Source organism: Mastacembelus armatus, chromosome 8, assembly GCF_900324485.2.
Source record: "Mastacembelus armatus chromosome 8, fMasArm1.2, whole genome shotgun sequence".
Lineage (NCBI taxonomy): Eukaryota > Metazoa > Chordata > Actinopteri > Synbranchiformes > Mastacembelidae > Mastacembelus > Mastacembelus armatus.
Window position 1 is genome coordinate 10,841,511 of NC_046640.1, and position 278,115 is coordinate 11,119,625.

The following is a 278,115-nucleotide window of genomic DNA, read 5'->3' on the forward strand; positions in this document are numbered from 1 at the left end:
TACTTTGCCTTTTTGTCTGAAATAGGTGACTTGACTATTTCTTTAATTTGGCAGCATCATTAGTGTTGGATCATCCGCTGCTGTGGTGTTTTTGCGCTGCACTTCACTTCAGACAGTGTGGGCGATAATGTGATGGTTTTGTGGATTTAGTGTAGGTGATTCTGTCCAGCAATGACGACTATAACAACCCATTTCTTCTTTTGAGACTTTTAACCACACTGTAAATATAAAAAAATATTAAACATTCATAATAGAATTCATGAAAATATTGACTTGTTTTTCTATAAAAATGAAGAAATGTGCTACTTTTGAGGCTACAAAACTTTTATTTGTTACTAAAACTTTTTCTAATAATAAGGGAAACCAATGACATTAGATATCAGCAGCTTATCTAAACTAAATAGGAAGCATTATATTTTTTACAGCATTGTGTTTAGACATAGTAAAGCGAATGGAAACTAGGAGATCCTGTTTTGTTTGCATGAACTGCTTTCTGACATTCTGTTGATGTAACAACACAAATTTCCCCTCCTCAGTGCAGTCTGCTGTCCCATTTCTCTGATTTTCCCCAGACGTTTTTTAATAACCACATTAGAAAAACATCAGTAACAATAACGGTTTGGATTGCAGTTATGATTTGAATAACCTGAGCAGGAACACTGTTACCATGGTAACTTTAATGCAAGCCTAGGATTACTTTGATTTTTACCTGCATTTAGAAATTTATTCGATGTGTTTACTGGGAAAACCAGAGTTAAGGTAAAATAAAACATAAAGTAGGTAAATAAAATGAATAAACGGCTGAGCGCCCATCTTATTCAACCAAATATATTGACTCTCTGGTCTGTCATTTCACGGAGCCTGCAGCATGCCGTGTAGTTGCATGAAAACATATTTTTTTTATGTTTCATACACACACACACACAGCCATTCGTTGCAAACACACATACACACACACAAACACTGGATCAGTCCTGACCTGAGGGCAGAGTCAGCCATATGTGTCATTTAAGATCAAATTCTGACAGAGCACAAACATATATTGGAGAATAGTGTTTTCAGTCGAGGTGTAGTCAGAGATGTGCTGACATGCCTGTGACACAAAGCCAATTTCTCATATCACATTTTTGGAGGTAAACATTTCATATTATAGAATCTATCAAAAAGTCATGTATTCAGTTCATTGTTCATTGCTTCGCTTTGTGTGGTTTGGCATTGACAGTGCAGTTTATGCATTTTGACAGTCAAGGTGAGTGCGGAGAACTAGGAAGAAAATTGGGAGTGAATTCAGACCTGACTTATGTGTTTATTCTCCAGTGGAGGGGCTGGAGGACATTAGCATGCAGTAAGAGCAGAGACCTGAGAGCCACTTGAAAATTTGTAAGAGCACTAAGGCGGCTCAGTGCAGTTTGATAAAGGGGCACAAACAGACAGAGGGAGTGGCAGGAGTATGATGAGGGCAACAAAAGATCATCAGACCGGGACTTTTGCATCTTTTCAGGAACAAAGGTATTGCTTTTGATCCACAGAGGGTTTCTCTTTTTAATAGAATATGACAAGTCAAGGCAAAGACAAAATGATCTGGACTAAAACACTTACTGTGTTTAATTCAGTGTGAAATTGTTGTCATATGGACACACATACAATCATCAGTCCATGCCTAAGTCCGTGTCTAAGCCATGTGCACACAAGTAAGTTGACTGTGCAACTTCATTGCTCATAATTAGCAGCAGAATGTGCGAACACTTTGCTTCAATTTGTGACTCCAAGGCAGAAATGAGCTATTTTGCTGCAGCGTGTGCACCACTGTGTGCACACTCACGTGTCTGTTGATGTGTCTTGATGTGTTTCTGATTCAATTATTTGCAAAGGACTCCACTTATGACCTAAAATCATTACATCGGCTCAGCCTATAAACAGGAAGTAATGGACACTGAAATAACAACTCTGCTTTCTGCTCTCCTCCATTAGTCTGGAGCGTTCAAGCGAAACTTCAGTTCGCCAATACTGGTCAACGACCAATTGGCTGTCGTCAAGGAAGTTCAACCAAGTCAAGGTCAGCATACGTTTAATGGTTTGAGTGTGTGTATGCGTGTGTTGTGCCTTGTATTACTCACATTATGGGGACTTGGCCTTCCTTTGTGGGGACCAGATGCTGATGCACATGATGTAAATCACGGTAAGAGCTAAGGTTAGTGTTAGACAAGCAGTAGTTATAGTTAAGGTTAGATTAAGGCTCCAGGATGATTGTAAATCAATGTAAAATACAAAAAACAGCACATGTATGTTCGTGTACACCTAGACATATGTGTGTGTGTGTGTGTGTGTGAGTGAGACAGAGAGAGAGAGAGAGAGAGAGAAATGTGCATTGGTTTGTTTGTGTCCATGCGCTGTTGTCTTGTCATGTTGCTTTTGCCTAGCCTTTTGTTTTATTTTTAGATTTCCGTGTGCTTGTGCATGAACTGTAATAAAAACAGAACTGTCTCCATTTCACCTTCCAACCAAAGAGCATGAAGTGGAAAAACATAAAGAGGAAGAACAAATTCAGCTCCTCTTGGAGCCTGATGGATACTCTGCACCCTGAAAGTATGTGAATAAATATTTAGAAGTTCTAATGTTTATGTTTTTATATCTGTTTATGATTTGTAGACTATTTCCATGGACCAATGGAGGGTATTCATTTATTGTCTGACACTACAAATTGCATGCTTCATAAACACTGAAATGCTGCCTATTTTCTCATAGCTGGCTCTTTGTATCTTAACATCCAATTACATTTGGCAAATTAGACAAAATAAGTACAAATTTCAAAGGCTAATTAACATTAGTGTTATACATTCATGGTAATAAGAGACATCATAATCTTTCCCTGTCACATTATGTTCTCTCTCATGGAGCCCTGCTGAATCCTAAAACACATTGGTGATCGCTGTTTGCCTAAATGTAGCTAAATTTGTTCTTTCTCTAAATGGAAGCTTGTTTTTCTTTGCCATACCTTTGTGTAGGTGATACAGTCCTTCATGTCACATACTGTACGCCTTGCCAAATTAGGGTTAGCACCTCATGCTGTCACTTTCTTGTACTTTCCACGAATCAGGGTACAATTAACCTACAGCTCCGTCATCACCCGGAGCTCAGCACCATGACGGCTGGGACTCTGCCAGGGCCAGCTGAGACTGCAACCTGCCAAACTCACAATCACACATTGCAAAGTGTCCTTAGAACTATGCTAACAAAAGGCTTGGGAAAATACAGAGCTCCTGTTTACTCACATTCACACTAGATGGCATTTTCTGTGACGGATTTACTTACGGAGACTGTATTTTCCCATCATCCAGGGAAAGCAGTTTATTGTCGCATATTTAACTTGTTTATGAGATTGTGAGTCTAATAGCAGCAGGTGTGAAGTACATAACAGTGAATGCTCTAAGCTGCAATCTTGCAATGACAATTAAAATCTGATTATCTTCCAAGTGAAATGGTGTACACAAGGATTTGTTCTCTATTTAGACAAGAGCTGCAGCTGTGTTAGGTTAAAGATGGAAAAGGGGGCACCCATCTGAATACTGTTGTCAGGGCTCAGATGTCAGACTGGCTAAGACTGTGGTTGTTATTGTGTGTTGGAAGTAGCTCAAGTTACAAGAGATAGTGGTTTATTTGGTTTTTATAAGGTTTGCATGAAGACAGATCTGAAGTCATAGCACATGTGGGAGAATTCATTTCAGCACTGAAAAGAAAGTGGAAGGTCATATACTGGGTAAAAAAAAAAAACAATTTCTATAGTGGAGGCGCATACACAGACACATCTTTTTTACTGTTTTCTCTGTAATTGCTGTAATTAATTGCTCTTTGCAGAAATGCAGCACCTTCTTTATTGAAACGGCTGCAATCAATTTAAAGTGCAAATGGGTTTTATCTCCTCTATATACTTCTTAGAGTAGTCTCACTGAAAACACTGCTGAATTTCTGTATTCTATTCTGGTATAATTTCTCATCTCTCAGGCGAGCAAGGAAGCACTGGCTTCAATATGAAACTGCAAATCATTACGACTTCATTCTGCACATACACACACACACACACACACTCAGCATATCTGGCCCTGCAGAAAAATCATTCTGCCCTCCATTCGACTTACGTTGAGCTAGATGGGGGAAAGAAATCTAATTCCTAGTTTTGGAAACACTCTGATAGCACCAAGTACTGCTATCTATGCAAAATGTAGCAATGAAGGCTTTCTGAGGATTTCCATATTTTAAAATCTCATCTCTTATTCCTTTTTTATTCAACTTCAGCTCCAGATGTATTACAGCTCTTAAAACTAAAGCACATCTCTTGCCAACAAGTTTGTGTATAAATATATCAAAGCGTGTAGATTTATTGGAATATCTTGATGTCTCCTTAACTTCTGGCTGCTGTCCTGTCTAAGATCTAAAGTGGGTCACTTTGGTCCAGGACTTAATGTTAAATGTTATATTTAGACCCTCTAGTTCTACTAGATTGGCACATTGCACAATAATCATGCTGTACACTATAATCTAAATGTGTAGTCATAACTGTGTATGGAGCTGTGTTGCTGCGTGAGTAATTTCTGTGTGTGTGTATATATAAATAAAGTGAACTTAAGTGTGTGTATGTGTGTGTGCATTAGTCTTATGAGTGTGTATGTGTGGTTTCAGAGGCTGCACGGACACGTGTAGACCCAGTGTACGCTGCCTTGCGCTACGGGACGTCCTTGGCACAGATGAGTCGGTCCAGTTTTGGCAGTTTGTCAGAGTCGCCAACACGCAGCCTGGTATGACATCATCAACCTGTGGTTGCGGTAGAGGACAGAGGACTTACACAGAGTTTTAATAACGGTGGTCCGTTGATCAACTTACTGGTGAAGTGGTACCACAGATACCGCAGTACTGAATATCAATACGAAAAAAAAAAACTCTTTGCCTTTAGCTTAACTTTGATTATTGACTTATATAAGAATGTTTCACTGATCTCTTTGTGATTGAACGTTTCCAGTCTGTGTTATCTCTGACCCCACCCGGCATCACCAGTTGATGTGTTTGGGTGTGGTTTTATTGCACCTTGAACCACACCCATCAGTGATGTCACAGTGTTCTGGTGTACACCTGTACATCACTGCAGCAAGGTGAACAATTAAACCACTGCAGCACAGCAAAAAGTCACTCTTTATTATAATTTTCTCTCTTTTGAGGTCATGCTGCACCCCTGCTTAAATCCTGCTTAAAAGTGTTACAAATTACAAATGTGCGCCGAGGTGTTGCCTGTTAGGAGCAACTTTATGTCGGATGATACATTTATTATTGATGTTCTGGTTCAAACAGCATGAAAATCTCCCCAAACCCCGCAAAACTTCTTTCATACATGAAATAACTGTATTTAGGTCATGTATGCGGGCCCTTTTACAACACAGACAATTATGGATCAATGCGGTGTGCATTCTGAATGATTTTGAGGAAAAGGAGTTTTGCCCCCATGAAAATGCATCCTCTTTGACGTCCTGGTGCTAATGCTTTATTTTTTACTCTCTATTTCGTTCTTTGATAAGGGGGAGGGAGGTGAGGAGAAACAGCAGAGACAGTGCAGCATGGAGGAAGAGATAACTCAGGAGATAGGGGGTAAACACTGCTGTGTGTGTTCGTCTCCATGTATGTTGCTCTGCTTATGTACTGTATCCATGCCTATGCATGCTTATGCATGTTATGTTTACCTGTGCCTTTCTGTGTGTGAAAGAGATTCATGTGACTGATTGTGAAAAAATTACCTTTCTGATTACACGTGTATTGGATGCACGCCAGGCAGTTTCTAAGGAAATTTCTTTTTCCAGATACCCCTGTCCCTGACACGGAGATAGAGAAGGAGGAAGATGAGAGTCCAGCTCAGACAACTGCAGAGGAGAACAGTGTGAAGGTACCGCTCTATTTAACCACAGACTGCCACGCCTTGTTGTTTTCATCCTCGATTGTGTATTTCTGTCTCACTACCTCCCCTCCCTGCATCTCCCTGTGTCCAGGTGCCCAAGCGTATTGAAGTCCACTCCATCCACACCTATGTAGCACTCTACAAGTTTCTGCCTCAGGAACAGAATGACCTGGAACTACAGTGAGTAAAAGCCAAACCGACTGCCTACGTTCAAACATTTTCATAACCACGCGCGCAATTGCAGGAGTGCTTGTGTGATATATTGTTTTTCCCATTATGTGCATTTGCTTTATCTGTGTTTTTGTCCCTGCCTATGTTTTGCCCCAGCTGTTGTTCCTGCAGGATGAAACTGTCCCTACCATCTGCAGAGGACGGTGCCTGGGCACCCTTAAGGACGACTAATTATAAACTCAGCCCATCACTGTCCCCACATAGAACCGGGGACTGAGCTGAACTCCCAGCAGGGGAGAGGATAAAGACACTGAACAAGTGAGAGATGAAAGGGCGGACAGACTTGAGGGGAGACGACATAGAGCTGAAGATTATCATAGGCAGGGAGAGCGGGAGGATGGAGGGAAAAGGGCGGCGATAGCAAAGTGCAAACACAGAAGTAAAAGCTTTTTATGATGAAGGATGAAAAGGAGAAGAAAGAAATGACAGCAGTAAAACGAGAGCAGTGTGTGTGTGTGTGTGTGTGTGTGTGTGTATGGATTGTTGGGGTACAGCTTTCACAAAGGTAGATCTATGGGATTGTTAACAGCCATCTGCTCTATGGTTCACTGTGTGTGTGAATGCAGAATGCATGTGGACTAATGAAACCTTAATCTGTCTCTGTGTGTCAGTGTTTGGCCAATATGGATTGCAGCAGACAAAAAAATATACAATAATTTGGTCGTAAGTCAAGAACAGGGAGTATGTACTAATAACCAAAACCAAAAGGCTCAACACAGCTAACAAAAGAGTGAGAGATGAGTCTTCACAGTCATGAGATGAGGTTAAATATGTGAAAACATCGAGCTGGTGTGATTGTGCAGTGGCCCTTTGTCACAGCAGACATTTTGCCCTGTCATGGCAACAAAACACAGGCATGTGACTGTCAACGTTAAAAAATGAAATCCATTCAGCATTTGATTTGACCGCGACATCATCAACTTGAAGTTTGCTTCAAGTCACAACATGTATTATTCAACACATACATTCAAATTACATGCCTAAAAGGATCTAAAAAGCCACCACTTGGGTTGTGTAACTACAAAAACCAGAAGATTTAATATTGAAGTTGAAAGCTGAGGCCCTGGGAGAATCTCAGGGTGCAGAGTAATTGTGTCAGTACAGGATCACCAAGATAAATGAGTCTCATCCTAGTTGGCACAATCAGTTTATATAACTTTGTGCAAACTTGTTTGTGTGTATGTAGGTGTGTGTGTGTATGTGTGTGAACAATGATCATATAGGGCACTAGTGATAACAGACACCCTGGAGATGCAACATACAGAAGTGCAATTGGGACGTCAGTTGCTTCCTGTGTATCTAGGACAGTGGGTACACTGTGTATGTGTGTGTGTGTGTGTGTGTGTGTGTGTGTGGAGCAAAGTCTCATCGTAAACCGGTAACATCGTTAGCATTCAGGCCAGGTCGGCTGCAGATCGGGCTCTGTATTCAGCACTGCAGTAGGCGCTACACGGTCGTATATCATGTAGCTCTCATAACTTTGGTGTGAGCTGCTTTGTCACCTCTGCAAAGGGACACAAAGACTCATCCTCAATTTAACTTCCCCAGCTTCGAAACCATGTCCAGCTTTGATACTATTAACTTTTGGCTTGCACTGCACTATATTTTTGTTTCTTTGCTTTGCCTGTCGCTTTCATCTCACCGTGATGTATCCCATTCTCTTTACACCGTCCTCTTTTCCTCTCCCCCTCAATTACCTCCACCTTCTCTCCTGTCTTATCTCCTCTAGTCCTGGTGATCGGGTGCAGGTCACTGATGACTCTAATGAGGAATGGTGGAAGGTGGGTAATAAATCATTTGCAAACATCTGTGCGTGTCAGAGTGTGTGTGTGTGTGTGTGTGTGTGTGTGTGTGTGTGTGTGCATAATGCGCCTACAGAAATGTATGTGTGTGTGCATTTGTTACATGCATGTTTTAATTGAATCTTTAAATCAAGGCTTTAATGCACAACACCTGCTCAGTTTTGCCGTAAACATGCAGGCAGCTGCAGACAGAAATAGAACATAATTTCCTCTGAAAATTACCAAAAGAGTTTAACATAATGAACTTGACTAAGTGTTGCTACCTCTAAGAAGTCTTTATTGAGTCTGTAATGAGCTTCACTCAGCCCCAGCGAAAATAAACGTGCATCTGTGTCTTTTTCACAGTAAAGGGAAAATGCACTTAACTAGAGGGCTGAGTCTATGTATCTTCTATCAGTGGACCCGCATTTGCTAACTTATGTAGTTTAAAGTGAAAAAAAAAAAAAAATTAAACACTGCTGTAGGGAACCTTTGTGTATAATTTGTGAATCATCTGTTCATTATTAATGTGCAGTATAGTTTGTGTATCGCTTCAGTAAACACATCAACACCGGAGGCAGAAGGTGATAAACAATTAAATATCACTGCATAATGAGATTTACTTAAACCTCATCTGTTTTTGCCTGTAAAAAAGAGAGAGCATAATCTGCTGCTACTGGTTTTAAATACATAGAAAACATACGTTTCTTGTTTACTTTAAAAATAATTACCTTCATTTGTGTAATTTGAGTGTTCTGCCGTTATAAGTGATTTCTACAGCCAAAAGAACGTGATGTTTCTCTCCTTGCTACTCATTTCTCTGTTGCAATGAAAATGTCTAATTGATTTTACTAATCCCTCCAACCATGAAATGTGTCCAGACTTCTCAAAATGTTCAACTGGAGAATAATCATCAGAAACAAAGATGACGACATGGACCCAACCTGTCAGTCTGGCTGCACCTTAATCTTTTGGGTATAACATAAATTCCAACTGTACTGTGCTCCTGTGGCTTCCAGGGAAAGAGTGGAGACAAAGTTGGCTTCTTCCCCGCCAACTTTGTGCAGAGGGTCCGGCCAGGAGAGAGAGTGTGGCGGGTCATCCAGGGCGTTCCAGGCAACCGAGAGAGAGGACACATGGCCGTGAGGGAATCCCAGGTACACAAATACTGTCATAAAGCCATGACTGAGTGGGTTGTTTCTTCTAATTTCATTCTTGTCTTCTTTAGTTTATAATATTAAGGGCTACAGTGACATTTTGAGAGCCATTAGCCCTAACACAATATATTAGCCATAACATAACAATATATGATCTTATTTATCTAGCTGTCAATTTGTGATACGCATTTTATCCCATGGCTCCTGCTGGTTATGCTCCAAAATCAATCTAAGTGTGATAAAATGTGTGGAAAATAGAATACCTGAATTATACCTGTGTCCAAATTCTTCAAATTTAGAAAAACAGTTTGGACAAGGAAAAATGTATCGCTGTCAGACAGAAAGACCAAATGTATTTCTGTCTGCTCTCCACAGATCTGTGTGGGGAAACGAGAAGATGGAGAGCTGTTCCTGAAGCTGAGCAGCGGGAAAAAGAGAGGGCTGGTCCCAGCTGACTCCATAGAGGAGATCTGAGCTTCTGTGCGCACATACCCATCCTTCCACTGCTACAATTTCTTCTACGTTTGTTTCTCCCAGGGACACACCCATCCTGTCACTGTCAACCCTCCCCTCCATCTTCTCCTGGCAAACCGACATAAGCTGGACAGAAAACACACGACACAAGATTTGGAACCACTATGAACAGATGGTTTCCCAGTTGAATTGGATTTCTGTTAGATTTTAATAAAGTGTACAGTTACGAAGTAGTCCTGCTCTTAGGGAGGAAGCTTAGGTCTAGTGTTGCTGTGGTTTAATCTTTTCAAAAACAGAGGTCAAAGTTTAATTAGACAAAGGCGGCACAAGTCAAAAAGGCTTTGCCTGATGCCAGTTCAGATCATGTTTCTTCTCATCAAACAGATGGCTGCTGTCGTGGGAGGAAGCTGAGCCTTATTGTGGGAACACGATGCTTTTATCAGTGTATTTTTGTTATTTCTACCCACTCCTTATGTCTCATCTCTGTCTGCTCATGTCAGGGTTTCTTTCTCGGGGACTGGTATCAGCTTCATGTACTGAAGAATGAAACTGAAAGAGTGTGAGGCACTCACCAAGGACAACCGCTGCCAGCCGGAGATAGCTGCTGCCACACAGGCAGGCAGTAGAATTAGATGAAAGGAGTACAAGACAATTTGAAAATCCTCAGCAGTGTCAGCCTGAGTTAGAACTTCACTTGCCAACTTTGAGATTGCGGAGAGATTTTCAAAGGGAAATTGATCCGAGGATCTTTTCACTCAAAAACTTTTTTTGATTTAAATTTACAATGAAATTGCGGTACAACATTTTGCAAAGGTTTTGCATAAAGGTCATTCTCTTTTCAACTTTCAGAGACACTAGATCTGAAATTTCCAGGAATTCCTTGAAAATGTATCCTCCTTTTTTTAAATGACATAGATTTTGGTGTAATGTGTCTTGTTGATAAGTCAGAAAGTTCAGTGATTGTCTAGGGTCTACATTTTGTTGTCTTAATGTTTTAAGCAAACACAGTAGAAATCAAAGGCGGGGAGCTGAAACTAAGAGAGATGGGACAGAGGTCCTCCCTTTTTTGGCTGGTTGTTGTGAGCACCGAGCAAGAAAAAAAGTGTCAACATCTTCACACTGAAGCATTTACAGATGGCAAGAGCTGTTCACCTGGTTTTCACATGCAAGGGCTGGTTTCTGCAGGGAGCCACCGAGGAGCCGGCGGAGGTGTGCAGGCAGTGCACAGCATCATAACACGTTCTCTAAAGCTCACACAGGAGGAAGTAAACCGCCGTCAGTCTGCCAGAAAAAACAGCAACACAGTGGGAATATTTCTGACCATGACCAGGAGTCTGCATTTAGGTGACAGCTTTGGGGAGGACATAGAAAAAACATGGGGAACAGGAGGTGAGAGCAGGGAGACGGATGACATCGGTGTTGAACCGTTATCAGTCAGCATGAGCGTGCAGGTAATGTTGCACCCATGGGCGCACGAGTCATCATTGTTCAAATGTCAGTGTGCCATCTCCATCTTCTGCTCCACGTTTTACCTCACTGGTTCTCTTGTTATTGATGCGACTGGTCAGTTCTGACATAAAATGAGGGCATGTTTTTTTTTTTGTGTGAGTGTGTGTGTGTGTGTGTAGGTAGGTTTCGACATCTATTGATTGATTCACTTAGTGCTTGTTTAATAAGTTTAATGCATTTCTTCAAAAGAACACCTTGTTCCAGAGAGGGCATGCACACACTCTGCTTGTGGAAGATCATAAACATTAAGAAAATGTAGAGTTGAAGGACAGAACACAAAAGTAGACTGTACTGCATGTTAAGAAATAGTGCAAATCTTTCCCAAATACTCATACAGTATGTCTTCTTCCAATGCACAGAGAACTAGCTAATATGATCCTTATTTAGTCTACATTTCAATACCATATAAGCCTTTAGAGACTGAGAAATAAGCTTCTATTCTTGTAATAACATGAATCCCACTGTATTTTGTGTCATCTCAGTAACTTGTCCTTTTCGTTGTGGTATCGCCTTAATGATGACTGTCATATTCAGCAGTACCTGCAACCTAACTTCATGCCACAGTGGAGTTCTTCATTCTGATCAGTCTGAATCTGATGTTTTTGTTGTTGTTTTTCTGATGTTTCTGAGGTCTGAGATGGAAAGAAACTGGAGAATGATGCAGCAGCATAAACAATACAGCCATAAAGAAAATTATGTCAGAGCAGAACTGGATTTAGGAGTTTACCTATGTAAACACTTTGTCATTTTGCATTGCATCTACTTTTATGTAGCATTACTGTACATGTTCACACTTTGGAAATTTCAAAATGTAAAGTATGTGATTAGATGTTTCCAGAGTCCAATATCATTGGTTAGACACATACCTCAATAAAAGACCTTTACAAAATATTCTCTGCCCTGTATCTCCAATCATATTCACAGCCTATTTAGTCTAAATATAGCAGGGAGCTCATGAATAAGGGCGCTTTAAAGTTTCAGTGGCATCCATGCATAATGCACTAACCTCCATCCACAAACATGCTGTGCACAGAGGAATGCCAAAACGATGTTCAGCTGGGGGGAAAGTGATTCAGACCTTTTTATTTGATTACAGAAACCAGAAAGAAAAATAATATTTTTAGCAAACAAAAGTCAAATGAAGGAAACCAACACACTGGTGTTACTGATTTAGTTTAGATTTCGTTTTGTCTCATACAGCAGTGAAATGTGTGTGTGTGTGTGTGTGTGTGTGTGTGTGTGTGTGTCAGCAGGAGTTAACTAGAGCAACAGCCGATGATGTGTAGGACAACTCGAACTGTTTTCATACACAGCAGCAATGTTTAGCTGATCAGTCAATTAGATCATTTTGTTGCTGGTTTCTATCTCTTAGCATTTTCAAGCACAGATGCACAAACGGTGTGTATGTGAGTTTGTGTTTTGAGTGTGAGTGTGAGCTAATGGCTGCTGATTGTGTTGAGCTTTTTTTTTTTTTTTTTGAAGTTCAGGAGAGCCAGTTTGCATTCTGTCATGGAGCTGTGCTTAGTGTTTTTATATTACAGAGGATAAACAGCTGCAATATTTTCATTTCTGCCTGCATTTTTTTTTTCCATCTAAGGCCATCTCCACAAATTTCTGTTAACACACTGCTGCCCATCTGCTGTGACTCAGAGCACGGCGAGTCCTCTCATAATGATCAGACTTTGCCAGTGTGGGAGTGGGGTTGTTCAACAGCCTCATCTTTCTCTCTCTCCTCTAATCCTCTCAATTCATTTCTTTCTGACTAGATCTGCCCCTTCGATCACTCCCTCCCTCCTTTCTTACTGTTACTTTACTGACTTTGACACAGGCGCTCACACTTTCCTCTGTCCTCTGCTGTTTCTCTTAATCTTCTCACTCGGTCTCTGTCAGTCCCTCCCTGTCAGTTTCTGTCACTACTAATGTCTCTTCGCTACAGTGAAGCAGACAAAGGAAGGGCTGCCTATTCCCTTTCCTCTTTTCTATAGCTACTGTTTGACATTACTGATGATACAAGTGATTTTATCTACATATACATCAGAGCTGGATTAGGATGAAAAATATGGATGTGGCATATTCACTAAAATTGAAATTGTCTCTTAACAATCCCTAATTTCTGCTGATGGTTCAGGTGGCCATAATGTCAACTTCTTAAGGATGTAACGCAACAGGAGGGGGACAATTAAAGCCAGGAGGAGATGTTGTTATCGCTTAAATTTGGCCCAGCGTCATATCTGGCCGACCCCGCACAGACGCTACAGGGGTTTTCTTGTGCTCCCGTATAATAAATGTCCACTATCATTATTCAGAATGTCCCCTGCTGTTATTATTACGTCTCATGACCTTTCCAGGTGCCTCCAAGCAAGTGTCAGGACTAACAGCCCCTGCACCTTCTGTTGCGGTCCAGGTGAACAGAGAGCCATAGTATCAACAGAGACAGGCAGAGAGAGAGAGAAACATAGAGAGAGCATTGGCTGCTGTACTGAAAACAGTGTTAATGCCGTTTTCCCCATAAATAAATGTTTTGGGCATGGACCAATGACCGTATGAGGAGCAAGAAAAAACTAAACTCAGTTCTGCTTGACAGCTGTGAGCAAGTAGCTCAATGCAGCTTCATTACCTTCATGCTGTGAGCAGGTGATAATACCCTAAAACTAACCCCTCATTGTTTCAAATGGTAGAAATGTAAACTACAAAAACTAAATTACAATAGCCGTTTCCTTCTGTAATCCAAAGCAAACACATTTCATTCAACCCTGCAAAGGCCCCACCTCCAATACATATACCCCCCTCCCAATCCCCATATGCACACAGGCTCTCGCCTACTTGTTGTTTCTTTTTATAAGTATGCAATTTTCACACTTTCTGTTTCGAGAAGGAAGAAGCAAACAATTATCGTACCAAAGAAAATAATCTCAAAAGCAGCTGTCAGGGGAATCCGACTGCAAAAATAGAGCTAAATGTATAGTCATTCTAAGAATAGCAGCTAATTACAGGTTGCTAGAACACACACATACACAGGCCTGTCAGTAATATTGGCTGACAGAGGCATAAGAAATTATTTCTTCAGCTGTGAGTACAACATACTATTACCCTTTCTACTTCACCCACACAGGAATAAATGCAGTACATGGATGTGTCTTCCACATCATGCAATAACACATGCAAAAATGACTATGCAGCTTTGGCAGGAAAGGAGCAAAAAAGACAATAATCCATTTAAAATGCTGTCTCACATGCACATAGTTGTATACAACGCACACACCCGTTACCCTCCATGCAGTGTACATAACAGAAGAATAAATGGTAAATGCCAACACCGGATAGTCTTCCTGTAATAAAAGTAATGTTAAAGTCACATACGATGACAAAGTGGAGGCTGAGGCTCAATGTACACACAAGAATAAATTTATACCAATTTTTTTTCACTCACCGCCTTAAAACAAAGCATGACACCCATTTCTTTCCAGCTACATGGGCATGTAAATCAAGGACTGAGGAGTTTTGTGAGTTATGCGGCTGAGAGCCAGTGGAGGGATAAACTAGGTTTTGGGGAAGATTAGACCACTGGTCAACCTCACTTTTAAGAGACAAAAAGAATAAACATCATCAGTCGTGTCCAGTAGATTGTTTGCTCTGGTGCTCACAATGCTTACAGTTCAGCATACATCAGCTCATGAAGAGCAATTTACTGGTAACTAGCTCAAAAATGAAAAATTAGCAGCTTTAAAGCCGAAGATTTACAACATATTTCAGGTGTGTTATTTTTTGCATTGAGACATTTCTGGTATGACAGTTGCACATGAAAAAAAAAATTGCAGGATTTTATTTTTTGTTTCCTGACTTTTGAAGATTTTGCACAGAGCGAGATTGAAGATTAACATACTAATACAAGTTAAGTTGTGTTTATGTCTGTTCAGTTCACGTGTGAAAGCACTAATAAAAGCGTTTGTATCAGTGAGTTAGAATCTGAGAGACTACAGTTGGACATAAATAAATATATTGTTATTTGCCTGTGTGACACTTTAGCAGCTTATATTTCTAATATGTTGCAATGGAAACCACATTTATTCATTTGCACATGTACAGTATGTACGCTGATGTTAGAATGGAGAAATAATCAAACTGCAATACATGCAATGCATGATTTTGGTAGTTGTATGTAACTGTTATCCTCAAAAACATGATTTCTGGTTCTGGCAACAAGACTCTGGTCAGCTTTAAGGTGGCTGACTGTGATTGTTTCTCCACAGCAGAGCAAAGGCTTCGGTTGTCAGCAATAAATCCTGCGAGTTGCGAGGCCGGATGGACAGACAGACAGGTGGCCGGGGAGGTCAGTAACTCCATGACCAGACAGGAGGAAGAGGTTATTACTGATAAGCTGGTGGGACCTGACTGACAGGAGACGAGGGGGACAGGCAGCTTTAACTTTACCATTTCTCTGTGGAAAATAATATTAGGAGACGTTGGTCTGACTGTGATTCAGCACTCAGTCAGTAATGATGACTGATGCTTCAAACAGGCTACTGACTCATCAGTCTTCTTCAGTGTCTCATGCCATTAGCTGGGCTCAGCTCGCCCGGTGTGCTCTGCCCCTGATCAGTGCTGATTAGAGGTAGACTAACACTGACACCCTTGACATTGACAGTGATTGCCCTACATTTGTTTAACACATTCACCCTCTAATTAAAGACAACTGTGACCCTGCATCCCCCCATGCGCGCGCACACACACACACACACACACACACATTGAATGATACACCCTATTAATGAAACATGAGCTTCCACCACCCCACTGAGCCCTCTCTCACTTTCTTGTTGCTCTTTTCACTTTCTCTCCATGAGTTTGCAGCCAGAGGCATTGCCAGTGGTGAAGTGCTCGTCTATGAGCTGGATCTGCTGCAGCACACACACCCAAACACACTCACTCACACACATACACGAAGAGAGGAGCTGTTAGGGTGAACAGCTCACGTCATCCTTCTCTCTACACAGCTGACCTTTGCTTTAGTCAACAGATAGCTGGAAATGAAACTGTGGACAAATGGTGAAGAAGAGGCACTCTGTTTCTGAAAGCATGATGCTCGGTGTGATGAATTCTTTATGTATTTCCCGCATATGCGCACAATTAAAATGCCTGGGTGTAATTTACATCTATCATAAATGTATAGTCCAAATCCATAAGTAGATGAAGTAACCAGGAATGTGAGCAACATCATTTAAGCCAACTGATCTTCATACTTTCTGTTTACACAAAGACTGAAGGCAAAGTTTGTTCATTTTGGGATTGGACCAAAACTTGGCAGTTTATTCTTGACATTGGTGTTGATTAATCAGATATTTATTTAATTTGAAATGTCACCATTTATGTGTAATTTTTCCATTTGAGCTCCCAAGTTCTTCAAAAGAAGCAGGGATACACAACAATAGTCATGTTGACTCAAAAATTTTTAAAAATCCATTTGCTCCATAAGAACTTTGTGAAATAAAACTGAACTCATCAGGCACAAAATTACTGCCTGAGTAGTAGACTGCAGTATATGCAGTCACTACTGCAGTATATACAGTCACTATTCTCTGTTTTGTGTTATATTCATTTTTAGGGCCTATTCTTTCTGTAAGGATTATTATGTTGTTATTTCTTGTCTCCTGCTGGAAATTTACTGCACACATCTGTTACCACAGTGAACAGACAGACAAAGTCTAAGTCATGGGTGTGGACCAGGGACAGGGTCCTGTGGTTGGCATGTTGTGAAATTTGGCACACTCATTCATTAGTTCTGTATATTTGATGGACATCCCATGTTGCAACATGGCGACATGTGAGGGCTTGCGGCACCAGAGGTGCTCAGGCCCATCATTGTATTTGCACTTTGACTCCTGTTGATGTACTTTGGCTGCATGGCTCAGTTTGCCTAGAGGGATCAATACAGTTTCTTTCGTGCAAATCTGCATATGAAACAGGCTTCTACCAGACTATTGGTCCATGTCACTGTCAGCTTTTCCACCTGCCATTCTGTTAAACTCACACAAACTAATCATTAAGGATTGCCTTGCTGTTAATTTAACACTGACCTAACCACTATGCTGTGTGCAAATTAAACAGCAGGTCTAAATCAATCAGATTATATTTGCTTGTCTCACACAGATGAAAGGCACAAAAACACACAGACACACAACTTCAGCTAATTAAAAAAATAACAAAACTGGAAAAGAATTATGGTGTGGTTCAATATCAATTTAATTAGGTTGTCAACTTTGACAGCTTTGATAAATAATTATAATGACCAGAATTTTCTGGCCAGTCATTAAAAAATGTTGTAAAACAAAGTAGCTGTCACATTTCCGTTTTTTTTTTTTTTTTGTCACTTGCAGCATTTTTAATTATTCCTGGAGCTTGACTGGAAAGTGACTGGAGCACAAAATACTTTGACTGATGAAGCAACAAACATGAATGAATGTGAGAAAGCAATGACAGCATCGCATGCTTGCAATGTGGGTGTCAACAAAAGGAAGTATAATCAACCCTACATTGTCATCCGTGATAATCAGGTCTCATCTCAGGCAATACAGCTCAGCAGCTAAAATCACATCTAATCTGATCAAAATGACTCTGATAGTCTGCCAGGCCAAATCATGTCAGTGTTTCATTTTGAGAGACTCATTCTGCCTTCATGACATGCAAATCATTCTCACAGTGAAGGAGCAATATGGGCTTTCTTAACCTGCTCCATCAATCCATTGTCAGCCTGTGGACGTGTGGGCTCATTGTAATTCAATTTCATTTTTTTCTGGTTCTGCAGTTCTATCTACAGCACACCATATAATCTGCACCGATCCAAGACATGAAGTGATTTACGACACAAGAAAGATGAACCAGCCTTACAGCATCCAGGAACCAATGGTAGATTTGCAAGAGAATATTTTGCCATGAAAATGACCCCGGCAGAAGGCAAAGACAGACCACGAGGACAAACAGCAGAGAAGGAGAGAGCTTTGATGTATGATGTGATGTGATTTAATGATGGAGAAAAGATGATAAACAGCCCAGTGGTGATGTCTGGTCAGTGTGGGCGCTTTACAACAAGAGGATAAGAGGCAAACAGGAACTCTCTGTCATGCCAATACACCAAATGTACTAGACGAAATAGTCAATTAAGCAGTGGCCCAACCGAGAAAAAACCATGTCCTCTAAATTCACAGTCTCAAAACAAACACTGTCATCGACGCCTTTTTGGATGACTTTCAGCGTCCTGCTTATTGTGGCACCTGCTACAATGTCTTATGAAATGGGAACTCATGTTTGGAAGGACAAGTCTGTGAACCAAATGAATTTCCATCCATCCATCCATTATTTATATCTGCTTACTCCTTAACCGGGGTCACGGAGATCTGCTAGAGCCTATCCCAGCTCTCTTTCGGGTGGAAGGCAGGGTAGAAGGCAGGGGTACACCTGTCCATACCAGTCCATGACAGGGCCACATAGAGACAAACAACCTCACACACTCACACTCACTCCTATGGGCAATTTAGAGTCACCAATCAACCTGACATACATGTTTTTGGACTGTGGGAGGAAACATGTAAACTCCACACAGAAAGGTCCCTGATGGGTTTCAAACCAGGAACCTTCTTGCTGTGAGGCAACAGTGCTAACCATTCATCCACCATGCTGCCCCCAAGTGAATTTGTGTAGTGAAATTTTTAAAACACTCTTTGTGTTGGTCTGAATCATATGTGTATAGTGGATTTACAGCATCATCACTTTGGCAGGCAGGACACAAAGTGAGAGGTGAAACTGGTCCTCTAATGAAACAATAGAAGTGTAGCTAGAGTAATAGCTAAGTGAGGTAAGAGGCAGTGAAAGTGCTTTATGTTTGCCCAAGGGTCTGCGATGAGGACTCACAGTCCAGTCCACTCACAAATGAAAATATAGTCTTACATCTGACCTAGTTGTGTCAGTTAGGAGAACTTACCGGTTGGTAATATGTGTTTGTTTTTGGCACAACAGTTGTTTTAAGCTCCTAAGATTGCATAAACAGCCACAGAGCCGCAGCGCAGTACATTCTAATGCAGGCAGAGGAGCTGAGTATGTTTACACCTTTTCAGACAGCTCTTTCTCTTATGCTTATATGGTTAATCCTGTCAGTTTAACAGCTATCTAGCTGTGTCACAGCTATGAATTCCTCTCTTCAAACAGGGCCATGGGAAAAGGGAGAAAAGGGAGGGGGAGAAGAGGTTTTGGGTCATCTATTCTTGAAGAAGCAAGCTAAATCAGGACATGACGGCTGTATGGTTACCCTACTTCAATTTATCTCCTGGTATTGGGATTTTCTAAAGCAACCTTTTTCTTGTTCCGTGTCTGCCTTTCTCTTTTTCCTACATGATCTGTGAAATATTAATTTAGAAATTTGTGTCCTGTGTGGAATAAAGAACAAAGTCTTTTTGACACCAGTGCTGCAAACTGCTTCACATATTATTCGAGGGGTAAATAGAGCTCAATTCATTTTAGCATTTATTGTAGTACTCCTGCATGTATCATGTTATTTTATCTGCTAGAATTTAATGGCCTCTTATTGCTTATTTATCAAGGTACAATGCCTACGAAGTTTGAATATGATTATCTTATCTTGTGCTAATGTTTCAGTCAAATGAATTTAAGGGAAAGTTGTTTTAATGGCCTATTGCTGGACCGCTACAAGGCACTAAATACTTTCATGTTTTCCTGGCAGATCTGTAAAAGTACTCCAATGCTACTGTTTGTCGTGTGAGTGGGAAAAACAAGCACTTGTCGAGTGCTTGCTATTGTAGGTCGAGGCAATTTTATTCCGAAGTGGCTGTCACTGGGATAACAATGATTCATAACAGGATCAAGGTGACTCAAACGTTTCATTGGTGCCTTTTTGCCCTCGAGTGGGCAAAATATTTTCATGGAAATGTATACCACCTTCAATTAAAGCTACAAAGGGAAAATTAATACAAATGGTATTTCACATGGTTTTCTTTTCAGCCTGAATCATTGATTTATCTTATTTGTCGCAATTAATCATTTGCTTTTTACTGTTATGTAAAGCTGTTAACAGGTTGAGTTGATTTTTAACATTCGATTCCTGTAGATAAACGACCAACATGAGCATCACTGTCAATTGTTGCAGGGCTGGTGGAGATTTGACCATATTGACCCAGTGAAATGTATAATTACTATCAGTCATCATTAGTACAGTTCACATGAACCAACTAAACATCTCACATTTGATATGAAATGTAAAATCTTTAATTTGTTAATTGAACTTTTGTTGGATCATTTTTTAAGACAAGAAAAAAAATGTTCCCAATCCATTTTTTCATAGGTTGTTTCTATCCATGTGATTCACAGAGCACATACTAATTAAAAAAAAAAAATCCAATTCACCATAAAACTTTGCCTTAGAGCTAATCAGACAATCACAAATGTGGAGTATTTGTCACAGTCTCCCTGGCTGTGATGATATTATTGTGACTTTCCTTTGTGCTGCTCTGTGATGCACATGTTTCAACATCACGCTCAGCACGTTACACCAAAGGTCATGTTCACTATGTGGATAATTGGCATGGCCTTTCCACACAGCCAGAGGATGAGTACTTTCCACACCTGCAAACACAGTCCCATTTGTTCTACAAACCCCCACTGATGAGACGAGGGAACAGCACAAAGATTTAAGAAAATCTTGTTTATTGTACTGCATCGCCATAGAAACAAGACTATCTATTCAAATTCCTCCTCAGGAGAGAAGTCTGTTGACTGTAGCGTTACTACACAGGATCACGATCTGGAGATGTCCTCATGTTTTTACCTGCGTTTTGTAAATGACATTTTAGAAAGGAATGAGATGTACTGTGACACTGTCACTCTGGCCTTCATTTCTGTTGTGTGATGCTGTGTCCCCCAGCTTGACTGAGCGTGCAGATCAGTCGATGTATGGGACCAGCAGCTAGTGAAGGAAGGAAGGTAGCCTGAGGCTGCAAAGCTGAGAGAATGACCTTCGGCACAGCGAAGAAAAACACAGCAGTGAAGACACCATCCGTACTCAAACTGACAGGCTGTTACAGTGCTTAGCCGAAGCTTTGAAATGGACTCTGCTTTGCTCCACTGGACCAAGAAAAAGAGGGACTGTTTAACACAGAAAAGAACTTTTCAACAGACCACCTGAAACAAAAAGACGTTTTTTAAATTCTGAAACCCTTTAATTACATTTTGTGTTTCTGGGTTGTAAACCTGGACTATATCAATATATTGAATTAGCACAATGTGTTCCATTAATATATGTTTTAATCGCTAATCTAAATTGAGCATCTGTCCATACTGTTATTAGGTGTTACTCTGCAATTATTTGATTAACTGATTAGTCTAGTTCAACAGAAAATGAAAGGAAAACAATAATAGGTTAATCATTTAAAGCTTCTTGTAAGCAAAACAAAAATCTTCTCTGTTTCTGGTGTTTCCAGTGTATTGTGTTGAAAGACAATTTGAGGGCATGTTTGTAGGCTTATTTTCCAACTGTTGACTGTTGTTTATATAATCTACACAGAATCCATCAGAATATACAGTCATTGTGCACTTTATTTAATAACTTACAATCTAATGGCATGGCAACGTCAGACTGAATCAGCCAGCATCAGCATCCAAAAATGTTTGGTTCTGAAAAAGGAAATTGCTGGTGGCCACAGTTGGACTTTATTCAGGAGTGGAACTTTGTTTCCATCAGAGCAAACAAAGGGGGAAAGATAATGAGCTGCACATGAAGGAGGAAGGCACAGGTATTTCAATGATGACAGATGTAGCATCAGGTCTGCCGGCATGAGAAGTCATGAAAAAATGACAGACATAAACCTGAGAAGCATCACCCTTGTCGCCATACTGCCTGGGGCAGTTAGTTCAAATAGTAAACTCCAAAGATTGTGCTGCTTTTAGATGTTTTAATCAAAGAAATGCCAAGACCAAGCACCACATCACCTTACAATATGTTTTGAATTTAATTTATTACAGTAAATATGTTAATACTTATGTTACAAAGTGAAGCTGAAAAAAATGCTTTGCACAAAGGTTATTGTGTTGATGTCATTCCACAAGGAAATAGATTGGATTTAAACATTTCAAAAGGAAAACTATTTGTTCAGACAATTTGACTGATAACTTGATTTAATAAAATGTCACAAACGGCTGAAAGAAATGAGAAAAAAGTCACGTGATCAAATCAAAAATCTAATCAAAAAGAGAGATTTCACAAAGCATAACCTTCAGGGGTGTGTGAAAAATGTGTTTATTATAGGTATTAACCTCGCCAACCCCACCACACCTACGTCTTTCTAAAAACACTGACTAGCGCCATGGAATTTTAACTTCACCCACAATTTAATTTTCAACTACTAGAAACTCACTTGGGTCAGAGGTCATAAGTGACTGCATTAGACAGCGGTGTTTCTGATAGCACTTCTCTTGTATAAATGGCTACGCCAAAAAATATAATAGAATCCAAAATGTAACCCACAGCCCTAGTTTGACCACACTATAGTTACCCAGAAATCCCAACTTCAGCATTTATCACCTACCAACACAGAAAACCAACCATTAGACTGTAACCCATTATTAGGCTGTGGTGATTAACCAGGGGAAGCATGTTAATTGATAAATGGTTGCAGCTTAAACTATAAACTTAGCGGTCACATCTGGTGAAATTACACACAAAGTACTACTCCTCAGTATGAATATACACAGCCAAAGTCTAGACTGCAACAGCTTAACCTTCATCCTACTCAACTAAACAGTTCTGACATGAAATTTTCTGCTACTTTGTTCAAAGTCTCATCCACCCCCAAAGTGACATTCTGTGACTCAGCTCTTAGTCATGTGCCATCCTTTGTTCATATTTAATGAACTCCAACATGTTCAGCAAATGTCAACCAATATGTGCAGCTAAAGCAAGAAGAGATTCTGGGCTGGAGAACAGCTGCTTGAGTATCCAGAAGCCCTTTCCAGTGGAATTAAGTCCAGTCTTAGTCCAAGGGATGATACTACTCCAGCAGCTGCTACTGAAACAACAGCCCTCATCTGAACACTCAAACTGAAATGTTATTTTAAAAAAATAAAAAATAAAAAAAAATCTCTTGAACAAAAACAAATTTTATTGGGTCAGTAAGTGCCATGTTACAAAACACTTCCAGCAACACCTGTTATCTTCAGAGAAATATTCAATCTGAAATTCTAATATCACAAATGATTACATTGAAATTAATGTATGTCAGTTACACTTATTTAAAAAAAAAAAAAAAAAAAAAAGACCCAACTTTAAATTCTGAAGATTAATCAACGCATTTCTCCCCATTTAACGTTGTAGTGGTGCAATCTCTGGCTCCTCTGAGGCATGAGGTGGTTCAATATTGAACAGGTTTCTCAGGTTGACTTCTGTGGACACAAAGTGAGAGCTCCTGCCTTCACTGAAGAAGCCTGAGAGGTTTGTGTCAACTTTGGGACGTCTGGAGATCCGCATGCGTAGGGCGAAGAGACGATGCAAGTTGTCCTCCACAAGGGGCAGACTGCTCTTATTCAAACGCTTTTGCCAGGACTTGCTGGGTCGCTGACGTGTCTGTTGGGGTAAGAAATGGGTGAGAAGCAGAACAATTTAGTTGACTTCATGTACATCTGGTTTGCTGATGTGAGACTTACTGTTTGAGTGGTGAAGTTTGGACTATGCCAATTCAAGTGTCTGGTCAAACTCTCCTGTGGAAAAGAGCAAAGCCATAATCCAAATGTCTTAAGGGGATGCAGTTTAACTCATCTGTTAAACTGATGAAAATTACTCTGCAATTCTTTCACGTTCATCATGAAATGGCAAACCCATTTAGCACAAGTGTCCTCAATTACTATTTATTGGAACTAACTGCATGGTGCAAATTATAAGTTTGTTACATACCCGCATAGCAAAGGCACGTGGGCAGTTGGGGAAGGAGCACTTGTATTTGAGGAGCTGGAGATGCACCTTGCGGATGTGGTGCTGCAGGTTAAAGGTTGTGGAGAAGTAGGCCTGGCAGTTCTCCTTAGGACAAACTAGCACAGGCTTATGGGAAGCGTGGCTTCGTTTGTGCCTTCTTAGCGCATCTGCTTTCTTGAACACCTTCTTACACACTTGGCATGTGTATGTGGCTAAACATTTTAAAAAGGCAGATTGATTAGCTATATTGTCCAAGGAGATGGAGTGCCAAAAAGGACACCATCGTTTCCTGGACAGTTCCCTCACTTAGTAATATGATCAGTGTACCTTACCTGAGTGGTTTGCCATGTGCTTCTGAAGTTTCTTCCAGGTGTATTGAAACACCTGGCAGGTGGCATGATGGCAGCGGTAACCTGTAGGGACCAAGTGAGATAAGTGAGGCTCAGGAGATAAACCATCCCAAGTTAGATCACTTCTGTTTGAACCATAAATCAATTCAAGTCCTATTTACTGATCAACTTTAATACCGAAAATGGTTACAGGCAGCTGCAGTACTAAACTCAAGTTATCTTACAGGTTTGGACCCCTTCTGAGAAAAACCAACCTGCATGCTTCTTCTCATGGGCTTTGCGGGCAACATGGGAGTCAAATGTGGCAGTGCATCCATTCTTACTGCACCTAAGTACACCACAGGGAACAAAGGTAGAAATAAATTTAACTGGTTCCTGGGGCCACAGAAACAGCTTGTAATCATCTGCTAGAGGCCTGTACTCAAGGCACTGAAGATTCAATTAAAACAGCAAGTGCATAATCATAAATAGACCCATCTCAACAGATCCCAGGCATTTCATTAAGTCACAGGGCAAAGCAACAGAATTTTACATTCAAGTCATAGGATTTAGTCCATTATAAATACGTACTTGAACTTAACAGGCACTTCATGAAGCTTCAAGTGCATTTTCAGCAATCTGCGTTTTTTGAAGGTCAGAGAGCAGTCCGGCTGGTTACACTGCGGGAGGATAAAATGGTATTAAAGCGGCTACTGACAAAGCTGGTTGATAGATAATAATCAAATTATAAAAGCAAACTGGCTGCTGGTTAAAACGCGTTGTTTTGACGCCATCTTGTGGCTAAACTTAAGGTATTTAAGCAAACCTTGAAGTACTCATTTTTCTGGCCGTGGGCGAAGCGCACATGTCTTTTCAGCTGGCTCGACTCAAAGAAACTCTTCGAGCAGTCCACAAACTCGCACCTGGAGAAAGGGAAGTTAAACACTAGGTAGTTGCTTAGGGGAGCAAAAAGCACAGATGTGGGCTGGGACCTACTTGAATTGCTTCACCCCTTCGTGAATCAGCATGTGGCGCGTGAGGTGGGATTTCCTGGAGTAACTTCGACCGCATCCATTAACTGCGCACTGACACGGACGCTGTGGACATGTTTTGGAAAAAAAAACAAAAAAAAAGTCATATTTCTGATATATCAATTCACATGAAACAGTGAACACAACACAGAAAACACACAGCCAATTATTGGATCCCATTACTGCAGTTTGACTTACCGCCCCAGAGTGCGCCGTCTCATGCTCTGCCAGTTTCCACTGCCTGCTGAAAGTCGCTTTGCAGTCAGCGTGGGCGCAGCTGAACACCTGCCGTGGCGGACCTCCGACACTTTCCTCATCCTGTATACTATTCATTTTTGCAGAAAGAGAAACACTAGTTAACCGAACATATGTAACGAGGAGTGTGCTACATTAATCAGATCGTCTTTTTTAAAGGCGCTTAATTGGCAAATTGGCAGCGTCGGGTCAGCAGGTCACTTCAAGCTGAAATCAATGAGCCTAATTGGACCGCGAGGCTCAGCCGTATGCAAATAAACGTGAATCCTGGGTAAATACCTAAAGCCAGACAATCGTTATCTGTCAGTCTTAGAAAATGACTTGGACCTTTAATGAAACGACGCCCTGTAATAAGACAGGAAGATAAAATAGCATGATAAAAACAATAAAGCACAGAATAATAGAGGAGGCTGTTCAAAGTAAATCATCCCCTAGGTGAGTTTGAACAATAAAAACTTTATAAAGAACTGGACTGTCCACACATGGCAGGTCATTATATATTTGAATTAATTAATTATATAGTCTATGTCAAAAACAGCTTCATAGAAAGACACAGTCTATTGACTTAATACAATCAGGGTAGTACAGACTGTACAGTGCAGTAGCTGTTTCCAAAAGTGATCCAAAAATAGGACACTTGCCTACACTGCCTACTTGTCTTTATTTTGGTTCATCTGATACAATTGCCAATAACACAATTCAGCTGTAACTGTGATATAGCCGTTTGCACAGTAGAGGGTAGTGTATCTCCATCTCACAAGGCATTTAGGTCTGCACACTACAGGTTTCTTCATTTGTTTTACAGAAGGCTACACTGAAGGGATTAAGGCTAAATATAGTGTGTGACACAGTGTCTCTGTTGAATTTCAAATATGGGAACTCGATAATTTCTTCAGGACACTGTCATCTTGGAAGAGTTTTTGCTGCTGTACAGCTGGACATAGAGTAGTTCTTATACAATGATTATCTTTGACCATTGCAAACATTCAAGACTGCCTGAAATAGCCTGGTCCCCACAGGATCCAATTAACTTTTAGCTCTAAACGAAGCAGAACCAGCTTTCTCCCCAACAGCTGTGAGAACAAGGCCACAGTCATAGTTAAAAAGCTTTACCACTGTTGAATATTTAATTGCCTGTGTCAGCACTTTGTGATCAGTAGCCATTTAGTGTTCATCAGAAGAAAACCAGTGAAAGTGGCAGTGGAGAAGTTGATGGTGATGATATTTTAATCCACATTAGCATGAAGGGCAATCCATACTGAACACATGTCTGTTTTGAGTTTAAGAGAACTGAAATACCCTCACAGCCATGCTGTTTTTGGGAGGAGGGTCAGTGGGAACATGTATTTGCCTCTCGATTCGTGCTTTTCCTCTTGCCACCCCCCTCTCACTCTCGGTCAGTCTCAGAGGTTGGTGGATAAAATATTCAGACAGGGCTGTTGGTGCACAATGTGCTTCCATTAGCAGCATGGGCCGCAGACGATTTGGCTGCATCAAAGAAAACAAGCCTGCAGCTCACAGGGTCTGAGACAGCAACACAAAGAGCAGTGCACCTCTGCAGCTTCACTGTGCCATTGATCTGTATTTATGGTTACCAGTAAGGAGCTAATCAATTGTGGCCTGAGACTGTGTGTGTGTGTGTGTGTGTGTGTGTGTGTACTGTTATTGAATTCATATATCATACAGTACTTGTCACCTTTATCTATATTACTGAATGCGTTGACAGTGTAAATCTATTGTAAATCCTATATTTGCTATCTCTATATTTTGAAGTCTCTGTACACAACATTGTGTTCCTGCTTTTTTTTTTTGTTGTTGTTGTTCTACACTAGGTTCATTGAAAGTGCTACATATGAGGAGCTACATGTTACTGCCAAGAGTGAAAGCCAATTCAATCATCACATCCCTTATCAGTTGTCACTGTAAATATAGTTTTAGAGCAGTAGGATCATTATTGTTTTATTTGAATGTGTGTTCTATATTTCACAGCAGAGAGAGACAGTATCTGAAGGTGTAACATCTAAAAGTGCAGTGGTATTTTCAAGATATCAGTGACAAAAATATCCTAAACTGAGTTGGTTGCCACAGAAACTGAGTTTATGAAGAATGGGTTGTATCTGTCAGTGATTTTGCGCTTCTCCTCGGTCGGGACACACCTTCATCCTCTGCAGACTCCATGTCACAGTATACCTTGGTGCTCCGCCATGCATTCCCGTACATGAGGTAATGCCTAACCCCCTCTGTGGCTCTTCTTCGGCCATCAGCAGCCGGGTTGTCGCATCCTCTCCATTCGCAGAGCTGCATGGCAACTGCAGGAGGAGGCTCCTCGGGATAAGGGAGGGTACCACGAGCCCACGTGTCCTCCTCGCCGCATTTCTCTTCGCCTTCACATCCCTTCGTTTCCGCATACTGCAGATTCGCATATAGACACACTCACACGTAGGACCTCATCCATACGCACCCGCGCAACCCTGCGGAGCTATGTGTCCGCGGTGCGCACTCTCCCGTACCTCAGTATTTCCTCACTGATCAATCTTTAGGCCCGTGTCGATCATCTCCGTCACAGGCTGCGCTTCATTTTTCATTATTCTGATATGCAAAGCCAGATTGTCCGTAGCAGCGTTGGCCGCAGCTGAGAAGCAGAGACATGAGAGGACGCGCATGTTTAGATGTTTAACAGATTCACTTTGGATCTTCGTCGTCATTTTCTGCTGTGCGTTTTTAGGTCTATTCCCTCCCCTCCGTCGGTCGGGCTCGTCACATTTTGCAGCTCTCTCGATGTTGTAAACCGGAGGAATATGTGAAGATCATGCTGGCGGTGTGGTGCTTCACGGTCTTTGCTGCAGTGGGCGAGAGGTTTACAGTCTCAGGTAAGAGAAGAGACAGAAGAGAGAGAGAGGGGGGGGGGGTTTGGATTAAGAGAGGGAGCACCCCTTTTCGTTTCCTTTACATCCCAATTTTTTCCCTTGCACCAGCACTTTTCCAACCCCGGTATAGGCTGTGATTTTACTGTAGGGAGTTCTCGGTGCCAACCAACCTGCTGGCCTGAAAACACTCTCCGATGCGGTAGATTTGCTGCATCAACACATTTCCACCGCAGCACTTTCGCCTGTTCCCTATGTAACGTACCCACGGAATCATTTACAGCAGTGTTTTATCCAATAAACGTCTAAAATCATTAAGATGCAGCTTCTCAGTCAAAACAGATATTGTCTGTTTTTTTTTTTCAGCCTGATTGCTGAGATTTGAAGCCATAGCCTGGCCCATAGGCCCTGTGGAGCTATATGTCTGACATCAGTCTGCCATAGAGTTTCTAAGCATATGATAAATTAATACATTAGTTTTGTTGTTGAGCTACCTAATTATATCCACTTAATTTTTAATTCACTAAAGCAGTGAGTTAAAACATTAACTGTCCAATGTCTTAAATTAGGCCATGAGATCAAGCCTAAAAAAAAAACCCCTTCTCTGGATGCTCACAGTGTGGCTTGTTTAAAATGTATCACCTGTAGAGGCCAAATCAGTTTCCACCATTTTTTTTTTCCATAATAAAACTCTGCCGGGTCATTTTTAGGCAGGCTCAGGTGTGCCCCTACCTTGCCACGCCCACAAGCCTACGTTAAGAGTGTCCCTGTTGTACTACACACAGGTGTTGACAGCAGCTCGGTCCAAGATGGAGACATGTGGGACTGGTTTACCCCAGTGGGGCGGCAGGACAGCCAGGATACTGCAACTGAGGTCACCTATCCGAAGCGGCTGGTGCAGCAGATCGAGTCGGAGGACGAAATGGCACATGGCTACTTGGGTACCAGGGTGAAGAACATCACTGGGGAAGCTTCTGTAAGTTGAGACACAGAATAATTCACCTTTTTCCCTCTGTTCTTAATGGTCTTCATGTTGGGAAGGCTCATTTCTGTAATTAGGTGTAGGTCATTTTTTATAATAATCTGTGCGTCTTGAGCGTGGAGCTCGGCATGCATCCGTATTAACGCAGACTCACTGTCGTTCATGGCACTGTAGAAAGTGTCTGTGGAGATGTATGCATGTGACAGCACCAAGTCTGTTGCAACACTCAGCTCTCTGCTGCTCATGCGGCTCCTGCTACACCGACATATATAGTGCAGGGTGGTGTCCTGCAGCAGTCTCCTCTCTTTGTGATGTTGACCCAAATAACATCAGATGCATGAAAGAAAATAGAAAAGTTATTTTAGAGCCATTTGTTTTTGGAACCTCTAGCAACATGTTCTGAAATCAAAACCATCTAATCTGCTTTGTATGCTGAGCAAGCATTGCTGTAAATGCAGAGAGCCACTTAAGTGTGTGTGTGTGTGTGTGTGTGTGTGTGTGTGTGTGTGTGTGTGTGTATGTATAGTGGTTCTTATCTTCGCACAGTCATCACATCCCATCATTCAGCTGCTGTGCTGAGACCCCAACTTCTTTATTATTCAGTGGTGTGCTGAAGTATGTCCCCATTAATTATGAAACAGGCTTATGTGAGAAGTACTGTATGGGCCAAGAGGCTCGAGCACCCCCATCCCTGCTTGGTCTCCTGTCTGCTGATAAGCTGTAGTTCAAAGCTGTAGTTATGAGAGTACATTAGGCGCACTAGAGTCACGTGTCTGAAGGCTTATAGAGAATATGAATGTCGGTGTTAAAGTAGATGAGGTTTCAGCAGCTCCTGTTTGAGGTGTTTGTCTACACTCTACCATTTTTTGTTCTGTAAAATATTTAAGACTCTTAGAATGAAGATAAATTTAGAAGCAGCTAGAACTTTTTTTCTTTCTTTTCTGTTGCATCATGGTGTTTTGAAAATAGGTGAGGTGGCATTTTTACCTTACTGATGTGGTTATTTCACTTTACCTGTTGTGTCCCATTTTGGGGTCCCTTTTACTATAAAACTAATTTGCACAATATAAGATCAGTTTTAATAGTTTAGAATAAAAAGTTGATTCAGTGGGTGAATACACTGTCTAATATTGGTGGTGTTTGTTAATCATTGGTCTTCTTTTCTAAATCTTCAGTTCTAAATCCACAAAGAAAAGCATCTATTTTGAGACCAATTTAATATTATTGAAATATATTAGTGAGGAATTTTTTTTTATTAGATAATCAACAATTTAATTAATTTTAATTAATAAATTCTAATTTCAAGTTAAAATTTCTGTAGAGGATTGGATCTATTCAGAGAGAAAAGAATGATGTGGTTCGATTAAAGAAGTGAGACCCAGGTACAGAGACAGCACTGATGGACACCATGCTTGATCTTCTTCAAGACAGCAGTAAAGGATCTGTTGTCCGTACTCACTGGAGGTAATAATTCCTTGATAGTATTGCGTTTTATTGTAAAAGCCCAGTGATTCACTGCAGCCTGGTTCTTCCAGACTGAGATCAAAGTCATGCTGGCACATTCAGAGCTGCTGAAGAGACACACTGTTTAGTCTGCAGTAGATTTCTCTCTCCAGGCCCTGCTGTCTCTTCACCTCCCCAGCTCTGGCAGCTGTCCATTAGGGACATTGGCACACAACAGCTGAATATAGATGATACCAGCAAAGTTTTCTCCTCCTCCTCCTCCCTTCCTTCTGTCAAGCCCCTCTCTGCTACCTATATCACAGAAAACAGCTTAGTTTTTAAGCGGCCATAGCCCTCTAGCAGTAATATCTACCTAAAAGCTGGCAGGCCAATGTCAATCAATAAGGACTTTATCAATCATAATGTTTCAGTTGCTGAGATGCTTTTTAGAGTGCACACACTATCGATTCTGTTGAATTATTCATGGAACTTTTTCAAAATCACGCTCTGGCTTTTACAGAGCGACACACTTACCCGCAGTTGTTTTGTTACACTTTAATTTATCAACAAATTAGTTTCTCTTTTGTGTGTTTCAGCCCGTCCACTTGGCGCAGAGCTGTTTTCAAGTGGAAGCCTTTGGTCACGTCTTCACTATGGAGCTGGAGCTAAACCAGTTGGTATCACGGTCCAAACTCATCAGATCTGCTTTGGTTTTTTTTTTTTTAAAACACTTGTATCAGTGGATGCTCTTAATTTACTGCAGCTGTTCTCATTAGCATTTCCCTACACTTAAGCAAATGCACTTAGCGCCTCTATTATGTTACATGACAAGATGGGGAATATCAATGTGGCACATACACAGATGCACACTGCTGGATGTTTATGAGGTTCTACTGATTTTGTTAACACCACATGTTAATGAGTTTGTGAAATACATTCGAATGGAGAGCGAGTGTTGGAAAATATCCTTGTTGAAACCCATTTTGATTACAAGGTAAAAATAAAACACTGTTAGAGACATTCATGGGATGTCTCTCTCTCTTTTTAGTCACCTCCTGTCTTCAGAATATGTGGAACGGCACTTTAACCAAGATGGCACACCCTCACAGTCTGTGGTAAGATTGTTTGCGTGGGATGGGGATGCGTACTGACAGGTTTCTGAGAGAAATTGCCTTTTAAAACATAGAAAGCACCATTTTAGTGAGATGATTGTGGTGGTGCAGCATTCTGGGGAAACTGAGATTTATGTTTTACTCTGGTTCTCTTGTCACTGGATCTTAGAATTGATTTAAAATTTTGTTAGTTAGATGTAGCCTAGTGCCTCACATGGCCTAGAGATCACTGTACAACATAATTCCCGTGTCTTATATAAATATTTTAAGGTCATCTAATGCAGATGTGCTTGACTAAAGTCATGTTTTTGTTCTAAGGTGTGATCATGATGTTTTATTCAAAGGTTTACAGTTCGATCAGATTTTCCTGTTTCATCTATTTATGGAAAGTCTGTTGTGTGCTCTCTTGCTTCAAACATAAGATACCATGTTTGGATAGTGGATGTTGCAGTGCGGGGCATATTATACACGAGGTTGCCTGTCAGTGGCATGTATGCATGCATCTTTACTGTAGCCTTTTATCAGACAGCCAAGAAAAAAAAGCCCAAATGAAATAATCATAAAGAGATATCAGGGAAATAAATAAAACATTGACAAACTAGAGGAATGTTACTGTTTTCTGCTAGCCAGGATATATATATCATATATATATATATATATGTTTATATATATTTTTTGTGTGTGCAAACGTGTTATTCAGTGTACCCCCAGGACCCACCCACCCAGACAGCTCTCCATGTCCCCATCCACTATCGTTACAAACTCTCCCTCAGTCTCTCTGACCAATCACAAGCCTGTTTCTATAGCAACCAGTTAGCTCAGCAGTGTCATTAAGTTCTTGGCAGCAAAGAGAATGAAAGAAGGTTGAGAGGGAGGGAAGATCAGGACCAAGGAGGTGGGAATATGAGGAATAAAATTGTCATTTAATATCAAAAACAAGATGATCTTGATGAAATTTGGAAGAGTATAGACAAACAGGGTTGTTCCCTTAGTGGTGGGGGGGGGGGGGGGGGGGGGAGGCTTGCAGAGACAGGGAATGGAGACCTGTAGTCAGGGCAGATTGTCGCTCAGCTGGATGAAGGGCTCATGTGATGCTTCTGATGCTGATGCTGGACGCTGCTGGAGTGATGCATTCAGGGAAGCACGTCACCAGACTGATCTTCGTCATCCAAATGCTTTTATTTCTATTCAGAGCGTTAAGGCCTTATTTGCCTGAGAATCGTGGTGATCCTGAGACACCCTGCTGAACTCCATTTGATCTGAGTGAACCAGTGTTTCTCACTTTCCTCACCTTTCCTGGTGGTTCATCTTCACCACTGTGACCTTGTGAAGCTGTGTGCTCATTTTTGGAGAAGTGCTAGCAGGAGATGAAAGCTGGTGCTCTGTTGTGATAGTCAAGGTTGTTAAAGACAAAAAAGAGCAAAGCAGAATTCTTTTTTTAAAATTTTTTTATTTTATCTTGCGTCTTTCAGTCGCAGCCTACCTATTTTATGGTTGCTCCATGTTATACTCTGATCTGTGTGGGAAACATGCATGTTAATTCATTGAGGAGGTTCTTGTGAAGGGTCTGAGTCTTTTTAAATATTAAACATACTGTGTGTATGACATGCAGGGGCTTACAGAGGACTAATTCATTTTAAAATTGGGTTGAGGTTTGAAAGCATTTTATCTCATAGAAACTCTCTGGTCTGCTGTCCACTCTGTGTGTGGAGAAGCTGAGCTCGGCCCTCGGTCAAACGCCGACATGCACCGTAAACACCAAAACCACACTTTCCGATCCAGTCGTCCTCACTATAAGTACTAAATGCTTACAAACTGAGAACCAGTTTACAGACGGCATCCCTAGGAACCAGAACAGCCCTGGCTCTACCACAACCTCTATTGTCAGTAGAGCAGAGAAGAGCATAAGACACAAGTAGGTCACAAACTGTGCCATGAATACCATAGTGGGGTAAGAGTGAGAGGGGAGTCGCATATGCAGGTAGTGAGAGGTTTTTCCTCAGAGCTGACACATATCCAGTGAAGTATGAAAGTGTGCCTGTCAGACCTGAAGTATGTCAGTGGTTCTTTTTATGAAACATTGTGCATTGTGTCCACAGGGAGGGGAACACTGCTACTACCAGGGGAGGTTAAGAGATTTACCAGAGTCCTGGGCAGCTGTCTCCACCTGCCATGGCCTGTGGTGAGCCAGTAAACCTTTTTTTTTTTACTGCTTTTTGTAACATCTAAAACTAGTTACACTGCATGTCGACTATAGGTCTGGTCATTTTATTTTATGTCCCATTCTGCTCTGCATCTTAATGTTTTGTTTCTCAGTGGCATGTTTTCTGATGGCTTCTTCTCTTACGGTATTGAGCCCATTCGCAATGGAAGCAATCAGGTAAATAGTCAGTGGATCATCGTGGTAATGATGGTTATTGAATTATTCTTGACCAGGATGACAGAGAGTTCAGTGGTGTCTGAGTTTGTGGTTTTTAGGCCCTAATGTATCTGTCATCTGGATGTATGCTCCTATAGGATGATGGTGCTCACTTAATCTGCAGGATGCCTGATATCAGACTTCCTCCCCACTGCCCAGGTACGTTTCACTCACATATCAAAATACTTTTTGGTTAACTTAATAGTACATGGGTATAGTTGGTGTTGTAGATCAACAAGCCTCTAACACAAAGAGTTTCCCTTTCACCAATATTAAAAAGATAGGAATTAAGGTGAGCAAATACAGTTCAGAAAAAATAATTTAATGTGGTATAATATTTAGTGAGCTCAGATGGGGAGATAATTGTACTGTTTTTTTTAATTTTTATTTTTTTGGCAAATAGTAGTAATTTGTTGCACTGTAACCTGCTTGAAGTAAAAAGTAATACTCCTTTAACTGCGTGCAACTCGTCTTCTCTGTGTGTCCAGACTGCACAGAGGACAGTGAGTGGGATAGCAGAGGAGGTGATGATGATGATGATGATGATGATGATAAGAGACCAGACCAAACGAAGGAGCAGCAGGTGTCTGGGGGGCTGAGGCGATCCAAGCGATTTGTTCGCAAGCCCTCTGTCCAGACTGAGACCAAATATATTGAGCTGATGGTGGTCAATGACAATGAAATGGTGAGTTAAAAGCACAATTTGCTGTTAATCATTAGAGCCATATATAAACACAGCTTCAGATGTGTCACCTGCTTGTTATCAGTTGTTTGATATACATATGCACATATGCCCTGGTACTGGAACTAATACAAAAGGCTACACTAAATACTCATAACTTCAGCAGATAAAATGCTATGACATCGTTAGTCATATACATGCATTTATATGCTATTTCTGTAGTTAAAAGCCTTATAGAGGTCACATAGGCACTGACATTAGAATGTTTACTGAAGGCAAACTGTTAACGCTGCCCTCAGATATAAAGATATTGTACAAATGTTATATGTCCTCATCTGAGTGCAGATTTTAAAACTACTTGTAGAAGCAAGTACTTTTGCAGTATGAGGATAAGGATGTTCATTAAATAAGTGGCTGATGTTTCATGGTTATGATGTAGAACTGAATGGACTTGAGAATTAAGCTAAATATAAATTTGTAGTTGAACTGAAGTATTTAGCAGTTTTTTTTTTTTTTTCTTTCAGTGATATTGAATTTCCTCGTACTGAAGGGGTTTGAGTGCCAGTAATGTCACAGTACCAGTAATGTAATGTACTTTTCAATCAACCTCTGACACTGTACCTGCTAACAACGGTAGAAGTGTTTCTCCATCTTACAGACCTTATAGTACATTAAAGGAATTGGGATTGGTGTCTATTTTGGTGGATTAGTGATTAGCACTGTTGTCTCACAGCCAGAAGGTTCCTGGTTTGAAACCCATCAGGGGCCTTTCTGTGTGGAGTTTGCATGTTCTCCCTGTGCTTGTGTGGGTTTTCTCCAGGTACTCTGGTTTCCTCCCACAGTCCAAAAACATGTATGTCAGGTTGATTGGTGACTCTAAATTGCCCATAGGAGTGAGTGTGAGTGTGTGAGGTTGTTTGTCTCTATGTGGCCCTGTGATGGACTGGGGACCTGTCCAGGGTGTACCCCTGCCTTTCACCCAAAGAGAGCTGGGATAGGCTCCAGCAGATCCCTGTGACCCTGGTTAGGAATAAGTGGGTATAGATGATGGATGGATGGATTTCAAAATATGCACACAGTGCATAGAGTATATTGCATGTAATCTTATTATAAAGATAGTTGCCAAGAGAGTGGACTGCTGATGCAAGTAGGACGTGAAAATTAGGGCTGCATTCCTTTAAACTTATTCCTTAAATTGATGTCCTTACAACATCATGTGTTTGTGTTTGTGCGTGCACATGTGTGAGCATCTTTCTGATCCTTCTCTAACACCATCTGTGTATTTTTGTCTCTTTACAGTTTGTACAGTTGCGTCTCTCAAGCAGCCAAACTAAAAACTTCGCCAAAGCAGTGGTCAACATGGCAGATGCGGTAAGCTCTTTGCTTGTAGGTCTATAATCCTCCTACTCCAAAACTCTGCATACACAGACCACCACCTGTCAAGAAAGACTGAGTGTTCATTCCCAGGTTTAGAAATATTTTTTTTGTCCCAGACAGCTCAGGCTCAGTCCTTCATGTACAAGTTGTTCACAGCACAGGTGTTAAGTCAACGACACCCAGCACTAGGCTGACAGGCGTTTTTGGTCCCCAGATCTACAAGGAACAGCTAAACACGAGGATTGTACTGGTTGCCATGGAGACCTGGACCTCTAAAAATATGATGCCGGTAGTGGAAGACCCATTGATAACGCTGCAGAACTTCATGAAGTACAGAAAGGACAGCATCAAAGAGACGAGTGATGTGGTCCATCTTTTCTCGTAAGCAGATTAGAAAACGAATAACGAATGAAAAATCTAATATGAAAATAATTAAAGCTCAAAGTTTGGACGATGGTTTAAGTTTTATTTTATATCATGAGATCTTTCCTGTGCATCCCAGAGGGCGTACATTTCACAGTAGCCGCAGTGGGACGGCCTACACAGGAGGAGTGTGCTCACTAACAAGAGGAGGAGGCATCAACGAGGTGAGGAGAATATGAAAAGGTTACATTAGCTGTTATATCATCAAGGATTAATTTATTAATTAAATTAAAGATTCAGATTATTCACTGTTTGTGCACATTCAGCCTTAACATTGTAATTATAACCCAACTTTCATTGTAGAGTTTAATTAAACCCCTGGTTAGTAAAGATTGAATATGAATGATTTAAATCAAAGTCAAATATTTCTTTAAATTACTATTATTTTAAATCTGAGCAACAGAAATTCTGAAAGGACTCAATCATAAAGATTTGTCCATTTCACCTGAAATTATTTAACATTTAGAAAATTACACTTTTTTTGTTCTCTTGATAGGAGTTAGCTGAGAAAATCCATTGATACCACTCATATACTTACTGTAAATATGTAGCTGAAGATAGACTGTGGTTTGCTTAACTCAGCAAGACTCAGACTGATAGCGGGGAGAAACAGCGAGCCTGGACTGAACACTACCTTATTACTTCTAGTAAGTGTTTTTGAATACATGGGAAATAAACAAGATGTGACAGATAGAGCCAGGTCAGCTGTCCCTCTGCTTCCAATACATCCCCACTGGTGCAATCTGAGTTTCTTGCAGGATGATATTATAGTAATATATATTAATATTTTTACCACCTCATAAATAAACTCATATATGGATTCTGTATCTATTCATTTCAGTATGGGAATGTTGGTGCAATGGCCATCACTTTATGCCAGAGCCTTGGCCAGAACATCGGGATGAGGTGGAACAATGCACGTAACTCTGCAGGTAAAAATGCCTGAAAATATAAAAAAAGACAGAGATTAATAAACCAGCATTTGAGCAGAATAAAACAGAGGAGTTAAGATCACCAAGGGAATAATCAAGGCAGAACACAATAACCATGAAGGGGATTGATAGCTGAGTGTGGGGGATATTTGAGAGCGTTGGTTGTTGATATCCCTGTCCGGCAGTTTTCTTCTGTAATTAAACTCCTCAATTGGGTGATTAGCCGCCTGCATCCACCAAGGTGATGGTGGTACTTAGAGTAGTGCTGCCACTGAGCAACGGGCTCTGTGATTAATATCTAAGAGACCTGAGGTCCATTATTCAATGCCAGTGTACACTCTATAGAGCTGAGTGTACACTCTATAGACCTCATGCAGCTGTCACTGGGTAAGGTGTCTGGTGTATAGACAGGCTTTCTGCAACATAAATCAGTTTTTCAAGGCTTGCTGCAGCATGTGAAGTGTCACAGCTTAGGTTGTAAGCGGTGATCATCATTTTATTGTTTTCCCTGGATTTATTACACCACCTTTCCCCCCCTCTCACCTCTGTTTTTCTTATTTCTGCTGTTCTTCACAGGAGACTGCAGGTGCCCAGATGCCTGGCTGGGCTGCATCATGGAAGACACAGGGTAAATGTGAAGAACGAAAAAGCAAAACATGCTGTAAAATGCATCTCTTCTCTGTTGACATGATTTAACTGCAGGACTGTTCTCTTGTCGTGCTCCCTCAAACACCTGCAAAAGAGGGATGCTCTGACCTTTACTCAGCTCTCACTGAGCCAAGCTGGTGATAATCACAGTTGTTTTTGATACATTAGTACATTTGTTAAAAAAATCAGATTTCAGCATGCCAACTACTGTGAAAGAATTACAAATGTTGAATTAAAAGTATTTACTAGATGAGTGATTTGGATTTGGCTCTCCTTACCAGATGGAACAATACACATTTCAGTTCTTCATTTCAGGAATATCTTACTACAGATGGTAACATTGCTGTCAGATTGCAAAGTAATGGCAAAGACACCCACAGTGGATCTGGCATTCCTTACTGGCAGAAAGACATTGTGCTGTTTTTTGTGTGATTTTATTTTTATTTTTTTTTATTTTTTGTCATGTCCTGGTCTAAATATTTTGTCCGTCTGTATGTGTGTGTGTGTCTGTGTATGAATACAGATACTATCTGCCCAGAAAGTTTTCTCGCTGCAGTGTTGATGAGTACATCCAGTTCTTGCTCCAAGGGGGTGGGAGCTGCCTCTTCAACAAGCCCAACAAGGTGAGGGCCATGTGGGGAAGTAGGATGTGCTGGCAGGAGCCACCTCTGAGCATTTATTTATTTATATTTATATATATATTTATTTATATATTTACTAATGCATTTCCATCAAATTATGCATTTACTTAAGGGACTGTATAATATATATATTATATATTGTATATTGTACTCCTGCTTCACATAGTGTCCCTCTAATCAGATCTGTCAAATTACCTCTATATTACTGACAGACTTCATCTCATCTCTAATCTGGCTCCCCATATATATGTTGTTATATGCGTCTCTCTCTTTGTCTTGCAGCTATTAGACCCTCCAGAGTGTGGGAATGGCTTTGTGGAACCAGGGGAAGAGTGTGATTGTGGATCCCAGGTGGTGAGTACCCGGTTTGATGTCATGCACAAAACCCAGAGCTTCAACCTGCCACAGATGGACAGCACCTCCACGTATTCTGTTTCTATTGGAGGTGGTGATGTTTTCTGGAACAGCACTGAACATTTGTTCTTATGTCTGTGGCTGCAGGAGTGTGCCCGTAACGGAGGAGCCTGCTGTAAAAAATGCACACTTACCCATGATGCCATGTGTAGTAATGGACTCTGCTGCAGTGGCTGCAAGGTGAGTCAGTCTGTATAATAGGAAATAAAATTAGTATTGTATTTTTATTTTTTATTTTTTATTAGACAAAGTAGAAATATTTAGCAATGAAAACATGCTAAGCATAATATGCTGTTTCATTTCCATTTTCTTAAAATAATTAGAGGTGCAAATTGAGAATAGAAATGACTGGAGATAAAATGAGTAACATTATTTCTGTGTGTATTTTTTTGTATCAATACAATCTTATGCGTTCAGTTTCTGTAGTTTTGCTCATTAAGCTAAAAGAAATAAAATACTTTATTCCAAACATTTTCCTATGTTGTAGTACGAGCAGAGAGGCGTGGTGTGTCGAGATGCTGTAAATGACTGTGATATCCCAGAGACCTGCACCGGTGACTCCAGCCAGGTAGAGCTGACTGTATGTGACATTGGGGGGGGGGGGGGGGACTGAGCAGAGTATCCAGAACATTATGTACTTTTTCTTCTTTTGCAGTGCCCCCATAATGTCCACAAGCTGGACGGCTACATGTGTGATAATAGTCAGGTAAGGGTTGATTATTTCTGTGTTTAATACTCTGCAGCTCACAGTGATATGTACTTGATTATTGTCTCATTTCTTCAGGGCCGATGCTATGGTGGACGATGCAGGACTCGTGATGGACAGTGCAGGGGACTGTGGGGTTATAGTAAGTAGAGCACACGTGTATAGGGACGCCACCTCTTTCACTAGGAAATATTTATGTTATGTTGCAGTCCCACTGTTCTTGCTATAATCTAAAAAAAAAAAAATACTTATTCTCCCTCCCAGATTCAGCAGACAGGTTTTGTTATGAGAAGCTGAATGCAGAGGGCACAGAAAAAGGCAACTGTGGTCCAGGTCCTGAAGGCCAGGGATGGCTGCAGTGCAACAAACAGTGAGTTACACATCCTTTAGTCCCTTTTCAGAAAAATAAGAGTGCGTTTCTCTTTTTTGGGCAAAATGTGTCCTGAAAGGGGAAGATTGTCTTCATTTAAAACATAATTTCATTAAACATGAAAACATAGTTATTTTGTGTTACTGAGTACTACATATGTGGATAGCCAAAACAGCAACGTGTCATGCTTCACTAATTAAAAACACGAACATGTAGCTTTTGGATCACCTATGCTTGTATAGTATAATATGTGTTAATATTAGTCTTCATTTTTGCCACCTGGTTGCATGATGTTTTTGTTGCATAGAATCCAGAAATCCTGTTATAACTGGATCACTCACAAATGGTCCAGATCAGGTGCTCTTGACTTTTGAAAATGAAAAGAAGTGGAATATAATGTGAGCTTAGGACACATTTGCTGTGCATTGTTCTCAGTCATTTGCTTCTTCCTGTTTAGGGATGTTTTGTGCGGCTTCTTGTTCTGTGCCAACATGACAATGAAGCCCAAGTTCGGAGACCTGCAGGGTGAGGTGACGAGCTTCACCCTCTACCACCAGAACAAGTACCTGGACTGCAGGTGAGTGTGTCACATCCATGCAATGTGCTACAGCCAACAAGGGTATAACACCTGAACACCCTTTCCCTAAATGTGTAGTTCTGCATCTCTTCTCCCTCCCAATTGACGTATTTGCATGCTTCACTCAGAGGCGGCCATGCTCTGCTGGAGGACGGATCTGATCTGGGCTATGTGGAGGATGGCACTCCCTGTGGTCCCAACATGATGTGTTTGGAGCGACGTTGCCTCCCTGTGGCGGCATTTAATCTCAGCACCTGTCCAGGATCTCACTTTGGACGCATTTGTTCTGACCACGGGGTAAAAAAACAAAGGAATTTCTAAACCACCATTTTACCCATATTCAATAATTGTCCTAGACATTCTGACATATATGTTAAAATTGGACATGTGAAACCGTTCAAACTAATACAGACCATGATGAAGTGCTATTATAGAAATGCTGTTGAAACAATAGTTACATGACCCCTAGATGTGTAAGAAGCTGTCACTTTTCCATCCATTTCTACCCAGTTGATTCTTAGATGTCTTCTGACCTGCAAATCACAAAATCCATAATGCCTGAGCATGGATTTCCTATCTCTGTGCTCATCTCTGTCCATTAGTAGGTACTGCACTCAATTTTTCATATCTCTCTCTCTCTGTATTTCACAGACCTGCAGTAATGAGGTGAAGTGTATCTGTGACAGGGATTACACGGGGAAGGACTGCAGCGTCTTTGATCCCATCCCTGAGCCTACAGTCCCGACGGGTCCAGAGAAAAAAGGTCCTTAGCTGCTCTGAATCTACTGATGTTTCTCTTTCTGTCTGCCTCTCATGCTCCCCCTCATAGTCTCTACCATCACCACTGTAGTTTCTCTATGTACTGACGCAGAACGCACTAACGTGTCCTCAAACACAAAGAACGCTTCACCTGCTAATAGTGAGAAAGTTAACATCAGCATTCAGACCACAGTGTTTTTCTTCCTGCTGCGTGGTGGTTTCAGTGTTAGAAGTGTGTGGGTTTGTGTTGAGACACATTTATCTACTAGAGCATATGTGCATGTACAGTATGTTAGTGTGCGTGTGTTGTTAGTATGGTGGTACTGTATGTCTTGCATAGTAAGTAAGTGTCTTCCTTACTTTCTTGCAGTCTGCCAATGACACAGAGCAATTGAGCAGCTGCTCTCATAGGGCCAAAAAAGCCAAAGCCACCCTGAGCAAGAGGGTGATCCGCAGAAAGAGCAGGAGAGGGGGAATGAGAACAAAGTAATAAACATTCTCTCCTATGTTTATTTTATTTTTTTCGTAACTGTTGTCTCCCTGACCTCCCTCGCTCACCCGCCTGTTCTCCCACCTCCACCTCATGTGCTGGTTTCCTCCTTCTCCCCCTTCATCTCTTTCTGTCTGCAGGTATTTTGCCATCTGCCTATCACTCTCTCTGGTTGATGTTGTTGATGTACGGTGTTGATGCTGTCCTCTGACGTGTGTTTTTTTTTTTAGTGGTGTTGTTTTGTTTCTGCCCTTCCTCCTCCTCCTCCTCCGTACCCTTCCTCCTTCCTCTGCGCAGGTCCCAGTGGCACCAATATCATAATAGGGTCCATCGCAGGTGCTATTCTTCTGGCAGCTATAGTCCTAGGGGGAACAGGATGGGGATTTAAGTAAGAGTTCTGGCATGCCTTTGTGTACCTGTCTGCTTCTACCTAAAGGACCCCCCTGCCCCTCCCACTGTAAATAGATGCCCCTTTGCAAGTCATCACCCAGCGCAGGGAGGGGAAATGGGGAGTCAAGCCTGAGACATGCAAATGCTTGAACTGCTTTTGGCATCAAACTGTGTATGACACATCACACACACCGATTGTTTTCTTTACTTTGAGCAAATCTTTAATCTACTCTGAGCTCCATCCTGCACCTTTGCTTCACCTCCCCTCCCTTCTTAGCATTTGGTAGTTATTCTAGGGCAGGAATGAGAAGTTTTTCTACAAAGAACTACAGAATTGCTTCTCTTACTCCACTGGTGCCACAACTGCAGTTTCACTCTAACACATCTCCAATCCTGTCTGTCTAGTAATGAAAGCCTTTGTGGTTACAGTGGATTAACTCAAGCAACTTAAAAAATAGATTTTACCTATGGTGCGCTTTCAGCCTGCATTGCTCTGTTTTTTTTTTTTCCTGCTGTGAGCAGCATCCTAACCCCACATGCCGTAGCTGTGTTTCTTATGTACTGTTGCACTTGTGCATGCTTATTGTTCACTCCTTATTCTCTGACCTAAAAGGATGGCTCCTACTTTACTCACACTTACATTCGTGAGGTAGTTGGAGATGATGAAAAGCCTGGTTAAGTGAAAAGCAATTTGGATACATTTAGTCAGTCCTTTTAGGGCCAGAGGTAAATGTCTGTGCATGTGTGCATGAGCTGTTAGGAGGTTTCTCTTCCTGGTCAGATTTCTGACTTACTGTAATAGTGTTTGGTGTAGATCCCTGTCAGTCTATTGGAATGAGGAGGTCAGTGCTATGATTTCTGCATGCAATGTCATTTATATAATCCTGCAAGAAAGATTTTGGAAAAGACCCATAGATGAACAGTGGATTGAATGACTGCCTGAGTCATTGTTTGATTTATGTTTCCTGACACTGACACACAATATAATCAGTTCAGCATCAAAGCCAATAAATCAAACAATTCATGTTTTATCTCAATGTTTTATAATTTCAACTGTTTATGCTTTAAATGCAGAATTATCTTTTCCTTGAGATGTAATGCAATGCAAGATCATTAGCTTTAGCAATATAGCTACTGCTATTGATATATCTTGACATTGTGTTTTTTTTCTCTCAATGCGTGCTCATGGGATGCAGGAACATTCGGAGAGGAAGGTATAACCCTGATCATGTGATGTCCTGCACAACCTGTTCCAAGTCCATGGCTATATACTCATCCATCCACAGTTACCCCTACATTCACTCCCACAGAGCACCAATGCTTCATCCCTTTTTAATTCTTGCTAAAAAAAAAAAAAAACCCTCCCTGTCTCCAGTGCCATTCCAGAGACTGCTTTGCAGGCATCAGTGTTTTTCCCTCCTGGTTATAGTGTGTGTTTTTTACCTTTTTCAGATCTGGCGGAGGATAAGATGTCTGTCTCTCCATCTGTATGTTCTGTGTACTCCTGTCTTCCTCCTCACACTGTGTCGTTTCCACATCGGAGAAGAGAGGAACAAAAAAAAGTCTTCCACTCCTTTCCCAAACTTCTTCCGATTACCGTTTCCTTCATGCTCCCGTCTGCTCCTTTTGTCTGTCCTCCTGCCGGGCTCCGTCCTCCTCTGGGCTTGTGGAGCTCCTCTCACCATACCAGCCAAACCATAATCGTGTCTGCTGCCAGCAGACCACTGAGGATTGTGTCCGGGCCACACCTAGAGCGAGCAGGTGGCTCTCCCTGTGGGAGGCACCAGGGTCTTCCTCCAGTCCGATGGCTCTAAGAATGTGCTTCGGCGTCTGTGTACCTCCTTTCCTCACATCTCAGACAGTCTAAAGAACATATCAGCAGTGGACGTCTTGAATATTAGGCATGTCTTTCCAATGCCTGCCTGCCTGTCTCCACACTCTCTTACCAGGCTGCCACTTGAGTCCACAGTTAAACGTTGGACAAGAGCACAGACTGGCCCTCTGACAGACTGAAATAACGTAACCGAAGCTGAATATTTTTCCTTTTTTTTTTTTAAAAGGATAAGGACCCGAGGCACAATTCCTCCAAGGCCAGGCCTTGACTAGGTGCATCTCAAAATGGACAACAATCTTGTTTTAATCTCCAAAGTCTGCCAATATAAACATAACTCAAAAGAAATCCCACGTTGGACTGTTGTTAACATGTTTTCCAAAGAGAGACTGAGGAAGGACTAATGATCATTTAAGACGATGGCTCTTATGTTCATGGTTATTTCTTCTTAAATTGAGGCGTCATACCCCCACCCAACACTCCCCCACAAGTTATCAGGTACAACACGTGAAACTAGGTGTTATGGTTTTGGGATCATTTTCAAACACTAAACCTTGAATCAGCAGAGACCGTAACTTAGTCTTTTCAACCACAGACCAACCAACATACATTCCACAGTATTAGTCCGTACGTGTGCTCAGTACTTTTAGGCCCAAAGTTTGTACGCTTAGACCGTTTAATCTGTATGTTTGTTGTGCGAGTGAATGTACGGGTGCAAGAGCTTTTTAAAGAAAGGAAGAATGTATGTATGTGTGTTTACATGAGTGTTAGGGGCAGATGTGTCCTTGTACACCTTAACACTCCTCCTATCAGAGGGAGATAGGTGGGTTTTTACCTCTACGGATCATCTCTTTCTACAAACTGTTGTGCGCTGCAGACATGGCACCATAAAAGCAGCATATTAATAAAGAATCCAACAGTTTTTATGTCATGTATCTACAGAAAATGAGCACTAGCCAACTGTACGCACACATATTTGTAAATATGTGCAAAATATACTGAATGTTAAATGCACTGTATGAAGATTTATTTAAAGCTATGTTAACACAATGAGTTTTATCTGTTTCAGCACACATATAGCTATCTGTCTATTGAACGACTTGCATCTGCAAATCTCTCTTGTAGTCAACGCTGCTCATGCATTTTTAAATGTGGTGAAACAGCCAGGCTGGCTGTTTCACCGTCTCTCTTATCATTCCAGCTATCACTGAAAAGTCATGGATCTTTTTGTAGATTTGTTGAGAGCCCTGAGCCCTGGGCGATCGGCTCAGCCCAGAGACTGTAACGATCCCTGCTGTAAATGAGATTAAAGAGATCTAGTCTGGGGTGGACGAGGCAGCTTGTCGGACACTGTATGTGTCTTTGAGGTCACTTTGGTTCGTTTGAGCTTTGCACTATGGCAGCTGCACTATTGTTACTACGGTATGTACAGAGTGGTATCAAATACAGTCTGTTTGATCGTTTCAAAGGGAAAAAAGAAAATGAGATGCATCTTACCCCATGTTTTTAGACACTGTCTTTTTGAATTGAGACAATGAACAAAGGCTTGTAGATGGATTGAACCGAAGGGAAAATAAAACACTAAAACATGAAACCACATCTGTCTTCACATCATGGTCCCTTCCTGCACTGACACTTTTTTTTTTTTTACTATATCATCCTTACACTTGAGAAGCTGGAACCTGCATTTTCTAATGGCTTTTTTTCATAATAAAATTCTTAAATGATGAAGTGACTTTTCATCATATAACTATTTAAACACTCTATACTCTTATATGACATTCAGTGACAAAAACAAGGTATATTAAAATATTATTTTAATTATGAGGACATTATTATAACAACCCAACTTTTGGTTGACAAATCTGCATTAGAAAAGCTACATGTCACCTTTCTTATACCATGGCACAGAGGCATTCAGCTTTCATTAAATAAGTGTAGGAAAGTCATTAACAAGTATGAGAATACGGGTTCACGACAGTCAATACAGAATCTGTCAATCTCAGCTCTTGATCAACGTGATGGATGAGCTCATCCTTCAGTTCTTCAGCTGGCTGCAGTTAAATACTGCGAGGAATGCATGTCTGTCTGCAAAGTGGTTGGTGTACTTCGCTACTGTATGTTTTCATGAGTGGCAGGACAGAGCTGAATGAGGAAAAGTTCTGTTCATGGACGAGGACAGATGTCAGTCTGCGGTCTCTCCGGTGTCCCACTTAGTTTTGGGGTCCTGCCACCAGTTAGCCAGGAAGGATTCCTCGTAGTCTCCCATCCCCTCAAATTCTGCATCAGGATGTTCTGATTCAGAGGCGGCCATCTCTTCAGGACTCACTACCCCCTAAAAATTCAAACAAAACACACTGAGTCAAGTAAGCATGAAGCATGAATTTTAACATTCTGCTTCAATTGGTATCTGGGTTTTCCTTTCTGCACCTATAAATCTGTCACTTTTGCATCCTGTAATTTAGCAGAATCTCTCACAGCCCCCCTCCTCCTATCCCTCTCAGGCCCAGTTAGTGTGCTAAGCTGGGAGGGGCTGACCTGAGTTAAACTGATGTGGCAAAAGCTCAGGAGCCAACACCTCTCAGCCACATACCACATACTGCAGGCAGAACACACAGACCCCCCCCCCCCCCCCCCCCAAAAATAGTATATATCCCCAAAATATATTTAAAAATGAAGAGCAATGTCATCGGCAACAGAAGAAACACACCTCGTCTTCAGTTTGTAGGTAGTTAAGTGAAAACTCCAGCATCTCTTTCTGCTTGGTTGTCTGGTTAAAATACCTCAGGGCCTCCTGAAAAACAAATGCGACATCAGTTCTTGTGTTGACCTGAGCAGCAGGCAAGAACAAACCACTCTCTAACTGTTTTACAGCTCTGAGCTAAGCAGCAAATTTGGCCTTTTGTTTACTGCCTTTTCTCTTCCAGGTTGGGAGCTTTGAAGTATTTACAGCAGCAGCAACAAACTGGGGCAGCTTCAGCAGGAAGAGACCTTTATGGGCCAGTCTAGCTCCACACAAAACCGGTGCACTGCAGGTGACTATACTTTGGTCTAGTATAGTCAGTGTGAACTCTGCCAACAACCTTCTGCTGCCTCTAAATTACGTCAACTGAACCTCCAAAGAGCCCGAGGTGCACTTGATCGGAAAGTAATGAAGTCTTCACTCACAGGCCGAGGCCGGAAGTCGTTTTCCTTGAGGCCCCACTGCTCCTGGTGAAAGCGATAGTACGCTACATTTTGCTGCATCACCTTATCGTTGGGGTCAAACAGCATGTAGCTGGCTGCACAAGGAGCAGCGTTCTTTACATCATTCACTGTAAAGGACCACAAAATGATCCGGGTTACATGGATATAACACACAGCCTGGTTTCAAAAGTCCAAAGTCCAGAGACACCATCTCAGTTCTTACATTTGTAATAGGAAAACTGGAGGTAGTGATACATTGTGGCTACAAACTTCTCCACAAAGAAGCCTCCAACGCTGGGCATTAGGTGATCCTCGCATTTTACCTTACATTTCAGCATGTCCAGGTAGAGATCTGAAGGCGGAAGGACACAAAAACAAATATGTTATTTTCTCACCTAAAACATACTGCACTGAAACTGCTCCTTATAGTCGCTCTCTTCTCACCTGCCAGGGTGGGATAGAAGTCTTTGTACTCCAAGATCTCATATGAGCCCTCGCAGCCCGCTAAGCAGAGGCTGTATATCTCAAAGTACTGTGTGATGGCCTGCTCCATGTTTCGAACACTGTTGCTGAAGTCTCCGTTGTTGTAGAGCGTCACACTCTTGAGGAATACACTCTGGATAGCAGAAAGTAGTATTTGTAAAGTTAGAATTTGAATAGTCAGGTGACTGACTGATACACTACGGCAGTGGCAGTGTCAAGCTACGAACTTCGTACGGCTGCTCCTCGTGGTCGATGAGATATTCTTCCACATCAGACAGTGTCTTGTAGAAGTTCATGTTCTTGGTCAGATGGGGATCTTTGGGGTTCTTCTTCAGGAAGGTGTGAGCTGCTGCCACAGCCTTCTCCAAGTTGTTAAGCTGAGGATAAACAGAGAAGTTAAACCAGACAAAGTTCTACAAACTCATTTAAAAATCTAGGTAAAAGGATTTTGATGTGGTGTTACCCTTTGCCCTCTGAGAGATCACAACAGTAGATTTTTGCCTATCTATAATCACAGTAGTAACAGTAGTGACCAACCACATTACCAAAAGGCCTGGTCCTCATCTCTATGTCTGACAGAGAAGAATAAGGGGTTTGTTTCACAGGAACAGTGGAAGAGACGTGGCACATACTCAAGTAGCCCGCTGCTTCGCCGGCAGGAGGGCGCAACAAAGCAGAAGGGAAATTACAGCCTGCCTCGTACCTCGCTGACTAAAACTTTCCTCCGAGCGAATCAAATCCATTCATTTTTACTTCGAAAAACACACTGCATCAGTTTTGTTGCGCTCGTTAGGCAAGGTTACGGTAAATCCACTTAGACACTATGTTCAAGTATCTCCAGTTAAATCCGTCAAATCGATCTGACCTGTCAGTATTTCACTAACTCTGCTTATTTGGGCTTGAATGTTTAGATGTTTAGTGTAACTTTAGTGTTAGGCCTACGTGGATTTTGCATCCGAGACTTGGACACAACACTCCCACGAATCCTTGGCTCTCACCTGGTAGTATGCATACTGTATGTACTGATACGGTATCCTTTTCTCGAAAGTTTCCAGTAAATCCCTTCGTGGGTATGCGAGTTTAAACACTGGAAAATCCGCCCTGCACCTTTTAAGGCACGCAGCTCTCAGCAGGATGTGGCGCACGACGCGGAGGCTGCTGTCGGCGAACAGGGTATCGTTGTCCCGGCTCACCGAGCTGCAGTTGCGGCTGCAGAAAGCCTCGCTGTCCCGCAGCAGCCGATGGAGCCGCAAGCTCAACTCCAGGAACTTAACGCTCTCTGCCCAGTTCTGCGCCGCGTACTGCTCCAGCGCGTAATTGTACGCGGAGTCCAGCGGCATGATGTCCTTCTGAGGGAAACTTTTAAAGCTGTACTTCTCATACTGAGCCTGAACCAGGGCCGCGAGGAGGCAGGCTAGACCCAAGCTTCTCAGGAGCATCATTACATCCACCGGCTCCAGCAGCAGACTGTCTGTTTTGAATGGATTTGGAAACGTCCCCCTTTCTTTACCAGATTTTGCTCATGACTCGCTGCACGTAGGCTGTGAAGGTAGCGTCGATTTATATGCAGAAAATAAGAATATCTGGTCAAGACTTTCAAAATAAAAGCCCCACTCTTTACTCATCAGTAGCCGATTTTAAAGATCAAAACATTTTTTGATCAGAACAGTCTATGTGCGTTATTTGTTTATTTTGCTTTTGTTACCAATCAATTATTCAATGTACATTTTGTACATAAATACATATATTAAATACATACATTAAAATAAAATCTAGACTTGAACACTCCTGACAGGCTTGATTACACAGTTTTGTTTGGTGTTTGACTAAATTACAACCGTGGCTCAGTTTGAATAAACTCATGTGCGGATTTTGACTAACTGAGCTGAATTTTAATTTTTTTCCTCCAAATTATTCATGTCTTATACTATGCAGTGAAAGAGAAAGGTGAGCAGCTCCTGTTTTACAAGTTGTACTTGTTCACCACTGACTTGGACAGTTCCCTTAAAACATGTTTGTCATCTGAGTTTTTTGGTATTTAGTCTAAGGGTAGAGACACACCAAGCCAACAGCAAAGAGCCAGGGTGACAGACTCTCACTGACAGCCCACTTTTAAGTTCTGACTGGCCTTTGGTCTGAAGATGTGTTGTTTGCTGATACATTTAAATGCTGCCCATGTTTTACTTCACCAGTTTGCTAATTTATACATTTTTTAGTTATGAAAAAGCAGATAAAACAGGTTAATGGTATCAGCAGCACTACAGCTGTCGATTTGAAACTTTTGACAATTATCTTGAAAACAAGAAGCGTGAACTTCCGGTATAAATGGCGATAACTCCAATGCGCTTGACGCAGACGTCACAGTCTGAGTTCAACTCAAAAAGGGTTTTCCTCAGTGTTTTCCAGGGTCTTATCACCCAACAGGCCAAAATTTAAGATATGAACATATAAAAACCTCTTTTTTAACTTTAATTGTAAATTCATTTATATTTTTTTGCTTAAACCGCTCAAACTGTAGATCGTGTAATTATATTACAGAGCTGTGAACTTTGCAGGCTTCATTTCTGAAAACAGACAAGCTGCGACTTAGCTCAAAAACCAGCTGCATAGTTGACACATCACTTCTGGGCAAAACTAACCCCCAGGTCTGCAATAGCCCATGAGTAACCTTTCATAGAAGCCCAGAGCAAATTGTCTTTGTAAATGTCTATGACCCACAACATGTTTTATCATTTATCCAAAAGCAATTCTTAGTATAACAACTATTTAAAATGTACAATATAAAAAGATTGTGGCAACGAATTATAAATTACATTATTTTGGGCGCATCTCAGACGTGAGTGTCCCCGAGGGGCCGGGCCTTTGGTCCAGGCATTACACGTTTGCAGAATTCCACTGAAAAGTGGGTGGGGGCCCAGGGGCCACTCCTCCTGCTGCCCCTCCTGTTGCTCCTCTAAACCCGAAAGATGCGCTAAGTGAGCCGGAGAGAGACCGGACAAAGGTTGGTCAATTTCCTATTCAGAATAAAAGCACACAATAAAACCAGTCATTTGAAGAAATATATGGTGGTGCTTTGAATTTTAAGTAATGTCTCAGTACACACTGACTTTTCATTAAACCTCATCTTTCTTATAGAAAGTAGAGTTTCTTATGTCTGAGTTAGATTAGTGGTTGCTGGTGGAAATATTAGTGTGTTTTATATAGGCCTTTTGGATAAGAAGCTTATTTTTCTGTCAAAGACTTTAAAATTACTGTAATGGTATCATGAAAAATGATTCATCAGTGATTGATCAGAAAGAAATGATTAGTTGATTGAGACCCTTTACAATAAATTTGGAATCACTTTCCACTTTTATCAACTTCATATTCACAATTTTAACTTATTAAAATAGACATGCCAAATTCTTATATAAGGCTATTATTTTTGTAACCAAAACAGGAAGTAGTTCATCTTATTCAAGTAAACTTCACGTACCCAGACTGTCCCAAACTACTTTTCTCTCCATTTCATCCACATCCTCCCGCTGCTACACGGACTCTCTGAGCCCTGGGAGCTCCTGCACTGTATTGTCATAACTTTGCAAATGGATTTAATAATATATTCGCTTTTATTTGCCCTTCACGTCACGTTGGTCTGTTGCAGCCCGGGGCTTTTATTGGACGTTGTTATCGATCGTTACCACATCCCGAGGTTTTGTCCTCGAGAGGTGCAAACCGAGGATTTTATCCGCTATCACTTTAACGGGACTTTCTATGTAGACGGCAAGACATTTGACTCCAGGTGAAGCTGTGGTTCATTTACACTGTGCTCACTGGTCTTTGTCAGGGACTGACTGGTACTGTGTGTGTGTGTGTGTGAGGGAGAGAACAGGCTGCAAACACGCTTCAGATGAGGCCGCGTAATTATAACTTCCTGTGTGTAATGATACTCAGTAGTCCTGTTTTAGTAACATTTGCATGTTTCCAGTGCGCAAAAGGCTGCGAATGCATTGAAGATGTCTGCACAGTAACATTTATTTGTGTCTTAAAACAAAAACAAAAAAACTTCAGGAGTCCTGTAAGGAGTCCCTGATGGACTGAGGCTGGCAGACAGTTTAGTGCAGCTGTGATAACTTCTGCAGATGTGTCCTTATCATCATAATGAGTCAAACAACCTTCTGTGTGTTTTTTTAAAGTTAAATGCAAAAACAAACTGGGTAAACACGTTAAAGCCAAGACTGAGGTAAAACCCTGAGGTAAATGATATTGCTGATGTGGGTGGAACATTGGATGCTGGTTTTATAGCACTATAAAACCTTCCTGGCATCATGTCGTGAATTAGAGGGAACAAATTTTGAAGTTTTTTTTTTTTTCTAGATTTCAAAGTGTTTTGACTTTTGGTACAAAAGGTACTTTCCACCAATTACATGTTTTCATTCACTCCTCCCCCACTGTTTACAGCCATGACCGAGGCAAGGCCTTCGTCAGCCAGGTCGGCCTGGGCAGACTCATCACAGGGATGGACCGTGGTCTTCAGGGCATGTGTGTCAATGAGCGCAGGAGGATCACAGTCCCCCCACACCTGGCGTATGGAAGCATAGGAACAGGTGTGATGAAAACAGCAGCAGATCTCACTGCGTTTGATGATGTCTGGTAGTTTCTGACAGTCTGTGCTGTTTGTCTCACAGGTGGGGTTATTCCTCCTGATGCTGTGTTGGTGTATGATGTTCTCCTGCTGGACATATGGAACACAGAGGACGAAGTCCAGATCCGCACGATCAGCAAACCTGCTACCTGCAGACGTACCACTGTGGTGTCGGATTTTGTTCGTTACCACTACAACGGCACCCTACTGACCGGTGAAACCTTTGAGTCCAGGTGAGAGCGAACACGGCAGACGGTGCATTGTCGTCCAATGTCGTCTAGTGTAGGGATATATCAGGAAGTACTTCCTATCTGTTATTGCGTTTTTCAAGAACTCTGATCTGTTTTTATTTAGTTACTCGAGGAATGCAACCTATGACACATACTTAGGACAGGGCGACGTTATCAAAGGCATGGATGAGGGTCTTCTGGGCATGTGTCTTGGAGAGACACGCATCATCATCGTTCCACCCTTCTTGGCTTATGGAGAGAACGGCTATGGTATTAAATAATGATGCTATCAATAAAAATAATGATGAAAATTATGCCTTAAGTTATTATGGCATGAAAATGATGCTTTATGTTAATATAACATGAAAATGGTGCATCTAGTGAAAAGTATGCCTTAGTGTAGTATGTGCTGAAAATGATCCCTTAGTGTTGCATCTGGTGAAACGTGTGCCTTATTATAGCTTGGTTGAAAAATATGCCCTGGCAAAATATGTGGTCAGAATTGTACCTTAGTATAGTATGTGCTGAAAATTATGTCTTTGTATAGAAAGTTTTGAAAGTTATGTCTTAGTGAAGCATCGTATGAAAAGTATTCTTTATTACAGCTTGTGTGAAAAAATAACCCCCAGTATATGTGGTGTTAGTGTAGTTTGTGGTGAAAATGATGCTATAGTAGGTTGTGAATATTATTCCTTAGTAGGGTTTGAAAATGATGCGTTAATATAACATCTGGTGAAATGTGTGCTTTATAATATGTTAAAAAATATACCCTTCCCTTGCCCTTGTAGCTCCACCCCTGCCTTGACAATATTTGAACAGTGTATGTATTAAAAGTATTTTCCCCAACAGGAACTGTTGTCCCTCCTCAGGCTACGCTGGTATTTGAGGTGCTGTTGGTTGATGTGTTCAACCCTAAGGATGATCTAATCGTGGAGGTCAAGGAGGTGCCTGAAGGCTGCACCCGCAGGACTGTGACTGGAGATTACATCCGCTACCACTACAATGGTACCTTCCAGGATGGCAAGGCCTTCGACTCGAGGTATACCTGTGATATCTGCATTCTCAGAGTATTACAACATGAAAAATATATAGAATTAACTGTGACTTGGACATTTCTCTTGACAGCTACCAGCGAAATAGCACCTACAACACTTACATCGGCATGGGATATGTGATCCACGGGATGGACAAAGCTCTGCAGGGGCTGTGCATGGGAGAGAAAAGGAGGATCACTATCCCGCCTCACATGGCGTACGGCGAAGAAGGAATTGGTGAGTTAATACATGCTCTTAGGAGAATTTCAAACAACACTTGGAATGACAAAACAAACCACTAAGTGTTGTTTATGTTTATAACACTGCCTAGTTTGTTTCTTTTGCAGGAGAACTCATTCCTGGCTCTGCTGTGTTGGTCTTTGACATCCACATCATTGATTTTCACAACTCCAAAGACTCGGTCCAGATTCAAGTTACCCGCAAGCCTCAGGAATGTAACGTGACCAGTGAAGCTGATGATCTGATCCAGTACCGTTATAATTGCTCCTTGATGGACGGCACCCTGCTGTACTCCTCGTGAGCGCCCTCTGCTGTTCACTCTGCTACACTGCATCCCACTCCTGGTTCATGCATGTAATCATTGCTGGCTCCTTGTCTGACAGATTTCAGTGTGCCTGATAATATACCATTTAAGTATCCATGACATCAACATGCATACCTGCATGGCTCAAGGTTTTGATACACTGAAACGTTTCATTAGCTTGGATTTACTTTCTTTCATTTAGATGAGAGGGTTAACAGGTTGTGTGTTACTTTCCAGGGACCAGTATGACTCACCTTCCATCACAATACTTGGGGCAAATAAGGTGATCCCGGGTTTGGAGGAGGGTTTGAGTGGCATGTGTGTGGGCGAGAGGAGAGAGGTGATCATTCCTCCCCACTGGGGTCATGGTGAAAATGGAGGTAAGCCACTGGTACTCCTCAGATATCACTATCCACACACTTTCGTTTTAGTGCTGAATCATGTTTTGGTGATGGTGTTTGTTTTTAGCTGGGGAAGTTCCTGGGAGTGCAGTGCTCATGTTTGAGCTGGAGCTGATGGAGCTGCAGAAGGGTGTACCTGAAGGCTACATGTTTGTGTGGCTGGGAGACGGCCCTGATCCCCTCTTTCCTGCAATGGATCTCAACGGTGACAAAGAGGTTCCTCTAGAGGAGGTAAGCTGACAAAATACATCCAGTCCAACACCTGCTGTATGCATTTTAAAAAGCCTGGACATGAGCAGTGAAATTCTGTTTAACAATGCAACCCTGTCTCCTATTTTCTCTAGTTTTCAAGTTTCATCATGATCCAAGTTAAAGAGGGGAAAGGTCGTCTTCGGCCAGGGGTTGATGCAGATAGCATCATTAAGGATATGTTCAATAACCAGGACCAGAACAAAGATGGGAAGATTGTAGAAGATGAGCTGAAACTTAAAGAGGACGAGCCTGAACAAGTGACACGAGATGAGTTATAAAGGGGACATGACGAGAATTTCAGTGGTGGTAAAGAACTGGATCACAGTGGCAGGGTTGAAGTTGTCATCACAGGAATTGTCGTGCAACTATTTTGAAATTGTTTCAAATATTGAAACATTGTTGTGCCTTTATTTAAGGCAGTAAGACAGATTGCTCCAAAACAGATTAATGCCATCTGTTGCAGTAGAACTGGTCCAAGGATTCTGTATTTAAGGGGTTAGTATGTTGTGCACAGTAATCAGGTCTTTGAAAATGTGAAAGGAGGAAAATGGGCAAAGAAAATGTGTTTAAAACATGAACTCAAGCATTTCAATTAAACTACTTAAAATTGGGGGATGGGCTTTTTGGGGAGGGCCCATCTTTTAGAATATTCCACTTTGTATGTCAAAATATGTATCTAATATATATATATATATATATGTTAAAATAATATTTATCTATGTAGAATTAAAATCAATCTTGTCCCTGTAGACTCCTCCCTTCCATAAAAAAGATGAAAAACCACTAGTTGTACAGTTTTTAGGAAATGGTTAGTTTTTCTGTTACAGAAAATTATTAGTATGTTGTTAAACATTTTAGAATAAAAATGTTAATATTAACACAGAGGCAACACCAGCTCTTTTTCCTTCTCTGTTCATGGACAGCTGAGGCCCTGCAGATTGATGTGGCCTGTTTTTAAAGAACCATAAAGATCAGGAAATGTATTTTAACAACTTTTTATTTCAGATAAACTGCAACAGGTAAAAAGTTTGGACAAAAGAGTGCACGATTTACTGTAAGAGATATATTATCCACTAATGACAAAAACAAAATCAGTCACTCTCAGATGCTGCACTATAAACAACTTTAAACCTTTTTAGAAACTTGTGCCTTAGAAAGTCATGAGATTTGAATTTAAAATAAGTGCGGCAGTGAAGACATAACAAAAGCCTGTCATGTTCTGTTTTTCTTGATAAAACATTTCTGAGGTAGAAGTTCTTAAAAATGACCTGTCAATCTTAAAAAAAGATCTAGACATTTTTATGTGTGGCAGAAACTGGAACATTTGGTCAACATTTTAAAACATCCAGTTTAACGTTAGCCATTTACAGTATAGCCTAAAAGCAATTTAACTGTAAACGTGAGAGGAAAGCCAATGGAAAGGGATGATGGATGATGATGATGTGTATGAGCTGCAGTTGTCTATTAGACTTGTGAAAATTCTGTCAGTTGTTTATGCTAACCTAGCTTCATTCACACAAAAGGTCTGTAGTGTTTAGCAAAATAAAAAATAATTCTTAGTTATTGACCTAGGCTTCCAGCTAGTCCTTTCTGAGCCAGAGTCTCCTCAGCTGGTGGCACCAGTGTCCACTGGCCAGTAGATTAGGGATTCACTCAATTCTTAGTTCACTTATTGTCAGTAAGGTAGAGCAAGATAGCATTAGGCACGTCCAAGGTTTCATCCTTTGCCAACACAATATCGTATGAGTCCAGGTATGCTTGTTTTCTGTCCTCCACCTGGGAAAAAAACAGAAGTGTGTACTGAACTGTCAAAATACGACTATTTAACATATAAAACTTTGGGAGTGTTATTAGTTTAAGGAGGTTAAATGTGAATGTTTGGAGTTCTTACATTTATATCAGGGTGGCAGGTACTGAATATGATGCAGTCATTCTAATAAACATAAGAGTGTGTGCGCTGTATCTACCTTATCATTGAGGAACCCGATCTTGAGAATGTTTTTAAGGTCTTGCACCCCATCAGCCATGTGTAGATCTCCCAGAGAGTCTCCCAGCAGTACTACATTAGGCCGTGTCCGCAGGTCCTGGAAGTGGTCTGTGTTGAGCAGGGCCCCTTCCCTTTTATTGTAGATGTGGATCAGCTCTCCCTTAAAGGCCCTCAATACTCCCTGTCCAAGCAAATCAAGACATCTCTCCATCATCCAAAGCCTCATCAACTGCTATGGGATTCAGAGTGCGGTATGTCCGTGGCTACTCACTGACTCATCAAAGTCCATGTAGTTAGAAATGACTTTGACGTTGCGGTGGAAGATGCCAGCCTGTCGAATGACCTCCTCCAGGATGTCTCCTATTCCAGCAGAGAAGATGAGCAGAGGGATGTTCTGCTGATTCAAGCAGTCAAAGAAGCGCTTGAAGCCCTCCCTGTTAAAGCATCAACTTAATATTAGTACCTGCGATAGCAAATCTTTTCCACACTTTAACTACCAATGATTTTCAGGGAAGTAGGTTTCCTCACCTTAACATGGCATCAGACTCACGTACGGCCGTAGCCAGCAGGTCTTTCCTGATCTTCTGTTCTACCAGTAACTCATGAGCTTTAGTCCACCTGTAAGATATAAAAACACCACATCTGTTAAAACACATTAAAATACAGAGAAGTTCATAAATACTAAATGTTTTGGTTTCTTAGTTTAAATACTACAAAGCAATATTGTGATGTCCTGGATCAGTGTCATCAAGCTTTCTTGAAAACTCACCACTCGACCATAAGAGGCAGTTTCTCCTCTGCAGATCGTGATGTGTCAATCTCTATGGGGTAGTATATGTTCAGCAGTTCAGTCAGCTGAGGAAGACATGAAACTATTAAAAAACTGGAATGTGAGCCTTTACGATGATCTTTAGTTGACAGTTTCTTGTCAGATTATATCACAGGATCAGAAGGTAAATAATTAGGGGTCACAGATGTTTCTCTTAGGTCTATGTAATTGTGTCAATAGCTACAACAGAACAGTCAATGTAAAAGCATAGAAAAATCTGATCTTATTGAAAAACATGCCTGAGTGCAGATGCAAAAGAAGAGAAGAAGCTAAAACAAGGACACTTAAAATATCTGCACTTTGCTGAATAGATGCATTTCATAGATCAGTGATCTTTATATTTCAATTCATCACTTTGCCCACTAGAGGGGAGCCAGACTAAATATAAAAGATGTTCATGACCAATTCCATGTATTTGTTTTACTGGCTTCAGATCTGAGGGAAAAATGACACATAGCTCACAGATCTAACAAGTAGAAAACGCAAGATTTGTATACTGTCAAATACATATATTCTAATTATGTAATGTTCAAAAGAAAAAAAAGCAAATGTGTCAGAGTGGTTATTTATACGTTATCATATTACCAAACATTATTCAGTATTACGTACTAAGTACAGTTCGGTGACAATCTCAAAGTGTGTATCAGCAAGAAACTGGTGATACACAACTGATGTCTCATGATACAGGGATTATGATTTAATAAACTGTGATAATGTAAACAAGGTGACATATTGCAGTTTAAGCATGATGCAAAATGAACCATCGTCTGCCATGAATCCTTGCAAGTCAACTAATTTTTGCACGATGCAAGTCAACTAATTTTTGCAAGATGCAAGTCAACTAATTTTTAAAAATCAGTGTTCTTTGAGAATTAATGCATCACATAATATCGTGATAATTGTGTTGCTATTGTCTTATCTACTCAAAACAACACAATTCTACGCGTAAGTGAACCTTTAAAAAAACAAATGTCACCAAATACCTGCTTTGGCTCAGAAGCTTTTTTTCTTACCTTTTCTTTACAGTCACTGGTGATAAGGTTGCTGTTTTCAAGAATATCTGAAAACAAAATACACATACACGCATAGTTACATCATCACAAAACGACATTTAGCCCAAATCTGACTTTATGCATGACAAACCCATAATGCAGACAGACTTACTGTGAGAAGTAGGACACCTTTTACCATTGTATGCAAATCTTGTTAGGGTCATATCAAAATCCGTGATCACCTGGGTCAGAAAAGAAAAAAAACATGAACATCCACCTTCTTGTTTAGAGATGATTGTGTCCATAAAGGCTGTCAGAGATGTTCTGCACCTGCACAGTGTTGGAGCCAGCCTTCACCATGGACTGCAGGATCTCCTGGACCCTCTGAGGGTCCTTCATACACACTGAGGGGTTGGACAACTCCGGGATCTGAGCAGAGAAAATGAGATGTAGAAGCGGTTACACAATATGCTAATGCGTACAAGTCCATTAACTCTAGCTAGCCATGGCACTACAGCTAGCTAGTTAGCTAGCAGCTATGTGAGTTTGCCGCTTACTGCGGCATCCTTCTCCGTGCTAGACATCCCGCTAAAACCTGCTGAGGAAGGTTACCATTTTCTTAGAAGGTGCTGATGATCCGTAAAGGGTATTTGACAAAATATGTCATCAGCTGTCCGTCTGTGTTGACATGTAATGTTGCTACGGCTGAATTAGCCAGAGCGGTTCCGCTGTCTTTCAGTACAGCCCCAAGTGTGGAGATTTTTTACACTTCCGGTTTTAATAATAGCGTAGCCAAGAGACTGAGATGTTAAGCTTGCAAGAAATCGTAGGTGGAAGCTACCATAGCAAATTATGATGAAAGTGAAATGAAACAAGTAATAATATTTAAACACATATTCAAACTGTTTTTCGAAGAAACAGGCCAACGTCTATTATTTCCGGATGGAGTTTTCGCAATTACGAGCTTAATAGGAGTACGTGGAGTAAGCATTACTATTTGCATGGTGGGACGGTGTTTCTTCCCCTGGGGTACAGGCAGCAATGCAAGGTTCCCACCCCGTCCTTAGCCCTGGGTTTCTCTGAGGGGCCTTAGAAGTACTGGACGAAAATAACTTTTTAAGAGTGGCCATGTAAACATTTCAATGAATCAAGCTTAAAGTTTTTTAAAGCTAACACCATTTATTAGTTACATTACAGAGACAGGTCGGACTTACTGTGGTTACAAGCCACAACAAGCACGGTGTTTAACTTTGCAGCTTCTCAATGGATCAGCTAGAACCACAGGACTAACCAGTTACAAATAATTGTGTTTTGGCAAATCTAAGTTACATTAAGACTTCTGGGTAGTAACCGCTTTCAACTAGTCAAGTCCAACAAAATAACACAGTATATGTATAACCATCTGGTTTACAAAACAGGTTTAATTGCAAGTGATGACATTTGCTTTTGTTACATCTAATATAAAGACACAATGTCAAACTATCACATGCAAAGCAATTACATAGCTTATTCCACTTAATATGTGTAGTGCTATTCACGTTGGTCATAAAGTGGAAATGAATATCATTTCTGCGCTCTGTAACCTTTACTCTAATAGGCGCTGCATGGACAACAGGAACTTCTGAATGTCAGTCACAACACATTCATATAATATTTCCTTTTATTTAGCCTATAAGTCTAATTCTTTCCCATTTCACTTTGAGAGTCACTGGGGGATGAACGACCACAGAACAACGTGGCAGATTTCTGATATACCCCCCAGCTGCAAGTGAAGCACAAGACGTTTAATGTTAGAAACAAATCTGGAAATAATGATAATGTTTTTGCTGATTTGGGGAAAACATACTGGCTGCAAACTGGCCTTGTCTGAAATGAAACAAATGAAACAAGCAAAGTCAAAGTGCAGTGGCAACTTAAGTCCCTATGCCTCTTTAAGACTTTACAATTAGATGACACAAAGTGCAATTCTAAAAAAGCTTTTGCCATTTTTTGTGATGAGAACTTTCTGGAGAAAACAAACACACACACACACACACACACACACATTCTTGCACTCACAAATATAGATATTTTCTGCATATCTTTTTTAGTAGAACGGGAATACACTGAGAAATAGCCAAAGTGCAAAAGTAAAGAGTCACTGAGCGCTCGCCAATGATTTGTGCTTGGTGTTGTGGCCAAACAGAATAAGATAATGTTAATGTAATAAAAAGGAATGATTTCTGAACATCTTATCACATTTTCTGGATATGACAGGTCTTTTATCATGTAAACTCTTCAGAAACGTGGAGTAAATTTCTAGTTTTTAAGCATTACATGAAATATATTCTGTATAGCTACTGCCGGGAAACTGCAAATGAAAAGCAAACTAGTCTATAGGAATTTAAGATTAACACCTTTTTTGAATGAGTTAAGGCTATACAGTAACAAGCGGAGCCATTCTAATACAGCAACTATGATATAAGTTAGACTCTTAGACCAGTGTTATACTTGCATGAGGTGATTGTCACAGTTTTACAATGGAATGAGGTTGGTTAAGCGAGTTGGACTAATTACAGGAATGCAGTAGTTATAGTTATATCGCACAGCCTTCCAAATATCGGCATACAGTAATGGAATGTAAAATCCATATAAATGTATACATATAGAGCTTTATACTTTCTATGTACAAACAGATAAACAGCATCTATACCAACATATTTGAAGAAAGGACATTCGGTCCTTGGCTGCCATATAACACTCTTTTTCACATGTTTACATTTGCCATATCCCTCCTCACAGCTGGTCAACACACCTGCCCACACACTCCATGGCTTTCCACAAATCAGCCATTAACACAACACAGCATGCGAGCCGATGGCACAGAGTTCAGTTTGATGAAAGTCGGTATGAGAACACTGGACCTGCTGCAGTGCGTTATGTATCAGCGGAGGTTGACGATGATGGCTGCAATGGAATGGTGGTTTACAGTAGAGAGAATTGTATAGTTTTTAGATTAAGTGGATATTGACTTGCTCAACACTCTATCTGTGACTGGAGCTGCCGACGCAGGGTGAGGGTACGCCGGTGAAGTTGCTGCATCTGCTGCATACGATCTCTCTGGCGGGCCAAGTTCTGGGGCATGGGATAGCGCTGGCAGCCATACAGGAAACGGTAGGGGATGCGGACATGGCAGGCAGTGGCTCGGCACCGAGGCTGAGGCATGGGGGGTAGCAGCATCCAGCGCTTTCTCTCGGCACAGTAGCGGTAGGCCTCCTTCCGGTACTGCTTGTCCACATCATCACTGTTCTTCCAGCCTCCGATGATGAAGACATCCTCATCGAAGTGGCAGATGGCAGCACCCTCAATGCTAGTAACCTCTGGTGGCAGGCTTTCCAGGATCTCATCAGAGATGCGCACACTGATCTTCTGCCTGGCAACTTCATCACGCACTGTGTAGCTCTTAGGGCAGCAAGAAGCTGTGTGGTAGAAGTTAGTGGAGGCCACAGCCATCTGGAAGATGCAGTAGTTGTCAATAAGGGGCAGGGAGTCAACATCTTGCCACTGACGGCTCTCTGTGTCATAACGAGTGGTCACTGTCTTCAGTCCATCCTCATTATCTGTATCGACAGGTGTGCGGGCTGTAATGTACACATAGCGGTCCTCCACACTTACTGCTTTCACATCCCGCAGGATTTTAGGGGCAGATTCCAGATTGTGCCATTTGTCCTGCTCTGGCTCGTACACACTGACATCTTTGAAACCTGGGCTGAAGTTTCCATGACCACCGATGCTATACAGAATATCCTTAATACAAGTGAGCCCGAAGGAATGCTTGCGTGTGGTCAAGTTGCTCACTTGTTCCCAGGTGTTGCGATTAGGGTTATAACGTTCCACCGTCTTAGCAAAGCCAGGCTCCATAGAACCGGCTACATACACGTGACTCTCTGTGGCAGCAATGGCGTGTCCATCCAGGTGATTGTGGATGTGCGGCAGGTTGACCCAACGGTCCTCATAAATGAAATAGCCCACACACTCGCTCAGGTAGTCGCCTCCCTCTGACACTCCGCCCACTACCATGATAACGTCCATGTTCTGGCCAAACCGAGGCTGAAAAGAGGCCATGTGGGAAGACCAGAGCTCCATATCAGCTGACTTGAGGTTCTCAAAGCGAATGGCGTGGCCCTCTACTGCCTCTGACACCAGCCTGAGACAGGCTTCATTGGCGGCCACCAGGCGCTCATTTTTCACCACCCTGGTCAGGTAGGTGGGCTTGATTTGGGGCAACCTCAGGAGACGGAACAGCTCCTCAAAGTAGCGGCTTCGCTCTTCTGGATTCTTCTGCACCCACTTCACCACAGCCTCAAAAAGCACTTCCTCAGAGTCCACCGTGATCTCTGCATCCGACAACCAGTCACGGACCAGGTGAAAGGGCAGCGTGTAGAACTCCTCATCCTGAATAACCTTATGGAAGTTGCGGCGGATCATGTCTGCAGCCCGCAGAGCCAGCTGGTCCAGGGTGTACATGTGTGCCAGGCTGTGCACGGCCACACAGTTGGTCAAGCTCAGCTTCTTCTTTAGGAACTCACCACAGAAATCCTTCAGCTGCAGCAGGAGGAACCTAGTATTGGTTAGGAATAAACAGATAATGTTATTCAGTTTCTGCTGACTAGCCTGGATTTCTGCAAACAAATCACAAAAAACATCACTTTTAGTCAACAGGACAGCTGGAGAGGGCCTCATGCTTTGACTATCAAATACCCCTCACTCTGATTCACACACACGCACAGATGTGATCGTAAAAACGTCATACCTATCAGCTAGCTCCAGTACTTCGTGTACATTGCAGGTGCTAACGCGTATTTCTCCAGTGTACATATACTGGATGACACTCTCCACCGTCTCCGGGTCCGGCCCCAGCTCCGAGCTCCACTCCTTCATCTCTACCCGTCCAGACAGGGACTCGGAGAACTGTCCTCCCAGCAGCGGGGTGAAATAGTCGGTAGCTGCAGCCAGGACAGACCTGTGGGCTGAAAACTCACAGCTCTGGACGCTCCCGCTGGCAGCCCCGCTGCTGAAGGCCAGAGTCACATCGCAGAACAAGCCCTGCTTCCTCTGCTCGTTCTGCCGCCGAGACAGCTCCGAGCAGTGGGAGGAGGAGGAGAAGTCCTCGGCCTCCTCCGCGTCCCCGTCCCCGGCAAGGGCGCTCGGTGTGCCGGTGGCGCCGCTACCGCTGCTCCTGGCGGAGTCCTCCGGGTTGGGGGCCGCCGCTGCCATTCTGGAGGAGAGCAGTGGTGGAAAATGAAGTGAAGTGGCGAAGGAGAGGAGGCGACACACGCACACGCACATACATGGAGTCCAAACAGAGAGCCACGGCGAAGTCGGTTTCATTTTCGTATTTTCACGCCGGCGAGTGAAAAGGTCAGCGTGAGGTCTCAAATGACACATTGTTCTGTTTTACGTGTCCATGTTTAGCGACAATAGTCCAAAATGAAATAAAACGTCGTTGCTCATAAATAGAATTAGAGTTATAGTAATTACATGAGGTATTACACATGAAACAATTAACATTCAGCACAGGAGTCGCTCCACGTAAATAAAAATAACTTAATAAATATGCACAATGACTAATGTATTATTTAACAAAGGCTACCATTCGTAAACAATCTAAAAAATACCTTTTAGCGATTTTCTGGCGTCAGTAATTCAAGCGTTAGCAAACTACGAATGACAAACCAACTTCAGGGTGGTAAACAGAGCCAGAATCACTGACATGCGCAGTGTGAGAAAGGCGTGTCCTCGTTGATGACGTCACGAGCGCTGCACATGGAAAGAAACTTGTACCGACGTGCAGGGAGTCCTGCAGGCCCAGAGAAAGACAGACACTGTAACTGGCAATTTTACGCACAGCCTCATAACAATATAGATTCTGTTTACTTATAGTAGGTAACATTTAATGCCTTCTGTGAAATTCTGACATAGGCAGACGTAGATTGAATGCAAAAATATCCTATTTCTATATTAGTTACCTCTAGTAGTTGAGATGCCGTAAAGTCTGGAGAGGCTACAGAAAAAGAGTGCATGCATAAATGTCTATCTCAAAAGGTTCAGATAAGGAGAACAATATAAAAAGATTCCCAAGTAGGATATAGTCCAGCACCACTATAACACTGCACATTTACTGTTATCTAATCACCCACCCAACATTGCACCTGGAAAGAGGTTAATTCTGAATATTTCAAAGACAATGCTACACACACACACAGAGACAAGACTACAATACAGTATTATGACATTACATGAATTACATTTTATTTTATTACACTGACAACAAAAACAAATCAGGCATATTCAGTTCACACTGAAATAAAAACACTGCGACACCACTGGTCAGGGATCTGGTTGTCCACGTTTTGTGACATTCACATAAGAGATGACAACTTGTGTTGGCTGCCACACCCTGTTTTTGGACACTTCGTCTCATAAATTTTAAACAGCATGAAGAAAAGAGCCTTGTCCTCTGTTCATAAGTGAAATCTTTACATGAAGTTTCTTACCATTGGATAGAAACACAAACAAGTTGGGTCAAATTCTCATTGGTACTGTTAAAACAATAGTCAGTGGGTGACGGATGAAGAAACGTTTAACACTGGGCATGTAATGATCTTAACAGGAATGGAAAGACAAGATGGAATGATTTCAAGCAATTTAAAAAAATATTAAAACCTGAGCTATTATTATAGAATACAAAATATATAATGGCCTTTAGTGGGTAAACTTAACTGCTGGTTTAAAATGCTGATACAAAAATCAAAATCTATTATACAATGCTCACAACAGGCATTTATGTCAACATTATTACAACAGAATAGATCTTAAAAAAATATGTGACTATTCAGTATTTTTTTTAGCTCACTTCCCATAGATGACAAAACAATAACTGCATCTGGAGATTTATTGCAAAAATCCCCTAATCCACTTAAATCTTAAATACCTGGGAAAAACATTAAAGTTACACTTTTATTTTTTCTTTTGTGATGAAAAACATTCAACATCCATTTTGCACCAGCTGAGAGACAACATTTCCTGGGGACAGCAAATGGCAGCACCTGCCAGGAATGACTCATTAAATGGTCCTGTTTACCACAGTAAGCAGACCACTGTTTCTTTGTCAAAGCCATTACAGAAAATCAAAAATGTAACATACTTTCACTGTTAATACACCCGTACACACATGAAATGCTGATCTACAGTATGTTCACTTACTATAAGTATTATTGCACTACTCATCTACTCCTTGTAGCAAGCTAATGATTTCTAAATGGCACAATACAGAGAGCTGCACGGAGACACCACTGCCTGTGATACAGACACACTTGCCAGGTTAATACACTGATGTAATATTTGGGAGTAAATCACAGTACTTCACTGTTGTAGTCATGAGAGTAGAAGTGGTGTTTGACAGTTAAATAATCCACTATAAATCCCTTATCTGTTTACCTGATTCATCTCCTTCAATACAAAGTCAGGCCCTGACTCTGTCTGACTGGAGCTTCACAGATTCAGCAGGTTTTACTATTATTCAGAGAACTGCAGCACTAATAGGTTTCCAAAACTAGAATAAAGATTCTAAATTTCTATAGCAACAGTAACATCATCTCTAATATGCCACTGCTTGGAGGTGACAGATCACAGTATGGGCGTGGGGCTGACGGCTGGGGGGAGGAGACACTGGGGACAGGAGGCTGGCACTTTCTGGTTTAATCCCTCCGATTACATAGACATGTGTTCTGGGAGCACATAGGAGATGTCGTCCCAGGGGTGGCGATACAGGCCCTGCTTCAGCCGTTTCTGATCCAGGTAGTGTCCTGAGGCACAAAATAGAAGGATTGACAAAGAAGGTGCAAGCATTTGTCATTTTCTACAGATTATTGTCAGTACACAAAAATTACTCACCAATGAATCCCATGCTGCGTCCCAGGACAAAGATGCCATTCAGGGCACCGATTTCCACAAACTCATCAGCTTCATCCCTGCGGTGGCATGATGGACAAGGAAAAGGAAATTTTAGAAGTAGGCATAATGCTGCACATCAACTACACTACACTCTAACTACTAAACCCAAACTTTGAGCTAGGGTTAATATAATAATATTATATAATACAATATAGACCATGTGATTGCTGTTTGTCATTGTGTCATGTATAAATAGGCGAAGCAAAGATCTGAGTTCATTCTTATCTCTAGAAAAAGTGTGAAATATATAAAGACATTGTGAAGATAAGAAGTATTTATTGACCTACCTTGTAAAACCACCACATGTCCTGAGCAAGTCCACAAAGGCCACGCCGATGAAGCCGTCCACATTCAGGATCAGGTTGGGTTTCTAATACCACACAGCCAACACAGAGGGAGAAAAAAAAAACAGGATAATCAAGTTCAAAAACAGTGTGTGTCATTGTTTATTAAAGAAAGAATAAAATAATAAATCTTACCTTGGATGTGGTGATTTTCTCTACATCTAAAGCATAGTCCAGTAGCTGTGAGGAAGTGAAGTGCTGCTTCACAAAGTCCTTTAAGATTTGGACTCTCATGTCAGGATTGTTAATCTGGAGAACCACATGGAATTCCAAGTCAAAATATTCAGACTTCAATCAATATTGTTTTGCCATAAAATAGCCCAACATTTCTCTCTAGGTCTCTAGTACAGCTCTGCTCCCTTTATTCCCTTTATTCTTTAAGAGTAAGGTCTTCTCAATCTGATAAATTAATTTCAGGATCATTGTGCTGCTGTCCAAGCTGGATGCCCACATGTTAAACAGTTAAACACTTACCGACTTGACTCTGTGGCCAATGCCCATGATCAGCTTGCCCTCCTTCTTCATCTTGTTGACAAACTCCATGGGCAGCATGCCGCTATCAAAGGCCTTGCTGAACTGCTTTGCTGCAGCGTCCAGAGCACCTCCAAAGCGGTCACCCTGAAAAATAACAAAAAGGAAAAAAGAGACTTACATTTGCATATGATGGAGCTTTTATAGTCAATCAATCTAGTGCATGAATAAATGACAGTTAGTATCTTACAATGGTGAGGAGGCCAGAAGTCAGGCTGGAAATGAGGTCTTTGCCAGCTCGGGCACACACAATGGTGTTGTGGGCACCAGAAACAGCTGGGCCGTGATCTGCTGTCACCATCAGGCACATCTCGATGAACTGGCAGGCATACCTGGGCAACCTGCAAACAAATGGAAAAACATGACACGTGTTGGTTCAAGGATTTCTCATGAGTTTGTTTCCACAACTTCTGGGCTAAGAGTCTGACCTCCTTTGGAACCAGAGCAGCCCCAGAGTTCCTCCCAGGCCCATTTCCGTCTTGAAGACCTCAGTGATGGGCATGCCTGCGTAGATGAGCTCCTGACCTCTCTCGTCACAGATACTGGTCATGAAGGAGGCTGGCTTACGGATGAGACCAAGCTCCTGCAGGCAGACACAAGGGGGGTGTTTTTGTGTGTTAGGTTAGTGTAAAAGCTCACTGCAAACGTATTTTACAATGTATGCTTGCTGACATACTTACTCTTGCCCAGGAGTAATCCATTGGCACAGTGGGAGGAGGCACCTCTTTAGCTGGCTCGATAACTCCTTTGGCCACAAGGTCATCATAAACAGATCTGCATGGATGAACACAGCATATAAGACTGTGCAATAACAGAAGGAATCATTGTAAAAGAATAAATTGATCTCAAATTTATACTGGCATTACTGTGCACCAACTTGATTATCTCTCCCAGCTCATCAAAGCTCTTGGGGACAAAGGCACCCGCCTCCTTTAGAGCCTTATTCTTAGCCACGGCTGTCTCAGATGCCTGATTGGCACAGGCTCCTGCATGGCCAAACTGAACCTGATGGAGAAAAAAGGTGGGTAAGGCATATCACTAAAACAGCCCTTAGTTCCTTGAATCTATCTTGCAGTTGTCTAACGCTGCCTGAAATGCACCAGATTCTCACCTCTGAGGAAAACATGGTGGCACAGGTGCCAATACACCAGCAGACCACTGGCTTTGTGATCCTGCCCTGTTTAATACCCTGACAGATCTTGTACTCCTCTGTGCCTCCAATCTGTAGAAGGTCAGAGAGAGATACATGATGTAGCAAATTAGTAAGTGGTTAATGCTGCAGGCATTTGGTGCCAGATTTATTCCTCACCTCTCCTAGTACAACAATCATCTTTACTCCAGGAGTGTCTTGATAGCGTAGCACATGGTCAGTAAACACGGAGCCTGGATATCTGAAGAAGAATATAGAATCACACACCAATTCAAGCCTAAAAGTTTACACACTGTAGATGAAAGACAGTTACACACCTGTCCCCACCAATGGCCACACCTTCAAAAACACCATCAGTGGTACGGGAGATGATGTTGTTGAGTTCGTTGGACATACCGCCTGAGCGGGACACATATGCTACACTGCCTGGACGATAGAGCTTGGAGGCAAGGATGTTATCTAGCATGCCTCCTGTGTTCCCGATCTTAAAACAGCCCGGCTTGATTCCTCCAACCTGTGGGAGAAAAAGGAAAAAACACAAGGATATTGATTGAGATGAAAGCTCAGAGATAGAAACCATCAGTGATATTGTAAGAAGTGAAACAAGACTAACAGTGGCTGGTCCAATGACTGTGACGCCCTTCTCATCTGCTGCCTTGATGAGCTTCCTGGTATGGGCTTCGGGGATTCCCTCAGCGATGATGGCAATGGTGCGAATCTGTAAGCAATTAAATAGGAAGGCCGAACTTTAGAACCTTTCTTATCTGTTAAGAACCATGCAGATGGTACGCAATGATGGTGCATTCACCTGTGGGTACTGCATCGTCTCCATGGTACTATCAAAGGCTGAACGCAATGAGGCAAAGTTGATAAGCACGTCCACATCTGGGTGCTTCTTCATGGCATCGCTCATGTTTTTATACACAGGGATGAGGATCTCTCTATGGCCCCAGTAGAACTTCTGTCTGTGGTCTCCACTGGAAGACAGCAGTGTAGTGGCACACAGTGAAACACCAGTGTTTGCTTAAAAAGAATTTATTAGATTAAATGTACAATAAACCATTACACTGACAGCAGACCAAAGTATAAAGTATAAAGACTGAAAATGAAATATGGAGCACTCTTACGTGAATGGGTAAACCATAGCTGCGACAGATGGCTCATCCCTGGAGCAGACATAGTCAAAGTCCAGCATGCCCTGTACTGCCCGAGTCTGCATACCCCACACTATAGACTTGGTGTGTTTGCTGAAGAGCGTAGTTGCTTTGCCTACAGGGAAAGGAAAGATGTTACAGATAGAAAGTGAGGACAAGGTGACTAAAATAGATGTGAGCTCTGAAATTGTTTCCAGAGATAGAAAAGGTCATTTCTGCCACTCATCAATAAAAAAAATTAAAACAAATCAAAGTCATTCAACACCACAAAGCCCAGGATGCTTCACAGGCCTGGGGTTGCAAAAGTAGTTCAGTTGCCTATGATTAATTTCAACCCAAATCATGAAACTTATTTGTTTTGAAGATCTTGATATGTATTTATGCTATGATATACAGCAACACTTAGTTCACCGGACTGCAGAGTTGTCCTGCTGTCCAAAGAGGGAGCTATAATACCTAAACTCAACCATGCATGGTCAGGAGGCTTCTATCGTGCTGCCCAGCAATGGACCCATGTACGAGGACACTTCAAAGCCTCAGCATTCACCGTGCAATAATCTGAGTGTTTTCTCACCAACAGGGTCTCCAATTTTAGTCTTCTTGGTTGGTGAGCCCTCTACTCTGGCTTCTTTGTTTTCAGAAAAAGATGCAGTTCTGGTGGATGATGGAGTCTGGGAAAAAAAAAAAGATTCATTAAAAAAAACAAAAAAACAATTCATGAACATTTGATAAGGAAAGTTGTGAATTTAAAGTGGTCATTTATATTTTATAAGGATACATGCAATAGACAAAGCGAGTCTTCTTGTTGATTTTTCATGCCACTGTTTCCACAAGTAGACCTTTATGAAAGATGACTAACAAGGTTTTAGTATTTTTAGCTTTCCAAAACAAAAGTCTTTACAAAATACTATAATATTCAATTTTTCTTTTATTGTTTTAATCATACACATACCTCTACATTTGAAGCAAACGAGCTACAACATGCATGCACAGGCACAGACTCATTTTACTGAAAGCATACACGCTGCACATTCTTAATGGATACCTCGGGGCAGTTGTAGTGGGTAACTGTGGTCTCACGACTATGTGAGTGAGAGCAGTCCACAATGCCCTGCAATGCACTTATACCAAAGAGCTATTGTGCCTCTGATACTCCGGCTCACTAAATGGCCAACAATGACTGAATCAGAGACTCTGGCATGCAAGTGTTCTGCCACTAAACTGCACTTGCTATTGGTGGATTCAAGGACATAAGCTGACATGACATCACGACACACACTTTGTCTCTGTGGAGCTACTATGTGTCATACCAATGTGCTGCCACTGGAGTTGAGCAGGAAATTGGCAGTGTGGGCCGCAACAGGAGGCTGGTTGGGGATTGGCCGGTGACCCAGAGCCATGCCAACAATGGCAGTCATGTGAGTTTCTGTGCCAAAGACATGGATGGGAATCCCAGTGGTCTTCCCTGTGTAGAGCAGGCAGAACACAATTAATGCTGGTGCAGGAAATCAGCAGCTGCTTGGAAACTAAAAACACATTCAGAAGATTATGCCACAGCTCAAATCAGTGTAGAGTGTGACTGTGTAACATACCAACTTCTCCCATTACTCTGAGACCTTCTTGGTAGTTGGGGCCTCCACGACGGACAAAAATGGTGACCTCATGCTCCTTTAGTGGCTCCTGATAGTCTCTAATAGCCCGAACAATCCCCTAACAAAAACAAGGATATACTCAGGAAATAACTTGATATTGAGTGAGTAATATAAGGTTACTAAGTAAACAAACAAACAAACAAACAAAAAAAACTTACAGTACCTTAAACGTTGCTGCAACATTTGTGAAGTTTGCAATGCTTCCTCCAATAATCAAAACCTTTCCTGGAAATTAAAAATAAATAAATAAATAAAACACTATTTTAGGGGAAAAAAAAAACTTTCAGAATACAGAAAAACTTTTGCTTAAAAAATTTTTCTACCATCAGGGTGCTTCTCTCTGGTCATCAGTGACAAGATGGTCTTGGCGTAGTCATAGGTCTGCTGTTCGCTCGGTGCTCCTGAATACTCCCCATAATTTGCCAGCTCGTTGACGCCGCCCAGGTCACAGATTGTGTCACTAAGAGATTTAAAATTGTTATGAGTACAGAAGGAGAAGAAAAAAAGAACTATTATATATTCAACACTTAACTCCAGAATGCACTCTCTTTGTATATTCTGGATTAATACTGTGCTCTAAACAGGCACATCGACTTAATAGTGCACAGGGGGAATAATTAGTCATGGCTGATGTGTCTGCATGTCATGCTTTACAGCCTCGACAGACGGCAGAGAGAAGGAGATCAGACTCATTCCTCCAGACTCTCAATAAAACAGCAACATGTAAAAATCCAATTTAGCAGGCAGCCGAATGGGCAGAGCCTGAGCTGCTGCACCATCAGTCTCACTACTGCACTAGCAGACTCTCCTAATGCTAAACACAATTATGTGTAGTGTAATCGATTGATTGTCTGTGCACAGCAAAGAAAAACATCCAATTGAATAAGTCACATGGCTACTGGTGTCTTATTTATTCAGGGTTTATTAGCTGAAGTTTTGTCTTGCTCTGGCACTGTGGCTACCTGTACACTACTGAGGCACCCCCTCCTGCCACCATGGTCCAGATCCTGCCTCGAGGGTTGAGCAGGGTGAGTTTGAGGCTGGCACCACTCTTTGCATCCAGGTCGGCGATGTAGGACTCCTGCAAAGTTTGAGGGAAAGGTCAATGAAGAGGCGAGGGGAATCATACAATGAATACTGCAGAGGTCCACTTTATTTTGACTGATCTTAACTGCAAATATTGTATATTTATATTACAACAGTGAAGGTGACGCACATCAGTGGTTGTTTGTGACAGTCAGGGCCACAGCAGGTGGTGAGAAAAAAAAAAGGCTCCCAATCAAAGACCCCCACTGTCCCTCATCTCCACTCTACACTCACAGCAGCCCCAATTAGAACAGCCCGTCTGCTGCACAGACAGCCTGTCTCAAACAAGCTCCTACACTCATCAGACAAAAATAGAAAGTATGTTGCGTGTATGCGAACATAAAAGAGCTTCATGTTTTTTTCATTATGTTTACAGTTGAGCTTTGGAAAAGGGGTACATTTGTTTACATGCTATTTAATAGTAAACAAAGAGGGTTATAAATTTAATTTACTGTAAGCTTAGCTTCGAAATTCAAAACATCACAAATGTATTAACAACTAACACACAATTAACACATCATATTAGAGGCATTATGCAGGGACATTAACAATTTTCTCAATCTCTGCCCAAATGTTTATCAAATTAAGTTCACAGAATGCAACATTGGTAAACTAGATGTAAAACATCATCATTTTATGCCACATCTTACGTCTCAGGCATAGATTTATTTAACATAGAATACAAACCAAACCCTGTCATTTTCTTTTATAGTTTCTAGTGTACATCTAGTGAGAAATTAATTTTAAATAATGAGAAACAAACTGACAAACTCATTTGTAAATTGCTAATGCAAATCCTACTCAACAGCTCCAGCTTCTCACAGGAGAACAACACCAGTTATTTGATGCTGACAGACTGAAATCTGACACATTTCCAGCTCTGTCTCCCCAGTCCTCTCTCACCTCAGGATAAGCCTCCCGGCCAAAGGGTGGAGGGAACTCCACGTCCCCCCACTTGGCCTTGCAAATGTAGTCAGCCGTGGCATCGATCTTGGCCGCCATGTCCAGTACGTAAACTCCTTCTTTTGTGACCACTGAGAAGGGATAAATTAAAAAAAACAGTTTGAATCTATACCTAAACATGGTTTACACATCCCCACCAACTGAGGTGCACCTTGTAAGCACAGGGCCTCGGCTTTATAAAGGTCAGGAGAAAATTAGAGAAGGCCTTGCTCAGGCACAAGTCAATCCCCAACCTGTGTTTACACTGTTCCTGCAGTAGGTGAAAGGAGGTTAAGATGTGGAGGAGGCAGAGGAACATCAAAGCAGAACCAGCCAGCCTCAGCAGCACCAAACACATCCACAGCAACAGCTGCTGGAGGGCAAGTACTGGTGCCCAATTTCTCCATTATAAACACATGCTGGCTTTATCAAACAGCAAATGCATGAATTATTCACTCATTTCCTCCCTTGGTGTGAAAAGTGTAACTGGCTTCAAGATGATGTTTTATTATGCATTTTCCTCTCTAATTTCCTTTTGATGTTCCCTTTCCAGTTTCATAATCTGATAACATATTTATGAATTGGAGTTGGAATTGAGTGTAAATGCCTCTTCTCTAAGACACAACTTGACACTGGAGATTTAAGGAAAAAAACAAGAAAACCCTACCCAGTGGGTTGATCTCCAGGTATGTGAAGAACAGTTCTTCATACAGGTTGAAGAGTCCAACAATGAAACTGGCCAGGACCCTGCAGAAAGTTAATATTCAACAAATTAAATCTGATCTTTGTCTGAATTGTACATTCTTCTTCTTCTTCTATCCTGCTTCTCTCAGCAAAATGTATAAATAACCATTTCATTATCTTCTACCTTAACTTCTAACTCACCATATTTACATCTATTTCAATATTTTTTACCTCAACATTTCAGACAGAACTTGTCCAATGCGAAGTTTTATACATGGCTCATATAATAGACTGCACCTGGTGATTCTTCAAAAACAACATCATGGCTTTTTCCTCATAATTCAGAGCATGAAAAGCTGTAGACATTATTTCTGATGGATTGTTCAGACTGAGCTGGACAGGAAAGAGTCTACCTGTAAATTAGCTGCAGAGAAGGAAAATTTTGATTTGTTTCCTCGTTCATATGTCAAAACAGAGCTGCCAGGAGTGAGTGAGTGTGTGTGAGTGAGTGTGTGTGTGTGTGTGTGTGTGTGTCTTGGGTGGGGATGGGAGGGGTATCTTGTACCTCATCTCCTGCCTGTCAAATGTTCAGACAGCTCTGAGCCTTTTGCACCCATGTCAGCCTGTTATAAAGACTCTGAGTGGCCCCAGGGAGAACACTGTGACCAAAAATCACCAGAGTGACTCAGCTTCCCATGTCTGCTTGGACGAGAGTGTATGGGGTGAGCTGGGGGTTGGCAGAGGGATTTCTGGGGCGGCTTCTTTAATGTCAGCCAAGACAGTGATTCTGGCCAGAACCTCACAAGAGCACTGCTGAAAGATGGGTGGGGGATGAGTGGGGGCGTTGGGTTGTGAGTCACGGTTCCGTACCCATAAAAAAAGAACAAAAAAACAAATGGACGTGCTCTGAATGTGACAGGCAAAGCAGAGGAGGGAGCTTGTCGTTCTTCAAAATACCCACAGAAGTACATTTAGAAATTCAGACTATTATATTACAGCTGTTACATTACAAATATTGTGTCCACTTCTCATATTTTTTTCCATCACTGACAGAAAGTTTTGCACTCCAATGCCTTTTTCTGTCCAACTCACAGTTTCTTGTCGTTCGGGACGTGCGTCAGCAGTTCTTTCGTCACAGAATCTTCGCTGATCTTTTCATCCACTCCAACGAGCAGCTTCTTCGCCTTGGCATCCACATCACCCACATCCACCCCTCCCTCATGGTGAAACAGAACATAGTCCCCCTCCCTGGTGGCGTAGATGCACACGTAGAACTCCTCCTCCTGAATAATGGACCGAGGAGTTAATAAAAATGCCAGTTAATAAATGTCTCTGTACTAAGCAACTCATGCTGACAGGATGGGAGCAGATAAGTTTACCTGTTTATGTGGGACAAAAGGCTCGATGAGGAAGTTCTTCAGGATGCCTTTGGCTTTTCCAACCTAAAAATCAACAGAATCGTTTTTTAAGAAGATGCTGTGTAATGTATAAAAGATAGCATTACAAGCAAAAACAGCATATCAACGTGGCCTCCAATGGAAAAGAAGGAAATGACTAGACCATCTCTATTGTCTGCAGTGAATGTGCCTATATTACATTATATCAAAATGATCAAATACAACATAAAAATAACATCAGACTCTACTCTGGCACAAGTGAATTGTCATTTCTAAATGGAAACAGTAGAAGGAAAAAGAAAATGCTGTCATGTAGGCAAAGCCCCGCTAACACAGCCACGGCTCATTTGGTGAGGCTGTCACCGTTCCTCTGTAAAAGGTCAACAGGCACAAAGTAACCAGGGACTGGCTGAGTGCAGCCAGCCAGAGGACCACATAATATAATAAAAGAGAGAAAAGGGAGTTGCCATTTAGAGGAGTGCAAATAAAGATGAGGTTGATGACTGAAAGGCCCACAAGGGACTCAGGCCAATCCAGATAAATTAACTGACATATCAATTACAGGCCTTGAAAAATAGAAGAATAGCATTCTTAGGTGCATTCATACAATTTGTATGTGAATGTTTCAATTGTAACACAATTACACAAAATATGAAGAAATCATTTTCTAAAGTGGGCAACTACAGCGCTGCTGATGATTTCTCCAGGAATAGCTCACAGGAGAGATCCTAAGACAAAACAGACTAAGAGTAAAGTCGATGTAATATGCTAGAAAGAAACATGCTGAAATCCAGCTTTCTTACAAAACCAAGATTGTTATATGAACTGATTGATTTCTTTTCCCTGCAAAGGTAGTTTTACTCTTTAGAGGACAATAAAGATAACCCAGCTCCACAAGCTGAAGCACTTCACTGATTGTCCACAACACAGCTGTGCCTTCATTTATTCGTATTTACTGCCACCAAGAGCCGCTGACAGTTTCACCTCAGCTGGGAAAAGATACCTCTATGCAGTCCCAGCACTGCTACACACATATACACAGAGACACTGACAATGACACTCTTCTTCAATGCTTTATGAACCATCCCAGACTCTCCATATCTTGCTTCTTGGTTTACGAGGCGTCTCAGGGGTCTCAGTGGCACAGATCTTTTCTGCTGACTGGATAGATGGACCGACTGTTTACTCACAAGCGGCACTCGCTTCGGCCGACTGGACTGATTTACAGCCAGCCGGCTAACACCTCAGCAGTCTGTGCAGCTGGTAAACGTGCAGCAGGTAAAAAGCACACACAAACCAAATGCACCAGCGATGAACAGAGAAGGAGGGTGAAAGAAAGGACAGCAGGAGGAAGGTTTGAATGAAAGCACTGACATAAAATTGATTGAAGCAAAGTGCACCCTCTCAGACACAGGGGAGTGTGGAAGCAACTGGCTGAGAAACAGCAGAGAGGCAGAGGGTGGATGACGTACTGTTGTTTCTTTCATTAGGCGGGGCTTCAACCAGTCTTTGACGCCATTTAAGTCCAGATTGACCCCGACCAGGCCCAGCTTCCCTCGCCTCTTGATCAGTTGGTCAGGCTTCACCACCAGCCTCTGCAGTAAAAAAAAAAAAAGACAAAACACTCACTGTATGTGAGCTGGACTACCATGCAACACTACATCTCCTTCACTGAAAGACACCAAGCTGATATTTGCACTTTCAAAACCTCAGCAGAAAAACTATTGTCAGTTTCACACACTCACATCGTCTTTTATTATCTGCAGTGTGCATACATATTGATACAAATATATATAAAATACATGCAGTGACACACATTAAATAAAAGCAGAGCGTGTTTTCAGGCACAATTTCTGAAGCTGCTTTGTTTTTCACATCCTGACAGAATATTGATTTGCTGAAAGCAACAAACAGAACATCGACATTCATTTAGGCAGTTATTAAATGCTGCATTTGAAATCTCTGCATGTGAGTGCAAACACTGGGTTCTGGGTTCAATAACAAATCCCACATTCAAATGCTGTGGTGAGGATTATTTAACTTGTAATCTCCCTTTAAACTCACATGACATCAATGCAAAACTACCTCCATCCTACACTGACGGAGCCCGCTTCCTCCCAACTTGTGAGTCAGAGAAGGACAATGACTTATGACAGCAGAGCCATTAGTATTTGGGTGCTCGCCAGTGAGCAAAGGATGAGAGGGCTGAGGGTGAAAGTTAATGCAATTGCCCAATCAATTCTATGGCAGCATATATCTCCAAGCATCTTCCCTCCGCATCCTCCTCGTTACCTTCCAGATAAAAACCCTCAGTGTGGGGGAGAGACAGAGGGAAAACTACATTTTATCCTGGAGGATGAGTCAAAGACTAATTCATTTATGTTCTATTACAGTGTGTTCGTGATTTGCTATGGAGAGCAGGGCGAGGTTGAACTTCTGTTGAACTCTGACCATAAGGCAAATGAGAATGTTTCTGTATTTTCCCTCAAGGTCTCTTTTACATTTACTTCACTTCCATTTCCACCATGCTGCTAACAGAACTGCTGTCTGTGACGTCAGCTAACAAGCACTGGGAGACCGCTCTACTGCCAGGCTAAATTATCAGCCAGGTCATTTCCCGTAAGTCTAAGGAAGGCTGTACTTTAGACATTTATGGGCTATAAATACATGAGGTGTAAAAGATGTTATCAATACATTTTCATCACTGGTTCTCAGCACTAGTCTTTAGTCCTACCTCTGTGAGCAGCCATGGGTGCTCCTGGGCCAGTCGGCCGAAGTCAGTCTCAGCCGTCACGTTGGCATAGTGGAATCTGTTCTGGACGGCCGCTGTCGTGCAGATGTACTTATACAGAAACTCCTTCCCCGTTTGCTCAGAGATGGCTTTGGCCGACATGGCTGCTTAGTCTAGATGGGCCTGTAAGGAGGGACAGAGGGAGATGTAAGGGGGGAGATGAACAAACGAGCAATGAAATGAGTGAACAGAGAACAGATGCTGAATAGAGATATGTACAGACAGAAAGTGCACTGTGTTGTTACCTCCTACCAAAAAAAGTATACTTAAATATTATTGTATTACGTAAAGTTAAGTAAGGTTCAAGTATATTTTCCAAGTATTCTTTATGTAGTAAGTGTACTAATATCAATATACTAGTAGTCCACTTTTAAGTGTACTAGACTTCATTGGAGTAAATTGTGCCACATTTTAGTTTAAAAAATATCTTTTAAGTATACTTTAGATATAAGAGCAGTAAATTCTAATACACAAAGAGCTAAGTTGAATTTGGTACTGTATAAAAGGAAGCTGTTAAAAGTGTGAAGTTTTCTCAGTTTCCTGTCTAGGCCAGTACATGCTATGTGTAGTGGTATTGCAAAACACAATTTAAAGGTAAAACAGTTATGTAGTCCTATAGTTAAAGAAGTAGACTTGAAGTATACTGAACTAAAAAGGGGATGAGTGTTATGTGACTACAAAACTACAGTTTGATATTATAGTTTATATTGAAGTTTATTTGCAGTATACTTCAAAGTATATTTTCACGAATAAAAAAAGTGGACTACAGCATATATTTAGTACCAATAAGTTCAAAACACAGTAGAGTCGCAGTGCAAATCTGAAAAACTGGATATGAATTATTAGTGCATTCAGCGTCTACCACTCTTACACAAAGTATATTTAAAAGTACGAGTACAAGTACAGGTACTGAAAAAAAAGGCCCTGTTTTCTTTTGTGCAGTCAACTTGCCCCGATGTGACCCACTGATAGCAGTACCCAAAACGCAGCTGAGACACATGTGATGACGAGGAAGGAAATGATTTTTAGCTGGCTCCCTTAGTGCGACTAAAGTAAAAAAAAAAAAAATTCTATAATGTGTAATAGCATCTATAAATATTATTGCTAAACAGAGCAGCTGTAACCTTTACACTTTGGACGCAGGTTTCACTCAGTGAGTCCATATCCAATGCACACAGCTCACGACAGGACACCAGTGTTTCACCTGTGAAATTTAATTTAAGATATTCACTCACTTCTCCCGACAAGAGCTTCCCTCTGAGGTTATATAAACACAACTGTCAAAGAGTCAATGTAACTGGCACCACCAAGAAATCTGATGTAAACATTCAACTCAGAAATCAAAACATGATGGAAAAAAATCTTTGGTGGAATTTACAGCCATTTTCTGTCTTTCTACTGTACAGAGGACACATGTGAGAAATCATATGGGAAGAGTCAGTAAACAAAGACCAGGAAAAATAATCACAACACAATGTGGAATTACACCACCTGCAGGACTGCTGCTTCACTGAGCCCGTCCCTAATGTCTCATTTCCCTTTTCATCATGAGAGGGTAACACAATATTATAATATTATAACAAATACAATATTATAACAACAAAGCAATGATAATGAAAATGTTACTGCTGACCTGTTGTCTGTATGATTTTTAATAAACAATCCCTGGAGCAGCTACCACAGGTTTGTATTCCCAATCTGATCCGGCTGATCCAGGTCTTCAGATGCAAATGTTATCACCGCTTCGATCTCAAATCTAATGTACAACAGTGTTGTCTGACTCTCGCCTGTGCGTCACTAAACTGCTAACACTGATTTCAGCACAAACTGGACTCCTTGCTCTACACTGCAGCCCTGGCAGCCATTTCTTAAATTGATTAATGGGACTGTCATAGACCTTTCTCACTACTGATCAATTAATGGGCCTGAGTCACTGGATCCAAAGCAGGAGAACACAGACTATCCATCCTTGTTCCATATATCATCTAGTTTCTCTAGTCAGATGTATTAAATATCACAGCTCTGCAGCAGCAATGACACCAGTGCAGATCACAACAATAACATTTAAAGACAGGGGACGGTGGATGGCTGGAGTAGGCAGTAACCAGTCACAGATCTAAATCAGCACAAAGTCTAAAACACATCAGTGAGGTAAAACAAGACATGACAGATCAACACATGATGCAGCAAAACTGAGCCACTAACTTGTACAACAAAGTCTGACTCTGCACAGGGACAGATCCTTGAGTAAAAGGACTCAGCCAATTGTTTGATTCATTGACAAACCGGTCAGACAGAAACGCCTTTCCCAGTCACCGTCCAGTGAACACTCACATTTCCCTAACTGTATAGCAGCAGCACAGGTTTAACATGGGTTGAGGTGGACTGAGCAGTTTAACTTGTTTTTTCTTTTGTTTGTTTTCATCTTTAACTCTCGTGTTAGAAACAAAGCAGAAAGGAGTAGTAACAAAATAAGAGTTTCTTTTAAAAACAAGAAGTGTTTCACCTTGTCCTGGTTTTCTCTTCCTTTCTGTGACAGCTGGAGACGTACGTCGGCGCTGGATGGTGAGTTTCCTCGGCAGTGATGATGCACTCTCCGCCTGCGGGGACCAGAGGTGCCGGAGTCCGACGAGTCCTGTGAGTTTTGTCTTCACGGCCCATCTGCCCACAGGCTTGGCTGATGTTTCCCGGACTCTGATTGGCTCATTCCACACCATGCTGTATTGCTGCCTTCAGGGACTGTGGGAAAAATAACCATGATCACGTAGACTCAAATAAGTAAAGCAAAACAATAGCAAAGTATGTTGTGTTTTTTTATATTATAAATTACATTTTAGTGCCATACATACAAAAATGAATAAAGTGACAAAAAAGTGAGAGACTAAAGTATAGACTGCCATTGTTTTCAAAGAGGCTACAAATGTGGGGTACCTGTATTTCACGTGAGTGTTTTCATTTACATTATACATACATTAATTTATTTAACAGCTATAACAATAATTGGAATAATTCAATGCAATGTTATAGATTAACAGTATATGACTGTAAGAAATAAACAATTACCTGAAACATGAACAATAACAACAGTTTCTGAGACTAATTAAACAACAGGCCTATAGTATAAACTAATATAAGACCCACCATGACCTTCTTTTGTGGATGTGCAGACAATCTTGGCAACTGATGGTTATCACTCCCATGTTTTACAGTAAAAACTTGCAAAAATGTCCTTAAATTATTGTCACTTTTGTTTTTGAAGACCTCTTTCCTTCCTTGACGCAAAAAAAAAAAAAAAAAAAATTAGCAGTTTTGAGGACTGTGATTATTTTGTCACAAACAGGATGTTCCTTGGTATCCATGTTTTAACAAAGAGAGCATGGCATTATAGGAGTGGATGTTTTAATGCATTATACATAATTGTTTCTCAGTAAATACTGTATGTGCTTGAGGTCAATACAGTGTCATCCAATTTATTCCAATGGCCCAGTAGCAACTTTAATGTTCATTATTGTTCAGTAGGTATTTTTCCTTGTATACTTTTATGGAACATTTTGCACACAATGTTTTTTTTAACAGTATTTGTCATATTATTACTTTAAGTTAAAAATCCAAATACTTCTATGTTTTGTTTTTCCAAACAATCCCATTTAACATGGTTGAAATTACAACAAGAGATTCTGGGGAGTACTTTAAGATATTGGTTTCTTCACCACTCATGGAGAAAACAGGGCAAATATCTGCCCCTGGCGCTGATTGGTTGACATTGTTCTTTATCTCCACAGCAGCCAATAAGGGAACCCCTTGATATTGCACAAACACAATACAAATGACACTTGGGTGCACAGACCAAGCGTCACTTTGAGGTGAACAACATGACACATGGCGACATGTTTTCTACCTGTCTTGGGCCTGTACCAGTTATTTTTAGTTTTGATGATATGGTGGAAAACAAACACACTTAGAGCCTCTTTATTATAATATACGATACTTGACACTTTCTGAGACAACTTTTAAAAAGTGTTGATTCAACACATGGTTAGGCAGTCTTGTTTTGCTGTGAAACTGTACTGCTATACTCAGAGATCTCATATTTAGACCTTCCCCCAAATGATTTAAATATTAGACTTTGTTAATGCAAATCTGGATTACAGAATTACAGCACAAAGGTGCTGCTATAATGTAACAGACCAGTTCTAGTGCGGCTATCACAAACTGCACAGAATGGCTGTTTTTGGCAGCTGTATTTTTTTTTACGATAAAAGTTGTGGCATCCTTCCTGTGCCATATTAGGCAAGCACAAGCTGAAGAAAGAGCAGGTACATTGTGCAAGGCAGCCTGTGGTAGAACATTTAAAACATTTGAAGAAGTCTGTCTATTCATGAGGAAGTCATTTTTTGAAAAACAACTATAGTTTTAAGTAGAAAACACAAACCCCATCTGTTTTTTGTCAGCACAGAGCAAGTAATGGATGCCCCCTGCTGGTTTATACCACAAATTACTATTATATGTCGTGAGAATTTGACCATGTGTAAACTGGCACATACATCATCCAGGATGTTAGTCACCAAAGTGCATGAACAGTATTGAACAGAAAATTCAGTATGAGGGCAAAGCATGTTCTTTTTTATTAAGTGTAGAAAACAAGTGCAAAAATAGTGATTCATAAGAGCTACACAAAGTAGGAGTTGCTCTTAAAAAATTACAGTCACAGAATACAAATCTAAATGTAATACATGAAGTGCTTTTCAAAGAGGATAAAAGGGATCGATGGTGCAGTCTTGCGCAGTAGAAAAGATTGCAAAACATGGACTTGGATTCACAGTATTTGATGATTACCAAGTGCAAGCTTAGCAAATGCAAAATTCATCAGCATTCTCCCTTTCAAACTACAGTATGCACAGTGCAAAGGTTTTTGCAAGGAATGACCTGTATAAATGACATTCATACTAATACACTTAATAACTTTGGCCCATAAGCTATTATAACAATTACTTTCTAGGCTGCACACACATGCACACAGAAATGAGTTTTTTTTTTTTTTAAACTTACAACTACAGGGCAAACACGCAGCAATTCTGTTGAGGAAGAGGTTTTAGCAGGCCTGAAATGTGTTAATATTGTTAACATGATATGCATGCAATTAAAGTACCTAGTTTATCATTCACAGATGAGTACTAAAACACTGACTTGTAAAGAGGAAAAAAAATGTTTTTGTTAACTGTAGAGCTATAGGAGGAGCCTATTCTACCTTAACAGCAGCTAACAACACTTCAGCAAACTGCCAGGCACTGCAGCTCTGGCACTGATATGTGAAACAGACAAACTGACAACAAGCCTGACTGAAGGCATCTTGGGTTGTGGTGCAAATCAACAGTAAAAGGCACACAGCTTGCGGATTTAGGGTGGTTGGATTCCTAAACACTGCACAAACACACATACCTTGCACAGAGTAAGCCTAATTTTCAATTTACCAGTCGCCCTACCACACATCCATGTTTGCCATTTTACAGTATGGTGCACTTTGGCTTCTTTTTCTTCTCAGGTTCTTTTTTGGTCTCCTCCAGCTCCTTACGCTTATAGTAGCTGGAGAAGCAAGCTGGGGCACAGATGGGCTCTCGGAGGCTGAGCAGCCACCTTCCTTTGCCATAATAGGTGAGCGAGCCGAGCTCCATCTCCTCAACCAACTCCCCCTGCTGGCCCTCTTGCTGCAGGGCCAGAATTTCGAGCAGATCCAGACCTGTCTGAACTGGATCAACACCCTCTGCACACCCCAGAGTAACGTGGGCGCGGCTTCCCAGAGGAAGAGAGGCAGCTGCAGGGACAACAGATTCTGCCTCCTTTTCAGCATCGCCTGGCCACAGCAGAAGCTGCTCCTCAGTGAGGGACACTCTGGCACCAACGGTGCGAGGAGTGACAAAGAGAGCACTGAGTGACAGCTCAAATACAGAACTGTAGAAATCTTTAACAGTCTGGAGAGCAGAAGACAATGAAACACCACAAGATTAACTTAATATTCATTACACCACTGGATGATACTGAGAAATATCTGCTGAATGCAAGAAATACACTACAACATTTACAGGTTGATAAACATATCTAGGGATGAGATGAGAAAAAAATTAAATGACAGGTTTCTTACTTGCTTCTCTGCATACTCTTTGGCCCCCTCTGCTTTTCCATAGTCACAAAACTTTGTAGTGCAGTGGAGGTTTCCTTTGGTTTCAAAATACTGCTCCAGATCCAGTTCCATTTCCTCTTTACCAGTGACTGAATACATGGTCATATTGGTTACACCATCATGCACAAGAATTTAGATTTGATATTTTGTAATGCATAAAACAAATACTCACAATCACTTGTGTGTTTCTTGAAGGCTTCCAAGGTGTCCAGTGTTTTCAGGAAGTCCATTGAGGTGCACCCAACCTTGACCTGAACAGAGGAAAGAAGAAACCAGCCAAAATAAAGAGGGATGGCCATTTCCTCAAGTGGACCTTTCATGGCTTGCAGCTGGGCCACTTCCAGTCCACGCTTGGTCTTCTTGGTCAGCTTTGCTAGATCTTTACTCCATTCAGTTTGTGGCTCCAGAAACACGGCAACAAGTTGGTGTTCCTCAGCAATCTCCACCAGACGGGCGAGCCTATCCTGGGTGTGGTTGGTGTCATCCACCACTATCAGCACAGAGGAAGCTGTTTCTGCAGTGCAGCAGGCCACAACAGCTTCATCCAGAGCCTTGTACCCCTCTGCAGAGGATTCTGGATCCTCTGGCTTTACACCATGGTCATCAGCACAGATCACAGAGCAGTGGTCTTTGTAGGTATCAACAATGGCACGGGCCAAGAAAGTTTTCCCGCTTCCTGGAAGGCCTTTGAGGATAACAAGAGTACGAGATATGCGCAGGGCATCTTTGGTCTGCTCTCGTTCCAGGAGGGCAAAGGACAGGGAGCCAGATGCAGGGACTGTATCTTCTTCCTTTTCAATCTCAGCATTACTTTTCTCTGGCTGAACACCTTCACCTTCTGCTGCTGCCTTAGCAGACTCATCTACCTCCTTGGAAGCTGATTTCTCCTCAGTTGGCTTTTCAGAGGACTTTTCTGCCTGCTCTGCTTTTTCTCCCTCCTTTGTAGGTTTAGCTGCAGCATCTTTATTTGCTTCCCCCTCTTTGGCAACGTCTTTTGCTTCGGTATCCATTGTGGTCTGCGATTCTGGCCGTGTCTCCACTTGTTCCAACACTTTCTCTACTTGTGCATCCGCCGACTGCTGCAGAGTGGCTGGTTCAGGTGATGTTTGCTCTTGAATTTTAGATTCTGGAACTGATTCTGCCAATTTCTCTGGCTCTGGGCTGCTCTCTGCCAATGGTGTTTGCATAGGCAAAGGTTCTGGGTCATTCTCTGGCACAGGCTGAATGTTTACTGGTTCTGTTTCTAAAGCTGAAACTGGGTGACAGATCATTTCAGATGACTCATCTGGTTCTGGTGGTGCCACTGCAGCAGGCACAGACTGAGCTTCAGATTTTTCTTTGTCCTCAATTTCCATCTCTGTTTTCTTCTCAGTCAGGGTCACATTTTCTGTCACAGATGACTCTTCCGTTTCCTTTAAATTTACGACTTCTTTACTGTGGCCATTTACTGCCAACTGCTCAGGCTCTTCATCAGCAGACCGTGGCTCCTCAGCCTCTGTCGATTCCTCTGGTGTCTCCAATTTTGACACAACCTCTTTTTCCACTGCGGTCTCCTTTTGTGGAATCTCTGCTGCCTCTAAAACGTTAGCGCTTGCATCAGTATCCATATCTGGCTGAAAGTCTCACTTTACACACAACCATGTACCTTAAATGGATTTAAAACAAATTAATTAGACCATTGACGACTGAAATCATAAAACAAACTTCAACATTTTCCCACCCTCTTCACTCTAAAGAGCATATTATTTTTACATATATCCTGAGAAGTTTGAATATTTAAGTAAGAACATTATTCTTTATCAAATTAAGGCCTGGAAACTTTGAATATTTAAACTAATGCTGTAACAGTAGATTGATCTTATATCCCTTCCTTATGTATTTTTAAAGCTAGAAATTCTGCCCAAAACTGGATTTAAATGGACCCAGATACATTTTATGCATCGTTAAGCCTAAACAGCTTGATACATCAGGTTCTCTAACCAGAACAATTAATAATTTATGTGCAGAAAAACTATGCAATCAATGGTTGACACTCCCATTTCTTACACTGAAAACTTCCAAAAATGCTCTTAAATTACTGTCACTTCTGTTTTTTTTTTTTTTTTTTTTTTTATAGACTACTTTCTTTCCGTGGGGCCAAACCTCCGATAGTTTTGAGGATTGTGATTATTTTTCAAACAGGAAAAAAAGCATCCATGTTTTAACAAAGAGACCGTCATAGGGCTCGACGTTTTCAATGCATTATACGTAATCATTTCAATAGTATATGCACAGGAGGTCAATATATTGTCCAAAAAAAAAAAAAAAATTTCAGTGGCCCAGCAGCAACTTCAGGCTTTAATGTTCATTTTTGTTCAGCAGGGGTAATGTGTCCTTGTGCACATGGAATGGGTGGGGAACAATGTTGGTACAACTTATTCAAATTTTAAAGTTTAATGTTTATAATGTGTTGTAAAAAAAAAAAAAAAAAAAAAAGTAGTCCCGTGGTAGAAGCATATAAGCAAGAGCGCAATAATACTACACCTAAACCTGGTCTGGAAATATCAGCTGCGCCAAACCTTCCTAAGCAAACTCAGACAAAGGGTAGTTAAGAAAATGGGGCATCGCAGTAAAGTGGGATTAGTTCAAGTTATAGCGGCCTCCGCCGTGTGACTGACTGGGTATTTTTTGCCAAATGCCAGCGTAACATTTGCTTTCACACGCTGAATATAACAGATGCGTGAAACCTCAACGTGTCATGAGACAAGAAGGGGAAGCTCCCACAACTCACCCCAATGCAGCAACAAAGACAAACTGGCCAACGTGTAAAACGCTGCTATCTAAGCGGCTCTGGAGCAGACAACCCAAAGCGAACAGCTGCAAACTTGGCCAATATTAACATTTTTAGATTTATTAAACTTCATCTTTCTTTCTTTTACTCGCAACGGGTGGGGAGAGCAGCACTAGATAAATGACGCACTAAAGAAGAGAGGATGGCTTGTTTAAGGCACATTTTGATGCACAAACACACATAAATACATAAGAAATTAACTAAAGAACAGGATATTTAATAAACCCAAGTGTCTAAGGCGCCGTTAAAACATTAAAAGTCACATTTGACTAAGCAACAATGCGGCTATGCGGGGAGTGGCGTGCAACGTTAGCACGCCAGACAAAAACATTTTAGCCTGGCAGTCAGAAAATTTGACTATAACGTCCCCAGCGACGCCACGTCTTAACAAGTCGCAGGTTTATCTCTCAGAAACAAGTCAGTACCCGTAAGTGAAGCAACATATTGCAAGCAGTCTGTGGTAAAACAAAAAGAAAAGAAAAAAAAACCGAGGGACGAGTGATAGCATACTATACAAAAGGCTTTTGTTTGCTAAAATGCCAGCTTACCAGTTTGGCTGCAGGGAAGCTGTCGGTGGCACCACTGACCACGCGTTTCTGTCTGGATACAATGACAAGGCAATCCTTGGCACAAGCATGTACTCGCTCCAACCTTAAAAAAAAGGAAAACGGAAATTCCCGGGAACGCGCAGCTGGGCGGAGCCGTGGACACGCCCCTGAGGACCGGAAGAACAGCACTGCAGATCTTTTTTGAAATTATAGGTACCAGAAATCTCTGAACAATTTCTGCACGAAATCGATCTTTTTAAAAGAACCTTGAATTTATTTTATTTTGTATTTAATGTCAGGAACAAAGGGTCCCACACAGCCTTGATCTCAAAATCACTGTGTCAGTCTGACAATACATAGACACAACCGAACCTTTGCACATCCTCCAAGAACCATGAAAAACTGTGTCCAGGAGAATTTTGTTGTCCCTGATTTATATACAAAGCGACTTTATGACTTCATATACAAAGCCTAAACCTTTTGCACATAATAGTACAATGTCATTAACGCTAAAATTGTGTATTTTTAGTTTTTACGTTGGATTTTGCACTAAACTGTTTTGTTTAGTATGTGTAGTACTGTGTTCAGTATTTATAGATGTGAATGGTGCTACATATGAAGTTAAAATTACTTTTACATTTTTCCATTTTAAAGTATTTGCTATATTTAAGTTCAAATTGCATTATTGCTATGTGCACACATATCGTTGGTGTAAACCACAGCCACTTTTTGTGTGATGCCATTCCCATCCAAAAAAGTAGACCTCACACCCAACATGACAAGACTAGTTTACATGCACACTAGGCAATGATGTTTTCTCAGCTTTATGAAGACATCAGTTAAGAAACCACATTTTTGAACACCCGAAACGTCACATTCATTCTCAAAATTTCATTCAGCAACAGACATCTTGTAATTCTACTATTTCAAGGTATGCTCAAAAAATCCTCTGACATTTGTGTGATCCAGGAAGCAGTCATGTGCATGTAAATGAGTGGTGTATGCCTGATAACAAATGTACACAGGTGTGACATGGGGAATTTCCCAACAAATTAAATTCTATGTCTGTATGAGCAAAGTGCAAAGGCACTGTATAGTAAAATTCCCCTTAATTTTGTGTTTCAAGTAGCACTTAAAATTGCTATTTTAGGAAATATGGCGAAATTGTGGTTCTAATATTGTATATGAGGAAGAACAGTATAGCTTTGCACAGTTCACTACTGTTTGTAACATTGTGAGACCAATATAAAATTCAGTTTGATTTTGTGACCCACCACCACAATCTACTTTTTATCAGCCAGTGTCTTAACACATTTTAACTGAAAACATTAAAACATCTCAAATTCAAGTACATCTGGTTAGGATATCCATAATGCATCTATTTTCAGCATTTACTAAAATATTTTTATTTTATCAGAGTAAAAGTAAATAAAATAAAATAAAATAAAACAATACATTTTAGTACTGTATTTTGTTGTAAAATGTATGGTGTTTGCTTTAATCTGTTTGATCAACATCTTATAAACAGAGTTTTTTGTCTAAGGATCTCATCCAAATGCAGATTAATCTGCATTCAGTCTCAACTGGATACATCCTTACAGTGACAGCTGTTGCTTTGCTTCATCAAGAGCCTGAAAAGTAGAATAATAAATATCAGCCATCAAAAATGAAACTCAAAAGAGAGCAAATGGAAACGGATGACAACGGAGTGGAAACCTTCTGTATTGCATTCACAGCAGAGTCATCTTCTTGCTGTTTGGCATGGTTCAAGGCTCTCTCAAAGTGGGTGATGCAGGACTCAAAGTTTCCAAGTTTAACTGGTATCAAACAGTGGGAAAATTACTATTAAAGCTCAGGTTAATAGAGTACAAACACTTAAAATTGTTAAATATCAAGCAAATATGATGACATGTTACTGTTAAAAAATGTAACATAAAATAATAAAACAAGATAAAGAATTACATTCTGATTGTGCCACTAAAACATTGGCATTCATCTGCCATTTCTCGTCATCAATTTCGTCAGCCGCAGTAACTGAACGGATGCCATAGTCTCGGGATTCTTCATGGCGATTAAGTTCCAAATAACACCAACCGATCTCATGAAACAACCAGGCCTTCTCCAATCCACCACGGACAAGGGGAATCTTTTTTTCCCAGCTGAATTGTAAACACCAAGATAATAAAATGAATTAAGTATGATGTCACCAATGATGTCAGTCTTTCATAATAACACCTGAGTGTAAAAAGATGGTCATGGCTAACATGAAAAGAACACAGCTTGAAAAGGAAGCCAGCTGATAACTTACAACTCAATGGCCTGTGTGAACTGTCCAGTTTGGGCATAAACTCTACCAATATTGTCCAGTGCCCGGGACATTGCTTCTTGGAGTTTGCTGTTGATTTAAAAGACTATTGAACATGTTAAAAATATTAACATATTATAAGGTACATTCAATTCTACAGTGAAGTTTCTTCAGATGCTCACCACTGTTTAGCCATCTCAAGGTCTTTTTGATGATGGTTTAATGCATTGTCCATGTCTCCCAGTTCAATCAATGCATTCCCAATACAACTGTACAGGTTGCCCAAAACCTCTTTCTTGTTGGGAACCTCCCTTTCTGACCATTTCTGCACTATCTTCATGACTTCTTCTGCCTTCTTGAGACTACGTTCCGCATTTCCAGATGTCAACTCTAAGATGACAAACGTACAGCAAGCATTTTTAATCTAAACAGGAAGGTGTCAACGTACAAAAAGCCTGAAATATGTCTTACCTGTGTCAATTTCATTCAGACTCTTCAGCAGAAACTCAGCTGGATCAGAGGGTGAGCTGTAACGGTTCTTGATACATTTTTGTTGCATGACCTTACTTTCCTGTGCACAGATAGGTTTCTCCTGGTTCCAGAACTCAGTGCAAGTGTCAAGGTATGTGAGGCAGCCCTGAATGACATCCTGCAGTTTTTCCCCACCCTTCGTCCTGCCTTTTACCAAGTCTGCAGATCGTTGTAACAGTTTTAAATATTAGTCTATTAGAATTAATAAAACATCATTGCAATAGTGTAACAGCGAGAACAAATGGAAGATGTTGAGAGAAAAAAAAGCAGTACCTTCATCTTTTAGCAGGTTTTCTAGATATTTCTTGTCACTGTAAAACTCTCCCAGCAGTTGTTTAGATGTCTTCTCACTCTTGGGGGTCTTTTCTTTTGTCAGATGCTGAATAGCAGTAATTGGCTGTGCCCTCTTTACCAGCAAGTAATTCAAAAACATAATATTGTGTATCATAACTGATGCCAGATTGAAAATCACATATATGGCAACTCATTAATTAGACAGGTGACTCTTGGCAGGACACAAATACTGTTCAAATGTGCTTTATTTTCCTTTTTCTGCTGAAGTTGAGTTCAATGGTGGCTGCGCGTATGCTGTTATCCTTTGAAATGCTCTGTCTTCAAGCATGATTTTTAAAGACTGGATTACAGAAGGAGAAGCAACAAAGACTCACCTCCTCATCTTTCTGTAGAAAAGATAGATCTCCCATAATCTCCAGTTTTACAGTGGAAGGGTCTGGCAGAGGAGAACAAATAGTTTAGGTTTTTGGACTGAGGAGGATTTCATATGCAATGACAAGTTAGTGTAAGTCACAACATGCTAATTACACATCACTTACTGCCAACAGAGTTTTCAATGGCCTCCTGTGCCTTCTGGATACCCAGTCTAAATTCCTGTATTTGTGGGCGAATCTTTTGTCCTCTGTGGTAAAACACCAGTGCAAATTCAAATTCTCCCATGTAGTATAAAGCCTCTGCCTTCTGGTATAATCCCTAAAAATAGACAATGGTGCTTCAATTTTCATAAGTTTTCTCATATTTCCACATGATGCAGATTGTAGGGCTGTGATTTAATTAACATGAACACAGTTAACATTTCTGTAGAGGCTGCTTTTTACCTCACAAAACGTCTTGTCCTTTTTGAGTGAAGCCTCTGCATCTTTCAACGCGTTTTCAGGTTGCCCCATCTTTAGGTAACATTTGGCCCGGCCAACAAAGCAGTTCTTGTCGTCGGGCTTTAAAGTCAGCGCCTCAGAAAAAAAACAAAAGTAGTCATTCCTACAAAAGTTCCATTGACAACCTCGGAAAATATGTTGCATACTAAAAAAGTGTTATCTTCAGAAAATGATGCTTCAGTTAAGACAACGTGACATGCCTAACTTTAGCTAGGTAAGCTAACTAACTACACTTACCGTTGTAAAGCTCTCTATAGCCTTTTTATACTCTCCCTTAAGGTACAGCCAGTCCCCATCGGCCATTAAAGTTGAGAATACGCCCTTTGAATTTTGACCATTGTGGTCTTCATCTGTGTCTGCCATTTTAGGCGTTTTAAACTTAGATGTCAGAGGTTACAGACCATGTAACTAAAGGAGCTATGAAGCTAAACGCACAGTACAACATCCCGTACCACCGGTCTCCTAGCAACACTAATACACTAGAAGAGGGGAAGTAGCGCCCTCTGCTGTTCGTCTAATGCAGCACAAACTTAGTTTATAACCATTTACTGTATTTAACAACCATTAATGTCTATTTATAAATACAAATACTCTTCTACCAAAAACACAACTATTAAAAATTAAGGGGAAACCCAGTTGGGACCAACTTTATTGACATGGCTGGTATTTGTAAAGGGTAAAGAGTGGATGATTTCACCATAAGGGCAAAAACAACGAAAGCAAAGATGAGGACACTTCTCTTCATGACATGCACCAACAGAAAAACAACTTACTGACTCACACAGCACCCGACTTTCTTTGACAATAGCAAACACATATCACATATAAAGTCGTTCTAATCTTAAATCCTAAATCTGTCACAGTCGAGAACAGAGAACATAATTTCCTTGCAGTGTTTTGTGTTAATATGATAGTAATCTGTGCCACCTTCAACCTTTTACATAACAGAAAAATGTCCTCATCTTATGTCAATGGTTCAATCTGACAGCAAATTTACAATAAATATCAAAATTAAAAAATGGAAAAAAAAAAAATAACTATCATCACAAATCAACACTTTACATTCAGTAAAATGTACAATGCAGCAATCTGTGAATGGCAACATTAAACGTAAAACTTGTGATAACAAGAGGATCTGGACTTTGCTGGCATCAAAGCCAGCACAGCCACTGTCTCCACTGCCATCTTTCTAGTGTGCTTCGGCTGGGTTGTATGTGTTGTAAATCTAAAAAAAAAAAAAGCTCAAGTGCTCCTATTGACCTATGACAAGGAGGCAGTTTTCAGTGTGCATTCGTAGCAGCCAACTGTCTGTCTGACAGATTCTTCGAAGGGGGATGGTGAAGCTTGCTCAGTGATTTTCTTCAGAAATCATTGAGCAAGTAAACAATTTTCATGCAGAGAATACCCCCTCAGCAGTAGGTTGAGACGAGCCGTGATAATAGCTTGCTCAATGCTCAGTTGCATCTCAAGATTTCCCCAGGATGTCACGTCTTGCACGGATCCCTAAAAGCTCAGATACAACAGCTGCACAATCTCTCCTATCTCCAAAATCCTGAATACATTTGGACCAGTGTTGGTAGCCATTACTGGCTTTCAAGTTTGTTTCTTTCTGGTGGGAAGAAAACCAAATCCAAAAGCAGTAACGCTATCAACTAAGTCTGAGTCTTCTTAGTGACCTTGCTATACGTTAAATCATTTGCTGCATGTGGTCATTAGGTTGCATTCATTCAGTTAATGGCATAGACAAGAATCTGACTTGCAATCAGTCAGTCATTAAATACAGATGGTGGGTCGGGGGTTGACACTGTTGAAAAGTCCTGACGCAGTAACGGCTTAGGTAGACAAATCCTCCAATTAGCCAAACTGGAAGAAGAAATTTCCTGGTCCAGATGCTGAAACAAATGACAAACAAGTCAATAACTGAAATACACTGACTGCATTGTTGAAATAACATCAGGACATAACTTACCTTCAAAACTAAAACCCCCTGGGCCTCCAAAGAATGCCTTGAAAATGTTGTTAGCATCGAAATCTGTTGAGGATGAAATGGAAGTATGCATCAACATCTACAGAACTTTATAGGCTGGACTTTCTCACAATATAACTGTTAATCTGTTCATCCTTGAAATCTTCCACTCCAGGGGTTGCCCGGGTACTGACCTCCCATGTTCATGCCATCATCCTCCAAATCCTGGCCGCTGTCATAGCGAGACTTCTTCTTTGGGTCCGACAGCACGCTGAAAGCTTCGCCCACCTCTTTAAACTTCTTCTCCTCTTCTTTCTGCACCTCAGGACTAGCTCCACTGTGGCGGTCTACAGGGAAGGGAAACAATTACCCCAAAATTCATTTGGGCAGAAGGACAACTATATACAAGATTATAACCAACTAATGTGGCTAAAGGAAGTTTTCTGTTGAGTTGTTGAGCACCTGGGTGATGTAAAAGTGCCCGTTTGCGATAAGCTTTCTTGATCTCATCTTCTGTGGCGTTCTTTTCCACCCCGAGCACTTTGTAGTAATCTTTCCGCTTGCTTTTCTTTAATTCCAGTTGAGCATTTTTCAGGAGGTGCTTGTGTTCTACAAAATTAAAAAACAAACAAACATAATAATTAAATCACAGGATAGGTTAAGTGACAACACTACAACACTGAGATTTGCAGAATAAGGAGGAAATATCTGTTGTGAAAGTCTGGTTCTCACCTTTTGTCTTCTCTGTTTGGTAAACCTTCTCATAGTCTCGCACAGCCTCTTCATACTGCTCTGTGTCCATGTAGCTGAAGCACAGAATGCACAAGTGTGTTAATGTTTCCTTGTCCTATTTTTTTCAGATGTCCAAACCAAATGCAATCTAACTCTACTGCCTCTATTAATGATCCAGTTAGAAATCCTGGACATACCACTGTGCTCTCCGTAAGTAGGCCTTGATGTAGGTCTCATCCAGTTTTATGGCCTTTGTGCAGTCTTCAATGGCCTGTTCTAATTTCTTCAGCTTTCAAAGAAAAAAAAACAAACAAAAAAACAAGTGTGACCTTGTAAAGTGTGGCCCAGTTCTCGATGTGACACAACAAATAGTAACATTTCAAAGTTACCCAAAAACTTTATACAGTCAGAGAGACAGAATGAGGACTTCACAAAGTATGTGCTTTTGCCAACCCAGAATTTGACTAACTCAATAAGGCTGTGTGTGTTATGCATCACTGATGTTTTGCATGCAATATCATTTTATCTCCGTAACAAGTCTAACATTCATCTTGAATTTTGAAAGCTGTCTAGGTCTAGGTCTATTTATTATGGTTTGTGATTCTGTCTTTCACTTTATCTAACAGACATTTTTCACTTTCTCCTTATCTACAACTTTTTGTGTTTTGTCAGAGATTTCATCAAATGCATATGATTAATATACTGGTGTGTTTCTGAACCTATCCAGCTGTAATAGCAACACATTAGCACACAGTTGCTACTAGCAAACAGCTGCAATTTTCAATGCCACATTACTTTTCAGTAATTAAGCGAGTCTTTATATAAATGTAGTGCCTGAGAGTATGACATTTTGTTTGCCACATGACAGCATTCAAAAAAATCCCCAGTGTCAAAATGAAAAGTGTGGATTAACTCTTAAAGTGTATTGGGTTCAGTAAGCTTGAAATCACTTAAAGCCTAAAATCGAGGATGCTACGGTTTTCGAGTTGCCCATCCGTAATGAAAAACAACCTGTCAGCCAGTGGTATTTCTCCTGTGCATGTTGCTCACCTTAGATCCAACAGTGGCCCTATTACAGTACAGCTTGGCATTAGTCTTGATGTTGTTGGGATCTATTGTTAGTGCCTCAGAGTACAGATCATAGGCTGCTTCAAAGTTCCCCTCCTTGAACGCCTTGTTCCCTTCCTCCTTCTTGGCTTTTAGTGCTTTGGCATTCTGGGAAAAAAAAAAACAAAAAACAAAAAAGCATGACAATCTCAAAAGCTGCTCTGGGCTATCTTAAAGCAAAGTCAGATGCAAAACAATACAAACTAAAATCTCAGTGTTGTATTTTCGTAAGTGATTTTGTTTTATTAAGGTTGGCTATATTTATAGGGATTCACATAAAATGGTTTGAAAAATTAATGCAATAAACTAAATTACTCACCCTGCACGCAAGTCGAGCTTTGTCATGGTCAGGAGCCATACGCAGAGCCTGGACAAAGAACTGGACAGCTTTGTCAATGCAGTCCTCATAATATAGGCAAAGGCCACGCACGTACAGTGCATCTGCATTAGTGGAGTCCATTCGCAGAATATCACTAAATGGAAACAAACAATTACTGTTAATGCTAAAAGGGAACAGACAAAACATACAAAAAAAGAGGAATCACACAAAAACTACAAAAGCCCTGTAATATGGGATTTCTTATTTATTATCTGACTAATAAGCATTTCATTGATGTCATAAATGGAAGCTGTATGGACTACGTATGGTATAGTGTGGTGCAAGTACACTCTGTCTTATTCGGTTTTCACCTTTATTGTGGCAAATTCTAACAATGGCAACTAAGTAAGTGAATCAGCATGTATTTTATTAAATATGTATTGTTACCTGGCTACAGACTGAGCCTCAGGGTAGCGCCCCAGCAGGGCTAAACACTCAGCCTTCAGTATCTTGAATCTGTGACAGGCTGAGGCTGGCTCCAGGGCACGGTCCATGCAAAAAACGACCTACAGACAACGCAACATATTTGCAATCTGGTTTGCTTCAAATATCTTGTTACTGGTGACACAGAACAGATATATTTAAAAAAAAACAAAAAAAAAAAAACACTTTAAGCACAGAGAGGAGCTCACCATTCTGAAGTCTCGCTTTTCAAATCCAATCTCTGCCATTCTTTCATACTCGAGGATGGATTCTGCATTCTTCAGCTGCCAAAGGAATTTGTAGCATTCACTGACAATGAGAAGGGTCTCTAGTAGATATCGTACCTGCTTTAAAATTACTATTTGCCTCTATGTTTAGTGAAAAATCAGGAAATTAACAACTTTGGTAACTCTGGTGCACTGATAGGGAAGTGTTTTCTGTAAGCACCACATATGTACACATTCTGTATGTGCAAAAGCAAAAATGCTTAAAAGAAACAAAAAAAAAAAAACAACAAATTAACAGTAACCCTTGCTGATCTCGCTTTAAAATGCCCACTATCAGACTTTCTGCACTTTACTGGTGCTAGTCTGGCCAATGCTCATATAATAATGGATAATCACATTCAAGTTGTCAGACCATGCTCTCAGACACTGAGGCAAACTCACCTCCTGTTGTGCTTGGCTGTTGTCTGGGTCCAGCTCCAGAACCCTCTGGAAACAGCGGCTGGCAGCCATAGCATTTCCAAGGGACAGGTGGCACTTGCCCTCTCGCAGATGGCCCTGTCAGTGAAAGATTTACATTTCGCAAACAAAAGTGATAACATCCCTCAATTCCCACCACTGCTGAACACAGTCAGACATTGTGTGGCAAAAGCCAAAGTTTGACTAGCTCTAACTTACTACTTCGTCATATGATACTTTCTTTTAATATGTTTTCTCTAAAGGAATGTGCCATAGGTTATGTAGTGAGGAGCCACTTACCATTATTGACAAAATGTGTACATCTACAACATGTCTACAGCTCAACCATCATCAAAAACAAATGTGGGAATGTTTTTTTGGAAATATTCAGAATACAGTTCAGAATAGAAATATCTTAAGGCATACTGGAGTTGTTTTGACAGCATGTGGTGGCCTGACACTTTACTAAGACACATTCGTTACCCATCTGCACATTTCCATGAAATCAAATAACAATAGCAGATTTCCCTTTACCTAAATCTACCTACCTTCATGAAAGTGTTATCTAGTCGCACTGCTTGCTGGGAGTCCTCTAAAGCTTCTCTATACCGACACAACATCATTAGTGTGGCCGCCCGGTTTCCATAGTAACTGGCATTCTTCGGACACATGTCTATATAGAAACAAGTTAGAATAGAATTCAAATATTGGTCTCTCCTGTACTAAAGTCCACATTATTTAAAAAAAGCATGTAGAGTAAGCAACGTTACATGGGAATAATTACCAATAGCCTTGGTGTAATAATTGAATGCTTCTGCATAATCCTTCTTGATATAAAAGGCATTGCCTTGCTCTTTGAAGCCCTCTGCTTCCCTGTGTAAAAGTGAGCAGATAGACAGAAAAAGGGTTAAATGCAAATTTAGCACTGAAGTCCAAGAAGAGTGACGATGAGGACTGAACGGAGCATGGCTATATGTGATGCTCACCTTCTGACAGGTACAAGAAAATTTGAGCATATATATCTGGTACTGGCCACTCCTCGCTGTCTTCCAGTCTGTTTTAGAATGAATGTTAAGTAGTTGATTTTTGTTTTTAAGGCCCTACATGGCTTAGCTCCTCCCTACCTCGGTGACTTAATGTGATGGCACTAAGCAACAACATCCATCTGTTGATTACATTTATTTTAATTTTAGATATTTATTATAATGTAAAGTACTTTGGTCAACTGGACGTTGCTTTTAAAGTGGTATATAAATAAATTTGATTTGATGGTCAACAGGCTGGGTTTGCTTTACAGATTTTATCCAGGTATTGGGCTTATTGTCTCCAAGCATTATCACTCAAACTGTAAGCCCATTAAATGAACCACATTCAGAAAGAAGCCCATCCAGGACTGTGGATGATAATGTGCATCACTGACCTGAACTAGCTCCAAAAAGGGACAAACCAGCAGGGCAAAAGTGTCTACTGCCATCAAACACGTAGCTATTTTGTATAACAGTCAGGCAGAGCTGAGCCAGGAACATCTGACACCATCCTGTGGGCCACTGCCATTACTTTTTTTGGAAGCCTTTCACGCTTTACATCACGACCACACATTGAGTGAATGGTGTCATTAACCAGTGAGCAAGCTAACAGTTTCTACCATTCTGGCTATGAAACACAAATCACAGTAAGTGACTCCAGACGCGATCAAACATTACGCTCCAAACATAAAGGTAGACTTACGTTTATATATGTTACAAATTACGTACAGTCACAGCCAGGCTGACGTTAAATGGTATCCGTATGCCAAATTTAGCTAAACAGTTAGCGGTAACGGGCTAGTTAGCTTTCATAGTGCGACAAGAAAATCACCATGTCAGGAAGGTTTGCTTTCACGTATCGACAAGACACTTCGTTACAAATGCATTTCCGCCGCTGACAACATATCATTGATTTTTCGTACCTCTCTAGCTCTTCGTCACTGAGCAGGTCCATATCAGGGTCCATGTTCACAGAATCATACTTGTCCGTGGCCATTTTGCCGTGAGAGAAGAGGGGCGGGGCCACATACTGCAGTCGTTACGTGTAGTGCGTAAATAGGAAGTAGCCCGTTAGGTAAGAGACACGGCTTGTTTGTATATAAAAATAATCTCATAGCCAATATACTTTCCCAGTAGGTAGCCGATATCAGTGTATATATTTCGATGACGTGTTTCACTCGTGCTAGTCAGTTTTAGACAGCATAAACGACTTGGTATGTGTTATATAATGACACTTTCTCTGAATGCGAATGCTAAGCTAGTTTTAAGTGACCGTGTACTGTAACGACGTTTTTATTATAATGCACTACATTAATGCATGTTTTCCTTGGCAAGCTATTCGTTAGTTCTAATAGAACCAGACGTAGAAACGTCTCTATCTAAATAACGTGTAACGTTACTATAACGATATGCTAACGTAATAAAGTATGTGACTGAAGTTTTCTGACCCAACAGAGTCATGGGCAAAAGCTGTAAAGTGGTCGTGTGTGGCCAAGCTGCAGTTGGTAAAACTGCAGTACTGGAACAACTACTGTATGCCAATCATGTTGCAGGTATTGCTTTTTATGATAATAGTGTATATCTTACCCAAATACCCAAACATCCTAACGATGTTTTCACTGTTTGCTCTACGGCTGAGTGTGAGTGCTGAGTATTTCGAAGCCAAAAGTTTTAACCTGGAAATTAAGGGTCATCCTGTTAAAAATACTTATGCTTTCAAAATAAAAGCTGAGACAGTGGTGTTATTTTCTGGAAACAAAGAGTACTATCATGTCTTTGTATTATCCTAAAAACGGAAATGTATTGACACTACGTTACTATAACTATAACTAGCATTCTAAACTATACTATAGATTGGTTACTCAATAAAAAAATCTTATTAGTTTTAGAAATCACCTAAACAATGAAAATGATTGTGTGCACTCTTAAAAACTTTGGCTACGGTATAATTCCATATGAGTGAGTTATGTCTGTGGTGTACTAACCAAGCAAAACACAAATGCTTTGTCTTGGCTGTACTTTGATGTCACTAGGGCATCACATCATATGCATCTATGTATCTTTGTCTGTTATTAGGTTCGGAGCCCATGGAGACCCTGGAAGATATCTACATCGGCTCCATAGAAACTGACCGTGGCACACGAGAACAGGTGCGCTTCTATGACACCCGTGGACTCCGGGATGGGATGGAGTTTCCTCGACACTACTACACTTTTGCAGATGGCTTTGTGCTTGTTTACAGCATTGACAGTAAAGAGTCCTTTAAGCGAATGGAGGCACTCAAGAAAGACATTGATCGTCAGAGGGACAAGAAAGAGGTGAGGACTGTTCATGTATATGTTAAAGTGGGGTTACTTAGATAAAAATGGGTTAATTTAGAGGTGACCAAGACCGCAAAAGAGTTTTCTCCAATTCCAAAGAATGTTACCATTGCAAACTACTTTTGTAGCTGATATACTGCAGTACCCTGGCAAATGCAGTGCTAGAGTTTACACTGATGTGGGACTACTCTGATGATCCACAGGTGACCATTATTGTGCTGGGTAACAAGCAGGACAAGCAGGATGAGAGAAGAGTTGACTCTAACATGGCCCAGAACTGGGCGAAGAACGAGAAAGTGCGCCTGTGGGAGGTGTCAGTGGTGGACCGACGCACACTCATTGAACCCTTTGTCTACCTCGCTAGCAAAATGACCCAGCCACAGAGCAAGTCCACTTTCCCTTTAAGTCGTAACAAGAATAAGGGCAGTGGATCCACAGAGAGCTAAATGACCAGACACTTGTCATGTTCAAGAGGAAGAAAAAGGGACAAGAGGAGTGTTAATGGGAATTAAGTTTTGCTAAAAGATCAGTTTTGATATTATGAAGGATGGGGATAGTAAGAGTTTAGGAATGTGGAGAAGCAACAAGTAGAAAGGTAGGATGATTACAATGATATTTATATACAGTGAGCACTATTGGTAACATTTCATACTTGATGTTTTGGTGAAATACTATTTTAAGTATGACTGTGTAAAAATGGTAACCTCTCAAATGTATTTTTCCATATCAGCTAAGAAGAACACAAGGTGTTTTGTTATTTCAGTTTGATTGAGTTGTATTATGGTTAAACTACTGGTATTGTTGGATCTACAAAATGTAATTATTGACCTATGGACAATCGGTAATTAATTCAGTTTATTATAAAACGGCCCATAATTTTAGGATACCATAGTCATGGTGATCAATGTATAAATTAGGACCAACGCACATATACATGCAGCTTGAATCAGAAGTGGGAGGCCTTACAAATGTTACTCCATCACAAAAATGCTGAATCTCACTTGTAAGAAGCTATGATGAACCTTTACTGTGCCCTTTATTAGTCTGGAGATTTGTTACACTATACACAAGATTCACTGTTGCATGGTGCATAGTGTACAATTGACATTCCTTGCCACATATCGCCTTCTGTACTTTCTTTACAAGTGTAAATATGAAAGTGGTTTCTGCAGGCTCAGGTGCTACTTGTTATGCTTTGTACACAAACACAAAACATGACGTGAAATATAAATGTCATTTCTGACATTATCATCATATTATCAGTTACAGACATTGCTGAAGTTAAAGCTAGTATAATTTTAGTGAGCTGTAACATAAGGTCAAATCTGTGTAGCTTTTATTGAAAAGATGTAATCAGTCCAGTGTCTTATCAATGTTATGTATTCAACTTTTTGGTCAATATTGATCTGTAATGTTTTATCAACATATCATTAAAATGTGTTCACATGATTTGCTTGGGTGTTTTGTAAGTAGAGGACTTTTTTAGTGCCTAGCCAGAATGGTGTTTCAGTTAATGCATGCTGTAGTATTATTTATGGCCAGTAGATGTCTCTGATCTTTCGGTGAAACACGATGTTCACATGAAGTCAGCTGTCAATGTAGGATGTTGAAAAGGACATCAGGATACCAGACTGTTATTTAATCTGTTAACTATCTGTATCTATGTATCTTGTATGTGCACAGATTTTCATGATTAGGTTGTATATAATGTTGGTAATAAGTACATTTTATTTACATAGCCCTAAATTACAAATTTACCTCAGTGGGTTTTACAATCTGTACAGTATATAACACACTCTGGCCTAAGACTTTGGAATCAGATAAGGGACAACTCCTACTCCTCTATTCTGGGCGTAGAATAGAGTAACATATTACAATACAATAGGGACAATTAGAATGACAAAATTATAGATTGTAAATATATTTTAAAGGACATGATCTGGGATTGTTATACTATTCTCCCCACTTTTGAAAATAGTTTTGCATGGTGGTGTACACTGTAATTAAGTCGGCCTTGATGTTGGTATGAACATAGAGTATTAAAGCAGCTCTTTATTATTGCAAATACCAATGTTATTTTCATTTGCAATGTGAAATTAATAGTGATTCATACAGTTTTTTTTTTAATCCTTAAACTGACACCAAAAGCATCAAAGCAACACCACAGGAATCCATGATGATCTGTTCACAGCTCTATAGAATTAGCTGTTTATGATTTCTGTCACTGTGGGTGTGGTAGTAAACAGTCTTTTTTTGGTGGAGGAAAAGATAATTCCACGTGGACATGTTGACAGGAGAGGCCAATGCAAGATAATGAGAAAACCTCAAGTGGAACATTTATGAAATTATATTACATTCACCTTAGTTTCCCAGAGGGTGCTATCATGTACCATCTCATTTCAATCATGTTCTTCATAATGAGTATTGAGCCAGGGTGGTGATGTTACTTCACTCAAAATAATTCAGTTTTTGAATTGTGGAGTTGGACTATGACAGTACACAGTGGCATTAATTTTATGTCCCTAAGCAGTGAGGAAGAGACTCCATTAAGTTGTCCATAAATTATCCTGTCAAAGCCTTTCTGCGTAATGGTCCCATGGCTGTAACGACCCACATAAAAACACAGAAGTGTGAAATACCCAGTGTGAGCATGCCAGAGCATCATCGATTTGTCACTTCCCTGTGATTTATTAACCTTATTCTTCCTTCAGATTACACTGACCGCAAAAGAGAAATTTCTACTTGCTAGTCACAGTCATGGGGCAACAAGCTGAGGGACTTGTGTTGCTACTAGTAATACACATTTACTGTTGCATGACAGTGTGCCTCATGACTGCAGCAGAGCATGCAGCTCTCCCAGGGGACCCATAAAATGGAAAAACATTTTATCCGTTTTTCTGTGAAGAGGATTTTTCATCCCTGGAAGCTTCTGCATTAACCCTGCTTTCACAGTCACCATCATGAAGTGTCAGATTAACAATACAGTTCCACAGAACAGTGAACAAATGCAGTTTAAACAGCACTGTCACCTTTACTCTCTGTGCTATGATTGGCCAGCTGTCCAATGGTATCTGAGACATAGCAAATGTCCCGAAAATACACTGTGGTTTAATCTGGGATTAATCAGGGTTAAGGCAAAAATAGGATTCTTAATTATTACTTATTTGCGCTAAACCACTTTGTGTCCATTCAGTGTTAACATAGTTTGACAGCTCGGACATTATCCAGAGGACCATGGTGACATATTGTCCTCCATCTGTCAATAGAAAGACAGCTTAAGATCAACAAAGGACTAAATAAACACACAATAAAAGCTGTGGAACAAATTAATTTATTCCAACTAACTCAACCCTCTGACTCATCCTGTCATCTTCCCTTGTGTTTACTTTACCACACAATATGTTTTTAATTGCAAAAATTATTATATTATAATTATTATTTAGAGCAAGGGGTTGTTAGAGTGGTAAGTAACAAAAAATTATCTATGTATAAATAAATGAATTCCTATATCCTGACCAATCATGCTGAAATAGGTGTGATGATGACTTCACAATAAATAAACCCCTCAAAAAGTATTGTGTAAATTATACATTTACAAAACTTGTATCTAGTACATATTGTAATTGCACATTTGGTTTCTGGTTTAGAAATAAAATATTTAGTAATAATATTCATCATTTTCATTTGTTATTCCTTTAGTATCAAAGTAAAATAAATTAACCAATAGAAAGCAAAGGACATTGTACAGCCTCTTTTGCTTGCATGGAATATCTGCCCATAGTGGTACATTATGAACTTTTTCATTTCCAGCTTGATTTTGATTACTAATAACTACACAATTTAGGACATTCACATTAATCCAACAAAAAAGAGAAGATGTAGTAGAGCGTACAATAATATACAATTCCCACAGCGGAATATCAACACCAGGTTTTAGTTAAACTACCAGTGTCACAGCCCAGCAAGGTCATTGTGTCCTTCTAGCAAATTAAGGAATCCAGTAGCTTTCCCTGGACTAGCGCCACAGGAGGTGCTGGAGTTAATATGCTTATCTACTGTTTCCAAAAAGGATCTAATCTAGTGGTAAATAATAAAGAGAACTTCATTACTTCTGTCATGACTCCCTTTTGGGGACTTCCTGCTGGGGACCTTTATTTTGTGTTAGATTCCTGTTTTCCCTGTTCTGGTCCCCGGCAGCTTTACATTATTAACTCTAATTATTTTCACCTGTTCCCCTTCTGCCTTTTGTCTTGCTCCTTATATGTATAGTCGTCCTGTGGTGATTCTATGCTTGCTTGCCTGTCTGCACTGAGAGTGACGTTTTTCTCCCAGACAGTGGATTACCTGTTTTGCCTGCCTGTCCTCGCCAGAGTGGCATTTTGTTCCCGGACAGGGATTCTCATATTTTGTTCCTGAGCCCTGTTGATCACAGAGAAATAAAGAATTTGTGTTGTCCTGCATTTGGGTCCTTCGCCTCTCCTTCTTACACCTGACAAATTCATAGCTAACAGAACTAAATACCTGATTACCCATGTGATAGATAAAACAACTCTGTCACAGTTTATCACATATTAAGACAGGCACTTCTTGGCTTAGCTTTACTATAATAAAGTTGGCTTTTGTGGGTGCAACACAGCATGTTGGAGATTGTCAACATCACTGCCCTTATGTTGGCAAACAATCCATGAGGATTGATTGCTCAGTCTCAGACCTTTGTGCAGCCACTAAAGCCAGTGCAGAGTACATTGTAGTAGCCATGTGTAGAGAATCCTCTTCAGATAAAGAAGATTAGCCTCTTTCTAAACTACATCAGTCACTCATGTATGTTATTCTATCACTTCTTTGTCTGCAATAGATGCAACAGAGCTCAGACATAGCAGCTTTAACTTGTTTCCATTTGCTTTCACTGTTGTCTCTTGGCTAAACAACAGTCCTGCTGTCACAAGTTATTTCCTGAAATGGCTGGAAAATGAGTAGCTGTGGGTTGCCACAAAAACAGATGCTGAGAAGGTGATACACTGTGAGAAGTCAGAAGACCTGCATCTGTACATTCGAAAATCAGAAATTGACTGGACTCAGAAAAATACAACTGGTCAAATAAAATATGATTGGTCCAATAACAGACCGACTGTAACAGACTCATTGCAAGTTATCGCAAACGCTTGATTGCTTGTTGCTGCTAGGGGTGGTCCAGGTTTAGGGGGCAAACACTTTTTCACACAGGGCCATGTAGTTTTGGATTTTGTTTTCCCTTAATAATAAAAACCTTCATTTAAAAACTGCATGATATGTTTATTTGTGTTATCTTTGACTAATATTTAAATTAGTTTGATAATCTGAAACATTAAAGTGTGACAAACATGCAAAAAAGTAAGAAATCAGGAAGGGGGCCAACACTTTTCACACCACTGTATATGTACCCTGCCTTCTTTTGTGTGTTGTAGGAGCATTATCTCCTGTTAGTAGTTGTTGTTGGATGCTACGTTACATATTTATTTGTATTTTGCCTGAGACCTGGTAATTCCAGGGAAATAAAAACCTTTTTTCTTGTCCTGCACTTGGGTCCTACACCTCTCCTTCTCCAGCATAACACTGCCACATAACAAAGAGGACTGCAGTATGTCTAAGACACACAGGGACAGAGTCTGCCTGTTTCATCTGCAGCCCATGGATATTTTTATAGCAAAGCCTCAAAGACCGCGAAGTTTCTCCTTTGTCAACATCTTTCAGAAACATAAATGAGTGAAAGTCTCAGGATGAAGAATAATGCAATCATTTAGCAGAACCCTGTGAATCGCTGCCCCTGACTGGCCGCCTGTTCTCACTGAGGTCCTCTTTGGTTTTCTGAATGCAGGTGAAGATCTCCTTTAGGAGGGCTTTGTACTTAGACTGCTGGCCATCTTACAGAACCACTGTCAGATTGGATAGAGCAGCTGAGCTGGACAGACGTCAGCGGCGTTGGATACTCGCAAAGGGACTGTTGGATGTCTGAACGGCTTTATGGCTGAGTTCATCTGTTGCTTACTGGCATCGCCGCAGCAGCTCATCATATTTCACCTACACAACACACCCATAGCATATTGAAATGCATTCATTTTCTTCTAACAGCTGTGTACTTAATATTCTACACTGGATAGCAAATCACAAGACTGAAAAATTTTTTTTGGACAAATTTTTCAAAATTTTTCAAATTTCATGCATAAATTGTACCAGACATGTTATCAATACACCAACTGCAGTGCACTGTACTGTGCATACACCTCGTTGTGGCTTTCCAAGTGCTGTCACTGTTACACCTTTGCTGGCTGTATCTACTCTACTATTAGGCATTTACCTCCAGCTCCTCTGTCTCACTCTGCTCCAGGCTTTGATTTTCATCCGAGGCAAAAAATATTGTATTGTAACAGGAGCTGGTCTGGTCTTTTGACACTGGAGGGAGTGGAGGTGACATAGGATATAAGTCTCAAGTATAATGGAAAATTATACACGATATGGGTCTGTGCTTGTGCTGTATATTAAAAGTTGTATCACAAAGTGTCAGCTACAATGCCAAAATAATTCATCATTTTGGATGTAGTCCATACACAGTCAGCCCGCCACAGAAGCTGCAGCTGTTCCACTTCAGCCTCCAGCCACCCCAGTCCCAAACCTGGCTGGGTGACTGAGCAATTTTGATAAAAATATTTATATTTATATATAATTATCATGTTATTTTAAATGTTTATTGTTGCTTTAGGTAAATCTAATAATTACATCCAAAAGAGAGCTGGGATAGGCTCCAGCAGATCCCCGTGACCCTGGTTAAGGAATAAGTGGGTATAGAAAATGCATGGATGGATGGAATCTGCTTTAAAATGAAATAATAGTGATTACATGGGGAGTCCTTGCTGATTTCATGCAAATTAATTTCATATAAAAATATAAGCGTGCAAACTATAATAATTTTCATTAAATATAAAGTTTTCTCATATGCACACATTTTAACACTTTTTCAGGAAAATGGGCCCTCAAAGCCTCAAATTCACACACTTGCAATACCATCCACGATCACTAAGGGCCCTGTGCAAAACACAAATGTCCCTCTGGGGTCCAATTTCCTTTTTTTAAAAAAAAAAAACTGCACTAGGCATATCAGGAGGCTGCTTTCTATTGATTGCAATGCTTGTGCCCTGTGGCGACCGAGACATGGTCCCCATGGGGAAAACCAGTCCCCACGGTGTGAGTGTGATAGGTCAGGTGTTGGTCCCCACCAGATTAGAAAAACGAGAGTGCGCACGCACGCACACACACACACACACACACACACACACACACACACACACACACACACACACACACACACACACACTATATATATATATATATATATATATATATATATATATATATATATATATATATTTAAATAGTCATGAAACAATTTATTACAAGTTCTAAAAGCTTTATTTCCCCAAATCCATCACTTATCCTTTCTAATGTACAGCACTGTAAGTTTTTTTTGTCAATCCATCCATGTGTACAGTGTTTCCTGCTCTCTAGAGCTATGGATGGATACCCTGAATGGATGGTCATGTCAGCATTTGCTCAACCTGTCACCCCTGAGAAGGCCTGGCTATTGTGACTTTAGGATATTGTCTTTAAAGGCCTTGAATAATAATATTAATTTAGTCACCATCAACAAGGGAAAAAAAAAGCTCACCCAAAAAATTTTTTGTTTTAAATATTTTCTCTTGTACTTTAAAAAAACATGTTGGTAAAACCATGTAAATAAACAAACAAACAAAAAGAAAGCAAGTATGCTGTCCAGAGCCTACAATAACATAATCTACTCTTCTATGATAGTAGTTCAGTATGATACAGATAACAATAGCAACTCTGATAAAATCTCTATAGTTACTCTATGGTTTCTACATATAATTAGCCTTATCTAGCTTCTTTATTTTAAGAAAAGTTTCAGTTCTTTAGGTCAGCATTCCCACTGAGCAATAGAAACAAACAAACAGTGAAGATTAAAGGCTGGCTGGTTCACTGAGTAGTGCGACTGGGGAAAATCACATCAATATGGTGGGGAGAGCCAGGGGCTCCACTTACCCAGAAAGATTTGGGGGTTCTTAAACAGAAATATACATCGGATCAAGGGTTTTGTGGTAGCACTAGTACAAGATGGCAATTACAGAGTTTTCACGACAGATGGCACTGCTGCATCACAGACAACTATACATATTGCACAATGAGAAATGCATAGGATTTGCTCCATTAATGTAATTTAAAAGAACATGATTTGGTATGAGTGTTGAAGGAAGGATGATGTGTATGCTCCAAGTCCTTATGAACCTTTGCCAAACAGTCTGTTTTGGCAGAGGAAGGGTTGAGTGTCAGGAGATATCTTGGGTGGGAGGCGGGGAGACAGCACGTGGGCATGAAGAGCAATATGACAGTTGATGTTGCACTTGTGACACTTATCCCAAACACTTGTCTCTGACGTAACATTGTTATGCTCAGTGGAAGTCATACAAAAGTTCTTCTGCTCCACTAAAAAGTGAAACAGCAATGTCATACGGCGCTGAAGCACCCTCTCCGCAGCGCGAGAGCAGCTATAAATGGAAAGGCTCAGCCCAGAGTCACAACATGTGGAGACTGACCATGAGCATCAAGCATCAAGGGCAGCACCGTCAAAATAACTCATCATTTTGAATGACCTTTTGAGTTGGCCCTTGGCTGTGTTGGAGTACATAATACATTTTGTGTACAGTATAGAATAGATAAAGCCATTGACACACTGAAAACACATCATAAACATAAATATACTGAATGTATTGCTTTAAATGTGAGACTTATCTTATTCATGGATAAACCATAAAGTGATCATTCTCACCTGATTGTTTTTTTTTTCTTTCAAAAAAAAAAAAATAAAAAATTCTCACTGAAAACGACATGGGATTGTAAAAACATATACCTAGAGCAATAAAAGGTGAATATCAACACATTTTTCATTGCTTTTATAAGTAAATTAGTTTTAAGGTGCTTTTAATGTGGTTGCCATGGCACTGTGCTTTGTTCCCTCCCACGCTGTGCACAGAAACTGCAACAGGATGTCAATCAAATACTGGCTGAACAGCCTCCCCACCCACTGTCATCCAAACTTTTCACTGAGCTCTAAAATCCCATCAAGTCTTCAAGTTATCCATTGTGTTTTCATTATGTGTATGATTGTGTGAGAGTGTGCTGGGGGGAGGCTTTCCCTGCTCCTCATCATCTCATGCTGAGATAACGGCAGAGAAAATGAAGGGCAACAGCGAGGTGACGACAACAGAATGAAGGAGGAAGAAAAAGAAAAAAGAGCAGTCACAAGGAGAAAGAAATAATGGCATTTTGTAAGACATCCACAGCTGCAGAAATATTTTTATGCTGCTAGCCTGGCAAGAATGTAATGTTCAAGCTGCACTGTGATAATGATTCACTGGACTGAAAAAAAAAGAAAAAAAAAAAAAAGATTTGCAACTTGAAACAAAGTCAAGTTGACAAGCTGACCTTTTCTGGACCTTAATGAGTGTTTAATCCTGAGTTTAAAGGAAAGGAAAAAACATTTGAGGACTATGATTATATCTGTGAAGAAGTTGCAAATGGTGCTAATGGAGTTTTAGTGTATGGACATACAGCAGCCTATGGACTGTAGCTATCGATGCACACACTGCTCACTATGAGATCTCAGATTTGTCTTTGACATGTTTAAGGTTAGGGACCAGTGTGTGGTTTGTTAATGGCTGTATTTGTGATCCCATGTAACATTTGACTACAGATGATTCTTTAAGCATGTTACTTAAACACTGATCAATGAGACTGGCTTGGCCACCATACAGAATGCCTCGACTTCATCCTACCTTTCATGAACCCCCAAACCAATAAGTTAAAAAAAAAAAAATGATTAGAAAAGCATCAAGTAAAGGGACATTATTTTGTGGCAACCACACTAAACATATAGCTAGACTCATCTATATTTATTCTCTAATAAATTACACAATAATATCCAGAATCCAAACCATGTTGACCCATGAAATGGCTATAAAAGCGGCCTCTGTGCACCAGTCACTGTCTGGAGGCCTGTCCTGCTCCTTAGGTCATGATAAGAGGAGCAGAAAGAAGGCATGATGGGGAATCTTGGCCTTTGTGATAGGAACAGCTCTCAGGCCTCATGGCCTACTGAGGATCAGGACTTGTGCACTGCTTCCTTCTTAGGTCAGGTGGGCTGCATAGTTTGCGTGTGGCCTTTGACATGTGGGTCACACTAAAGGGGGCCTGGGGCTTGGAAAAGGGGAAGGGGTGGAGCTCTAATGGCAAGTGGGTCAAGTCTTTAGTAAGGGGAGAAGATGATGGGTGTGTGTGTGGCCCGCAGTGGCCCTGGGGCGGGCCGAAACAGTGCAGGGCCCAGGAAGGGGGTCTGGATGAAGGTGGTGGTGCCCACTGGGTGGCGCAGAGCCAGTGGGTTAGTAGCCACTGTGCACAGAGTTGGCGGGGTGAGGGGGCTGGGCAGGAAGCCAGTTGTCAAGCTCTTGGTCAGTTGCTTCTGCAAGGCCAGTTTGGTCTGGAGAACACAGGAGGGGGAACGGTGAGAAATGAGAAAAGAACAAGTAAGGACAGGGCATGTTTAGTGGACAAACATGTTTCCCAAACTCATGGCCCTTGTTTGCACACTTAGCTGCAGCAGAAAAATACATGCTCTTACTAATTACAGACAGAATTGCATGCACTCATCAGATACACTGGACACACTTTAGCCTCTTCCAGTCAGGACAAGGGTTAAATGGCAGGTATTTACTCTACAACTCTATGATTTTAAAAGGATAGTTCAGATCTTTTTAAGTTAAACTGTTTTACTCAATGGTCAGAACATTGATGCGTGAATGTTATTTTAGATTAGACCATCTAAAATGGAGGTATTCCACCAGGATGCCAAAAAAGTTCGACGAAAACATTTCAAACCATACCACAGGTTGGAACATATTGAACAAAAAGATGAAAGCTAGAGAGTTTTCTGCAGAAGCTTCTATAAATCTTTTACTATGTTCTTGCGTGTCAGAGCTGACTTCTCTGCAAAACAAACTCTAAACCTTTTCAAGCTTACATTTGATATGTGAAAGATGCAGACCTCCCTCTATAATGAAACTATTAATAAACAAAATTAATTCCTGATTAAAAAAAGATTAAAAGTCATATCAATCATTAGAATTTGACTCATTAATGTTGATGTTCTTGTGAATGTTTCAAATGTTTTTCAAGGCCAATGTTGAAAATAGTTTTGTAGCTATTCCTTTGACCTACAGCAACTGTCTCAGCAAATATCATTCCTTAAATGTGCTAAGTGGGAGGAAAGTGTTTTTCCTGTCTGTTCTCCATTCTCTATAATAATTTAATAACGAAGTGAATTAGTGTCATGGCTACCAATTTTAATTATTTCTCTTTAGTTTCTGAGAAATCATGTTTTGTCTTTCACTTTGGTAGCAGCAGATGGCTCTAAACACTACAATACCCATGAGTCTTGACTGCTGCTGCTACAGACAAGAAGTCAGGAGAAGGCACAAATCAGTGGTAATGATTTCAGAATCCTTTTTTGCTGAATCTGTGAACAAAATACAACACTAGAGTTGCCAAATTAATCAACAGCTGAATTAAATGAAGCTGGAGTTCTTTGATAGGATGCTTTTTGCAGAAATTTACCTGTTAAATGTTAAATTTGTTAAATGTTATCTTCAACTTTTTACATAAAAAATATTATTTTTTAAGAATTTAGTCATCTTTTGTACCTATGACTCAACTGGGAGATTTTTATACTCATCAAGGCTGTAGTAGTGCTCTAACTTTGAATTGAGTCAGATAATGTTGTCTATTGAAAAAATGAATGGGATTTTATTTCAGGACCAAGGGTGCCCAAAATACCTCCTCCCACTTTGCAGTTCTATTGACCTCATAACCAGAGAGTAAAACAAACAGTACCTTATGTCTGAAAAAAAAAAATTGAACTATCCTTTTGATATACGCATGATTTCTTCATTATCTCTGCTCAGTCCCCTGCCCATGACCAGGCCTAAAGTTCAGCCAGCTGAAGCTCTCGCCCTCCAATCCAACCCCAGTCTCGGCCTCTCCTGACACTGACCTGCGAGGAGAGGGAGTTGAGGTTGTACTGGGTGAACGCTTTCTTCAGGGTCGACACAGCCACGCCTGCATAGCCACTCCATCTCACGTTCTGTAGGATGGAGGAGGAGTATGGGGAGAAGGACAGATGGGGAGGTGTGTATATGAAGGAGCAGAGAAGTGATTAACCTGGAGTGCTGATTCAGGCTGCTGTTGTCAGAGCTGGTCAGTGGGGAGAGTAGGACTGTTTTAGACCTGTCTCAGGGGTAGGGGACTCACTGAGTACAACAATGTGCTTAACCTCTATGACAGTACAGGCACACAGGGAAGCTGCCTCACTGAGGCATGCAAACCCCTAAGCGCACTGTAATCACTGTGTGTGTGTGTGTGTGTGTGTGTTTGTTTTAACTGTATGTCTGTTGGAGCTCAGGTCAAATCATTTAACTGTGACAGAGATCAATTAAAATTTGTGTTTAAAAATGCATTAGTTTACAAGCTAGAATTATTTTTTTTTTCAGTTTGGCAAATGTGTACAGCATGTTCAAGCATAAGAGCAAGGCAATTATGTTTTGTTTGTCTTTCTTGAGTGTGTGTGTGTGTGTGTGTGTGTGTGTGTGTGTGTGTATGTGTGCATATTGGCATGACAGTGTTTTGTTTGTCTGTGTCTTTATGCTGAGACTTACCGCTAAGCTGGAGCTTGGCTGGCTCTTGCTGTGGGGGGTAAACTTGGGCTTGGGTGGTTTTCCGGCCAGCCTATCCTTGTGCCTTCTGCTATTCATGTGCTGCAGAGACCAGCAGAAATACCATTAGTAAGGCAACACGCATCTGTTGTACCACAGCGGAACAACTTCAAATGTTATCTGCTGAATTAATAATGGATACACATTGGGTATGACTGAAGTGCACAGAAATTACATCACACTACTTTTTACCACTCTCCTTCTCTGGCTGCAGTGCTAACAGGCTTATGTCCTCCCGGGATAGAGGGTGTGTATATAAGACCAGTGGAATACATTTAAAGCTAAAGTCACTGTGGTGCTCACACGTGCAAGGATATCCTCTATGTTCTCCACATTCAGCTTCACCATAGGTAAAGTTTCCAAGACAATCTCTTCACGCTGATGTAGTACTTAATGAACATCAAAAGGGGAGAAATTGCATCCACAACCTGGTTTGATGTAACCAGAAAATTAAATATAGTAGCTCTCAATAATGAGTGGTAAATAAATCCATGCTCACTGAAGAGCCTTGCAAGTAGTTGTAGCACCAATGTGGAAAAATAGCTGCTGCTTGAATGTACTCTGCACTCTCAGACTGCTTTCAATGGCTTCATTCATGTAGCTGTAAACGAAACTGCTGCTTTGATTTAAACACGCGCACACACACACACACACATTTTCTTCATTGAGGTGTTTTTAAAATGAACACTTGGATTAAGTAAAGTCTTTAAAATCTCATAATTTACATTTATCATTTTAAAACCCATCATTTTAGCTGGCTTTTATGATTGTGACATTGCAGGTCAGTCTAGTCTAGGTTCAATGGTATGTGCAGGCAGTGCTGTTCTCTGATTAATTCTATGGCCACATCATAAGTCTGTGGAGGTGAGGTAATTATATGCAATATTTTCTCCAGTGCCTGCCATGATTTGGCTAGAGAGCTTTTTTCCCTGCAGAGTCAACAGTGGTTTTATACATTTTGAACAAAATCAGGTTAGCAACACTCACTTAGTATGCCTTGACAAATCAGCAGGACTTCTCCAAACCCCCGCTTAATGCTGTGTTTTTCATTTCATACAGCACTTGAAGGATAAAGAAGTCTCAGAGTGATAGCTCTTTACCTTTAGTCCTCCCACTCGGCTACTTTGCAGCCAAAATGTCTGAGGTCTTTTGTGGCGTTAAAAAGTTCAATAAGTGGTTCATAGTTTTGATATGTTGCCACACAAACATTTATTCCATTGCTTTAACCAGTGAATCGGATTACAGCTATTATAACTATCTTGAAGAATTATGCAAACTGTTTTAATTTGTTCCAACTCTTACAGCTCTCTTACAGTGAATTGTGCCAAATGGCAACTATACCTGGCTCAGCTGTGTCTCAGAATTCACAAAGATCTCACACACTTCACACTGGAAGTTCTTGCTGGGCACACCGACGCTGCCTTTGCTGCCCAGTCTCTTGCTCTTGCACCCTGCACGAGCTGCCACCACTTTCCCCCTGCGTCGTGGCAGGACGTTGTGACCTTCCAGCATCAGTTTGTGCTTTGTGCCTGGTGGAAAAAGCAGTGAGTTGATAGATTGGTGTAAATTAATCTGATATAAGTTAAAATATTACAGGCCTTCATCTGATTACAACCAACCAAACTTCTATTGCACTTGTTTTAAGATAAAGTACAAGCTTCAGCCTATTACCACTGTTATGTGCTTCCAGTTGCGAGAGGGAGTTGACTGTGACTTTACAAACAGGACAATGGAGATGAGCTTTGCTCTTCTTGGGGTCTTTCTCCTCATCTGTACGTGGCTCCCCATTGGTGCTGGACGTGTCTGCATGGCTGCCTGACTCAATGGTTGAGCCTACAGCTTCAATGGCCTCTGTGACTTCAGGGGTGCTGGTGTCTGAGGCAGTTTCGGAGAGTTGGGAGGAAGGTGATATCTGAGGGGGAGAAAGAGTGACCAACTCCACTGAGGAAACCTCAGATACTGGCGTCAGCATTACAGAGCTTCTGGGATTCTCTTCAGGCTTCACCTCCTGGTTGGCTGATTCTAGATCAGACCGAAGACCTATACAAGACATTGGCAAGGAAAGAGAGAATGAGCAAACAATAGGTTATTACAGACAGTGTGAGTGAGTTTGGCATGAGCCTCCATCAAAATACCTGATAAATACCTTAAAGCCTACTTGTTACACCATAATGTTTATTACTATTTCTACATGAGTAAAATATGATTATGTGATGTGTGAGAGTGGAGGCCACACACTGTTGTAACTTATGTAATTTATGTAAATTAATTTTTAAGTAATTGGAAAAGTATGTAATTACTTTTTAATATGTACTGTATTAGTTTCACATTTTACTTACCCAGTGTAGACTAAAAGCTTTTCAATGGCAATTATCATAACATCAACAAGGTATAATGTGTAAAAAAAAAAAAAACATTATACAGCAAGAAAACTGCCCATGCATGCTTCACACCAAAAAACTTTTCAAACTGCCTTAACATCCATCCATCCATGGGCAATGCTGCTTATTCTGTGGAGGGTTGAAGGAGGGCTGGAATATAAATTCAGTGCTATTAATCCCCAAGTAACCATTTTTCTTAAAGTACAATATTGATGGAACATTAAGCATGCTTTTCAAGTGTTAGCCTTATGGCGCTTTCTGATATCAAATCAGTCTTTGCTTTAAACCATGTGGAACAGACCAGATTAGTGTTGGTTTAGGGAAGTAAATGCCAGCCACCTCCCTCCCTCCATTCTGCCTTCCCTCTCCTTCTCTCTCCCTCACTTTTCAAATATCAAGTGGACCCACAGTCTCAGTCAATATAAACAAACCTATTGACTGCCAGACCCTGCAGATAAGTCACTGGAGTTCCATTACACATCTACCCTTCACCCCATTGCCCTCCCACGGGAGTCACACACTTCACCCCAGAGCACTGTGCACTACGCTTGCTGAATATCTCCATTTCATTTAGTGTGGTTTCTCCCCACACATGCTCACATGGCCCTCCTCAATGCAACTGTGCTTCATTGATTTTCCTTTTTTTTTTTACGTCTCAGAGTAAATTCATCATTTGAGATAAGGGTCTTCCTCTCTCATTCCTGCTAAAGAAAAGGAACCTATAGAGGAGGAAGATTAGACAGTCCCCTTGCTGTAATGAGAATGACCCCTGGAGGATTTGAGCTTTTCTATAGGGGGGCAGGGTATGATCATGAGCTTAGGTGAAAGACAAGGCCACCTGAGAAACCTCTAGAGGGGAATGATACAGATCAACGGATTTAGCAGGAACCTTACAGAGGAAGACATAGAGGCTGGTGGTAATCAAAGCTTTCTAAAAATCCAAAAGTTTGGATCATGAAGGACCTCATTCAGCAGAGAATCATTTTAGATATCCCTGCTGAATTACAGGTATTCTCATTTTTTAATTTTTTAAAGTCACCACCTATAAAAATACCAGTGAATCTTTTATTCTTATATGGAAAGTAGTCCCTTAGTAATAGGTAATCAACAGGAAATGTTTAGAATCATTCCAGTAACAATGTCAAACTGATCTTGTGTCAGTTATGATAAAAAGAAATCCTAGGAAACTGATACAAATTCTGATCAATGCCAAAACTCACATACCCTCTTCTCAACAAGAAAAATGCCTGTCTGCCAGTTCGTCCCATTTGTCTTCTGACTGTCTACAAGATGAAAGAAACTGCTACCAACATTGGCAACCTGTCAGACCAAAGGCCAAAATATTGGCAGTGGTTAGCAAGTTCTCCGTGGAGTAGACTTACACAACAGCAAATTATGGATATTTGAATCAATGTTATGCAGGCAATCATTAGTTTTCTTTAACCTGAAAGGGAATTTAATCTATGCTTTAACAGTCCAATTAAATCTGAGAGTGTAAACACATCTGACGAGATCTTCATTCAGCAGATTGATCCACTGAGAACTTTAAAGACAGCCAAACGATCAATTATTACGAATATTGGAGTCATTGTGCACACGGGCAGCCTCAGAGCATAAACAACCTCCCTGGGGAAAAATCCTTGGTAGCTTAAATCATCATTACTGTGGTGACAGACAGAGTTCCCTTGAAGACAGTTTCAACAGCAGAGTCAATCAAAGCCCAGGGTGATTGATGCTTGACACGACTGATGCAGGCCCTCTGTCTCTGGGTGCTGGCCTGATGCTCTCTCGCTGTCTGCCTACTCCTTCCTTTGCTGGTCCGGGACATGGTTTATGAACATCGATTAGCCTGTTTGTACGATTGAAAACATCGTTTCTGCTTTTCCCTGGCTCCCTCCTGTATGTACGAATCACTGTGGTATCATAAACAACAGAACATCTATAGAAATTAAGTGATGTTAGAACATTTTACAGAATCATATTTTTTGGAAGAGACAAAAAATTGTGTACAATTTTGTGTACAGTACGTTTATTTATATACAGAGTTCCTATTGGAATAGAGGTCTTCTTGGTACTTGAACAGTTTAAGGTCCTGTATTTATGTCTGGCATTAGTTCCTGTCAACACTTGCTCCAAATTTCAGAGAAATAAATACACTGGCACTGATGACAGCATTTGGATGTGTTTACCAAAATCATTACAAATCACATTTTTAAAAATAAAACAGATTTCTGATATCAAACCAATGGTCAGGGGATATGGTTTGGTTAAGTTTAGGTGCAAAAGGACTTTGCTAAGATTAGGAAACATTGTGGGTTGAGTTCAAAAGTCTACTTTAGTTAGTTGGTTTACTTTAGTTAGTGTCTATAGGAATATGTAACAGTAATCCTCTTTGTCACAGTCTAATGTTGGGTTGATCCACCCCTCTGCAGAATGTGTGGTTCTTCCACAAAGTCAGATCATTTTCTCCTATGCTCTGATTGGACAATTTTATGAATATAAAATATTTCTGTTGTCACTGCTGCTTTGTCAAACTTAAACATATTGTTTTTGACCATTTGATGAACTCATGTTCTCATTGTTTAACTCTGCTGATGCTTCAAAGTCACTCATTTCTCTCTGGTACTTATTCAGGAATATTTAATTCATGTTTAAGTCTTTTGCTATTATTCCTAACTATGTTGTAGCAAGACCTGCATTTTAATTACCTGGTTCATTCCACGTTGGGTTGAATATACCTTGAAAGCTAATTGTGACCTAATGTTTGTTCCTCTGTAATTGCACGTTGAACAACCTGCTGCACCTCCTGGTGAAAAGGTATAGGTGAACAACGGTAGTGGCCTCATGTGTCTAAGTGCGCATTAGTAGATTTTCTAACAGAGCTGAAGAGGTTGACTTTGCGGATCTAGAGGAAGAATGTTTATTGGAAGCCACACAGTCCGCACTGTGGAATAATCGACAGGTGTGTTATTGGTTCCTGATGGCAGACAATGTGATCATTACCGTCAGACAGCTCCCCACCAGCCTTCAGTTTCATGGAAGATGTAACTCATTTCATTGAGTGTTAATTTGGAGTGCTATTCAATTACAGGTTGGCATTGTGGTGCATGCCACCACTGGCTTGCCCTGCTGCATTTCAATTTCACATTAGGCCAATCACACAATTGGGCTTATTAAAGAGTGTTCCTCCTCACAAAATTGCCCTGGAACTGTAAAATTATTCACAGCATAAAAACTAGCTATGACTTATCTACTTTCTCTCTCCACTGACCCTCCTCCTCCTGCACACTCTTTCTGTCTTATTCCTCCCTCTGTCTTCTTCATTCATTTCATCTTATCTTTCATTTCCCACTCTTCGTCTCGTTTCGTTTCTGCCACTTCTTCCCTCTTTCAGGGCTCTCCTTTGCAACAGCGGAATATTAAAATGAAGTTTGATGAAAGTGTTATCAGTCTGCCAGTCTTTTGTCCACTTTCCCCTTTCTCAAGGAGACTCTTAGTGCTCAAGGCAAAAAAGTGTGCTCATCTGTCCATGTGCACGTGAACATGAGGTGGGGTTATGAGGGGGACTGAAGTAAAAACTGTCTCCCTCTTCTACCAAAACATTCATATCTCTTCTCTGATACTCTGTCTAGTATGCAAACGTATTTTGAAATTCTGCTCAGAATATGTTCTTCTCTGGGGCAGGGGAAGTTGAGGGGAGGATGAAGTAGGAAAGAAGAGAGAGGGGAAAACTGCTCTTCCGCTTCTCCATTTCCATCATCTTGGATGTGTGGACCCAGATAAGTGCAACATGAGAAAGTAATGGGCTCACTCTGCAGTCAAAATGCCACAGGAGCAATTCATGCTCTCTGAGCTGAAGTTGCAGCCATGTCATATTCTGCCAGTACACTCTGTATTTTTTTATCAAAAGTTAAAATGTCTATTTTTACACCACAAGTATAAAACATTTGAACTTTTCGTGAAAGAATCTGGTGCCTTTCATCATTTTCAATTTTCCTTTCTATTTGACAGACCCTTAAATGAAAATTCACACCACTTTTCTGGTCTTTCTCAGCTCAACCAGAACTATGTCCTTCTTTTCATGCTGCACAAACACACCAATTATGGTTCTACAACCACTCTATCTAACCGAAATAGAAGAGAGGAGAAGGGAGCAGGCAGGAGTCAGACAGTGGAAATTAAGAGGCAAAGGGGGTAAAAACAAGTTCAGATCAATTTCAGCTAGCCCCTTTATTTACACATCTCTTGCTCCTAGACATCCCACAAGCCCACAGCTTCAGTCTTTCATCCATCACAGGGCTCAGGGACAAAGGGCCAGATGGAGTAGTAGGGGTTGACATTGCTGAGTTTTGAATGAGCAGAAACACAGAGTTGATAATAGATAAGAGGGAGACAAAGGATAAATTGTACAGATGATCTAATCTCAAACTGTAACACAATGGAGCAGAGGAAATGAGATAAAGGAGGCCAAAATATGTTGGCGAAGGAGGATAAAACCTGATGATGATGTAAGAGAAGTATTGGTGGATGAAATTTGCTAAGATTAAATAAAGTGGATGGAGGAATTAGAGGAATCAAAGAATGATAGAGTGATCATCAAGGTGAAGAGGGATAGAGAAGTAGAGGTTACAAATAGCATGCTGTTGCTGTAGCTTTTCTGTCATCTCTCTGTGAGTGTACGTACTTGTTCCCTCCACTAAGCTTGTATCCATGAGCACAGAAAGAGCTGCCTCAGAAGTAGATGTCTTGCTCCTGTCTCGGTCTCGCTCTCGGTCTCTGTCTCGTTCTCTCTCCCTCCCTGTGGATGAGGTCTCCCCAGCTCGTCTCTGTCTGCTCTTCTGGGCCTCCATGGCTTTGAGTTTACGGGCATGCTTGTGGCCTTTATAGTGGGCTTCTGCTTGGTTCTGCAGAATAATGAGAGAAAACCTGGTTAGGAGGGACAAGGAGAAAAGAATGTTTGACTCAGTGAGTTATCTGCTAGAAAGAATGGAGCCCACGTGCAATAAATGTTAAAATGCATTCCCAAATATTCACACTCTGAGGCGTACACAGGCTGCAAGGAGGAGAGTCTGTTTCCACCTGATAACAGAACTGGCACACTGGGAGGCCAGAGGTATAATTGCATGTGTAATACGCAACAAGAGAGAGGATCCCATCTCCACAACCACCCTATTACTGTGCACTCTGAGAGTCAGCCTCTGCAAATCCTAGATGCATGCAGCAATACATACTAAACACACAAATTTCCCTTTCGGTTGGATCAGAATTTACCTTCACAATGTCATTATTTTCATGACCCTGTTAAGAACAAAGTCCCCGTTGTCAGGGAAAATGTGGCTTCAGAGGAATAGCAGGGAAATCAATACAGAGATCACACATTAAAACCTAAGGCAACTATCATCAGCTTCTGACCTGGTTAAGACATACTTTTTGGGAGAGGGAGCAGAATGACAATCCAGAAACACAAAATAAATAAATAAATAAATAAATAAATAATAAGCTACTGTACTGCCCTTTTCATACCCTTAATTTTAAAGAGGGATGGATTAAGGATGAAGGATTAAACACAAAATAGCTTTTTTATTTCCCAGAGGGTGCATATTTTGAGGCGGAGCAAGGTAAGGAGTAGTTGTTCCTCCAAGACTGCAAAGCGTTCTTCCAAGATCCAGTTTTAAATCATGCAAATCCTCTGGCACCAAGTAACTTCAGTAGAGAGACTGGACCTTTCCTTGAAGGACTCCTAAGTGGGGAATTAATTCATGCAGAAATAACTAAGAGAATGAAAACCCTAAGATGTTTTCATAAAGAGTGGAATGTGAACTTCTTTTATTACCTAAAGTACAACAGTACATTTACTCCCATAAACAACAACAAAAAGCTCACTGTCTGCTCTGTATAGGTGCAGAGATACAACGTTATAGGCGCGCACACACACACACACACACACACACACACACACACACACACACACACACACACACACACACACACACACACACACACACACACACACACAATCAATCTCATGTGTTAGCTCTATGTAAACACCAGCAGTCTGGTTATAGAGTTAAACAAGTACACTCCACATTAGCAAGCCTAATGATATAGTGGCGGCCTATAAATAATGCGGCTGTCAAAGCATCTGTAAGCAACTCGAATACTTCAGCACAACGTGTGAGTGATCAGCCATGAAAAGGCTTCAGAGATTAGCGTGATGTGACAAATTCAGCTAGTGCCTTCCCCACCACCAGTTTCTCCATCTGATTGAGTTTCACTGGAGGCAGTGGGACAAGGTGTGAAATGAGCTTTGGTTTTCACATGCCCACCCAGTAATCAGGACTGCGGAGATATACAGAGCTCTTCGAAGGGATTCATGAGTGTCCAGTGATTAAGAAATCCCCAGGCTAAAAGTAAACACTGGACTATATCTGGTGGATAGACATATGTTTAGTGGGTGTGAAACATTTGGAATCATTTCCTCACAGCTCCAAAATGAGGCCGAATGCACGCTCTCAATAATGACTTGCTTGTAGCAAAAATAATAAAAAAGACATAAAAAAGTGAATCTGCCAGTTGGTTTGCTTAATTTAACAATCAGTGAGCTGCCTCTTTTGATTGTAGAGGTTGATGAAGAGAACTGCACAGTTCTCCCCTCAAGTCACTGACATTACTGGATGGAGGAAAAAAAAAAAAAAAGAAATACTTTTACTGGTACTCTTTTCCTACAACTGCAAGTCACAGTTGTGTCTGTGATATTTTTTGCTGCACAGTGCTATAAATACATCAAGCCCAATTATGTTCTATTATATTATGACAATGTAAAAATTTTATATGATGAAGAAGTAGAAAGACATAAAATGACACATTTCTTCCAATGCTTTCATATTCTATAGTCCTATTAGCATACAGTATTTCAACACCACTGTTTCAGGATGATAGATACTAGCACACACTGAACTAAAAATTAAATATGAATGTTCGAGCCAAGGTCCAATAACATTATATGACAAAAACATTATATGATTATATGACATTATAATGTTATATAGAAACATTATATATAAACATTATTAGACGATAATTACTTTCTGCACAATTACTGCATAAATATTAAAGGAGTATCTACAAGTTCTAATGATCGCTGTGGGAAATCAGTAGCGAACAAAAGTCAAACAACATCTAGCTTTTTTTTCCCAGAGTGTCACACCCTAAACACACTGTTCATCACTGTGAGAGGCCGATCACCAAAAAACAAGATTCCAGGTGGTGTTTAGTTGTTCTTTAAAGTTAAATTATGTTAAATTGAGCAGAGCAGAGGGAGCTTACTTATTTCCCCTTTGAGCATAAAGCATAAGGATAACTTGGAATAATATCTGAGCAAACTCTAAGGAGGTGCATTGAAGTGTTAGGAAAGTATTCATGCTCTCAGAGAGACAGATAAAGCTACAGTCAGACCCAACATGCCTCTTTAAGTCAGTGTGTGTAGGCAGGCAATGGGATTTGCTCTGGTGTGTGAAGAGTACGTCTGCATCTCCTCTTCCCCCTCAGCTCCCTGTCTCCTGTGCCTCAGCCCATCTTTGAAGATGGAGTCCAAAAGGAAGTGTGTGCCTGTGTTTGTGTGTCCAGATGTCTTAAGGCTTTTCTGGATTATTATCTGTTTGTTTATGTGGATATGCATGAAATGTCATGGGATATTTGTCTTTGTGTGTGCTCAAGTGTGAATGTTCACATGTGTACAGAATGCATGTGTGTATTTGTACTGTAAGTGTGGTGGTGGGAAGGACGGGAGAAATGCAACGAGGAGCTGAGAATGGTGCTTCCTGCTGGGGCTGTTGATTGTTTCTGCTCTTTACTGATAAATGGCAGCTCTGCCTGCAGTGGAATCCCTCAGACAACGTATAAAAAAGTGAATGCACCCCTGTGTCCCGAGTCTCTAAATATTTAACAATTTAAAATTTTTATGAAAGACATCAATAATGTTGTATTATTATTTTTGGGTAATTTTAGGTATTTGATCTCAAATATTTTCAACAACAGTTTAGATGGATTACACAGAAAATACTAATCAGATCAGTGCAATAAAGGTGAGTGACTCAGTGACCACTGCAACAAAACTGCACCTGTGACTTCCATTGAGTACAAATCACGTGTTTCAGTGGCTGATCAAACAGTGGACGGACGGTGTCTAGACAGTTGTTGCTCATAAAATGTAAAATTGAAAGATAAAACTAACTTACCTAGTGATTACAAATTTGGGAAGCATGTTATTTAATCAGGGGCAGCATGGTGGATGAGTGGTTGGCACTGTGGCCTCACAGCAAGAAGGGTCGTCGTTAGAAACCCATCAGGGGCCTTTCTGAGTGGAGTTTGCATGTTCTCCCTGTGCTTGTGTGGGTTTTCTCCAGGTACTCTGGTTTCCTCCCACAGTCCAAAAACATGTATGTCAGGTTGATTGGTGACTCTAAATTGCCCATAGGAGTGAGTGTGAGTGTGTGAGGTTGTTTGTCTCTATGTGGCCCTGTGATGGACTGGTGACCTGTCCCAGAGAGCAGGGATAGGCTCCAGCAGATCCCCGTGACCCTAAATAGGAATAAGTGGGTATAGATAATGGATGGATGGATTTGATGTTATTTAATCAGATAAAACCAATTAGAGTTTAGAATAAATGGGGCCCAGGATGTTGGGGATTGGCCTGGCCAGGACTATCAGAGAGTAGTGGCAAGAAATATGGTAGTAGGAGTGTCCTAATGTGGGGTCACACGAGTGCAGAAAGTGTAAGGGCGATGACATTTATAAATGATGCTATAAATGCAAGATTGTATACCCACATATTGAATGAAAAAATGGCTCTGTCTCAAAATATGACCTGGCCGAGAATGTGCCCTAAATCCAATAGAGCACCTCAGGAGAATTTTAAAGCAAAAGGAAGAGCAAAGAAACCCCTCCAGCAAAGAGCAGCTATAAAGCATCATCTGAAGAAGAGGAACGGCAAAACATCTCAGCATAGATTTGTGCAAGAATGTTGTCATGCACGTTCAGGAGGATTGAAGCAGTCATCAAAAATAAAGATGGACATAGGAAATATTTTTAAAAGTAAATTAATCCAATCTCACAGGTGAAAGGTGTACTGACGTTGGTTATAGCTTGTTTTCAAATAAGAAGCTACTCAGTGTACTCAGTTTAGTTGTGTGCATGAACACAAATACATGAGTCACTGAGGTTCATAAGAGCAGAGGCAATTGTGTAAATTATGGTAGTTCAATATTCAAGTAGCACAAATCAAAGAGATGTTGTTCTCTGAGGCAAGACTTATTTTTTGTTATAAATTGCTTTTATGTTTTAAAATACACAGTCTGACATGAACAGTCTCTTTTTTTCCTCTCTGATTGTCCAAAAACGTCTCTGTCTTTCTCATAAACACCAAAGCCACTGACACTTTTCTTACCGTTGAGTTAAAGCGCAGGTGGCAAATGTTGCAGGAGATAATCTGTTTTTTCTTGAGGGGCTGAGGGACACCAAATGTGTGGTTGATCACTGCCTTCTGGACAGGGTCCATCTGAGGGACAGAAACAAAAGACCAATGTAAACAACATTACTTTCTAAAACAAAATAAATTTCATTAGACACTGAGAAATACAGGTAACAGTAGTAACTGTGGTAGTAAAGATAGTACTTATTGGGATAACAGAATGAGAGACAACTGTAACACAGTACAAAAGTATATAAAACGTCTCCAAAAATGTTCATTGAAAATCAGGAATATTGCAGATGGGGAAGTTCAAAAATAGCAAAATAAATCCTAGACTATCCTGAACATCACAGATAACATGATAATGTTGTTATCAAAACGTAACCCATTTCTGATTCAGCAGTGCCACCGTCTGAACCCTGCTGCATACAACAGAGGGCATGAAGAGAAGATGTGCCTCACATGATAATCATAGTGTATCGAGAAAAAAAAAAAAACCATAAATAAAAATTAAAACGATAAAGCAGGGACTAACGGGGAGTGTGCGTCTAAAATAGCTGAGCAGGTTTTCCACATGAATCTGGAACAAATGAAAACTTCCTTCAGTGAATTAGCATGACTCTGTGTTGTGAGAGGAATACCTCAGTTTTCTCATACCAAGGACAAAGTGTGAGCTTTGTGCATAAGTTTTCTGATATCAGAGCCCATATATAGCGTGTGTGTATATATATAATGACTATAATGACTAATTTTGTCAAGTGGTCACTAGTGTGAGATGTAAATATATATACGTGTGTGTGTGTGTGTGTGTGCATGTATAGTATAGAGGCACTTAAATATTCCAGGCACAAGTACAAGAAATGGTCCATCAATTCAGTTAGTTAGCAGGAGGAACAGAGAGACAGGATAGACATAACAAAAAAACAAAATATACAAGAAAGACAAATCTTGACCAGTGAGGCCAAGACTAAACAAGCCAGGTAAATGGTGTTTGACAGAGTATCAGATGGCAGATGGTAACACCCAGACATCATGGGGCCACAACCTGGTGTATTGAGAGAGGTGGGGCATGATGCCAGGTGTCTAGCATAGCAATACTAACAGAACTGAAATTATATCTCAAAAATTGTTCTTGCTGACATAAAAATGAAAATATGATGCAAGTTTTCAGAGATGGCATTTTCATTCACCCAGAGTTTTCTGTAAATTCAAGGAGTATTGAGACATCTGCTGGATGTAAGTGATCGCTGCTGTTTCAACAATGCTGTTGAGATGTAACAGAGCTACCACGTGGTGAGCATATCTTATTTGAGATTCTTTTCAGTAATGAGATATGGTGAAACTATATCACTTAACTGGATGATACTCCACTTCTATAAGTCTGTGTGTACCCAAACCTTTGCTCTGTATCACACACTAAATGGAATAATGTAAACACTTTTACTCCGGGGAGTGTAATTGAAATACAATACAGCCTCATTATGCACAATTCTAGTACATGTGTCGAGAGCTGCGATGTTAATCTACTGTGAATGGGTGAAATCTGATGCTCAACTATAAATCAAAACCTACAGTAGGTTATAGGTATCTAGAGGGAGATACAAATCCAGCTTTAGCCCTGTTGTGTCTCATAAATAAGGTTATTCTTAACATGCTGGTCTTGCCCTGTTGGTATAAGCCTTGCTACAGCTCATATTTTTAATAGAGTTAGAGTTCATTGCAATCTGTCTAATACATTATGAGTCACTGCAGCCCACAGAGAAGTGTTTCTGGAGATGGAACTGTATTAGGGACTAATACAGTTTTAACTGTGTGTGAAAAGACTGTAGAGAGTCCCAGAACAGCATACTATAAACAGCAGGGTGAAATCTGAGGCTTCATTAGACGGTCCGCATTCCACAATGACAGCTGATTTCACTGCAGCTGCCTTCAGCGCGGTATCATACATAACAATCACCTTGGATCTCTCCCCGGGCTGGCAGAAGGCCTGGTCCAGTTCATTCTTTACATGGGAGAGGATGGCTCAGGAGAGCACAGAGTTGGATCACCACCTTCACTGGAACCACACTGACAGCACTGTTGACAGCCCCAGATTAAAGGGTGTTGGTGTATTGATTGTAGAGAGGATTGTACTCTACCTTGATGTTCTTCTAAAACACAAGCCTGGACAATATCAGGTCTTTCTGTAGCATAGTTGTGCCATGTCTAAGGCAGCTGCCATCCCAGGAAGAGTGGAGGCTGTTCACTACAGATTCCTCAAAGCCAGTTGTGAGAGGGAATATAAACACACCTGACACTGAAACCTCCATGTTGGGGGTACACCTCTCCCACAGGGCTGTCTTTGTTGTTTTAGTTTGGCCTCTTCTACACAACTCAAACCTGGGAGCAGCTGACTTTTCCCTTCACCAGCTGAAGCCTGACCACGGAAACCTAGCTCTCCCACTCCTGCTTCCCTCTGTCCACCTTAGCAGGGCAGGCTGCACACAGCTATTTGTTTTAGAAACTGAAGAATGCGCCCATTGTCTGTCTTCAGCTCTCCTTAACCGACTGCTATAAATGCGTCTTTTGTCCCAATCCCTTGTCCTCCCCTGCCATCCTAGTGCAGACAGAACTTATCTTGCACCAGGCGGCTGAGCCCATGATGGGGTTTCAAGGAAGGTAGCAAGACAGGGACACACACCACACACACACACACACACACATACACACAAGAGCGGGGGGAGGATGTAAAAAGGGACACCAGAGGAACTGGAGGATATTTAGTTTTGGAGACAGGTGCATTCATCTTCCCCCCTGCACATGCCCAGGACAACGTGTGCCTTATCAACACTAAGAGAACCTCGGGCTCCCTGTTGAATGGACTTTGTGATTAATGCCACAGCTGCGCTGTCAGACTGTGTGTTATGGAGGCTAATCATTTCCTCCCGGGACTAAAGCGACACTGATTTGATGTTATTTTGGTGGTTATCATAATTTCTGCATTCTGGTTGTGGTAGATTCCACCTCATACTCTACTTAACAGTGGCTGAATAAATATCATTGCAACTCTGTAAATATGATTTCCTATATACTAGCTTGTTGATATGTTACTAATCTAGTTTTCTTATACAAAAACATACTAATATGAATATTTTTTTCTAATGTGCAAAAATAAAACCATATTTTAAAAACTAAATATTAGCTGTGGGTTGACATAAATAATTTTTATCAATTCAATTCAATTCAATTCAATTTTATTTGTATAGCGCCAAATCACAATACAAATCATCTCAAGGCACTTTACAAAAACTAAAACTAAAAACCCAACAATTCCCTTATGAGCAAGCACTTGGCGACAGTGGAGAGGAAAAAACTCCCTTTAACGGAAGAAAAAAACCTCCAGCAGAACCGGGCTCAGTTTGGGCGGCCATCTGCCTCGACCGGTTGGGGTGAGTGGATAGAGCAGAGAGAAAAGAACAGCAAAAATAAACAACAAATAGACACTGCAAGTTGGTGGGGCCAGTAACTGCACATCAGCGATAAACAGCTCCAGGACCAGGGACACCTGCAGAAGGTACAGAGAGAGAGAGAGAGAGAGAGAGGGAGGGAGAGAGCACAAACTAGGGGAGAGAGAGAGCACAAGGTTAGTAACATTCAATGGTGGAATATACATGAGGTGGGAGAGAAGGGGGGGGGGGGGGGGTAGGGTAGGGGAGCTCAGTGCACCGATGGTCCTCGGGCAGTCTAGGCCTATAGCAGCATAACTAACTAAGGGATGGTTCAGGGTTGCCTGAAGCCAGCCCTAACTATATGCTTTGTCAAAGAGGAAGGTTTTAAGCCTAGCCTTAAAAGTACAGAGAGTGTCTGCCTCCTGAACCCAGGCTGAGAGCTGGTTCCACAGGAGAGGAGCTTGATAGCTAAAGGCTCTGCCTCCCATTCTGCTTTTGAGAACTCTGGGAACCACAAGTAGGCCTGCACTCTGAGAGCGAAGTGGTCTATTGGGATAATATGGTACTATGAGGTCTTTAAGGTATGAAGGAGCTTGATTATGAAGGGATTTGTATGTGAGAAGAAGGATTTTAAATTCTATTCTATATTTTACAGGGAGCCAATGAAGAGAAGCCAATATAGGAGAAATATGATCTCTCTTGCTAGTTCCTGTCAGGACTCTGGCTGCGGCATTCTGGATTAATTGGAGGCTTTTTATTAAGATATTAGGACATCCAGATAGTAATGAGTTACAGTAATCTAGCCTTGAGGAAACAAACGCATGGACTAGTTTTTCTGCATCATTTTGAGACAGGATGTTCCTAATTTTGGAAATGTTGCGCAGGTGAAAGAATGCAGTTCTAGAAATTTGTTTTATGTGTGAGTTAAAGGACATGTCCTGGTCAAAAATAACTCCAAGGTTTTTTACAGTAGTGCTGGAGGCCAGGGCTATGCCATCTAGAGTAGCTATAATTTTAGAAAAGTTATTTCTGAGATTTTTAGGCCCAAATATAATGACTTCTGTTTTCTCCAAGTTTAAAAGTAAAAAGTTACTGGTCATCCAAGCCTTTATGTCAGTTAGACAGGCTTGAAGTCTGGTTAACTGGTTTGTGTTAACAGGTTTAATAGATAGATATAACTGAGTGTCATCCGCATAGCAGTGGTAATTAATAGAGTGCTTCCTAATGATATATCCTAAAGGAAGCATGTACAGGGTGAACAGAATCGGTCCTAGCACAGAACCTTGTGGAACTCCATAACTAACTTTTGTTCGTGTGGAAGGTTCATCATGGACATGAACAAACTGGAATCTGTCCGATAAATAGGATTGGAACCACTTTAACGCTGTTCCTCTGATACCAATCACATGCTCCAGTCTCTGTAATAAGATGTTGTGGTCAATGGTGTCGAATGCTGCACTAAGGTCTAGGAGGACAAGTATCGAAACAAGTCCATTATCTGAGGCTAAGAGAAGATCGTTGGTAACTTTCAACAGTGCTGTTTCTGTACTATGATGTGCTCTAAATCCTGATTGGAAATCTTCAAATAGTTCATTCCTGTGTAAGTGGTCTGATAGCTGCTTAGCAACAGCTTTTTCTAGGATTTTAGAAATAAATGGCAGGTTGGATATTGGTCTATAATTAGCCAAGACACCTGGATCAAGACTAGGCTTTTTGAGTAAAGGTTTGATTACTGCAGTCTTAAAGGCCTGTGGTACGTAGCCTGATACTAGAGATAAATTTACCAAGTCCAATAAAGATGAGTTCATTAATGGCAGGGTGCCTTTAAGCAGTCTAGTCGGGATGGGGTCCAAGAGACACGTTGATGATTTCGATGAAGCAACTACTGATGTAAATTCAGAGAGATCTATAGGAGAGAAGCAGTCTAAACATAACTGAGGTCCTACAGATGATTCAAGAGCTACTGTAGTAAAAGATTCATTTATTGCAGGTATAGGAAGCATCTGCTGAATTTTATCTCTAAGACTGAACAGAATTCTGAGGTACAGACATTGGGTTGAAAATAGAAAGAACAATTTTCCCACCTAAAGCAAAATACAGACAAAACACTGACTGGAGACCTGCCCTACTGCCACCACCACTAATATAAATACATGAGGGTGTTAGGGGGGTGAATGTTTTCCATGCTGCCTTCACTGCTAGGCATGCACAATCCTCCACAGGCTAATATAGGTGACCCCCATGACCCAAGGCAGTGGGCGGCAGAACAAATGAATAAACTCTACTTTCCACATAACTGGTTGGAGACCCCCAACATACATACACAGCACGTGTTTATGTCTCATCCACCTTCTCTTCCATTGTAAGAACCAGGCAGCCAGATATATCCCTCCGTCATCCATCTTTTTTCGACATTAGTTTGAAAAAGTGTGTGTTCCAGTGTATCCTAGAGAGAACGTTTCATTTACAGACCACAGAACCGAAGACGGGTTCAGAGTGTGTGATGACGAAAGTGAACACACACCACCATGCATGCATTTACATACAGAGTTTAAAACTAGGATCAAAGAAATCAGAGGTGACACACACACACACACACACACACACACACACACACACACACACACACAATGACAATAGGTATAGCACTGGTAAGTAAAGGATCAAAGATACAAGCTTTTTCATTCCAGGCACTGAGGCAAAGTAAGCATCAGAGCTGCTTGAAAGTCGATCAGCTTGCTGCTGACGTTTAAAACAAAGTAATAACAGCGTCTTCTGAGAGATGCTGATACTGAGGTGGCAACAGCAATGCTGAGAGGTAAAAAAACAGTGTGAATAAAGATTAGCACCCCAAGCCCAAAGTAATGCCTCTGCACTAAACATGAGGCTGAGATCTGGCAGTGAAAACAGTGATATTGTGATTAACAGGGTGGCGAGCAATAAGGGCACAATTTTTTTACCATCTTTCTTTATACCACCCACTAATACAAACCCAGTCAACCAACATGAGATGGAACATTCACACCAAATTTATAAAGTATTTTGATCGCCACCCTGACCTATAAAATGTATGGTATTACTGTCTCCTAGTACAAAGTGATGGCAATGCAGCTGCTGAAGGTTGTTCTCTAATCAAAACCACTGAATAAGTGTTATTCTGCCAGCTGCTAAGATTCTTCACTTTCATTCTTCCTACCTTGTATTTTTCAAAGAGTGTACAGGATAAGACAAGACAAAATGTTAAAAGATTTTTTTTTTTCTCAAGCTCAAAAAAAAAAAACATGTTACAAAACAGTATAATTTCAGTGTTTTTCTGTAGGGAGATGAGTCATTTCTTCAGATAATATTTCTGCTGCATCTATCTACTGAGGTATTATTTTGACCTCTGTTGGACACCTCTGTTATTGTTGATGCTGCTTGTTGATAAAATTGTACAATAATTGATTCCACATTGATTTATGTAATTACTATTTTCATGGTATTAGTCATCAAACTCACTGTATTAAAGTTAGGGAAAAGGCTGAGAGGGGAGGATCCATTGAGTCTGAAGGGCAGGAGGTGTTTGAGGTCGAGGTGAGGCTGCAGAGGCCGTCCTGGAACAGGAAGGGACGCCAGGAGGGGGCTGCCCTGGGCTGATGTACCTGGACAACACAAAAAGGCAGAAGTTAGAAACGTTAACACAAGGGATATTTTATCCCAGTTTGATTGTATGAGCAGAACTGCAGTGATGGCTTCCAAGAGGTCAGGTGCAGCACTCAGAGGAGGCCTGACTTTGATTTATTTGTTACCAAAGGCATCATTACACCTCCAGCTGACACGCAACACACATTTTACAGCTTAAATATGTGTGTATGCATGTGCTTGTGAGCGCACATGTACAATTATCTGGGACAATGCAATGTGTGTACGTTGAAGTGTGTGATAGCTCTGTTTTTATACGGACAATAGGAGGCGCACATGTTTGAGGGGGATGGACAATTTTACTAGTTCTACTCATGTACATACGCGCACACACACACACACACACACACACACACACACACACACACACACACACACACACACACACACACGCACACACGCACACGCACACACACTAACGCATCATTTAATTACTGATTTATTGGCTGAGGAAAGGTGCCTGTGCGAGGGAAAGATGGGAGATATCGGATTTCAAATGGAGCAGGGATGAAGAGATTTCTAATTTTCCGCCTGGCTGCGTTTCAGTGGCCGGCTCAGTGGTGTGCAGGCACTTATCCCAGCACCAGGATCAATCATCGGTGTCAGCTGCTGGTCACCACGGCCACGCCAAACTATTCCCACCATGTGAGCCCCAGTGCAACACACACATAATGTACACTGAGAGATGATTGTGTGCATGTGAGGCATAACGCACTAAAGAAAAAAAAAAAGCAATCACTGACCTTACAATACTACAGTGCATCGTAAAAATACAAAAGGTTGGTCAAAAAGTAGCACAGAGGATGAAAGAAGGGAAAACACTGAAAACACAGCAGCAGTGTCAATTTTCCTCAGCCATGCATTATAACCAAAGACAATACTCTTCATTAGTTATTAGCTACATTAAGTGAAACGCTTTATAAATTAGTCTCACACATGAAATCCAAGCACACTATGTATCCATACACTGTCTCACTTTTATTTTCTGCCTTGTTACAGAAAGGACACACTTGGCTCTGAACATAATTCCTAGAACAACAGTATGGGCTGGTTGAACTATAGAGGCATTCTAAAGACTTCTCAAATATGGTTACAAAGCCACCACAATGAACAAATTAAACAGGAACTGTCAGACTAAAGCACAAAGGATGCTCTGTGAAATGTTGTGTTGATTTCTCTTTGTTGTAGCATCATAGTAGTATTTTTTTTCTCAGGGTTGGTTTCAAGGTTGCGGTATAATGATGATGCTGATGTATGGGCTGTGTGAAGTGATAGATGGGGAATCTGTCAGTAGCCTGGTCCATGGTTTTCTGTGGCTTTGCAAGATTGGCAGCCGTGCGTGTGTGTGTGTGTGTGTGTGTGTGTGTGTGCGTGTGTGTGTGTGCGTGTGTGTGCGTGTGCGCGATTGGTGGATGAGGAGGCTGAAAGACTGAAGCTTCGAACATATGCTCCTCAGTGCTGGTCTCAAGCCTGCCTTTGCCATGTGTGGGCTTTCCTCTGCTGTTTGTCTGACACCCAGAGAGAGGCAGCACAGGACGGACACAGCCTACAGACACATGGGAAGCAGCCAGCGGGGATCAGTCACACACAACAAAAAAACACACACACACACACACAACAGACAGGCACAGAAATTGAGGAGAAGCTGAATTCTTCTCTTGGCAGGGCTATCAGAGGAAAAGCTGGGCTTGTAGGGAGGACAGTTATCAGCTGATAGTGCTTCCCCATCTCTCTGTGACTCCCAAGGCAGCTTATTAAATCAGGGGCTGGTTGTTTGCCTCTTTGGATGATAACGCTGCCACGGAGGCGCATCCTGAATCCAGGCATGTACAGCAGCGAGAGAAGGAGTGCGTGGTCTCAGCTCGCCTATACTAGATGAGTATCACGCACGCACAAAAATGCATACAAACAGAACTGCCTACGCACCTCTGAAAACAAATAGCTCCCGGGGCGAGGGGGAAGTCAATATAAACGTAGTCACACAATATACGCTACACACACACACACATTCATGTTTTCAATCACTGTGGGGACTTCACATTTACTTACATTCATTTCTAGGAGACTTGGCCTAACCTTAAATCAAGTGGTCACAATAAAATTCAGTGATTTACATGGCTGGGAGGAGTCACCACGAGGAAGGTCGAGCCCACACTAAATCAAACAAGGTATAAATTTACACCGGCACATATTATGTGTGATTCTAGGATTCTAATCGTTAAGGCTAAAAAACATATATTACTGACTGAAGTTTTTATGTGTGTGTGTGTGTAAGAATGGCTGGTTTATTACAGGCCCAGATAACCTCCTTCTTTGACATTATTTTCCACTCGTTTAATGTTTTGTGAGTGTCTGCACACTGTTACTTATGCACATATGTATGTGGTTATGTGCACATTTGCGCTTTCTGTCATGTCTGCGTCCACGCTCAGATTTATTTACGCCTCACTTGTGGTCCAGGGTCCAGACAACCACTGACAGTTGAGGCAAGGCCTGAAACCAAATGTCCATCCTCCTTTTCTCTCTCTCCTGGATGACTTTGCTAACGAAGCTGACTCTGTCTCCGCCAGTGCTTCCCCAGGCAAGCCTCCTCCTCCAACCGTCACAACAACGCATTCCTCCCTCTCATGACTCACTGGGCTTGGTTACACAACAGCCACCGTCACATCACATCTACTGGGATGTGTGCATATTTGTGCAGTGTGGTGCATCTGAGCTGTAGAATTCAAACATCAATTCTTCAATTATTTTCTACTTGCTCGTCTGAGAAAATAATGGTTTCTAAGATATAGAGGCAAACACAGTGAGTCTGAGTTCAACCCTTCAGCCTTCTACTGTAATTCTCTTGTCATCACTCCAGTGCTCCCTTAGGTTTCTGACAAATTGCCTTTCTCACATCTAAATACCCCCACCCCGCCCACTGTGCTCTGCATATCCCTGCAAACTGCTGCTAAGCGGCACAGGACAGAGAAAAGAAGAGGGTCGGGGAGGAGAGAAAACTGCTTTTCTATTTGTGGCCCAGTGTAATTATGTGGGATAGATGCTGGCACAGCATGGTCTTAGAGTTGGGTGAGTGGATCTCCACTTTCTTTTTCCTCCCTCCTGCTCAAGCCATGATTTTGGAGCGGATGAACTCGATTAAAACTGTTGCCATTTCAGACAGGCTGTAAAACAGAGGACTGAAGCACTTGACTCTCTAACTGGACAAATGTACCACTTTTTGCTTATTGGATTTTGCTTTCAAACAGGAAAAACACATCTTTTCTGGATATTTTACAGACAAAATTAAATTCCATTAGATCTTTCCAACACCTATTTTCAATAGTTATTTATTTAACTGTTCTTGCTAAACTGGCACTGGTTTTGCACTGGTGTTGCGTCTGAACTTCACCCTGACAAAACTCTCTTCATCCTCATTCTAAAAACCCAGCAACACCATCCTCATGCTATCAAGACACTGTTGTGGACCCTCGAGGATCCTCACATGACTATAGTGCCGACATAAAGAAATAAAAGGCTGCCTGGTGAGACAAAATATTGTAGAGACTACTCTTGTTCCTAAAGCCTTCAACAACAACAAAAAGGGAAAGCTCGGAGAAAAAAATTTTATTATGCACTTTTCTTTAAAGTCTGGCAGACCAAGAAAAGTGATGAAATTCTTTATGTAAGAGTATTTTAAAAGAATATACCAGAGATGGAGCTGACTTTGTCTCTTGTTTTGTGATTGTAGGATGACTGGGGTAAGAGCTATTGTCTTTGTTGGCTTCTGCAGAATGTAAGGGCATTATGCAGCACATCTCTGCTGCTCGGCTGTGACTGCCTGCTGAGTAACAGTTGGACTGTCAGTTAGACATTCACCATCAGACCTCTGATCTGATTATCCAGCTGTGATAATGAATATCTAGACATTTCAACTTGAATGTTTTGTACAGGAATTTGCAAAGGAAATTGCTGACCGGCGAGATGATGAGCACTAAGTGCAGGCGTAATATGAGCATAATTACTCTGCACCATGTGGAGGATTCTCTCGTCAGTTGCTAAGTACACATAATAACCTGTATTTTTGATTATGTTTAGCACAGTCAGTGATCACAAATGTGCACACAGTCGAGATCTGACATGTACGTCAAGAGTCATAACACCATCTTGGTCATTGTGCATCTGCCACACTGTTGATGCACTCTTTCTCCATCCCCTTGCGTCCCGGGAACACAGGCTGATAGGAATCTGGATCTGACAACGCAACGAGAGCCAGAAACTACAACCCTCTGTATAAATATAGAACAGGAGCATTTTCGTTACAATAACTAAAGCAAAAAAATCTGAGTTGTGAACTGAAATAGCTAAAAACATGCTATGCATATGAATGGATGTGTCACAAGCTGCTCCTGGAAAGGGCCTCGTGGTGTATTAAGAGGCTCACAGTGATTCGAAGGCATGAAATGACATTGCGCTGTCTCTGGATGTCCGAATGTAATCCACCGAGAGACAGAAAAAGAGAGACAAAGGCAGCGAGAGAGGAAAGTGACTCTTAACAGCCAATTAGCTTCCGCTTGATTGGGAGGTGGTGTAAGGGCCACCATGGGAACCATTATAGCATGGACAGAGAACATTAACCACAATCAGTTCTAATTAAAGGCTGACGCTTTTTATTCCTCTCCATCCCCAACCATTCATCCCTCACTTCTGTTCTCCACTCCTCCTTCAAGCATGACCATAATCTGCAAACCTGAATTTAAAATAGGATATGACTAGATTGATTAGCTGAAACAATGTAGAGATGATGAAGGAACTTCACTTCGCCCTAAATTAAACCAATTTGATTAGTTCAGTTGCATGAAACAGAATTATATGTTCCTCTACACCTAGAGATGTTATCTCATCATGATACCGTACACGAGACACAAAACCTAAAATGTGGCCAAAATAAATATAAAGGAATGATTCTTACATTCTTTTTCTTGTTTTTCCATTAAAATCAACCTTTTTGGAGAGTATAATGTCTGTGAGCCACTTTCCCATTTCAGCAGAAAAGCATAAATTATTCCCAATGGCATGCAATTTAAAAAATTCTACCATGATCGCTGTCATTTCCTCACCTTGAATTTTAAACTTGTTTATCTGAATTATATTTTATCTCTTTTTTTTTTTCTGGGTCATTGTGCAGTTGCTGCAATGAACCTTTATATTTTGTACTGGAGTATATACGTGTATGAACATGTGTGCAGCATATGACAGTTGGTATTCCAGTGTGTGTGCAGCAGGCTTTTTATGTGGTAAACCCATATAAAAAATATCTGAGCACAGAACTTCATCGTTGCTGCGTTTGAACTTTCCACTGTACACATGGCTGTTTTTCTTTTTATGGACTGGAGTCCATCTCTTCTAAGGTTGTGAAGATTTTTCTAATATGAATTTTAGTTAATCTCAGCACCGTTATTTCCTTTCTGTGACTATTTTCAGTTAGTGTGCTTTAAAAAAAAAAAAAACAAAAAAAAAAATCGCTCACATGCAGTTCTGTCCTCCTTTCTCCTTCTCCCTAGATTGCAGAAAGTGGCAGACTGCTCCATGTGGCCTGATTATATGCAAGGCTAAGCACAGTTTGACCCACAACTGAAAATACAGCACTCCCAGAAAAAGACATGGTTTCATAACTTTTTCTGTCCCAATAGAGGAATTAAACAAAGTTAGAACCTGAATTAGTGTCAAACCTAACACTTTAATTGACTTAATCTTCTGTTCTCTTGCTAGCTGCAATAAGGTTACATGACTGTTCTGATGTTTCATTACAAAACACAAACTGAAAAGAAGTATGAAGCGAGATGAGTGTCCAGAATATTTATAGGAAGATTTAGGCTCCATCACAGTGTGGATTAAAGAGATGTAGAGGCTAATTTCCAACCAATAAATAAACTGTGACCTGACATTGAAGTTTAAATAAGTTTGATATACAGCCTCTGGCTTCAGCAGCCACATCTCATCAGACAAAGATATCAACCTTTGCTTGTGTTACTGGCATTGACAAACAAGATTGGGGCTTAGTCACTATTAGAATCATTTTCTTATTGTTACATCATAAGATGAATAGTACCTATTTGACATAAAAAGCTAAGAAATATTTGCTGGCTTTAAGTATGTTTGAATGAATATTTTCTAAATGTAACATGTTACCTACAAACTACAGCTTCAGCAGTATGTTGTTCTACAGTGGCTGGCTAAGTGGTGAGTTGGGGCAGTCCAGCAGGGGTAAGAGGACCTTGTGAAGATGCATCTTCTCCCAGGGAGCGTCTATAATGAGTTCTGTCAGGCAAGCAGCAAGCGAGCAGTGCGTTGCTACCGAACTCAACCTGAGCAGCAAGACCCATCTGTCAAACAGAGACGATAAGCCCGGAGACATCCACAAACAAATTGCTCAGCTTCCCCACTGTGAAGCCCTACGAGGCAGCCGGCTATGGGTGGGCAACAGAGATGCTCCTGATTCCCGATGCCACACAGGAAAGAGGAGGGCAAGAAGGAAAATATCAAACACATTAATCTATGCATATGGTGCCGATGGCCAGCCTGCCTGGCAGCAGCTGTACACAGAATTTCAATGTAACGATAAACAACAAAAAGGAAAAAAAGAAAAAAAAAATTAAAGAAGAAATATAATTTTTGTTTTTTTGTTTTTTTTTTCGTTCTTTCAAGCCTTAGGGTGAGCAGCTTTAATAACTCACCCACACTTTGCCTAATCTCCACCCTTTGCTTTACAAAAATCATGACAGCTGTTGGACCTTTCCCTCTAGGAAAAACAAAATGAACTTTTATAACATGTCGGAAAAGGAAATGATCAAAGGCAATAAATGACAGTTTAAGCATCTGCCTTAGAGAGCTGATGTTGGCCTTATCTCTATCTTCATTATCATAACCAGCTCCACCATCTTGCAGTCATACTGAAAAACAAAACAAAAATAACAAAAAAAAATAAATAAAACAGATTCAAAGTTGTGCCATGTCTGCACATATGCAAAAACCCAGGTCTAGGAATTGTGCAGGATTGACAGCAGCTCAGATTAGGTTCATTTCCTCAGCAAATTGAGCCATTTATGGATGTGGCATTAAGTGTAACAACGTTTTTTACATGAATAAGTATCAGGCTGGTCAACCAAGCATCACACAGCCATCATGCCAACTGTGACAACTCATTATGAATTGATTAGACATGGTGGGCGAGCTGGGCTGGTTGGATTTTCGAGGAGGAAGGTTGCAGCGTAAGGGAGAAAAGACAGAGGTTGCTTTCTAATTTTAACTCCTTAGCTGATGTGATCAGAGAGCAAGAGATGAAAACAGACTCAGACACTAAGCGGCAGACATAACGGTAGTTATGAGGCTGTGACGAATTGTGAAATGAAAATGAAGTTGTAGCTGTGTTGAACGCAGTGGAACTATCCTCTCCTGATTTCCATCACTGTTACAACACACACAGAGGAGAAACATTGCAGTCAATGTTTCATCTACACAGTTGCAAATACTCTGATAGTCTTAGGTATTGCAGGAAAGAACATTGCCTTTATTTATATAAACAACATTAGCAACCTGCAGAAAGATTTGTACTGTACATTACTTGTGTATTATTACATCCATTGTTATGCGAAAGAGGTCCTGCTAAGCAAGTTGTAGTTGCAGTGAGCCAGTAAATTGCCTTCCAGTGCTTTTTTTTTTTTTTTTTGTCTTGCCTTCAAATGGCCTGCTGATCATCTACTCCCATTCCACCGAAATTTGTTTTCACAAAGTGTCTGTCCTCACTTCTCCTCCTTTTCGGGTTCTTTGTTTTAGACATTTCCTATAACACACATAATTTGAATTCTGCTTTCAGGTATGTGTCTACGCTCAATTAAAACTCTTAATGGAAATGTGCACTCGCTATAAAAACGCAAAGCTTTCTTGCTCTCTTTAAGTCATAGCTTTAGGGCCAAATGATTTTTTTTCTACCTTTTAACACATGGCAGGGAAGTTAAAGACAGCTCTTATTTGGGGAGCAGAGCTGCACTTACATGAGAGTTATAGCATAGGAACGACTCTGGTAATAAAAGTCCTCCAGCTGTGAAGGTTAGCTCAGTGGTAGTGCATAAATTTGCTCATAACATGTATAACATTTCAAGAAAACCAAGCAGTAGCAATACAGATCATTTTAATTAGCAACATATAATTACAAAATACTGATGGATGTTTTTCTTGACTCAAAGTCAAACTGAGGGGCAGTTTATGTAAAGAATTTAACCCTAAAAAGTCTGTGGTCAGGTTTAAAGCTTGGCTGATGGACGTGGCGATGTTAAAAACCAATTACCCCTTGGTTGCTTTTTAAAATGCCCTCACGCTCAATCAGCAGAGGCCCTGGGAAATGAATGAGCTAATTTTGCCCAACCTGGGCTGTAATTGTTCCAAATCAGCTTCATGCCTCAGCGTCACTGCCAAAATAATTGCTCATGAGCGGAAAGATTAATCTACAGAAGCACATCTGTGGGACTTAATTTACGGGTTGCAGTGCCATGCCTTGTGGATCCATTAGATTCATTTGCTTTTCAATCCTGTACAGCATATGCAACTAAACAAAGGTGAAAACATAATGGAGTGAACAAGCAAACACAATGCACAGCTCATATCATGCAATGAGGACAGTTGCTGAAACACCAGCGTTTATGGCCAGTAGATGATCTAGTTGTTTTAATGTATCACCCTGCAGTGCAGACATGATACACATCACCTCGTATAGGTGTGAAAAACTGTGGCATCCCACTAACCCCTGTCATGCCCACGTCTCCCACACCTGTTAATGGAGGAGCAGAGTCAAGCTCAGACACAGTCAACAAATACTTACAAAGCAGTGAAAGTGTCATCATTTGCCAAACATCAGCCACCAATCAACGGCGACTGAGAAGTCTGTGTTTGAATTGTGAGTCACTCTTGGGTTGAGGGAGGATGGGCTGTTCGACAAGCTCTCTGAAGGGAAACAGCTGCAAGCTGCAAATTGGAAAGCCTTTATGAGAAGCCACTCTGTGCTTTGTTGTCTCTTTCCTCCTCTCCTCAAAGTGCTGGCATGCAGATGTCTCCTCTTATTCCTCATGTATAATTCCAAAGACGGGAGAACTGCATAAAGGCATGATTCCTTATATCAGTCATTATACAGGCTCCTGAACTAGACAGTGGGTGTGTTGTTAAATAGTGAAACTTCACTACAGCGATGGATTTAGCACCTCGCTCCTCTGTTGAAGCTCTCTACCCTGTTGTACAGCATGATGCTTCAGACAGGATAATGTGGTTGAAAAACAAGCAATGTGACAAACCATGGTGGTGTTAAACACCCTCCACACCAGCTGTAGGGCCTCCTGTCCGCAGCCCAGGCAGAGACATGAGGTTGAGCAGATAAGGATTCTTATCAGACCCTGTGCAGATGTTTGGTGGAGTGAGGCTATAACAGGATTTCTAAAGTTACTATTGGCCAGCAGGATTTCACTGGATGAGCGGAGAGTGAGAAAAGAAGAGCACAGGGATGGATGGGTGGAGGAGGAGATGGGAGTCGTGTGCAGTGGCGAGGGGTGAGCTAGTGACCAGGGTGTTATTTGTGAATCCCCCTCAGAGCACCGCAGTAGAGCGCATCATAGACACCTGCTGGTGGAGTGATAAAGAGCGAGAACAAGCCACTCCAGCTTCCCAGGAGCCCCAAATGGCATCTTGCTGGCTCTGATCCTGCTCCTTGGGTAATTCTCTTAAATATAACTGGTTTTCCCTCATAGGTCAGCTCCCTCTGTGGGCTGGCATCTTGGGGAAAAGAGGTTAGAAAACAAATGAGGAGAGGAGGAAGTACCAAAGGCCAAGACAGATGCTCTTGCGCTCACAGTTAGTTCAGTAGGTGGTCCTACTCTGTGTCGGCACAATCCAGCAAATCTAAATATGCAAAGCATGGTATGTCACAGAAGTTCCTCGTGCCACTACAGGCTGTCATTTCAAACTTTATCACCCACAGAGGTCAAGGACATGTGGTCTGGCTCTGAGAGGGGCCTCCGACTCTCTGGAGAGCGATTCTCATTAGTGTGATTCCAGCTGAGGATTATAATATGAATCCTTAGGATAAATCTTTGCCTGTCACAGAGAGACCATCAGCTGTTGCAGACAACCAGTGCTGACTCTTGAATTATTCATGTCCTGTTTACAGCAGGCGACAGGTGCGTGACCTCTGTGATGACTGCCCAGGGTGTCTGGGAGAAATGGTGACAAGGGAAAAAGTGTGTGTGTGTGTGTGTTTGTGTGGGAGGACGGGGCATAGGGGGTGGTGGGGAGGATTTTGAGGAAACTGCCAATTTGTCAGACTCAGGTGTCTTGAGGTTTGAGGATGCTTTTAATTTTATTTCTGCGGCAGGACACAGAGCATTTAAAATACTTAAATCTAATAGAAAGATAAAGCTGCTTAGGTAATTTTCCAGAGGAAGAGGACGGCTGCAGTCGCCAAGTTTAGGGGTGTGTCTGGGTATAAAAAAAAAAAAAGCAAGTAAAGTGAAATTGCTGTTCCCCAAAATGTTAGAGTGAAGCTCAAGGTTGTGCAGGGGTTGGGGGAGAGGTCTGCCAAGCTTGAGCTCACATCAGCTGAATGGCATTTACTGTAACCTTTCCCCTGACTTTTAATAACGGTGCAGAAACAGCAGAAACACGGATCACTGCGATTCACCAGGGAAACACTGGAAATAGCAACTGGACCTCCCACCGCTCATTGCCACACAGACCCCATAAAGACCCAGAGTGGACTGTGAAGACAAACATTAACATTGGTTTCAGCTCCACTGAGTGTTAAGTCAAGTCAAAATTTTATTTATATAGCCTAATCTCACAAACTATAAACATGCCCCAAAAGGCTTTAGAGTCTGTAAAACATGTGACATCCTCTGTCCTCATACCCTCCAATGTCAGTGCCAACATTAATATCAGGAGGAGAGGACAAATAAGATGAAATAGCAGAGAAGTATGACAGCAAAGAGAAGATGCTGAAAGCAAAAGGAACAGGGAAAGCAGATAAATAGAGTGACTAAAGGCCAGTAAGAAGTAGATGTTGTCAAAAAGCACAGGCAACCCATCAGCTTTGCTTAGTTAAACACCAGTGAAATCCCAAACCGAATCACAGGAATTCAATCTGGTTCACTCAGCCTGAACAATAGTCTCTGACACCTGATAGTTCAAGAATAGGCCTCCCATTTATGCACACATATTGAAGCGGACATCTGCATGAACACATACACAGGAATGCATGCAAATGCAAACAGTGCACACACCACAGAGTGATGCATGAATTTCCCCTTCAGGCAACTGGGGAAAGAGACAGACATTCCTCCCCTTCGGCCAACTCCTGCTTCAGACAAAATAACAAATGGCTGAATGATATAGTGAGCTGTCCCCTCCGGTTGCAAAGTGGGAATGGAACCACATCTCTGAGACAGCCGCTACAAATGGCCCATCTCTATAACCGCCCCTCTCTCTCTCTGTCTCTCGTTTGCTCAAATACGCATCCACAGAGACCTTGGCAGATCTCGAAGACAGATTAATCTTGATTGAAAGTTGCTGAAGTGTCCTCAAGCGTCAAAGCATTACTACTTATCAGGAGAGAGCGTGGTGGAGATGATCCAATGAAAAGACAGAAAATAAGCTCTGGGGTCATCTAGGATGGACGAACACCCACAAAGAAGCCACTACTGTGTGGTAAATGCACACATTAGATTAAGCCCTCATCATGTGAAATCTTGATTTAACAGACGTCTTTCCAGTCTGCCTGCTGTTAGCCTCGGACTGCTGCTGTTGGAACTGCATGAATCTGATATTTCCACCACTCATACAGGCACGGGTATTGCATTTTTGGCTGCTGAGTGAAATTCTTCCTTTCACGTGGACATAAATCATCTGGAACATGATTTTAATGTGGCTAATATAACATTATCGGTTCACTGTGCACCACTGCTGTCTACACTCTCCAGTTATCAGGGGTCAGGGATACCGATTGCTGATACGGAGGTGGCTATTTTATAAACTGTAATTAGAGACAGTGCATTATCTATGTCCTGTACTATATCATATTAAGCATTATAGAAATCTACTCTTTTTATTGTATCTTTGAGGATGTTTTCTTACTTTTCATTTTCCACTTTATGCATAACACAATTCCATAATACTCTTTCTACTTCCACTCCACTGCATTTATATGACATTATTTACTAGTCATTTTTTGCATACATAAATCTACCTACAAAGAATTTGATCAGCTTGTAGCATATGATGATACTTTATGTGCATTTTGCTGTTAATAATTTTGTACTAACAGCATTTATTTTGTAGGGATTATTGTTTATTATTATTGTTTATTGTACATGTAATATATGTGGTGTTTCTAAAGATTAATTAATGACTTGCCAGCAATTTTGTGTGATTTTATTTGTATGTTCTTCTTCATGACAGGAGTAATTCAGTTTTAATAGAATCACTGCTGTTATATTTATAGTGGAAACTAAAGCGCGTGTCTTCAATCATCTTTCTTTGTGACTTAATGTTTTGACAAATGTTTTTAATAAAATCACTGGTGCAAATTTAGATCAGTGTGACATAATGTAGGATAAAATATACTGTGCCTTTGATCAAGCCTGTTTATTCAACTATAATTTGTTTAATGTGCATTTAACAGGGATTAATATATCATAAAATGAGAGCTAAAGACATGACATTAAGTTGGGGATGGTACAGTGTGGGCTGGGACAAAATGTTACTAAATTGTTACACACAGTAACTTCATGGGGGTCAATCCTATATTAACAACAACATCTATGTGCGTCCTCTGATACAGACAACATAATACTGGTGTCACTGGAGCTTTGTTAACCTTTGGTTAACATACTGTAACCCCATCTGACTGTGCAGGTCTCAGCTAAACCACTTCAGTCTGTCTGCTGGTGTCTGCTGAGACAAAGAGGATTTACTGCTAATCTGGCCTTAACAACAGCAGGAGAACATACTCTCCACGACAGCACTCTGGAGAATAGGACTAATCAAGACATCATGAACATCAGACAGGGAACAATTACCGCTAATAAAACCTGCGAGAAAGAGAGCGAGAGCTGGGCTATTATGTTATTTTATTGGAGTAGATTACATTTGAGTGTTTTTTGCAAGAACAAGCAAAACTAAAACAAAAATCGCCTCAACAAATGATTTCAAGCGATCTGATGTTGAAAAATCTGATACACAATTTCTTTTTTCACCACAAATGGATTAATTCAACTGCAGAGTAGCATGACTTGAAATATAACTCTTTGTTTTAAATTTTCCCTGAAAATTCTTCAAAAACATAAGCAAGTTAAATTCAGAAAGGCTCTTTAGCAGAGGGTCACAAATGTTTTTTTTTCTGACAAAATGTAGCTTTCCTGACACAGGCCCAACAAAAATCATCACTTATCAAATGGGTTTGAGTACCAAAACGGCACAAAGGCGTCTGATGAGGTGACAAACATGGGTCTGATTGTAACAGAGAACAAATGCTGGATTTGATTGCAGTAATAAGCAAATGCCTTTAACAGGTGGAAGTGTAGCTGGGGAGGTGTACAATTTGCAATCCCTCCTCATTAGTAAGCAAATGAATTCAATCACCTCTCTTTGGTAAGCGGCTTGATAAATCCCTGCAAAGTGGTGTCTGGCTTCAACCACAGCAAGCAGCTTTAATAGATGCAGATCTGCTAATGCATTATTCTCATTGACTCTGCACTCGCCATTCCGCTAAGATCAGCCTCAACACAATTGTTGGCCTCAAGCAAACAAACCCAAGGGAGCAGTGAGGAGTATTTTCCTTGCGCTAGCTCCAATAGCTTTACAAATTTTATTCATACGTCCCTTGAGAAAACAACTGCAATGTGCTTGTGCTTGGAGGCAGGGCATGAGCTCCAAACGGGCAGGGCAACGTTAGAAAAGGCAGATCTAAGCTGACAAGCTTTATGTTGCACTGAGGCTAAAAAAATAAATTTAAAAAAAAATAGCTGGGGCAGCTCCTCTTACCCCAAGAAGGGAGATTTTTCACACACATCAAAGCAAAGCAGTGCAGCACCATCATCACCACCTGCTGCACCATGATGTGCTCCTGTAACACAGTGTCCAAGACACAGCATGATGGGGCCAGTAGGACCGTAACAAGCGGGAGACAAAAGTTAGAAGACAGAAAGCAATCAGATACAGCGTTTGAAGGAAATATGGAACAGCTGATAAACACAAAAACTCAGATGGTCTAGAGCTTTTAAAATGTCTTCACCGATGCTGTGGCATTTGCAGTATCAAAGGCCAATCAATACATATAATGTATATTTGTTGTGTTCAAGCAGTGAGAGAAGTGCAGCATTTGGCAAAAGCTTAGATTGAGTAAAATACAGACAAAACTAATCTCTTCATGCCTGGAAACAAATCCATTCTGCAGGCCTAATCAATTCGTTAGACAGCATCTTCGCGAACACATACATGAACACATGTGACCAAGGCACTGCAATGATTAGCTTGTCCCACTTAATCACTTCCTATTACAGACACCTGCAAAGTTGCAGCAGTCTTGTGCAATTATGTGTAATCAGAGAAATGTCACATTTGAATGATGAGCAGCATGAGGAGATGACTTGAAACATGTCGCGCTGCATATTTACAACACAGAATCATCAGTTATTCTCATACATTAAAAAAATATTCTTCATACGTGTCTCGCAAATACATTAAAAAAATCATTCACGCATGACTCAAGCATAATCTTCCACACAATTTTGCATATGCAATGTGAGTGTATAAATACACACAACCTCCCATACAAGAGTGGGGGGGGGGGGGGGTTGCTCTGGATAAAAGACATCCCTTATCAGCTTCCTCATAGAAGAACTGGGAATGAATGCATTTACTCAAATGAAAGAGGCAGCTTTTGGAGATAAGCTGAGAGAGACGAAGCTCAACTAAGCTTTCAGATTGTTCTGGGCCTGCAGTGGGAACAGAGGAGGACTGGAAAAACAGAGAGGGAGAGGATGGATGGACGGACGAGTAGATGATGGATGGCTTGTTAATAAAGTGATAGGAGGATGGTGTGGGAGTGTAGACTGGCGCTGTGCTGTGCTTTGAGGCAGATGTGTGTGTACAGAGGAGGAGGGCGTGGCTTTTATCCGCAGTGGAATTGGCTGTATAAAGTGTATTCAGATTATGAGGGTGTGAAAGCTATTGTGTTGACCCCAGTATTTTGTGTGGGCATGCACATCTGCCTATACCTTTTGTCTATCCCAGCGCTTGTAGCTGGCCCTGTTTGCACAGTGAGCTGGCACGTCTCTGCTGCGCTGGGCTCTGAGCCGCGCTAGAATAACCCACTTCAAAGAAACCCATTGTCACACACTAATGTGGCGAACGGCAGCTAGCGCCACAGAAATCAGCACACAGTGAGACTGGATATGCCCTCTGAGTTTCTCTGAGATAGAAGAGGAAGGGTGGTGTCAGTAGGGATGAAGACAAGGGGGACTCAAAGAGAGAGAGAGGAAAAGAAGAGATATAGAGACAGAGAGATATAGAGAGGTTTGTTCATAAACACTGGTGTGAAAACATTAATCATGTAGACTCTCATAAAATCATTAGTGCCCATCCTTCCCAGTCTCCACAACATCTCAGCACTAACAAAGAGAAGCCAGAATGCCAATTTCTGTTAGAGATGCAAGCCAACACACACCAGACACACGTTTTTGGAAACATCACACACACATACACACTTTTGCAGTGGAAAATATTAACAAAGAAGTGAGACAGCTGAACTAAACAGCAATATTCATGTTTTTAGTGACAGTTTGTCATATTCTGCGTTTGATGTATAATTATGTTTGAAACTCATAAAAATACTCATTGTATTTATGTACTTGCAAGTCATTCCACATTATTCATATACTCTATGTATGTAATTGTGAATTGCATTTAAAGTGAATGTCTGTGTGTGTGTGTGTGTGTGTGTGTGTATAAAAATGCCAGCTGGAATTTAGGCACAGACATAAATTGTGGTTTTCCATGTGTATCATGAATTCCAAAAGTGTGTGTGTGTGTTTGTGCAGAGAAAATGCACATTTAGTGATGTGATATACGTACATTCCTCTGTGCTGTTTGGTTGCAATTCAAAGCTGAGTTCAACCTTTTGTGTATTCTGTATGTGTGTCTTCAAAAAAAGGATAATGCAATCTATACATTGTGGTTGCATGTTTCTAATAAATGATACTGTTTTTTTTTAAGCTTACATAATTTTGAGATGTTTGTTGTTGTTGTCTGTTTACAAACATTATAGATGTAAACAAGCCTTTTAACCATATCAACAAGATGATTTAGCTGCTGTTTTGTGTTTTTCTGTTTATTAAGAGCTGGTTATCACTTTGAGAGTGAAGTTGTCATCAAATAATACATTAAAAAAACAGTCTTTTTTATGTACACTAATTACTTTTCATATGATTTGTGTTTGTGTGTATGTGCATCTAGGATAACAACTGGACATTAAATCCCAGCCGTTGTAATTAATCTGGAGAGCAGTGGGCTGGTAAATGCTCATGAGACGGGATGCAGTACAGGTGGAGGTCAGCATCCTGATGGGAAACAAAGCTGGAGGAGAGACATCCATTAGAGTTGGATCACCGCATCTTCTGTTTACACTTACAACCATTTACACACTAGCTGCTCTCTATTATGCGCATTGCACCCTGGAGTGTTGCACATCAGTGCTGAGGGCACCAGGTTCTGATGGCTGGAACTGACTGTAAAATCAATGACCTTTGTTACTTTTCCAGCCACTGATCCTTGTGCTTTTGAGAGCTGGGGTGGTGATATACACAGTCTAATTCGATGACTCAGAAATATGCTTGAGACAAAGACAAGTGAGAATAACTGATCTTTTTAGGTTGTATAGTCTATGTTTCAATCCTCTCTTCGTTTTTTACTCTGTGCTGAATTTGCTCTCTTTTCCTTATATGTGTATATCGTCCTTCACGCTGTTGCTCTTCTAAAGGTCTTTAACTCTTATTTTGCTCATTTAAGTTAAGGTCAGAGCATCAATTGGACTAGTCGACCACTTCAGTTGAAAGCTGCCTCACCTGCTGAAGTCTGATGAATTCACGAGCGAGAAAAACACACAAACACACACACACACACAGCCCTGGAAAGTGTTGTGCTGCTGCTTTTCTTCAAGGCCTCAATCTTTAGCCTTAGTGCCCGGGCAATGAGAGGCTAAGTGGTGAGGTTTTGGTGCAGAGTGCAGCGTGAGACCATTTCTCATGTTGTCAGAGCTCCCGCTGGGCCTCACATATGCCTGCAGCTCTCAGCATCCAGAAGCCATCACTTCAGCAGGGGGGCCAATCAAACCCATGCTGTCACTTCAGTGAAATGACTTGAACTGTCACTCACACATGGGCATTTTCCCAACGGGGGGGGGGGAGATGGGGCAAGGACTCAAAGGATTGTATACAACACATACATACAAAAACTGCATGTACAGAAGAAGACACGTGTAATTCCTGTCACAACACAAATCTTAAACATTATATATTAACAGCCTCCACGACAAAGACCATACAGCTGTGTGTACATATACAAAGAAAAGATCTCATGAACATTCCTGGTGCTCAGAGAAATCACAAAGGGCATAGATAACATCAGAATCAGATTTCATACTTCAAAGTACCTTACCAATTCAGCAATGCACTCTTGTACCATTGATGGGCCTACAACGGACAATTAAAAAACCAAAGACAGAACTTGACAGCTTCACTTCTTTCTAACTCCACACTGACATAATTTTTTTTTATTTTCAAACTTTAGTCTTGAGCCTCAGTGGACACAGACTCAAGTGACATTACTGATTTCACACACCTCCCTGTGGAGTGACAAAAAAGCTTCATGCAAAATTTCCCACTTATGCTGCAGAACTTCCAAAGTCCTGTAAACTGACTTTGTGTTAAATCAATGGAGTTTCTCTTTAATATAATGCAATCAACCAGACAGAAAAGAGTTATATATATTTTTTGCTTTACACAAAAGACCACACTATGTGCTGCCATAAGAAACCAACATTTCATCACAAACTGACATGCACACTGAAATGCACTACACATCAGAGGTTGATGATATACAACACTGTGAGAGCTTCCATGAATAGAGTCTTTAAACTCACATCACCTCCTGGACTGATCTCTACTGGGAACGATAAAACAAGGTCAAGAATAGTGACTACAGCAAACTTGGAAAAAATAAATGAAAGAAAAGCGTTTTGGAGTGAAAACAGATCCCATTGTTTCTGTTACCTGGAAGCAATGACTGACTGGCACATATTCGTCGACTGCTGCATGAAAATGTGGGATAGAACTTTACTCCAGTGAGTAACTCATAAAATGCAGTAGGGTGAGCAACAATAACTGTGAAATTATATATTATCCTATTTGTGTTAGTACTAGACATGGCATTCATTCCCATAGGAGTCTTTATGGAGATGACAGAGTAACAGGGAGTGAGGTAATGAAAAATAAAAAAAAAGTCAGTTTGACTACAGCTTCGTCATTTGAGCTGAAGTGTTTTTTGAGCTAATAGAGCAGTGGGTTATTTGTCTTTGCTGTGTGTGTGTATGTGTGTGTGTATGAGAGAAGGTATAAGTGGGTTGAGCAGAAGTTGGAGAGCTGCCACTTTCGTCCCTCTGGACCAACGAGAGATGAATGAAGAGACAGGAGGCTCAGGAGATCCATCCATCATAATGTCTCACTGGCTCGCACGCTTTGTTTTTGCACGCACGTGCACAGAGACACGCACCCACGTACAATCAGTCAGACCAGACAGAAGCCCACAGCTGCTTTGACTAAAAAGACACAAACAATTACCAACACACACACTCGAGAAAGAGCTTGTTCATCTGAGAGGGTGATGGTTTGATGATGGTGCAGATGTGGGGTTGGTGGGAAGCAAACCAAAGCTCTGAGTCCAACAGTGCTGCTTTCTCATTAGCCTCCTCATTTACACCCTCTGCACCTGCACAGCCACTTCAAACAGATAAGCTATTGCTCCTCTCTGGATGGGAACCCTTCCAGCCTCTACACAATAAAACTGAAACATCTCAAGGTCAAGGACTCCCAGCTGGGTTATACATTTCTCTGTCAATCTCTTACTGCCTTGCTTTCAGGGTGTGGTCACAGACTGTAACAATAACCCCATGTAATTAGCCCTGATCAAGCTTGGACCCTGTTTAACCCAGATTAACCCTCCTTCCCATATGTGCCCTTCCCCCCACCTCAGTTCCTATAGTTAAAAAAAGGGAGTGGAAGGGGAAGAATGGCACCCACTCCCAAAAGGACAGGCCTGTAATCATCCCTCCCACAGCCCCACAAACTGTCTCTTTCCTGGGGGGATGGTGGTGGGGCTGCGGATGGATGGGTGAAATAAGACATGGTTTAGCCCCCACTACCAAGTAACGTTGAATATAAACAGAGGTCTGACTCTAACAAGGAGACAAAACAATGAATAATCATGGCTGCAGTCAACGAACAGCTGTTATCTAGTGCTGAGAAGAAGTTGCAGCAGCTACAGAGCTCCCCTGTGAACCACCGACCGGCTTTTAAGACGACATAATAGCAGAGGTGCAATCAGCACAAGACAAGGGCCTGAGTAGTTAGGGCTCCACTTGACAGTAAAGCTGCTCTTTTATGAGCTGACTAAAAGGATGAGAGGGAGAGACCCGTGACACGAGAGTGAAGAAGACAATGCCTCAGTCAAACACCTCAATCCTGAAGGTTTTGGTGTCTCATATGCATCTTCTCCTCACCGGTGGAGGGTTTAAGAGGTTCTTTTTGGAAGGAGAAGTAAATATGTGGAGAAATGCTAATGTGGCATCCATTTGCATGAGTCATTTGCCCATGCACCGAAGCCATTTTAAGAGCACCAAGGTCTCAAAGCACCCCACAATTTCACTTATAGCACACTAAATCACATCCAGAGGCCTGGTGTGCTTGTGCTTGTGTGTGAATACACAACCAATGCATCCGAGTCAGTAAACAAGACTGTCAGCATTTTCTTTTTGGGGTGTTTATATAATCTCATCTTTTTCACTTCCTGAAATGGCAGGAAGGGCTCACAGCCTAATCCCTCTGCAGAAGAGCTGATATGTAAGAATTTTTGGCAGGAGAAGGGAAGAGATGATTGAGCCATGGCTATGAATCAGTCTTTCAGGTGAAACACTGAGGAGAGCAGCCCAGGTATATTAGCTATCCCTCCGCTCAGCCCACACAAAAGAACAGAACACCTTCATTTAGTGAAATAATTATTGGTTTGAGTAGTTTCTGCAGTTTGCGCATTTAGTGGGTCAGGTTTTTTCATGAAGATCTTGAATATAGTTTAATTTTCGTTCAACCTGTTATTGTCCTTTGAACAGCAAAGTGATCAGTTTTATTTTATTAAACCAAACTGAGTATCAGTTGTCTGAAGTCTAAAACTGACTGTGATTTATTTTAAAAAGGTACTACAAAAAAAAAAAAAAAAAAATCCAAGAGAAAAATTCTTGACAGACCCTGCTCTTTACAGCGCATAACCTCCATAACCCGGTCTCACTCTGTCAAATTAGCACATTTATAAAATAGCCAATAATTCCAGTACTGTCGCGTTTTAACAATATTATTTTTTTCTTGGCTCAGGTAATGCTTCATTTTCATTCGGCCGACTCGTGGCAGAGCGGCGTTTAAGAAGACGGGTCAGATTTCCGTGGGCCTATTTTAAAACAACTGGAATGAAAGAAAACCCCAAAGTGGTCGTTATTATGAGGCTCATCTATTAAAGAAGGACACTTCATTTTTTCTGATATAAACCTGAACTTAAACCACATCGAGGGGAAGAAAGAGGCTGAGGTGCCCGTTCCTCTTCACCGGTCAGGACGCACGCACATATTTGGCTTTCGGGATCTATTTTGAGCCAAATAACTTCGAAATCGATCGAAACTGTTTCCGTTCTTATATGGTCGAGATACAGCCGCGCGTAACCTGAAGGCTACTGATAAATTCCACACGATTTTAACCATAAACTCTGAACCAACAGCGTGCGTGTCCCATTAATTAAAATACCTTCAGCGGGCTAATTCTAATTTCCCTGACAGCAAGTGTCCATTCTTCTTAAGAATGTGTTAATAATGTGATCATTTTTCCTCGAATAGTGCCGCTGCAACATCTGTATAACATCCAGTGGGATGTAAGCGGTGGGGTTTTTGGTATCCTTCATAAATGTGCCATAAAGATCACTACACTCAGCGCAGCCACACCATCACAGGTAAAAGAGTGGAGTACCGAAGGTGCTGTGACACTTACCGATCAGCATCGCGCGTCCTGGACCGTATCCGCGTGTGTCCAGCTCGGCGTGTCTCCGTGCGTAAAAAGGGTTAAAAGAAATATACAGACTTTAATCCCTAAAGGAGAGAGGACATGCGCTACGCACAGGTGAGAACCGGAGGCGTCCTGTAGTTTTGAAGAGCCTCTAGGTCTGCTGGAGCCGATTTCGATCGACTTGTTCCCCTCTCGTCTCTGTAAAGGCAACTCTACTGTATCCTTTTCTCCCACGTCTTTGGTGACCAATCCCCGGGAAAGCTCAGATCCGAGTGATGCGCGTTATCCCTCAGTGAAAATCCTGTCGCTCGGGCGCTTGCTGCTCCTCTCGGCCTGAAAGAAGCGAGGAATGGGACCGTTGGAGGGGAGCTGGGTATTAAAGCCTCTTCCTTCTCTCTCTCTCTGTCTCTCTCTACATTTTCTGAGCCCTCTCTCCTCCTCATCCCTTCCTCTCTGTAGTCTTACCTCTTTCTCTCTCCAGCTCTCAGTGAGCACCTGTCAACTTGACAGCAAGACACAGAGATGGGAAAATTAGCTGCTTTTTTCCCCCATATTCTTCATACTTGTACACAACTTAGCAGCACATTAGGTCTCTATGACAAACTTATTGCTGTACAGGTCAGCACTGTAATAGGTTTTATACATCCTGCCATACGGATCCAAAGAAGAGAGTGAAAGAAGCAAAAAATAGGAGAAATGCAGCAGGAGACTGAAAAACTTCAGGTAGCAGAACATGATATAGGAGCACTGTAAACATTAAGGGATATAAAAGGATATTTTCAATCCGTGCTCTCATACGTGATTTGTGTGCACTTGTCAAGGCAGCTGCCTTGTGTGCATGACAGTGTGTTTAGTGAGAGAGATGTGAGAGTGACTGCAAGTGATGGTTTCTCACAGCCATCCCTCTTGCCAGTCTGCTCTTCCTTTGTCTCCTCTTGTTGATGCATCATTTGCTGAAGCTGACACATATTCTGGGACTGAGTATTGGCTCGAGAGCACAGAGTGCCTGCTTGTACTAAATTTCTGTTTGTTCAAGTCAGTTTATGTGCGTGCATGTGTGTGTGTGTGTGTGTGTGTGTGTGTAAGCATAGATCGTTGGTTGAAGAGCCTTGATGTCCTGGAGCCACGCCAAAGCACATCTCCCAGGGTGCTATCAAGAACTTAATTACAGCATTAAATTGCTCCCTCTCTGCCTCTCTCACTTCACTTCCGCTCCCCCCCCCCCCCCCCCCTTCCTGCTCTCTCCACAAACTGTGTATCCATTTAATCTTAGACTTGTCGCTCTCACTCTTTCTGTGGTTTTATCTCTTATTGCTCTTTTTTTCCCATTTTCTTGGAGTTGCTGGTTTGGCAGAAATGCCTGCTGGTGGGGCTGTTTGTGTCATCACTGTGGGGTGAGGCCTTCAAAATGTGTCTCAATTGTTCACTGTGGAACCAATAATAATAGTTCGGTCACTGTCTCTATAGTGCATTTAAATGTTCTAACATTATGCTTACATATAAATCATACATTCATGCCTGTTGCTGTTTAATCATTCAGCTTGTTATGGTGTCTTTAACGTGCCATTTCCCAGAGCCACATTGCAGGTATAAAAACGGACAGTGGCTAAAGTAAAGGGTGGTAGTAATCAGATTACTGATGGAGAGTTGTTTCTGAGAATGAAATGTTTCTGATAGAGTGTTATGTGGGGCGTGAGCTACCTTTCTCCTCCAGTCCAGGATTCTGTTCCTTGCCATTCACCAAGGCAGCAGTGGAGCCAGAAACTCCCCCCTGGGGCAGAGTGGAGGACACAGGGGCAGCTGGGCTGTCCTGCTGCCTCATGCCAACCATCAGCTTGATGGCTGGCATGCCAGAGCCAGGGCTAATTAGAAACACGGGAATGGCTCCAAGCTTTACATCAGTCAGCCTCAGCCAGGATGATTTGTTCTAGCCTATTTGTCCTGTATGTTAAAAGATGGTCACTCCACTGGAATAGAAATACATCTCTCTGTAGGGGCAGTTGGACTGTTGAAGGGTCATATTACTTCTGCAAAAATGTTCATTTTATAACCCTGTCTACTAGAAACAACATTTCATACTATGAATTAGCAACAGCAAACATATTTTAAGCAAACTATAATGCCACCCAGGTTATGAGCTGTTTTCTATTAACATAACATGGACTTATGGACATAAATGTATTGGCAAAAATTTGATACTGATGAAAATGTTCACAGGGATTCATTATTTTTACTGTTTTATATACAACAGTTGCAATTACAATACAATACTCACAGGAACTAAATGATTTGACATTTTAGAGTTATGTTTAGGAAACCAAAACTTACAGAAAGGTTGTGGCTTTAGCTTTCTTACATTCTTACATATTATTATTGAAATTTAACCAAACCATTAACCAAACTGCTTCTGTTGCACCTAAACACATGCAGAACCCAGGATTCCAACCCCGGTCAAAGCTCTGGACTTTGTACACCTAATGTCCCTTTTCCTACGACTCATGTCTGGTATGTAATTGTAGTGGTTCTTACACTAGAAAAGCACTGTCAGGTAACATAACCCAGATAGCTTTTACTTGAGCAAACATTTTTCTTGAAATTTCAGTCACAGGTTTTTGGAAAGCACGGAAAGTTCCACAATTGACGTAATTCCCTTCCATGTGAATGATTAAATTTTTGTTTTTTCATTATGAAGGATTTTGAAAAATAGAATATTTCTCTATGCACTATGGGCTGATAGTTAAAAGTCAACTTGAATTATAATAGCAAACCTTGGCAATGTTATGAGATATCTTTTTTCTTTTTAAAAAGCTATTCCAGTTTCAGTATATATTTCATCAAGGCTGATGTTCAGTAGTATTGAAGTGATTTGTTTTTACTTCTGACATAAAATCTTTCCAAAACAATTCTTTAAAAAAAAAAAAAAAAAAAAAAAAAATCACAGAATTTTCCTCAGTGGCAGGAACTCTTAAGACCTAATACTAGACTGACTTGTAATAGAAAACCACAACACACATCCTGAGTTAGAGACAGTGTTTGCTCCTGGGGACAATACTGTTTATACTGTTCAACTAAGCACCAAGACAGTGATTTTGACAAACTTTAAAACTGATATATATATATATATATATATATATATATATATATATATATATATATTTTTTTTTTTCATCATACTCATCTCCAGTCACCATGGTATGAGAACTGTAATTCATATGAGATCAGCTAGGCAGAGCACATAATCTTTTCCTCGCTGGATATTCTGCAGTTAACACTAACACTGACTTTGTTAATCCTAATGGCATTTACGGGGTTGCCGAGAGCCGAGTATCTATGGTGATGAGTGGCGGACCCTGGAGAGAGGAGAAGGTCAAGTTGTCACACTCAGGTCTAACAAAACAGTGTTTTCTTTCCACAACTCTGTTCCGCTCTGCTAAAGCCACTGATTATTGATAATCAGCCTCTTTAGTGTGAGTTTGTGATTTCAATGTAGTAGAAAGAAGCAAATTTAAATGATCTTTATGTAGGGTAATATTTGATTATCACGAAAAGAGTAAAGGGAACCACTGCTGGGTCAAAGATATTTAAGTGGAAGATTTGTTATTTGTGACATAAATGCTGAATGTGCACCGTGGCACTGTGGACTGTTTACACTGTACGTGTGATTAGGAGGATGGGAAGATAAGGTGGAAGCTACAGAAGAGGTGAACAGCGTTGAATTATTATGCAGGGTGTGCGAGCGCTGTAGTGTGCCAGTGCTGTCACACGGTGGGGCGGGTTGGTTTGGGGTGGATGGGCTGAACGCTGGGTGGATGTGGAGATGGGTGGGAGTGGGTGTTGGGTGCTCTGGGACAGCGTGACAGCAAGGGCATGAGACCTGAGCAGAGGGAGGAAGAGGAAGCGTGAAATATGGAGATAGCTGCTGTCACCTGAGAAGATGACAGTGGCGTTCCGTGCCGTGCAAGCCTAATACCATGTGACATCTTTTTAGCGGTGGCATCTGGGCATCTCTACAACATCCTGACCCCCCCAACCTCCCCTCCCTCTCTTCCCTACATTCACCTCACATATCCCAACTTGCATTAGTCATTAACAGATGGCAACAAGCCCCCTGAAAACCTCTCTGTTGCTGATGTGAAATTATTGTAACTGTGGATAAATACCTGACAACATCCGACAGCCTCATAATGTCCACATTTCTGTTTGCCAATATGCAGTGGGCATACAAAGGTGTGATGAGAGTGACAGAGCTGTTTTTAATGAGCAGGTGTGTATGTTCTCTAGGCTAATGTGCATATGTAGCTATAGATTAGCTTCTTTAGTCTTTATCTATAAATGTTGGAGAGTAATCTTTCCTAACATTTACACCACAGTTCACTGCATATATGTGTGTATGGTGTTTATCATAAACAGAACAAAACAATATGTACACCAACACGCTCTGGAAATGCTTCTTTATTGTATGGGAACTTGTGACAAATGCAGATGTGTTTGGGAATGGCACGACGTAATGAGTGACAGGCTAATTTATGAACAGGCAAATAGGAAAGCTTTCCTTGCCTCGCTCGCTGCTGTTCCGAGCCACCGAGCTCCTCAGTTAGAGCTCGCGCTGCCAATCTGCCACTGAGGCCTGACTAGGTAATGACTGGCAGCACCAGAGGAAGCAAATGACCATCTATCTCTTTTCCTTTCTCACTCTCTCAGTTTCTCCTCTCTCTAAGCTAAAAGCCACCACTCTAAAGCACCAACTCTCTCTCTCTGTACAATAACATCTTTCTCTAAACTACTCTGGACATTCTCTTCCTTCATTTCTCTTTCTCAGTCCCTTTTCTTTGAAAGTCTGACACTAAGCTCTGAGTCTCTAAATTGACATCTCTCTATCTCTCTCTTAGTCCCTCTATCAATTTGCCTACTTCATTGGAATATTTTTTCCTTTGCATTCTCCTTCACTAGTCCACAATCTCAGTTTCTCCACACCCCCACACCATTTTTTCTCTAACAAACAAACAAATAATTTGAAAGGCACTGGGAGGGAACAGCCTCGGAGCGTGATGCCTGGCCAGCTACCTGACTGACTGACAGACAGACTAACTAACTAAGTGACAGAAAGACTGACAGGAGGTTGGAGGAGCACTGAGAGGGTTGACTTTGAGGCGCTAAAGTAATTTGAAGATGGGTGGACAAGAAAGACAGATGCTGATGGGTGACAGCATAAGATGCAGAGTCCCATAACAGAACCTGAAGACAACTCTTATGGTGTGTATTAAAGAGACTAAAGTTTAGGTGATTAGCCTGTAGGTCAATTTGCTCATCCATGCGTCCTGATAAACTGCATGATTGCTGAGGAACAAAATAAACATTATTAAAGTCAAAGTGAGAATTGACTTAACACTGGTTTTATTCTCTCTGTGTTTGGGGGATCCCATAGGCTCTAGTGCTTTATGTGTAAAATTAATTATACTAATTGCAAAATTATTATAATACATTGTTTTTACATATTTTTTTAATTATTATTTTCCTTTACTTTAAATATATATTTTTCTTTTTTATGATGCAAGTGACAAAACACAGAAAGACAGAAAAAGAACCCAGTTGTTTAAATGGTTTGGTTATCTGGTGGTAAACAGTCCATTAACATGCTTTGCCTTAAATTCATAATTTAAGTCACCATTATTCACTTTCTGTAAAACAATTAAACACTGGACCAAAGTGCTTTTATGAATAACTTAGCACTGCAACATTTCCAAGCTCTTTAACATAAAGTAAATGGACTTGCTGATAAATTAAAGAACTGGGTAAGAAGACAAAAGGACACCAGTAAAAGGGACTTTTCACAACCTGGCAACCCAAAAGCTGTTCTTTAAAATGACTGATTTATAGCCATTAATAAAGTCTTTAATAAGAATTTAATAAAATTATTAACCTTAAATTTTAGTAAACCTTAACTTTAAATGCCACATGGCCAGGTATGTCATTTGTATGCCTGAGTAAAAATTTACATGGTACGAATACCATAACGTTTTGATTCACCCCTGTTTCCATAAGATGTGGACATTGTGGGGGATAGCTGGCAAAACTACGTGCAGCTAACAGTCACTGTGCAGGGAATGAAAGTGCGATGTTGTGATGTCAAAATAACGTTGGGTACGGCAGAGAACTGAGAATATTTCATCTTTAAAGTGGTAATGTATGAACTGCTGGAAATACATTGACACTGGCACTGACATCTGTCTGTTACTAAAGGGTCTTTTAAGTTTCCTGATGTCGATTACACTCAAGATTCTGGCAGCTAAAGTGTTTTTCTTTAAAATATAGAGTAGATGGTCTGAAATATGAACATCATATGAGTTAACCAACAGAGCAGGAAGATGCTGTCATATCAGCATGACACTGCAGAGCTGCAGAGGACAGAGGTGTGTGTGTGTGTGTGTGTGTGTGTGTGTGTGTGTGTGTATTGTGCTTGTAAGTTCTTCCATATGCACATTCAATCTCATCACAACAGGAGAGACGATGCCCCATTTAGCATCACTGTCACATACAGTTTCACAGACAGACAGACAGAGAGAGTGAATGCATGTGTGCTTGTGTGTATAGATGTCTTTCTGTGTCTGCGTGGAGAGATCTGTTTGAAACCATTGCTGTGGGTACATTTCAGCATTCGAATGGCATTTTGGCTGGTGCTCACAACTTCAAATAGTTCTTCGAGGGGTAAAATGTTAATGTCATAAGGTTAAAGTTAGAATTAAGGTCAGGGCTGGGGCTTTCTTTGGGAGGGTTGAGGGGAGGGTAAGGGGCTGTATAACGTATCATGTAAATGAGTGTCCTCACATCCACAGAAAGAGAAATGTGTGCATATGTGCGAGTGTGAGAGAGAGTTGTAAGGGAACAGGGGGAAGATGGGTTCCCTAGCATAAATAAATCATCAGTGTGTTCGGTCGCCTTGGCTGGGCTCACGAGTGGAAGATGAAGGAGAGGAGCAGGATGAGGAGGAGGTGAGGGAGAGCGAAACAGATCAGGTGGAGAGAGAAGCTGCTGGCTGAGGGGAACCAAAGGCAGGTGGGAACCCTAACGTCTGCTTCGTGCATCAAGTGGAATAAAAAACACAAGCGCGTCTGCAGTCAAACTGACGTAATTTGCTGCCAATAACCACACGCAGTGGAAGATCCTCTTGAAAAATCATGCACATAATCTGCAATTTTGTTTATCTTGAACCTGACCTCCCTCCTGAGCTGTGCTCATGTAGGAAAACATATTTATCAGTAGAAAATATAAATTGAGCTTTTAAATCTTGACAGATCCATCTGTTGGTATCTTCCTTGGGTGATCATGGTGTTACATGACTGTAAGATATTATGAGTATAGTCATGAGAGAGGCAGCTTTCAAGTGTTTAAAGCATCACTGGTTTTGCTCCGTTAAGAGATTGTTATTGTTAACAATCTCATAAGGTTTTCTTTGTTCCTTAACTTCAATCATAGTTATGTTCCCCAGATGAATCATAATGTTTTAGGTGATAATATTGTAGAGCACATTCCAATGAGACTATTTGATGGAGTTACCTGATTTATGTAGTTTCACTCACTGTGATAAGAAACAGGGGTCACAGGTTTGCAGCAGTAATAGATTGACTATATTTACTAGATGTGTGGCTAAGCAAACCTGTTTTCAATCAGCTCCATGTTGTCTCCTCTGTCAACAATCTCTACATGTCTCAGAAACATGCAGGAGAAAACACAACTAGCCCTTTCTGACGATTCATAGTTCATGATGGTCCCTATGTGGCATCTCTACACCCACTGCAGGCCCAACAGTTACATTTCTGAGCAGTGCTACAGTGCTGCAGCATAACCACCTAATGCACAACTATAAATCAGTCTTAAATGTGGATCTTTGTTTGGCTTCTTTTTTTCATTTTCATTTTTAATGTCGGATTTGGTGTGCTAGACTGTAACACTTCCATCTTTCACTCTCCCCCTCCCATGGCCAGCAAGAGTGACTAACGTTGTACAATGAATGAATAATGCTGGATTGTACTTTTATGCCTTAATTGCAGCCTTGGCACTCCAAACTGTGATTAAAGGGGGTTATACATTTAAAAATGACTTTTAGAGTGAATTTAGCTGTGTTGCTGCCACATAGAAAATAATGTTAAAGAGAAAAATGTTGAACTTTTCCCTTGGGTTTTATTGTGGTCCACGCTTAGCAAATATTCATATTTCTTAAAGGCAGAAAAGGAAGACTGATTTACTCTGTATTGGCAGGTCGATGTACAGCTCCTATGTAAGTCATTTGTAAAATAGTGAAAGGATTACTCTGACAGCAGCCAGGTTGACTGACACTGAATAAAAGGATCATCTTCTGATTTAGTGCTCTAAAATAACAAATATTGCACCAGGACAAAAATTAATCTCTTTTTCATTATTGGTGCTGTGGTTCTCATTACCACATATAAAGATTCTCATGTTTTTCAGAATCTGCAAAATGATAAGTGAACCCTAGTCTATAATACATTTAAATCCAAAAAATATACATAAATATCTAGAAATACTTTCAATTTTTATAGCATTCTTCGCTTGAATTTCTATATTGTGACCAGTGAAATTAAGGTAAAAACAAATGGCTTATGTCAGTGTGTGTCTTTGGGTTCAATAAATAATGCAATGAGTGCATGTGAGTGTGCTTGTTGACTCAGATAAAGGGAAAGGGAGTCATAGCGGTGGCAGAATGCTGCTTTGTACGATAAAGATAAGGCTATTCAGAGTTGAAAGCAAGGCTTTTAGAAAAAATATGGCTAGTGACTGTCCTTACACTGAGCAAGGTCGACTTTGTGTTTATTTAGATACAGTAAAGTGAAAGTAATGCAGGGGTCATATAAGGCATCTTCAACACAAATGTTTTCTATTTTCATTTCTTTATTGATAGGAGGAGAAATGCAACCCTATTGTTTCCATGTACAGTTTGCTGTACATGCCATGCTGAGCACGGCTTTGTGTTTTACAGGAACATCACTGCAAATATAATGCTCCATCACAGAGGGCCATTATGGCTGTGGTGTTTTTACTGTTTGCCACACATCAAATGTGCATCAGGAATTACAGTGAAAACAGAGAAATACAAAAAAAAGAAGAACTCCCTGGAAGTCTGTGTCAGATTTACACCACGTGACAGTGTGGAGACAGACCATCACACAGAGGATGGAAAGAGAGAGTAGAAACAGCTTATGATTTGAGACATGTTGAAAACTAAAGCGATGGGAGAGGACACTGATGGTGAGATGGAAAAAAGAAATCTACTGAGGGGTATGCCTGGAGCTGTGGATGGCCCAATGGAAACACTGGGATTTGCTCTGCTCTGGAAATATGTCAGCACCTGATGAGCCCGATGCACCTGATGGTAGGTCTGGAAAATCTAAAAAAACCTCTAAATGGGAAAGTCTATAGGGTTTGGGCTTTGGAAAAATCCATTGTATAATGTATGCTGCATTTCTCTGTCCTCTCCTTTCATACCAATACCATACAACTCCAGAAGGCAGATAACCTCACTCTGCCCTGTCTATGAAGGCCTGCTGGGAGGAATTACTCTGCTTGAAGAGACATTGCATTTGATATAGACAGTAAAGTACCCATTTAAAAAAAAAAAAAATTCACTGTATTTTCCTGTTCCTTGTAAATGTTAGGCCCTTTAGGTAAAAACAATCACTTTGGTTGCTCATATCTTGTTTCTTGATCTAATTTAACTGATTTTGTGAGGAAGAAACATGTCATCCAGTGCAGTTGTGTGGCTCAATGCTGTGGTTTTAACAACCTTCTGACATTATAGTGTGTATGTAAATTTCATTGTCGGGTCTATTTCTGTGTATCAGATTTATAAAAAAAATAGTAAAAACACAGAAAATCATTGGCTGCATCTTTTAATATTTATAATAAATGAGTAAGCATATTAGTGAATTTTTTTTTAATTTCATGGTGTGTGCGTAAAAAGGTTTTTAATTATACTTCTTGTACTAAGCTTATCAATAAAAATGAATTATTTTATTAAAAAATTCAATCAGTTCATGATTGAGATTCTCTTCTAAAAATAGACTAAATGTCTTTTTAGAAGAGACTATTCTGTCAACTATTTGGATTCATATGTGTGTATATTTGTCTCAGTGTTTGTGTCTGTTTTGTGTCTGTTTCTGCTACTGAGGCATGTGTAGTGAAAGACAATTGCATGATCCTAAGGGTCTAGAGCCAGACATGCTGAGATTCATTTCACTGCCATTCAACCGGATAAAATATCACAGCAGTCGTGGTCTGCACCCAATGTCACTGAATGCGTGTAGGCGTGTGTGTATTTGTTGTGAGACTTGCTTGTCTGAGCATGTGTATGTGTGAGTGCCAACATGTTGTGCCAGGTGGGTCTATGGTTTCAGCCTTTGCTATTGTGAAGACACATTGCCCTCACTGCTTTCCTATTTTTCCATCCCATCCAACATCCCCCACCCACCATCTTGCCAGCCCGCTCCTGCATGCCCGGTCACATGGGTGCTGTGGGTGGTTTCACATCCCATCATTTCCTGTGGCTGACTGTCGGCGTAGATCAGGGTGTCACGCAATTTTAATGCTGATGAGCTAAGACAGCTCTGCTTTGACTGGGAGGGGTCTACTGGACCGAGCACAATCTGCAACAACCACCCCCTCCTCTGCATACAAAGAAGCACACAAATAAACAAAAATACACATACTGTAGCAGAGAAACCACATAGCAACAGTGTGTGAGCACCACTGTGCAAATGCTTTGTGTATGCATGCCCAGCTGTGTCACTACAGTACAAGTATGAATCATACTTGCCTGTATTTTTGTGGTAGCAGTTATGAATTATTTCAGTTAAAAAACATGACTCCATAATAAGCACAGGCTTACAAACAAAGTGAAAGCATAGTATTTTATTCACAGTGACTGGATGATGTCTAGTTGCCTTGTAGGGGTCAAAAAACAGACAAAGTATGACTGACAATCACCAGAGACAGCACAAGGTCCACTGGCACATAGACACAAATCAGCTATATCCAGGCAGGATGAGGGGGGAAAACAATATAGGGCAAGGAATCTAACCTTGCCTGTTTCATATTGTGATGTGGACTGGAGGAGGCAATGGCCTGTTATCTGGACTATGTCATATCTTACACCTGCACACCATCTGTGTACATGTCTGTAACTGCAAGCGTGTGTGTGTGTGTGTGTGTGCTGACGTGGATGCGTGTGTGCCCGTAATTTCATGTGTGAACTCATCAACAAGAAGACCCAGGACAGACACATGCCTGGGGTGCGTGCACACACGGAGACAGATGTGGTTATATATGATAAAATGCTTGGTAAAAAGAGACAGAGCAAGTGTCAGGATAAAGAGCGGGGCTTGACGAGAAGAAACAGAATGAAAAACTGTTTGACAGAAACAGGCTAACAGTGTGGAGAGGAAGAGAGCGCAGGAGAGACTGACAGACAGAAGAGTTCGAATAATAGAGGCAGTGACAGGGAGTCAATGTGATGGTGAGACAATAGACAGATAGACAGGTCCTGTCAGGGGAGAGAGGCGGAGGGAGAGCAGCGAGGCAGGCAGAGGGAAACGTCATATTTCTGTTGAAAGTTGCAAAACAGTGTCTAAAGCACTCTGCCTGCCCTTACAACACTTTCCTCTTACTACAGAGAGGGAAAGAGAGGAAGAAAAGAAGAGAGCGTGAATGGTATTCAAACTCACTTCAGTCTATAATGCCATCATCTTCTAACTCCCTGTCTGGCTCAATAATTCACTATTACTGATTATTGATTAAGTGACTTGAAGAGAGGGCAGTGACAGAATGATGTTGGAGTGTCTATATTGATTAGGGTTTAATCTTTCTGAGGGCTCAGAGCCTTTCATACCCTGAGTTGAAACTCTCAGACTGTGTACAAAAACATCCTCACTCACTTATATGGGCAAAACCCCCCCCCCCAACCATAGTCGTAAATCCATTCATCCATTTAATACACTGCTAATCCATTTATTCCTATTCCTATTTATCCCAACTCCATAGGGACTTTATATTCTGTTCTAGCTCTATATATAGTCCAGTGCTACATACCACAGCCTTTAAAGCCTAAAATACTACAGTACACACATATTGTGTTACAAAAGAAAAGGGGTGATAATACAAAGATACTGTAAATATCGGAACATCCAGGTCTACATGACTGATTCATTTTTAAAAACACTAATGGTAAATTATAAATCTTGAATCACGAAGTTCTGAGGAAAGGACTCCAAACATTGATCCTTAAAAAAAGAGGCAGTTATCTGTCCAAGGGAGATTTTCTAAAAGGGCACCATATAGTTTCTCATAGATGCAACCCAGGGTTTATGTCTGGCACTTACATCCATCACCAAACCACCATTATGTTAAAGACACACTACATAAATTGCAACCTGTAAAATGATCCAAAATGAAAAGTATTCCCAGCCTGCTGAACAGGATGCAATACAATGAGTTGTGTATTTATTTTGACGACTATGACAGAAAACTATTTGTGAACTTACACTTTTTTAAAACTAAGCACTGATATTTTATGCTGCATATTGTGCAAGCAACTAAGAATGTGCATTCAATGTGAGGAGCCACTGGTTGGCCTGATGGAGATTGGGGAGCCAGGAGAGATTAAAACTGCATCTCTCCTCCAGCTTCTCACTCCCATCCCTCAGCTCCGCTTCCTTTAGAAAGTGTGAGATGAAGACATGGTGACCAGTGGCCTCGTCTGAAGAGTGTCTGATTAATCTGACTGGTTGGAAATGAATGGTACGCCCTGGCACAGTGAGTCGCGGTGACACGCTGTACACGGCAACACACATCACCACACTGCAGCGTGACATCAGACAGCCATCTTAAATGCAGCTCTTGACAAGCAGGCATAGAAGAGGAAATGGGAAAGACGCTTTTCTGTGAAATGACTCAAATAATTTTCATGGCAACACGCATGTCGGTTTGAGCAGGGAAACATGGTGGCAGGGAAGGCAGAAATTGCGTGTCTGATGATGGTCATGACATGAAGCTGCACAATAGTGTCATCTTTCAAGCAGCTGGAAGTCCTTTCCCTGATTATGGCTCTGGAAGGAGAGTGGGATGAAGATTAGAGAGGCAGCGAAGAGAAGAGAGGATGGGGAGTGGTACATGACCAACAACTGGTTTATTTACTCTTCTCAGTTTCTTTCACAGCTACTCTGATCTACTGAGGTTAGCACTGAATTTCTTTTTCCCACCAAAGGTCTCACCTATTTGTTTGACACAGAAAACACAGACATGAGAAAAACACATAAAGCAGGTCTGACATGCAGCGGAGAACCTCTGTTCTACTTCTAGTATAAAAAACTGCCAAATTCCTGGGCTGTGGGGAGCTAAACAGATCGGCCGGTGCCAGGCTTGGCAGGAATGTCACAGGATCACAACCACTTTAGCAGGTGTAGACTCAGAGGGGAAAAACACAGGGAGGAGTAAGTGGGATTCGTGTATGTCAGGGAAAAGTAGAGAAGGTTGGGGACACTGTTGGCATGCTCTTGTGAAATTCCCACTGTATATTCTGGGATCGTGCCCTTCCTATGTGCCTCTCACATCCCAATCAGGTGCCAAGGCCATTATTGACTTGTGTGTGTGTGTGTTTCTCTCCCAGACAGAGAGCTCTTGTTGCCCTGTCTGTTGTACTGATTTCCTGATAAATGGCACTGGTCAGCGCCACAACAAAAGCCGAAAAGAGATTAGCATACTGTTTCTTCTCTATGGGATTCTAATCCAGGTTTCACCCATATCCTGGCTCCTCTGATGCAGAAATACCTCTTTATTACCTGCAAAACCAGGAGGTGTGTAATGAAGGTTTAGAGAAACATATAATATTCATGAGCAATGCACTACTGGACCTTGGCATGACCTTCAGTCCATTGTTCAGGATAAGCATGCTCCATTTACTTTGCACTTCAGAGCCCATTCTTGAGACAAATGTCTGCTCTTGCATGAACACACTGTATAACTTTCTTGGCTCCCAGTAATCTAGAAAATGCAGTAGTGATATTAAGAAGAATATGGTAAAAAAAATAAAATTAGTCTTATCTGCTGAATGAGAGAAAGGATGAGAGCTGGGATTGGACCTCTTTTGTTCACTGACAGGATAGAAATGATTGACCCCGAGTTAAAATTACATCCACACACACACAGACTCTCACATGTATAAAAAGATAGGTCTTGCTGACTAATCCAGGCTAGCTCCAGCAGGCCTATAGGGGGCTGGTATAATCCTGTTATCGGGCCCAACAGATGCTGTTGACAGAACAATAAACGGGGGGCCAATATGGCAGTGCAGCCCCAAGGAGGTCATGAGCCAAACTCATCACAGCAGCAGCAGGATCACTGGCTAGCTGGAGCAAGCTGGACACGCTGCTGGTCACACACACACTGGCTGGACGGCTCACTGTGACAGCCGTTCACAGTGATTTGTTTCCTAGTATGCAAATATTATTTTGCTTTGTCTGCAGTGTCAGAGGCCCGTACAGTGTGTAACTTTTACAGAACCACCAACACAGATGGTTTTTAGGCTGGATGGTCAGAGATGCAAATAATTTAACTGACATGTAAAGTGAGTAACATGTTGTAGACTAAAATTAGCTGACATCTAGACAATGCTGCTTTACCGTAAGAGAGACAGAGAGAAACCAGGGAAATAGCCAAATGCTACATGGTGCAACACAATTTGAACTACACAAAGAGCTATAGACTGTTAACTATGTGAGACTCACCTCAATAGGTTTTCTGCAGTGAAACCTTAAATAAATGAATTATAGAGTACAATTCTCTTACAATTGACAGCACCAATTCTTTTCCAGATTTTAGACTTTTTCCTACTTCTGCTCCTCTTTGACAACAGTCGTCGCAATCCTAGCTCTAAAACTCTGCATATGTTGCTGTGTAATGAGGCTGTAATTTTTGTGTGTGTGTGTGTGTCTGTGAGAGAGAGAGAGAGAGACACAGACAGATCACAGAGAAAAGAAACCCCCTGGGGCTTCTAGCTTTGTATCTCAACTTCCAGCAAAGGATCCCTTCTTCTATACACCAGTTCTCTACTGCACACAACATAATGCCTCAATGTAAATAGAAGATACAGTATAGTTCTACAAACAAGCACTAACACACACACATATTTGCCCACAGACCTGAGTTGTGTCGCCTTGCATAGCTCTGTAGCAGCAGCTCATCACACACACACACACACACATACTGTTGATATGAATCAGAATATAATTGGAACATTGTCTACAACCACTGTGGACCAACAGAGGAAGAAGCACATGAACACAGGGAATGGAAGAAGAAAGCCTGACTAGTGTCGAAATACTAAACAGGAGAGAAAAAAAAAATCATGCAATGCAGTCTGCAATTTTAAAGCAGGTCTGTGATTGACATTTCTCATAGCCAATAGGAAAGAAGAGGTGACACACATATATGTTAGATAATCCCATCATGCAACTCAGTCATGCATGAGAGCAGAAATAACAATGACGTTGGCTGTGATGATGAGGAAGCATTTTCCACCCCTCTTCCTGACTTTCTGGTTTGTGTCCCAGTTTAACTAAATCCCATTAAAAAGGCTTTCATCTCACTGCACTTCATTACTGGCATAAATGCTGTGGCTCACCCCAGAGAGAGGCAGGGATTAGAAGAGACGAGTTCATCTAAAATGTTACGCTCTCGAACCCCAGCAGCTTTTTTAAATAAAGACACTCAATTTAAATTTCCATATTGGATTATCCAAATAGACCCTCCAGTTTAGAAAGTGTCATGAAGGTCAGGCTTGTTGTGTTATGTATATTCTTATGCGTGTCCTTTAGCCCCTGAACATTGGCAAACAATTAACTGGATTTCAAAAGGAAAGGTTGCTGCACATTCCTGGAAAATGTTAACAAATCCAGAGAAGAGACAGGAACTGAGAGATGGGGAAATAAAACACAGCTTTACAGGTATAAGCAGGGAAAGTGAGAAGAGAGAGGAGAGCGGGGAAGGAGCTTGGCATTGTGCGTGTATGATTGGATGCGATGGGTCAGAGGCTTTCGCACGCATTTATGAATGTTTATTTTAAGCAGAGCCCAAGCTGAGCTAATCTTTGCTGCTCGCCTGAATGAGGGTGCTGATTAAAAGCTAATTATACGCTACAGATTTGGCCTCTGGTGAAGACTCTGCTGATTTGACACAGCTTGGACTCTGGCCTGGGTACACGCCTGCAGGATTCATCTCCAGATAGCGATGCGGTTGTGTCTACAGTTCTGAGGGGAACAAAATGTCAGGATACATGAAGGATGCTGTGAAGCTTGTGTTTTTAGTGGTGGTTGAATGTAACAGACCACTGTAAAACACTACAGATGCACAATTTTGAATTATTACCATTTTCTGTAACTATATTCTGTTCTATTACATTTCAGTGATATTATACTTTATTCTCTGTTTGTAAGTTTTACATTTACTTTGTAGGTTAATGTCAATAAACAGATGCAGCATCACCTATTGCATGCTTATACACACGCAGTTGTAACTTTGAATCAAAACATAGCCGTTTGTTTACAAGATATATTGTTTTAATACATCTATTACATTTGTGCTTATCACTTGTTGATTGGATGTTAGTAGTATATAAGGTAAGCCTGACTTTTACACAAACTCTATGAAGTAAACTATACTCTGAAATTAGGGTAGAACAGCAATAAACACCAATAAAATTCATTCAGAGAATATCATAAATGCATCTCTCATCAACTTTACTCCTGTTTGATGATGCTGTTTGTTTGTGTTCATGGCTCCTCAAGTTGTTCCCTTGATATATTCAGTCATTTTGTCTCTTGCATTTTTTTGCTTTTGCCTTTTACATCTTATAAAGTGAAACAGAAAATGTTGTTAATTAGCTTCCAACCTATATACTCTTAGTTTGCAGCGTTGGTACACAAAGTTTTGGTACACAAAACTTTTTTAATGAAGTTTGAATTCAGTACTTAGTCAACAGTATCAAGCTGTTTCAAAACATTATAGTGATAGTATTATTTTATTTTAATAGTGCTATGTGCATTTTGCTTACATGATATTAAGATATCAGATTTTTTTTTTTTTTTTGGTCTCAGTTGACAGTAGCTGCATATGTGCATCTCAAGTTGCCTTTCATCTTTTCATCTCCTTTTGAAGCTGCACTCTTCCTTCCTCTTTAATTTAATTCAAAATTTGAGTCATGCTGCCGTGTGACTCACGTCAACTTTCATCTGTCTCTATATGAACTTTCCCAGGGTCTCTCTCCCCTTCTTCTCCTCTAGCTGCTGCCCCGATCACTCCATCCCACAAACAGGAGGGGGTTAACATCTCTAAATGCAGCTGGGAAGAAAAAATAGAGAGAGAATCCTTCGCTGCCTATTAGCATCTTGTCCTTGACATCATTATTCCTCCGGCATGGCAATGTTCCACGCCTATGACCCTCCCGCAGGAAATAACCCCAGCGCCACACCACAACAAAACATGCAGGAAACAACATGTCTCACAGGCAATTGCCCACAGGGTGTCTTACAGTCCTTGGCTATTTATGTCTTGAGCATTAACACAGTCAGTTTGTTCAACTGCTTATTTTCTTTCCTGGACTCCATTACTTACAGCAAGCATTTCAATAAGGAAACACATAAAAATGCATTAGCTTTTTAGCAGCTGCATAACAGAGATATTTATTTTTCTTTATGAGCTGAGTAATAAAGGCTGATGCCAGAAAGGGTCAAAAAGAAGTTGGCGGTAGCTTTTTAAGCCACACTGCTGGTAAATATCTCTGGGTGATGACATCTTGTCATTTTAATTGTCCTGTGGGTTAATAAAAGTGTTTGCGTTTTAGCTCAATGTATTGTTACATTAAGTGCAGCCTGTTTAAAATCAGCTTCTACTGCTCATTTAAGGACAGAGGAGCAACAGCCTGGACCTGCTCAGGCATCTTGTCAACAATACAGAAAGAACAACTGTACATGCTCCCCTCCATGTCAAGGACAGGATCATTCAAAGCAAGATCACACCTGGTCACTGCCTGCCTGTGTGTCCCTGTCAGTGTCGATGTGGAGAAACGGGACTGGGTGAGTTGTTTTAAAGTTGGTGCATGACAGGAGGTATCTCCAGCCTTCCTCCCCTCTCTCTCTCTCTCTCTCTCTCTTTTGTGCTGTCCCCCACCCCCTGTCCTCCTCCACCTCTCTTGCCTGTCTTTATTATTAGTGGCAGCTAGATGCAGTGGACTGGAAAATACCCATCGAGAAACAAACCCACATCTGCATATTACAGCCCTGTTTCACGTCTGCCATGAGCGAATAAATTAATACATGAATAACAACGAAAATCATCCGTGAGTTACTTTGCTCGCTCTCTAAATGGCATTGTGTGTGTGCATGTGTGTGTTTACATGTTTGTGTGTGAGGACCAAGAGGAGTTTTAGTTGTGTTTTTCAGCCATGCTCACCAGGGTCGGGGCGTATTTGCATAAAACCTTTACAAACTGTTATATAGACAGTACAAAAGGTAATATCATGTTAGATGGAAATTAATATTGATTTAGAGTCAGTATATCCTAAAACATCATTATCATTTTGCCATTAAAACCAAAATCTACACATTTCACAATTTATTACTATAACTACATGCAAGACATGTATATGTTTTGTTGTTTTTTTTTTTTTTATTTTACCTCACCTTATTCAACTCTTTAGGTCTGTTTTTTTTCTTACCCAAAACTGAGGGTATTACCATAGTAGATGCCTGGTGTTGTACATAGTCTAAAATGGACTGAGATCGTTTTGTAAATTTGAGGCTGTACAAATAAAGCTGACTTGGGGACATAAATTAATTTTACAACTTCCTCTCTCCACCTGCCATTCCTTAAAAATGAGCTCTTATATAACTACCATCCATTTATTACAGCATGCACTATAATATGACATGAATATGCATAAAAGCAATTTTTACACACTAAAACTATGGATAAAACAACAATTTAGGTTACAGGAAATGCACTTGATTTCCCTACTGGTTCTGTTTATCCTACTGCAAATACAGAGTGTGCTAACATTTAGTTAAGTGTGTCTTTTTCATTTAGCTGGAATTTGGAACAAACCCAGATATGACAACGTTGTTTGTTTCTCAGTGTGAAATAAAGGAGTAAAGATGTGAGGATGAGATGATGTGTGTTTTCCTTTGTGGATGTACTGTCATCCATGCTTGTGAGTTGTCTATTTCTGTGTTTGTTAGTGCATCATACGTGCCCTCCTCCCACTCTCCCTCTCTTCCCACTCCACCTAGTTTACATCTGTTTACTAATGCTTGTCTACTTCAGTTTAACAGCGAGGGTCTCCAGAGGTCTACCATGCTGCACACCAACAAATGCTCCAACGCTGTTTGACTACTATGGTGCTGATTCCACTGATTCAATGTGATACAAGGGCTCTCATGAGATTAGATCAAATTCCAACCTTGAAACATCCCTAACATCCCAGAAACTCTGGTTCTGGCATCTGATAGTGCATTGCTTCCGTTGGCAAAAGGCAGTGGATGTGAAGAATGGGAGGTATGTGTGAACTTTGTGAACTGTGAGACAGAGCAAACTTTCAGGGGCCATATATCATGTATCCATCAAAAGACATCTCTGCCCCACTCTGTAAATGACAGCGTTTTTCTACTTCTGTTTCTCGCTCTCTCACACCACCCACCCTCTCTATTCAAGCAAGCCTCTCAATCTCCTTTCTAATCTTTACCCCTTCCCCCTATCTCGGCCTTGCCAATGTGCTCATTCCCCGCTTAGAACCTCCATCCTCCTTGTTCCTCTCCCTCATCTGCTTTATCATCTCCCCTTTACTCTTGCCTAGCTTTTCCCTCACTAAACCTCCATCCTAGTCCCTGGATACAGCTGGTAATAAGTCACTCTGCTGTAATTTTGCCCTTCTAAAGGCCCATAATGATGGGGCTCAGAGGATAGCTAAGGTGGAGGAGAGATGGGGGGGTGGGGGTTAAAGGGACTCTTCCATGCTCAGAAAGTAAGCATTTCATGGCCCTTTTTGCAATGAGCCTCTGGAGAAAGAGGGCTAAATCAGCCAAAAGAGAAAGAGAGAGAGAAAGAGGCTCATCAGATCCCACTGTACGTTTGTTATTTCTATACCTAATGCACGGCATGTCTGATGTTGTTCAGTCTGTGCTGGAGGAGACACACACACACACACCGATGGAACATTTTTACACCAATAAAAAGCCAATGAATTAAACTCCATTGGAGTCTGAGAATAAAAAAGGGCACAGTAACAGGGAATGAGGGCAACAGTAAGTGAGAAAGAGAAACAGAGAGAAAAACACTGATATTTTCTGACATTTAGCAAACTGGCAAACAGTTCAATTCATTTAGCAGATATGTCTGTGGCAGCTGTGGCAATATGGGTTTGTGTGCCAGACAGGCCAGATAAGGGCTGATAGTGAGATTCGCTTGGCCTTCTCCACAGACAAAGCCAGTCAACCTGTCAGAGTGCGGGTAAACACAGACATCGGATGATTTCTGAGAGATGTGCCCCGCTCCCTGTGGCCTTATAAGCAGCGCTCCTCATGTTTCTCGCTCCACTGGACCCTGTGTGTCAACCCAGTATGCCTGCCGACCTTTTCTCAGTTTGAACTGCCGTCACACACAAGGGCGCACCCTGGGGCAAAGCAGAGCGGAAGGAGAGAAGGACACGAGTGTGTGGGGGGAAATCAGAGCTAGATGGGTGGGACCAAAGTGCAGGAACTACACAGTCATTTCAGGCATTTCAAGAGAAATACAGATTTGTCCACAGCAGAAGGAAACAGCACAGGAAAGAGTGTTTTTAGTTACTAAAATTCAATTATTTGGAGCATTAACACCACGCAACATCAACATGTTATGCACATGTGTGGTGTGTACCAAAACATGGGGAGGGAGAAGTCATTTCCCTCTGCTAGGGGGAAAAACAATAGGAAAACAGCAAGGCAGCACAAAAATAAAACGCAGATGCACAAGTGCATTCATGCAGAAAATCCTTGTCTTTAATCCAATTCCTCACACTTTATTAAAACAGAGTGAGAGAGATAGAGTCAGACAGGGACCGTGATGAAAAGACTAACCAATAAGAAAAGCCGCACATTACACAGGCACGTACTAACATACACACACACACACACACTGCAAAAACTATGCACAAATCAAAGGAAAGTGAGATATGGAGGACCACGAGAAAAAAAAATGCAAATTCTCTTTCTCCTCCACATCCACACATGACACATTTATGCCTCCTCACAAAGCTAAAGAAGATTAACACAATAGAGAATGCAAACAGGACGTTGTCACACTGTTAGATTTACAGATCCACAGGCCCCTCTGTTGGGTCATATCAGGACAAGCTCTTGCCCACTGTTTCCATCTATTTTCTTTTCTTTTCATCATCTGCCCTGAAAAGGAAGGTGATTTATAGAAGCACACAGTTCAGCCACGTGTGCGTTAGTGACAGAGAGCATGAGCGCAAGTGTGACTGCATTTGCATGAGGCATTTCCATCGGGGCCGTGGTATGTTTTAATTGTCCGTCTATATTTTGGTGTGTCTGGCTGGGTGTCTTTGGTCAGGATTAATAACAATCCTAATTATAAAGGATTAAGGGTTGTCTCCCACCGAGGGGCCCACTCTTTGCAGCTCAATGATGGGTCAGAAGAAGCCCAAGGTCTCTCAGCCTCTCCGCTGAGATGGCAGCACTGGAGGAGAAAAGGAAGCAGATAGGGTTTCATGCTCACATCACCAGGACACTTAAGCCTACTACCTAACACACAGACACATGAGTCCTTTACAGTAAGTATCCCATAATAAAACACATGTAAGGGTATCTGTGATATCCTACCGATTTTAATTATGAATCTACTTGAACTAATAATAAGAGCAGCAGACTGGGTGACAGACAGTCAGTATTGTGATAACTCAGAAAAATTAGGTCTTGAGATTTGACTTGGACTTGACCTACTTGAAACCTAATTTCCTTGAAGGCTAATGCACGCTGAATACATTTTCTCCTTATAAAACATTATCGTTATGATTTCTTTTGCCTTTTGCCAGCAGGACTGTGTCGCATTTACTACACCATTGTATAGGGATCCATTTGTAAACACATTTCTATGTAGTGGTCAAAACTCCATCATTTATGTTTAACATTACAGGACTTGAGAGTAACAGGTCTATAAAGATGACAGAAGCAGAGACATTTTACACTGTGTGAATTTAATCAACAAGCTTTTGCATTGAAAGGACTGTGCTGTTAATAAAACCTTGAAAAGAAAATTGTTGAAGATCTGAAGGACTTCCAACTGACCTGCACATACTTTCCTTTCTCACAAAAACATGCAATTGCCTGTCCAGATTTTGGGAATATAAAATATAAATATTCTGCTTTTGAAACAAATAATGTGTTATTAGTTTTTATAAACATGCTGATTTGGTGACAGGTTTGATTTATGCAATGTACTGCATTGTGTTTCTTTTAAAAGTGTCCTTGAGCAAAGGACTGAACTCCTGTCAGGAGCAAATAAATGTGTCCAATATAAATTTTGTGGGGACGTAGACAAATGTAGAGTCATTTAAAGGTGCTCTTGCAATAACACATTCATGCAATCAAACATCTTATACATACCCTTGTGAAAAAAAAAAGTAAATTAAGAAGCCAGAAAACAAACAAGCTACAAGACAATTAAACTGTATTGCAAACATTCCTCACTATGAATGTTTGGATGCACTGCAACTTTCCTTTGCGCACATGACACACTAACATGTGTGTGGGCAAAATCTCCAACAAGACATTCTCCAGGAGATCAACACAACCCTCCACCTATTAGTAGGATCAGTATCATCATTACAGGACATGCTATAATAGGGGGCCTCTTGTAGCCGTAGCATCTTTTATAATGACAAAAACGAAGGAGGAAATTAGGTGACGTGTATTTTCAGGTAGCACGTGTAACGTAAATGACATAAATAGTTTTTATTTATCAGGTAACTTCATACAAAGTGCAGTTGAGGGAACAAAACCTAATCCTAATCAGTTTTGCAGCTCTCCCATTTGCCCTTAAACCAGCAACAGTTCTCTCTGGTTTGACCTGCACACAGTTTCTCCTGGTACTGTGCAGCATATATGGTGACTTACAAAGGTTGAAAGAAAGGTTTTTGGGAAAAATAAGCATTATTAGTGCGAATGCAAGTGATGTCAATGTTTTTGTCAAATAAACAATGACATATCAACAGCCGGCAAATATCTTTCCACCAGCAGTTACTGCTCTAGTTACATTTTTTCACTGTCATACTGAAATATTGCAAGCGTTGCCTTTGTGTTACTTTTTAGACAGAATGAAATATAGCCAACATTAGCAGGCATAAAAGAACTACAACAACCTAAAAATACTTTATGTTTTCCTCTTGTTGAGAAGTTTTTCTGAAGTTTCTTTGGGAAAACTCTTTGCTTCACATATGTTGATGGGAAACACAATTACTGTTTAATTTTGGCCACATTTTAAACATTCCCTTAAATAAGCAACATAGTGTCTTCAATAAGTCATTACCACATCAATTTTAAAATGCCTGTATAAAACATGTGTTCACAGTTCATTTTTACCCCTCATTTTATCACTCATGAAGCATTAATGAGCATGGCTACATAAATTAGCACTGAACTCACATTGTCAACCAAACATCTGGATGTCTTCTCTCCATCTGTATATGTCAGCAAGCTCTACACATTACTATCCATGAAAACAGAGCTAAACTACTTGATCATTGACACACACCTCTTTCAGTAGGATTGGCTGCACTGCATATCCAGCACCCAAGCCTGAAGGAAGGGGAGAAAAGGAAATATAGAGAGGAAGGAGGGGATACAGAGGAGAAAAGGAGAAAAGCCTGGACCCACTGTCAGCTCGCTGAAGCAGAGACGGAGGGAAATACACGCCGACACGGAGATGATTTGCTTGGGAAAACACACACACACACACGCACACGCACACGCACACACACACACACACACACACACACACTCGCGCACACACAGACGTGCGGACACACACACACACACTGATTTAAAAGAAAAAAAATAAAGCAATCTATAAACATCCACCAGAGACCAATGCCTTACTGTACATATTTAATGTGACATAAACACAGAGGCACCAAAGGACATATTTATGCTTCCACTGTGCAAGTTACAGACTCCGCAGCATGTACGATTTCTAAAAATATCTGAAGCAGACATGCAGGATGCACACATACATACACAAACAAACAAAAACACACACGCACGCACACACACACACACACGCAAACACAGCCAAGATGCTGTGGTGGAGCTGAGGACACAGCATGGCTGGCTGCCTGGGGGAGTCAGCAGAAGGTGAGCAGAGATAAGGCTGTGTGATTGTGACTGCATGTCAGAGAGAATCTGCACACCACAACCGTTCAGCGTGCCCTGTTCCACACACACACACACACACACACACACATATTACACAACACATAAACACATACCCACAAACTGATATATATGCTTTCTACATCACCTGCAGCAGTATACCAAATATCTCTGCATATGACATGAGATTCTGATATATTATAAAATGTATTAAGTTTGTTCCATGCATGCTAGTCTGCACAGCGGGGCAGTATCCTGACACATCAAGCCAACCTCAAAGTCCAAATGATCAAAAACTTTGCATCGCCTTGTGTGTTTTGTTGCACTTGAAAAGACAGCAAACACTACGGCTGAGGAGGAGCTGACTGTGAACATGCTCTTTAGGTGCAACTGAAACTGATCGGTCTTCTTTTTATTTGTAATCCAAAGACCCAGCATTGAGAAGACAAACCCCACATTTTTACACCACTATGAGTCTATTTCAACAGTTAAGCATATGTTTCATAAAAAGTTGCAGATCTCTAAGAGTTTGCTTTGAACAGAAATAGTGGAGTCTTTTGTTTGTTGAACAAAATTAAAAAAAAAAGGTGGAGTTGAAAATCAAATAGTTATTGCACAAAATCTGTAAAATCACAGATTCCCTAGTTTTGAACAGCCTGTCAGACAGCTCCATCCCACCGCCTGCCTGTGCTGTATATTGAACATGCTGAATCAGGCAAACAGCTGCTGATATGGGCTGATTAGAACCTAGAGAGGCAGTGCATGAATGCTGTGGATGGTGTGTGTATGAATGAATGGATGGAAATTTTCATGTCTACATGTCATGAAAAAAGGGGAGGATATATATATATATTCACGTAAAATAAGAAAGAAAGCAACATACAGATGCACATGCAAAAGTAAAAAAAAAAGACAAATAAATAAAAATGGACCTGTACATGTAAAATGAAAATAAAAAAAACAGAAATAAGACTCAATCAGTCTGTGTATGATTGCTAAAAGCTGAGTTTCAGCCCTGGGTATATAACATTCTTATAAGCTAAGGCGTTGACCATACTAACAGAGATGAATCTGAAAACGCTGCTGGCTGTTGAAAGTTTTCTGTCAGTTGTGGCATTTCCGGAACAATTTCTAAATGGCTTGCTGCCCACAAAAATGTTTAAATATCTCCCTTCTCTATTTGCAACAACAAGCTACATTTGCACTTCTGACAAACTCTGTGATCTACTCTTCTCCTCCTCCTGTCTTGTTAGATTTCAGCTTCTATAGAACCATATGTTGGCTCCTCGTGTTTTTGTGCGTCTGTTGTCAGATAATGCACATAACTATCACAACTGCTACCTACCAAATTTAATATTTCATGTTCATGGAGACTTTTGACAAAATAGAAAAGAAATTTCAATGACACAACCATGAATTAGGAATCACAGGCACTAGAAAACAGCCTCCTAACATTGCTGGCAAGTTGATGTACAGTTGCGTGTTGTGGGATGTATCTCGCCCTGTAGCAATCACCAGCATATTCAAAAGTCTCAGTTTTTTATGTCTGCAATTTGAAGTGTGTTTGCCAACTTTTGATGATGGAGGCCAAAACAGAAATAATATATATTTCAAAGTACCGACATTAGCATGATAGCCTTCAGGGTCTGCATTTAATTTCTCATTCACTTTTCTCACAGTCGAAAAATACTATATATTCTGGCTGAAATTGCAGTGCTTTCAAGTCATTGATTCTTGAATTTATCACAGAGTACACAGAGTACACTGCTTTGTGTATATAAAATGATTGTGGCCCATCAGAAAACACAACACCTTTGAGATTTTCAGGTTCTTGGATCACTTTAGACATTGTCATATTTACAGTGAGTTTCAGTCCAGTCCCTCTCAATTAAATAATCCCAATTTGATTTACACATATGACACATTATTAATGATAATTACTAACATTCTTGCATAACCCTTTATGGAGATAAAATAAACAAAGCCTAAAGTTATCCCAAGAGGACAAAGTGGGATTATATTTATATTAACAGTCCAGTGAAACAGCTCTTACAAGGATTTTTATATCAAGACAGATTCAGAGCCTCTGAGACTCAGTGTCATATAAATATGAACAGTGAACTATAAACATCTGGAAACTGCCACTTTGACACAAGACAAAGTTCTTTGTTTTATTTCTATAAAGGGTAAAATAAGTTATTGCAAACTGAACTACACTGAGCTCACAGGATGACTCTAAAGCACTAAAATCATCTCATTTAAACTCATTAAGATAAACAATGTATTTTTAACTTTATGCAACTGTTCCAGTGGCACAACATTCAGGTTTACAAACAGAGCGTTCCCCAGATATCACCCAAAAGGAATGTTTTTTTTATTTTTTAACTTTTATTTAATGGCACTTGTTTGTGTGTTTAGCAAAAACCGACTTAAATTGCACAAAAGGACTTCCATAAGCATCGGTCCTCTGCTGCCTTAGAAATATAATTCCAGAGTCATAACCATATGAGTTTATCACTGGGGTGATATTATTCCACTTACTTTTAAAAACGTAATATCCTGATGTTAAGAAAAAGCCTGTTTCAAATGGTGCTGGTTGAAGTCCTGCCAAGCTGTTTTAGAAACACAGACTGAGAAACAAATGCACAGATACAAACTCACCAGCCTCCAAACAAATCATGTACCAGGCTCTGGTGACTGTTGACAGTGTGCATTTCCGGAGGCCATATATAAGCCATGTCACACAGACATTTTCCAGCTTAGAAACCTGCTGTGCACAGACACAATCACCATGTTTCTCCCTGTCAAGAACCAAATAAGCAGCCATTTAAAACTGCAGCCCTTCAGTCTTCAGACAACCTGTCGTGACTAAAGATCCATTCACATGACAATTAGCCCTTGAGCTGGGTTTCCAAAAAAAATATTTTCTAATATGTTTAACTGTTTTGGGTACCATGTGTGTGTGTGTGTGTGTGCGTGTGTGCATCCTTTTCCATCCAAGGCTGTAGAAAGAGCAAAAGACAGACCAGGAGTGTGAACAGGTCAAACTTAACTGAGAAACTGATTCCCCTACAGCAGAGTCCTAATTGAGACTGTGACTAGAATGACAAAATGTCCAACTTCACCCCAGCTGCATCACTCCCAGGAACATGACCATCAAACACAACCAGCACTTAATTAGCTTCTCACTTAGCTGACTTCACTCAGCTCTGCTGTGTGTGTATGAGCGTGTGTGTTTGTGTATGTCCTCAGCCCAGGGCTCTGTCTGAATGCATTTCAGCAAATACAATCCAATTTGTTTAACTTCTACTGAATACAAGTAGGGGGGGGGGGGTGGGGGGTATTGGCACACGTAGGCTGGTGACTGTGAACAGTGAGAGTGGGATTCTGTTAAAATGCATTGCCTTATTGTGCTAGACAGTGTTAGAAAATCCTGTGGCATAGAACCTTATCCAATGTTCTGCATCTATATTAAATTTTGCAGCAATAAACAAACAAACGGGCAGTGAAGCACTGCTCCAAGCCTACCTGTGTTGCTTGGCATCTTCCCATTGCTGATCTGCTTGAGTCTCTTCTGGTGGGATTTGCCATTGTAGTGAATCTGGGCCTGTGCAGCTGAGTTGAGTTGGATGTTGCAGACCTCACACAATGTATAGCTCCGCTGCTTCCTCTCCTTTTTGGGTCTGTAGAGTACAGAAGGCAGGGCGCCTCCTGGTGACTGCTCATCTGGTATTGCACCTTCATCCTGCATATCGTAGCCAGTATCGGCATCCATCTGAGCACTTATCCCACAAGCAAAACCCTTCCTGTCCAGCTCAGTGTTCAGCAGAGCTGATGGGCTGAACGGACGTTTCATACCTGTGGTAGAAAAAGAGTAGAAGTCAGGTGAGCCTTCCTTTTCCAAAACACCTCAGTTTTAGTATTTGCAGCACAGTGTGCAACACAGTGTCCTGTGTCCTGTGGATGGACGTATCACCTTCTTCAGTCTGACCTGATCTGGCTGATCCAGCATACACAGCCACCTTGTTAAAACCTGATAGCCACAGAGGGGCCACAGGCAAAAATATGCTTGATTCCCCAACATTTGCAGAGGAGGGTGTGGAACCTGACCCCACTCCTGTCTAACGTAAGTCGTGCTTGTCAGCATCCTCCAAACACTGTGGCACCTGCACTCTGTGCACACTCACAAAGGCAGGGAACACACCAAACTGGGCACAAATGCATACAGTTCAAGTGGCGATGATCCTCGGGTGCAGCAATGCACCACTTGGGGGAGACAGAGTGCTGCAGAGGGGCTCTCTGAGGTCCGGTGAGGCCCCTCAGTCAATCAATTTCACTTGTGATGACTCCATGTCTGCTTGCTGTCTGTGTACCCTGCAAGCCAAAATGCAGTAGCAGTGGCTGTGCTGCCTCTGTGGAGGACCTCAGCCAGAGTGTGCCTTGATCAGATAGGCGGCAAAACACATGGGAGGGATTATGTCAAGGCACTGATGGTGTTTGCTGACATTAAAGTTTAAATTAAAACAGCTCCAACTATGTAACAGCAACTGCATTAAATAAAAGTGCACAAGTTTTTAAATCGGAACGCATCTCCCAGAGACAAGCAAGAAAAGTGACATTTTTGTCAAAAGTGGCCAACGCACTTTTCCAGGGAAAGCTCTGTGGTCGGAGAGGAATTCTTCCCAGGACAGAGAGTCAGAAAGAAGAGCTGTTTCATATGCAGCTATTGTCTCTATAAATAAATGAATAGATAGGTCTACAGTAGCTCTGTGAAGGATTGAGACATTACCGTTGGAAAAAGTCCCTGAAAGCTGCTCCTGGCTTTTTGCCTCTACCTCGAGTTATTTACGTAAACACCCAAACTGCTGAAACACACACACATACACGGAGACCGAAATAAAGTGCGGTTTATGATGCATACATACTGTACCTATATTAGTTGTCCTAAACTCACACAACACACATACACACAGCGCTCAAAAACACATTAGGACAAGCAGCCGCCATGAAAGCTGCTATTCAGGTTGCCAATCTGGGAGCACTCAAGAGGCTCGATCAGATGTTTTCTCAAAAGCTTTGAGCAATCCTGCTTTCTGGCACCGAATGAAAAAAATCTCTGTGGTTCTTAACCATACAACCTCCTCAAACCCACTCAGTTAGCTGCCCCAAATTAGCATGGCTGTAAAAGCAAAACCCTTAATGAAGACCTACAAACATAACATGCAGAGAAAATTATATCTGTCTTCCACCACAACCTTATAGCTGGAGACACTATCACAGAACATCAACCAATCCTAACACTCATATAAAATGAGTTATCTGACAACCTCCATGATCGCTCGTGTTTTGTAGATAAAAAGATCATCTAATGTCTAGTCTGCAAAAGTGAGTCTTGACCTCATGCTTGCGACTTTGTAAAAGTGTATTTTAACTACTGTACTTGTTGTCATAACCATGACCATTACCATAGAGACCGATTTGGCACATATCAGACACAATCTTCTCATTGTCGAAAAAAAAAAAAAACCAACATGGTTTAGCTTTAGATACTTTAGATATTTTTGCTTTTGTGCAATATTTCTATAGGTAAAACTTAATTTGGAGCTTTCATAGCATATATACACTCTATGTCAAAAAATTGGAGAGCATAGAGAAAATTTCTTTGTTTTGGAGCTACATAAAATATATCTCATATTTCCAGTCTTTTGGTGACGATGCTTTTTAACTCAGTTATCTAAAAAGTGAAGAAAATGTCATTTTAAATGCCAAATGTGCAATTTTGCATGATGTTTAATCTGTTTAACATCAAAACAAAACTGTGCCAGACAATTTTGTTTTGATGTTGAACAGATTTGAACTGAACCTTACTTGCCACAGTTATAACAGTTTTGGTTATTTCAGAGATGAGCTTGGTATTTTTGTTCTACTGTTTTAAAGTGGATGGGCCTTAGTTAGAAACTGCAATGAAGTCAAACATTGATGGCATGAACCTTTCTATAACATAAATATTTATTGTAATACTGAAGTGAAGGATCTTCAGTATTAAGTTTCTGGTACCTGGACAGTGAACACGACAAGCTGTGAAGTTGCTACAGTATGAATCTACCTGCAGAAAGGAGGTTCACCTGGGCCAAGAGGTTTTTACAGCCTTCACTTATGCATATGTTACTGCGTTTGTCCTGAATGGCCTGCAGAGACTTTAAACTCTTACAGCTCTCTGTAGGAGCCGTGTGAGACAAGAGGCCATGCTGTAACTGCACACAGAGATCTGTAGGCTGACACAGGACAGGAGATTGTCAGGGGGTAACCCTGGGGGAGGCGAAGGAGAGCAGGCTGCTCTGCCAGCCTTTCCATGTCCACTGTTTCTGCTGTCTGATGCGCCCACCCGCGAACACTGCGCACCCTCCTCCCTCGGCACATGGGAACCATCAATCACTGCTGTGATCTTGCTGAAAGACCCGCTCACCCAGCACAGCAGCTCAGCAATAAAATCTCTATTTATGATCCGGTGTCTGCTGCTCACTGATCCTGAAATACTAGAGCACTTTCCCCAGTTCTAACCACTAGCCCACCTCGAAGAAGACCCCCACCCACCCTCTGTGGCCACAGTTGGTGTGGTGGCGTCAGCTCTTCCTGGTGCAGGGTGAAACTGCCCTTCAGATGCGCCAGTACAAACACTTAGGGTATGTTAGCAGCCCCTAAATCTCACTGATGAGAGGGAGACACCGACAAGTGCAAGCCAGTAGGACACAGAGATTCTCATACAGGAAGGCAGATGCTTGTGTGCACACCGCTCACACATGTCTACAGTTACGGGCGCAATCGCAAACATACGTTGCCCTCAGACTCTGTAAACAAGGAGTACACAAACATGCACAAATACGCAGAGGCATTTGGACTTGACTATATATATCCTCTGCTACTCAGGGCACATGGACTGACCTTAGCAAGATAAACAAACACCATCAACAAAAAAATGAATTCCAGGCAAGCCGACAAGCATCGCAGCAGCCAGGACACATAAATATTCTGTATACACAGCCTCAGAGGAGGTGGGCTGGCAAACATGCATAAAGAAAAAAGCAAAAGGCAGTGAGAGGAAAAAACTGCTTATTATACAGTTGGAGTAAAAAAAAACAAAAAAAAAAAAAAACAAAACAAACACCAATAGTCAGAATTCCTCAGCATTAAACAGTCCTGACAGTGAGGAGATTTGGTTTCCCTGACATGTCTCAAACAGGTAAGGATCAAAACACTCCTGACAATCAACCAGCACTTACGACACTTCACTACATCAGGTGAGTGATGGCAGAGAGACAGAAAGAGACACATGAAAATTAAAGTGAGAAGGAAAGAGAGAGAGATATATGAGAATGGGTTGGAAGAGAACACAAAGGCATATGTATAATTGGCAGAATCAAAGTATCATTACTGTCATCACTGCTGTATTGTCATTACTGCCACTACTAAAAGGGCCTGAGGTTTTTGAAGCTTCATGTCTTTGTGTCCAGTGCATCAGTGTTGATCATGTCCAGGCTACAGTTTTCTAATGAGTGCAATTATACAGGAATCAGCTCTGTGCTTCGAAGAAGCTTCAAATACTGTGTGGCTGGCTTGGGAGTCGAAGGCTGGGACCGAGTGTTTGCCATCCCTATCACCCGCAGCCCGTGCCTGAAAGTAGATAAAAAGCAGCGGCACATAAATTCATGTGTTCTTGCTAATCTTTGTTTGCAGCAGTTCTTTGGCAGCACACAGGGAGGGCATTTGTTCCCTGTGTGTGTGTGTGTGTTTGCTTGTGCATGGGCGTGTACCTGTGTGTCCTAACAAAATAAATTTTAAAATAAAAATACTGCATCACAATGGTACGGTCACTGAAGCTACATTGTATTTGTGTGTGCATGTGTGTGTGTGTGTGTGTGTGTGTGCACCTGTGCAGGTAGACCTGCACTTCAGACAGACAGATATATGAAAAAATTTGAATTTAGAGCAAACATGAGAATGAGACAGGACAGAAGTGTGGTTTTGAATATTCAAACGGGTAATAAAAAAAGAGCAGCTTGTTTAACAAACAACAAACAAACAGTCCTGGACATCCAGTGTCAACACACTCATTTAAAATCACTGTCAGAAAACAGGTATAATTAAGGATAATTTTAAGGATATGAATTTTGATTTTGTTTGGAGTAATTGCAGATTTCAGAGACACGGACATCTACGGATATAGTAGGTGTATATGGTGGAGAGCATGAGTATTACAAAACAGTGGTCCACAACCTTTATTTTTCCAATGCCTTCTGCTCATCTGCATCTAATTTGTATGATTTGCTGATTGTAAAAAACAAAGATAGATGGAAATTGTGTTCTTTGGAATGCATCCTTCTTTATTAAATACCTCAGGCATTTATCTCACCCAAGAACCTTCACTCAAACTGCAGTTCAAAACATTTTGGCTTTGTCCCAGAATTTTGCTTTGTTTGTTGCCTATTTCTACTGTCTAATTATTAAATTACATTTTTCATTGGACTTCCTGTGTGTGTCATGCACCCAATCAAGCCTAGCAGGAGAATTCAATGCCAAACACCAGGTTTTACAATTCTAAGAAGGCACACAACCACTGAGCTGAATATAAGGACTCTATCCAGTGTGGCCCTATTCATTTTTCAGCCACAAAAACAGCCTAGTCCAATTTTTGCACTACTATCCAAACATCTGTCTGCCTGAAGTGTGCTAAAGTTAGCCCATACAGGAAAACAGACCCATATTCTCACATTTCGCCACAAACTCAACTGGGGAACTGCCCAACAAGAGTAACCACAGACACTGGGAGAGGTTCCATACAACACTGGATATACTTAGACATGGGACAAACCCAGGCTCAGCCACAGTCACAACATCCACACAGAGATGAGGGACTGTGAACCAGCTGCACACACACACACACACACACACACACACACAGACACACACATACACGAGTCTTTATTCTTTCACCCTGCAGGGCAAACAATTTGGACAGTAATTTGTCCAAAGGCCTATGTGTGAGGTGTTTATTTTACAACAAGACTCAGGTACAACCTCTTGCTAGTTTATTTGAAAAACGTGTTGAAGAATTTGTTCTCAACTGGTAATAAATCCAACTAATTTCTTAAGTAGATGCCAGTTTTATCCCAGGAGGCATCTGTTGGTGGCATCAAGGACAATCGCCACTGCTGGCTGAAACAAGCACTGACTAGTGTTAGCTTCCCCTTCACTCACTTTTACTCTATGCCTTGCCAGTAACTTTTTATTCACTTCAACTATAAATTAGAGAAATGCACAGCCATTGGTATCTGATTTAGAAGATGCAGTGTTTCCTTTCAGATGTCTGTGGAACATGATTAATTCAGAGCTGCGTGGACACAGATTGTGCAAGAAATATAGATGCTTTTAGATAAGACTTTAATCCTGTATATATTTAAAAATGAGGAAAAAAAGAGGCTAAGTGAGAACGATGTGCCTCTTTCAACTCACCTCCTCTAAACACAAGTGCAATTATTGTCTTATACGCTTCAGTAGTTATCTGCAGGGCCCATACAAGCGCCTACACACCAGCGCCAGAGCCATGTAATTTTCCCACACAGCTTGTGTGACAAACAGGTAGTGCATGTGTTATGCAGACAACAGAGTGGCAGCTCCACTCTGTATAGCATGAGTGGTTGAAATGGGAGGTAGCAGACTGCTTTGAGGATAGAAAAGAAGAGGAAGGATGGAAGTTAGGCACAGGTGGGGCATGCACAAAAACACATAGCATCATCACACAAAGACAAACCTCCATCCATGCAAAACATATTTTTCCCACTAATATTTTTTTATGTGGGTAGATTATTCTACATCCTTAAATAAAAAAGTACACCACAGTGAATCAGCTGGCATCTGTGGCTAGGAATAGGTTTTGGTCTGTTTCTGTTCAAAGAGCAAAGATGATGTGTAGAGCAGACAGCTTTGTGTCACCCGTGTATGACTAAGGAATCCATTCAGTTTTGACCACAGGCTATTTAGACAAGCTTGACGAAAACAGATTCAGATACCTCAGCTGGCAGAGAGGAGAAGAGAAAGTTAGGGCTCCTGCTGTCGTGACATTAATACAATCAGGTTCGTCCTCAGTGCTCTGTCAGTGCTCTGCTTTAAATCTGTCACGTCAGCTTTAAAAACCTGTCACTGTAATGGTTTTCTACTGCAAACTGTGGTGACACCCTTACCTTAAAGGTTTCATGATGTAATATTCTCAAACTCATCTTTAAAATGTTACTTCAATTATCAGCATGAGCCTATTTGAGACATCATTTATTTTAATATGGCCCAGCCTATGTAATACTTGCATCAAACCTGCCAACACAATTCCTTTTAACAGGTCAGAAATCAGCATACAGACACAGTTGCTCCTCCTTCTCCTTTCAGCTTGATGTGCTGCAAGCATGTTGTAAACACTTTCAGGGAGCGAGAGTAAGATGTTGAAAAGCGACTGAAGGATACTGTCACCCCCCCCCCAATATACCCCATTTCTAGGTTTTGAGCTGCCAGATTCAACCTGTTACATTTCCTGTGTATTACGTGTCACTAGATGTTCCTGTAGGCACTTTCAAGGAAAGAGACTGCTTTGCTGATGCCAGAGCTGTAATGGTTACAAGCAGTCATAATGAGCTGCTTCTTTTCATGGCTGCGGAGTATCTGAGCCCGGCTGGGGAGAGTTGTAATTACTATAAGCATTTGATTGCATTAGCCTCATCCCTACCTGTCGTTAATGACATTAGTTCTGTAGGAGGAAATTCATTAGATGCGGAGAGCTGAGTCAGTCTCCCTCATATGCTGTTAGACACACTGACAAATTGCCTGCTCCACTGTACACAAATGTAATTTAGTGAGGTAGGTATTTATGCAACGCATAAGCAGACAACCACTCAAGCAAGTTCGACTCTAAGCATCTCGCATCAAATGTGGAGTATTTAAGAAAGGAAGAGAAATGGCTGTGATTTAAAATTAAACAAAATCCACAAACCTGAACATATGCACATTCGCACACACCATCACCAGTCTCAGAGAAAAGTCCAAAGGCAGAGCTGTCCCAATAAAGGCAGATATAGCACTTCTGCTGCTCCTGAAATGCTGTTTCAGCATGTGGATAAGTTGAGTGTGTTTCGGCTGTGTTGTCTGTCTGTGTGTTTGTGTGTGTTGTGGTATCTAAAAGTGAGTATCCAAACACATTACCCAGGGATCTGCTGTGGTGTTGATACAGGCATGCAAGCTGTCCTTGCCAATAAGCTGTCCCCTTCACACTCTCAGTGCCAGCTCCAACAAGAGGAAGGAATACCTTCCTGGAACTGCAAGTGCTCGATATTTATGTTGCTATACAAGGACAAGTAGAAAGAAGACATGAGAAAAGAGGACAGGGAATCTTTAAATACACTATATGGAAGGAGGCAAGATACATACAAGTACGTGGTTTACTGTACATATACTTCAAACTATCTACACTCAAACAAAAACATGTGTAAACCAGAGCCACAAATAGTATTCAATTGCTTTAAGTCAGATGGATGTTGAATCTGACAATATCATTATATATGTAAGCAAACAAAAGAAAAAAATGCAGTGCCGTTACTGTCTTGAATAGTCTTACCCTGAGACACGTTTAACAATCCAATTCAAATTGTGCTCAGAAATATGACTAGTCCTTAAAAATAAGGAGTCTTTATCTTTTTGCAAGCTATTATGTGTTTTATAAATGACCTTTTCACAGTGTTACCAGTTGACAGAGTAATGCTAGTGACATATACAGTGCCAGTTGAGTTCATTTTCTGTTTTTGCATAAACACATCAATACCAGCCACTGCAATTGAGCGCACACAGCACATTGTACTGTATATTACAAAGCATCTCACCTACTGAAAAGACACACAAATGGCTCTCAGACTATGCATCTCCCTGCCATTACTCAGATGGAGCTGTCTGCCACTCACAGTAATTTTTGCCCGCATTACAGCTCTTTGATCATGAGGCTTTGCCATGTTGGGATCTGTGATTTCACCTAATTTAATCTAATCTAGGTTTGCTTAATCTAGAACGTTTGTCAAGTTCTTAGTAAAGGAATATATTTCATTTCAAGTGTGAAAAATTGGCTGATGGCAGACACAGACTGCAAAATTAAGCTATTTGATCTCAGCAATGAATTAGCATTAGCAAAGAAATATTCAAGTTCTTTTTTTAGATTTCCATTTTAGAGAACAAAACAGTCATTACTCAACATAGCTAATCTGTTTGGGAGAAGTATTATCTAAGTGACTGAACATACCATCAAAAACGCTACAGTTTGTTTTATGCTTATGCCAATCAAGAGAAAGTGCCACATATTTGAAGTGCCAATGTGTATCTGCTGCATATGCATGGAAGAAATTATAATCAAGTCTATGGTCGTATCGGAGCATGTGGTGGAGCCTGTGCCCAACCCTTGCTGTGATCAACACAGTCGGAGCAATTGGAGCGAGGCTGCACTTTGCTGCCCCTGCAGAGGCTCCGAAAGGCAGTGATGGAGAGCAGTGGGAGTGTGGGTGGAGGGTGAATGACACTGGACTGACTTCTGTAATCTGGAGTTTCATCCACGGCAAGTTTTTGATGAGAGTCTGCTGCTTTGTTAACCCTGTGATGCTTTGACATAAAGACTACAGATGCATTCTGTGCTTGGAGGCTTTCCAGAAAAGGCCATAAGCATGGTCAGACTTGACAAACTAATGTGAGCAGGCACAGCAAAACAGACAAATGAACCGACGCATTTACACATTCACGCTCATAAATCAGTCTGCAGTAACCTCTATGCAATATCTGGATCACATGCAATCTTTTAGTGCAGAGAAACCCAGCCAGTCTGGGAGACACTGTGGTTGTGCAATGATTGATGGATTGCAATTACAGCAACACACACAGACTTCTTTTCTAACACACACAAACATGCACAATAAACACAGTAGACACTTTGTTCAAGTCCTTCATGTGATGTCTATAGAAAACCAAACTGCCATAATGCTTTAAAAAAAAAAAAAAAAAAAAAATTGGCTGGACCTTTGAACTCTGTGAGCCAATTAAGTTGTCCCCTTAATATTCCTCCCTTCACTGTGACTAAATCTGTCTCTGAACGACTAAACATCATGTTTTACCCTTCACTTCTCCATCCTGGGCCCTTTCAGTATGTGGACAGTTTCCTGGTTGATGCGAAAAGGTCAAGGGAGTCTCATGAGGAGAAATGCTGCAGCATGTGTGTGTGGGTAAAGAAATGATATAAACACCATACGTAACAACACACACCTACACACACCAGCAAATAAGCCCTCACCCCTCCCTCTTTGCAATGTCTTTCTCTTTTCTATCAGAACATAACAGACCCCGAGGAACCTATTAACACTGTTAAACTAGGCTAATTATATAGCAAACTGTTTTAACACTCAGGACGTGTGATAAAATGAGTATGTACGAGAAAGCACACATTTGCATGATTGTGTATGACGTGTGATAATGTCTGTGTGTCGTCAGTTGCTCGCACAGGATGTGAAGTGAATCAATCAGGTTGCCACTCACAATTACGGGGCTATTAATAAAAAAACATTCTGCTGTTGCCTCCTCAACATCCATAACTGCTGCAATGACTCTAGTAGGAATAGTTTTATCACCACATCAATTATTCACCACTTGGCAGTAAACAGAATTTGCATGCTCTTTATGACAGTGCAGACAATTCACTGTTGGTTATGTATCTGTTTCCTAATGTATTTTGGGATAACAGCTAGGAACAAGGGCTCGCTCTGTCACTGTCTTAGTGGTAGTGACAGAGCCAACTGGTGCTGATAGATCACACACTAAATCGCTACGAAGGAATAAATGACTGGACTGATTTAGAAGCAAAGGATCAACTTTGAGAAAAGCCCAGGAGGTGATGAGGAGCAAATACATGAGAGTACAAATATACAGGACCTACTATTCCTGAAATTATTTAGAAAGAACAGGAGTGTGTATATAGTAGAGGTAGGTATAGAAAGGGTTATTAAACAATAAAATATTTAAAATATAAAATTATATTTGGTTATATTAACAGATATTTAAATTTGAAAAAAGTGGCAGGTTTTCTGCTGCTGTGTATAAAGCAAAATGTGGTACAGAAGGAAATCAGGCAGTCCGATAAATAAGAGAGCATTTGTAAGTTATGGCATACATTTCCACAGACACATTTTTTTTTTATTTAAATAAGATCAGTTTAAAGTAATTTTCATTCAGATTTTATGTCCTAAAGTGCCCAAAATCTGCTGGAGGGAAATTTCAAACTTTTTATTGGAGTTATTATTATAACCCTTCCAGCTACTGGATAAGGCATTGTATTTTACTGGACACCTTGATGAGATTTAGATTGAGATTCAGATTGCTGAGTCCAAAAAAGTGTAACAACTGCTCATCAGGAGAAATAATAAATATCTTTTTAATCAGGAGAAATAATAAATATCTTTTTATTATCTTGTCATAATTAGCATAATTCTGTTTTAACAAAGACAAGCAGGAATTACAAAATGTAGCATAAAGGCTCTGATTGCTGCAAGTAGCATTTGTACTTGCAGCAAGTACAAATGCTACTAAGTAGGACATCAGGATAATCAGAATGGTGATGCAAAATGAGAGGATCCAGGTTTAAAAAAGTGACAGAATTTCCCTTTAAGGTTCCTGCCGTAACACAACACTGATTACTACACTATACAGTAATCAAAGTCCTTCTGTGAGTTTAATAGAAAACATTGCCAGTGAAATGCTTTTTATTGCATTTTTAAACCCAAATTATAAAATGCCAATATCATGTAACTGATTATACTACACAATCAAAATACTATTTGTTTGCTGTATTCTACTGATTACAACTTCAGCCATATAGCAGCAAAGTAACAGTCATTTGTGATGGGATATATTTTCAGTGTAACCTCCCCAACCTGGCGGCCTGGCTAACAGACATTTAACACATCATTGGGTCAGTGACATAATGATAAGCTGTTGTTGCTGTTCTACGCTGGTTATCAAACAGAATACACTCTTTGAATAGTGTGATGGATCAGTAGATACACTGGTGACAAGTGAGAATGGCACTGGGTGTCACATTAGCACTATATTTAGGTGCTGTGTGATATATGGATGCACTCTTACTTTGAAAGTTAGCCTGGGATTACTCTTGTTGATTGGATCATGAGTATGATTTAACAAAATCAAAAACAACAAAAAAAAAAAAAAAACAGGCAAACATAAAGATAAGAAAGTGAGTTAAAGGGACTTCAGTTCAATCTGTCTCTCTGAGACAACAGCAAACCCTGGAGCTTATCCATCTATCCCAGCCTGGGTGGAATAACAACTAGTGCGATATTGATACTGTATGTTTGTCTCTTATCTAATATCAAACATTAGTGCACTACAGATGGTGTAATTTAATTTAAGTGAGAAGATAGCAAAAATTGTGAAATTCATAACAATACAGTCATTATAAGTCAATGCCCTGTAGAAACCCATTAAAAGCATCTCATTTCTTACTTTATTGGATAAGTTGGGCATAAAGTACATATCATCCTTCCCACAATTCAGTATCCAGCAACAGGCTATTTTTACTAGTTCTTTGAAACAAATGTTAATCCATAAAAACTGCACACTGCAGCTTTAATGAGGACAAATGTGAACTTTTAATTGGACTTGATATCTGTTTTGATTTAGTAATTAATCGACAGATTTCTAACTGGTTGTCTTTAGAAACCAGGTCACAAGGCCAGGTCACACCAGAAAGTGGCACAGCACATCTACACAAAATATGTAGTTGTACTTGGTGATGTAGCAGCTGCTTGCAGTTAACAGTGTATAGAAAAATTGAGGGATTTGGCCATATTGTTTCAGAAATTTTCCCACCATGACAAGAACAGAGGTCTTGAAGAAACTTAAGATGTTAAATGTTTTAAGGATATTATAATAACGACTCTGAAAGTGGCTCTAAAGGTTTTTTTCTGATTCATCAAGCAGCTCCTGCAGTGTAATCCCTTCATTAATATTCATATTCATCCAAGGTGACCAGTAGAATTATGTAGATCACAGAGGCAGGACAGGGAGAGGTTATGGTGGGTGACTACTGATACATAACTAACAGACTAATGATTATGATGACTGTGGCTGTCAAAGTAATCACTGTGATGATGATGATGATAAATGGGAAAAGTGTGAAGAAGGTAGTTTCAGCACCTCAACAGTCAAAATGAAGCAAAAAGATTTCTACATTTTCACTGTAGCTACCTGGCCCACAAATGCTCTGTCCATGGACAGAGGGCACACACTAATTCTTCAACCAATTATGCCATTATCACCCCATTACTCATGAACTCGTTCAATTATTACCCCAGGTAGGCGAATGGAAATGTGCAGCCATTACAACCTATTTTGCACTACAAATGATAACAGCAGCCGAGGTTGCTGAATGAGGGCAGAGAGATGAAATCACTTTTCCAACACCAAATGGACTGTCAGCTAAAAACAGGAGTGACTCCGATTGTGTCTCTCCATCACTAAGAAGAATGGTGGGTGAGAGCTGGAAGAAAACAACATAAAGAGGGAAAGAAGAATGAAGAAATGAGAGCTGGTCTCGGCGCAGAGATGAGATAGAAATAAGATGCCATTGTACAATGATGTGGAGTTGGAGTGGTCCAGGACTGATGAGCAGCTTTGATTGGCTACGGCAGATGCTGAGCTCGCATGTACACACGCACACACATAGACACACAGATGTGGAGATGAGGAGGGTTAATGATGCGTGAAAGAGAATTACCCCTCTCCACGGAGGACAGTCACTCTGCTTGTCACATGGACAACACTTATTTCAAATGACCCTACTATCTATATTCATGAGGGATATGTGTGTGTTTGTGTGTGTGTGTTTCGAGACTCTTTGTGCTCATAGTTGCGTGCGTACACACACACACACACACACACACACACACACACACACAGACGTAGTCAAATACACACTGCCAGCCTGGAAATACTGCAGTAAGATGAGTATCTGGGCATGTAGATAAATCTTTCATTTACCAAAGAAAGTCAACAGTGCACTTTTTTTGAGCAACACAGTTTCTCAACAATTATACAAATTCCTATTAAAGGAACCCAAAGTACAAAAAAAGTCTTTTGTGATGGGCGGAGTATTCAAAATTATTAAAAATTTAAAAGCAATATATATATATATATATATATATATATTGTTTTTTTTACAGAAAGTGTGTCCACAATGATTCACACTGTGATCTGTGAATTTTTCCAAGTAACAAGGACGTTGTTTCTGCAAAGACACAGGTGAATTTTTTGAATTCAGTTTTAAATACTGTAAGCCTCACAAAAGAAATTATTTTTACCTTCACTGCATTCAGGTAGTCTTAGAGCAGGAGATCTCAAAACCTGATGACATAAAAACAAAACTATCTGCATGGATGTATCACTGGGGATACGGTCAAAAATGTGTTTGTCTCAAGTTCCTCATAAACTTTAGAAATACTAAAGCTCACTAACTTCACAAGTTGTTTAATTAGTACAAAACCCAAAAAGAATTCACTGTTTTAAAGGGGGTTAAGTGCTGCACAATGGGACCTGCAACTCTCTGGAGGTTTTGCTGGTTGCCTGGCAACAGATCCCAGTGTACCCACACTTCAGTTTTTGTATAAATTAAACATACAACATATAACATATTCCTGTATAATACGCTTCATTGATGCAGATGAACATAGTCAGCGAAGCTATTCTAAGATACAAGAGTGTCATCAATCGTCTCATTTTATTCTCTGCTTGAAAGCAAATAAGTGCATTTCCCGAAATGTCAAACTATTCCAGTGCAATCTTTAATTGTCAGATACAGCTTCCATTACATAGCTGAGGATTTAGCTATTGTGCTCAAAAGCACATTGATGACTGGCCACAAAGCCTTTTCATGAACTGGGACATGCAGGAGACATTTTACCTTTCCCTCATCCACTAACAGGATTTTAGTCCCCTCTGTGCAGGTTATTGACCATCTGTGAACCAGGATGATAATGTAACCTCAACTATGTGGCAGAGGGGCAATAAGCAACAAAGTGGGACGGGACAGTGGGGATTTTCCAACTATGTTGTGTTACAGAAGGTTTGGAGACAGTGTGATAACTGAGTGACAGGAAAACAGTAAAAACAGCTGTCCCAAAGCCAGTGCTCTATTTACATTGTGATGGGTGTCAGGGTAAACTGTTCTTGAGATACTGATCTATTGCTTTTCCAGTAGGCCTACTTATACCATGGTCATCTATGTCGTAAGGGGAACAAACATGTTGATTAGATATCACAGAAAAAAAACAGCAAGTGGATGCACTGAGCCAGTAAGACCTGCCCTGTCTCTGTCTTACTCCTTCTATACATTGGCAACATTCCTATTCTTGTAAAATAATACGTCTCTTCAGGGGGGCCCGAATTAGCATGAAGCCACTCTGATTGGAATAAACTTTGGCATTGGATGTGTTAAAGAAGGACTATGAGTGATTAGGATTTGGTACATGTGTGGAGGGATTATGAGACTCATGCAAAGGCACATACTGCACTTGCACGTGGACAAAAAAAAACCCCACACTTTACCCCGTGGATGACTTTCCTAAGTGAAGGGCAGTGGATTACAAGCCAGTGGGGGCTTAGCAGGAAATTCAAATCATTTTCCATCGCATTTGTACTCACTTGATGTCTAATCCTATCTGATTAACATGCCAGTCAATGAGGAGGGCACCTGCTATAGTGTCATACAGTGCAAACTGTATTGGCTTATGTCATCATTTTTACTCATAAATGTCTAAGAGGAACTGCATACTAGAAAATCAGTTTTTATTATATACAGTATATGATTGGTCATTGTGTAAATGCTGTCTGACACACCTGCAGACTATACCTTGAAAGAGATAAAATGCGGAGCATTTATTTAGGACATTTGTTCCACCTACAACCCATCAACATCTGTGCCACGTGGCTGCTCAACTCCTCCACACTGTCAAACTGCCGCCCTACAGCCAAGCATTTTCTGGTGGATTATTCTGCTTTTAGTTCACATGCACTGACACACAGACAGAAAGGATTAAATAAAGAGCGCGTCACTCCAAACAATTTCATAGTTTCTACAGTATGAGAACGTAGCAGAATCAGATCAAACCAAAGTATAATTCGGATGTGGTGATCCTGCTGACTTCCCTCATGAGCCTGATGGTATTTTTTTTGCTTTGCTGGTTTTATTATATGAATTGTCTCTATATATACACACATCCTCAAGCTAGTGATAATCTATCACACAAGTTTTCTGGGAAATCCATGACAGCTTCCTTTGCAGGACCTATTCCAATATGTATCCATGGCTTTAAATTTTCATCCTCAGTATGGAGGTTTAGGGCTTCAGCTGGGGCTGCCTGACCCCAGTCAATTAACAGTCCTTTCACATAATTCAAAATAGCAACAATACAAAAAGGTCAAAAAAACAATTGGCTGTATTATGGAAGGGATCTGGCAAGGCACAACTTGAAAACAACAAACATAACAGACATTAGCATATAGACATACAATGTACCTAAACACTGGAGTGGATAAAATAACAGAGTATCTTTCAATAATTTCAGTAAAATCTAATGTCTGGATTATGATGCTTTCATTTCAATAAAAACAAATGTCTGGATTATGATGCTTTTATTTTGATATGTACTAATGTCTGCATTATGATGCATTTATTCTGATAAAAACTCATGTCTGGATTATGATGCTTTGATGTTCATCCACTGTAGTTTACGTGATATCAGGTAGCTGATCAGATAGTATACGATATTACTTACTACAGAAGTAAGAGTGAACCAAAACATTAAAGTTGTGTGTCAGACAGCTAAACAATGAGCTGCATCTTAATGTACATAAATGCTCTCAGATTTAGGTGATAATTTTTCATCACTGACAGTTCCTTCAACATTGTCAGATTATCACATTATTATAGTTTCATACAGTTATAATATAAAAAAAAAATCACTAAAAGACATTTGAAGCCTTGCATATACAAAATATGGTGTAAAGCATCTTAATATACAGGGTGTCCAATATCATTATGCTTTTCTAAATATAGTCTGGCAAGGTTATGGCCACTGACAAATCAGAGTCATATACTGTACATGTCAGACACATAACCTTATTGAGGACAGTTAGTCAGGACATCCAGTGCTCTCTCTCACAATGGATTTTTCTTGCCTGCCAGTGATGAGAGCAGCTCTGCATTACAAACACCACAGGCTAAAGAGCTGATGTGATGGAAGACTGGCCTTGTGCAGAAAAGATATCAAGGAAAGACGGGCAGCATGGCAGTGGGCAAGGTGTTTTACCTTCTCCTTAAATAAACAAATACTAGTGATGTCCCATCCAAATGAATCAGTCTAATAGAGCACTGAAGGGTCACAGAGTTGTGAAGTTACATCAGAAATGTCACAGTAAAGTTTGGGACAATTAGGTTACTTGATTTCAAGTAGGGACTGGTGACCAGTCCAGGGTGTACCCCTGCCGTTCACCTAAAGACAGTTGGGATAGGCTCCAAGCAGATCCCTTTGACCCTGGTTTGGAATAAGCAGGTATAATTAATACAATCTTATACACACTGGAATGCACTCCAGCCAGAAGTTATATTTAACCTGAACAACAATTAATTTCACTTTTCAACCAAATTTAGCTCACTTCTAAACCAGACTGATTGGTTTATCACTAGACAAACAAAAATGGGACTTCAGCGACCAAGTTTAGACTTTAGTGCTTTCCAATTCCCAACCTGTTCCACTATAGACAAACACACAAAATGCAATGCGAAAAAACTGATTCGTTTTTGTTGTGCGACATACACTACAAAAAAGAAACAAAACAAAAAAAAACTTAACCTTATATCCAGCTTCTTCTTCAGAGTATTTCTTTCATACACTAGTAGGTGTAAATAGGACCAGATTTCTTAAGGGCAGAACATACAGCATCAGTAAAGCACAGTGTCAGAGCTGGAGGATTCACCAAACTGCTGGTCTCAACCCCTGGGAGTCAAGAGAGTTCAGGGCAGACCTGAGAGCTTGTTCTTCTCCTCCCACGCTAATTCTGCACCTGAGTCCTCTGCTTCTCTTCAAATTAGATAGAAACACTCTGAGTCAACCTACACTTGACTGTCTAAAGAAAGTTCTCCAAAACCCACCTTAGTTGTTGCCAGCTCCAGGAAGGTCAGACGACCTTCACAGATGCTGTAATCTTTCCCAGCCCTACCACATTGATACATGTGTTTAGGAGCACGATTAGAGATCTACTCTGATGAATCCAGAGGCAGTTTTAAGTTGGTATAGTATCCAATATTAGGATCCAATACACACCTTTCTCATGGATTTGAAAAATGGTATCCCAGAGATGTGACACTCCTCTGCTGGAACATTTTAAAGATATGGAGAATATAGTCTTGATGTAGGTACTGGAGAAACTTACAATTTTATACCACATGCTACTGAGATGCTGGTACACAGAGGTCTTATTTACCAGTTCATGAAACTATAAAACTGAAAACAGCAGTGTACAGGGGTCACACACTGCTGATTCAACTCATTTCTGAGAATTCAAAACCTGTTGTGGGTTGGTTGTTTTCGTACTTTTATGAACCAATGATTGGCATTAATGTGGTTTGTTTGCTCTCCTTTGTTCGAGTCCCACAACAGAGTCAGGCAAATTCTGTGTTTGGAGGGTTCAAAGAGAATGTAATACTTGCAGTATATGTTTAAGCAATGCTAAGGATTTACATTCCTGAAAAAGCAAACAAAAACATCTTCTTTCCACACACACCAAGACACAATAGGCACAAGACCTTAAACAGTGAATTATGAATGACAGAAAATGGGCTTTAACATTTGTAAAAATCAAATTTAATCAAACCAAAGAAAAACATTTGTGTGTTTCCCTCCACAAAGGAAGGATTTACCTAATGAAACAAAACACAAAGCAGAAAAAAAGAGAGGAAGCACTACTTAGTACATCAACATTGTTTTAAATCAGCCTTACATCACCCTAAAAAAAACAAAACACTGGTGTTAGATCAGGCAACTCTCTGAAAATGGACATAAAATAAAGGACAGCCAAGCACAACCCCTCCCTTTGTGTTTGTTTTTTTGCTGGAGGTGGAGGGGAAAGGGCCTTGACACTCACCCATGCATGCAAGGCCAGTCTGTTGTAATTTAAAGGCTCACTTGTTTAATAAACTAGGCCTTAATGCGCTCATGCTGCTCCTACAGAGAGACAGAGGAAGCAAGAACACCATTCACTGAAAATAACGAAATGCATAAAAATAAAAAGTACAACTTAAAAGAACGTTTTCACTTCAGATTCCTCTGCAATAATCAGTACATCAGTGCAAACACTGTGTATGGCATTTTCATTGTGAGGTGGTGAGTGGATAAATCTGTCACGCACTTATCAATGCAAAATGGAATTAGTCCACACGTAAACTTCATACACACCATCCATGCAGATTATAAAGTGGGGACAGGTATCACTCAACAGTAAGAAAATTTAAATATGACTGCATTTATGGTATATGTTGCAGTGGAACATAATCCTGCACAAATCTCCCTGGATCGAGTGGCCATTTCCTCTGGGAGTTACTACACAGCAAAGTGCAATTTCAACAGACACAAATTGACACTTCCTGAGCTAACATTTCAATGTGTAGGCGCAAAAAGAGATCAAAGAGCGAGTCCAACAGATCCTTGAAAGAAACAAGCTTTGTCCTGGGATATTTTGGTTGTATGAATATGTATGAGGCCAAAGTCAGGGTCTAGGTGGGAGTCCAATTGGCATGGAACTCTTACTGTAATAGATACTCTCAATCTTTCCTTCTCCTCTTTAACCAGAGATCACTGGCCTAATTAGCCTTTTAGTTAGCACTCAACAGAGCAATTAGATTGAACTAAAATTAGAACAGATAAACAGAAAGAGAGGACAGAGACGGAGAGAGCAAGACCTCCCAGCAAATGTATGAGCGTACAGCGGCATGGCTGGAGTTGACACTTGGGATAAAGTGTATTGCAGTCTACGCGGCACAGGTAACCATGCAAAGATGTGCACGCATGTACACACACACACACAGATAGGGTTCCCAGGACACTCTGCAGCAAAAAGATTATAGTGCTTTTTCCTTCAGCTCTTGCCTGGATGATACATATTTTTCCCACAAGAACAAAGAAGAATGTTCCCCTCTACATTCATCTATCGATTGTCAAACAGCACCAGTGGTGCAGGAGATCCAGCAAACCCAGAGTTCACTTGAGCAAATGGCTCAGCCGGCCCCAGAGATAATCATTACACTCATTAGGGTTCCACTGTGTTCTCTTCAAATCATTGGCCACCTTCCCCTCCCATGCCATTACAGCAAAATTGCCATACTGGTCAAGTCTGTGGGCCAGCCACCCAGCTGGGATAAATGTCTTCACAAGCTGCTGCATTGTCTTTTTATTGACTGGATAACAAAACATAGTTATAGGAAAGTTAATGTCACCAGTCAGAAAGTGCACCCCACCGGACTGTCTCAGTAACTTTAGGATGGTTGCCATATTTTGCCAAATATGGCAACATCTATTGATGGACTAACATAACATTTTATACCAGATGTTCCTGGTTAGCAGAGGATTAATCCTAAGGCCTGAACACAGCATCCACTTTACATATGATTTAGTTCACTGTAGTGAAATTTATTTGGCGTAACTGAAATCTCAACTTTCATTTACAGTTGGATATGAATGTGAAGAAGACACAGCAAATACCCTTCCTCATTTCCATAACACTGCTCATAGGGAAGGAGACTAGTAACATTCCTGAATACAACACCAAAGCTTTTTAAATTCTGACTGAGCACTATGGCGATAGCAGCTTCTCATAATCACACAGTGAATGTGCTGAATGGCGTTCCACCGACAGCTAATTGGTGGAGCTGCGTCTGACAGCATTATACTGACTGTGTGTACGCTGCCAGCTTTGCAGCAATTGCAGCATTAAATACAGATTTATGTCACACTCTTTTGCTGAACTTATTACATTCTTTTTCCTCCCTATCATCCCGTCCGTCACCAACACATGATTGCACAAGCTCAGGCACAGCCTTAATACCGCAATGATTCCCTTCTCTTCAGAAGTCCACTGACCATAAAAACAATCTAAGAGTCTGATACTAATCATTGGCAAACGTCAACAGGTAAGCTGCCACTGCTGAGCACTTAATAACCTATATAATCCACAAAACAATCAAGTCAGCTAGAGATAGACATGGCAAGAAAAGGAATGAGCCCTTAAACCTGCTGAAATAGCACTGCAGGCTGGACATCGGATATAAGGATGAATAGTGAAAGAGAAATAATTCAAATTCAAAGTGTCCAGCGGTTTATGCTCTCTTTGTTTTCTACTTTGCCAGAGAAATCTTACTGCATGATAATAAACTCTGCCTCCACACAGTGATACCCACTTTCTCAGTTTATCCATTGTGCACCCATCAACCGGAGGTTTTGTGTGCGACTGTTTTTTTCTGACTAATCGCTTTGACCCAGCACCTCTTCCTCCACCCTTTCCATCCTTTCCTGCTCACTCCATCCTTGTTTCTGTCTCTGGGTGATGAGTCAGGGAGCAGCCAGGTTCCAAGATATTTGCATCTCTACCTTGCCTCATTTCCTGTCTTAATGGGAGAGATGGAGAGATGGGAGCATGGCAGCAAACAGAAATGGGGGCTGTGGGACAAGGAGGGGGGATAGGTGTGTGGGTGGAGGGGTTGACAGAACAAGAGAGACAGACACAGAAAAAGAGATGCTATAAAAAGAAAATCTGAATCATGGAGTGTGTTCAAGTAGGGAGGTGGGCACCAGAGAGCACATTAGCATTAAAATAGCAAACAACCAGTAATGCAAATGATGCACTCTTCCATCAGTGAGTCATTTGTAGCCTAAGTATGTTGATTAAAACTGAGGCAACACTGCAATTCATTGTTGTTGTGCTGTGTGACTAGATCAACCTAGACAACCCCTCCTCCTCATCTCTGAGATGCTAGAGAGCTCACTGATTCATCCACTCTGCTAGTACTTCAGTGTTGATACTTCTATGTGCAAGCATGTGTGTGGTAGAGATTTTGCACTTTTTGGTGGTGGGCAGTGAAGCACTGCTCACCGGTTCACTACAGTAGAGTGGAGTGGCCCACACACACCATCCCCATGACAACACTACCTTTGCTTGCCAGTAGAGCACCTCTACCTATCTCAGTCATTAGGCAGGCTGCCACCGATGCATTACCTATTATCAGATTGTGCATAACAAGCAGCTAGACCCTAAGAGAAAAAGATGGACCAAAAACAACAACGCGATACAAATGTACTCTGAAACAAATGACTATGATGACAATTCAAAATTTTAACTGCTTAAAGACCTACATGCCAGCTAATGGGAGTGCTACAGCAAAACAGACGCAGTAGGTTCCAATCACCGCCTGCCCACCTTTTACCACTGTGGGACTCTATCACCCAGCTGCAGGAGGTGATTTGGACCTGCGAGCATTCCTGTTTGTCATCCATCTGGTACGGTAGTGCTGGTAATGAATTTAGTGAATGTGGGCTTCTGTTTGCAGCAATGGCCAACTGCATGCCAGGACCCTGGGCTGGCACAACTGTGTGCAGGATCTAATGCTAGGCTTATTGCTCTCCAGGGGAAATGGGTTTGTATCCCAGCACAGCTGAGCAGCCTACAGGCTGAAGCAGGGGAGACTATGAAGGTTAGGGCTGGAGGGATGAAAGAGTGAGTTGCCAACCATGAAAGTTTTCACTTGGGGTAAGGCCTGCGGTGAGAGTTACAGGAAGGAAGGGAGGAACTGTACACACTAGGAAACAAACATCCACCCTAGGCCTTGTGTGCTGTTACTGCAGGAAAATTATGAGCACCTCCTTCCAATAGCAAAGCACTACAGAAGCCTGTGACCGAAAACCTCATAGTGGCATGTACTGTATCAGACCACATTTACCCCACAGACAGATTTTCATGGTTGAAACTGATGTAAGTAAAGCTAAGACGCTCCTCACGTTCAGTCTCCAGTGTGGTTCAGCTAAAAAAGCTACAAAATGTCTGGATCCTCAAATTCCCGTAAAGTCTGAACAATCACTAAAGTCTATTTGTAAAGGGGATGTTATGCTTCAGCAGAACGTGCTTGTTAGATAGATGAATAGCTCAGGGAATGTCTACCTCCATACCATGTTGATATCAGAGTTGGATGGGTTTAGATGGCTGCATCCAACAATTTTTTGTAATTTTCTAAAACCAGCAATCTGACATTCACACTAACTTCACTGGTCAGGTGTGTGAGGGTGAGAGTACGCAAGGTTTCATCCTTTACACAACTCATCCTGCCTGTGAATGTCTAAAAATATGTGCTTGAGCCCCACATTTAAACATTTATCAGTTTTCACACCTCCCTATGCTATGGACACCTCTGCTTTCTGACATGGTTTCTGTCTTCAGACCCCTAGCTGAGATAACCCTGGTGACACCGCTCGGGTTATTTTCTCTTGACTTGACAAAGCCACACTAGACTCATAGATAACATTGTACAACTAATCCTCATGACTAATAAACTAATACTCGATAGTTACCCTTTATTAATCTATATAACTAGTGGATTCCTTGATTGATCTGTCAGCCATCAGATAAGATCAAACCTTGTAATATTAGACACTGCACTCCAACTCCCTTAAAAGCTGATAATAGCAGCTGTGGTTGCAGCACTAAGACGTGGTGAAAACGACTGTCTCCTTGGTCTGTGTTTAATTGGGATTGACATTTAAATGAATTGGTTAATGTGTGCCAAGGACAAAGTATGCCGTGTTAACAATTACAATTCTGCTTAATGGGGCATGCCAAAGCTATTTTGGGTGCATGTTGTGGGAGAAAGAATAGGGCATACTCTATTAGTCAGAAACCAGAGCATTTCCCTGAAGTGGGCCAAGGTTAGAGCCACTCCTTCGTTTCTAGGCCAGCTGCCCATCATCCAGGCACTTTAAAACCCTGACTAGAGTCATTAACATAAACGGCAACCTGGGAGAAGCCTTTTAGCATACAAAAAGTGGCCATCGAGAATTTTCTGTCATTTACGTAACACCTCTCTAGGAATGTAGAAAAGCAAAGGCTACGCTTACATGAGAGCAGCGAAGTGCCCTCAGGGTCCATTACTCTCCTCTTTGAAAGACAGGCTTCCTCTCACTGGTATAAAGCACTGTATGTATGTTCATGGTGGAAGATGGACTTGAGCTCATTGGTATTAAGGAAGCTGGATCAACTTCCTACAGCTTTTGGGTTTGGGAGATCATAGAACAGAAAGTAAGAGCAAGCATGGAATCAGGAATACAGCAGCCGCCAAAATCACAAGCTACTTTGAAGGCAGGAGAGAAACTGGATGGAACACAGGAGAAGGAAGTTAAATACAGAAATACAGAGCTCCAATGTGTATCCTTCCCACCAATCCCCATCCTTCTGCCTTCACTCCTCTAAAGGCTCCTGTGTGCTGCTTGTGTCCCAGCCCAGAAGGGAACAGGGCTGCCCTCTGTGTTTTCCACACCTTGTGAGCGGCAACTCAAAGCAGGCAGCGTTGAGAGGGTGCTTTTGGTTTAGATGTGAGTCCCTGCCTGAGGAGAGCTGTGTGTTCATTTGCTACAGAAAAGTTTACAGTGAAGGAGGAGTACCCTGATACAAGCCTGTGAAGTGGGCAAGCTGTCGAGATGCAGCAGAGGCAATGACTGAGCACAGTGTTAAGAATTTTAAATAAACCCCTTGCACTTGCTACATGTTTCCATCTTGCTGTCAAGAGGATTTTAAGCAAACTTTTAAAATGCAGCAAAAAAAAAAAAAAAAAGGATGTTCCTGTATGCTCACTATTGCAAAACAGACAAGGAAAGGAAAAATTAAATTTGTCATTTGATGATTTTTGAAATTACATAAATAGTCATATTTTGCAACATTCAGGTCGTGGGCTATGCTTCTATTTAAATGTATTTTTAATTCTAATTTTGTGAATAAGTGTATGTTTATGTTAGCTGGAGTTATGCAAATATTATGCAACTCTACTAGAACATCACTTTTCAAAGCTACATCCCACCTCTAGTGACATTTAAGGTATTTCATCTTAATGTCTCCTTATACTATAATGTTTTTATCTGCCACCATGGGGACAGACTGACTTCCAACAAGTGTCCCAGCAAGAGGATAATATTTGTTGTTTCAAATGCCAGTGTACAATATAAACAAAACACAGTCACATCTCCATGAAAAATAGTACAGTTTTGCTAAAGCAGAGCTTTTGGAAAATGCACTTATTCCCTTTCTGATAGAAAGTTACATGAAATGATCAATACAACTCTCCAATCTGTGCATTAAATATCAAGCTACAGCCAGAAGTTAGTTAGCTTAGCACAAACATTGGAAACAGGAGGAAACAGCTAGACTGGGTCTGTCCAGAAATCTGCTCACCATCAGCTTTAAACCTCACTGATTACCTTCTATCTAGTTTATATTGTACGTCCAGACAGATATAAAATTAGCATTGGTTTTCTCATCTATCTGTCCAAAATCAAGTGAGTGGATTTCTTGAAATAAACTACTCTGTTAAAACCAGGGGTGTGACTGTACTTGTTCTTAAACATGTGGAATTATGGGATATATGAAAAAAAGAATATTTTACATTGTATGAATAGCATTTTGATTTTTCTAGCATAATTAATCAACATTAAGATTTTTTTGTGTGCATTTACTGGTGTATCAAAGTAGAAAAGAATGAAAGAGAGCACGAGAGATTATCTACATCCTTGAGGTTGTCTTGCTCTGTGTCTGTTTTCTCCAAGTTGGCCATCAACAAACATCAGTAAAATCCAAAATGTGTTCTTTCAGTACAGTGATTCTAGCTATTGATTTCCCACAGACTTTGGTGGTTCAATTTGGCTTTGAAAAAGAAGAGTGCCTTGTTTTGATTCCTGGCTTATTTCTTAGAACAGAGTCACTGAGGCGTCACTGGGTTGCAGATCCTGTACCAACCTGTCCACATTAAGACACAATAAGCAAAACATTTTTTCTAAGTAAAAAGCCCATACATTAAAAATGCTTGCGTTATAATGACCTAAATGTTACTTAAAGCCTATAAAACAAAACAGAAATTTCTCAATTACACTAACAATAAAAAGCACTGCATGTGAAATTTCTGTTAAAGTCTAGTTCAATGTTTCCAAATCATGTCCATATTAAGAAACACAATACAGAATAAGGAGATTTTAAAACCTGAGCTCAACCAAGCAATGTAAGGCAACAATGTACCTAATGACATGATATGTATTTATGCATGAGCTGAGGCTTTATTTCTTTGATGTCACTGATCACGTCAGTGCAGGACAAGCCTGATGGATATATGTTTGGTGCAATGCATTGATGCTGCCATGTTTGGTTATGTGTTACATGTTTGGAAATCAATTTAAAAAAACATAATTTTAGATAGTGGCTGTTTTAAGCTTTGTCATAGGATGCAGAGGAGAATTAGTAGTGCCAAGCAAAGGCAGAATATCTGAAGCATTTCCTCATACAATACTGTTGGTATTGTATTCAGCCTTTTAGAGTCAGTATGTCTATTTTCCACACCATCCTCTCTCTCTTGCCATCTTTTGCTTAACAAACAACAGAGTGCAGCTCCTCCAGAGAGCAGGTGCATTCATTTCTCCACTCTCTTTATCTTTTGCTGTGCCCATTCTCTGACAGCAGTGTCATTACAACCTCAGCAGACCCCCTTTTGTCAGCAAAAACGTTCCCATGAGCCGACCACTGAAAGATGCCCCTTCTCCTCTTCAACAAGGGGGAAAAAAATATATGGTTCAATTTAAGAGTCTGTCAGGCCAGTACAAGTTTGTGATGGCCTGATCTGAGCGGGGGGTGGGGTGGTCTGGATACTAAGGCCGTACAGGCAGAGCTCTTTGTGGGTTCAGCTTTTGCCATCTTGAATGAGTACAGCTTTGACTATCAGACTGACAAAAAGAAAGAGAAAACAAACAAACTGTGATAAATGTGGACTGCATCACTGGTAAAATCTATCTTATTCAACTTTGCTGGATGTACTTTACTATAGAAGACTGGCTCACCAAACAGGGGAGATGGAGAGTGACACAGTGAAGGTTTGGAGTGAATCAGTGCAGTTAACAGAAGTGATTTGGTGGATCTGTGAGTCGACGTGTGCGTCAGCCGTGTGAGTTAAGGGCCGATGTGTCGGTGGCTGCTGCTGAAGGGCTGAGAGGGATTTTAAACCGGAGGAAGTGGAGTTAATGTGGGCTCTTGAAGAGTAGAGAGCTGGCATTTGTTTCTTCATCCACTCTCAGCCCACTAGTTTGACACAGATGATAAGAGGCCCCAAGCAGAGTGCAAAGGCACATCATCCACACAACACTCGTGCAACACAGAAATGAAACTCGGCGAGAAATGAGATGAGAAAAAAGGTGCAACTGAAAACTGTGATAGAAACTGTGGAAAAAATAAACAAGCTCAGTCTCTGAGAGCTGCTTAGTCCGCATATGGTAAGACTGTGATAATCTGACTTTGGCCAAGCCACCACTGAGAGATCTGGTAAGCCCTGGCTCATTGTGACCTGAATGAAGAGGGGAGCTGAATGATATAAGAAATTCTGAGTCAGTTGCTACGTCAATAGTGGCATCACAAGTCCATCTTCAGCATCACGAACTCTACCAGGCTATCTGGGGGGGTGGGACCTGAGCCACACCCATCAATATCCAGGGTCCTCTGCTCACAGCTTGCAAGGTTCAATACGAAATGCTGTAAAACAAGAGTGTGTGCCTCCAGACGGTGGAAGCTACTGCGATCAGCATGGATTACATGTCTTTCCAGCCTGATCAATGAGAAATAGAAGTGGGGGTTGGTGGCTTGATGGTTTCGGAGGAAGCTCTGGTACCACCTCCTGCGGGTTGTAATCATTCTGATAGCTGATATCTACAGCTGTGGGAGGCAGGAGAGGAGCTGTTTGCTGTGCACAAGATAAAACAGATGCTGCTCCCAAAATGAAAGTAAGCTGAAAACCACAGAGAGACGAAACGCAGAAGCACGGTCACCACACACACAGAGTTAGAAAGATGATTTCTTAAATTATTTTCCTGATGAAATTAATTTTCAGAGTGTAAAACTGTGGATGAACAGTGTAAGAGCTCCACTACACATCATCTTCAGCTCGTTGCTTTAACAAGATGAATCAGGTCAAGTGCAATATCAGTGTGACTGCTGAGAAAATCACACATCCACTTTATGAAACAGGTATGTCGCATTCATGCAAAAAAAGAACTTCTAACTTGTTAATTATCCAGTTTCACAGCAAATACTTGAAAAAGGTATTAACGTGCTAACATTTCACAGAATAAAAAAAATAGATGTTTTTTTTTTTTTTTTATTCAACAAGATTAAACCAGACACATTGTTACTGTGATGCTCACAGATACAAGTTCACCTCAGCAGTTGAATGTGAAAGAGTAGACGCATAGCTGTTCCAAATATCTGTGGGGTGCTTGTCTTACTTCATGGCTGCAGATGTTACATATTCATCACTTACTATGGTTTCACATTTCAATGGCAGTAGTGACAGCAAAATATCACCAGCCTGCTGAGAAATTGCCTTTTCAGGTCTCGTTATTTTTTCAGAAACCATGTTTACTGCTCAAACACTTGCTGCACAACTCCACATTGTTTATTTCTATTCCAAGAGTTATCTGTACACTTCAAAGTCCTCTTTCAGTGGATATAATGGAGAAGACAGTAAAGGCAAATAGATTTTGATAAGAATTCCTAGATGTAGAAACCTCAGTACAGCTTTGTGTCATAACTGATGTGCAGAAATTTAAGCTGCTGTAGTCCTTCACTACAGTAAAAAAAAAAACACTTGATAATGTGCAGGCCAAAACTAAAGCAAAGAAAGAGCAATTTGTGCTAAAAACTGCAATGTCATTTAAGAGCTTTTAATGCTGCGTGATTCTGAATAATCCCTAATGCATTTTATTAATTTAGATTTAACAGCCAACCAAAAAAAAATGCTTGAGATGAATGACACCATTATTTTTCACCACAGCACTGCCTGGGATTTCACAATAAAAGCTCAAAACCTAGCAAATAAAATGCCTATCGTTATCATAACCCCAATGGATGAAAAGACTGGGAAAGGACACTTACCATCAACAGTGAGAAACTAGTGAGAAACTTGTCTTGTTATTTATAAATAATCTATAAAATTATAATTTTATAGATAAAAATAGACAAATAAGATAAAATAATAATATACAGCACTTTTGCTTCGTACTTCTTACTTACTTATTAATACTTATGACTATTATTCGCCTTAAGCAAGGCAATTAACCAACGACAACTCCAGCAGAGTTCCAGTGAAAGACTGGATGCACCATGAATGAATATGTGTAACTGAATGAATGACTGTGTGACGTGGGGTGCTGTTAAAACAAGCCATGCATGCTCATCAAACCACACCTATGTAAAAAAAAAAAAAATGTAGAAAAACAAAATCAATATCGTTTACCACACATACACACACAGTACTGCATGATATTTGAATATTCATGAAAGCTGTCCATAATAACATGTTTCTGATCAAATGACCTCAGCCTCCACCCTTCCTGCTGAGTGGGACCCAAACAAGTGGTCTATTTAGTGTTTGCTGTTGTGAGGAGTTGTTGAGGACGTTTACCTGGCTGCATACACAGAGCCAGTGTTCACCCAGGAGCTGTGTCATTCACCAGCAGCCCCGCAGCATAAATACACCTCTGTGTGCACGCATGTGTTTGTGTAAGTGAATGAACAGCTCTAACACTGGGGCCACTGTCAGTGTGAGCCATTACATTTTCAGGTGTGTGTGTGTGTGTGTGTGTGTGTGTGTGTGTGTGTGTGTGTGTGTGTATATCTAACACTGTGAGGCAGATTTTTGGTGGATTCTGTTAAGGTAATGATTTCATAACAATGAATCAAAATGAGACCAAATGAAGCTCAACACAGGTGCTGACTGTGTCCCTGAAAGAGAACTGCTCCCTGCTTCTACTGTAGGTGAAAAACTCTGGCTCCCTCTCCCACCTGCCATTCCCTTTTCTCCTGTGTTCTAACTTCGAGCTACCAGATTGCCTTCTCTTTGGGCTTAAAGGAGAGGTCAAGGGGGAAAAGTCTCTCTGAGTGGACAGGAGGCGAGCAACTGAAATCAAAACCTTGCAGTGACAGTGCTAACCACAGCAGTGACACTTCTCCCGCTCTCCGCTGTGGAGCAGGCAGCCTCTGCTATCCCCGGGCTGTGCACCTCCGGTCAGGCATGCCAGTCAGCCAGGCAGGGGGGCTGGGGGAGAGGGGGTTGGGGTGAGGGCTCATAACTTGAAAAGGGCAGCCTGTAAGCCCTAAGGCAGGCTCTGTGCAGCTGTCAGAATCTCTGACCCCCGCCCTCTGACCATCTCTACCACCTCCAGCCTCACACAAGGCACAAAACCGGGCCAGCGGAGGGGTTTGAGGGAGGAAGGGTACCACCTCCTTCTGGGACAGAATGACGGAAGGACTAGAGGGACCAAAAGTGTTCATGCCTTTTTATAAAGCTTTCCCCTTTTCATGTCACCTCCCCCCCACAAACATTCATTGAATAAACATGAAACGTGGGACTGTTTTGTCACTTTTGATTTGTCTTGATTATTCCCGACAGGATATGATTAACAAAATAAAACGTTAATCTTTAAGCCATAACTTTAAAATAGCTATAGCTACTGCATGGAGAGGTGTACTACACAATTTAAAAAAAAAAAAAAAAAAAATCACCATAAATCTGCATTTCAGAAAACATAACCACACTTTTTTAATGCATGAAAGGCTCAATTTTCTTTTTTTCATTTTGAATTAAATCCTTGTCTGCTTCACTTTAGCAACCATCAGCTATGAAAGCTTCGGATGTGACAGCGCTGCTTTTCCAGGCCATGACAGAACAGTGGTGTCCTACAGTGCCTCGCTTTCCCCCAGTTTAATTGCAAATTATCTGCGTGTTTGTACTGGCAGCTGGAAATGTGACTAGCAAGTGAATCACAGTTTTAACACAAAACTTTTCAGAGAATCCAACTAAAGGTCACTGTGCTACTCTGATCATTTCAAGCGAAGGATGAAATCGGGGGTAGCAGTCACACAGAGGGAGAGAGAGAACAAGAGAGGTCAACAAAGATCCAAAAGTATATCAATTCAGCCTTGGGTCTTGCAGACTCCAAATGTGTGAGCGGGCTGGTCACCTTGGCTCAGCAGGAGATGATGCCACAGATAGCAGTAAGTAGGAGGAGCAAAAGAAGGTCAGAGCAAAATAGCAAGAGGTCATTTGAACAGCAGATGAACAAAATCACAGAGAAAATTACAATGTGAGAGGCAGTGATGCAACAGCAGGTGCCTGACACAAAGAAACTGCTGAATTCTGAAGAAAAAAGAATCAGAAAACATGAACAGCAGTGAAATGTGTGAGAATAAGGTGTATTGCATACCTATATTTACATGATTTTGTCAAACAACAGCACAAAACACCTCAACATCCTTAGGATACAGAAACAAACTCAGCTGGGTGCAAATGTGTGTGAGCGAGAGCCCAGCCTGCTGCTGATGCCTGATCCCAGCTGCAGGAGATAAGGGAAATGCTGGAAACCCAGAGGTCAACACAAAGAGGTCCAGACCAGACACTAAGAGTGAGATGCTTGGTTTCACCATGCAGGGTGGCCATAATGACAATGTCACTGAAAACGATTCAGTCAGACTCTTACATACAGCCTGTTAGCCACAGTTTACTGTGGGCTGTGATGTGGATGGGAAGCTCCCAAATTACTGACGTTGTTTACATCTTTCTGCCTGGAGCTTTTTCTTTACATTTTCTACATTTTTTTGCACAGGCTTTTGTGTAAGACTTGTCAGTTGTCTCTAGTAACCAAAGTGAGAGATGGAGTCAATGTTAGCATTTACAAAGTCAAACTAAAAATCTCAGCTAAGCATGTCCTAAAAAAAGAATTCATCTTTTTTCAATTCAAGATTAAATGAAATCACATTTAATATTAATACGATCAAGAAGTGTCATCAGCATTGAGCACTTGCAAGAAGTACAGCTTTTTTCCAGGCTGGGTTCCATCACTGATTACCTCAGGTGCACGTTAACATGAGTATCCACAAAAACAAAAACAAAACAAAACAAAAAAACAATATGGATATGAGCTATAATTAGGATACAATATTAAATATTCCTTTGAATAATTCTGTCACTTGCTCATGGTAGTATTATATTGAGCGGCAACACGTGAGTTAACAGACTGAGACTTCAGCACTTCGAGAAGAAAACACGTCTTGTGGACTACTACTCTGTGTCATTATACTTTAGTGGCAAACCATAATACTCCCAAACAGGGGATCTAAATGATATGGAAGGTTTTTTTTTTTATCTCTGTTTTCTCATTTGTGTTCACAGCAGAGCAATGTAACTGACTTAATCCAACTAGTGTGATTTACTGCAGGTAACATCCGACAACTGAGACAGTGGAAACATTTTCTAAGAGGAATTTGCACTTAAATTTCTGTTCTGAGAGGCCACACAGACTTTAATCTCTGTACTGTATTTCTAAAAACACTGGCTCATGACATACTCAACACATATATGTACCAATAAACATCACATCCTGCTGCTCTGTCTCTTCTACTCTAGGTAAAAACATAAATGCCAAATTCCCTGCAGCAAATGATTAAAAAAAAAAATCAAATAAATGACTGTGAGAAACTTATCGCACGCTTGATCATAAAAGCACGACAGACTGAAGCATTTATCAGCGAGGCCAATTCAGCAGGAGAAACCAGCTCTAAAACGTGCTGTTCGTAAATAAAGTCTGTACAGAGCAGCGACAATATAAGTCAATGTCTCTAAATTAGCCCTATAATGTTTAACTTGATTTATCAGATCTCGTAGTACAACAGCCACTGAGCAACAAGATTACAGCAAAAGAGGTGTTCAGGAGAAAATCCAATATAATAATAATAATAATAAGTGAGTTTCACATAGTCCACAATGTCTTTGCTTGCTTTAAGAAGATTGACTGATTCCATCATGTGTACCGAAACAGACTGGAACAAGAATTACTTCATAAGAAAAGGCTGCTAAATTTGTCTCTCTTTTTTTTTTTTTTTTTGGCTCCAGTAGATCACTCTGACATAAAGTGTGTGTTCAGAACCAGTGCTCCTCATGACAACATGTCCTGCGTGTCCTTAGGAAGTAAAATGTTTGCCCATGTCAAAGGCAGGGAGCTGTAGCCAGTCTTAGTAACTTTAACCTTTGTGCTGCCTTATGTCCATCAGCAGGGCATGTCCATGTGTTAGAACAAGCTGAACATTTTACAAAAAATACCAACGCAACGCTAGAAACCATAAAAAACATTATCTACTGAGCAGTAGCCTAAACTCTTCTCAGATCACTACAATTTTACTACAGTCAATAATATTTTGATTTGTAGCTGATGCCCCGTCAGAGGAAAATAAACATTGTATTGACTATAATTACACTAAATGTAACCTAAAGAGCAGAAAGTGTACAAGGAGAAGCTAAGCTCTATTTCTGAGGAGGGCATAGATAGAGTACAAGTGAAGGAAATGCCTCTTGTATTCTCTCGACTATGAATAACCTGAATAGTTATTTTAGAATAGCACACCTTCTGTTTTAGGAAGAATTAAAAACATCACTTTAATTTTTTTTATATATTTATTTTATCTCATCGTTGATGCTGCTATCGCATTTTTTATTTATCACTTATTTTTTTAAAAAAAATGTTAGTTTATCACTCCTAAAGCAGTTTCAGATGTTTATTCTACTGGAAGACAAGTGTTGGGAGGTGGGTCAGACCCTTGTGTGTGTACATTTCTCCAAACGCGCAGTTAATCCACCGATGCAGCGAAAGCGATGAGCAAAATAAAACTTGACTAAACCACGTTACATTTACTCTTTCTGGAACCAGCAGAACTGCGGCTACACCTGAAATCACCACATCAGGAATCAGTTCAGCCAAATCCAAACTTTTTCTTTGCAGAGACAGAGACAGCACACTGGTCCTCCCGTGTGACAACAGCCTACAGCAGGATACAAAAGCGCTGCGCCTTACCGGTCCCGTTCCGTTTCCGACTTTCCCGGTGCTCGACCGTGCCCAGCAACAGTGGAAACAGATTGGTGAAGACTGGCTGCCAACGCAAAAAGCATTGCTGTCCACTGCAGGGGGTTTGTCAAGTCATAAACAGCGAGGGCAAGCTGGGGCTGGAAGTGTCTTTTCACAATTAGAGCACAGACTATGTCTGCCGGTACAGAAAATATGAGCCTGTTCCAGATGAGGCATTAAACGTACAACGCGTTTTTATTTCGTATGGGCTTTTCATCAGGAAACCCTCTAATAGTGGGTCTATGTAGTAGGTCAATTTAAAAACATGCTAATTGACAAATTACACATTTAGGCTGTAAAGTTTAAGTTAAATACGGCCGATTTTTATTACATTTACCAAACTGATTTTATAGCCGGGAATCAAACGGAGTCTTATTTTGAAATATAAGGCCGGATGTCTTTGCTGCTTTACTGTGTGGCTTGACTGGTCAATTTACACTGTCCTGCTAATGAGCAACTTCAGCGCTTCATCATCATAAATAGTTTTTTTCTATATATTAGTACAATAGGCAATAAGCCGTTTTTACATAAAGGTGACTAAACATTCTCATTGTCTTGCTACCATAGGTTTTTAGCTGGATTTGTGATACTTGTACCTTTAACATAACCTAATATTTGTCAACACAAGTAAGACAGATGAAAGGACTGTCAATGGGGAGTGTTCATTAATTTACATATAGATCTATATAATACAATAAATGCACTGCTATGAGGCCCTACAGACATTCATCCCTAATACTTATTGGCAGTGTACGGATGCATTTGACCTTTGACTGCACTGGCCTTCAAAGTAAAATCTACTGGTAAAATCTAAAGTAACAGACGGTGTATGGTTTACTCAATGAGGTGTTTATGCTGGCAGATTTGAACAGTTTCCCAGGCTACAAAATAGTTAGTGCAGGAACAATAAACATCCCACAGTGCCAGCCTGTTCCTTTCATCCAAGAAAAACATCATTTAGTATGCTGAGTTTGCTGATGATTTGATTTAAATACCAGTTTTCAAGCCTTTTATAGTTCAGTTGTTCCATTAAATTCTATTTTCCTGTTTGCTTGCATACTGATTTTAATCAGTAAAACAGAAAAGGCTATTTCTGCATTTATAGCTTGCTGGGGCTCTTTAGTATTGTGACTGACAGAAATGCAAAGAACAGATTGTCATTAGCTCCTTTTACACTGGCCCGTCAACACAGGGGTGTCACACTGGGTGATTTGTCGCTTATACTTCAGATTCAGGTGGACTGCTGACTGTTGTCCTGAGGAGTCGGCTCTCCTGTGGCATGTCATGGACGTCCGAAGAACTTGTTTTGTTTCTTCAGTGTACAAGTCTTGTCCTTAGGGAGGAGCAGGATCTGTCTCAGAGAGTTTCTTCTTTCCGCTCTGCCTTTGTCCACAAAGGTCAAATTATTTCCTCTGCATGTGACCTTCATGTTGCCGTTTAATGTAATGATGTTTTCTGCGAAGGCTTTCACTTCCATTGTTTACATTTTGACCCAGGTGTCATCCACATTTCTGAACCAGTGGCTGGGTGTGGTTCCTGCACAGGAGCTCAAAGAAAAAAAATAAAAGAAAACTCGGATTTGGGCCATTTCAGCATTTAATGTGAGCGTAGCCTCAGTTTGGCCAGATGGCCTAGTGGTTCCAAACTTCCTGTCTCAACCACTGCGCTCCTGGGAAAGCTCAAAGCTTCAAAAACGGTTTTACATCCTTGGCCTAATCTATGCCACAGCACCACATTTTCTAGACTATGTTAAATGTTATAAAGGAATGTCTCAGTTCAGACGGCCATAGATGGATTCAAGTTCTAGACACAGCTTAAGGATGCTTGTAAGAGACTTCAGTTTTTACTTTAATAAATTAAATAAATCTAAAAAAATGTTTTCACTTAGTTATTATGGGTTATTTAGTGTATTGATGTGCAAAATGGCAAAATTCAGCCATTCAAAATTCAACCTCCAACACGATAAATAAGTGAAGGGGTCTGAATGCTTTCTGAAGCCACTGCCCTTGTTCATGTAAATGTACTGGCACTTGACAGTGCTCATAAAAATAACCCACAGTCAAGAACATGGTGGGCACAGAGAATGAAACACAACACCATCCTCCCCACTAACCCCAGTCATTACCACCTCTGACCAAGATGCCCTGAAAGTCTTCAATCCATTAATGTGGGTTTTTATCATATACACAATCATGTTCAGCCTTTAAAGAATGAAATGAGCCAGAAGGACAACTGCATGGCTTTTAATTGCTAATGCTAATTTTACTACTCCTATCCCTCTGGACTGGTTGTCTCCGCCTGCAGACTAAGCCACTGGTAATGGCTAAAGGGCAGAATGTAAGCCTGATTCAGAGCCCTAAGTGGTATCTGACTGGTCACTGTCCAAACCCTGCACCCCATCAAACCAGCATGCACCTGCCCCACATAAGGTTCCAGACCACACTGTTACTTGCCCTTTCAGTGCTGACAGTGCTGATTATAGACTGCTTATAGTGGTAAATAGAGAGGTGAGTAAAGCTTGTGACCTTTGTTCAGTGGGCTTCATAAGGCAACAACAACAATATGAAGAGAAGTTAAATATAAGAAGCACTGAATGCATGTTTTATTTCTCAAAGGAAAAACCCAACATTTTATGATGCATGCTTTTCATTGTTCTGTGGCAATTACTTAAGAGGATTTATACTACACTTATGTCAGTTTGATCATATAAAACTATCGACTGCAGCCTGTTAGCTTTGCTTACAGTAGCATAAACAAGAGCAAACAGCAAGTCTGGCTCTGCCTAAAGGTGATAAAATCTCTACCTCTAAGCCTTATTAATACCCAAAAAAAAAACAAAGTGTAAAAAAAACATTTGAGGGTTATTTACTGAACCATCTTCCAGACTCCAGTAATTACCTTGTCCCTACCAAGAATAGCTTGACACATAACTCCTCATAAAAACAACAAATTGTCAATGTACACACTTACACTTAGTTTTTTTGTATGGATTGAACAAATAACACTTAATGTGTTACTTAGTGAGCTTTGGAGGCCTTAGTAGGTGGATTTTGATACCATGGGACTGAGCAAGACTTTTCCAGCCTCTGTGCTAAGCTTAACTAGCAGTCTTATGGTTCTCATTTAAGATGACAGTTGTATCACTCTTCTTATATATTACTGTCAATAACATAAATAAGTGTGTTTCCAAAAATATGAATCTTAATATATAAAAGTAGATAAAACAAAAAAAGGTTAAAGCAATTTTACTTATTAAATGCGTTTGGTTAGGATTTGCATTTCTTATTGTCACTTCTGTGTCTGCGTGCAGAAATATCATATTATTTCCCCTTCTTTTAGATAAATCACCACAAGGTAGAACTGTGGAACTGTACAGTAAATCCATATATCTTGACAGGCCTCTATAGCCTCTCAAACTCCCACTCACATTGTTCTCAATAACCATGTTCATGCGTCAACCTGGTTTCCACAGCAACCGAAGTGGCAAGCTGTGTCCATCCAACGTGAACTTTAAAACCCATCTTTAAATGGAGCCTCTGATGGACCAGAGTGAGTGGAGTCAGCAACAAGCACAACAAAAGGAGAGCAGGTGAAGGAACGATGCCTTCAGGCAGTTGATTAACTTCGGCGTGAGTGCAGACAAAGTGGCATGCATGAAGAAAAAAAAAAACAGGAATATGGGAATGTTAGGTTAGAAAATAGCAGAGAAGAAAGGAAAGCATGAAACCCCTTCTGAGCAGATCCATTTAGATCCAACATTTCCTCTGGACTTTCACACATATGAGTGTTCACCATCAATAACATCTATCTCTCGCTAACAATGAAAAATAAGTGTGTTGCACTAGGAAGGCTGCAAAACGGTACGACTAAAGAATGTATATCCATCTTTTGAAAAAGGGGATTTTTTGTTGTTGTTGTTCTTCGGTATGACAGGACCATAAATAAACTCCACTTACAGAGCATACTTTGTGTTCATCTTAAAGCAAAAGTCCACTCTGGGATCATTTCACGGTTTGTTACATGCTTTCCTTTGTCAGTGTCTAAGGATGGATTTGGTCTTGTAATATGGCAATGCTACCTCATGTTTTTGTATAAAGTGCCATTTTAATGTACAGTTGCATACCTGGCTATTGCACCATAAAGACACAGAGCTCCCTGGGAAATAAGTCATGGATTTAATATGCCCTTTATAAAAGAAATGGGCAGCCACTTAAAATCCCATAAGCCACTGCAACATGAGTTATGGTTGACTTTTGCTCTTTCCCCACAGTAGGGGGCAGAGTGCTGGTTTAATTATAAGGGTCTGGCGCGATTACCATAGAGCTAATCACGTCATTGGGCCATTGAGGCACTAATGGCAAAAACATGCAGGTACAAATGAGAGGGCAGCACAATGACTTCGGTAAGAGGATAAAAAGCAAAGACTGATCAAAACAAACAAGTTACTGTGGAGAAAACACCGTGTTACTATTTCCTCAGACAATTATTGACTTCCAGGAAGATAATCTGCAACACAGACACTGTCAATCAGACTTTGGTTGTCCATCTAGGCTAAATCAATTTTCTAGATGCCTGGAGTGGGACAGATTGAGGTGTGAGTGACAGCTACCAAATGAAGAATCACTGGTAAAGATGGAGAAGGGTGCACAGGGAAGGGTAGGTTTTGCTTTGAGATGAAAGAAGTGCAGCATTATTAAAACTGATACATTTACACATTATTATTTGTAATATCGTATAGAGATATATTAGGCTGGTGTTGCCATTTTATTAACATAAAACACTGGTCATTCACTGCCAGTTTTATATAATATTGTTTTATTATTCCAAGATTCCAAGTGTTGGTTAGTAACACATCATGGACAAAAATACCACCAACAATTACTAATTAGCACCTGATGTGTACCTACTATAATTTGGGTTTCTTGTCTTACTCTGATGGTAAAAATATTTACACTGTCAATATTTTTTGAAATGTGACATCTTGAATTTGAGATGAGCACATTTAACAAACATTATGTCTTAGAATAAGTGCAGCTAGAGTTTCTTGATTAACAGCTCGAAGGTTAATCAGAACACGCACTGAGTTGATTAGTATGCACAATACAAACCTTTACATATCAAATGAGGGCGTCATTGCTACTCGACTCATTTTGTGATCAGGTTCTATTCATGGCCAGTATGAAAACTCAAATGGATATTAATATCAAGCTAATAAATGACAACTCACCATACTAGAGCAGATAGGTTTGCCATAACCTGAGCAGCTATAGCCATATGCAAACAGCATCCACAGCCAAGCTGTCTCGTGTGATTTATAACTTAGCAATTAACCCCCGAGAGCTGCTGCTGACTTTCAAGTCTTTTTTTTTTCCAGAATAGCACCAGTGATGGAACAAACCCTCCCAGCTCTCACAGGTATATGCACTATCAGGCTTTTAGTCTAAAGGGAGGACAAGGAAGCAGGAGTTATACATATTAATAAGTAGAAATGCCTATTCTCACACCTTTCAAGAGTCCACTGCTGAGTTGAATCACTGCCAGTTTACCGAGTTCACTGTCACTGTCACTGTCACTTGTATAGCTTATGTGAGCATATTTCTATAAGCAACCTTAAGAATAGTTCATTGGACAATGTAAATGCAGCTAAGTATCTGTCATCTTCTGGCTCTTGGCAATGACCCCTCACGAGAGTCTATTAAAGCATTTCACTCTGTTGAAATGGATGCATTTTTTACACATTGTGGATAATTACTTGCTGAGTCCCAACAAGATTAATCGTCAAAGTGATACAGGTTAAGTATTTTAACACCTGTTCGCTCTGGGAAGAAAATTTCAGAGGTTAAACTTTACCTGTGGAACAATATCCAATAAAACACGATTTTCTCTATTATTAAAGATCTATATACTTTAACAAAATGATAACAGGTGTTTTTATTTGAGTAATACAGGACATGTTTGCTCCTTTATATATTGCCAATCTAAATTCCTGGCTGGGACTTTAAATACACAGAGGCTTATCTTCAACAGCAGTGAATAAATCATCAAATGGTCACTGTGCAAAATATTTTTTATAGACTTGGGCTGGTGCTGAATGAGAAGTATGCTGCAAATGTTAGAATAAAATTAATAAAGCCTCTGGTAATAATGAGTGTATTGAATCTCACCCTCACCCATATCAGCACATCTTGGCCTATTCAAAAGTAATGAAATAACCATAGCTCATGAACCCACAGCCCCACTTAATTACACAGGGAGACAGATTTATAGGATATAAAATGCATAGATAAGGTGAATACATTTGTATCTTTACAAAGTTTGTCATTATTGTGACATTGTCATGCTACAAAAGAAAAAGGCTGCATAAAGAAAAATAATATATTCTTACCCTCCTAATGGCTTAGAGTCATTTGTAGGAAATGAGGTTGCTAATAATCAGGGTCTATTAGAACTACTGATATAATCAGCCCTCTTTTGGCTACACAGCCACATGGAAATCATTTATTTTCTCCCACACTTTTCACTTTCTCCTGAATTCTCTGTCTGATGCTGAGATAAGTCCTTGAATTGTGTGGGAGACAGAAAACCTACAGAGCATGCAATGATATAGTCTACTATTACAGTAGAATATTTTTGGTCTGATGTCCAATTTTTGTGTTTTGCTTTCATGCCATGGTGGCATGTGCTTTTGCTTGTATTCTCTCCTGCAGTCTGAAAACACACAGGTTGACACAAATAAAATCTTGTGACGGACAAGCAAAATCCCCAAGGTATTATTCTGCTTTTCAGCAGTGCTAGGGCATGTCTGGATGGCAGTGGCAGTCTCTCAGTCAGTATAATGCTTTGAGCCAGACTAAAAAATCATTAATTATCGGATGTTTTTCATTGAAATACTGTGCAGACATTCAAGTTGTCCAAAGGATAAATCCTAATGATTTTGGTGGTCAGGTTCACATTGGTGGCTTTGAGTATAATAACTCAACCACTATCAGATTTTATAATCAATGCTAATGCTAAACAAATGCTAATCCAAGTGGATGAGCACGGTGAACATTATGTGCCTGCTTAACATCAGCATGTTACTATTGTCATTATGAGCATGCATTTAGCTCCAAGCACCAAGTGCTGCCTCATTCAGCTGCCAGCATGGCTGCAGACTCTTTTGTCTCATCATTCAGTGCATGCTAGACAGAGTGGCTTCATCTTGCCAGGTGCACTATAATACTGTTTATAGTTAATATTGTTGTTGAAGGGAAATACCTTATAGCATATTTCCATTCATTATAATTTATAAGTTCATTTTAATCTCTTGTCTGATGCACACTTAAAATTCCTGTCTGACTTCCATTTGTGCAATAGACATATACAAACCTGCACTGCACCTACTGTATGATTTAAAATGAAGGTAACACAACATGACACAAGTAACCAATGGAAATATCTGCTTATATTCTGTTGTTCAATAATAGTAGTAATTGAGCTAGTCTGCATGGCCAGTAGGATTTAGACTTGCGTAATTTCTCTCTCATGTCATATCAGTACAGACATTTTCAAGGCTGAGTGATTTACATGGTTTGATAACAGTGTTTAAGAATCACAATAAGGTGAAACGCTGTTATGAAAAGGCTGAAATGTGTTGTTTATTGAGCTTCATTCTTGTAGATTGGATGTAAGTGTTTTGTTAACCTTGTCTGTCGTTATTCTCCATTATTCCCTGTCTTTTCTTGATTTTGCACCTGTCAGTCTCGGTATTCTGTATTTTCCTTTCCCACCTTACCATGACCTCCGCATAATTTGTCTATTTCTGTCCAACTTCATTTCCCTATCCCTTCTGCCAAATTCAGTCATTTCCAGTCATTTTTAACTCTCCAATGCAATCCCCTGCTTTCTGTCCCACCTCTCATTCTGCCTCTCCCCTTCCATCTCCCCCTCCTGTTTCTTTAATTGTTCTGTTTTCTGCTGAAGGTTACTCTTGCCTGTAGGGCTATGAAAATGTCAGAAAGGCCCACTCCATTTTCTGCTACGTAAATAGTCATTTCCCGCCAGAGCAAACCCACTTTCCTGAGTCTGACCTGTCACATTGCACATCACACTTTTCACCTCCTTCTCTACACTAACTAAGCACAATGGGGGTAAAACTGAACAGTGCTCTTTCATTGCTCACCTGCCATTTTGATTTAATGGTCTGCTGCCACTGTCCTCTGTATTCATCTACATTTTAAGCACCTAGATTCACAAGGGAGAAGTTTGTCTACACAAATAAAATTACACTCGCTACTAAAAATTCCCACATATACAGTATATTTTGATAAAGAACGTTTCACGAGGGAAAATTATATTTATTTAGAACAAAAATTACATCTGCATTTGGAAATTTGGCAAAATGTTATAAACTATAACAAGAGAAAGGAGAGTTTGGATTTTCAGAATTTACAGCCACTAATGAAAAAAAAATTATATTAATCTCATCTTAAAATATGGTTGAAATATTCAAATATATTCACAGAAATGTGCAACAGCCATGTTGAAATAAAAAGCTAATTCCACTGCCAAGACTCACAAAAGAGCAGAAATGGAGTTATTAACCTTGCCTGAAACCACTTTGTACTCCCCAACCTGAAATAACGTGTTCACACTGTCATTACAATTTATCAGCACAGGAAGAAATATAGGGAAATGTTTGTTCATTCATAGACATGGAGAAAGCACTTACAGTGGTGAACAGAATGACAGTGACGGAGAGAAAAAAAAAACATCCTCTCTTCTTCCTTGAAGTTACTCAGAGCTTTAAATCAAATTTCGGTTCCATTAAAACTTTACACTCAAGGGACAAATGGTCTTTTAAGGCTAAGCAAGTGTGTTTTGTGTAACTCTCCAAAGGTTTAATGTTTTTCTCCGAATTAGAAGAACAGCTTTGGATGCAGTGGTGAGAGAGATGCTGGAGAAATATTAGACCTGGATATGTGCCTTGAGTCTTTTTAGTGCAGGAAAAAAAAAGTCATTTATTTGTTCTCTTGTGTTTTCTAAACCAACTCTTCTTGCTGTATCCTCACTCTTTAAGAGCAAGCTCCTGCAGGTCATGCAAGGCTAGTTCATTTCCGTGTGCTGTGTCCCAGAAAACCCCTGACGTCTTGCACATCACTCCACCGTCCTCCACCTCTTCTCCCCACCCCTAACTCTCCCCTGATCTTCTCTTTCAATTTCCTGCAGCTCTGCAAGACAATAGGGAGCTACATCAAAGGCCTGCATGAGGGGTTTGATAGCTCACATCAGAAAAAAAAAATAATCAGTCACACACACAATTCTTGTTCAACAGTATTTGGACAACTCATCATCTTTCAATGCACTTGCAACAGAAGATCCATTTTCTACAAGGTTTCCTTTGGAGAAAGTCAAAGAGCTGAAAGCTTTTCAGACACCGTGTGTTGGTTTTCTTGAGACTGAGGAGTGGAAAGCATTTCCAGGGAGCAGGTAGCAAAATGTAGGCTCAAGAATAAAGATTTTGCACGACATCTGGCCCTCCACACATATTGCCAAGGTCATGCTATAGACTAAAAATGCCATTTCTCATGGTCTTGTATGTTTTTCTCAAGTGCAAACACTGACAAGCCATACTGATTCATGCCACACTCTGATAATGTTATTTTGCACTGAATGTGACTGTAAAAGTATATATCCATCTGCACACACACATTGCATGATAGGGCAGAAATAAAAGGGAAATGATGCACACAAAACATAATTGAACGGTCCAGATATAAAATTACTTCTGGATCCATTCGGGCTAATTTACTTTGGTTTACTCTGTGTTGTTCCTCTCTTAACAATGGGTATAGTGAGTCAATGCTGTCAGTCTGGTGCTGCCCCCCTGCTGCGACTGAAAATGACTTTCAACAGCTTGATCGAATTAATTGGCTAACTGTTGGGCAGAGCGAGATAGATAGACCATTACCTATTGAAAAGAAAAAGATTGACAAGTACGTTGTTTCTCAGGAATAATTGAGAGGGAGGACTGCAGCTGGAGGGAGAGTGACGAGTACAAAAAAGAGAGAAGGCCTCAGACGAGGACAAAGGAATAAATTTTGCAAAAATGAGTCTGCTTTGTTTCCTCTCTTGGCAGAAGTCAGATGTTTTGCTCTGCTCCATCTTGTGAAGCATGACTCCTTTTTCTCCTTAGACACAAAACCTATCATTTGGACATTTGTGGATAGACTAGAGAAAAGCAGCTTTACCAAAGACAGGAATAGAAATTTTGAGGGATGCGGAAAAAGGGGGTGTGGTGGCAGCATGAAAACTATTCAGTGTGAAAACATGCATTACTGTATATGGAGAGTGTGTGATTATTTTTTACAAGAATATCCAAAGCCATAAAGAACAACAGAAACAATAATGATTGGCTTGGATGGTGCCTCTTATTGCTAATGGGTGTACATGCAGTTCTTTGTGATGCACCAAAGAGTCTGGTGGAGCTGTGTGGATGCCATGTTACCACATAGCTGCATGTGTGAGGGTTGCTTGAAGTGCAGGGCAGTGGCAGAGGTATGGAGCTCATTCTAATTGGATCTGTCAAAACCTGCCACCAGTTAATGTACAGCCTCTATTAGGAAAAACTGCAGCCCATGACCTGCAGCTCTCCAGGCATGATCAAGGGCTCTATTTGTTATTTTGCTATTGTTGCTGCTGCTGTTTGCTGTTCATAGTAATGATATTAATGATGTTGTCGATGATGATGGTTATATTTCTTTCAATACTTTTAACATTTACTGGCAAGGCATTGTGTACGAACCCCCATTTAATACTGGTGGTGGCCTGATATCATATACTGACCTTCACTATGCCCTACCTCTCTTACTTACTGTTGCTACACCTAAAGCTTTCCTGTTCTCACATGTCACATAAAAGAATTTACAACAATAACTGTGTAAGTGAGCTACTTTTCTGTTTTAGCTAACCTTAGCTCCACAGGTTAGGTTATAAACACTGCCTCTGGTTGTCTTTCTTATTTCTTCCAGCTAATTTCTTTCAGAAAGAGCAGACTGTAAACAGGTCTTAGATATATTATTCATGGCTGCATATTTAATATTATCCTAAAACACTGAGGGTTGTTGCATGTCGTAGCTGCAGCTGATAAACAATGTAGAAGATATGATGAAATGGCATGATAAGGAAAACGTAACCGAAAATGAACTTAAACATAACCATGTTTAGTTGTTAAGCTTACACACATGGACAAACAGGACAAGGGTTATGTGTGTGTTAAATTGTTGCAAACTGCAATGCCAACTATTCTCCAGTTAAGTCACTGGAAATAAGCACAACCACACATCCCTAAACTGTAAATGTTAAGTAAACCATTCTAAGGTTTGCAGTAGCCTTCACTCTCCTTTAGCTAGTTCACACGGGGTAAAGGGATCAATACCTCGTTCTGCCAGAGCCTCATAAATCTTTTTATGCTATATGAGTCCTCTGCTTATCTCCGGCCCCAACTGGTACACAGAAACAAAGCTTTTTCTAGGTTTAACTGGACGGCTTGGGGATTGTAACGGTGCTTATCAACCAGCTATACTGCTGTGTTGGTGATGTTTCTTTCTGTTTACATCAGATTTCTGGGAGTCTGTCCTGTGTCCTGGCAAGGTTACAGATGATGAACGACTTCACTTTCGTATGACAGTATTCCTCCTCCAGGACATTTGCTGCTGTTCCTTTTCTCTGGTTCAACCTCCCACTTTCCTGCACTCTGAATGAATTCCTACCTCTGCATCTATCTGCTTTAGTCTGTCTCCCCATAATCTCCTTTCAAATAATCACCATGTTTTCCTTTTTGTACCTTCTCCTCTCTGGCCCATTCTATTTTCATAATTTCTCTCTTTGGGCACATAAATTTCTGACACACTTTTCAGACAGCTGAAGTCATTTTTATTTTTTCTTTCTTATTATTTTTGAAGAGGGTATTGGAAATAACAGAGCTTGCCTGTCTATCTTGACTGTGTTATACCAGAGAGCTTTTCATGGCATAATCGATACCCCCAGCACAGACCTCGGAGATAGCCTGTTTTAGTCTTGCATGTGCAATCATTTCAGCCCATGAAAGGCACCCATGGTCCTGCCTTATGAACAGGAGCTTCAGCAACTATCTCTAACAAACACACACAGACTTGTACTTCAGTTTTTGTGAGGACACTTATTGGCATAATTCATTCCCTAGCTCTTTACCCTAACTTTACCTGTCACAATTAAATGCCTAGCCCTAACCCTACCCTAACCTAACCCTAATTCTAATTCACTCAAACAGGAACCAGAAAACATAGAAGTACAAGTACACACACAGGTGTTGCTTATATATATATATGTGTGTGTGTGTGTGTACATCTATCTATCTATCTATCTATCTATCTATCTATCTATCTAACATTTGGATTGATTTGAAAGTCACTCAATTTATTCAGTTAACCTTCACATCCATCCCCTGCTCACCATGCACATGCAATTAAGGCCTCACTCAATCATCCACCAATGATTAGCATAGAGAGGAGTAAATAAAAAACAGTGGGCTGTCAAAAAAGTCCACATAATCCCCACCAGCCTGAAAAACTGAGCAACTCAACACGGATTAATAACAAGGATTACAGTGACACAAACTGCAGTCAGAAACAGAGACAGAGGAAGCAAACATTTATTTTAGTCCAAACCAAACCTTTAAACATACCTATATACATACGGACAACCACTTGGAAAAAAAAGCACCTGAAGCACTACAATTATGTCAGAACATGATTCTCTCAGTAGTTTGGACTTCACCCAGACAGGCTAATATTTGGTCTGCTGATATGTCGTAATGTTCTGTGGACTGAAACAGCTGCACCTGTTTGGGTTTGTAAAGTGAATTCTCTTGCTGGTAAAACAGCTGTACAATCTATGAAAGAGGGGGCATTCGAGGATCCTGATGAATAACTTATTAGGATTTCATCCTTTAGTTCTTAAGACTCTGATCTAGAAGTCAGTTCTGTCAAAATGAAGGCAGAAGAAACAAATGAGATAGTGAGGAGCAGACAAAGGCTCAGTCACAAAAGTGGCAGACAGCAAAGACAACTGTCTGCTTTATAATAAAGCATGAAATAGGTTGGTTGACTCTCAAATCTGCCAGTGGCACCAGAGTTCCAGCCCACATCCTAAATCAACAACAAGCATGTACTCTTTGCATACTGTAATTGCTTTCATGCTACCCTGAAAATACACACCAACATGTTTCCAAGCATTAGGGCATTCAAAAGAAATATACAGTGAAAGTGGGTTCAACAAAAAGAAGACTATAATTATAAAAAAATATCTACACCCTGGTATTAAAGTAAAGTAATTCCTGTCATGAGCCAGGGAAATCACAGCATTTTGATGATTTGTATAAACGCAGACAACAGCTGTCAAAAACACCTAACTGCATCCTGTTAAAACAGTCCATTAAACAAAGATTTTAACAAAAACAGTGACCAGTTTCAGTTAATTATATGAGAGCAGCAGCAGTGGATAATGTAAACAGGTGGCCATTTTGCATTGGTTTCAGTGTTTGTTTGTTTGCGTCTTTTAAGTTAAACACACTTTAATATTTAACCAAAGTTAATGCTGAGCTCAACAAGCATCTATCTAGATTTATTAATATTATAGGAAACAAGCACATCATATTAACAGCTGTTAAACTGATTCACTATTCTTGATACAGGGCTAAAGTGTGCACTATAATCTGTACAGTGGAGGAAAAAATGACTTAAAATACATTTTGGAATATAAAACACGGTTATGACCTTTATAAGTAAAATTCTCACATTACTAATGCTGCTCCTGAGACTGTTTAACTTATAGTCAAAGATACTCCTATGCAGAGAACAAGATAAAATTACAGCAGGAATATAAATAACTATGATGATGTTCTATATCATATCATCTGCATGAATTAAACCAGGGCAAGACAGAACAGTCAGCTAATAGAGACAAATGATATTGATGACATGGTGCAGAAGTGAAGCTGAATAAAGTTATAACTTTAAAATATTAATTAAAGTATCACATAATTATTATAATTGTTATAAAATATTCTCACAAATGATCAATCGCCCAAGGAACATCAGGCACCAGAATGTGGTGGCTCTGACGCCCCATCTTGAATTGGCTCTAGTGAATTAGGTCAAATGTCATAACCAGGCAGCGATGTCAAACATGCAAGCTACCCTGAACCACCAGGCTCCAAACTTAATTGACTTGCACAACTTTACATAACACACTAGTTGGACAGCAGCAGGATAACAACTTTGAACTACAAATAAAGGACAGACAGTATTTATAACAACAAACAGTAGGACAATGCAAATGTCATCCCCTTTCTCCTCACTGAAAGTAACCTGATCTGCTGCTGTCGCCATGAGAATAGAGACAGTGAAATCCTATCATCTCTACAAGAGGGCTGACAAGGAACACTGCAAGCTCTCAGACAGCACAAGCAGCTGGCTGACAAGTAGACCAGTCTCAGAGGAAATGCCTGTCCTGGTGACCAGCTCACTGCTCTGTACGAAATATTTGTGTCTGTCATTTCTTCTGTCCGTATCCTGTGTGGGAGCAGGTCTGGGACAGAGAGCGCATGAGAAAACTGCACAAGCAGAAGACATGAGTGCGTTCAAAAGTGTCGACAGCGTAAGTGCCTTGCTTCGTGTGAGTCCAGTGTGACACCGGCCCAACAGCTGTGACTCCTGTCGACAGCCAGGAAGCTGTGCTAGTATTGGGTTGTGCTATATATGCCAACCACACAACTCTGAAGCACAGATTGGGTACAGCTTCTCTTTATTTAAAAATTAAAGGAACTCAAGATGGACATTTTTCAAATGTACACAAAGGAATGATTAACATTTTATTTAATGTAATGCCATCGCATTGCCAATCCTTCACTGCACTGTATATATACTGTTATTTATCCTGTTAATCATCCCTGCCTCCTATTATCCCTTGGAGCATGGATGGATTACTGAATAGGCCTACTGGGCCAAGGCCCAGGGGTCTAAGGGCTCAGGTGGCCCTAAAGGAGATCTGTGATGGAACTGTTAACCTATCCATTAGAAAGTCTATAAACAACAAAACACAAAGACAAACCAATGCAAAACATCTACAAAGAGATGCAAAACCACTAAAAACAAACATTATGAGGAAAAAAGAATGTGAAAACAACCCCAAACACTTCAAAATGACAAAATATTACAAAAACACAAAACCTGAAAATATAGGTGCAAAATGAGTCAAGAAGAAACAGCAAAGTACAAATAGCATTAAATGATATGCAAAATGCAGTGAATAAAAACACCCAGACCAAAGGGCATCCTAAAAACCTGACTGTGTGTGTATTAGTCTAATTTTGTTTAATGAGGAATATGACTCAAATACAGTGTCAACTAGGGCAGACTTGGCGTATTCTATGGCCCCATCTTGTAAAGGGGCCACGCTCTCTCATGGCATATCCTATACTGTGTCCTATCTAAATAAAGTGGTTTCAGTGAAAATGACTATGGGGGAGCCCATTATTTTCTCATACAGCTTAATCCACCCTCCTCCACACATCAAATAACTTCCACATCGAGTTCAGCCCAATACGAAACCTCCGTGATGGCACACCTGAGGTAAAACCCTGAGAGACCGTCTGCGCATGCGCCAAACAATCACCGCAACCCCACACACGAAGAAAAAAAGACAAGGTCGGTGTTTGTTTTCTTTTTATGTGAATTTGAAGATGAAAAGAGAGAAATAACCCATCATTTCAAGTAGTAACAAACAAGGTGCCAGTTCAGTAAAGTTTGAAACACTTACCAAGTGCTGAGCTGCAACACTGGAGGTGCCACGCTGCGACGCATCTCGCACTAAAACGTTGTTTGTTTTGTGTTGAAATGTCCCCTGAACATGAACAGCTTGTTGTTTTTAGACCTTGTTATTATTAGGCGGACTGGACAGCTCTGTGTTGCACTAGTAGCTACTTCTTTGCAGAGGTCGGCAGGTCACCTCGGTTCCATTGCGAGTAAAGCGAGTTAGACTGTGGGTCCGTCAGTTGCACGTTACAGGTGACAGCCATTTGAGCATATTGGAGAGTCAGTCCTTATGCTTTTTGTGAAAATATGCAGTTAATCTCCATCTACTTTTCCATCCATCCATCCATCCATTATCTAGTGCTGGTCCATTTAGTGCTGCAGTTTATTATTATATTATTAGATGGGACATGTACAGTCAGCAGGCTGCCCTGGGTACCCATGGCAAGAAACCTAGTGTGTTAGTATGATCCCCCTAATGCAACACAACCTCACCTACACCATGTTATCTCTCTTTGCTCAGCTCCTCCAAGCTGCTTTAATTTTAGAAGAGAGCTAATTGCAATTAAGATGCATGGGATGTTGAGCTTGGAAGTAAAAGGAAGTAATCAGTGTTGATTATAGAGCCCAAGCTTGATCACAGTAAATCATATGCTACACAGCCCCTCTCTGCCTGCCTGCATCTGAGTGAGGCATGACACCAGAACAAAACCCATTTTTAGCGTGATTATGTCCATGGCAGTGACGCCAACTCTCTGGCAGATTTGAAAGGATTACGCCACATGTGACACAGAGAAGTTGACCTAATCATGTCTTGCCTGGAGATGCACATGTTTTGTGGGTCAAAAATGAATCTAGCCAATACAGCTGCCAGTCTGCAATCAGTGGTTTCCTTGCCGGTTGGTTTGGTTTCATAATCGTGGAAAGTGCTCGTTTTAGCTGAAGCTCTGCTACTGTTCAGCATATTAATCTTGATTCATGTAGTGTATGTAAATAAAGCAACAGCAAAATGAAACTGTAAGTGATTAGCCGATTAAAGCAGTCTTTTGGGGATTCCTAAAACCAAGCTTTGAGGGTCCTGAGGAAGTGAGATTATTATGCACTATGCAAGCCTAATAAATGTATTTCTCTATGTAGACTGTTTAGATGGTGTGAAATGATCCAAGTTTAAATACATAACCCTGTACTGATTCAGTGACACAGAAGCACCATAGTTATTTTGCAGCAGTCAAAATAACCAATATTCTATTCAAAAAGAACCTCTTGTATGTGACATTTATCTATTTCTCTCTATTTCTATCTATGTATCTATTTATCTAGGCTGCCGTGCACTAAATGTGACATTTCACTGAAGCTGTGCCTTGCTCATCTGCCACCATAACAGCAAAATCTTGTGACTGTGAGTAGCTTCATATTCATGAACCTCATTTTTAGTATGTCATGGGCTGGTATCAGAGTCATTTGTGTAACCCCAGAGTCTCTAGGCATCATTAGCCCAGTGTGTTTAGTTTTAGATGAAACAGAGAAATATTCTGTTATTTCTGTTTTTATTCACAGTGTTAGAGGCTACATAGAGGAGAGAATAAATGCTGTGGACATTGACTAACCAGCACTGACATCTAGTGGTTTATAAATGTAAAATAACTATAACATAATCTTTTGGTCATGTCAAAAAGATTTATTATTTCAGTGTTCATCTCAACTTTAGTTAAGTATACAGCAGCAAAATGAAGTGACCTATTTCACGTTTGGTGGATAATTTTCATACTAGCCTCCAGTAAAACACCTGATGACAAACACCTTTTAACATAAGTGTCTATATAAAATCTGCATAGCACACAGAACTCATGGAATACACATCAGAATTGAAAGTATTTAAAATAATTAAAAGAGATCTCAAGAGGAATCATCTTCATGAGGAGATGTCAAGTGTTCATGATGGGTAAGGTTCATGCTACAGCAGAGTTCATTTTGTGCTTTGTTTCTCAAATTGATTTGATTTGAAGCAGAGAAAATACACACAAAGACATGCAAAGGGATTAAGGACCTTGGGCATAAACAAAGCTGTCATGCTAATTTCAAGCTCGATCGATGCATAATGAGTTTTAGCACAATGCTGCCTCACTGGCCCACAGCACAGACACGTGTGGAGTGAGTTTCTGAAAAACAAGTGTTCATATATATACATACAGTGTTTGATGTTTTTTTTTTTCTAAATGATACAATCTATTACCAATTGACTGGAATGAAAAACAAAAACAAACCCTCGTGTTGTGGGTGGGGGTGTTGCCACTAAGCTTTACTGTTGGACTCTCAATCCAAAATGTCAGCGAAGTTGTCGTTGCAGTATTCTTTAAAGCTGAAGGCCTCAACAGTGAATGGGACATCTTTCCACTTCTTCACAGTTATCCTTCCATGTGGGGTCTCCAGGGCAAAATTCTTAATCGCTAGGTTGGGCAGCAGGGCACTTTTCTTGTACTTTATCTCAAATCCCCATTGCTGTGAACGATAACAGTCAGACCCCAACAAATAATGAGCACCACTGTCAGCTCTGTTGACAAACTGCCTTGAGTTGAACAATGTTTGTTTCTGAGTTTTGAATCAACATTTGGCAGAGATCTCACTGTACCTTGTTGCAGTTGCCGTTATTACAGCTGATAGCACGCCCAGGCTCCCAGTCCTCAAAGCTCTTTGGTAGTGTCACCAGCCCGCCGGCTTTGTACTGTCTCCTGAGATCAAAAATAAGGCAAATTTAGAGCAGTAAAGATATTCTGTAAAGACTTTGGCCTGAATACATTTGAACACAAATATAGCACATGAATACAAGTAGTTCAACTCACACAAACTGAGGACTGACGTTGACATAATGTGCATTGTCCACAAGTTTAATGTCACTGCCGGAGGCCACAGACTTGAAACAGTTTCGACACACGAACTGGATGCTGGAAGCATTGTAGCGACTCCTCTTCTCTGTTTTGCGGCTCTCTGCCAGTTTTCTGGCAATAACTGCCTGTTCCTGTAGCTCCCTTATCTGAACAAGAAGTATAAAAGGCAACAGAAATGCTTAGCAGTAAGAGCAAGGCATAAGGATAAACAAAGCACTGTACCCTCACCTTACTGCGAAACACTTTGGGGCTCATATCCTGGACCTTAGCAATGGCTTTTCCAGTCAGCTCTTCCAGATATTCATTGGTGAGTTCTCGCCGCTCTTCTCGTCCCCCTTTCTGGGCGACCACTGAGTAGTGGCTGTCTTGCGCTCTGGCACGTCCACTGGCTTGCTGCTGGGCAATCTCATTTGTAAGGAGTCCATAGCGCACCACCAGGTTGCATTCAGGGATGTCAAGGCCTTCTTCAGCCACACTTGTGGAGATCAGCAGGTTTAGAGTACCATGGCGGAAATTGCGAATTGTGTTCGCCTGCTCAAACTATAAGGAACGTATACAAATAAAAGCATGTAAGGACAAAGTCATACATAACAGACACCTATCCAAAGAAGTTGCTAATGGATTGGCATGACTTCAGCTCACAGGTAAAGATCACATCATCACACCTGGGTCATGTGAGTGACGCCATTTCCAGCCCCAGTAAGAATGGCTGCCTTGATTCCAGCTTCTTTTAAGGCTCTGTTGCTGCTGGCCCAGTCATTCAGGCAGTGGGTGCTTTTACGGGTTTTGCTGAAGAGGATGCCCCGTGATTGCACTCCTTGACAAAACTGTTTAAGCAGAATGCTTTCAAGTTTGGCCATCTTTGGGTTCTCATACTTAGAATTCCTTGCAAGTTTCTCCAGCTCCACCTGATTCTCTGTGTAACAAAGACAGTGGTATTTAGTGTATGTGTGTTTACAAAGAGAAAACTGCATTGTGAGGTTCAAATGAATTAAACAATGCACTGAGCAGCTACAACATTGAATCCACTGGAAGATGAAGTGAATAACATGGATTATTATGTTACAGTGGCACCTGTCAAGGGCTGAGATACACTAGGCCACAAGTTAATTGTCAGTTCATGAAGTTGATGTGTTGGAAGCAGGAAAAATGGGCAAGCATAAGGATTTGATCAACTTTGATAAGCGTGAATTGTGATGGCTAGATGACTGTGTTAGAGCGTCTCTAAATCGGCGGGTCTTGTCGGTGATTAGTACCTTCCAAAAGTGGTCCAGGAAAAGGTGACCAGTGAACTTTTGACAGGGTCATAAGTTACTACGGCTCAGTGATACACACACGGACTAAAGCATAGTCAGTCTGGTCCAATCTCAGAGAAGAGTTACTGTAGGGTTGCTGCAAATGGAGCTGTGTATCTACAGATTGGTAAAAGTGCCTAAGCTGACCCACTAACGCCACTGAAACTGTTTACAATGGGGACATTTTTCATCAGAACTGCACTATGGAGCAGTCAAAAAAGGTGGCCTGGTCTCAATGACATGTTCTTTGACATCACATGGATGGCTTGGTGTGTGTGCACTCTTTACCTAGAGAAGAAATGGGATTTGCTGCAAAGATAAATTCAATCTATGAAGGCCCCACCCTTAAAGGACTTAAAGAATCTGCAGCTAAGTTATTTGCATCAGATACCTGAGGACACCTCCAAATGTCTTGCAGAGGGTCAGAGATGTTTTAGCGGTCTGAGGCACACCTATAAAATATCGAACAGATGTTGTGGCTGATCACTATCAAGACGTGATACATTTCTGCATTCCCACCTTGGAAAAGCCCCACCAAGAAGATGTCTGTTCCATCCATTGCTGTGATGGACTTTTCAATGTAAAAGTCCTCTAGGGATCTATAAGCATCCATCATTCGCAAGGTGTCATTGATGAGCAAGGCGTCATTGTACTGTCTGAGGTGGAGTGCACATTGTGCTAGGATTCTGTTGTTGTCTTTTACCCCTGGTCAACATAGTGCACAAACAAGTATTAATATCAACAGAAGATTTCAATGGCATCACAAAAACTAATGGGTTGTACTTGTACCAAGAAATGAACATCCTAAAAGGACAAAAGGAAGATAACTCCTACCTCTCTGCTCTAGAATTACCACATCTGCCTCGTACTCTTGTGTGCCACACTCTCTCAATATAAATTGTGGAGGTAGGTTCATAAACTCATGGATCAGCTGCATCATCCACTTCAGATGATCCCCAAATGGATCCTGCAAGAAAAAACATCCACTCTGTGTAGAAACTGTGTATTTATGGTTATGGAACTTTCAGTTCTTGCAATGAAATATGCTTTTCTTTAAAAAAAAAAAAAAGGCACATACAGACATCAGAGTGGACCTTAAGTCAGTCTATGTTGCTTTCACACTGTTCAAGTTTACCAGATGTTTTTTTCAATTCTACAACTAGTGATTTTAATACTTTATATACTTACCTCATGCCTTTTGTCCACAATGTCAAATGTTTTCACGGGTCGAGGAACCTTTTTCTTCAGTTCAGGGATGTAGTTTTTCGTAGAAACTATGGCTGAGTCCAGGTTGGCACAGATCTGGGGGAGAGAAAGATGAATTAGAAAACAGCTGTGGTAGATCGGACTGGCTCTTTTTGGTCACAAATATAATAAAAGCCAACCAGGGTCTGACCTGCAGGACATGCTCAACAGCCATTTCCAGGATCTTTGCGCCCCCGGTTCCGGGTGATGCAGTGAGACCCAGGATCTGTGGCAGTCGTTCTCCATTCAGCTTCTTCTCCACATAGCATCTCATAATCTGGTTGTACACTGACTCCTTGTGGGTGTGGTGACACTCATCAATGATCAGAAGAGTAATATCTGTAAGGAACCAGTAAGGCTCAGTTTATGTTGTCATCACAACATTGCAGTCATCTGTTAAAACTGACTTTCACTGACCTGAGAGCTCAACATGTCTGGCTTCCTCCATGTTGGTCAGAGAGTTATATAAAATCTGTGCAGTGCAGATCACTACATCTGACTTCTCTAAAACTTTCCCAAAGTAGTCTTTCACCTCAGTCTCTCCACTCACTGGCACCAGGTTGTAATCACGGTCCAAGTGAGGCTTGAACTCTTTGTTGTAATGCTGGTCTACGAGGTGAACCTACAGGGTGGAACACACATTTATACTCTGGTAATGTTATATTTGGCCTTCCTTGATCATATTGGTTGAAAAATGATTCTTAACTAATATTTTAATGAAAATCTTTCTGTACTATTCATGCTTTCGTGCATCCTGTTTACCTTGTTTACCAGGACCACCACCTTAGCCCGCGGTGTGGACTCCAGGTGTTTCTTGGCCACATACACAGCAGCACGAGTCTTTCCACCTCCTGTCGGCAGCCAAATAATGATGTTCTCTCTCTGAAGAGCCCGTTCCACCACTTCCTCCTGGTATGCATACAAGCTAATCTCTTCCATTCTGCACTTCACTCCTGTTGGTTCAACAGCACATCAGAAATACACAAAGTCCAAACTGCAGAAAAACAATGAACAGCGCAAATTCTGGCTAAACTGAAGTTGGTGAAAGAAAACCAGCATTTTGTGAGAGATGCTTGTTGAATGAGCTTCTCTGTCATTTATCTACGAGCTGGTAGGAAGAATGTCGGCTCTTATTAACTCACCAGTCAGCTGTGGAGAACTGTGTGGTCTTTCCAGCTTCTCTTAGTTCACTGTCAACACACACTGCAGGTGGTGGGGTTTTAAATTCACTTGTGATCAGCTGTGTGACGAAACGAAAGCAAAAGGCCTTTGAACTCAGAAAAGTGGCCCGACTGAGGGGGACTCAGGAGGAACAACAGACAGTCTCCTATGCAGCAAGAAGAAAAGCCTGAACTACACTGACTTAAAATAGGTCTTTCTTAGCCCTGCTTAATATGGCCATGCCAAAGCCTAGATTTATTTATGTATTGTGTTGTATGGGTGTATATGTATTATGTTTATTTATGTATTTACTTACCTAGTGGCTTACAGGCAAAGTGTTTTTGTTTAGCATGTTGAAAATGTCTTACATTTCGCATGTACCCTAAATGGGCCCTATCTGTTCTTCAGTACATCAGGAAAACAAAACCTACAGCCTGTATTGTTGATGCTAGAAATCCCCATCGCTGTGTTTACGTCAACTCCTTTGGCCTCCAGGTACTAAGCCACTTTTTGATTTTGCTGTAAGTTAAATGTAGCATAAATGTTACCTTTAGCTAACAATCTGGCAGTACTACTCTCTTCATAGCTTCAAAGTAATAATAAAAGAGCTATAAAAGATAATCGGGCTATTCTCTACATAAACAGGAAAAATAAATCCAGAGATTACCTACATTCTTGGCTTAACTACTTTCACCTACACCTGTGAAAAGCAAAAGCACAGTGAGAATCACCGGGTCAGCGAAAAAGCAGTGTAATGTTTGAATGAAATACTGCTACTAATAAAGCTTCAGTATAAGGAAACTCACAGGAAAGTGTAAGAAACAGATTCAGTGCTAGGTTTCATTGCCAGCACACAATATAAATCACCATAAACTGATATACCAAACTATACACACAACATACAGGCAGCATTCAGTAGTCATTATAAGGTTCTAGGTGTGGTTTTTAGCCCTGTTGTGATCAACATTTAGTCTGAGAAATGAAAGCAAAACGTGTGTGTGTGCTGCTGGCAGAATGGCCCCGACTGAGGGAGGCTCCGGAGGAGCAACAGCTGGACTTCTTGGTGCAGTGACAGATGAAGACTGAACTTCAGTGCCAAAAGTAAGTCTTTCACTTCTTACACTTATAAATGTATCTGTTCTGTGTAAATGTGTCTTACAGTTGTGGTGTATAGTTAAAACTGAAAAGGTAGAGTTCACTGCCAGGTTTGTCAGGCTGTGCACACATGGTACCCTAACTGGGCCCTGTCTGGGACTGTTACATCAGGAAAACAAAACCTACAGCATGTTACTATAGAAATAATTAGAAAAATATAAACAAACACATCACAAAAGATATACCTATGTACAGTATGTGCCTTCTAATTATCTAGGGTACTACACTATATTATGTTTTTCTTCAGCAACCTTTAAACATTATCCAACATCAAAATAAACCTAGTAAATTTTAAATCATTGAGGAAAATGTGTGATTTTTGGACTGCAGCAATAAAACTGAATTGACTTTATAACTAAACAGATTAAGTGCAAACCACTAGGTCACATCAACTGTAGACCTAGAAGTAGGTTTGACCAGAGAACAAGTCTGGATGTTTCCCCCTGCAGCCTGTTTGAAAATGTAGTCAAACAAAATGAAGTTAAAAATGTATTCCAAGTCTTAAATCTAGTCTCTCATTTCCAAAATCCCCAAAGTCATTCTGACTAGAGCGCTAAGCATCTCATCTTAGAGACCACCAGTACAGTTAGGTCTTTATAAACAACTTTATTGTCATGTATTACAGTTACAGTAAATGGCATTTGTATCTTCCTCAAACAGGTGGAAAAATCACTCTGTCCTTTTTTTAAGAAATCAGAAATGTAGCATAGGTAGACTGAAGAACTACGCAGTTTTGACAAACCCTGGATAATGTAACGTTGACATCACCTCAGTAATTCAAAGCTAGTTATGGTTCAAGTACAAAATAAACATCCACTCACACACAAACACACACTAGTCAGTGAAAGTCAACACGCAGGCTCAACCAGCGTTGGACAGTTACTTCCCTTAAAAGTGAATGCATGTCAGGAAGCACTGTGTTCGACACTGAACTGTGAACAGAAGGTTTCCAAGGTTTCATTACAATGTGTGTAGCACTGTAAAAAACTGCAAACCTGCAACAACAGTGACTAAAATTTGGGTTGTTTTTTTTAATGCAGATTGTAGCCTAAACTGTCCACCATGCATCAACACTTACTACAGCTTGTGTACGGTGAATAAACCGGTTAGCTTCTTTTCCAAGCCCAGGTTCACTATGAGGACGGCCAGTTAGCCTCTCTCTCACCATGTCTGGGTCTAAATAGAAACTATCCAAGTAAACCTGTGACACCACAGAAATGTGGCTATACACAAAAAGACTATTTAGTAAAAGTGTGGAAGTGACCATAGTACAGAACAAAATAATGCCAACAACTACAGTATCCCCTGTAAGCATGGTAAAAGCTATACCAATGTGTTAACTCATCCTAAATGGTTTGCCAGAAACAGTATGTGTTATCTTTGCTGTATAAATAAGCATCAGTCATTGTATGTTAACATAGTAACAGTGTTGGCAACAATGGGGGGGGGATTATATTAAGCACAAGTGCTGGAAATATTTGATGCCCAGTCCATCAGTAGCAGCCTTGCCATGTTTTTAACTACTCGAGTACTCAAACCAAAAGTTATTTTTCTTATTGATTGATCTTATTAATTTGTTATGTTTAAAGATGAATGTTATGTTATTAGAGCCCGAATGATAATTGCCTTCTTTGACTTAAGCAAATCCAAAGCCATTAAGTATAAACTGGAATGAAAGAAAACAAATCTTCATGTCTGAGGAGCCAAAAATCAGCAAATGTTCTAACATGCAGATTAATTTCTCACCAATCAGCTAAGCCAATAGTTGCAGCACTACAACAGTCACAGTACTGCCCATCTGTCAAAGTGTTTTATGGATTTTCCTTTATACCCAAGAAAATAGCTGGGATGTTCAAGTGTCTGTCAGTAACAGAAGGCAACATGGTTTTAGGTCCCGAGGTCCAGTTTTCTGTGAAAGAAAACCTGTATACACCTGCTGAAGCAACAAGCAAACTGGAATGAAGAAATATTATTATATGTGATAAACCAGGTTATTAACATACCATAAATAATGTTAGAAAGAGTGGCATTGTTATAACTTGGACCTATAACTTTGGTACACTTATTGAAACAAGTTTAAGTACTGTGAGTACTTGAAAACAACGTTAAGGGGAAAGTTAATGCCATTTGGACCCTTTGGAACGCTCAACTGGCTCTGATAAAACAACCCTTGTTTGTTCGAGTCCAACAATTCCCTTTTAAAATCTGTCAGTCATGTACATACCCTTTTTTTAAACTCAGATATGACAATAGCTGGGGCAGTTTCCTCATGATCTGTGGCATGTTGGTACATGGCAGCTATGACCGTTGCTCTTCATCTGTTCATCTGGAATTTGTAATTACATTTTTTGGCCAAGTTCATTTCTCAATCAGGCCACTGTCTTTTAATTTGAAGTAGAAGAACTTCTCCAAGGTGTTGGCACACTTGCAGTACTCGCTGTCTGGAGGATTGTACTCTCGACAGTTGGTGATGATTCGCTGCAGGTCAGCAATAAAAAGCTTCTTGGTCACATAGTATTTGTTCTTGAGTCGCTCTGTCATGGTCTTCAGGTCTGTGGGGACCAAAAAAAGACAACAAATGGTAAAAGTAAATTACTCACAATTTAACTAATAGAGTTTGATGAATAGGGCCTTAAAAATGATCAGTAAGAGGCAAAGTTGAAGAGATAATCACAGACCAATGGGAAAGCGGATGATCTCATAATAATCTGGAGCCTCTGATTTCTTTACAGGTTCCATGAAGGGCCAGGCATCAGGATGAGTCTGTTAAAGACAAAGTCCTTGTTACTCCATTGGTGGGTGTTCCTGTCTGATGTCAACAGGTGACTTATCCAAAAGTGCTATATGTCACAACTGGACTTGCAGCTTCACAGGGGGTTAAATACCTCGCTCTGCACCAGCCAATCAGAACTGAAGATGTTTCTGTGATGACCGGGGAAATGTCTTCACAAACCACAAGCAGGTTCACATGCAACCTATAGCACTTTTGGATCTACCATGACCTGGATGACAGAACCTCCACAGACAGCAGGTGACTTACTTTAATCTGGGCCAGGAGGTTCTTCAGCATGTTGTACAGCACATCAGGGTCCTTCACCTCTTTCCTACAAAACATGTAAAATTGTAAGTAAAAAACAGTGAAAATACAAACAAAACCTACTAAATGAGACTCTTTGCATTGTATCAATTGGTTGAATCATATGTACAAATTGTGTCAGAGCAGGGTCTTCTTTAATACCTAGTAAACAATTTTTTAGAGGTTTTGGTTTGAATAAAGCATTATCTAGTTTTTGGGTTTTTTTTGTTATTACTAAACATGTTTTTTGTAACTAAAACATTTTTAAACTAATAGTTTTGCATACTCATGTTTAAATTCTGTCTTTGTGATGGAGTTTTGTCATAGATTTGAAGTTTATGAACTTTTATTTTGCAGTTTCTGTGGTGAGTATATGTTGGTTATTGACAAATTTTCATCTTTTTTGTCCCTTTGTGGAAAAGAAGATGCATCTAGTTCAGTGGTCTCCAAACCTGGTCCTCGAGAGCTACTGTCCTGTTTGTTTTCTAGATATCCCTGCCATACCCACTGCTGATTACTTAAATCAGGTGTGTTCAGCTACTCAGAAACTGGAAGAACAGAGATAGCTGGAAAACCTGCAGGACAGTAGCTCTCGAGGACCAGGTTTGGAGACCACTGAACTAGATGCATCTTCTTTTCCACAAAGGTGGAGAGACCACTGATCTAGTTTGAGTTGCTTTTTCACTCAGGCTATTACCTGAGCCCCTAATTGTCTGGGGGAATAGTGACGGCACATGAAGATGTTTCGGTCTTTTTTTTTCAATTTTTTTCTTTAACTGTGGTGTAATTCTACTTAATTAGTTTTTAATTTTCATTAAAACCTCCAACCAGCTCAAATATTTCTATGAATATTAAGAAGTGTGATTGAACTTCAGTTCACACAGCCTGTATAACAGACAGCAAAGATGTTAACTTTACAGCTCAGCTTTTTAAATACCAAGTACAGCAGTGATTAAAAAGTGACTGGTAGCTTGTGGTGTTGTAGAATTTGAAAAATGTCGGACTTTTTTTGGCACAACAAATTAGGAAAAAGAATACCTCCCATCCTCTTTCATACATCTCAACACAGTGACTTTTAATTTGTGGGTTTATCTATCTATTCCAGTTATTATTGCAGAGCTTCTAAGCACTGTAACCAACTTAAAAAAAAAAAAAAGACTGGATAAACACAAACAGAACCTTGTTCCAGTCATGATACTCATACACATTACCAGACACAATAAATAAAATCTATATATGAAGTTGATTACCCTTTGTCCTTGTTACTGGGTTTCCACCCTGTCTCTCCTGGAAAAAAAAACAAAACACAAACTAGTAATTATGTCAGTTTTTTTTTTTAATATATATTTTTTACTGTACACAAACAGAACACTTACTTATGCCAGGAATGCTCTCCACTGGGATCTGCCGTACTCCTTCTTTAAAGCAGGTGAGACCTGGGTAAACCTTCCTGATCTGGCTCTGTTTCCTCTCAATCAGTTTCTTAATAATCTGGAATACAATTTCAGGTACATAATGTATTAATAAAAAACAGATTCAAGGCAGCAAACAGATCTGCAAATAATGAGGCAGCCTCATATACCTCCTTCTGCCTTTTAATGATATGAGAGAGTTCAGTGTAGGGGATTCTCGGGTTGAGCTCACACTCCATGAGGGTCGCGCCTTCGTAGTCTTTGATGTATCCCAGGTATCGACTCTTCGGCACTTTGATGTCTTTGGAAAAGCCCTGGGAGGAAAGAAGAAATTACAGAGAGGAAAGATGGAGGGAGAGGGCAGGGGTAGAGTTAAAGTATAGGGTCATGTCTGCAGTACCTGCTTTTTGAAGTAGCCGATGGCGTACTCATCAGCGTAAGTGAGGAAAGAGAGGATGTTGTGTTTGATGTGGTATTCCTTCAGATGGTTCATCAAGTGGGTACCATAGCCCTTACATTCAAAACACCAGAGAGAGGACAATGTGAATATAGTGAATGTTACAATAGGCATCTCAATACTATCTAGTAATGTGAGACGTCATTACATGGTTCAATCAACATTTTTAGTGGTGAAGTTTATAAAATGGTATGATCTATGAGACCATTCCAAATGTAGAAGAGGTAATAAAATATTGGAAAAAAATTTTAAAGCACAAATCACAATGAACATGACTACCAAACTTGTTAACCCATCTGGACCACCTCATCTCCCATGAGAGGAAATGGTTACGTACCTTAACTTGCTCATTGGATGTGACAGCACAGAAAACGATTTCCGTGAAGCCCTGAGTGGGAAACATCCTAAAACAGATGCCTCCAATGACACGGCCATCTTTAATCAGGGCTAGGGTCTTGTGCTTCCTGTGAAAGTTGGAGACATCAGGACACGTGCACACCTCGGAAGGCCATGTGCTAAGAGAACACCTACTTACGGGTCAAACACCAGTCGTGTGATGTACTCTTTGGGCATACGGGGTAACTGATGAGAGAAAACATTCTGCAGGCCCACCAGCCACATCAGGATCTTCTTGTTGGACTTCTGAGAAAGTGAGTTTCCAATGACATGAAACTCTATAATGCCCCGCCTCTCCTCCAGCCTGGCTGTCTCATCACGGGCAGCATTTGGTGTCAGTAGATTGGTCTAGCAAAATAAACAAACCATAATTACTATGGTCTGAATTTGTAACAGAACAACACAGTCCCTTTCCTTAAATGACAAACTATTCACCTCTGGTCCGAGCATAGCAGCAGGGTCAGTGATTGTCATCATGACTTCATTGACCAACTCCATGGGAATGTCTCCCATCACACGGATCCGCTTAGCATCCTCGAGGGTCAGCGCCTCAGGAAGTTTACGCTTCTCTCCTGAACAAACGGCACCATTGCTTGGATCAAAAGACCGAGGTGGCACAGCTAACAATGCTCTCAGAACAATCATTGCTGAATAACAGTAAATGTCACTTTCCCATTTTCAAAACACCCATTTATATTTAGGCACATAGCAACAACTGGATGAGTTCGATGTTAAAAACAAAGAAATTTTACTGCATGAGACATTTTAGAGTCCCAGTTCCACCTCCTGAAAGTATAATGGCAGCAGAATCTGCAGTGCTCACAGACCTGTGATGGGCTCTGCACCTCCACTGTCCATACTGCCCACAGAGGAGATGCTGCTCAGACCTTTGGACAGAGCTGGGGAGCTGGACACTGCAGCAGGACTGATTACTGCAACAAAGACAAATCAAGGCAGAGGTACTACCAACTGTACAACTACACAACAATACTTGCAACAACAGCTAAAGCCACATATGTGTATGTATATAATAATTACAATTATACTTAGATATTTGTATTTGAATATAACATATATTGGCTATATTGCAAGACACAAATACACAAGACTAAAACAATTACAATATTACAATTCATGAATCAAACAATTGGGCATTCATATCTTTTTTACCAGAAAATTGAATTATTTTTATGTCCACATGGAGTGTAAGCGACCTGATTTGAGAGCAGGACTGATTGTTTAAGGCCAAGCAACATCTGAATCTCTTTGTGATCTTGCATTGTCTGATCCCAGCCTACTAAAAAGACAATACCAGAGTGTAGGGCCCTCCTCACCTGTCTGATGTCCCAGCTGCGTGCCATCTGAGGCAGGCATAGTGAAGTCAGCCTCCCAGATGGGGGAATTCTCGCCATAGATTTCCTCCTCCAGCATGGACAGAAACCTGGTGATACACACGTATAAATGTAGAAAAATACAGACGAATCTCATACAACCTGCTTGGATACTACAACTACTATGACGTTTTCCAACACATATCAGTTGAAGTGGATACAGAGCAGTACCTTCAGTAAAGAATGGGATTAAAAAAAAAAAAAAAAGCATCGAGCCACTGAGTCTAAATATTTTCAGCCATTTCTCTGTCATCAAAAATCAAACAATGTTTCTAGAGTCTGCTCTTACTTGGGGAAATGTGTGAGGATGAGTGTGCGTTTCTCTGGCAGCAGTTTATCCTTCTCCACTCTGAACTTCTCCAGCAGCTGACGTCGGGTCACGGTAAAGATGGACTTGAGTAGGCTGCGGCCGAACACCTGAGTGGTTTCATAGCGCGGTAGGCTGTCATTACTCTGAGGGACATGGCAGTAGCACAGCCACCTGTGTGTCATAGGAAAAAAAAAAAAACAACAAAAAAAAAAAACATCTAAGCTATTGAACAAACTTATAACACAATTTGAAACACAACATTAACCAGCATCAGCCTATTAACTAATGAAAAAATAAAAAATAAAAACCTGGTGTAGTCCATTTTGTACGCCGTGCCATCATCTTTCTGGGTGCGCTGGCGATATTGTGTTGGTGTCTCCAGCTTCCAATAATTTAGGCACAAGAGGAACATCTTGGACAGCTCAAACATGGTCTGCCTTTCTTTTGGTGCCAGATGGCTGAACTTATACTGGACAAAATTTAAAACCCCCTTTGAAATAAACGGGAAAACATGATCAGGAATCGATTAAAGAGACAACCTCACATTAATGTTAAACGTGATAAGTTTGTGTTTACAATTTTTTTTTCTACAGATGACGCAAACAAACCACCACCTACTGTCATACCACTAATGCAATACACTACTATATGATGCAATGCAAAACGCTTGACACGAAATTGAGGCATGCAGCTTCAGAGACAGGCAGTGTAGTCATGTTGCATATTTTCATTAGGTGCTAAACAGGTGTGACCTGAAAATGCTTTTAGGTTCATCTTCACCTGTTCGATGTTGGGCTTTTCAAAAGGTGGATTTCCCAGGGGCCCCTCTACAACTGGCTGACTCATTTGCAGGATGCATTTCCTCAGCAGCTAAGGCAAAGAAAGCCAGAATTAACAACGCTGATTGTTAGACAACGACAGATGCCAAACTGGCCTACAAACTATCATGGTACTTATGTTTTACCTTCTACGCTGATGTGAGATGCACTTTGCATACCTTGAACAGGTAGAAGTAGACCTGTTTGGTGTCGGTGTCCTCCTCTTTGTGCACAGACATAAAAAGGTTCTCCACATCCACCACCATCCCCAGCAGTCTGTTAATCTCATCCTCAGACACATTCTCCAGGTGGGACACGTGATCAGCTAAATAAAACATACAGAGGGCTCAGTCACAGCACAAACACGGCAAATGTCAAATGATGTGGGGATTTTGAAGTCACTGGTTTCTGTATTTGCTGGTGGAAGAAATGATGGGGTGGGGGTTGGGGAAGCTGTTTGTACCCAGAGCATGTCCACAGCTGCGGCACGGCTCGCTCAGGCTGGCCGCCTGCTGCTGCAGGTCCATCCGAGTGGCCGATGGTGGATTTGGGTTTTTCCATCCATTGCACTTGCATGTGTCACTGGCCTGGGAATAAGGAACATATGCAGAGACACGAATAAATCGTCACAAACAAAAGGTCAGCTGCTGTTTTCTAACGTCAATGAGCGGCCAAACGACTGAGCTAGCTGCTCGTAAATGCACCTTCAAAGATTCAAAGGGAGTAATACAGCTGGGACAGGAGACCGTCTTACTCACTAGCTGCTAAAGTTAACTACTACATTGGTTCACCGAGACGTCTATTTATGTTTACGTGTTGCTGTTGATTGTTGTGATGAACTTTGGTTAGCCATGCTAGCTACCTTGCATGCGGAGAATACGCCAAGTTTCTCAAGCTTTTTCGCCCGTGGGAAAGCTCGGACTTGGGCTTTCTTCTGACTCGCACGTTGTTGCTGACTAAGCCCTGGTCTGACCGGATCACTATTTCCTGACCCGGAGCCTGTCGCAGCATTGCTGGACCCAGCTGACCCAGTAGTTTGGGCTTGGAGAAGCCGGGATTGCAAGGCCTGCGCCGCCGGGTCCGACATATCCACGCTGCAACGAGACTCTTCCTCTACTCCCGGTTAGCTCATCCGTTGCCTTCAGGGGCTGTCGGAAAAAATAGGATTTATAAATTTGCTCTTTTTTGGCTTTAAACAGATTTGTTAAACAGTCATAAAAACACCGTCATTAACAAGTGATTTAAGACTAGGCACATATCCGCCAGGGCAGCTTACAAACTGTATTAACGCAAAAACATAAAAATAAATATTACGCGACCACTACAAAAGAGGCCTCATCACATCGGAGCGAAATTATCCACAACTATCACAGCACACATTTCCAGTTGTGATATTACGTCTACAACTGACTTTTAAAATATACTACATAAATAAGTTTGACTTCTGTAGGTAACAGTAGCGAAAGGTTTTATTTTGAATGTTTTTGAACCAACCTGCAACTACTTCTTCTTCGCAGGAATTCCCATGATCATCAGTTGCACTTAGCGCCCCTGCCCTCTGGTGGTCACAGTAAGTAAGTACACCAGAGTAGTGACTATTATTAATCATGATTATTAATAATAAACTAAGAAAAAGAAAGTCAGAAGTCAGTAAAGATGACCTCCTTGCAGTAAACACAGAGTGAATTAATATAAAATATCTTTAGGGTAAGTAATGTTAGCCTTGAAAATTACCCCACTGATTCGTGTGAAATAACATGGTTTCTACAAAACGTCGGCCGCCTGCGTCACTGTCTCAGTCCGCATTATTTCCATAGGTGGTGATAATAGTTTATTAATGTGCAATATGTTGTTAAACAGCATACTACCCATGCACTATGAAATTGATTCCAGCAAGCAGCCTGCAATAAAAACAATTATACTACACTATAATCTTTATTTTAGCCTTAAACACTGTATTATATCATCTACAACGACAGGAGCACGGGAAGTACATGTGAAGGCAACACGGTTCACCGGTGGTAATTATAGTTAATGTAGTTTTTGGACTATTTGAGAGCGTTGATCATAGGTATAAACCAAACAGGAGAAACAAATTAATATTTCTATACCAATGATTTCTTTTTTGTGGGTTATTTACATTTTCATTATTCACATGAAGGATGGACTAATTGATTCAGATAAAATCAATTTGATCAAATTTCATACATTTCGCAGAGAACATTCCTGTAAAGTGAATCCAGTCATTTTTGCTTACAAAACCTGTTACATTTAAGTTTTTGGAATAAAATGCTCCAGGCAAAACTGAACCTCCAGTAGGAAAAATACATTACAAAGAATAATGCCCAAAAAGCTAATGTGTGACACACTGCAGAGAGTTGGTTTAAGAATTAAACAATAATTAAAAGCACACATTCCACTTGTGGTTGCCACTAGTTTCATACATGCCTGTACCTGTAGGACTTTATAAATGCATGTAGAGTAGAAATCATCAAACAGGCATACAAAAACAGATACCTTCTCATTGTTTATTCGTAAAATTACATTTTCTTTCCTTTCCTTCTCTACCCATGACCACACCTTCCCCATTATCCCCCACAACAGTTGCTGCTGTGCAGGTATTGTTGTGCTAGTAGTTGATGCCATAACAGAATGACAACACATTGAAAGCAATCCCTCCCTGACGAAGAGCAAAAGAGACGGAAATGAAACAAGAAAGCCAGCCGAAGATAACATCTCAATTCAAAAAGATAGAGACAGAACCAGTGCATTTAATACCACAGAGCTTCAGGGAAAAAAAAGAAATAAAAAAAAAAAATCCATTAGAAAATAATTAAGGTTGACAAAACATCATGTAGAGATTGGGAAGATACTGTTTTGACAATAATTACTGACTGATTATAAACTTGAAAAGTCAGATACAAATACAGCAATATGTTTTCAATACACACCTGTGATTTTGGTCAAGAAAACACATGTTGCTTTGTGTATTTGTCGTTGTACACTGATTCAAAAACATTACATTAATGCTAAAATTACTTATAGGTGACGATGTTAAAGTACTATTTACTGTACATGGTTTGATAACGTGGATGAGTGGTTGTAAAACCTCGAGTCAAGGCTTTGAAATTATACTGAACAGTCAAAAGAAGTTGAAGTTATAATAAAAATGATAATGTAATAATTCAATCTACACAGCTCTACCAAGAAGAAAAGATCTTTCCATCCCTGTTCACCTGTCTCTTCATCCTTTCCAGGAAGCTGAGCAGGACAAGACAGAAACGTGAAAGATTGCTGCACACACCCAGACTGGGGTTTTAATCAGTGTCATGAAACCGTGATGGAAATACTTAAGAAATGTATGGTGTGTGGGAAAGGAGGGGGCAGAAAGGAAAGGGCCCATGAGCCTACTTATATAACTTCCTGTTATTTTTTTTCCTCTCCTCACAAACAGATAAACAAAGGTGAGCGAAATGGGCCTGTTAAGTGCCAATAGTCAAGACTGAGCTTTTTTTTTTTTTTTTCTTTTTCGTTTTTCTTTTTTTTAAACCTTCCATGAGTGGGACATTTTCCCCTAAGGTGATGTCAAGTGTCCATCATCAAGAGAGGTCATGGATTGGCAAGTCCTGGAGTTAAAACATGATTCTGTGAATAAGCTTGTGGGTTGAATTCTTGGTCTGTTGATTGCTTCGTTAGTTGGAACCATCACTGGGGTCTGGCAGTTTACTGGCCAGTGGACTCTCATTTGCCAAACAGATTAACTGGTGCTGTGTTTCTTGTGGGGTTAGTTGGTCCGAGCACGGTTCGGTCTGACCAATGGGACATTGTTTGACAGCTGGCTAATATCTGGTTGGGTTGATCGAAGCTGTGGATTGATTGGATCAGCTGACTCATTGTTTTAGTTAGTTCCCACCCCCACAGCATTGGCCACTTCTGCCCTGTGGGGCTGCTTCCTGCAGGTCCACGCCGCCTCTGGCTCGTCCTCCAGCACCTGCTCCACCCTGAGGCTCATTCTTAGGAAGCTTCTTGGCTATTGTGGAGGAGGAGTATGATGAATTAATTTCTGTACTGTGGTTACATGAACATAAGGATGCAATGAATTACTATTGCCATAATTGATTCTTCTACCAGTTATTTTCTTAATAGTTTCAGCCCAGTAATGCAATTTACTGTAATTTATCATATTATTCTGTCAACATTCACTGATGGTAGCTTTTCATATTCTTTCATCTTCTGCTCTGGGAAAATATATTGATCACTTTCACCATGTCCTGATATTTTATAATCTAAATGGCAGATTAATTTGATAAACATCTTCAGTGACAGTTCAGTACAGAAAACCAATTTGATGAATTGCTTGATTCAGCTCTATGTGACACTGAAATGTGTTCCTGTCTGTGCTGAGTATCACTTACCTATAGCCATAAAAATCTCATTGACATTCATAGCAGTCTTGGCTGAAGTCTCCATGAAGAGCAAACTGTTGTCATCTGCATATGCTTGTGCTTCCTAAAGAAATAAACCCAAAGCATCTTATAGTTATATCTTTATTTATTCATTTATTGAAGAATTGAAATAAAGACCTAGAAGCTTCAGACTGTGAAACAGCGACTTTACCTGGAAATCTACAGTTCTCTTGTTGGCCAGGTCTGCTTTGTTCCCTGCCAAAGCAATAACAATATTTGGGCTGGCTTGTCGTTGGAGCTCCTTCACCCAGTTCTTTGCACGTGTGAATGTGTCCTTTAAAAAAAAAAAAAAAAAAAAAAAAAAAAAATACAATAAAGCACAATCGTGGTCATGTAATAATCATGTGCCTTTAAGCTTTAAATTACAGGTGCAAGTTGCAAATGAGACATTTGACTGTAAGAGTTAAAGAGAGCAAAGGTATGTAGCTGTCTGCTGGATGAGGCAATCATCAACACAGGCTGGTTGACAAAGGTCAGCAAACAAATGACATAAGACTTTATTCAGCTGATGTCCTACCACAGTCCATGTAACTTACTGTGTTGGTGATATCGTAGACAACAATGGCGGCCTGGGCTCCTCTGTAGTACATAGGTGCCAAGCTGTGATACCGTTCCTGTCCTGCAGTGTCCCAGATCTCAAACTTGACTGTTGTATCATCCAAACATACCGTCTGTGTGAGGAAGGCAGCTGGGGAATAAGATAATTAAGTAAATCATAGCTCTTAAGCCGTTTTCACTGACAGGCTTGTAGAAAGGGCTGGACTTTCACAATGAAGATTTTAATTTAATTTGAGGAGGTAAGATGCTAGATCGACCACATAAAAGGGTCTCAAACATACAGCAGTAGCCACTCTCAGGTTTTACAAACAACATGTCAGGAAGAACAAAATACACAACAACTCCACAACATACTCTAGCGTCTGTAGGGCTGAAGGAGGCACAGCTGCATTCACCTCGCTTACTCAGCCGATTGTCACATGACAGAGGAAACGGAGCGCTACTCACCAACAAAGCACATACTTTAAAGCTTTGTAATCTCTGACTAGGCATGCAGCTGACCACAAGTTCAGTAGAATCAAAAATGCTGACTCCTGTTGAGCTGTTGGTTAATGTAAGCACTAAGCATCCTGTCTCCATATCCCTAAGCCCTATTACTCATAAGACACCAAGAGAAAAGAAAAAAAGACCTGACAGAAGAAGTTTGTGCCTGTACATTGGTTAATGTTTTCAGAGCATTATACCTGATTACACCAGGCCACAGTTTGCCAATAAGGCCAATCTAAATTGTAGTTGTTTTTCCACGATTCATCATTCGTTCCTTTACATTAAACAAAACTAATATGTGGGTTTTGGATTGTTATTCAAAGATAAAGATAAATAAACCTTGATCTCTAAGACCCCTGATCTCCAGATAACAGACTTTTTAGACCTCTTGTAGCACTGTGGAAATGTTTTTCTATTCATTTTATTTATGCTGTGCACATGCATGAAGAGGCACGTGCACATGCATGAAGCAATGCACAGTACTATGATTAACAGGTGGCTCTAACATGCCAAGAAATGCTGCAATGTGCTGGCAGAGGCAGAGTAGAAGTAGTAGACAAATGAGCAAACATGGATATTAGCAATGCAGGATGCCCACTAAAACTTCCACTGTTGTTTTCTAGCTGGACTGGGAATTTGCACAACTTAGTTAAAAGTTTAGTAATCCCCAGGCTGAAGTCACCATAACAGAAAAACATATTTAAACCTACCACTGTATACATTTTCAAAGTCAGATAGATTATCATATTCTTGCTTTAAATGCTTTAAAACTAAGCTTTGATCAGCTTCACTCATCTACAAGAGGTCCAGGAAATCCCCATTGTTGTCTCAATTCCTTCCTGTTTCAAGTAACCTCACTACTCTACTGCCTGAAAACTGGTTTGACATAATCTTCTGTTCATTTTAATCTTATTACTCTCAAAAGAAGTATATTAAGAAATGTAATTTGTTTCTGCAAAATCAATATCTGTGTCTGCCTTGTGTGAGGAGCTGAGTGGCTCATGGGAGAGTCAGGTGATCAGCTGCCAAAGAACTGGTTCTGCCACTCCTCCTGCACAGCCTCTGACAACAGAGAAGATTAAGATGTGCAAACAAGCAGTTCCTCTGTACTGGCAAGGACATGTTTTTTTTGCTACTTTAGTGCTGATGGTTTTACACAGACATGTTAAGTGTAAAAGAACATAACAGCACAATTCAGACTCTGTAGAAAACCCTAATGCATTCATGACCATTATAGTATTGCCCCTAAATAAACAAGGGTTAGTGGTTGTGTAATAAGGCATGAAACCTATTACTAATTTCAGAGGTAGACATACCAGACATGATTTATGCTGTACCAACTACACAGATTGACTGTACACAAAGTCGAGATAGCAGGCAAAATACTGTCTTGTCCTTGACTGCCTACGTTAATAGAGATTTGTAGCTATGATACCAATAAAGCATGATTCAGGCCAGAGACAATTCTGAGGAAAAAAAAAAAAGCAAAAAACACCCCACCTCCGATGGTGCTCTCCTGGTACTCATGGAACTGGCCTTTGACAAAGCGCAGCACCAAGCTGGACTTTCCCACCGCCGATTCCCCCAGCAGCACTAGCTTAAACTGGCAGATTTTGTTGCTTGCGGCAGTGCCATTGGTCCGTGCTGGTGCACCACGACCAGTCATAGTGCAGTGTTGGAAACTGGGAGAAGGAAGGAGAATCTGGGCGAAAGGGGAAGAAGTCCAGTTGACTTTACGCTTGGTGCAAATTCACGTCAGACAGGTAGATGAGCCAAACGAAGAGGAGACCTCACCAGTGGGAGCTGCAAAACACAAGGCAGAGTTTATTATTTTACCATAGTTTAGTTTAATTGCTCAAAAGAACATGCATAATAAACTATTAAAATGATGTGGGCCTGGAAGATTGAAGGTGAAAATGTTCAGGGTGATGTCTGAATGTAACACATTTAAAGTAGTGTCTACATATACCACAGAAATTAGAGTGAGACCATACCAAACTCCCCCCTCCCCCTATAGCTTGAGGTCATTACATCTGTTCCTGTGACTCATCTCTTAACAGATATATGGCTGCAGTTTTTCTTTTTTTGCAATTTATTACAAGGACTAAACTTGAACAAAAAAAGTCTAAATGTTTTGACTCAGCACTGTAGGCAGATGACAATCGGATCTAAGAGGAGTCTGTAACACAAACACTAACCTAGAAAATTGAAACTTTTCCAATGTTTCATCCAGTCTAATTTGGCACCAATGATCTACACAGTTATAGACATGCCACTCGCTGGGTTGTTCTCTTTACTCTGGCTTGTCTTTGACTACCTGAAACCTTGCCTGATCTCTTCTCAGTTGTGTGATACACATGAGGTCAGCCAGCTTCTGCTTGGTCAAAAGACAGGAAACACAACTTGACTCAAAGCAGGAAGTGAAGATTGCAGAAGACATTTTACTGCTGAGCACATTAAAACTGGCCTCAGGGATGGCCTCGGCTTTGTCACTGGAACGATTTTGTGTAGAAACACAGTGTGAACCCAAAACAAGCAGAAAGAGAAGCATAATGTCAAGAAAAAAACAAGTAAAGACATTACTGCTTATAGTCTATGAGGTGTGGTTATGCAAGGCTTTCCCCCAGCCCACTGCTGAGCCAGGCTTAATCTTAAGCATGTGACAGGAGACTGTGGATGGCTCTGTCCATGAAATATTCAACTGGCATATTTAATTTGACACTGTACCAACCATGCTATATAGATCCATTACATTCCCTGATTTCTACTGTGCAGGTTTACATCTACCATTATTTTTATCACATTAGTTTCATGTAGTATTCACAGCTACAGAGTGTCGCAAGCTATAAAAACCCACCACCTCCTGTTTTCAGCTCTCACTAAAACAAGCTGGCTATAACACACTACATCTTCTCTAGGTGTCACTGGACTGAAATCAGACACACACACACTAACAAGGCCTTAAACAGCAGAGGGAATCCTTCACAACAGCTCTCGCCTGTTCACATTCCTCACCACAGGATGCAAAGAGAAGGTGGGTTTAATGGACTGCATTTGTGGGGAAAAGAACTACAAAACACTGACATCTACAAATCCAAGTTTAATAAAGGTTGGCAGTGATAATTCTTCAAAATGTAAATTTGCCAACAGAAACTGCTAATTTGAAAGGTTTGCATAAGACGTGGAAGATAAAGCTATATCAACAAAAAGCCTTAGAAAAATGTATTTGTCAAATCACAATAAAAATGCTATTTGTGTCTATTATTTTCTGGGCACTGCAAAATACTGTGCTGCTGCCATTCATGCAGGAGGAATATAATGAAGACAGGTTTCAGAGACACAAAGAACAGCCTGTGTGTGTCCAGGCTGAAGATGTGTCTTTACTACTAACAGATATCGCAGAATACGGCATCCAGCAGCAGAAGAATCACTCCTCTGCACACAGTCTGCAACCTGCTCTGAGATCATGTAGTAAGAGTTTAGTGCCAAAACACTAAACCAATGCTTAGTCACAAAGTACTGCGCAAAAGGTATTTGCAGGCTCTACACAGACACAGACTGACACACATCTTAAGCAGCCTGCGACGGATGCTTTGATGATGCCCTAATGGGCTCTGAAGACCTCCACAGGGAAGTGGGTCAGAGAGAAAGAGTGGGACATGGGTCAGTGTAAGGGGGAGGAGAAAAAAAAAGCCAGGAAGAGAGAGCAGAGCCTGTGAAATATTCATCATGGCCTCCTCTAAGCTCTGCTGCCAGCATGATATCCACCCACAGCAGGGACTGCACTGCACTGAACACCTAACTCTGAGAATGTGTCCACAGATTAAATACCAGTATGGATACATGGAACCCATTTATGGCCATGTTACAGTCAAACCCCGCATAAAAACTGAACAAAAATGAGATTTGCATAATATGCCTATTAATAACCACTGTTCACTTTATGATAGCACATGCGTTGGATTCTCACAGTCAAATCATGATTCCCTTCCTCGGTGTTGTACTGTCACATGTTTAGTTAGCTGCATAAAAAGCAATTATGGACTGCAATATAACTTTGTACTACGTCAAATATGTCTGTTTAGGATTCTGCCCATTAGACGAGTTATCTCTGCCTGCGGACTAACTGTCATCTGTGCTGTCTAGTGCTTTTTGCCTTATTAATTTATAAAGGTTGACTGGCCAAAGAAAAGTATATATATGATTGGTTTAATTTTATCTTTTAGCTGTCTTATGTGCTCTTTGTTATACATTTTATACTCACCCTGATGAAGGCTATAAGTCAAAATGTGCCAGCTCTACAAAGAAGCTGCTTCTTTACACAAAGCACTGCTGGAGTTTATAGTTCTTATACTGACTCCCTTGCTCCAAGCAATTTGTTAGTGGGTGAGGTTGCATCAGGAACCTAAACTGCACTGCAATATTACTCATTAATGACAGTTATAAAGTAATGTTACATCTCAATGTGATAAAAGTTCAGGTTCAAATATTCACTGTACTACAATGTCAGGAATGTGCTCATAGGGACCTCCTGTGTGTTTGTCTCCTCCAGTTTCCAAGAGAAGGAGCATTTCATATTTCATGTCCTACATGACATTTTCCACAGTGGCCTTTGGCAAAGAAGTGTGTTGTGGCATAAATATGTGCATTTTAGAGACCTAATTTTGCAGTAATTACATAAAAAAGAAAAATACCTGGTTGTTGGGTTTTTTTTTTTTTTTTTTTTTACACATTACAAGATGATTTTTGTTCAGGGAACTCAGTGTGTGAACAGGGGATGAAAAAAAAGTGAACTCCTTCTCCCTTTCCATGTAAGTAGTAGCAGTAACCTCTAATGCTGGTGTCACTATACCAGTTAGAAGAAAACAAGCAGGGACTTGTGCTGTTAACTTCATTTAAAGGGTGGTGTCCTGGAAGAACTGGTGCTGTCTGATAATGAGGGGCTGCATCACCATCCTCCTTTTGTCTATTATACCAAATGGTCAAACTCTTGCCTGGAAGTAGCAAATTTCAGGTAGAGCAAAACCCTGTATTCAACTACACAAGGGCAAAAAGCTTTCACAGGTGAGTTTCTGCCCCAGGTCAACAACACAGATACAGCAGCAGAACAACCTATAAGATCTCAAATGAAGAATTTCTCACAAAAAGTGAATCATCCAAGGATAACATACCCAAAACTGGCATCATCAAGTGAAATCACAGTCGGCAAAATAAAAAAGCAACCAATTAGTATAAAAATATTTACCCACTAACCATGAGTATATACAGGTAGTTCTTAAAGATACCAAGTTACAAAGTTGATCACTATGAGAAAAGTCTTATATGTTGCTTTTGAAAAAGCAAAGAGTACTGTTACAAATGATTCCTATGTGCATGAAAAACTGTATGCAAATACTGTTTCACATGAGCGGCAATGAAAATAAAATCCTTTCTGCACCTCATAACTCACAAAGCCACATAAAACATGTTTTGCAAACTGTTTTTGGTAAGTGATCAGATCAAAAGCTTCAAGTTCTGCTCTCATTTGCAGATAGAAAAAACATAAGCTAGGCCAAACTTGAGTATTCACTTCACAACAGACTTCAGGTAACTCATTCTAGCTCTCAGTCCAACAGTTCTGTCTTTCAACTTCAGACAGTGCTGAAACATAGGCCAAGTAAGAAAAGTGAGGCATGTGTACAGTGTGGGAAATAAATTTCTTTAATCAGGACTGGTTTCTTGATGCGTCACCATTTTAGAAGGACAAAGTCCATACACCATAAACATAACAAGAGCTCAAGTGAGCATATCTGTAAATCCCCTCTTTGTCTCAAAGGTCCAAGCTGAGCTTCCTTCATAAAGCCATAAAAAAGAGCGCTGCAGACACATGCATATGTGAATACATTTGCTAGAAAATGCATGGAGACACGTGCAAACACAAAACCTCAATGAGGTGAATGGGCAGAATTACAACAAATACCATCAGCAGTAACGCCATGTTTATGAGATTTAATGTGACAGCACTGCTGAAAGTACAAGAGAAGCTGTGATACGTATTTACCTGAGATCAGGCCCTGGGTTAAAGCTTCAAGGCAAATGTGGAAATTGCTAAATCAAACAGATGCATTTGGCATTACAAAAGAGGAATACAGTTGTCAGTGCAGCCTATTAAAAAGATCTAGACTTAAGCAAATCAAATTGTTTATGGCTGGATGGTAAAACCTCAGTCTCAGACTTTTCACATTATTTCTAATGTGACACAGTCAAAGTCAAAGCATGTTACAGATCTTGTCGATTACACTCATTTATAGTTAAGCTGCAGCTATTTCCAAGGTTACTTCTGTCAGTCTGTAACCACCTTTAAAATCTTAATGTTTATCTGTTTTAGCTCTTTACCGTCACACACACTTAGTTACTGTTGTAGACAAAATACCGGCGCTAACCACAATGTAATGTAACGTTAGCTATTACGTTACTGGCTGTAGGGAAAGTAGTGTTGTGTTAGCTAACGTGGTAAACTAAAACAACCTTTAAAGCTATGGTTAACTTAGTTAGCACGACGTTATTGCTGATTTGTAGTTTGTCAACTATCAGTCTCGTTAGCTAACGTCAGGCTAGCTGCGACAGCCAAGTCCCGAAAACGTCATTAGACAACTTTCCTCTGCTCGGCCCCAAAGCCTCGGCTGTTTAATATTTGACAAACCCTGCTGGTCTGGGCTGTTATTGTTCCTGCTGCTGGTATAAACCGACAACAAATGCTTGTCAGCAGCAGCCGTGCCGACGCTTTTGGAGCATTTTGTGCTGTGGCACAGAGCTACGAGCTCTTAGCCTCCACTGAGCCAGTCTGATGGACATTTCGTCTGAACCCGGACTTGGCTCATCGGCGGAGCGAGATTGGACACAGGGGGTTAAAATACGGTTAACAGCTCGCTGGTACAAAGGTCCAACGTGTGTATCTCTGCAGACCAGTGTTTGATAATTTTAAGTTGTTTAACTTACAATACTTTTTCCTCTCTCGCTGGTGTCATCGGCGGTGGCAGCAACGGCGACGGTCTTCTTCTTCTTCTTCTTCTTCTACTTCTACTTGGGCTCCGGCCTTCCCTTCCGGTTAGCGAATTTTCCGGGAACCTCCCACTTGTGTCAGCTGCTGTGACCGATGACAACGACAACAACAACACAAAGAGCACAGTCTGCAGCCGGGGGATAGTTACATCCTTTGGACTCACGTCATGCTCTTTATTGCGCCAGTGCCCGCAGCTGTGCTATGAAGATCATTTAATTGCGCCACTTATTGACTAATGTGGTGCTATTTCTTTTTGGTATTAGTTGAATATATCTGCGATTTTATATTTTGAAAGATCAGATCTGACAGCTTGGCTTTTACAGATCAATGGCGGATCTAGACATTTTTACATGGGGTGGCAAAAGGTTTTGGTAGAGTGGCATAAGAAGGTGGCATATTATCCAAAATAACATTGCAGTTCTACTTCTGTAAGTAAATGAACAAAAGGACTATTTTTACTGAACATTTTTTTTATTGTTACATTATATTAATTAACACTTCACACACATTCTTAATCTTAGAGAAAAGGAACAAAACCAGTGTGGGGTATGATTTGGGAGGGCAGCTGGGGGGCGAACAGTACAGCCCCTGTCTGGCATTCATGCAGCTGTGAAACACTGTTTCAGCTGTCAAATGTTTAGAAATCTTTACACTAGCAGAGATGTATTATGTTTTGATGTATTTGATCATTCTAAGTCTAAATGCCAGCGATCAGCCCATATTTGTGCCATCTTCCTGAGTGGAGAGCAGGACATTTTTTTATTATTATTATTTTGCACGCATGCCAATTATATTTTAAAGACATATTTATCACAGAAACCAAAATATACCCTACATTCAATATTTGCAGGTTTGTTCTTATCCATAGAAACTCCTTCCTTTGGCCTCTCACGAATTGCTGCTCTTTGCACTCTCTCTCTCTGGACGTTTTCTTTGTGTGTGCCCAAATTTGCATGATGACCACTGAGTTAAATCATTTTACATTTTACCATTCACAGCAGGAACAAAAGCCCCTTCCAAACCGACTGACATTTTGCAGCAGGAACAATAAACTTTTAAAACTTTATTGATTATTCTGTGAAAGATGGACACAGTATAATTGCACATAAATTGGTTACTCAATAATTTAAAAAAATGTAGTTCCTTTGTAAAATTAATAATTACATCTTAATTTATGCTGACATGCTACAGAATATTTAGAAAATATTTCATGCAAGTTACTAATTATGGTAAGTGGGAATGTGTTTAGTCAAAATAAGCAGCAATCATGTTTTCTTTACTTTGACAGTTATTAATGTTTATCAGGGCCCTACAGTTGTTTGTTTTCTTTATCAGAATATCACAATTTTGTAGAGGCATCGTTGCCCTTCACCTCAGAGCAGAGTGCAGTCAGCCATTCCTTTGTGCTTGGGTCACACTTTGGGACCCTGGAGGTCTTTTGGCCAAAGCCATAGCTATCTTCTATTCCTCAAGCTGCAGAGCATGACTTATTGCATTATAGCCTGTTTTACTGTTAAAACTGCCATACCTCATTTTACGCTTCACAGTTAACAAGCCCCCAACTTCAACACTAGGCCAACTGACATTTTAGCTCAACAAAGCTGCTGTACTCTTATTAATATGAAGCGTCTTACATGTAAATAACGCTCTGTCTCTGTCATCTGACATTGGCACTGTTTGGTGGAAACAAAAAGTGGCAACAACTAAAGTCTCAAAATACCTATATATTTCACACCTATAAAATTCACAGTGGCAAAATGATACAATGAAACATGCAGTCTTAAATAATAATAATAATGATGATGATGTAGAGAGTCAGATTTCATGCTCATTCTGATGAAAATTATGACTCAGGTAATTTAATCCCCTTACTCTCAATCATGGTAATCCACTTGAATGATGAGACCAAGGTTTGAAATGTAAAATCTGTAGCATGAAAATAAAAAGAAAGTAGCACATTTTTACAAAGTGTTCCATACTGTGATTTGCCATTCATTAAGTGCACAGATTTGATCTCTATGTTTACTTTACCTGATTTTTTTAATGTTTGTTTTCCTTTGTTCATTGTAAGGAAATATGAGTACTTCTTGTTTTTTTTCTTTAGCCACCTGTCACCACCAAGTGGTGCTGCACCATAACTCATAGCTTGTATGTCATACCTGTATACTCTAAGGCAGGTTTGGGTAACACTCTGGTCCTAGAGGGTCACTGTCTATTGCAAACTATTACAGCCCTATCCAATGCTGGAAGATACCATCTCAGATGAGGGTGGAGGTGGGGCAAGACAAAGTCATTTTGTATTTTCCAGCTGTGGAAAGTCTGATAGTGCAGTATTTACTGTAGATCAAAAGAAAATTTTACAAATGCTATAATCATATCAAACATGAATACAATTCATGTACATACAACATGTTTATTTAGTTGTGGCAGTAGGGTTTCAGGGTCAAAGGGTTAAAGTTATAATAAATCATCACTGGCATACAGTAACAAAACAAGATACTGATGTCATCAGTGCAGGGTTTGTATTCCCTCCATATCCAACAGAGGTGGTTGAACTTCTAAGGTTGGAGTACTACCATCCGTACACTGAGATTCAGTACTATCTGCTCTCTCTTGAGAAAGTGAAGCTGTACATTCTGTATCTGGTACCTGCCCCAGCATAGGACATCCAAGGTCCTGTGTGTGGAGGAAAGGGCTGGATCCTACCAGATCATTTTTTCTGGGGCCATTGGTAGAGCTCTGTTGACCTGAGATATACCCTGTGCATACTGATGTGTGGATTCCTGTGGGGGTCAGAGAGCTGAAGGCAGTGTGATACTGTGGCTCACCAGTGGGAGTGACGGAGGAATGGATGGGTGTCTGGGAATTAATCTGATAATGTATGGGATCAAGGTTGGTTTGAACACTCAGAGGTGGATGGGGACAGGCAGAATTTACTGGAAAACATAAAGGGTAAGAGCTGCTCATTGTGGGAATAGAGGCATTGCAGGTTAATTGTGGAGCCTGACAAATCACTGGGAAGCTACTGTATACAGAACTGAGCCCCAGGAGTGATGGACCTACTTGGCTTTGAGGGCGGGTCATATAAGGAGAGTTTGGATTTGATGTTGAGGTTTGGAAGGGACCACACTGGCCCTGTAACCTCTGAGCTGTAGTTCCTTCTCTGTCAGAGCAGCACATGTGTAAACATGATGAAACAGGGTTAGAAGAGTGCAGCAAGGTGGGATTCCTGCCCTGGGAGGGCATCCCACCACGATCCCACACATTTCTGGCTGGGTGGCTAATTGCTTCATGGTGGAGGTGCAGCCCAGTGGACATATTTAAAGGTGCAGGAGGTTGCCAGTCACTGGAAGCAGTCACAACAGTACTGGTGACCCTCTGCATGCCAAAGGAATACGTGGAGACAGGAGGAGTATAATGTAGCATGGCTGTGTTCGACTGTAGGAAATGCATCATATCATGAAGCTCCTTTGTGAGGTTGGATACTTTTTGATTCAAGTTGGTCACCTAATAAGAAAGAGAATAAACAAACAAACAGTGGGGTATATCTGTGGTTTATGTGTTTTTATATTACTGATCATAAAATACAATACTCAGAGGAAATACACGATTGCTTCAAAGTCTACTGTTAAAAATCATAGCAAGTTCATTCATCATACATGTAACAGTAAAAACCTGTCCTGACCATATAACTTGATTTTGCACTTATAGTGGCAAAAACTAGGTCCTGTTAATAATGCCTGACCATAGCACCCAAACAGCAGCGAAAATACAAAAGATAATAATAAAATTTTTAAATTCATACTTAATAGAAAGGTGTATCAGCTGAAGTAGTATATTGGATCATAAAAACCTAATCCCAAAATAAATGCAGTGTATATCACTTTATTAATATTGATGATACCTCTTTGTTGAGTTTGCTGATGTTCTGTCTCACTTCCTCTGTCTCCAGAAGCAGGTTTGCATTCAGCTGTAAATGGTCTGGAAAAAATAAAAATGAAATATTCAACGATCTGTGTAATGTGGTAGCTAGTCCCAAAATGAGTAGGATTATAGGCACACGTTGAACATAGAGAAAACAAAATGAGATATGTTGTATTGAAATATGACATTTTACTGAAAAGATATGTTTGTGAAAAATGTTTTTAATCAAGTATTTTTATCTGCACCAGTTCAATACAGTTCACTTTTCATCCACTGTACAGCTTTCAGAGACTTTACCTGCTACATTAGTCATTGCCTCGCGCTGCTCTACATTAAACTGAAATGCATCACCATTGTCCTCTATTCCATCCACGACTCTAGCAGAGACACAAATGAGTGCTGCGTAATTTTAAATAGATACAAACTGATCACACATTCATGTTTGAATAAAGCACGATGACACATTACCTGGGGCTAAGGTTTAGTGGACTAATACAAAGCATAGATGGCATGAGGAGCTTGGGAGGCTGATGGCTCAAGCCTAGGCCACTGCTGAGACTGGATAAAGGATTTGGAGAGAGCTCCTCATTAGTAGCAGGCTGAGGAGAGGGGCTGCGACCTCTATCTCCCTGAACAGGTGAGCGACAGAGGCGGAGTGGGTTGATGGGGCTGAGTTCCTCCCCTAACATGCCTTGTAACAGAGGCACCCTCTTCTCCTGAGAGTGCCTCATATCTGCATCATCTCCCTCAATGATAAGAGGTAACTTATGGTCCATAGAAACATGACCCTAAGCAGAAGATAGTTAGAAAGTTATGTTTGTTGTTTTAAAATAAATTAAAGGTGCTAGAGTCTGCAGGTTTTTGGTACATAATAATTCTATGATATCATTATACACATTATATAAGGCCTTATAAGGCCTACACATTAAATGGGATCTCATTTTGTGTTCATTTCTTATTACCAGCTCTCTGCTGCATTTTTCTTCTTCTATAAACTGGGCTTTGCTGTTTCATTTTTCCTTTCTCTGTAACTTAACACTATTGGATATACCCTTGTTTCAGCTAAGTGTATGAATTTGGGCAGTGCCATTTTCACCAGCATACTATTGGCTTAACATGTAAATGCAGTTTATGTTGTAATTGATTGCCAGCTGAAACAAACAGATTATTGCTGAGGTATTTACCTTAGTAAGGCACACATACCTTAGAGAGTTTAGGAGTCCATGAAAACTTTGTTAGTCCCTAGAGATATTGAAAAATTAACAGGTTATTCAATCTATATTACATAGTGAGCCAAAGATACTCTATTAATGAGGAAGGCAAAGACTTTAATCACTGGTATCTGTTTGTTGACAGTATGTAAATGTCTTACAGGAGTTTCACTGCCCTCTCTCAAGTTGTAGGTGAGGTTGCGGTGGATATCAGAGCTGAACCAGCTGCTGTACTCTGGGTATAGCCCAAGGACCTCTCTTAATGCCCTAACACTGATGTACTGCAAATCACAGTAGGTTAGTGCCTTCACATCTGCATTGGTTTTGATCACTTGGTCATGTTCTGGAAGATCCGCACCAATAAGGTCACCTTTGCCTGTAGGGATTTAAATAAACAGGTTACAACAATATAGCTAAAATATGCAAAATGAAGAAAAGAGGAAATATTAGTTGCACACCCACCCAGGATGGCCAAAACCATGCCATTTCTCAGAACCTCCAAGGAACCTGAACAGACAAAATAATTGGCTTGTAGGGCATCTCCATGCCGGATAAGGTATTCTCCTGGTGCACAGAAGGAGGTTTTGATGTGCAGAGAAAGGGAGCGCAAACATCCTCTGCTTGCTCGCTCAAATACAGGCAGCTGCAGGATGTCTTTGTTCAGGTGCATGGCAATGTCAGCTCGCAGTTCATCTGGGAAGTCATGCAGTAACTAAGGTAGAAGATTGGAAAAATTAAGGTGTTAAATTATATTTGTCTCAATACATAACCCAGGTAAAATCTTGATTTTAGTTCTGCTTGATCTACATGCAACCTCTGATACAGTGGGCCACAACCAGTCAAATCATACACGACAGTAACATTTCTTATCACTGCTATGTAGGAGACACTTTGCTCTTTCACCAACTGATTCTATTGGTGCTTAGAGAAATTAAATACCTGGGTGCAGTTAAATTTCTATTAATTAAATTAAGACAAAACAAACAGTTATTATTAATCATTACAAGCAGGAAACAGTAAAAACTATTGCTCTGCTTGATTCCAGAGCTATAAAGACAAAAGGTCAAGGTAAAAATCTTGTCTTGTCAATTGTCACTAGAGACCTGCCCTGTCAGATACTGGGAAAGGCCAAACCAAAACTAATAAGCAGTTACATTTTGTTTTTAGAGTGATGGCCACCATACCCTCCCACATGCCTGGATATGGTGCTAGAACCTGCAAGTTTTTAATGGATAATATATCCTCCACCACTTAAAAATACAAAAGCAAACAATGATATGGTTAGTGGTTTCTAAGGTTGAATTACTCACGACGTGTCAAGTGATGCTCGAAAAAGCACATATGAGGTGTTAGAGCCAGCATGTTCTCAGTGTCTGTTACCTTCAGGGAACAGTGAATTAATTATCTACAGATGGTGAAGGTGAGGGTGTTAAGGAGTATTATCTCAATTTCAACTCCTACCCTAATAATTACAGGGAACGTCTAGATGGGTTTTGGCACAGTTACTAAAGTTCTATTTGCAACAATGGGACAACTACTTAAGGAAGTGGAATAAGACGCTGATTCTCTGGAGTCCAGAGAATTTGAGGTGACCCACTTTATTGATGACATTTCTGAATCAAGAATCTAGCAACCACACAAAAAGTACTTCTTCGTGAAAAAGACATTTCTGCAGCCTGCACAATTAATATTTTATATTCCACTCAGTTTCTTATAAAAAAGAGGCAACATGTAACAGAAAAACAGAAGATACAGAGGGCTACTCTATGATGGAACCACAAGACTGGTTTTAATTTGTGATTCTTCACCCACCTCATTGGCATTGATACCATTGTTGACTGACCAGGTTGCCTGAAAGTACTCCAGCATCCTCTGCTTCAGCTGTTGCGGTAGCCGATGCACACGAATAAAGTCCTTGAGATCCTTCATTCGAGTGTGATAGAGAGAGCGTCGTGAGTACATGCGTTGAATGATGGCAGTTACATTGCCGAAGACCACTGCATGCATCAGGGCTGGAGATGGGAGAGGAAGTAATTTTACATATTCTCAGAACATTTGCCATAATGTGGTGAATTATCTTCACATTGCCAGGAAACTCACCTCCCATCAGCATTATGCAGATGGAGAAGATTTTCTCGGCGTCAGTATTGGCACACACATTACCAAAACCTACACTGGTAAGGCTACTGAGGGTGAAGTAGAGAGAGGAGATATAGGCACTAGGCATGGAGGGACCACCCATGGTGCTGTTGATGTATGGCGTCTCCAGCCGCTTTCCCAACTCCTGAAGCCAGCCTGGTGGATGAGGTTACAAGAAGGTTGGGTAAGACTTGTGGTCTGTCTTAGGTGACTAACAAATTGTAGAAAGTGAGTGTTTTACTTTCTTTCTTTCTTTTTTAAAGTCTGCTTCAGTGGATGAGGGTCATCTGCTTTAGTCCACCATATAACGTGTCTTAGGTGGCATAAATAGGAATGATTTCAAGCATTAATGGTGATATAATTCTACTTTATTATATTGAATATATTGAGTATACCTAATTTCCTTTATCTGCCTTATTGTCTTTTTTTCTGTAAAGCACTTTGAATTGCATGAACCTGTGTGGAAGGTGCTGTATAAAACTTGACTGATACTAATGAAAATAGTCTGTGACCTACACTTCCTCTGGATTGAGGAGATGAGCTAGCGGTTGAAACGATGCTTAGGCACTCAGGCACTGAAGCGTGACTCAAGAGATGTGCAGCACTGGACCACTGGGGTTGCCAAGGGAGGCAGCAAAATGATTCAACAAAGCTTAATGATTGAGGAAGAATATTATAGCCTTGATTCAGTGGTTTGGGAGCTGTCAGACATGTGCTCACCTATGTCCCAGGTAACGGGGTCACTGCTTTCTATCTCCATACGTCCGATGACGTACCAGACACAGGCCATCCAATGAGCCAGCAGGGCAAACACAGACATGAGCAGGGTCAGGACCACAGCGCTGTACTGGGAGTAGCGATCCAGTTTCTGTAACAGGCGCAGCAGGCGCAGCAGACGAACTGTCTTCAACAAATGCACCAGTGAGGTCTGGACAAGGAGAAGGAGAGCATCCAAGTTTGTGCATCTTTATTGTGTCACTTTTTAAATATCTTTTCAGCACATGCAGATTTGTTCCACTCTTGACTCTATTGTGAAGAATTTGCTCTGAATTTAATATTAGTTACTATTAGCAGGAGGTTATTTTAACCAGTCAGTTTTAATAACACCAAGGCTACAGTTACAAAATGTCCTTGTGTGTCAGCTGAGGCCTAAGGCAAAGTAAAAATAATCTACTAAATGTACTAGTGTTTATCTTGAGGATGAAACTGAAGCGAGCAGAGAAAAGAAAATGCTCAGTGACATGGATAAATGTAGAGGGATAATCATGTCCAGTCCAAAGCTCCAGTAGAAATAACACTACTAACATTAGTCTTCAAGTTAGTGCACGTAAAAAGGTTGTACAGTACAATGGAAGGTATAATGACATTCTTACCACTGTAATGTTGAAAGCGTAAAGAAGGTCAAAGGGTAAAGCTGCCATCAGATCGACAAAGAACCATGTGGTGCAGTAATGGAGGTAGATGGATCGGGCATCGTACACTACCTGACCTGACTGACTCACATAGGTGGTCCGGAAATTTAGGATGATATCTGAAAAGGAGCAGTGAAAACAGGAGAAAAGGAAAAACAGAAATAATATATAAAAAGAAAAAATATTTCATAATGGCATGACATACTGTATTTAGGTCTAAGATGAGCAGTTTGGGACTACAACACAGGTAAATACAAACAGGATTTATTACCAACCTACAAATCCATTTGTGGAGATAACAGATTGTAATACAGCTGACATCATTTAGCAGAAGTAAATCTGAATATTTGATAAGATTATTAGTCAGTTTCAATCTTGCAGTATTTTTTTTTTTTAAATGATGGACATCAGGAAGATTTAGCTGTTGTGTTGGTAACATCTAATCACAATATCCTACCAAAACCGTGAATTTTTTCCTAGCAGTACATGAAGTGACATGACATGAGTCCGGTAGTACATTTAATTTTTCATTAAACATTAAAAATGAGGGTTTTTGTGCAAAAAGAGTGAATGTAGTGTGGCAGTTCAAAGAGAAGTGTTTGATTCTGAACGTCTTCAGTGAGAATTGCCATAAAAATGGATTTAGGAAAAGGAAAAAAGTTAACAAAAGGAAAGAGCAACAGCTTGTGATGCCAGGTGTGTAAATTTTGAGGACAAAATATCCCCAGACAAAGTTATTGAGAGAGATGAAGTCAGAGAGCTCATTCACAGATGTGCCATCACACTTCCTTTGGAGGAAAAGTGGGACAAAGTGAGAGAAATCTAATTATGATTCGTAACCTGGGGCAACAGAGACACCCTGAGCGCGTGAGGAAAGGTAAAAGGTTTCTAGGCATCACCAGGGAAACCACTGCAACTGCACTGGGAAATATAGTAGTTCTTAATTTAAACTGAACATTGGTATCTCTCGCAATACTTCAAGATGCTTCAACATAAAGGTCAGCTGGTGTGCAGTATGCAATCACTGTACAACTTGTTATTTTAAAATTATAGAGGCTGCAACTAACACTATGTTATTAAAAAAAAATTGGAATAAAATTGCCTACTGTCTGGAGGAAGAAAATTATTAGCTGAGGTTTCGCAGAGATAGTTCAAATTTTTAAAAAGTATTTAAAATAAGTCATTCAAGTTATCACCTTTACAAGAATTATATTTTAATAGAAAATAAACACATCATACCAAGTATGAAGAGCATTTCAACTGCTATATCACTGCCCATAGTGGTGCGACTGACAAGTGAGTGATGGTCAGTGCTCTCGTCATGACTGACAAAGCAGACATCGTAAGGCACAGTGACAGCCACGTAGAAGGTGGCCAGTAGAATCAGCCAGTCCCACAAGGCCTTGGAGATGCTGTAGTGTAGCAGGATGAAACGTGACTTCTTCACAGCTGCCACCTTGTATTCAGGCAGAGATGGTTTCTGGAACACACTCTGAAAAACAGGACATATTCAACTTGAAAACACATCAAAATCCTGAAAGTGTCACCAAAAACTGTGCCCGGTGATAAATGGAAGTCATGAGGTTTAAACCCTCTTATTTGACGAACTTACTCAGCCTTAGGAATCTGAAGCACTTGGTTTTACATTTATGGCCATTTTATACCCTAAGATATATTTCATCTTTTGGATAAATGATGTAAGGATGTACATTTTTTTCTGTGTCCCTTCAGACAATGTTTGCATACAACAATTAGTTGAGCATGAAACACTGCGTGTAGCTACTCGACATGCAAGTGGTCATCCATCTTCAATATCCACATCATGATAATGTTTTGGATCAATTAGAATGGATTTAAATAAACTAGGCCATTTATGCCCATATGCTTGGTTTGAAGATTGTCCCAGATTTAAAAACATCAATTTTTAAATTAGAAAAGCTTTTGAGCAGACTATTCAGAGAATTCACAGTGCTACTGTTTTGCATGTCAGTTAGTTTTAACTGTAAAAAAATACATTAAGTAGAAAACAAAAAGTGAAACATTTAAACTCTAGGGTTTCACGCCGTCTAGTGAATAGAGCAACTGGAGCAGCCTTTAAATCCTCATCTGTATTTATAAGACAAGTGACACACAACTTCAACACACAACAAAATTTCAATTATTAAGAGAAAAGAAATATGACATTTTCAAGAAAAGCTGCCAAATATCAAGGAGTAAAAATGAATAATGAAATACTGACATTTCTTTGTACATTGTAGGTTTCATTATTTTAATCCAGATGTTTACACTCACGTTGGTCAGTTTCCTCTTCCCCCTCCTAGTGAACAGGTCAGTCAGGCGGTGCAGAATAGTCCTCCCCCTCTTTCGAGCTTGGGAAAAATGTGGTAGATTGCTTTTCCTGCTGTGGTGAGCAGTCCCTGACATACATGTGAGCAAATTTACAATCACTTCCCCTGAATTGTGCAGTATTTTTTTTGTTTAGAATTATATAAACAAATAAGGCAGGATGACATTTTGAGGCTGAAAAATATCAAAATTAAGATAGGACTAGCCACAGAAGGAAATGCAATAGGCAGGCCTCACCTTCTCCTTTGGTGTAGTGATGACTTTTCCCATATGATTCACTGACATCTTTGAAGGATAACAGGACCAGCACCACCTCGCCTTTCTCATTTTTAATTGGCACAATATCCAGCAGGCACCAAAATGGATTTCCTGAGGATATTTAAAAAAAAAAAAAATCCACTGAGATTGCCTAACAATATTGTTCGACAACTTTCCTCCAAACCGATAATTGGATTTTTATTAATACTGGAACAAAAAGGCCAACCTAACCTCAATTCACTGTGTGTGTTCTCAAGTTGTTTTTCCTCACAGAGAATAAAAGGTCAGGAAAGAGGTTTAAATTGAAAACATCGTGACCAATTTTATAACCAATATGTATAAATATTTTTTTAGGTTAGGTTTTAGACATTTTAATTTTAAATTAAAAGTGTGTTTTTGAGTGCATGGTCTTCCTCACCATTTTTCCTATAGAAGCAAACTTCTCCCTGGTACTCCTGCTGGCCCTGCAGAGCTTTGTCCACCTGTTGGATCACATCTTCACTGGTCTCGGCCCCATGGAGGAAGCTGCAGGTACAAGTCTTCTGCATCACCTCGGTCCGTACAAAGCCGGTCAGCTCACAAAAACCGTCAGAGCAGTACACGATGGGGTAGCCGTAGCGACCCTGAGCATTTCCTAGTAGGAAGTTACTGTCTGTGAGGAAAATAATAGTTGACCAGGTTAGAGCTCAAACTACTACGTGGGATTGAGGAATTGAAAATTATGATATTTCTGTGCTTTTTAGCTGTGACACAGTTTGAGACAGTGACTCAGAAAGCACAACATTCAGAATAGATGATCTGATTGTGCCTTTTTCCCACAGCTACATACTTTACTTCAGACTTCATCATTTGTTGGTGTACCAACAGAAAACATTTTTTTTATAGCTGGATCATGGAGTTTGCCTTAAGCTTAGATCTCTTTAAAAGCCTGGTGCACGTCAGAGAAGGCTTTGAACTATGCTGGTGGTGTGTATGAAGACTAACGTTATATACAGGTCCCCAGCTGGCATCATGGGGGGCCATTGCCTGATTGAGGCTCTGGCCCTTAATTAGCAAGTGGAACATGTTTTCATCCTACCACTGGTTATGCAATGGACTTTGGTATTGACACATTTATTTCTGGCATTAAATGGAGCTCATATCTTTTAAAATACATTGTTTGTAAACAATTTTTAAATTTTATTTTTAGAAAAGCTGTGACTGGGAAACTGAAAATACTATTTACACTCAGTATTAGTTAAAGCTTGATAAAATCAATGTAGTCTAATAAAACAGCCCTGCTAAGAGTCATACCTAAAAGTTTTAATGTACAGTTTTTGGTGAAACTAAGAAATTCAACTTTATGATCATTTTAGAAAATGTTGTTTGTGCTGTTGAAATATACTGTACTGAATTATAACAACATAAATTGATTCTGTTAATTCTGTTAATTCTAAAATGGCACATCATCAATGTTAAAATACAACATAACAGAAGCTAACAAAGTTAGTGATTATATAACAGTGGACGCTCCCAAGAGAAAGAATACTTCTGCATACCATGAGCTCTATTATGCCTGAGAAATAATGGTGTCGATGAAGATCCCTGGGAAATCAATTCAGATAGAAAAAAAAATAAAACAATATTGCTGCTGGAACACTGACAAGTCATTTTAGGGCAGGAAGTGTAGGTGGTGAAGCACAAGAAAATCATTAAACTCCTGCCTGTTAACAGAGCACTATATTCAATGTGCAACATAATGTATGTATCTTATGTATTAAAACACAGAATAGTCAAATAGCAAAGATGTACTTCACACTTAATGGCCACAAACTGGCTGCCATGTGAAAAGAAATACATTTTAACAGGTTCCATTTAAGCTTCAGAATGGTTTGTACAAACAAATGACACACTCCACAATCTATTATAAAGACAAACAGCCAGATCTTGTTATAATTCACCATCTAATGCAGGTCTGCTTTGACTGGACATAAGCTTAAAAAGCTTTTCATTGGCATCTTTTAGAGATTCATCCATTCATTTAGAGATTCATCCATTCATTTGCTTTTGAATGCAGGCGGATTCAATTTCAAAAAAACATCTTTGTTTGACTGTGGTGCAAAACACTATAATGATGATGTAGCTGACAGGACAATGTTAAGCACCTGTGCTGCAGCCAGTTTTAATGATTGTTGCTTTGCATCCTCCCTGAGGCTAGGAGAGTAAACACAGCCTGATAATGCCACAGTTTGTTCAGATGCATGCAGCTATAAACCTACCTGATTTTTAAACCAAATATACAATAGCCAAGTAGGCAGCATTTAGGGTGTGTTAAAGTGTTTGTTCCAGAGGCAAGGACATGCTGTTGACATGCATGTGGATATATTCTTCCTGATATGTGTAGAGTTAATCTCACAAGAAACTAAATTAAGATCTTTCCACACTTGTGTTGCCATAGCAATTTCTGCAGAGGAAAACTAAAACATATGGCAATGCTGCAATTTGCATCAGTGAGGTTACCAAGACTCTGTGCCCTCTGAAACACAGATGTATCCAGTAAAGGATCTGCAGAGCCTGATTCACACTTAACTCATTTAATAGATTTGACTAACTGTAACTGTTAAAGCACTTAAAGTGTGCAAGAACGCATGTGTTATAATATTTTTAGTATGAATAAAATGATTCATGAACAGCATGGTTTATACTGTCATCCTTTAAAGTCCAAAGACCTATTACTGTGATTTGTCAATCACTGTTTATTCCTAATCTTTGAAAAGTGATGTAATTTAGATTGTTACAAAATGACAAATAATAAAGTTTTTAGTCAGTGAACCATTCTGTTACATCCTTTGCTCTATTTGCTTCCACTAAGTTTAACTGCACTCACACATAATAATCGTTATCACTATAATAATTATTATAGCACTTGTAAGCAGTAGAACGATGCAATTCAAACACCTACTTAGGCAATTAGCAGAAGATGCTGTCACCAAGGAGGAAGAAAAGAAACTTAGAGCTTTCTATACTGTATGCCTGGTTCTCTATATTTACTGTATATCACTGGAATATTTAAAATTCTGGATCCTGCAGCCAAAAAATGTATAAGATACCATATGTTGCTCTAAACAATCAAATCAATTCAGTCTTTATCTGACATTACCTATATTTTCAGGTGGTGACTGATCAGATTAAATAGTTTTCACCTATTAAAGTTATCACTGATATTTTTGCCTTCTGCATAATCCATTGTAATGAATTTTCCTGTTTATGTTTGAGGATCATGTGAACACCACTACCATTCCCCAGAGTCCAACATCAATTCACATTCACAGTGCAGATATTTGGACAGGATGTAAAATAGACTTTTAGCGCTGCACTTATCCCCTTTTCTTCAAAGAGGTGTCATTACAAAGAAAAGCTTTCAGTTCAGCTGAGACAGATTCAAGGCATCCAATAGATTGAATGTTGCCCTGCTCTTAAGCCATGGCATATCGGTTGGCCCCTTCAACTCCCACTCACTCACTTGGTCAATCCGCCCACTTGCATATCTCATACAGAGGTACTGCAGCAGCTAGGATTGAGAAAATGCCTGCTGCACTGATGTATGCATGTGGGAATCTGTTTGTACACACAGTGTGAAGAAAGGATGAAGGATTTGTGTACGTGTGTACGTGTGTGTGTGTGTGTGTGTGTGTGTGTGTGTGTGTGTGTGTGTGTGATGCAGCGTAGATATAATGTAATCACACTGAATTTGTGAGTTTGAAAAATATTGTTGCATTTCAGAGTGGTAACACACAAGACTTCCAATATATGCAAATGGTGCATTTAACATTTGTGAAGATACTGAAAGTCCCATCATGTTTTCATGTTATCAGTTAAATTTAACATTTTTAGTTGTGTGTGATTTTAACATTTTGAGTTCAAACTCACAAACTTAAGACTTCTAGTATAAAGGTTAGAATGAAAGTAGAAAATTATAATTGCTGCAGCACAGAGTTGTTGAATGTAGATTGATGGAGAAAGTTTTATTAACTTAAAATTCAAATCTATAACACAAAGACATGTTCAAAAAGTGAAAGTGTCTAAATGCTTTCTGGAGCTACTGTACAGACAACTATTAACAAATCTGTTTCTGAATAAGAGCTCTATTTTATATCACCATCACACCATTGATCCTACACCTTGCACAAAAGCACCAAAAGGATATGCAAAGTAAATACAATTGAATAGATCAAAAATGACCATTCATATACAATATATCATTCTAAACTGCACTGTTCAACTCCATTTATGGTTATGGTTTACTCTAATAACTTCTTATTCTTATAATTGGATCTCACTATTGTTGGACACAGTTGTTGACAGCAGTGTTTCTCAGTGTCAGCTACGATCATAAACTGGGTTGCAAAATTGCCACAGGCTAAAATCGTAAAAGCTCGGCTTAGCTGGTATAGTTAAAGTCATGCTTAAAATTGAGACAAAAACATTTGCATTCGGCTACTGCCCCCGCGACCCGGCCCTGGATAAGCGGTAGACGATGGATGGATGGATGGAACATTTGCATGCAGCACAATATTAACTGTGTAATGTGTGTCTCTAAAGAAAAAGTTTGAAAAATGGTGATGATGCTCTGCCAAAAAACACTTGTACTGGCAACTAGTACAAGGATGTACACAAACACAGTATTTACAGATTATTGTTTCTGTTCCACAAACTGTATCTAAGCTGCAAACTTGCAAAGTGTCCTGTTAACATAAGCAATGTACTATTCATGCACCTTTATAAGTAATGAAAGATATTCTCAGATGCATGTTTTCTGTTATTAACAGTATAAATGTATAAATGTTTTTTCCAAAGTACTTACGAGTGCCATCAAAGTGGTTTGCAATAGAATCCAGGAATGTGTTTTGTGGAGCAAGGAGGCCCTTCATCACAGGCATCTTGCACTAAGAGAAGGCTGCAGGCTCATATAGCAGTTTCCAGTAGTTTGTCACCATTCCCCAAAGAGGACCTGAAAGAGAACCACGATGCTTCTCCTTGGGCTCGCTTGCAACTCTTCTACAAGGTTGTATTGTAGTGTAAGTACTGTAGTTCCTATTCTGTGCTGTCAAGAGAAAACCACGGACTTGCATCACACAGAAAAGCAGTTTCTTCTTCGGATGAAGCTCCAAGGTGCTGCAGATCTCCGCTAGTATTGAATCAGAAGCTTTCAGGTTCAGCTGCGCATCCCTCTGCTCTCAGCACTACTCCAATATCACAGAAAAGCCTCAGATTCTCTACAATCAGTCTATCTCCACTCACCATGGTTCCTGCCATCTCCAAGTCCCCTGCCTCTCTCTCTACCTCCCTCTCTCACACAAAAGCCTGAACCATCCCCCTTTCCACATCCACACAATGGGAATTCATTAGTTATCTCTGTAACATTCTCTTTCTGATACTGAACCTGTGTACTACTATATTTCCAGTCCCCAGAGAAATTACTAGAAATTACTTTCTTCTATTTGCTATGTCCTGAGTTTATATATATGTATATATATATATATATATATATATATATATGTATGTGTGTGTGTGTGTGTATCTACCCAATATATATATATATATATATATGTATGCTTCCTATCATATACATAAATGTCACATTGTGTGTGCCTCCTCTCACACATAGTTGCTGTAATATTACTGTACAAGCCTACATTTAAATGCAGACAGTGTCATAACATTTCTAAATAACAGTGTTCATTGTATCTTCTTAAAGCATCCCAAACATCACTTTCCCTCAGGTAACATATGGAAGTGTAAAGCTGTTGTGCCCAATCACACATTCACTGTGACAAGATGCTTTTGTGCACTTGTGATCAAAATCTACAATATTTTAAGAAGAGTTTAACATCAGCGCCAGCTTTCATATCAAAGGTATTTTAGCGCGGTCAATAATTAATTAATCCACACAACAGTCATTTGGTCCCATTTGAATTACTTTACTACAAGCAAATCTAATGTCTGTGGGAGTGTGCAGCTTTAGTCAGGTGCTTGTACCATGTTGCTGAGCAGCAGCTGTTCCTGAATGTGTGGCTTGTTTTTCTGTGTCAATTTTAGGTGCAACTGAGTACCAAATCAGTCTAAACCATCACTGCAGTCACAAACAGCATTGTTACAACAGCAGTGAGTGATAACTTGCAAGATTCAAAAGCAAAGTCAACTCAGTAAATATCCCCAAAAATAAGAAACAAACACGTATCTGTATACAGCAAGCTCCATCTGCCTCTGTCTCCACATTGAGGTAGTCATTTCAATAATATGTCCAGACATGTCTAAGATAAAGAACACGTTGATCAATGCTAATATGGTGATTAGAAAATATACATCAGAAAGAGGACAGGTATCAGTCAGCGTCATAAAACACATGCAGTGGAACAGAAGCCAGTCTCTAAGAGGGCGGGAGTCTGTCCAATTGGCCTGCTAAACATCTGACCGACATCCAGTATTTTCATATTTAATAAGTCTTAAAACACAGAAGGGTTCATTTTGATATCTTAAAAGAACTTGCCGAGTGCTGGTAGTACTTCCT

At 40.6% G+C, this 278,115-nt stretch overlaps 17 protein-coding genes and 1 long non-coding RNA gene across 26 annotated transcripts in view; 5 read left to right on the forward strand and 13 right to left on the reverse strand.

Moving 5' to 3' along the window:
• Window positions 1-10,262, forward strand: part of LOC113141270 (SH3 and cysteine-rich domain-containing protein 2) — a 12,980-nt gene extending 2,718 nt beyond the window's left edge. The window contains exons 4-11 of the mRNA XM_026325586.1: window positions 1,972-2,056; window positions 4,678-4,793; window positions 5,565-5,634; window positions 5,844-5,926; window positions 6,030-6,118; window positions 7,899-7,950; window positions 8,970-9,107; window positions 9,483-10,262. Coding sequence (XP_026181371.1) covers window positions 1,972-2,056; window positions 4,678-4,793; window positions 5,565-5,634; window positions 5,844-5,926; window positions 6,030-6,118; window positions 7,899-7,950; window positions 8,970-9,107; window positions 9,483-9,581 — 732 coding nt within the window. The 3' untranslated portion in view covers window positions 9,582-10,262. The remainder of the gene's footprint in view (window positions 1-1,971; window positions 2,057-4,677; window positions 4,794-5,564; window positions 5,635-5,843; window positions 5,927-6,029; window positions 6,119-7,898; window positions 7,951-8,969; window positions 9,108-9,482) is intronic.
• Window positions 10,263-23,451: 13,189 nt separating this feature from the next.
• 42sp43 (P43 5S RNA-binding protein) lies at window positions 23,452-25,750 on the reverse strand. The gene is made up of 9 exons (XM_026324418.1): window positions 25,616-25,750; window positions 25,383-25,483; window positions 25,213-25,309; window positions 24,978-25,066; window positions 24,662-24,735; window positions 24,390-24,470; window positions 24,040-24,269; window positions 23,793-23,846; window positions 23,452-23,712 (listed from the first exon to the last, which is right to left on the reverse strand). The coding sequence occupies exons 1-9, from the start codon at window positions 25,748-25,750 to the stop codon at window positions 23,452-23,454; spliced, it is 1,122 nt and encodes a 373-aa protein (XP_026180203.1).
• Window positions 25,751-28,124: 2,374 nt separating this feature from the next.
• On the forward strand, window positions 28,125-44,510 carry LOC113141590 (disintegrin and metalloproteinase domain-containing protein 11-like). Its single transcript, XM_026326100.1, is given in 27 exon segments — window positions 28,125-28,377; window positions 28,379-28,443; window positions 28,445-28,542; window positions 29,322-29,512; window positions 31,558-31,634; window positions 32,010-32,076; window positions 34,173-34,255; window positions 34,390-34,453; window positions 34,591-34,651; window positions 34,981-35,177; window positions 36,474-36,545; window positions 36,766-36,932; window positions 37,054-37,138; window positions 37,816-37,906; window positions 38,483-38,534; window positions 39,078-39,177; window positions 39,478-39,549; window positions 39,697-39,789; window positions 40,097-40,177; window positions 40,265-40,315; window positions 40,394-40,457; window positions 40,580-40,685; window positions 41,143-41,262; window positions 41,391-41,559; window positions 41,914-42,025; window positions 42,809-42,899; window positions 44,354-44,510. Coding segments are annotated over 27 exon segments (2,481 nt in total). The 5' UTR covers window positions 28,125-28,341; the 3' UTR covers window positions 44,370-44,510.
• A 2,054-nt stretch (window positions 44,511-46,564) lies between these two features.
• p3h4 (prolyl 3-hydroxylase family member 4 (inactive)) lies at window positions 46,565-49,953 on the reverse strand. Its single transcript, XM_026324562.2, has 7 exons — window positions 49,400-49,953; window positions 48,629-48,778; window positions 48,363-48,534; window positions 48,142-48,270; window positions 47,901-48,046; window positions 47,443-47,526; window positions 46,565-47,067 (listed from the first exon to the last, which is right to left on the reverse strand). The coding sequence occupies exons 1-7, from the start codon at window positions 49,841-49,843 to the stop codon at window positions 46,918-46,920; spliced, it is 1,275 nt and encodes a 424-aa protein (XP_026180347.1). The 5' UTR covers window positions 49,844-49,953; the 3' UTR covers window positions 46,565-46,917.
• A 1,937-nt stretch (window positions 49,954-51,890) lies between these two features.
• On the forward strand, window positions 51,891-56,370 carry fkbp10a (FKBP prolyl isomerase 10a). Its single transcript, XM_026324561.1, has 10 exons — window positions 51,891-52,182; window positions 52,842-52,987; window positions 53,069-53,258; window positions 53,380-53,525; window positions 54,105-54,294; window positions 54,381-54,526; window positions 54,637-54,826; window positions 55,071-55,213; window positions 55,302-55,465; window positions 55,579-56,370. Exons 1-10 carry the CDS (start codon window positions 51,986-51,988, stop codon window positions 55,762-55,764), a joined length of 1,698 nt encoding a protein of 565 aa, XP_026180346.1. The 5' UTR covers window positions 51,891-51,985; the 3' UTR covers window positions 55,765-56,370.
• Window positions 56,371-56,465: 95 nt separating this feature from the next.
• On the reverse strand, window positions 56,466-60,104 carry LOC113140672 (cytosolic 5'-nucleotidase 3). 2 transcript variants are annotated; one of them, XM_026324564.1, is made up of 9 exons: window positions 59,907-60,104; window positions 59,625-59,723; window positions 59,467-59,536; window positions 59,316-59,362; window positions 58,243-58,328; window positions 58,002-58,091; window positions 57,745-57,907; window positions 57,454-57,654; window positions 56,466-57,262 (listed from the first exon to the last, which is right to left on the reverse strand). In XM_026324564.1, the coding sequence occupies exons 1-9, from the start codon at window positions 59,907-59,909 to the stop codon at window positions 57,152-57,154; spliced, it is 870 nt and encodes a 289-aa protein (XP_026180349.1). In that variant the 5' UTR covers window positions 59,910-60,104; the 3' UTR covers window positions 56,466-57,151. The 2 variants fall into 2 exon arrangements, with proteins under 2 accessions (XP_026180349.1, XP_026180348.1); XM_026324563.1 differs by lacking the exon at window positions 59,907-60,104 and adding an exon at window positions 59,852-59,893.
• Window positions 60,105-60,697: 593 nt separating this feature from the next.
• LOC113140668 (kelch-like protein 11) lies at window positions 60,698-65,034 on the reverse strand. 2 transcript variants are annotated; one of them, XM_026324560.1, is made up of 3 exons: window positions 64,952-65,034; window positions 64,087-64,551; window positions 60,698-63,894 (listed from the first exon to the last, which is right to left on the reverse strand). In XM_026324560.1, exons 2-3 carry the CDS (start codon window positions 64,548-64,550, stop codon window positions 62,310-62,312), a joined length of 2,049 nt encoding a protein of 682 aa, XP_026180345.1. In that variant the 5' UTR covers window position 64,551; window positions 64,952-65,034; the 3' UTR covers window positions 60,698-62,309. The 2 variants fall into 2 exon arrangements, with proteins under 2 accessions (XP_026180345.1, XP_026180344.1); XM_026324559.1 differs by lacking the exon at window positions 64,952-65,034 and having other exon boundaries at window positions 64,087-64,679.
• A 526-nt stretch (window positions 65,035-65,560) lies between these two features.
• On the reverse strand, window positions 65,561-81,687 carry aclya (ATP citrate lyase a). Its single transcript, XM_026325378.2, has 28 exons — window positions 81,527-81,687; window positions 78,964-79,143; window positions 77,702-77,824; window positions 76,212-76,274; window positions 75,925-76,115; window positions 74,816-74,895; window positions 74,110-74,240; window positions 73,083-73,201; window positions 72,444-72,580; window positions 72,284-72,345; window positions 72,061-72,178; window positions 71,779-71,933; window positions 71,043-71,139; window positions 70,442-70,583; window positions 70,123-70,291; window positions 69,928-70,032; window positions 69,632-69,828; window positions 69,474-69,555; window positions 69,276-69,386; window positions 69,042-69,169; window positions 68,845-68,938; window positions 68,593-68,747; window positions 68,355-68,505; window positions 68,108-68,251; window positions 67,769-67,882; window positions 67,577-67,659; window positions 67,230-67,306; window positions 65,561-67,141 (listed from the first exon to the last, which is right to left on the reverse strand). The coding sequence occupies exons 2-28, from the start codon at window positions 79,120-79,122 to the stop codon at window positions 67,047-67,049; spliced, it is 3,282 nt and encodes a 1,093-aa protein (XP_026181163.1). The 5' UTR covers window positions 79,123-79,143; window positions 81,527-81,687; the 3' UTR covers window positions 65,561-67,046.
• A 1,933-nt stretch (window positions 81,688-83,620) lies between these two features.
• cnp (2'',3''-cyclic nucleotide 3'' phosphodiesterase) lies at window positions 83,621-88,728 on the reverse strand. The gene is made up of 4 exons (XM_026325778.1): window positions 88,577-88,728; window positions 85,371-86,843; window positions 85,160-85,287; window positions 83,621-84,989 (listed from the first exon to the last, which is right to left on the reverse strand). Exons 2-4 carry the CDS (start codon window positions 86,803-86,805, stop codon window positions 84,525-84,527), a joined length of 2,028 nt encoding a protein of 675 aa, XP_026181563.1. The 5' UTR covers window positions 86,806-86,843; window positions 88,577-88,728; the 3' UTR covers window positions 83,621-84,524.
• Window positions 88,729-89,429: 701 nt separating this feature from the next.
• On the reverse strand, window positions 89,430-93,135 carry odad4 (outer dynein arm docking complex subunit 4). Its single transcript, XM_026325168.1, has 11 exons — window positions 92,819-93,135; window positions 92,525-92,656; window positions 92,246-92,399; window positions 92,081-92,142; window positions 91,686-91,818; window positions 91,353-91,571; window positions 91,064-91,271; window positions 90,885-90,971; window positions 90,539-90,735; window positions 90,293-90,393; window positions 89,430-90,207 (listed from the first exon to the last, which is right to left on the reverse strand). Exons 1-11 carry the CDS (start codon window positions 92,942-92,944, stop codon window positions 90,172-90,174), a joined length of 1,455 nt encoding a protein of 484 aa, XP_026180953.1. The 5' UTR covers window positions 92,945-93,135; the 3' UTR covers window positions 89,430-90,171.
• Window positions 93,136-93,201: 66 nt separating this feature from the next.
• On the reverse strand, window positions 93,202-99,950 carry dnajc7 (DnaJ (Hsp40) homolog, subfamily C, member 7). Its single transcript, XM_026325167.2, has 14 exons — window positions 99,820-99,950; window positions 98,656-98,744; window positions 98,420-98,544; window positions 97,857-97,970; window positions 97,398-97,472; window positions 97,153-97,271; window positions 96,706-96,859; window positions 96,330-96,494; window positions 95,477-95,568; window positions 95,280-95,353; window positions 95,010-95,156; window positions 94,742-94,894; window positions 94,551-94,613; window positions 93,202-94,473 (listed from the first exon to the last, which is right to left on the reverse strand). The coding sequence occupies exons 1-14, from the start codon at window positions 99,891-99,893 to the stop codon at window positions 94,436-94,438; spliced, it is 1,482 nt and encodes a 493-aa protein (XP_026180952.1). The 5' UTR covers window positions 99,894-99,950; the 3' UTR covers window positions 93,202-94,435.
• On the forward strand, window positions 99,520-102,666 carry nkiras2 (NFKB inhibitor interacting Ras-like 2). 3 transcript variants are annotated; one of them, XM_026325169.1, is made up of 4 exons: window positions 99,520-99,543; window positions 100,352-100,449; window positions 100,973-101,214; window positions 101,421-102,666. In XM_026325169.1, the coding sequence occupies exons 1-4, from the start codon at window positions 99,527-99,529 to the stop codon at window positions 101,661-101,663; spliced, it is 600 nt and encodes a 199-aa protein (XP_026180954.1). In that variant the 5' UTR covers window positions 99,520-99,526; the 3' UTR covers window positions 101,664-102,666. The 3 variants fall into 3 exon arrangements, with proteins under 3 accessions (XP_026180954.1, XP_026180956.1, XP_026180957.1); XM_026325171.1 differs by lacking the exon at window positions 99,520-99,543 and adding an exon at window positions 99,915-99,971; XM_026325172.1 differs by lacking the exon at window positions 99,520-99,543 and adding an exon at window positions 99,975-100,110.
• Window positions 102,667-110,849: 8,183 nt separating this feature from the next.
• znf385c (zinc finger protein 385C) lies at window positions 110,850-216,297 on the reverse strand. 3 transcript variants are annotated; one of them, XM_026325369.1, is made up of 10 exons: window positions 216,242-216,297; window positions 182,448-182,777; window positions 132,863-133,005; window positions 125,913-126,023; window positions 121,152-121,371; window positions 115,758-116,126; window positions 115,428-115,615; window positions 114,030-114,128; window positions 113,369-113,458; window positions 110,850-111,799 (listed from the first exon to the last, which is right to left on the reverse strand). In XM_026325369.1, exons 2-10 carry the CDS (start codon window positions 182,773-182,775, stop codon window positions 111,569-111,571), a joined length of 1,779 nt encoding a protein of 592 aa, XP_026181154.1. In that variant the 5' UTR covers window positions 182,776-182,777; window positions 216,242-216,297; the 3' UTR covers window positions 110,850-111,568. The 3 variants fall into 3 exon arrangements, with proteins under 3 accessions (XP_026181154.1, XP_026181153.1, XP_026181155.1); XM_026325368.1 differs by lacking the exon at window positions 216,242-216,297 and adding an exon at window positions 189,955-190,048; XM_026325370.1 differs by lacking the exons at window positions 113,369-113,458; window positions 216,242-216,297 and adding an exon at window positions 189,955-190,048.
• A 17,721-nt stretch (window positions 216,298-234,018) lies between these two features.
• dhx58 (DEXH (Asp-Glu-X-His) box polypeptide 58) lies at window positions 234,019-238,815 on the reverse strand. Its single transcript, XM_026324364.2, has 12 exons — window positions 238,690-238,815; window positions 238,310-238,500; window positions 237,965-238,169; window positions 237,699-237,886; window positions 237,491-237,604; window positions 237,137-237,269; window positions 236,822-237,007; window positions 235,673-235,923; window positions 235,236-235,547; window positions 234,963-235,153; window positions 234,752-234,851; window positions 234,019-234,621 (listed from the first exon to the last, which is right to left on the reverse strand). The coding sequence occupies exons 2-12, from the start codon at window positions 238,484-238,486 to the stop codon at window positions 234,436-234,438; spliced, it is 2,043 nt and encodes a 680-aa protein (XP_026180149.1). The 5' UTR covers window positions 238,487-238,500; window positions 238,690-238,815; the 3' UTR covers window positions 234,019-234,435.
• Window positions 238,816-239,115: 300 nt separating this feature from the next.
• Window positions 239,116-243,154, forward strand: LOC113140517 (uncharacterized). 3 transcript variants are annotated; one of them, XR_003296655.2, is made up of 4 exons: window positions 239,116-239,203; window positions 239,722-239,809; window positions 242,259-242,413; window positions 242,540-243,154. It is a non-coding gene; the product is annotated as an uncharacterized LOC113140517 (long non-coding RNA). The 3 variants fall into 3 exon arrangements; XR_003296657.2 differs by having other exon boundaries at window positions 242,262-242,413; XR_003296656.2 differs by lacking the exon at window positions 242,259-242,413 and having other exon boundaries at window positions 242,596-243,154.
• Window positions 240,455-248,995, reverse strand: kat2a (K(lysine) acetyltransferase 2A). The gene is made up of 18 exons (XM_026324362.2): window positions 248,586-248,995; window positions 248,187-248,310; window positions 247,903-248,048; window positions 247,686-247,775; window positions 247,214-247,395; window positions 246,885-247,076; window positions 246,539-246,645; window positions 246,032-246,136; window positions 245,640-245,776; window positions 245,344-245,552; window positions 245,146-245,272; window positions 244,752-244,862; window positions 244,522-244,665; window positions 244,316-244,430; window positions 244,190-244,226; window positions 242,904-242,967; window positions 242,542-242,626; window positions 240,455-242,415 (listed from the first exon to the last, which is right to left on the reverse strand). The coding sequence occupies exons 1-18, from the start codon at window positions 248,808-248,810 to the stop codon at window positions 242,222-242,224; spliced, it is 2,394 nt and encodes a 797-aa protein (XP_026180147.1). The 5' UTR covers window positions 248,811-248,995; the 3' UTR covers window positions 240,455-242,221.
• Window positions 248,996-250,237: 1,242 nt separating this feature from the next.
• On the reverse strand, window positions 250,238-260,354 carry rab5c (RAB5C, member RAS oncogene family). The gene is made up of 6 exons (XM_026325224.1): window positions 260,212-260,354; window positions 254,734-255,036; window positions 252,726-252,877; window positions 252,341-252,463; window positions 252,139-252,232; window positions 250,238-251,753 (listed from the first exon to the last, which is right to left on the reverse strand). The coding sequence occupies exons 2-6, from the start codon at window positions 254,897-254,899 to the stop codon at window positions 251,626-251,628; spliced, it is 663 nt and encodes a 220-aa protein (XP_026181009.1). The 5' UTR covers window positions 254,900-255,036; window positions 260,212-260,354; the 3' UTR covers window positions 250,238-251,625.
• Window positions 260,355-262,004: 1,650 nt separating this feature from the next.
• On the reverse strand, window positions 262,005-276,484 carry kcnh4a (potassium voltage-gated channel, subfamily H (eag-related), member 4a). Its single transcript, XM_026324419.1, has 19 exons — window positions 276,409-276,484; window positions 271,984-272,217; window positions 271,545-271,676; window positions 271,254-271,378; window positions 270,201-270,453; window positions 268,923-269,080; window positions 268,270-268,477; window positions 267,511-267,705; window positions 267,223-267,422; window positions 265,873-266,122; window positions 265,572-265,786; window positions 265,403-265,441; window positions 264,668-264,987; window positions 264,497-264,576; window positions 264,180-264,256; window positions 263,651-263,782; window positions 263,339-263,438; window positions 262,982-263,211; window positions 262,005-262,010 (listed from the first exon to the last, which is right to left on the reverse strand). Exons 1-19 carry the CDS (start codon window positions 276,482-276,484, stop codon window positions 262,005-262,007), a joined length of 3,030 nt encoding a protein of 1,009 aa, XP_026180204.1.
• Between the last annotated feature and the right edge of the window lie 1,631 nt (window positions 276,485-278,115).

What these genes read in the sequence shown, in the direction of transcription:
- 42sp43 (XM_026324418.1), bottom strand. Translation starts at nt 25,750, where the DNA reads ATGAATAGTATACAGGATGAGGAAAGTGTCGGAGGTCCGCCACGGCAG. An exon ending in GCACATGGCAAACCACTCAG is followed by an intron (nt 24,270 to 24,389) that starts GTAAGGTACACT and finishes TAAAATGTTTAG; the next exon opens with CCACATACACATGCCAAGTG. An exon ending in CACGTGCCTTTGCTATGCGG is followed by an intron (nt 23,847 to 24,039) that starts GTATGTAACAAA and finishes TCTTTTCCACAG; the next exon opens with GAGAGTTTGACCAGACACTT.
- p3h4 (XM_026324562.2), bottom strand. Translation starts at nt 49,843, where the DNA reads ATGATGCTCCTGAGAAGCTTGGGTCTAGCCTGCCTCCTCGCGGCCCTG. An exon ending in CTTCTATCCCACCCTGGCAG is followed by an intron (nt 48,271 to 48,362) that starts GTGAGAAGAGAG and finishes TTCCGCCTTCAG; the next exon opens with ATCTCTACCTGGACATGCTG. An exon ending in CCAGTTTTCCTATTACAAAT is followed by an intron (nt 48,047 to 48,141) that starts GTAAGAACTGAG and finishes GGTCCTTTACAG; the next exon opens with TGAATGATGTAAAGAACGCT.
- fkbp10a (XM_026324561.1), top strand. Translation starts at nt 51,986, where the DNA reads ATGGATTTAATAATATATTCGCTTTTATTTGCCCTTCACGTCACGTTG. An exon ending in TTATGGAGAGAACGGCTATG is followed by an intron (nt 53,526 to 54,104) that starts GTATTAAATAAT and finishes TTTCCCCAACAG; the next exon opens with GAACTGTTGTCCCTCCTCAG. An exon ending in GTACGGCGAAGAAGGAATTG is followed by an intron (nt 54,527 to 54,636) that starts GTGAGTTAATAC and finishes TTTCTTTTGCAG; the next exon opens with GAGAACTCATTCCTGGCTCT.
- LOC113140672 (XM_026324563.1), bottom strand. Translation starts at nt 59,878, where the DNA reads ATGTCTAGCACGGAGAAGGATGCCGCA. An exon ending in CCAGTGACTGTAAAGAAAAG is followed by an intron (nt 58,329 to 59,315) that starts GTAAGAAAAAAA and finishes TGTCTTCCTCAG; the next exon opens with CTGACTGAACTGCTGAACAT. An exon ending in GAGTCTGATGCCATGTTAAG is followed by an intron (nt 57,908 to 58,001) that starts GTGAGGAAACCT and finishes ATGCTTTAACAG; the next exon opens with GGAGGGCTTCAAGCGCTTCT.
- LOC113140668 (XM_026324559.1), bottom strand. Translation starts at nt 64,664, where the DNA reads ATGAAACCGACTTCGCCGTGGCTCTCTGTTTGGACTCCATGTATGTGC. An exon ending in GTACTGGAGCTAGCTGATAG is followed by an intron (nt 63,895 to 64,086) that starts GTATGACGTTTT and finishes AACCAATACTAG; the next exon opens with GTTCCTCCTGCTGCAGCTGA.
- aclya (XM_026325378.2), bottom strand. Translation starts at nt 79,122, where the DNA reads ATGTCGGCCAAAGCCATCTCTGAGCAAACGGGGAAGGAGTTTCTGTAT. An exon ending in CCTGGAGATCAACCCACTGG is followed by an intron (nt 74,241 to 74,815) that starts GTAGGGTTTTCT and finishes ATCCCTTCTCAG; the next exon opens with TGGTCACAAAAGAAGGAGTT. An exon ending in CTTCTGGCCTCCTCACCATT is followed by an intron (nt 68,252 to 68,354) that starts GTAAGATACTAA and finishes GTTATTTTTCAG; the next exon opens with GGTGACCGCTTTGGAGGTGC.
- cnp (XM_026325778.1), bottom strand. Translation starts at nt 86,805, where the DNA reads ATGGATACTGATGCAAGCGCTAACGTTTTAGAGGCAGCAGAGATTCCA. An exon ending in CAAGAAACACACAAGTGATT is followed by an intron (nt 85,288 to 85,370) that starts GTGAGTATTTGT and finishes CCATGTATTCAG; the next exon opens with TCACTGGTAAAGAGGAAATG. An exon ending in AAGAGTATGCAGAGAAGCAA is followed by an intron (nt 84,990 to 85,159) that starts GTAAGAAACCTG and finishes TCTGCTCTCCAG; the next exon opens with ACTGTTAAAGATTTCTACAG.
- odad4 (XM_026325168.1), bottom strand. Translation starts at nt 92,944, where the DNA reads ATGGCAGACACAGATGAAGACCACAATGGTCAAAATTCAAAGGGCGTA. An exon ending in TTCTACAGAAAGATGAGGAG is followed by an intron (nt 91,819 to 92,080) that starts GTGAGTCTTTGT and finishes TTGCTGGTAAAG; the next exon opens with AGGGCACAGCCAATTACTGC. An exon ending in TCTGAATGAAATTGACACAG is followed by an intron (nt 91,272 to 91,352) that starts GTAAGACATATT and finishes TTGTCATCTTAG; the next exon opens with AGTTGACATCTGGAAATGCG.
- nkiras2 (XM_026325169.1), top strand. An exon ending in GTATGCCAATCATGTTGCAG is followed by an intron (nt 100,450 to 100,972) that starts GTATTGCTTTTT and finishes GTCTGTTATTAG; the next exon opens with GTTCGGAGCCCATGGAGACC. An exon ending in GTCAGAGGGACAAGAAAGAG is followed by an intron (nt 101,215 to 101,420) that starts GTGAGGACTGTT and finishes GATGATCCACAG; the next exon opens with GTGACCATTATTGTGCTGGG.
- dnajc7 (XM_026325167.2), bottom strand. Translation starts at nt 99,893, where the DNA reads ATGGCCACGGACAAGTATGATTCTGTGAACATGGACCCTGATATGGAC. An exon ending in ACAGCCAAGCACAACAGGAG is followed by an intron (nt 97,473 to 97,856) that starts GTGAGTTTGCCT and finishes TTCCTTTGGCAG; the next exon opens with CTGAAGAATGCAGAATCCAT. An exon ending in GAGGCTCAGTCTGTAGCCAG is followed by an intron (nt 96,860 to 97,152) that starts GTAACAATACAT and finishes GTTTCCATTTAG; the next exon opens with TGATATTCTGCGAATGGACT.
- znf385c (XM_026325368.1), bottom strand. An exon ending in TTTTCCCTAACTTTAATACA is followed by an intron (nt 126,024 to 132,862) that starts GTGAGTTTGATG and finishes TCTGTCCCTCAG; the next exon opens with ATGGACCCTGTCCAGAAGGC. An exon ending in AAGCTTAGTGGAGGGAACAA is followed by an intron (nt 116,127 to 121,151) that starts GTACGTACACTC and finishes TGTCTTGTATAG; the next exon opens with GTCTTCGGTCTGATCTAGAA.
- dhx58 (XM_026324364.2), bottom strand. Translation starts at nt 238,486, where the DNA reads ATGGAAGAGATTAGCTTGTATGCATACCAGGAGGAAGTGGTGGAACGG. An exon ending in TGGTGGTCCTGGTAAACAAG is followed by an intron (nt 238,170 to 238,309) that starts GTAAACAGGATG and finishes TCCACCCTGTAG; the next exon opens with GTTCACCTCGTAGACCAGCA. An exon ending in CCAAAGTGTTTCGCAGTAAG is followed by an intron (nt 235,154 to 235,235) that starts GTGAGGGTACAG and finishes CTTCTTGTTCAG; the next exon opens with ATAAGGGAGCTACAGGAACA.
- kat2a (XM_026324362.2), bottom strand. Translation starts at nt 248,810, where the DNA reads ATGTCGGACCCGGCGGCGCAGGCCTTGCAATCCCGGCTTCTCCAAGCC. An exon ending in CTGCTATGCTCGGACCAGAG is followed by an intron (nt 245,553 to 245,639) that starts GTGAATAGTTTG and finishes TTATTTTGCTAG; the next exon opens with ACCAATCTACTGACACCAAA. An exon ending in ACACGACTGGTGTTTGACCC is followed by an intron (nt 245,273 to 245,343) that starts GTAAGTAGGTGT and finishes CAACTTTCACAG; the next exon opens with GAAGCACAAGACCCTAGCCC.
- rab5c (XM_026325224.1), bottom strand. Translation starts at nt 254,899, where the DNA reads ATGACTGGTCGTGGTGCACCAGCACGGACCAATGGCACTGCCGCAAGC. An exon ending in CCAGGAGAGCACCATCGGAG is followed by an intron (nt 252,878 to 254,733) that starts GTGGGGTGTTTT and finishes CTTATTCCCCAG; the next exon opens with CTGCCTTCCTCACACAGACG. An exon ending in AGAGAACTGTAGATTTCCAG is followed by an intron (nt 252,233 to 252,340) that starts GTAAAGTCGCTG and finishes TTATTTCTTTAG; the next exon opens with GAAGCACAAGCATATGCAGA.
- kcnh4a (XM_026324419.1), bottom strand. Translation starts at nt 276,484, where the DNA reads ATGCCTGTGATGAAGGGCCTCCTTGCTCCACAAAACACATTCCTGGAT. An exon ending in AAACCACTTTGATGGCACTC is followed by an intron (nt 272,218 to 276,408) that starts GTAAGTACTTTG and finishes TTTTCCTCACAG; the next exon opens with ACAGTAACTTCCTACTAGGA. An exon ending in CCCCGTTACCTGGGACATAG is followed by an intron (nt 267,706 to 268,269) that starts GTGAGCACATGT and finishes CTCATCCACCAG; the next exon opens with GCTGGCTTCAGGAGTTGGGA.